Below are 288,358 nucleotides of genomic sequence, written 5' to 3'. Positions count from 1 at the left end.
CAATCTAGTTGTGTTCCCAGGCTTAGTTCGTAGAGAGAAATGGCTGCCATTATACATCACACTCCAATACAGAGGTGAACACCTGCAAAATGAAATGTCAATGCCCATTACAATCTTAATCACAATTCTGTCCTGAATTTCAGGAGAAAATAGCAAAGTCAGAAAACAAAACAATATGACCTAAACGGAAAAAAGTGCAACAATATGAATCAGTTGATATATCTGACATATTTACAGGGGAATAATATGGTTTTTTTCAAGCTGGCCTTGAATTACGAAACTGGAGTTAATCAATTACATGTAATAAATGTTTTAATGAGGGTTCAGGTTGTGTTATGTAAAGCAATGTACCATCTAAACAGATATGTATTCTTCAGATCTGTACTTAAACATTCTACAGTACATACTTTTATTTGGCTGTGTAGATAAATAACAATCAGCTTAAAAGCAAAAGAACTCAGTCCAGAGGTAGCCTTACTGAGTCCCAGGGTAAATGGCTCTGATTGCATACAGTTTGTACAAACTTCTTGATTTAGGTTGAAACACAATAACTTTATCTACATGGTCACTTCAGGTCTGAATTTTAATCTTTTTAACGATTACAGAAGCTGATTTAAATAATGGTGTCATGGCTGAGAAACAAATGGCACATCTGAGTGTTTTAAAGCACAACTGAAGTCTTAAACGTTTGTTACTTTATAATTGTGTCTACTGGGAAATTAAAGAGTAAATCAGAAATAAATTTACTATCACCCAAGTTGGGTGCATATAGAGAGTACATACAGCCAGGAACAGTTTGTTTTCATGAAATTATTCAAATATTGAGGCAAAGTCCACTAAGGTCAGAAAATGACTTTGAAGGCATAGAAATGATAGAAATAATAATACCAATAATAGGGTTAGTGATAATATGTTCCATATTAATAATAAACAGCAAACAATGAGATGTTATACCAGGGGTGTCCAAAACTAGTCCTGGTGGACTGCAGTGGCTGCAGGTTTTTATTCTAACAATCTTCTTAATTAGTTAGTCGTTTTGGCTGCTGATTAACTTGTTTTGCCTTAGTTTTACTTGACATGACTCAAACCCCTTAGCGGTTTCTTTTGCCTTAATGAGTAGCCAAACAATAATGAGACACAAAACAAGCCGCCACATGACCAGCTAACCTGAAAATAAAGAAAGGTGAAGGTCTCAGTCATGTTGGTCTGCTCAGGTCACCAAAACATCTTGACGGTGGTCTTAGAAAAAACAGAAAATCAACAATCTGCTGTGACAGAATGAGAGCAGCAACAAGTCATGATATTCAATAACGGCTTTAATTAACAGCAAGAATTGGCTTCTCATTAAGAAACTGGCTGGAGTGAAATTGGCTGGAGTTTGATGTTCCAGTTTAGCTGGTCATCTGTTGGCTTGTTTCACATCTCATTTCTTTTTGGCTGCCATTTAATGAAAAAACTAAACAATTCTGAGGACTAAATCCTTAAAAACAGGACTATTAAAATGAAGGGAAAAGGAGTTAATTAGCAGTGAAAACTGGTCATTGATTAGGAAAAGGGTTAGAATGAAAACCTGCAGCCAATGCGGCCCACCAAGACCGGAGTTGGACACCCCTGGTTTATACATTTATTGGATTCCCAGTTATGTATTAGTACATTTGTTAATTTTCAAATACATCCAAAAGGACATTGAGCATTTACCTTCAAATTGTGAAATAATATGTATGCTGTTTGAGGGTTTGTGCTTTTTGTCTCAGCCTTTAAACAACATTACCAGCTGCTATCTTGTCAAACTACTACTACTGTCTATGAAACAAGATGTCAACGTTTTTGTGAATCCTAGGATAATATAGTGACTCTAAAAAACACCAGCCACCATCTTATTTTATTGTGTAGATTATACAAATGTTGAATTTAGCATGTGCTTACTAAAGTATACGACAGGGGTGGGCTGATTCAGTCCTGGAGGGCCATAGTGGCTGCAGGTTTTTGGTCCAACCCAGTTGCTTAATAAGAAACTCTTATTGCTCAAGTAACACTTCACCGCCAGGGGGCGCCCTGATGCCTTGGCAGCCCTGGCCCTCAGCACTACTACCACACCCGGAAGTGCTGGGGGGAAGAAGACCAGGGACACCCGGAGTGCTTCCGGGTGCACAGCTGGCACTTCCGCCACACCAGGGAGTGCCGGCAGGAGCTCGTTGGGAGGCACCTGGAGCACATCCGGGTGGATATAAAAGGGGCCGCCTCCCTCCATTCGATGGCTGGAGTCAGGAGAAAGAAAGGCAAGAGCTCGGGAGGAGAGGAGTGGAGGCGGACATGAAGAGAGAAAGACATATTGAGAGGCCTGGACTTTGGTGGAGTACTGGGTTATGTGCTGTGTCACTGTAAATATGAATAAACGTGTGTTAGGTTTTGTACCTACGGTGTCCGCCTGTCTGTGTCGGGGCTCTATCCCACAACGGTATGTAAATTTTGCACGTTTTTTTCCCACTGTATTCATATTATAATTATAAATACCTTTAAATGTTCTGAGTCTGAATTCAGTGAAGAGTATATGCAAGAATAATTTGAAAGGTAAATTCAACTGTTTTCCAGGTAAACAAATTTTTCTGTCAATTGTTTGGTTTCACTGAAGCTACATTCAGGTATCCTACAAACAAAAAACCCATAAAGGCTTAAGTAAGTAAGTTGTTTTTCTAATGCAGTTTGGCAGGTCTGTAATTTTATCCTGCACAGGCAGGGTCTGATTGGAAGTGTTCAGTTGTGAAATTTCTCAAGTGCCACAATATGAATACCTTGGAGAACTAATAATAATAATAATACATTTATCACTTTATTTATATAGCAGCTTTCCCATGCTCAAAGCACCATGATCTGTTCCCAGCTACAAAATGAATCCAAAACAGACCAAAAAAATTTTCAATAAAACTTGATTATAACAAATATGTATGATTTTGTCTAGTGCTTCCGAGTATGCCTCCCCATTTAACTAAGACATTCTCTAACATTTGTACCCAGTACAGTTACCAAGGGAACAATGAGATAATGACAAATTAATAGTTTTTATGTGTCCTTTATAATAATTTAAATAATTTGCATATAAGAAGCGCTATTCAATGAACCAGATATTTGCCAAAGACTTTTAATCTATTTAAATATTTTGGGACTGTGACTCTTGTCTGGGATCCTCTTGAACCCTCGATAGCATAACTAGATGAGCTGGCAGGTGAGGACACAACACGAAACAAGGGGTAGGTGCAAAAGTGCTTTTATTAAAAACAACAAATCCAAACAGTGTCCAAAATAATCTATTTAAATGGTTAACAGTATGGAGGTTAAAATCCAATAAATAAACATTCCTTTAAAAACAGAGGTTAAACCCCATGTAGAGACCGTCTTTTACAAACAAACAAGTCCCAAAGCTTCCCTCTTAAAACTGGAGTTTCTTCCACTGTTCCAATCCAGACTTTACAGTGCAACCAGTCACCCACCAACAGGTGCAGTCAACCTTTAAGTCCGGGCTCGGGTCCCCATTGTCATTCCTCAGGCAACCCTTGGGCACCATACTGAGTCACACTGGTCTCCTGCAGCTCACGCTCCGCCCTTGTGGGAGATTTTGCCATCAGGCCAGTCCTAATCCTCGGTGATCGTGCATTAGGAGCACCCCTGACCAGCTGCCTCTGTTCTGCTACATGTGCTCTAGCTCTCCTGTCTCTCTTTTCATTACTCTTACTTCTTTTAACCTCCTTCACCTCTCTTGTTGGCCAGTCTTTTATCTCCTTTCCTCTGCTCTGCTTTCGTTCTCCCCCTCCAGCACTTACGCTTAATCATCACCACCCGATGCCAATTTGGGTTGCGGACAATCCTTCGTGCATGCACTAGTGCAGGGCCATCCATCACGCACGGGAACCACTCTCGCCATGCTACCACGCCCCACCCAGAGACGTGAGTGAGGCAATTAATTATTTCATTTATAATACACCAACCAGCCACAGACCTCATTGTACCACAGGGACCTTCAATATTAAGATATATCATATTTAGACCATTTATCTGTATAGTGATTGGTGTAAACTGAAATGCTTCTTTTTATTATTTAGTTGATTTTATTTGAAGAAAACAACATTCCATACAATCGTTTCAAAGTTAAAATAGCAGAATGTTTTATAAACATTTAGAATTTTTTCCCATTTCAAATACAGGGAGATTCACTCGAAAGAGGCCCCGAATATTGTAACTCTCGCTAGGACAAAGCAATCTGAACAAAACAACGTGCAATGTGCTCCTTAGTATATGGAGCTTTGAACAAGCTGGAATACCCCTGCATCGGAGCGATGAGGTAGGCGCTGGACAGCTGTCGTGACGTTTGACCTCCGTTTGCAACTTCTGGGTGCATATCGCCTGTACCCCTTCACTCAGTCACTCGACTTCTCATCAGGAGCGATGTCAGAATCAACAGGATGATCGTGAGTTAATGGAAGGTTATACCGACCAATGTGTCACACATCGGCAAGAAGCATGGCAGAAATTGAGTCCTTCTTCTGCAATAGGGTAATTTCAAAGGGGCTTTGGCCACCACGGTCACCAGATCTGACACCTCCCAACTTCTTCCTTTAGGGTATGCTCAAAGAAAAAGTCTATCGGAACAAGCCTCACACTGTGGAAGATTTGATGGAAAACATCCAATGTGAAATTGCTGTTACTCCCCCCAAGACACTTGCCGATACATTCAGGAGCGCTGTGTCGAAATGTGTCTGGCAGAAAACAGAAACCACTTCCAGCATTGCATGTAATGCAATCAATTACACATACGTCAAGGTATATAGCATATTATTTTTGGTTCAGATTGCTTCACCCTAATGGGAGTTACAACAGAATATCCGGGGCCTCTTTCGAGTGAATCTCCCTGTAGTATAGAACATCAGTTACCCACTGACTTAGAAGTAGCAGAGTAGGATTCTTCCAGTTGAGCAAGATAGGTCTATGTGTTAGTAGTGTAGTAAAGGCAATTACAGTTTGTTTGTCCTTCTCCATTTTAAGCTCATCCGAGAGTACACCAAACACAGCTGTTAATGGGTTCAGAGTGATTGTGACCCCAAGGATGTCTGATAGACATTCAAATATTTTTGTCCAGAATCCTGTTAATTTGGTGCATGCCCATCCGCAATGCTTCTTGACTGCCTCATGTAAATGAACCTAACTTATTTAAGCCCACTGACTTATTAAAGTAATCATTCTAGCAACAATGCACTGAGATGTGCACATGGCAGGCTTCATCAGGCTTGATGTAAAAGAGGCTGCTCATCTTGGAGATATTTGGTAACATACACTAATTTTTATTTACGGAATATTTTTCCTAACAGAAGTAAACAGGGAGTTAACCACAACATACAGCAAAGAAACCCAGTTCTCTACTGGAAGCAAACCCTGCTGGTCACATTACATGATTCCTTTACACCCAAAATCTTTCAGATTTGGTTACAAGTGTCTGTATAGTTGTTGTTTTATTTGTTTTTATTTCTCTCGTTATCTTAGCCCTTCCCATGCACCTAGTTATAGTTTCAGCTGTGCAAATGGTATTTCTAATGCCTCTTCACCTTCATTTTTGATTATTTGATTCTACTACGTTTTGAAAAATCACTTAAAGAATCTAGTAATTCAGAGTATGATGAAGAAGTGTCTCTCACTGCGGTGTTATCAGGTGATAATAACAAGGATGTTAGGTAACTGGGTCATTGCCTGTTTGAAGCTAGATATGAAGGTTGGTCGGTGGTGGCATCCACTATAGAGTCTCTGGACTCCTCAAAATAAGCATTACATTTTCTGAGTATTTTTTCTCAATCAGTGCCATTTTGTCTGAAGTGCTACATTATATAGTTACAGTCTATGGATACATCACACTTTTCTTGGACACACAGTTTTTTTACTAATGCCTGATTACGCAATATGAATTCTAAAGTGTTCACTTATTTAGAAAAATGTCCAAAAATAAATCCTTGCCTTTGACAGGTGCTGCTTTACATATCTTTATGTGACGTCAGGATGAGGTCGTCCAAATGACACTTTTCTGGTTAGAGTCCTAAACTGAGTATGGATTTGTGTTCATTTGGGCCAGTTTAGAATTTCCAGTTAACCTGACATGAATGTCTCTGGGGAGCTTTGAAGGAAAACTGGAGCACCTGGAGAACACCCTCTACAGACAGAGTGAGAACATTCAAACCTGATATACTGTAGACAATGATCTGAACCCTGAACACTGCATCAGTGAGACAGCAGTGCTGACACTTACATCACAGAGTGTCCCACAATAAAGAATGAACAAAAGTGTTCAATGATCTGAACTTTGGTAAGTCACTAGTACCTGCTTTATTTACTCCACATAGCCCTGGTTTTGTTTTCATGCAATTCTCTTATAAGCCGAATAAAAAAGAAACAAAGGAAATAAATTATTTTTTTTAGAGATTTTACAAAATCAATTATTTTACCCTATTATTCAACACTTACATAACTTTTGTTTCAGAATTCAAGTGGTCAAAATTGGAAACCTGCCTGGTTTTTAAAAGGGAGGATAGAGTTCACCTTGACGATGCTGGAAAGAATATGGGCCTGACTTTATGTGAGTGTGTTTAATGCTAATCCTTCCATCTCTGAGCATAGTTTGAAGAGTGATACGGATGACTGATTTTACCAAAGGGGCTGGGAAAGGCTTTCACATTTAAATACATATCATTCACCTAAATTGTATGTAATATTCGTCAATAAGAATAGGTTGGTAAATTGAACTGAAGTTAAATGATTTGCAATGAATGATTTTACTGGTTAGCTGTAGAGAAAAGCCAAGCAAAATGACACCTTTTATTGGCTAACTAGAAAGATTACAATATGCAAGCTTTCGAGGCAACTCAGGCCCCTTCTTCAGGCAAGATGTAATCTTACATCATTACATCTTGCCTGAAGAAGGGGCCTGAGTTGCCTCGAAAGCTTGCATATTGTAATCTTTCTAGTTAGCCAATAAAAGGTGTCATTTTGCTTGGCTTTTCTCTACATTCATAATGGCTAACACGGTACAACACCCTAGTACTACTGGTTAGCTGTAAAACATATCGTGATTTTAAATGAAGCTTTGATATTCCTTAAAACACAGAAATATTTCACAGTCAAGGGACTTGTCCTCTAGTCAGCGGAGAAGAATGAAGAAGTACTGTAGCTAATGATGGCTTTCGCCTGGCGATGTGGTGAACTGCCCTGCCCTGACAGAGTCAGATGCTCTCCAAGTGTGACAGCTGTTTACCTCTGTGTTCTCCTGTCACACTTCATTTTTGTATTTGTTGAGCCCTTTTTCCATGTTCATAAATTTGTTGCTTTTCTCTTGTGATTAGAATATCTGTAATGACACAATTTTTGTACAGTTTATGATTTAGTGAATTTGCATATTTGTTATCAATCGTAGAGATCATAGTAAATATTAGTTCTGATTTCCTTCTACTTTGCAATTTATTTTTTTCAGAGAATAATGTATACCCTTAGATATATTTTGGTGTTTCTCACAATGTTCCCAGAAATAATTCTGAGCATGCTTTAATCTGTATGAAAATAACAATTTGTGAAAAAAGTAATATAATGAAGTCTTTTGTCGCTAAAACATCTGTTTAATCGTCAATGTTTTGTTTTAGCAGTCAAATGTAGTGATATAAGTTAAAAGAAATAACCATGCCAGTCACATCGTATTTACATGATTTAAGAAAAGGCAAACATAGAGTCAAGTTGTGAATGACAATGGTGTGCTGTTGAAAAAGGGAATGTCACTTCAAAGAAGCATAAAGGTCTGCTTGCTTATGATCCTTGCAAAAATATAAGAGTAGTGCAGCACTTTTAAATGTTTCAGGTGCAGCTTTTGACTGTCTGTTTAGATTAGGTTTTGATACACAATTATAATCTCCTGCCATTATAAGAATATAATTAGAAATGAACACTAAGACTTTAGCTATATTTGATATTGACCAGTATTATTTTAGGCTACCTTAGTTTGTGTACCACTATAATATATCTGCTAGTACCTCAATAGCTACAAAGGGAATTTCCCTGAGGATCCAAATGTCAGCTCCTCTGGTCTTCTTGTTACAGCCAGAATGAAACACTCGACTAATCCAATCAACTTTCAGCTGCAATTGATCCCCTACTTTTTAAATGTGTCAGTATATCTGACCTCATTGTGTTTGCACCAGTGCCCCATTTTAAACTGAAAAAACAGGCACAGTAATTTTTAAATGTATTATGTATTACATTTATTATACATACTTCACTTAAGAACAGACATTCCTGCGGTATGATTGTGAAAAAATAGCTCTGTCTTGAAAAATATCAAAGTTATTCTTTCAAATATGCACTTCCATCAGTTCTGTTTAGCTGAATATCGCATGCATGTTGGATTCAGAAAGCATTCTGATCCCTTTTTGTACAATTCATTGTGTTGTAGAGTGAATTTTAAATGGATAAATTTGCCATTTGAAATTCTTCTTATCAATCAACACTCAATGACCCATAATGACAAAAGTGAAATAATGATTTCAGAAAGTTTGGCAAATTAAAAAAAAATCAAAAGTTGAAGTCTCTCATTTATGGAGATATTCAGACCTAATAAGATAAGTAATCTAACAAGTATACATTAGATTATATGAATACAGGAAAAAAAATAAAAGTTTAACTACATCCTACCCAAATTAAGAACATCGAGACAAGCTGCACAAAAGTCATAAAGGCAGCAAACAAAATGGAATTAGAAGGAGGACTGCAGGAAAGGCTCAGTGTTTTGTTTCCCTTGTTTGGTGGCAGAGAGCTGACTGAATCATGACTCTCAAATGAAAACGCCATGACATGAACCCAACATATGCAGGCTTAAAAAGAAGGACACATAATAATAAAAAGGTGTTATGACCAACACCCTCCAAACCCCACATTATTGATATAACCCCCCACCCCGCACCTCCGCCCCCTCATTTACTATCTACTGCCTTTGATTCCTGTATGTCTAAACATTTTCCTCTGATGATGACACCTGGTAGGTTGTCATAAGCTTAGGAAAACAAAACTATTTCAAGATAATGTGATTCATTTTCTCTCTTTGTGGATTAGCTGTAATGGACGCAATATATGAGGCAAAGATTAGAAGTATTGATTCATCCTTAATTTTTCTAAACCTTTTGAATATAGAACTGTAAATAAACATTATGTATGGAAGAACCTTACGTATGATCATGTAAACACAATGAAAATGCGTTCATTGGTTAAGGCCCACAGAGCAGTAAGGAAGCAGTAATAAGCACTGAACTACTGTGCTGTCTGATCTGAAACACAGCAAATGCCAAAATGACTGTAGTGCCACACAGATTGATAACTGTACTGCATTAAAAATGATGGGCAAAGATAACAAAGCTAATCCTGTGACACTGGTGAGCCAGCTTAAAGAAAAACATGCACAGATGTTCAAGGAGAAGTGACTGCATTTGTTCTGAATCCTCGTCATTATATCATGGAGAGTTTCCAAGCATAGTGGAACAATCCTAGTAGTGGCCAGTTTTCCAAACATCTTAAATCACATTAATAAACAGTCATCCTGCACTATACAGCTGTCATTCTATAAATGAAAACTGGCAGGACTGCTAAATTTGATAATTATATGAAAAATAAATAAATAAGAGGTGAAGTGTACTTTTAAATGGTGATTAATTAAATACAATAGATTCTATCATTGTTTTTCAAGCACAAAACTGATCTTCTAAAACTACTCTATAATGACTACAACTATTCCTTTTTATCCAAGCTTTTCTTTATCTGATTTTTCAATATAATGGCTCTTAGTTTTTTATAGCACAAATTTTTGTTTCCAGACAGCTTTTTCATTCTCTATGGCACTAAATAAATTGTAAAATTCATGCTGTGCTACTGCCACTTAGCCTTATGACGCACATGCGCAGCACCTCATTCTTTCTTTCATCCACTCCTGCGCTATTAGCTTTGAGCTGCGTCCTTCTAGGTTTATGCCTTAATTCATTCGGCAACAATGAACTTGTTCAGTGGCTGCATTTATCAATAAACAGCTCTGTATGCACAAATAAAAGCAGTTGGCAAGATAAAATGGTTTCTTTTTTTATTCTACATACATTTTATATGCACATTTTGCTGTGAGACAAGTCCACTGAGCTGGTCTTCTTAGTAAGTAAACCTTCCCTCACTGTCTTGATGAACCAGTGTTTCTGCCATATCCCACACATAAACCAATGTGCTGAAACATTCCCATTAACAGTTTCTTAATTAAATAACTTTATGTCATGGAGAAATCTCCTCTGATTTTTCATTTTCTAACCCATTTTCAGGAATGAATTAGGCTATTATATAAAGGGAAGAGAAATTTCCACATAATATAGGGGTTAAACCCCTTTGCCAGAGCTGAGGCAACTTTAAAAGCCAACAGTTGCAATAATGTGCTTTCATAGCCTGGCTAACAATAATTTAGGACACATAGGTGCTGCTGCTTGTGATCTCACAAAGAAATTAGTGTTTATTCAGAGAATTTGAATCTGCAGTACTCAGTGTGATCTGCAAAATCATAGTCTTCTTGCCAAGACAGTCAGCAAAGTGACATTATGTGGATGGATGTTGCTAGTGATATTTTTCTTGCTTCCATTAAAAATGTTCTTTGTAAATAGTTGGAAGGCATTCCATCATTTAAGTGAATAAAACAGGGACAGTTTAATAACATAGCTTGATTTTATTTGAAATCAAAGAATTTGGCAATTCATTAGAGAATTACAGTATATACTCACATATAAGTCGGGTCTTGAAACAAAAAAAATCGGTCATGAAATCAGACCCCGACTTGTACACCCGTTCAAAAATGCAACACTTAATTTTTTTTTTACATCTTCTTGCCTTCTCCAATCTCACATCAGTTTCTCAGACATATTGAATTTTGCTGCAGCAGTGCAGTTACCAATTTCTTTCACCACTTCAATGACTTTTAATTTAAAACGAACTTCATATTATCTTCTGATTGAGTGCTCCATCGTAGATAAGGGATGCTCTTACGATAAAGGTGTATGAGGGTGTGAGATACAAAAAACATAAAACAGTGCAAAAGTGCTTCGGAATAGTTCAGGTATTACCGTGTGGTCATGTAGGCACAATACATACTATCTATCTATCTATCTATCTATCTATCTATCTATCTATCTATCTATCTATCTATCTATCTATCTATCTATCTATCTATCTATCTATCTATCTATCTATCTATCTATCTATCTATCTATCTATCTATCTATCTACATATAAAAAAAAGGTATTGTGCTCCGTGGTTATTCTCTCAGGTGTATGTTAGCATATCATAATCTCTTGGATCAATAGCGTGAGTTTTCCACATTTGACTTACACAAGCGACATTATAAAATACCAGAAATTATACGGTAAAATCACTTATCCGTGAATATATACAGTAGGTCATTGATGAAAATAACAAATCTAAGCACAACGCAAGGTAACAAAGTGAGTCAGACATACTATACAAAAAACAACACATGATGGTGAAGATAAATTGCTCAAAACTCCTGATAAAAGACAGGTTGTAAATATTACCTAGATAGTCTTTAGGTCAGTATTTCATAAATTATGGGCTGTGACTCTTTTTGGGTCGCGTGATGTCTATATTTGGGTCATGGTGAGTGGTGAATTGCTATTGTACTGAATGAGAAAGGATTGTGAAAGGTTTGCAGAAAGCCTTGGGAAGGGTCTCACCTCTTGCAAGGCTGAAACAAACCCCCCAGACAACGATTGGTGGTAATTTTACAAGGGGAACCCTCCCCTGTGAACGATTATCAAAGCACTTCACAGAGGGGGAATGGGATGATGATCAGCTGATGTTCCCCGATGATTAAAGGTCACAAAGTCATGCAAGAAGCAAAAATGGGTCGTGAGAAAAAAAAGTTTAAGAATCACTGCTTTAGGTAGATTTATTATCCCAAAATAAAAATATATAGCCTGTGATAGATGACTGGGGTCCTTGCCCGGTCAGGACTCCCTTCTGAGGAGAGGACCAGGGGAGAGGACATATTAACAGCAGTACCTTCCCCGGGACACAAGAAAGCAGCCCTCCTGGGTTACATCAGAGCTGAGAAGGTCAACCCTGTTGGGGTCCGTGGCCATCACCAGGTCTGCAGCACTTCTGCCACACCTGGAAGTTGATCGGAAAGCACCTGGAGCACTTTCAGGTGCAGTATAAAAGAGGCCGCCCTAACCCTAACCCTATCCCAATTTTTATTCAAAACAAACCTCAGATGTTAAATATGACAAGGTTCAATGCTGTAATAATAAAAGGTCAATCAGGGTGAATACTTTCACTTCAACTTCACATTCTATTTTAATTCTAACTAATCATGGTGCCAGAGGGTGGCAATGTGTTAAATGTTGATTAGCATATGCAAGTAAGAATTTTGCTGTACACGGTAAAATATTGACAGTGGCAATATTGGCAGAGCAAACCCAGATGGGTAAAAAAATGCTTCAAAGCACATCCTCAAAGAAGAAGATGCTCAAGAAAGTCCCTGGAAGTGTGAAGGAGTAACCAGGGTGTCACCATTTTTGGTCACTTGTCCACAAGACAATATAAAACAGGGATAAAACCCCATTCATTAAAGTTGTGATGCATGAAGGAGTTCCACTCCATTACCCTAATTCAATTAGGTGAAAGATGGATGATAACTCCAACTCTTAGAAAAGCAGCAAAGCCTGCTAATTGATTTTTGCGACTTAGTCTTTTTCAGTCTTTATTTGTTTATTTTTTAAAGGTCCTTAAACTGGACACAGATCTCAGTGTTAAAAAGTTTTATTTTCAATGTGCCTATTGCAATAAATGCATACTATTTGTTAGATAGATAGATAGATAGATAAGAATGCAGACTGTACTATAAGGACAAATGGTATTAAAAACTAATGAAAAATCAATAAAAAGCACTGTGGTGTTGGAGTTGGATTATTGCAAGTACTCATACAGATAGACGTAGAAGTGTAGCAGTTGTGTCCTACACCCTGTTTGCTCTGTATGTAAATTGGCAAGGGTCTAGGTAGCTCTGAGTTTTATTTACCAGCTCCTTCTTAATAAACGTCTCAAAGGATTTCATGATTTGAGAAGTTTAGGGGTCTATCTAAAGTCACGCATAGCTTTTGAATATGTGGTTTAAGTCAATTGTGTTTATAATAGACTGCTTCCAGAGTTTGGGCACTGGTTGTAAATCCAGAGACTTGACATAATAGTGCATTATTGGACAGAGCTCCTCTGTGCAGGACTGAAGTAGTCATCCACTTACTCTCTCTGAGTCAGAGGTTTGTTGACTCCAAACTCCAGTTCTGAGGTTAGTGTTTTCTTTCATAATCTCTATATTATAATCATATCTCTTAAACCTTACATTTCACTGAATGTATATGCTAGCTAATAATTAGCTCAAACCCCAGTCAATTCCAGTTTATTACTGCTTTCACTATGAATACTATGTCATTTTTATACCATTCTTCAATGAACCCTGTAAACAACTAAAAGGAGGTCCTCAGAAGAAAAAATGTTGATACCTATGAATCTGGGAAGAATGAATGATATAATGATTGTACTGCATCCCTTAGCACAAATTGGCAATTATAATGATGTCTTATAAGATTCTGATACTAACACTAAGGCTTCACCACAACGATAATAATAGTAAAGATAATTATAATCAAATTAGCAGGATCAGAAGGAGGAGAAGAAGAAAAAAAAGAAGAAGAAGAAGAAGGAAAATATAATAAGGCGGAATAATGAGCTAAACTCAATTGTTGCTACTTCTTAATAACTTCAAGAATAATACTGTATCGAACGCCAAGATGGAAAGACCAAGAGACACATCGAATGACTGTTCAGTCCAATAATGGGCATATTTATTTTAAAAATTAATATTGTACAGTCATACTTTCAGATAAATCACCTTCCCTCTTCCAGAGTCACGGTGTTTCTTCTCTGTGATCTCCCCTTATCTTGCTTTAACCTTTATCCTATTTAACTTTTACCCGGGGAGTTTCCATCTGCCTTCTTGAACTTTCCTGAGCTTGTAAAGTGTAACATGTTTCAGGGGTTTGTGGAATGCAGAGCTCAGTGTACCTGAAAACATTTTGCTGTCAATTACCCATTCAGCGTCTCTTATCTTCAGGGCAATATGCTGGCTACTACAATACAGTTTGTATCCATGATCACCTACTGTATGTGTTTATAGTATGTTATTGCTTGTGATTCACATATGCATGATCATCCACATTTCAGGCAATAATCTTTATGTTTGTGGCGATTTGCATGAACACTTCTTGCTTTAACATTACTTCATTTGGAGTTGTGGGGAAATTTATAAGTTTGAGTATTATCGCATGCGTTCTAAAGACATTTTGAGAAATAGTTGGTTGTGACATACCCAAGTGATCACTGTTCCAAAGCTGCTTTTTCCCTGTGGCCTAAAGGCGAAACATTACTGACACTTTCATTTTGGCTGACAGCACATGGATTCTACTTGACATGGATTGATCCCATAGTATACAAGATTTGTTACAAATATTACTCCATCTCTGTCAAATAGATATATTGTTTATTGTTGTCCAGCATTTCCAAAACATTCAGCCTTTCCCAGGATGTGTGTGTCGATCTCTGCCTGAATGCCATCTTCTTGCAGCTCTTAGAAAGTTAGGACAGCTCGTGAGTTATTCTATATCTTGGTTCAGATAGGAGTAGTTTCCTAAATTAGGAAAACTAATAAACTACTCTTACTCCTCTTAAGAGTAGGACCTTATTTGAGCCAGTCTGAAATTTTTGAGCCAGTTGGACCATTTTCCTACTCTGAGATGCTTGATAAATATGGGCACTAGCTGTTCCAACAAATCCAGCCCAAAATCTGATTGAAAAATTCTGTGGAAAGCAGGGCCATCTTAACATAGGGGCACAATGGGCACTGGCCAGGGGTCTCAGGAGCATAAGGCCCCATAATGTTTCTGATTCCTATGTATAGTTCTGTTTTGCCTGGGGCCAATGATGCTGTTAAGATGGCCTTGGTGGGAAGTCTCCTAGAACTAAAGGACAACATCAAGGATTTACCAGCAAGGCTTGCCCCAAGTCAGCATCATCATACCTGAGCCAACTATCCAAAAGAGAGTGTATAAGTTTTCCCTGGATGCAGAACCAAGAAGGAAAATGACTCCAAAAATAATATAGGTACAAACATGGAATGGTTGGCATTTGAAGCAGGCACTGCACACAAAAAGCCCTCAAATATCAGTTGAAGGAGCTACATATGTAAGGAGGAATGGGCAAAGATTGGAGATTAATAGATAATTACAGGAAACATCTGCAAGACGTTATTTCTGCTAAAGAGGGCAACACCAGTTATTGAAAATGTATTTCTGTGTTTTCTGTTGAATTGTGATTGCAAATAATTTCAACTGCTTTTTATTAAATTAGATCATCTTTATTTATGTGTATTAAAGTGAAGGCTATACTGCTCTACAAAGCAGATAAGATAGAAAGAAGTGAAGAAAGAAATGAAAGAAATGGAGAAGAAAGAACAAAGAGTGGAAAATATTTAAGCCAAGAAACTAATCTAAAACGTTAATCAGGAATAAATTTGGAAAACAAAGGGTCTTTTCCAAATTCAAGAAGCCTAGTTTCAATTTATAGTTACTAACAAAAAATCAAAGTTGAGAGAACAGTGCATAGGATTTGTAACTCAAATATTCTTTGAGTAATAAATATCAAAGTTGTTTGTGCAAATATCCATAACTGTTTCTATTTTGTATTGCTTCTACAAACTTGATATACTGTAGATATATATTCAGAAATAAAGACCCTGGAAATTATTTATTTTATGATGTGTTGTGTCCTCTAAAGACCTTTGAAGATAAATATTTTACATTATTTTACATTCAAACAAATGACAGATCAAATATTATTAACTATGTTTTATAATGGACTCTCACCTTATCCAAGGTGACTTCTTACTTTAAATCTGATGCTGCTGGGATATACCTCAGGAACTGGATTAAATGTTTTTTAAAATTAATGATGGGACATTTTTTACACATAAAAAACAATGCAATACAGAGCGTACCTTTCTGTCTTTAACGTAAATTTTCAGTGCTTTATGTGATGTTATCCAGCTTTGGCAAATCTTAAAGTCCTTTTGGACTGGATCTACAGTATATACAATTTCTCATTAGGATCAGTTTAATTAATATGCTTAGCACAACACAGGAGTCTGCAAACAAATATGAAGAAAGAATTAATATTCATAACAAGTTCAGAAATTGGATGAATGGACGTAATAAGAATGTATTAGCAAGCATTGTCAATGTACTCATTTCAGGTTGATTTGGCATTTTAGAAAAACACAACCTTATCGGCAAATAATCAGATCAAGTGTAAACTTTTCAAGAGTTTGGTACAGTAAAATATGCCTGAATATCAAAAATTACAAAAATGTGGTTTGTCCAGATTTTGTCAATACATCTTCATTTGTTACCCAGAGTGTACTAATAATGTAAGAACAGTTTTGATAAGAATAGGTCATTCAGACTAACACAGCTCATCAAATCCTCTTCACCTAACATTTTCAGAATATCACTTGCTATTATCTTCATAATGATCATTGACCTTCACAGCACAGAGGTGACTGCTATTCTGTCTCTGCTTCCAGTTATGTCAGTGCATTGCAATCTTCTTCTAATTTGATCTGTTTTATTTTTGCTTTCCACAGTGAAAAGACCAGTTGTTTTTTTAGCTACACATTTTACAGAAAATGAGAAACAGGTATTCTGTAAATGTTTTTGAACTGAAATGGTTTTTGTTTCTTGGTGTTTTAAGTCACCACAACCTCTAAACAGAATGGTTAAATAGGAAAAATGTTGTGAATAAGAGTTTGATCAAAGAGAACCATTCTCTTTGTCTTCTTCTTCTTCTTCTTCTATTGATGTTGTTATTGGTGTTATTTTGGTCTTGGGCAATGTTTTGGTTTGTGTGGAGAACTTATCTAAATGCACAATCTTCCTCCATTTAATTGTGTCCTTTCACAAATAGAATCTTACTTAATTAAAGATAAACTTTTAATTCTCCTGTAACTGCCGTGAATTTTTTTCTCTTAAAAACATGGAGCCAATATGTGTAAGTTTTAAATTCTAATGTCTCAGACTACAAGCTGCAGTCATTGAAGTAAAAACTCTAACCATAAATTGTAGCAGAATATGCTTTTTTGTGTTTTCTGAATCTATATTGGATCAACACATGTATTTATGTGTGAGTATATTTTTATGTTTTTTTTTGGTATAATTAATGAAAAAATTTAAAGGCAAACTTTATATTTAAATACACGCATCCCACACTTGCTTCATCATTTTCATGTATATTTAATGTCATTATTTTGAGCTACACATGTGGATGTAGAAACGTATATTTGAGTGAGTGATTTGTGTAATGCATCACTAATGATGCACTTTGGGGTGAATGCTGAGTGGACTGATTTAGTGCAGAATGTAAGAGGTTAGCTATTAAATGCAAGTAAGGTATGGATTAGATTTTATCCAGCAAATATGAAAATATATTTGGTATAAGAGGTTCTGATAAAAAGTGATTTATATCTTCTGAGTACAGTAAAATCTTTTTATTTAATAACCCAATTTCTGAAAAGTGAGATTAAACTGAACTTAGTTTTTATATTCACCAGCACAGATTTGGCTACTTGTCATATGCCTACTTGTTTCCATACTTTGATATTCTGTTATTAGATGAAATCCACTATGATATTATAAAGATACCAAATTACACAAACAATTGTTTTCAGACAGTTAAGTTATAACTTATATTGATAATAAAATAATAATAAATGATATTCATAGCAGTGCTCTTGGCACCAAATGCTTCATACCTCCCACAGATTCATTTACTCTGTATCAAACTTTTTTGTTACCTTTACCACATTTACATATACAGATTATTAGATTTTTTAAACCATAATGCTCATGAAATGCAGAAGACAATATTCCTGTGGTGAAGCATGCCTGGGGTCTGTAGCAGATCTAAGCTGGTGGAAGATAATCTTTAAAAATATTGCGACTCAGACATTGTAGGTGTGGGTTTGTGCAAGAAGAATAAGCGGCCGAAGGGCACTTAATGGGGGAACAAATTAAGAGTAGGAGTAATCATGGGCTCTATGGAATTTTTAGTTAATATATAATAATTACAAGTATATACAGTATAAATATATAGTCATAACAGAATAAATTATTAAACATAAGGAAAATGATTATGATTGAGGGTCAGCTAAACGCATCTTAAAACTGAAAGTGCAAGAGGTCTCTGCCTCATTCTAGAGAAGCTACCAACATAATTTTCCAAGGTTAAAATGTGAGGTGGCAGCACTGCACACAGTGTCCCAGTGACACCCACAATTAGAGAAACGTGAAATCTATTCAGTTTTTGGGATATATGACCAAAGTCCCAATTCTGTGAAGCTGTTAAGAATTATTCTTTTACAGGCAATTGTGCATATTTTCCGCGCTGCTGGGCATTTGTTGCTTGAACATGTCCTCAGAGACTTTGACCTGACTAATGCAATGAAAAGGATATAAAAGCTCTTGTTTCCATATTCAAGATGCAAATAAAAAACAATTCTTTCACTTGGTAAGAAATCTTCATGCTTTGTTTTTTTTTTTTTGTGTATTAACCTTTTGCCTTTGTTCGTTTTTTGGCCTTTATGTACTTTTTCTTTAACTGTCCAGTTTTGACCCGTTTTTTGCTTTTACATCCTTCTGTTGGTTACTTTAAATCTTGTCTGCCCTGCAGATATGACAAAACCAAGTGCACTTATTGTTTTGGCAATGATTGTGGAAAATCCATTGGAATTTATGTGATAATAATATCTCCTGTTGCTTTCCTTATTTAGGAAACTACAGGACTGTTTTTAAGCAACTGAAGCACAACAGTCATTCAAGCAATTAAAAAGATTTTGTTTCCAAACTGCTCCTTACTATTTGACTTAGTAGTAGATATCTCAAGTATAAGTACAATGCTTTTCCTGTGATTCTGAGATGCTGCTGTCCATATTTTTTACTAAAACTGACTTCATCTGTCAAGACTACAAAATGGCTAATAGGGAAATTCATGGAATTAAGCTGGCCTTAGAAGAGAGGAGACATTGAGTACAAGGAGTTCATTTATAAACAGCCAAAAGTGTAAATTCCAGACAAGCTGGGTGGGCGCTCTTTTATCAGTAGCTTTATCTTCGATGTTTCTTACCATCCAGAGGTATAAAATAACCAGAGGCTGATGATCTTGATTTGAACACATTGATTTGAACCTTTTCTTCCTGTCGAAAACATCTTTCCTGTAATAAATGTAAATGCTACTGAGGATTTTGGGAGAATCAAAAATAGAGACTTAGAGACATGTTTCATATGAATCACAATTTTTTAACAGTGTATTGTTTGTTACAGACGATTTAAAGTCAAAGTTGCTGTTCTGGGGTTATGTTTCTTTACTTTCGAATCACATGGGAATTCAGAAAAACTCTAATCCTAAGATGCTTTTTGTGGCTGACTATAAACAGATGTCAAAGAGTTTGTATTAAATCCTGAAGATGAACATCAATAAAACTGTTGCCCTGCTAGTTGTTCCAGATAAGGCCTGGAAACATTTGAATTCAGATTTGATTGTATTCTATTTAAAGGTTTCACCGCCATGTTAGCTCTACATCTTATACTGTAAATCTAAAAAGGCACAGTACTTACTGCTCCTACTCCTGTGGGCAATTTAATTTAATTCAGAAACCAAAGGACACAATGAGAGGATACATCTGGAAATATATTTACAATGTAGAGTACAGCAGATATACTGTTACAATAAATCATCTGCAAAAACACATCTTCAGTTTTAAGTGCTTTCATAGTAACAAACCTGCTGTCAAGTAGCCTACCATAAATCAAAAAATTCTTACCTTGTGAAAAATTTGGACTAAAATTTGAAAAAACGTAAAAGTAAGTGGAACAACTATGTGCAAAGATTTCATAAACATAATTTACAATACTGAGTAGGATGAGAGTATGGTTGTCTACTAAAGATCTGTAGAGATTTTGGGTTAGTTAACATTTAGGTTCATTGGGCTTTAGAAAATTGTACAAGTAGGTTTGACTGTCTGATCATTTTTGTATACACCCCACTTATCAGGTTCAAAATAGTCTTTACTCTAGCAGGTTATCTCCTTCTAATATTCGTACTCCCCCACCAGAAGATGAAATAATTTTCATGTTTAAATCTTTTTAACTGGAAGAGCTACAGCCCAGGGATGAAACCTGGGTGTTCAACAAAAGTATACATGCAGATATTCTTTTATGCCAAATTTCACATGAAACATCTACAGAAGCTCAGTCATATTCATGGTACTGTGTTAGGATATTGATGATGTCATGTCATTTTCTAACCCACTTAATGTAGACCAGGGTTGCAGGGGTTGCTGGAGCCTATCCCAGCTAGCAAAGGGTGCAAGGCACGAAGAAACCCTGAACAGGGTGCCAGTCCTTCACAGGCCAAACACACACACACCATACAAACGTATTCATTGCTCACACTGAGACACAGAAACCTCTTATTACATTTCACCATGCTCAGTCTCCCTTTCATAATATCACATATAAACAACAGTAATTAAGTATAATACATGTATATAAAAACAGTTTAAATATGTACACCATGAATACATATAGCAAGACAGATATACAATATTTTATTCACACACAAGTCAACTACAATTACTATACACAAACACTTATCCATGTGAAATGAAATGTGCTAGCTTCTGCATGGATACACTATTTGAATTGTAGCAAAGCAACTAAGTAAAGCTAACCAGACAGAGGTCAGGCCTAGTTGGTTGTACTTGTAAGTAAGGATTTCAGGTGTATGCATGACAATTCTTTGACAACTACTACTATAAGGAGGACTGCTCTATGAAGTATTTCCCCCTAAAAATCTGGCTCATGAAGATACACCAAAATGTCCAAAGAAGATACATTGAAGAGAACAATATTCCTTATCAGGACCTCATTCACAATCTCCTCTACTCCTTCTCTCTTACCCTTATGACCATAGTTGTACTAATCCAGATTTCTGCATAACAGGTATCATCCATGGAGGGCCCATATAGTCAAAGTTCTAGAGCTATGTATGCTTTTCTTTCATGATATTGAGTATGTAGAAAACATAAGTACACTCATTATCATGGCTACATATATTCAAAATCTGCATAATGTTGTTACAGATGCTTAATATGTAGTTATTTTACAAGTGTCTACAATTTTGATCAAAAATTATGTTGGTTCTCTATTGACGATGAAACATCTATGTAGACGTCCCATTTCATAGATATTATTGACACAATTATTAAAAGTTAATTTGTAGCAATATGAACAACCTAAGGAGCAGCTCTAACAGGAATATTCTGTGAGGAGAAAGGGACTCTGTAATATTGGCAGGTACATCAAGAGTATGGAGGCCCTGTAAATAAAAGTTCTGTGTTCAACAGTAGTTTAATTTGGAAGTTTTAAGAAATTCTGCATCTTGTGAACAAAAATATACACTTTGAAGTATTGTATACTCATAAAAACATTACAGTATATAAGGAAAAGGCTACATGACTTTTGTCAATTCTAAACTTACAGTAACATGAAGAGAAAACTGAAGTTAAAGGATTGCTTGTGTAGATTCTTCTAATGATCTTTCTTGTTGTGTTTTGAATTAGATGTTTAATAATTTCAACTGCCTGACAGTAAAAAATTACATCAGTAATGTTTTTATACAAATGAATTAGGTTGCTTCTCTCTACTGTATCTTGCAGGTTAAAAATCAACTTTATTTTAAACTATTTCTGAGACTGAGAAAGGAGATTTTAGTGTGGAAATCTAACAACTAGATGAATATTGTAGATAACATGTAAAGTCTGTGTGGATTCAGCTGAACTAAAGTTCAATCATTTCCTTTTAGTCATCCGTATTGTCTTAAAATTTGCACTAAAGCTGTTGTCACGTAAGGGAGGAAGTGTCATTCAAATGTTTTAGTAAATATACAGTAGCTAAGTTATTCTAGTATACTGTAAATGAAAATTAATGTTGTAAATGTTCTACTGCTAAAAAAACTATGCTTCTAATTATTCATTTTATTTAATGTGTTAAATATGGAATATACATTTGTCCCCTTTCTGTATCTCCTTACATATGTTAAGATTAGATAAATACTTTATTAATCCCATGGGGAAATTAAAATGTATACAGCAGCAGACACATAAAAAACATGTATATAGACTAATAGGACACAGAGCCAATCAATTAATCAATCAATAAATAAATAAAAATAAATTTAAAAAGTACATCAGGTGGAAGTATTGAATTGCTTGATAACCGTGGGCAGAAAGGACCCCAGTGGCACATTTTAGCACACCATGGTAGAATGAGCTTGTGGCTAAAAGAGCTCCAAGACAGCATCTCCTGGAGGGGATGGAGGGGACTTTTCATGATGGTATCCAATTTTCCTATCATTCTCTTTTCCGCAACAGTCTCCAGTGTGCCCAGGGTTCACCCTGTGATGGAGAAGCCTTTCTTGATAAGTTTGTCAGGCATTCTGCTTCTTTTGTGCTCAGGTTGCTTACCCAGGAGACTACAGCATGGAACAATACACTGGCTACTATGGACTGGTAGAACATTTCCAGCAGCTTGTTGCATATATCAAAGGACCTGAGTCTCCATAGGAAGTACAGTCTGCTCTGGCCCTTCTTGTACAGTGTCACTGTGTTGTCAGACATGTTCTGTTTTCTGTTTATGTGAAGTCCACCTCCAGTTCTTTTGTCTTGCTGATCTTGAGTTGCAGGTTGTTGTTCCAGCACCACAAGAAAAAGTCCTCCATGAATTTCCTGTACTCTGACTCATTTCCATTATTAATACAGTCAATGAAGGACGAGTCATCTGAGAATTTCTGTAGATGGCAGGTAATAGTATTATGCTGGAAGTCTGTTCTGTACAGGGTAAACAGGAAGGGAGACAGTAGAGTTCCCTGCGGTGCTCCAGCATTACACAGCAACATTTCTGAAACACAGTCCCTGAGCCTCACAAATTGCTGTCAGTTGGTCAGGTAGTCAATGATCCAAGATTCAAAGTCTTGATTTTTCCCCAGTCAATGAGGCAGAATAGTATTAAAAGCATTGAAAAGTCAGAGACCATTATCCTGACAATGGTGCCAGGTTTGTCCAAGTGGGAGGCTTTGTTTAGCATGTAGTTCAGAGTATCCACCATACCTATATGTGTCTGACTGGCAAACTGCAGAGGTTCCACATGTTCTGAAACCAGGGATCAGCGCTGTTGTAGGTCCAGCCTCACAAATGGTCTTCATAATGTATTTATGTAATAATGATGTGTTAATTAGAACTTGTATAATAGCTTAATCAGGTGAAGGTACTATAAAAGATATATGTCAAATACACAAAATTGAAAGTCCACTGTGTGTAAATAATGTGTGCATCAGTGGTACACAGTGGTAAAATGAGCCCCTGATCAGCCACCCAGATTATATGATTTACATGAGTTGTTCACTGTAGACAGAGGAAGAAAGAAAGAATCAGACCACCTCATTAAACCCTAACCATAAACTTTAAAGCTTCACATCAAAGACAATCAATAAACTTTTTTCCAGTGTTATACATTCTACAGTATAAATTTGAATGAGACAGAACCGTCAACATGGATGCACATGTATTGTAAAACATTTATGTAGCAAACACAATGCATGGCATATTATTTACTACATGATTTCCACCAGACTTGGTTCATAATGAAACGTTTCTATACTGTGCTATCTGCTCTTCTGCTGATATAGTCACTCATCACAGGCACTGAGCTTACACTTCCAGATAATCTAAATGTAATGTAATATGAGCACTATATAGCGCCCGACCCGGCACAGACTGACACAGAGGCACGTACTTAATAAACAGTCTTTTATTTCTTCTTCAGCCGTGGGGCACGCCTTCCCCGTGTCCCACAGGCCCAACACAGTCCCAAACACTCACTGCAAACACAACAACCCTTCTTCTGGCTTCACCACTCCTCCTCAGGCTTAGTCCTCCTCCTCCCAACTCTGGCTCTCGAGTGATGGTGGCTGGCCCTTTTTATACCCCACCCAGAAGCGTTCCAGGTGCTTGGCCACCTGGTCCTAATTGCCCTTCCGGGTGGGGCTGAAGATATGACCAGCCAGGCTGCTGACTCCATGCATCTCCCCCTGGTGGCCATCCAAGCCCCCAATCAGGCTGTGGAGGACTCCATGTCCCATGGAGCCATGCGCCAGGCTGGGGAATCATCATCCGTCAGGGAGGCTGCCACCAAGCGTCCCGGGGGAAGTATTGAGCTGCCCGTGGTGGCTCCCCCGGAACAGATGCAGCAGAGGCGTCCCTACCGGGCATGGAACCCGGCTGTCCTTTACAGTAAATAATAACAGATATGTCAATATCAAAAATCTGAAACACATCTTTCACTGGGGAGGCTTGTATTTTATGGTCTTGTGCACCTGCTGAATATTCCTGTATTAAAGAAAGTAAATCACATTTGGAATTTGATGATTTTAATTCTCTCTTTCAAAAGGACAACAGTGTATACATTTTTCATATTTTTTGTTTTATATTTAATAATAATTGAGCTAGAATTGCAGAGCATACACCTTTCATGAATACAAACTCAATTTTTATTTTCACACAGATAATTATCCAAAACATGCCAAGATTGAAATCTGAAATGCTTGTCATTAAGTCTATTAAAAAATAAAAAGCTAAACAATAGTCCTCATACAGTGTTTTGTTTCCATGGTACCACTAAAATAACCTGAAAAAGATTTTTTTTATCAAAATCAATAATTTCAAAAAAATAATTAGATGTTGCCAGCAACTTTTGCATTTCCAAAACAGCATTGATGTTGAACAGCTAAAACTGTATAGCAGACTTCAATGTTGGATTACAAATAGAAATGGTTTCATGCATTATTTGGTAATGCTTGGCACAATGTAATTTCAAATGTATTTATGCTCATTTTTGAAGTAATCTTTAAAATTTACATTTCACATGGTGTGTTCTCACAGAAGTTTCCATTCATCCACTGTTCAGTTTTCAGTCCAAGTAGCAGGTGCTTATCTCACCAAGAAAGGCCCAGAATAAGAAAGAGCCCAGTCAATTGTATAGGAAATTTATGTGTATGTCACTCCTTAATGCTGATCAACCTTATAGATGGCATCTTTTTGAGTTTAATATTCCCCAAATGAGATTTCGATCAGTCATTCAATTAATCACCATATTATATACTAAAATTAACAGAGCAAAATTCATTATCAAGAGTATTGTAACCTGGGTTCGCTTCCCGGGTCCTCCCTGCGTGGAGTTTGCATGTTCTCCCCGTGTCTGCGTGGGCTTCCTCCGGGCGCTCCGGTTTCCTCCCATAGTCCAAAGACATGCAGGTTAGGTGGATTGGCGATTCTGAAACTGGCCCTAGTGTGTGCTTGGTGTGTGGGTGTGTTTGTGTGTGTCCTGCGGTGGGTTGGCACCCCGCCCAGGATTGGTTCCTGCCTTGTGCCCTGTGTTGGCTGGGATTGGGTCCAGCAGACCCCCATGCCCCTATGTTCGGATTCAGCAGGTTGGAAAATGGATGGATGGATGGAGTATTGTATCATTCAAGGCGATTCACATACAGTACATAATAAATAAATGAAAAATAAATAAAAGCTTGCAAATCTGAAGGAAGTGGGATAATGACCTACTCTTTAGTACCATTGCTTCATGGCTCAAGGATTCTGGCCCAGTACTGGATTTTCCCTGTTCTCCCAGTGTCCTTTTGCTCTGGTGTGCTCTGGGTATCCTGGCTTTACTGACATATGCTAAACATGACTGACTGTAGTTGTAGACAAGCAGATACACAATGGAGAGCTGTGAAATAAACAAACACAATCTAAATACTCTAAAATTTATGGAACAGTACTGACTTGAGTGTTAACGCTAATGGAGTGTAAATGACAAACACAGGAACAAGGGTCCTAAGATAAGAAGCAACACAGAAATGAGAAGTCAAGTCAGGTCAAGTTAGGTTGGGCAGCATGCACTGGTACAGCATATTGCCGCACCCACCACATGACGAAACAGCTCGGGATCCTGGTTAGTAACTCCCCAGGCAGACACGCAGTCCAGTCCCACCCTCCATAAATGAACATCTATCTACCACAGCCAGGTGTTATGTGGGTGTCCCCTTGGCCTGGTCCAGCTGATCAGGTCCTCAGCAATGAGGATCCTGCAAGTCAGATTACCCTTTTAGAATAACACATGGCCGTAGTGTAACAGACACTCCCTCACAATGCAGGTAATGTGCCTCATTTGGGACTCAATGAGCAACTGTTCATTTGACACAACATTAAAAACGTGGTACCTAGGGATTCTTCGAAGAAACACAGTACCAAAGAAATCCAGTTTTCGTCTCTGGTCACTGGATAGTATCCATGTCTCACAACCATATAGAAAAACAGGAAGCAGCAGGGGCCTTGTGCATAACGCCGTGCGTAGAGTTCACACTAAAACATGGCGTATGGACAAAAGCAGAAATGTTCGTATGCAGAAAAAAATCCAGATGCATAAATCTGTGCGTGCGACAACTTCCACATTCTTCAGCTCCATAAATCCTGGTCAGCATGAAAAGTAATGCACGTGCACGTGCCTGCTGCCAGTCCCCAAACTCCTCCCAGAATTATGCCTTTTTGAATATGCAAATCAATATAAATAGCCGTTAAGCTCAGTGTTCTGTGAAAAGGCAATGGCAAAAGCATGGGGGAAATAGAAGAATTTCAGTGAATACCAAGTGGAGACAAGGAAAAACATACCATTTGTTGGTTTAAACAGTGTTATAAACAACAAAAGGAAGTTGACCGAGTGACATAGAGTGTCGGAGAAACTCAAAAGCTCAAGTTCACAAAGTCGTACAGTGCCTGAAATAAAAAAGAAATCACATATCAAAGTCGCAGTGAAAAGGCAAGTTGTAGCCCACAGTCTGAGTGTCATATGGAAGCTTATTAGGGTACAGAGAAAAGAAAAAAAGAAATAGGGATACAGTGGGATAAAAGCTCAAATGTCAACTTTAATCTCAAAATTTCCACTTTAATTACGTAGTTTATTTTGTCATTAAAGTAGAACATCATAAACTTCATCTTAAAATCGTTTAATTTACTAGTTTCTCAAATCCCATCGTAACTAAAGTAGCACGTTAAATGCTTTGTTTTGTATGTGTTCTTTTGTGTGCTCTATGTGTGTGAATCACTACCTGCTTCTTACACTGGCTTTCTCTTCCTCCAACAGGACACATAATCCATTACATTCGTGATATTACAACTCTCTGAATAATTAAAATACTGAGATGTATACTTGATATCATTTTCATGATGATAGGAATTAAAGCATGTTATTAAACATGGGAACATGGTGGCGCAGTGATAGTGACGAGCTGGCACCCTGTCTAGAATTTGTTCCTGCCCCCAACCCCCTCACCTCCGCCCCATGATTGCTGCGCCGTGCGCGACCTTCGATGAAATAATTTATTGCAGCAGTACTGTCTCTTTCAAATGTACTAACCCCCAATTCCCATCCTTCCTTTTCTTTCTCCTTTTCTTTCTCCAACCGCCACACAATCAGCTCTGTAATAGACATTAAGTCATCTGTAAGCTGAGAGCTCCGATTCTTCAGAACTTTTAAGGAACATTGAAATATCTTTGTAGTACATGTTTAATTATTCTATCCATCTATCCTTCCAGTGTCGTGCCAGCCCCAGCAACAATACAGCGTGAGGCAGGAACAATCCCTGAACGTGGCACCAGATCGTCGCTAGTGCTATGACACCGTGTCCTCACATGTTTAATTATTAAAAATACAGATTATTTAAATGATGTTAACATTTTATCTGTATAATGTAATAAACATATTTTGCTGCATTTCATCTTAAAAATGATATTGTCATCATATGTAAATACGCGCTTTATAAAGTGGCTCAGGTTGTGTAATATTATAACTGCATTGTAAGTTTACAGTGAGGTAATTGTACTTATAAGTACAAACAGTTCTACAAGGAGTACATTTACATTTACATCATTTAGCAGACGCTCTTATCCAGAGCGACTTACAACAGTATTTGTTAGTTTTTGTTTTTTTTCGCATACCCCTTGGGGTCAGAGCGCAGGGTCAGCCATTGTACAGCGCCCCTGGAGCAATTACAGGTTAAGGGCCTTGCTCAAGGGCCCAGCAGAGTAGGATCTCTCTTTTGGCAGTGACGGGGATTTGAACCGGCAACCTTCGGGATACCAGCGCAGATCCTTAGCCCCAGAGCCACCACTCCGCCTGTTAATTAAGGAGTACTTGATGGACTGATTGATTGTGTTTATAGTTCTTGGGATAAAACTGTTTCTAAACTGCGAGGTCCGTACAGGAAAGGCTCTGAAGCGTTTGTCGCATGAGAGCAGTTCAAATAGGCAGCATGGCTGAGGCAACGTGTGCTTGATTCTGTATACAGTAATCCTTCCTCCATCGCGGGGGTTGCGTTCCAGAGCCACCCGCGAAATAAGAAAATCCGTGAAGTAGAAACCATATGTTTATATGGTTATTTTTATATTGTCATGCTTGGGTCACAGATTTGCGCAGAAACACAGGAGGTTGTAGAGAGACAGGAACGTTATTCAAACACTGCAAACAAACATTTGTCTCTTTTTCAAAAGTTTAAACTGTGCTCCATGACAAGACAGAGATGACAGTTCCGTCTCACAATTAAAAGAATGCAAACATATCTTCCTCTTCAAAAGAGTGAGTGTCAGGAGCACAGGCTGTCAGAGAGATAGACAGAAAAACAAACAAATCAATAGGGCTGCTTTTAAGTATGCGAAGCACCGCGGCACAAAGCTGTTGAAGGCGGCAGCTCACACCCCCTCCGTCAGGAGCAGACAGAGAGAGAGAGAGACATAGAGAGAGACCGAGTTTGTTTTTCAAGCACAAATCAATACGTGCCCTTCGAGCTTTTAAGTATGCGAAGCACTGTGTAGCATGTCGTTTCAGGAAGCAGCTGCACAAAAGATAGCAACTGAAGATAATCTTTCAGCATTTTTAGACGAGCGTCCGTATCGTCTAGGTGTGCGAACAGCCCCCCTGCTCAATCCCCCTACGTCAGGATCTGAGAAACTCAGCGCAAGAGAGACAGAGAAAAGTAAGCTGGGTAGCTTCTCAGCCATCTGCCAATAGCGTCCCTTGTATGAAATCAACTGGGCAAACCAACTGAGGAAGCATGTACCAGAAATTAAAAGTCCCATTGTCCGCAGAAACCCACGAAGCAGCGAAAAATCCGCGATATATATTTAAATATGCTTACATATAAAATCCGCGATGGAGTGAAGCCGCGAAAGGCGAAGCGCGATATAGCGAGGGATTACTGTACTGATAATTCTCTTTCCGATCAGCTGCTGTAGAGCTGTGATTCCACACTCAGATACAGTGGGATAAATACTCCGAGTAGTGCAGTGAGAGTAATATGGAAAAAGATGATCCGCTGTGGCAACCCCTAACGGGAGCAGCTGAAAGAAGAAGAAGAAGAAGGTGCAGTGAGAGTAACAACGCTAAAGCAGCTATTGTATTTGGAATAGTTTGGCTATTCCGTGGACCATTATATTGTTACAGGTTAATTACAATCAGAGGCCTTAAACTAATAAACAATATGCGGTTAATTCCAGTGTATATGAAAAAGCCATGTCAGGGATGTGCATCTAAAAAAGAAAGGAAAACCACACTGGAACAAAATCACTGCTTTGACGCTTGGTGCCGCCAATTTGCAAAAGCGAGCAGAGAACTTGCATACCCCAGGGTTTGAGCTACCATGAAAATGTGAGTGGCTTTACGCCAAGATTAGGTTTTATACATCATGATTTGAGCGTGGAAGCAGGAGTACGCAACATTTTTGTGTGTACGCACTGTTTATACATGAGGCCCCAAGACTCTAAAGTCTTGGACCCTTGTCTTTTTGCAAAGATATCTGGAACTCCTTTCTAGTGACCTCATGAGCCCCCATACTCTCCCAATTCACTGACTTCATAGGAAGAGTCACCAGGGACGTGAATGTCGCTGCTGAGGTAAGTAAACCTCTTGATGAGCTGTGCCCAAGAGGTCATTAAAGGCCTGGGTCTTGGTTTTTGTCCGGGACACTTGCAAATCCAGACACTCAGACTCCTCACTCAGTCTCTCGAGAGCCCTGATCAGAGCCTCCATTGACTCCAAGAAGATCACAACATTGTTGGCAAAGTCAAGATCATTGAATCTTTCTTTGCCAACAGATGCCCCACAGCTGCTGGACCCAAAGACCTTGCCCAACACCCAGTCCATGTAAGCATTGAACAGAGTAGGAGCAAGAACAGACCCCTGATGAACCCCAGAATCAACTGGGAAAAACGTAGAGGTTCTGCACCCACTCTGCACAGCACTCACAGTACCAGGGTACAGTCAGGTATTGAAAAATTTCACGTGCTTGACTGTGAGGTGCTTACCAACCCACTTCTCTAACAAGCATGGCCCTCATATTGTTGGCTTTTCATCAGAAGAAAGAATGTGTGGTGATGCAGCACAGCTGTTCATGTGCGCCAAAACAGGAATGTAAATCTGGATGAGCCCAAAATTGATAATGGTTAAAATTACTTATTTAAAACAAATCTGTAATAAAAAAAAACTAAGTTAATAATATAAGCAGAAGGTCATAGAAAAAAAATAGTTTTAAGGTCAAGAAACAGTTGAACACTAAACTAAACTAAACTAAAATCAAAGGCAACACTATGAATATGGCTATTCTACAGTATATGATCCAGCAACTCCATTATCATAGACTCCCACTTGTATGTTCCACTGTCTTTAGGTAACAAAAATTGATATCCCACAGTCCCAGAAAAGAAGGACTGGGAGCAAAAGGCAGTAAAAAGGCAGCTTTCCTGACTTATCACAAGTTGACAAAGGCCAAGCAATGATGACATGTAATTGGGGGCAGGTTTTACCTCGAGTTCATAAACAGAAAAAAAGCTACAAGGGTCAATTTTTGCAGGACTATGTCAATGTCTTATGAAATACTACAAGAATCAGAAATAATGAGGAGTGTTAATTGGTAAATAACTTTTTCTGCAGTGAATATGCTGAATTCACTTGTAACCTTGTTTGAAAAATATTTACCTGGAGATTCGACATGACACTGACTAATACAAGCATTTTTTCCCAGTGCTCCATGATGCTTTGTGAGACCTGCATAACATCATTCAGCTTTGGCAACCATGCGCACAACTTTCATTAATGTGTACTGTAAGATCATGGCCGAACTTCTTCAGGTATGCCTAATGTCACCACTCGATCAGTGTTCCAGACCGCCAACCTGCACAATGCTGCATGGCTAATTTTCGTGTATTAATTGCCATGTGCTGGATCTACAACCCAAAACAAGCCTTAAAGGAGCTCTCCCCTTCCCTGTGGAAGGAGGTACATATGGTCCTTTTAAATAATAATTACAAAAGATTTATTATCGTTTACAAGTGTACTCTTTCTATGTTATTCAAGAAAGAAAAAAGTGCAAAGTATCTGCACAGATACATGGGAGACAAAAAAGACATCTTAGCTGCTCCCAGAGTCATGACTTTAAAAAATGGAGTTAGTCCCACGCTGCTGCTTCATCACACTGCTAATGTGTGCCCCAAGACTGGAACTCTGTCACTGCAATGATACGAGGATAAATCAAAAAGTAAATGTAATTGGAAAATTATATGCAATATAACATGTTTGCAGTGGCTTATGGGTAGTTCAAACACATACAGTGCAGTGCTCTGTCATTGTTCCAGATGAATCCAAGGTCAAACTTGGATGCTCCTCTTTTGGATTGCAGCATTGTTGAACAACATGCCGTAGTGAAATTTCTTTTGGCAGAGGGAGTAAAACATTTTGCAATTCACCGAAGGATGTTATACATTTCCTTGTCTCAGATTCCAAACTTACAATAAAGTAAAACTTTTTCCAGCTGATCTACAAAACAGTGTATATCATGCCAAATCAAAAGAAATAAACTTTCAACAGTTTGCTAAAAAGGAAAAATCAAAATTGTTAGATCTAAAATGTATTTACACCCTTTGTAAACATGAGGCTAACTTTGCTCAGGCGCAGAGTATTACCTACCCAACACAACCAATTTGTTGATTTTCTTCACCTGTGTAGGGAATGGGTGGCTCACCAGTCCTCTGTTAATTTGTAAAGTTAAACTCTCTTGTTGAGTTCCACAGAGTGGTGGAGTAAGTCAAAAGAGCATTCAGAAAAAGTCAGGGATATAATTATAGAGAAGCACAGATCTGAGGAAGGCTACAAGACCATCTCAGTGGCACTGTGCAGTCCATCATACAGAAGTGGAACAAAATAAAAAAACTCTACCTAGGTCAGGTTACCCCTCTAAACTCAGACATTGAACAAGAATGGCAGTTATCAGACCATGATAGAAATTGTAGCAGATGTACTGTGAAAGATGTACTGTGACAGACATTGTCACTTTGACTGAGTCTCAGAAATTAGTAAATGTGATGATAAAGGATATGCATGGCTCATCTGCAAAGTTTTGTACAAAAGAAGCCCTAATGGAAGACTGGCAAAGAAGAAATCCATAAATAATATCCAAAACGACAAAAACTTAAATGATTTAGCAAAAGATCTTGATACCTCACAAAGCTAAAGTGGAAATGTTTGGCTTAAACGCTAAGTAGCATTTGCAGCATAAATCACTGCAAATCAACCCGGTAAATCCATCACAGCATCACATTGTAAGGATGCTTTTCAGCAGCAGGAGATGGCAGTCTGGTCAGGATTGAGAGAAAGATGAATGCTGCACAATACAAACCCTACTCTGCCAGAAAGCTTAAACTGGGGAGGAAGTTTGTCTTTTGACAGGACAATGACTCAAAACACACCACCAGAGAAACAGTGGACTGGCTTAAAATGAAGACGGCCCAGTCAGTCTTGATGATAAGCCCCTCAAACAGATGAGGTGAGACCTATAGGTTACTGTCCATCGCCGCTCCCCCGCTACCTTGGCCCAGGTTGACCAGTTTTAAGGGAAGAATATTCTCCTGCTTTGCAAAATTAACAGACTTATCCAAAAAGACTGCTTGCTGTAGGAGGTATGAGAGAAGGTTCAACTAAGTACTCAACAGGGGAGTGAATACTTACAAATTGTTGGCAGTGCAGAATTTAATATTTGTATTGATTTATAACTTGCTTTTTTTTATTAGCACTTTGGAAAATAATATTTGATTTACAAATATAAAATCCCAGACATCCATCCATCCATTATCCAACCTGCTATATCCTAACTACAGGGCCACAGGGGTCTGCTGGAGCCAATCCCAGCCAACACAGGGTGCAAGGCAGGAAACAAACCCCGGGCAGGGCGCACACACACCCACACACCAAGCACACACTAGGGACAATTTAGGATCGCCAATGCACCTAACCTGCATGTCTTTGGACTGTGTGAGGAAACCGGAGTACCCAGAGGAAACCCACGCAGACAAAATCCCAGACAAATTTATTAAAATTTCAGTTTGTGAAAATCATATATGTAAAAAAAGGGTTGGATATTTTTTCAAGACACTATAAACATGGCAACTATATTACAAGTGTTAATCACTGCAAGCAAATCTCTATATATATAAAATTCAGCGTCTGTCTGTCTGTATGTCTGTCTGCTTTTCTTCGAGAGAACTACTAACGGATTTAGATTGGGTTTTTTTTTTATAATTTGCCTGAACATTCCAGCTGATTTTGTGACTTCTGTCATTGTATTAGGTATCATAGCTCGCTTGTGGAACCTATTTACTTGCACGAATCCAAGAGAGACGCAGTGGGCCGAGTGGAAGGGGGTGGGGCCCTCCTCACTCACATGCCAGCCTCAAGGCACGTATCTTACCTCCGCTTAGCGAGCGAACGAGAGAACTACTTAATGGATTTAGATTGGGTTTTTTTCTATAATTTGCTTGAACATTCTGGTTGATTTTGCAATTTCTGTCATTGCACTAAGAATCATAGTTCGCTTGCAGGAGCGATATATTCACGCTAATCCAAGACAGAGGCTGCGGGGCTGTGTGGAGGGGGAAACGTGATGTCAGGAGTGGGGAGCGGGCACAGCCCTCCTCACTGTCCTGTTTCACTACTGCATAGGCGGATCCACGGAGTCAGAAAGAGTAAAGAGTCAGAATTGTGTCTCTGACTGAAAAGCAACTTAATAAGATTGTTGCTGCAGTATGTTATTAAATTATTATGATTAATCAGTATGCCAATGCAATGGGACCATCAGAACTGCTTATTAAAACAGCTTGAACCAACAAATAAGGTCTTTTCAAATTTAATGCATTTTGTATGAAACCATTCTCTCAATATATATTGTATATAATGTATTTCAGAGAGCACACCATCAAAAGGTGCTTTGCAAGCCAAGAACATTTGGAATAAATTCAGCTCTGATTGATTATGCATTGTCTCTTTTCAGCTATTAACATAAACAACACAGAAATTCTCCAAGATGTACAACTAGAAATCACTGAAAGTGTCATTTTATTATTAAGTAATATTTCTTTAGGGAAACCATTTGATCGAGAATAATACAATTTCCTATCCATCAATACAACCGTATTGCTATTTTTATTGTTTCTTTACTAAATAAAAACAACACTGGCTATCCTTGCTGACCCTGTTTATACTGTAGAATGCATGTTTTCATTTGCAATGAAAGTAAATAGCTTTAGACTTGCAAGGAAAATCAAATTATTGTATTGATCTTGTAGTCTGCAAAAAGGCAGAAGTGGAACGTGCAGGGAAATTTTCATTAACTGAATTGCTTTTACTTTCATAACCACCGTAAAAGCGGTAAAGGAAGAAATATGTGAAACTTTTAGGAGAAATTTTGCTATGGAACATGGCATAACTGCCGGCAATCAACACATGCCAATACAGTTTATATTTAAAATTAATTTACAATAAATATCCATCCATCCATTTTCCAACCTGCTGAATCTGAACACAGGGCCACAGGGGTCCGCTGGAGCCAATCTCAGCCAAAACAGGGTGCAAGGCAGGAACCAATCCTGGGCAAGGCCTCAACCCACCGCAGGACACACACACACACACACACACACACACACCAAGCACACACTAGGGCCAATTTAGAATCACTAATTCACCTAACCTGCATGTCTTTGGACTGTAGGAACAAACCCACGCAGACACGGGGAGAACATGCAAACTCCATGCAGGGAGGACCCGGGAAGTGAACCCGGGTGTCCTAACTGCGAGGCAGCAGCGCTACCACTGCTCCACCGTGCCGCCCGTATAATAAATATGCATAATATATTTAAAGTATAAGTTTAAATAATTCTTTTCACCATAATCCACAAAGGGTAAATGCAAAGAAAATGTCTGTAAAAACAACAGATTATATTACCCACGTTCAATATTCAAGACACCTCAAATTATATAATAGTTTATAAAAGATGTTCTATAACTTAATCCATTAAGCAAAAAGTGTTAAAATCAACAACGAAATTTTCAAATACACAAATAGGGCAGGAGTTGTAAAAATATTTTGACAAAAACTTTCCTCCACAGTGACATGTATGGTCAAGTAAGTCCAGTCTGTTTCAACACCGTGTTTGACATACTAGGACAACAATAACAGTCATCTAGTACTCGCATGCAGATGCTTTGTGGGAAAATGTTAGTAAACCTTATGATTTGGTAGCTTGCAAATTCAGCTTTAGCAGCAATAACTGGAAGAAATCATTTGGCGGATGAGTGTAACTTCCATCGAATAGAAAGACTTCTGCTCCATCATGGGCACTCAGACAACCAGAAAAGGAAGTCACACACAAATCATTTCATGAACTCTCAAATGACTTTGTCTTCTCCCACTTGGTTTTGGTTTCTTATTCTAAATGGCAGAATGTATAAATTACACACACTTTATGACTCAAATTGCATGCTGCTCCTCTGGTAGCAGCACAAACTATCATGTGGACAGGCGTTTGCTGGTCAGTGCCATGCCAGCAAAAATTGGAATGAACCATTTTCTACATACATACCTATACTTTCCACCCCAGGATTCTGCACATCTTTGAAATAGAAGCATCATACTGCTGGCTTCTCTTTCTCCAAGAAGGATGAGCACTCATAGACTTCCTTGGTTGTTTTTTTGTAAAGAAAAGCCAAGCAAAATGACACCTTTTATTGGCTAAATAAAAAGATTACAATAAGCAAGCTTTCGAGGCAACTCAGGCCCCTTCTTCAGGCAAGATGGGTATTACATCTTACCTGAAGAAGGGGCTTGAGTTGCCTCAAAAGCTTGCATATTGTAATCTTTTTAGTTAGCCAATAAAAGGTGTCATTTTGCTTGGTTGTTTTTTTTTCAAATTTAGTGCAGTCCTTCTCAGCAGTGGGTGAAAATCAAGGTGCAACATAATGTCTTGTGAACGATGCATTCCTGATATTAACCTCCTTTCATTTTTTTCACATTACTGTGACTACCTTTAAGGGAACAAATGGCACTGACCTCAATTGAAGTGCAAACATGCAGTTAAAGAAGCAAAAGGCTGTGCTTATTTTAATATGGGTGAAGACGCTCATGCCCTGTCACTATCCTGGAACATTTTGATTGCACACACAATCAAGCACATCAAGACTACTGTAGGGCCAAGTTGTCCAGACCCTCAACCGGAAACAGATTTGCAGCACCCAGCATGAAGACAATGTCACATGCTATAAGAAGCAAGATTTTTCTAGATAAGTAATTACATTGAGTATATGATATAAAATTGCAAAAACGTTGCCTAAGAAGACAAAACTGAGGGTTGTTATAAACATTTTTGGAGTAAGTTCAATTACTAAGAAGAATCTTATAACTCATTTTACACAATATTTGGTGGGGCTTTGCCCCCTGGCCCTTAACACAGAAACACCACTTGTTTTAACTACAATTCCACTAAGGATTCACCTTTAAAAGTCCCAGAAGTAAACAGCTGATGAAGTATACCATTGGCGCACTAAAGTTGGCATTATAAGGCTGAGGGCTACAGGCAAAATGTGCCCCAGAAACACCCTTTAGCACATTGTGGTGGAATGAGCTGGTGGTGTAAAATAAGGACAAAGCACAAGGACAAAGAAAAGGTTTGGGGATCCACCTCGTATAATGGAAAAATGGTTGGTTAGTAGAGAAGGTCTTTACAGACATGAGCTGCAAACTGAACAGAGTTGTTGTTACAAAATGGCTGCTATAAATATATGACAGATAGGAATGATGACAGAGATGGGTGTAGTCTTGGAACCAGAAGTGACATCATGAGGAGGTGGGATCTGGTGCCACGGAAGAGGAAGTGGTAGGTGAAGACTTCTGGAGATAGGAAGAGGGCTTAGGTTGCTCGGTCTTCGGTAGATCTGCAGGGTAAAAGGAGAAAGAGTTTGAGTATAGCGCCAACCCCTGGTCTGGCATGGAAATACAAGTATTCAAGCACGTAAGCTGCCTCTTATGTGCACATGTGTGACAGTGGCTAAAGCTACTCCGGAAAAATTCATTATAGAGAGGATAGGAAGCATTAGACCTGCAAAACAGCTGGATGACCTGGTCAGTTTATTTTGGGGTCTGGCATCTCTTAACGGACCAACATAGAAAAGTACCCTACAGACTAGTAAAAAAATCAAGCCTCCTCAAGGCGAACATCCTGTTCTAGGTTTAACGGGAGTGGGATAAAAGCTAAATTTGTTCAGATTTCACAATATCTGTCAAATCCATTTTCTGAACCTGTTGAAAGCACAGTCCCAAATGTCTATTTTCCTTATGTCGCACTATTTACCAAATAAAGTATTATATATTTTTACTAATTGAGCCATTTAAAGTGTCATGAGCTATTTGGTTTTAAAGAATCTCATTAAGGCCACAAATTCACGTTTTCAGCCTAAATGCTCAAATGAGTTCTTCCATGTTACAATTCAAAATGAGTTGAGAAAACAATCCTTTAATTAAACCTTTACTATGACTAAGCATCTCCTCATAACTAAATAAATATATTAAATGTATTAAGAGATAATTTTAAATCTGCATCTGAATACAGCCTAAATTAAACATGGTACTAGAACTCTGAGGTCACCATTTTCTATATAGTAGCTTTAATTAGCCGATTAGAGTATGAAAAAATAAAACATCATTGACTGTAATTATTCTAATTGCTTAGTATATCTAAAAAAAATAGCAAATTAAAGTATGATTTAAGCCATTCTATAATAAGTGTTGATTACTCTGGGCTTGTATATACAATGATTTAATTCCTTTTTTTTTTACTTTTGCTAAATATTATAGTTTGTTGTCAACAATGCAAGAAGATGCAAGAGAAACTTTGAATTTACATAAAACTGTGCAAACAATATGACAATTTGTTTTTGTATAGCCCAGATTCACACAAAGAATGCCTCAATGGGCTTTAACAGGCCCTGTGCATTTGACAGCCCCCCAACCCAGACAAGAAATAAACTCCTAAAAACCCTTGCAGGAAAAAAAATGAAATAAATCTAGGGAAGGACGATTCAGTGAGAAACCCCCTTCCAGGTAGGAATACAGAAGCAAAGCACTCCAAAATATTTTAATTGTTCTTACATTTGTGTGTTTAAAATTGTACTTTCAGTGATTAGCTGATGTACACTATTATTATACCTCAAAATAAAAAGATCATTATAAAAATGTATTTGTTAATAGTCCTTTTACTAATGTAACTATAAAGACATTTTTTTTCAAAAAACTATGGATCATGTGTCATGCATGTGTGGATGGTGATCATCTTTGAGGCTTGACTGTGCTATTCGATAACACTCTGGGATGAAAGCAGGCACTGTTGCTAACGATGTCAACTTCTTTTCACACAGCTCAGAGAAGATGCCTGTTGAAGGCCCACAGCCCTGACCATAATACTCAGAGCAAGCTCCTCCCCTTCTGGTCAGGGCACCTTAAAAAGAGACGGCCACAGAATGCAGCATCTCATTTGCAATCTGGAGTCAGTGGAAGATGAACACCTGTGCAAGATCCAATTGATATCTGTAATGACAAAGGACTCTATTGTGGTTGATTTTTAATTCAGCATTTTATTCTTTTTGCCTCTGCACACCATTTTGCTTTTTGATTCAGATAATTAAACAGGGTTACCGGGATGGTACCCCAAAAATTCTTGCTGTCTCACAATGGTTCCCTACTGCAAGTCGTACATGTTTTCCTTTGTAATAAAATCTTTATAGTTCCAATTATGTATATTTTTGTAATTGGCTAATATATTTCATAAAATTTATTTCTGCTTCCTAATACAAAAGGTTAACAGATAAAATCTTGGCAAACACTTACGTATTTCAGAATATGTCGTTAACAGTACCTCTAGATGGAAACAAAGTGAGAAACACATCTTTCTTTATTAGTGCATATAAAATATGCTTAGTTCCAGGAAATTTTTCTGTACAAATGACTGCACCCTTATTGTTGGTTTGTGTCATTTGAATTAGAATGTATGCTGTCTTGTTTATCAAGGTGTACCATCACTACATTTGTGCAGTTTAAGGTCAGTTCCTGCCTGTGTTACATCTGAGACATTGCGACTTGTTGATCAAGTTTATGAAGCTTGCCCTGGACACCAAGCATGGACTCGCATCCCGAACAGGATGGTTCAAGGGTCCTTCAAGGGAGGGTAGAAGACTGAGCCATTTGCTCCCCTGGTCTGACACTTGGCAGCAGCTCTGTGGTGGGTCTCCCACATACACTCCCGTAGGGCTTCATGGGAATTGGAGTTCCAATGGGCAGCCCTGCTGTCACCTTGTGTGAGCCACCAGAGGGAGTTATGGGGAGGAGGTTTCCTTTTTTTAGAGCGGTTCCACCTGACCTGGATGTGCTTCCTGCATTCAGTGTGGCAGCACCAGAAGTACTCCGGGTTCAGTATAAAGGAGGCCACTCCTTCTCACTCAGGGAGTCACAGTTGGGTGGAAGAGGACGAAGCTTACCTGGAGGATAGGAAGGAAAGGAACGACAAAGAGGGAAAAGAAGATCATTGTTTGGATTTTGTACATTGTACAATGTTTGAGAGAAGCCTATGAGAGATATTTATGGAAAAAAAATCTTTATTTGGACCTAGGACACATATTTGTGTTGGTATGTTTGGGGCTTGGGGCTCAGTGGTGGCCACTACTGGTCACAAGCTACAAAAGGCAATAGGAAAGGAAGTTTCTCCATTTTATTGTGGTAATGATGGACACATCACACACTGTAGATCAAAGAGTAATTGAGCAGTGACTTACAAAACAAGGTTCTCCTGGGCAAATCAGGATTGACTGTGTTGGTACTTCCTCCATTTGAAGATAAAATTGTAACTAGTGGCTGCAAGAAAAGGAGAGGTGTTAATGACCAGGTTTTGTTTTTACTTCTTTGTAAATGGAACTTTGTGTTAAATTCAGCATACTGATTCAATGATGTTAAAAATGGTGAGAAAATTTGATTTTAGCATGGTGTCTGTGCATATGTGTGTGTGTGTGTGTGTGTCTGGGTCTGGAAAATCAAAATTGATTCTCATGTCTGAAAGTTACAGTTTTGTCATAAAATTATGCATTTTTTGCATTGTGATGACCATATCCTAGCAATGATATATATAACCTATTTTGCAGCAATAACTTCTGAAAAAATTGACCTGTCTTCTTCAAACAAATTGTATCATATTTGCCTTGTTGCAGGCTCCACACCTAATGTTTTAGGTCCAGTTTGGTCAAGTACTTATGTCCATATCCTTCAAAAACTGTTTACTATATGTCTAACAATAACTGACCAAGAAATTGTTTAATTTAATTGCCATTTTCAGTCTACTCTATTTTGGACCAGGCCTATTTACTTGCAAATCTTTTTGCATGAATAAGTTTTGAGATATAATTTATTTAATATACATGTACACAAACTGAGGCAAATGCAAGTGCATGTACACACACATTCACACTTGCACACTCAAAAAATGTATAAGTGATTATAGCTGATAGCTTGTTTTCCCTACCAGAGCATATGCTGGATGATGAAGAGAAAGAGATGAACAAATGAACACATTGTCATACACATGCACTTGGGAAACAACCTGAGGGATTATCCAGTGGTAATTCCCCCCACTGTTGAGGGTTGGCGCTGTTGCCTGCTTCTTCTCTTCCTCTCTCCCTTGCAGAATAGCAGCATCAGTGATGTCACTTCCAGGCCACAGTACCTTGGACCCGCCCCTTCTGGTCTTGCTGCTTCTTAAGGTGTTCAATCTCCATTTGGAGCCAGTCAAATGGATGACTCACATTTGAATAGACATATTGCTTATTTTTGCAATTTTCTTTTTGTTTTGCCAAAAATATATGGGGTTCACTTTCAAGGTTCCCCAATTCTTTATCTTTATCTTGTGCTTTATCTTAGAACACACACATACACAGACATCAAGTTCATGGGTGTCCTGAAGCTTGAGCAACACCTACATTTAAAAATATAAAAATGCCACACAGTATTCATATATTCATTTTCTAATGTTACGTGACTTTTAAAAATGCTTTGCTGCTTTACAATTGAAAAGTCTTTCAGCTCAAATTTCTGGAAGGACAATACCTCTCTGTTAATATTACAAAATGTTAAACTGTCTCTTTTGTGTTCTGTGCAATGACTGGCCCATCTCATTTACTTGTATTCTGTTCTGTATTGTGTGTTGTATTTACCTAATTTTTTGACACCAATTGCACGCCCAAACTGTCTGGAAGGGGTTCTCTGTCTGAAATGGCCTTCCCAAGATTTGTTCCATTTTTTTTCCTGTAAGAACATTTTGGTAGTTTTTTCTTGTCTTCTTACAAAGTTAAAGCTAGGGGCTCTCAAAAAACAGGGCCTGCTAAAGCCCACTGAAAGCATTCTTTGTGTTATTTTGGGCTATACAAGAAATAAATTGTTGTTGATTCATTCTTTTTCCCTTCTCCACAAACAAGGTAGTTAAGTCTGCAGCGCTGGAATGCAGAAGCCCCCTGACCAAGTCTAGTGTACATCATTCTCCTATAAGAGCGTTTATGGACAACCTCACTATCACCACATCTGTTCTGGGTAGGTGTTGGATCTTCCACAGACTAGAGCCACTGTCATTCAGAAAACTAGCAAGGGGCTTGAAGCCTGGCTCACTAAGGTAGACAAGACAGGACTTCATCTTGTCTTGCATGGACCCACCAGCATACAATTTTGCCAAGAATCTATATGGCTATTATTGATTTATGAGATGCCAATGACCACAGTTGTGTCCCAGGAAAGGAAGATTAGTATCTTCCAATGTAATGAAATTTAGTCCACTACAGTATAAAGGACAATAGCCAATAGGTGGAGAAGCAATGTTAGGTCTGGCATGGTAAGTGAAGATGCAAATTTCCTGAGTAACGCTGTTACAGGTTATTGTTAAGAGCCATCTACAGGACAAAGATATTTAACTGTCTGATCAAAAAAGTCATCTGCTTCCTTTGGAAATGTTTCTATTTAATTGGTTTGAAAATTAACGCGTTCTAGGGATTTTGGTCTATAATCAACATACAGTAGTATATGCACTTCTTGATAGTTAGCAACAGTACCATTGTTTACCAATGAATATGTGTATACGCTATTATTAAGCTAAGGAAATTGGTATGTACCATTGAGTAACCAATCGGCATGCCGATCTAAGCAAAGACAAGTCAAATCAAACCAGTGTTTACACAACAAAATTACATCAGTAACTACTCAAGCTAATGGCAAATACATTAGAACATTATAACAATCTAGATGAGGCCATTCAGTCCAGCAAAAGTTCAGCATTTATATAATAAACACTTAAAAAAAGAAAAATACAATAATAGAATATAACATTAATTACAAGAAATACTTCCACACTGCATAATTTCTGGTTAAATGCTGCACACATATTCCATATTTATTGTTATTGCACTTAAAATATTTAAACTTTGTTATTCAAAAAAAGGGAATTCATTATTGAACCATTATTTAAATTACATCATTACTTAGAATTAGAATTCAATTGAAGGATGTCCCTTGGATTAAATTGTTTCTGAACCTGCTTGGGCGGGCATGAATTTTTCTATAATGCCTTTTAGACAGCAGAAGATCAAACAAATGGTTACTATGGTAAAATGGATCGTTAATAATGTTAAATGCCCTCTTCAAGCAGTGTGATCTATAAATGTCTTCAATTGCTGGAAGCTGTGTTCCAATGATCTTCTGTGCTGTTTTAATAACCTCCTAAGAGCTCCCTGTTCAGCTGTGGTACAACTGCTGTGCCAAGCTGTGGTACAGTAGGTTCATAGGCCTTCTATAGCACACCTGTAGAAGTTGACCAGCACCTTCTGGGGCATGTTTACTCACCTCAGGTACAGTGAAATCTTTTCTGTGCTTTCCTTACTATACTGGAGGTGTTAGTAGACCAAGAGAGATATTCTGCAATGCTAACCCCCAAAAGTGTAAAGCTGGACACTCTTTCTATGGATTAATTCCTGATCATAGTCGATCCATGTTCTACCCTTCGAGTTGTCAAAAAATCGATAATGATTTCTTTTGTCTTTTTTACATTTAGATACAAATTATTTTCCTCACACCACCCCACCACCTTCTGCACCTCCGTTCTAGAGCTCTTTCATTGTTATTAGTGATCAGACCCACTCCTGTTGTTGCTTCCATAAACTTGATTATGGTATTTGATGTGTAACAGGAACACAGTCATGGGTACAAGGAGAGCATCAAGGTGGGGACTGAGCACACATCATTGCGGTACTCCTGTTCTCAGAGTTAAGGTCAAGTAAAAATGTGTACTTATTTAATTGGTCAAGAAATCTGCCATCCAGTTACAGTTACATGTGTTTAAGCCTAAACTATAAAATTTAGAAGTCAGCTTTCTGGGAATGACTTTGTCAAATATGGAGCTATAATCAATATACAGCATTCTAACAAAGGCATGCTTATTCTCAAGATGATTTATAACAGTGTATATAGAGATGGCATCCTAACCCAGCCACAGGGGATGCACAATCCAGTGTGTTTCTTTGTGCTGTTCCCAAGCTCGGATAAATGTGGAGGGTTACGTCAGGAAGGGCATCCAGTGTAAAATTTTGCCAGATCAATATGCGGACAACAATACAAATTTATGGATTGGTCAAGGCCTGGGTTAACAACGGCCATCACCAGTACTGTAAGTCAACAGGGTGCTGGTGGAAATTGGGCTACTGTTGGCCGAAGGAGAAGAAGAGGTGGGAGATGTGTCCAGAGGCAGGAGGAGAGGAGGAAGGTAAAGAGAGTGGAACTGAGGGTAGGAACTTTGAATATTGGCAGTATAACTGGTACGGGGAGAAAATTAGCTGATATGATGGAGAGAAGGAAGGCTGATATATTGTGCATGCAAGAGACTAAATGGAAGTGGAATAAAGCCAGGTGGATCGGAGGTGGATTCAAATTGTTCTATCATGATGTGGATGGGAGGAGAAGTGGGGTAGGGGTTATTCTGAAGAAACAGTATGTCAAGAGTGTTTTGGAGGTGAAATGAGTGTCAGACAGAGTGATGATTATGAAGCTGGAAATTGGAAGTGTGATGATGAATGCTGTTAGTGCATATGCCCCGGAAGTTGAGTATGCGATGGATGAAAAAGAAGATTTCTGGAGTGAGTTGGATGAAGTGATGGGCAGTCTACCCAAGGGACAGAAAATGGTTATTGGAGCGGATTTCAATAGCCATGTTGGTGAAGGGAACGGAGAAGATGAGGTGGTGACAGGTAGGTATGGTGTCAAAAAGAGGGATGAAGAAGGTCAGCTGATAGTGGATTTTGCGAAAAGGATGGACATGGCTGTGGTGAATGCGTATTTTAAGAAGAGAAAGAAACATAGGGTGATGTACAATAGTGGAGGAAGATGCACACTGGTAGGTTATATCCTATCCAGGAGGGTCAATCTGAAGGAGGAAAAGTGTAGTTAAGCAGCATAGAATGGTGGTCTGTAGGATAACATTGGAGATCAAGAAGAGGAGGAGAGTGAGGGTAGAGCCAAGGATCAAATCGTGGAAGTCGAAAAAAGACTGCAAGGTTGAGATTAGGGAGGAGGTAAAACAGGCACTAGGTGGCAGTGAAGAGTTACCAGACAGCTGGGCAACTACAGCAGAAGTAGTAAGGGTGACAGCAAGAAGGGTGCTTGGCATGACATCTGGACAGAGGAAAGAGGTAAAGAAAACCTGGTGATGGAATGGGGAAGTATAGGAAAGTATACAAAGGAAGAGGATGAAGAAGAAGAAATGGATAGTCAGAGAGATGCAGAAAGTAGACAAGAGTCCAAGGAGATAAGGTGTAAGGTGAAGAGAGAGGTGGCGAAGGCTAAAGAAAACGCATATGATGAGTTGTATGAGAGGCTGGACACTAAGGAGGAAGAAAAGGACCTGTACCGATTGGCTAGACAGAGGGACTGAACTGGGAAAGATGTAAAGTGGGTTAGGGTCATAAAGATGGAAACATACAAGCAAGGAGAGTGTATTGAGAAGATGGAAACAGTACTTTGAGAGGCCAATGAATGAAGAGAATGAGAGAGAGAGAGCAACAGATTAGCAAGGAGGAAGCAAGGACAGCTATGAAGAGGATGAAGAATGGAAAGGCTGTTGGTCCAGATGACATACCTGTGGAAGAATGGAGGTGTTTAGAAGAGATGGCAGTGGAGTTTTTAACCAGATTGTTTAATGGAATCTTGGAAAGTGAGAGGATGCCTGAAGAGTGGAGAAGTGTACTGGTACCGATTTTTAAGAATAAGGGGTATATGCAGAACTGTAGTAACTACAGGGGGATAAAATTGATGAGCCACAGCATGAAGTTATGGGAAGGAGTAGTGGAAACTAGGTTAAGAAGGGAGGTGATGATTAGTGAGTGGCAGTATGGTTTCATGCCAAGAAAGAGCACCATAAATGCAATGGTTGCTATGAGGGTTTTGATGTAGAAGCATAGAGAAGGCCAGAAGTAGTTGCATTGCATTTTTGTGGACTTTGAGAAAGTATAAGACAGGGTGCCTTGAGAGGAGTTGAGGTATTGTATGAGGAAATCGGGACTCACAGATAAGTATGTAAAAGTTGTACAGTATATGTATGCAAGAACTGTGACAGTGGTGAGGTCTGTGGTAGGAATGATGGATGCATTCAATGTGGAGGTGGGATTACATCAGGGATCGGCTCTGAGCACTTTCTTATTTGCAGTGGTGATGGACAGGTTGACAGATGAGATTAGACAGGATTCCCCATGGACTACGATGTTTGCTGATGACTTTGTGATCTATAGCGAGAATAGAGACCAGGCTGAGGAGACCCTGGAGAGATAGAGATATGCTCTAGAGAGGACAGGAATGAAGGTCAGTAGGAACAAGAAAGAATACATGTGTGTAAATGAGAGTGAGGTCAGTGGAATGGTGATGATGCAGGGAGTAGAGTTGGTGAATGTGGTTGAGTTTAAATACTTGGGATCAACAATACAAAGTAATGGGGATTGTGGAAGAGAGATGAAAAAGAGAGTGCAGGCAGGTTGGAATGGGTGGAGAAGAGTGTCAGGAGTAATTTGTGTCAGACGGATATCAGCAAGAGTGAAAGGGAAGGTCTACATAACAGTAGTGAGACCAGCTATGTTATATGGGCTGAAGACGGTGCCACTGACCAGAAAGCAAGAGACAGAGCTGGAGGTGGCAGAGTTTAAGATGCTAAGATTTGCATTGGGTGTGACGAGGATGGACACGATTAGAAATTAGTACATTAGAGGGTCAACTCAGGTTGGACGGTTGGGAGACAAAGTCAGAGAGGCAAGAGTGCATTGGTCTGGACATGTGCAGAGGAGAGATGCTGGGTATATTGGGAGACAGATGCTAAGGATAGAGCTGCCAGGCAAGAGGAAAAGAGGAAGGCCTAAGAGAAGGTTTATGGATGCGGTGAGAAAGGACATGCAGGTGATGGGTGTAACAGAGAAAGATGTGGAGGACAGGAAGCTATGGAAAAAGATGATCCACTGTGGCAACCCCTAATGGGAGCAGCCGAAAGAAGAAGAAGAAGATACATAGATGGCATCATCAGTTAACCTGTTACTTCTTGGCAAATCAAAAAAAAAAAACATAAATGTTCTGAGATTCCAACTGTTACACCCTCTAGCTACAATGCTGTGTGCCCGGGCCAGGCTCCCCTTAGCCTGAGGACAGTAGCCCCTGAATAGATTGCTTGGTCTTCCCTACAGTCTCAGCAGTGCTGAGTATGGGAGCAGTAAAATCTTACAGCTTCCATTTCATTGGCTGGCTGAAAAATTCATCATGTCACAAACAAGAGAGATTCTTCAGTATAGAAATTCCAGGGACCACAATAAGATGTGAACGGGCAAGAAATGGAAGGCAAATAAAGTGTTGGAGGTGGCTGAGTCAAGGCTGAAGCAGAAGGCATTGATTCGAACAGTGGCACCAAGACGAGTGGGCCTAGGCTACCCCGGTAACCAAAGCAAACAGGATCCAGTGGAGAAAGTGACACCAGCTGATTTATGAGAAAGTATACTGCCAGCAAGACACATGGACAAAATGGAAGGGCACACTGCAGAGAAAAATCACCTGATCCAATATCTGGCAAGCCAAGTTTCATTGCGTCCAATTCTTAATCCAAGTAGTTCATAATGCTCTTCCAACTTAACCTACATGTCTGAGGCAAAAGTGAAACACCATCTTACCCTTACTGTTCTGGAAGAAGTTCACTTTAGCACCTGCTCAGTAGCTGCTTAAAAGCTAGAAGACCAGGGGCATCATGTATAAATGATGCATAAGCACAAAAATGTTGTGTACACCTTTTTCCAAGCTCACATCACGATGTATAAGAACTAAACTTGGCGTAAAGCCACACACATTTTCACACCAGCTTAATCCCTTATGTACACAAGTTCTCCTCTCGGTTTTGCAAACTGGCGGCACGCAGCGTCAAAGCAATGCTTTTGTTCCAGTATGATTTCCCTTTCTTTTTTAGATACACATCCCTGACGTGGCTTTATCAGTTACACTGAAATGAACCATTTATTAGTTTAAGGCATCTGATTATATTTAACCTGTAACAATGTAATGGTCCACGGAATGGCCAAACTATTCCAAATACCATAGCTGCTTTACCGTTGTTGCTCTCAATGCACCACTTACAGTATTTATCCCACTGTATCTGAGTGTGGAATCACAGCTCTACAGCAGCTAATTGGAAAGAGAATTATCAGGATACAGCATCAAGCACATGCTGCCTCAGCCATGCACACAATCTATTTGAACTTCTCTCACACAGCAAACGCTTCAGAGCCTTTTCTGTAGGGACCTTGCGGTTCACAAACAGTTTCATCCCAAGAACTATAAACGCACTCAATCAGTCCATCAAGTGCTCCTTGTAGAACTGTTTGTACTTATAAGTATAATCACCTCACTGTAAACTTGCAATAATATTGCACAACCTGAGCCACTTTATAAAGCGAATATTTACATATGATGACGATATCATTTTTAAGATGAAATGCAGCAAAATATGTTTATTACATTATACAGATAAAATTTTAACATCATTTAAATAATCTATATTGTTAATAATTTAATATGTGATGACACAGTGTCGCAGCGCTAGTGACGAGCTGCCACCCCGTTCAGGGATTGTTCCTGCCTTGCGCTGTATGCTTGCTGGAACTGGCACGACACTGGATAGATGGATAGAATAATTAAACATGTACTATGAAGATATTTCAATGTTCCTTAAAAGTTTTGAAGAATCGGCGTTCTAAGCTTACAGATTACTTGACATTGTAATTATTAGAGCTATTACAGAGCTGATTGTGTGGCGATTGTGTACTTGGAGAAAAGGAAGGACAGGAATTGGGGGATAGTACATTTGAAAGAGACAGTACTGATGCAATAAATTATTTCATCGAAGGTCGTTCACGGTGCACCAAACATCTTGAGGGAGGCGGGAACAATCTCTAGACAGGGCGCCAGCTTGTCACTATCACTGCGCCACTGTGTTCCCAATGTTTAATACATGCTTTAATTCCTATCATCATGAAAATGGTATCAAGTATACATCTCAGTATTTAAATTATTCAGAGAACTGTAATATCACGAATATAATGGATTCTGTGTCCTGTCGGAGAAAGAGAAAGCCGTTTAAGAAGCAAGCAGTGATTCACACACATAGAGCACATAGAGAACACATACAAAACAAAGCCTTTAACGTGCTACTTTGGTATTTGAGAAACTAGTAAATGAAACTATTTTAAGATGAAGTTTATGACATTCTACTTTAATGACAAAATAAACTATGTGATTAAAGTGGAAATTTTGAGATTAAAGCTGACATTTCAAGCTTTTTTTCTCACGGTGTGCCTATTTTTTTTCTTTTCTCTGTACTCTAATAAACTTCCATATGACACTCAGACAGTGGGGTACGACTCGCCTTTTCAATTTCTTTTTTATTTTGGGAACTGTGCGGCTTAGTGAACTTGAACTTTCAAGTTCCTCTGACATGCTATGTCACTCGATCACCTTCCTTTTGTTGTTTTCAGTAATCCCTCGCTATATCGCGCTTCGACTTTCGCGGTTTCACTCTATCGTGGATTTTATATGTAAGCATATTTAAATATATATCGCAGATTTTTTGCTGGTTCGTAGATTTCTACGGACAATGGGTCTTTTAATTTCTGGTACATGCTTCCTCAGTTGGTTTGCCCAGTTGATTTCTTACAAGGGACACTATTGGCAGATGGCTGAGAAGCTACCTAACTTACTTTTCTCTCTCTCTCTCTTGCTCTGACATTCTCTGCTCCTGACGGAGGGGGTGTGAGCAGGGGGGCTGTTCGCACACCTAGACGATACGGATGCTCGTCTAAAAATGCTGAAAGATTACCTTCACGTTGCTCCCTTCTGTGCAGCTGCTTCGTGAAGCGACATGCTGCACGGCGCTTCGCATACTTAAAAGCTCGAAGGGCACGTATTGATTTTTGATTGTTTGTTTTTATCTCTCTCTCTCTCTCTGACATTCTCTGCTCCTGACAGAGGGGGTGTGAGCTGCTGCCTTCCTTGCAACTGCTTTGTCCGGCAGTGCTTCGCGTACTTAAAAGCCAAACAGCCCTATTGATTTGTTTGCTTTTTTCTCTCTCTCTCTGACATTCTCTGCTCCTGATGCGCACTCCTTTGAAGAGGAAGATATGTTTGCATTCTTTTAATTGTGAGATGGAATTGTCATCTCTGTCTTGTCATGGAGCACAATTTAAACTTTTGAAAAAGAGACAAATGTTTGTTTGCAGTGTTTGAATAAAGTTCCTGTCTCTCTACAACTTCCTGTGTTTCTGTGCAAATCTGTGACCCGAGCATGACAATATAAAAATAACCATATGAACATATGGTTTCTACTTCTCGGATTTTCACCTTTCGCGGGGGGTTCTGGAACGCAACCCCCCGCGATAGAGGAGGGATTACTGTATACCACTGTTTAAACCAACAAATAGTACATTTTTCCTTGCCTCCACTTGGTATTCATTGAAATTCTTCTATTTTCCCCGTGCTTTTGTCATTGTCTTTTCACAGAACGCTGAGCTTAAGGGCTATTTATATTGATTTGCATTTTCAAAGAGTCATAATTCTGGGAGGAGATCGGACGGGACAGCAGGCGCATGCACGTGCATTACTTTTCACGCTGACCGGGATTTATGTAGTGAAAAAATGTGGAAGTTGACGTATGCACAGACTTATGATTCTGGATTTTTTTGTGCATATGCACATTTCCGCTTTTGTCCGTATGCCATGTTTTAGTGTGAATACTACGCACGGCCTAATGCATGAGGCCCCAGGTGCTTAAAGTAGTCACTGACAGTGTAAACACAGTTCTCAACACCAACAGGCACGAGTGCAGCTCAAGAAAGGCTATCAGATTTGTTGAAACTAGAGGAGAACCCACATGCAGCCAAAAGAAGTCAGGTCTAATTCACACCACTTCAGACAAGAACCTGAGAGTTGAAACGACTTGATTTCCTAACACATATACAGTTAGGTCCATAAGAATTTTTCACAGTGACACAATATTCATAATTTTGGCTCTGTACAAAGCCACAATGGATTTGAAATAAACCAGTCATTCAGTGATTGAAGTGTAGACTAAGGGGTTTACCAAAAATATTGTATGAGTCATTTAGGAATGACAGCAATTTTTCTGCATAGCACCTCATTTCCAGGGGTTCAAAAGTATTTCAACTAGCTAACATAATCATAAATATAATGGTCATTTTTAATATTTGGTTGAAAATATTTGTTTTTTAATATTTGGTCGGAATCTTGGTCTTGACTGACGCTAAGAGTTGGTCTCACGTGGTTTATGTTGTGGAGGAAGAAGAAAGGACATGGTTTTAACCAAGTGAGGAAGTGATGTCAGTAGTCCTCTCAATAGTTCTACTCTATTCTAAATCAAACAGAAATTGGACTAATGGTGGTGTCACATCAAAATCTGTCCTTGTGTTTAAAGACACACCCACACCTGTGAGACATGCCCAAGTCATGACAATACATACATACAGTATTGTTATTATGACTACTACTCTTATCACCTGTGGAGAGAAACTGTCTTTGAATCTACTGGTGTGACTGCCAATCACTCTGCACCATATACCAGATGGGAGGAATGAGAAGAGTGGCTATGCACGATGGCTGAGGTCTTTAATAGTACTGTTTGCCTTTCTAAGGCTGGTAATATTCTGAGCTGCCTTCACCATCCTCTACAGTATTTTACATTCATGAGCTGAGCAGGTGTCATACCAGGATGAGATATAGCCGGTGAGAATGAATAGGACTGTTTATCTGTAGAAACTATTGAAAATAGGTCAAGATGTTTGAGGAAGTGAAGGTGTTGGTAAGATATATTTCCTATATTGTAAGTCGCGTGGACTGCTCCCTGAAGTATATGACCTGCTCCTTTGTTTTGTTGACATGAAGGGTGACATTATTATCCTGGCACCACTGGGTCAACACATAGACCTCTCCCTCTGTGATCCCTCTCATCATTGTTGGTGATCAGTCCTGTGATAGTGGTATAGTCAGCAGATTAATAATGGAGTTAGAGCTGTGTGTGGGCAGTTTTCTGTGTACTTTTTCCTTCCACATTCTAGAGACATGTTCGATTACACAAGGAATTCTAAATTGGCCACATGTGATTGGGTAAAGGACTGTCCCATCCAATATTGGTTTCTGTGTTGCACCCAATGCTGTGCCTGCCCCTGCATCTCTGAATTAGATTAAGATGGTTTCAGATTGGTCTGTTAAATCAGTTTATGTTTGCCATCATGATAGTACATAATATGAACTGCCCCCAAAGAAACAAACTGGTGTCACAGAGCTTGACTGTGTTATAAAATTGTGGATTAGGAGAAAAGAGAAAACTGTGAGCCTCAAAGATCTTGCAATTGGGTGATTTTTTAATTTCAGTTGTCATTAAGGCACAGAAGTGCACAGGATAGCGTAGCAAAGAATCTCCTTCAAACAAAAAAGAAATGACAAGCATCCAGTACTTGTTAATGTAACGATAACAACAGCTCCCAAATGACAAACAATAAGGAAATATTTGATTTCTTTACCAAAACAGAGTAATTACTCAAAATGCCATTCACTAGAAATACCAAATACTAACAATAACAGCTAATTCCAAAGGGGAAAAGTACAACCACAGAAACAAAATGTCTGCATCACAAAAGAAGAAAACAAAATCAGAAAAAAATATCCTTTACTCACAGAAGTGAATAACTCACAGTAGGATGGGTAGCCATGAAGAAAGGGAAGAACGCATAGCCGCACAGTCTGACTGGAGCTGTGAAAATCTTCAAACACAGCAGCATCAGATAATCATGATGTTCCGTCCTTTGGGTTCAATTACACAAAATGAAAATGGATTAAAATACAAGCAGGCAACATCAGAAAATCAACTAAATTAAACCAATTTATCAAATACTAATTGAAAATAATTATTGACATTAGACACTGTGTCCACAAAGAGGTTCCACTGAACTCCAAACCCCAGACACAATTACATCCAACAGAGTCACAGGTTCAAATTAAGGTTGTGCATTTATAAGGTGCCTTCACTTATCAGACAATTACATGGCACATTATAGCTGTAGCAAAGTGTAATTTGCCTTCAGTAATTGTTTGTAGTTTTTATTTACAAACTTCCTCAAAATCAGTTATTCCAGTATATAGTTTATAGGCTACCGATTGCATGTTATAGTACAAGTGCTAATTAATGTTACACCGCACAGAATGCAGGCACTGGGCTTTTCTGAAAGTTAAGCCACCAGACACATAACGCAGGAGTAAGTCATATTTTCAGATATCCCCAAGCCTGTTCAAATTTTATTTCAGTTTATTTGACATATATTTTATTTGGAAATGCTCAAGTTTGTAATAAGGGCAAGCGAAGGGCAAGTGACAAAAAATGTAAAGGTGTGATGCGCGCAATTAAGGTGACGCAGACATTCAAAAGAGGTGACACGCAGAATTAAATGTAGTGCCGCAAAATTAAAAAAGGTGACTTGCACAATTAAATGTGGCACCCACAATTAAACAAGTGACGCACACATACAAAAGAGGTGGCACACAGAATTAAATGTGGTACCACACTATCAAGCACCACACTGTAGGCAAAAGAAAAAAGATTGTGAAGCTCCTCCAGTTTACTTTGGGATCATTTTTATTTTTTATAACTTTTGCATTGGAAAAAAAAAATGGATGTCCGCTTGTTAATGTACACCATCATGTACATACATTGGGAACTGTGAAGGCCAACAAAGTAATTGAAAAAAGAATGCTATATTAACTTTCCCTCACTCAACCGGAAACTTCCCCTTAGGACTGACGGGCAAACCTTTCCACCAATCAGTGTTTTCTTTATGTTTTGCCAAGGTACCTACCCTTTCTGTACACTTTTACTTGTCATCACCCCTCTGATTGTGAGTGCGTCATTTCTAATTTTGCGTGGTACCACATTTAATTTTGCGCATCACCTCGTTTGGATGTGTGTGTTACCTTCTTTAATTGTGTGGCACCATATTTAATTTTGCCTGTCACCTCATTTCAATGTACGCATCACCTTAACTGTGCGTGTCTCCTTGTTTAATTGTGCGAATGACCTTTTTTAATTGTGCAGCACCACATTTAATTCTGCGTATCACCTCGTTTGAATGTGCACGTTACCTTAAGTGTTTGTGTTTCCTTGTTTAATTGTGCGCAGCATACCTTTAAATTTTTTGTCACTTGCCCTTCTGGGCCACCATAAATAAGTCATATAGTTTTTTCCAAGTTCTCACACATAGTTTTTGTATGTTTAATTTTAAAAAATAAAATGTTAGCGTTTATTCTTTTAGAGTGGTGACATGGTGTTGTAACATAATTCAGAGTTGGTGTACAACATGGCCATGTGTATATTTTGGATTTTAATTTATATATTAGATTTTATTTATTTTGTATTAATAGTTCGTTTATAATAATTAGCAATAAATTTGATTTATTATTTAATAGGCATTGGTGAGAAGCTGTTTGTTATAATGCCCTGTTCTTTTATTTGTTTCTGGAAAAGGAATAGGAAATAAGCTTCTGTTTTGCCTGTAGTTGACTTCTTTCCGACACAACGTGGAGGAGGATGGATTCCAGTTGTTACATAGTAACTTCAATTGATGAAAGTTTATTTCCTTTCTTTCCACTCCTCTGGTGAGTTTTGCCCTCGCCTTCCAACCCTGAATCCTTGGTCAAGGTGAAACGGCTCCTTTTATCTTTGACCCGGAGGTACTTCTGGTGCTAGGACATTTTCCGTCAGAAGCACTTCTGGGTCAGACGGAAATCCCACAAAGTATATTTACATTTACTTATTTGGCTGATGCCTTTATCGAAGGTGACTTATAGCATTCATGATACAAGTGGTTACATTTCTTTTGGTTTTCCAATTGGAGTGCAGGCAGATCAAGTGACTTGTTCATGGTCACACAGTGTCAGCAGTGGGATTTGAACTCACAAACTCAGAATCTGAAGATAACTCTGATTAAAGGGAAAAATACGTCAGCGCTAACATGTTGAGGCTCTTTATGGATCAACAGGTTCTCAATTTTCCTCAGGCCATATCTCCCTGCAGTAGCACTCATGTAACCCAAAAGGGCTGTACTCCGGGACTCCAAATCCCATGATGCCCTGTGGGTATCTGAAGGGTACCCGAATCCCTGAGATGCTGCCCCCTAGCGTATCAGGGAAAACAGAACACACGTGCTGTTGTCTCCCTTACAACGTACCACGTAATCCCTGCTGGGTACATATTCCCATTCCCACCTGGTCAGAAAGCCTGTTCTTCAATTCTCTTTTATAGTGGTGTCCCATCAGGGCAAAGAACAACACACATACAGATAGAAATAATTAACAAAGAAAAAGACAACAAATAAAAAACAAGGTTTGAGCTCCTGTATGATCCTAACAGACTATGGCTGAAAGAAAGCCTGACCATTTGGTCCCATAAAGCAAAGGTTTTTTCCAGCAGTGAAAGTTTAAAATTAATAATGTTAAATTTTAAAATTTTACATTTTAAATCTTTTCTGATTTCTTTACGTTTCTTTCTGCTCTCTCTATCATGTTGTCTTATTTGGATCTAATTTCTGTTTCTAATTTATTCCTAGGGGTCCAAGCAGTATCTTCCTAGGGGACAGCACTGCACCTATAATTATGATGAACTGTTCTCTTCTCTTTATAATTTCTTATCAAAATGCAAACATTACTTGCAATCTGGCACAGAGTTAAAATTAATTAGTAACCTTAAGTAAGTAATCATGATAAAAACCTACTGAAATGCTAGATCTGTTGTTTAAACTGCTGGCTTCATTATTGGTAAAATCAGTAACAGAAAATCAAAACAATTGTGCTGATTGTGCTCATTTTCTTTTGGTGCCAGTTGATTGAATTCCTTACTAACCTTTCTAACATAATTGTTATTTAATAATGGCCTGCTCCTAATCTGTTACTGCACTTCCTTCAAAGTGTGGTCAGCCATTGATTGCCTTTATATTATGTTCAAAAATAAGGTGTTAGAGCTCCAGGCATGTTAACAGTAGATCAGACTACTGAAGATTCACACCAACATGGCAGTCCTGAGGCAGGGGTAAACCAGTGATATACAGCTAGGTTCATAAATATTTGGACAGAGACAACTTTTTTCTAATTTTGGTTCTGTACATTACCACAATGAATCTTAAATGAAACAACTCAGATGCAGTTGAAGTGCAGACTTTCAGCTTTAATTCAATGGGGTGAACAAAGCGATTGCATAAAAATGTGAGGCAACTAAAGCATTTTTTAACACAATCCCTTCATTTCAGGGGCTCAAAAGTAATTGGACAATTGACTCAAAGGCTATTTCATGGGCAGGTGTGGGCAAGTCTGTCGTTATGTCATTATCAATTAAGCAGATAAAAGGCCTGGAGTTGATTTGAGGTGTGGTGCTTGCATGTGGAAGATTTTGCTGTGAACAGACAACATGTGGTCAAAGGAGCTCAACCATGCAGGTGAAAGAAGCCATCCTTAAGCTGCAAAAACAGAAAAAACCCATCTGAGAAATTGCTACAATATTATGAGTGTCAAAATCTACAGTTTGGTACATCCTGATAAAGTAAGCAAGCACTGGTGAACTCAGCAACGCAAAAAGACCTGGACGTCCACAGAAGACAACAGTGGTGGATGATTGCAGAATCATTTCCATGGTGAAGAGAATCCCCTTCACAACAGCCAACCAAGTGAACAACACTCTCCAGGGGGTAGGCGTATCGATATCCAAGTCTACCATAAAGAGAAGACTGCATGAAAGTAAATACAAAGGGTGCACTGCAAGGTGCAAGCCATTCATAAGCCTCAAGAATAGAAAGGCTAGATTGGACTTTGTTAAAGAACATCTAAAAAAGCCAGCATAGTTCTGAGAAAACATTCTTTGGACAAATGAAACCAAGATCAACCTCTACCAGAATGATGGCAAGAAAAAAGTATGGAGAAGGCGTGGAACAGCTCATTATCCAAAGCATACCATATCATCTGTAAAACACGGTGGAGGCAGTGTGATGGCTTAGGTGTGCATGGCTGCCAGTGGCACTGGGACACTAGTGTTTATTGATGATGTGACACAGGACAGAAGCAGCCGAATGAATTCTGAGGTGTTCAGAGACATACTGTCTGCTCAAATCCAGCTAAACGCAGTCAAATTGATTGGGCGGCGTTTCATGATACAGGTGGACAATGACCCAAAACATACAGCTAAAGCAACCCAGGAGTTTATTAAAGCAAAGAAGTGGAAAATTCTTGAATGGCCAAGTCTGTCACCTGATCTTAACCCAATTGAGCATGCATTTCACTTGTTGAAGACTAAATTTCAGATAGAAAGGCCCACAAACAAACAGCAACTGAAAGCCGCTGCAGTAAAGGCCTGGCAGAGCATTAAAAAGGAGGAAACCCAGCATCTGGTGATGTCCATGAGTTCAAGACTTCAGGCTGTCATTGCCAGCAAAGGGTTTTCAACCAAGTATTAGAAATGAACATTTTATTTCCAGTTATTTAATTTGTCCAATTACTTTTGAGCCCCTGAAATGCTTTAGTTGCCTCACATTTTTATGCAATTGTTTTGTTCACCCCACTGAATTAAAGCTGAAAGTCTGCACTTCAACTGCATCTGAGTTGTTTCATTTAAAATTCATTGTGGTAATGTACAGAACCAAAATTAGAAAAAAGTTGTCTCTGTCCAAATATTTATGGACCTAACTGTATACAGTAATCCCTCCTCCATCGCGGGGGTTGCGTTCCAGAGCCACCCGCGAAATAGGAAAATCCGCGAAGTAGAAACCATATGTTTATATGGTTATTTTTATATTGTCATGCTTGGGTCACAGATTTGCGCAGAAACACAGGAGGTTGTAGAGAGACAGGAACGTTATTCAAACACTGCAAACAAACATTTGTCTCTTTTTCAAAAGTTTAAACTGTGCTCCATGACAAGACAGAGATGACAGTTCTGTCTCACAATTAAAAGAATGCAAACATATCTTCCTTTTCAAAGGAGTGCAAAGCAAGCAGTCAAAAAAAAAATCAATAGGGTTTTTTTGGCTTTTAAGTATGCGAAGCACCGCCGGTACAAAGCTGTTGAAGGCGGCAGCTCACACCCCCTCTGTCAGGAGCAGGAAGAGAGAGACAGATAAAAAAAATCAATACGTGCCCTTTGAGCTTTTAAGTATGCGAAGCTCCGTGCAGCATGTCCTTCAGGAAGCAGCTGCACACAGCCCCCCTCCTCACACCCCCCTACGTCAGCGCAAGAGAGAGAGAGAGAGAGAGAGAAAGTAAGCTGGATAGCTTCTCAGCCATCTGCCAATAGCGTCCCTTGTATGAAATCAACTGGGCAAACCAACTGAGGAAGCATGTACCAGAAATTAAAAGACCTATTGTCCGCAGAAACCCGCGAAGCAGCGAAAAATCCGCGATATATATTTAAATATGCTTACATATAAAATCCGCGATGGAGTGAAGCCGCGAAAGGCGAAGCGCGATATAGCGAGGGATCACTGTACTGCTTAAAACGCTGTTAACAAGTTCTTTACAATCTAATATCACTTTAAAGTTTATGAGTCGGTTTCCTATACAGGACAGAAATATTATTTACCTCCTGATAATTTAAGCTCACTAAGTTATGACAAAAACAGTATACAGTTGTACAGTATTTTAATGTCATGCCAAGGCCATGGACATAGTCACTGATATGCCACCCTCTTGAGTTGGTATCATCCAGTTTTAGTTACATATCGAAACTGCATCAAACAAGTATTTCAGTTATTTTGGTTTTGTTTGTTTGTTTGTTTAAATTACAGTATTATTTCTGTTTTGTTTTTTTTACTGTGGCTGTTGTTTGAAATTTTCATTGTGTTTTTCACTGGTTTGTTATCATTTAAACATTCCTGTTTGCCCAAACACAGAATGTAAAGTACACACCTCTTGCCACCAGATTATGGCTGGTGTTTTTAATTTGCTTATCCTGTTAAAATTGATTTTTTTTACATTTGGGAGTTCCTTCTTAAGTCAGTTTCAATTGTCAGCACATTTGTCACCATTTTGTTTTTCTTTTGTGTAAATTCTGTCAATTTGTATTATAGAAACAAAATAAATTGGACAAAGCTAATACCCTGAAATGATTTTTGATAGATTTTCCCTCCCACTGGCACCTTCTTCCAAAGACCAGTCTTCCCACACCATCCCTACTACAACTCCTACCACATCATACTGCAATGGCCAGTGACAAGTCCATCTCTGACCATCAGTGTGGACTGTCCATAACTGAAGACTAAGTAAGAAGACAACCGAGGAAGCTACATACAGAAAAAGCTGTGGGACCAGATGGAGTCAGTCATATAGTTCTTAAAGCCTGTGCTGACCATCTTTGTGATGTCCTCTGTCACCTATTCAGTCTGTCACTAAGGCTTCAGAAAGTGCCACTGCTGTAGAAAACATTCTGCATTGTCCCTGTTCAAGAGAAAGCAGGTACCTCTTCACCTAATGACTACAGATGAGTGGTACTTACATCTCACATCATGAAGACATTTCAGGGACTGGTCTTGGACTATGTGAGTCCTCTTGTTTTAGACCACTTGGACCCACTTCAGTTTGCCTACTGAACAAAGACTGGAGTGGAGGAAGCAATTATCTATCTGCTTGACAAGGTTTATTCTCATCTGGACAAAGCTGGCAGCACTGTGAGGATAATGTTTTTTGATTTCTCCAGCACCTTCAGTAGCATCCAGCCATCACTGATAAGGTGTAGTCTCAGAGATATGCAGGTGAATGAGCCTATGGTATCCTGGATAATGGACAATCTGTCAGGCACGCCACAGTTTGTGAGACTCAAGGACAGAGTTTCTGATATGGACGTGAGCAACATTGGAGCACCACAAGGAACAATCCTGTCTCCTTTTCTCTTCACTCAGTACACAACTACAAATATAACACCAGTTCATGTCAGTTGAAGAAATTTCCAGATGATTCTGCACTTATGGGGTGTATTGATAAAGGGGATGGAACAGAGTATAGGAGTCAGGTGGAGAAGTTTGTTTCTTGGTGCAAAGAGAATTGTCTGCATCTTAAAATAAGCAAAACCAAGGAAGTGGTCTGTAAATTTCACCATACCAAAAACTCTCTATGTCTGGTCACTATTCAAAGAGTGGATATAGAGGTGGTCAACTCCTATAAGTACTTGGAGGTCCACATTAATGACAGGTTGGATTGGTCTCATAATACAGAGAGTGTGATTTTCTATGTTGTTTTCTATTCTTGTTACTGGGCTGGTAACAAGAGAAGCCCACCAAATCAACAAGCTAATTAAAAAGGCAAGTTATATATTTTATATATTTATTTATATTTAAATATCTATATATTTGTGGAGTGACAAATTTCCCCCTGGGGACAAATAAAGTTCTGTCTTTCGTTCTAAAGATATTTATTAGTCCTTACCTTCCCTGCTAATCCCTTTGGTTCATTTCTGATGACTGTCTCATAGTTGACACATGACCTCCATTATTTTTCAATCGTTAAAAACAGAACAGTGCAGATAATATTGTGTATCAAAACCAAAATACAAAACCCACCAGTATTTTTGATTAGGAATACATTTGGTTCTTAATCTAATTACGTTAGTATACAATAAATGTAGAATAAAATAATAATAATTGGCAGAAAAAATGATTTTGCTTTTATCAGCTGACTGGCAGCATAAGAAAGAAAATGGCGATCACCAAAAGTAGGTTTTTTTTTTGTCACCACAGCTTCTTTTTAGCTGCCTTGCAGTAATTTATTTTGAATCAGATTTTCACTTGAGATTCCATTTAACCTGAAAATCAAAGGATTAGAGTTTAAAAAGTAGCAGGTGTTTGTTCAGAATCTACTAATGTATTCTATTCACAAATGGAAGTCCTTATCTGAATCAGACATGTTTCTTGTAAATAAAGGCTGACATGGATAAATAAACATGTGCTTTAAGGCAGTACACCAAAAAAAAGTTAAAGGCTAATTTTGAACAAAAAAGGTATTTTAAGTCCAACTGCTTTTTAAATGGAGTGCATAATGTATGTCTTTACATACAAAAAAAATGATGAAACCCAGAGGTCTAAAACTTTCAATGTGCAGAGGGAGGTTTGAATTTTGGTGTAATGCTGTTTTTTTTTCTTTATTTCTCCCTAATCCAACAATTTTCCTAGGAATAATATAGGTGTTGTGAACTAGTGGTGAAAGAGCTGGGGCCTCATGTATAACGCCGTGCGTAGAACTCACACTATAACATGGCATAAGCACAAAAGCGGGATTGTGCGTACGCACAGAAAAATCCAGATGCAGGAATCTGTGCGCACGCATACTTTCACGTTCTTCCACTACATAAATCCCGATTTGCGTGAAAAGTAACGCACGTGCACGCGCCTTCTGTTCCGCCCCAACTCCTCCCAGAATTACGCCTCTTTGAATATGCAAAGCGATATAAATAGCCTTCTGTGAAAAGACAATGGGAAAAGCACAGGAGAAAATATAAGAATTTCAGCGAATACCAAGTGGAGGCAAAGGAAAAACGTACTATTTGTTGGTTTAAACAGTGGTATAATCAACAAAAGGAAGCTGATCGAGTGACAGAGTGTCGGAGAAACTCGAAGGCTCAACTTCACAAAGTCGCACAGTGCCCGAAATAAAAAAGAAATCACATACCAAAGTCGCCGTGAAAAAGTGAGTCGTAGCCCACCGTCTGAGTGTCATATGAAAGCTTATTAGGGTACAGACAAAAAAAAGGCACACAGTGGGGAAAAAAGCACGAAATGTCAACTTTAATCTCGAAATTTCCACTTTAATCACGATAGTTTATTTTGCCATTAAAGTAGAACATCATAAACTTCATCTTAAAATCGTTTAATTTACTAGTTTCTCAAATCCCATTTTAACTAAAGTGGCATGTTAAATGCTTTGTTCTGTATTTGATCTTCTATGTGCTCTATGTGTATGAATCACTACCTGCTTTTTAAACGGGCTTTCTCTTTCTCCGACAGGACACATAATCCATTACATTCGTGATATTACAGCTCTCTGAATAATTAAAATACTGAGATGTATACGTGATATCTTTTTCATGATGATAGGAATGAAAGCATGTTATTAAACATGGGAACACGGTGGCGCAGTGCTTGTTCATGTCTCACGCAAGAGGCTTGCTGCGCCATGCGTGACCTTCGATGAAATAATTTATCACAGCAGTACTGTCTCTTTCAAACGTACTAACCTCCAATTCCTGTCCTTACTTTTCTTTCTCCAAATACCCAATCGCCACACAATCAGCTCTGTAATAGACGTGAAGCCATCTGTAAGCTTAAAACGGCGATTCTTCAAAACTTTTAAGGAACATTGAAATATCTTCGTAGTACGTGTTTAATTATTATATCTGTCTATCTTTCCAGTGTCGCGTCAGCACCAGCAATAATACAGCGCAAGGCAGGAACAATTACTGAACTAGCTAGCGCTGCGGCACCGTGTCCTCACACGTTTAATTATTAACAATACAGATTATTTAAATGAAGTTAAAGTTTTATCTGTATAATATAATCAACATGTTTTGCTGCATTTCGTCTTAGAAATGAATACCGTCATCACATGTAAATACGCGCTTTATAAATTGGCGCAGTTTGTACAATATTATAACTGTAGTGCAAGTTTACAGTGAGGTAATTGTACTTATAAGTAAACAGTTCTGCAAGGAGCACTTGATGGACTGATTTAGTGCGTTTAGAGTTCTTGGGATGAAACTGTTTCTAAACCGCAAAGTCCGTACAGGGACTAAAGCATTTTGCCGTGGCTCAGGCAGCGTCTGCTTCATGCTGTATACCGATAATTCTCTTTCCAATCAGCTGCTGCTGTGATTTCCCACTCAGATACAGTGATATAAATACTCCGAGTGGTGCAGTGAGAGTAATGTGGAAAAAGATGATCTGCTGTGGCAACCCTTAACGGGATCAGCTGAAAGAAGATGCAGTGAGAGTTACAACGCTAAAGCAGTTATGGTATTTGGAATACTATGGCTATTCCCTGGACCATTATATTGCTGCAGGTTAATTACAATCAGATGCATTACACTAATAAACAATATGCAGTTAGTTTCATTGTATTTATAAAGCCGCGCCAGGAATGTGGATTTAAGAAAGAAAGGGTGATCACACAGGAACAGTAGCACTGCTTTGACACTGGGTGCCGCCAGTCTGCAAAACCGGGCGGATAAATTGCGTACGCCAAGGAATGAGTTACCGTGGAAATGTGCGTGGCTTTACGCCAAGTTTAGGTTTTATACATCGCGATTTGAGGTTAATGGTTCACAGTCGTTCCATGTGACCTGAGACAGGGTGCCAACCAATTACTGGAAAACTGGGTGACTGTCCCAAATTTCACTTCTAGACAACTCATGAGTTTTAGTTCTCACGACAAATGAAATCCAGCCAGAAAATATCCAAAGTGCAATAAGTGGAATCTATTGAGTTTGGATTTCGGGCAAACATTTTTCTGCCTTATGTCACTAATTCATTTATTTATTTTAAAGGAGGTTTTGCCCAGTCTGGATTGTAAGAAACTTTTTTTTGGGGGGTGGGGATCAGATATTAAAATCTGCAGTTGACTGCACTCAGAACCTCAGCTCCGACAAAAATGTTTTATTTACTCAGCAGTGGACCACATTCTTTGTCACACTTTTGCAGCTTTTGTGCATCTTACCTTTACTTCATCATACTTTCTCTTTATTTGTGTATGCCTGCTTGTGAGGAAGTCTATGCTGTTTATATCAGTTTGCATTCTCAGGGAATTTTTGCATTTACACTTTGTATTTTTTAATCTGAGGATCTACCCGGGATGCATTAGCTGTGCCAAATGCACAGGATGTGAACCTTACATAGAAATTAGACATTCATTTGTCCCTTCAACAGTGTCATTGTGCAGTCACCTACCACCATATCACCTGAAGAAAGTGTGTAGAGCTGTGAAACAAAAAGGTGGTCTTTCTGCTTGACATGTAAGTTTTCTCACTTGTTGTGTAAGTGGACATTTCCTGCAACCCTTAGTGGTTAATTGTTTTCCTGCTGGTTTCATCATCATGGTATGTTGACAACAGGCTAAACGTAAAGCTTCCACAGCAGTCCTGGAGTAGCTTGATGACTCAAGTAGTAAGATACAGTCATATGAAAAAGTTTGGGAACCCCTCTTAATTCTTTGGATTTTTGTTTGTCATTGGCTGACCTTTCAAAGTAGCAACTTCCTTTTAATATATGACATGCCTTATGGAAACAGTAGTATTTCAGAAGTGACATTAAGTTTATTGGATTAACAGAAAATATGCAATATGCATCATAACAAAATTAGACAGGTGCATAAATTTGGGCACCCCAACAGAGATATTACATCAATACTTAGTTGAGCCTCCTTTTGCAAATATAACAGCCTCTAGACGCCTCCTATAGCCTTGAAATGGACAGCCTGCTTCAAATCATCCCATAGATTTTCGATGATATTCAAGTCAGGGGACTGTTACGGCCATTCCAGAACATTGTATTTTTCCCTCTGCATGAATGCCTTTGTAGATTTTGAACTGTGTTTTAGGTCATTGTCTTGTTGGAATATCCAACCGATGCATAACTTCAACTTTGTGATTGATGCCTGGACATTATCCTGAAGAATTTGTTGATACTGGGTTGAATTCATCTGACCCTCAACTTTAACAAGGGCCTCAGTACCTGAACTAGCCACACAGCACCACAGCATGATGGAACCTCCACCACATTTGACAGTAGGTAGCAGGTGTTTTTCTTGGAATGCGGTGTTCTTCTTCCACCATGCAAAGCGCTTTTTGTTAGCACCATATAACTCATAAGTCCAAAGCACTTTGTTCCAAAATGAATCTGGCTTGTCTAAATGAGCATTTGCATACAACAAACAACTCTGTCTGTGGCGTGAGTGCAGAAAGGGCTTCTTTCTCATCACCCTGCCATACAGTTGATCTTTGTGAAAATTGCACTGAATTGTAGAACGATGTACAGATACACCATTTGCAGCAAGATGTTCTTGCAGGTCTTTGGAGGTGATCTGTGGGTTGTCTGTAACCATTCTCACAATCCTGCGCATATGCCGCTCCTGTATTTTTCTTGGCCTGCCAGACCTGGGTTTAATAGCAACTGTGCCTGTGGCCTTCCATTTCCTGATTACATTCCTTACAGTTGAAACTGACAGTTTAAACCTCTGTGATAGCTTTTTGTAGCCTTCCCCTAAACCATGGTACTGAACAATCTTTGCTTTCAGATCTTTTGAGTTGAGTTAAGGGTCACTCTTCAGAGGAGAGTCAAAGGGAAGTACAACCTGCAATTGACCACCTTAAATAGCTTTCCTCATGATTGGACACACCTGTCTATGAAGTTCAAGGTTTAATGAGCTAATCCAACCAGTTTGGTGTTGCAAGTAATCAGCATGGAACAGTTTCATGCATTCAAATCAGCAGAATTACAAGGGGACCCAAATTTTTGCACAGCCAGTTTTACACATTTGATTTAATTTCATACAACTAAATACTGCTTCACTAAAAATCTTTGAAAGACATACCACTGTTATCTTTTTTGTTGAAAGTAAATTATGCAGGCTGAGAGGGGTTCCCAAACTTTTTCATATGACTATATCTTTGAATCTTTCTGATTAATGTACACGTTTTTGTGAGTCACCCTGCTGTAGTTATGTGAGGTATTTATTATATTTGTAGAATTTTAGTAGTCAGAGCCTCAATCAATAACACAAAATTAAACACTAGGGATGAGCAAACCCCACTGAATTAGCTTTGCCTCGAGTTCTGTGAAACCGCAGAAATGAATTATAATGGTGCAATGGACATTTAAATTTCATTGAGAGCTAGAAATGTGTCTCCTAACTATGTTGGGCTGATTATTGTGACCAAAATGAGATCTGTGCTGTGAAGCAGCAGTGCCAACCACTGCGCCACCGTGACTTCCTGGGATAAAATTAATAAAATTAAACATCAGAACAATAACATTTCTTGCACACAGTGGCAACAAGAGCAGGAAGCATGAGTTTGCTAAGCTAAGGCTTGTCCCTCTCAAATTCTATAGGAGGTACTCACCTCTCTTAAACCAAAATGTACTTTGGTTTTTTTGCTCCTCATATGTTTTTACTCACACACTGTCATTGCTCAAATCAAATCAACTGCACAGCACTCAGGGAATTACAATTACAGTAAAGGGGTTGGCTCACGTATTACACACAGGTCAATTACAAACCCAAACAAAAAGATGCTACCATTAAGACACCAATACACCAAACACACTTCCAGTTCCTCTCTGCGTGCATGTTTTGTGTTTAAATGTAATTGTAAGTGTTACACTAGTTTTTAGCCCAGTCCTAGGATCACCTTTACATATTCATTTTAACAGAAGAAATTTACAAACAAGTGGAGACATTTCAGTCCATCAGGCCTGTTTGTTTAGCTAATCACTAAACTGTCTCAATATCTCATCCACATTCTTCTTAAAAGTTTCTGCTTCAACTGCATGGCTTGGTAGTTTGTTCCACATTCTTATAACTCTTTTAATAAAGAAGTCTTTTCTATCTTCAGTCTAAAAATACATGATTCAACTTTAAGTTGAAGGAATTCTGCTGGATCTACTTTTGGTCCCCACTCGATTTCATCTGCCTGAGAGTAAACAGGTTTAATTCTCTGAGTCTGTCAGATTATGACATGTCCTTGGGATGCAATTGGTTACTCTCCTCTGTACAGCTTCAAGTGCTGCTATTTCTTTTTTGTAGCAGGGAGCTCTGGGTGCTGTTCCACCCAACATCCAACAAAAATTTTTTTGTATAAGATGGCCACACAATGAATTATCAAGAAAATATGACAGAAAATCAAAAGGTAAAGGCAATTTAAAAATTAAATGTTAACTGCAACAAATAGAAGGTGGCACAATAAAACACATTTGCAATTGCTTATGGGTAGTTCAGACACACAGATAGCACAGCGCTCAGCTGCTAGTCTAGTTGAAGCCAAGATTAAATGAACATAGATGCTCTGCTGCAGGATTACACTATTATTGAATAACGCATCATAGTGAGAAATTTTTTGGGCAGAGGGTGTGAAACCTGTCGAAATACACCACATTGCCCAAAGAAATCTGACTACGCCATGTTGTTCAACAATGGTGCAATCCCGCAGTGGAGCATCTATGCTCATTAGACCTTGGCCATCACAAATGTGCTATATTATATGTTAGCTTCTGTCTGTTGCGGTTAATAGGTATTTTTAAAATTTCCTTTGCATTTTGATTTACCCTTGAATCTGTAAAACAAAGCCACCAATTGACATTGAAAATTTGCACAGAAAAACACTTTAGCGAATTTTGCCAATCAGCACTATTAAACATACAGAACTGAAGAACATTGCAAAGTTCCAAACAAAAACACTATTTAAAAACCTTAAATTTTAAGTAGAATTGGCGCATAAGTTAAATACATAATGTATTACATTCACAACTTTTTTACACCCAGAGACTGAGAACAGTCTTTAAATAGCAAAAAGCCCTCTTTTAATAAGCAACGCTTGAAAAAATTACATTGTAATACAATGCAGTCATTCTCATATAAATCAGCAGAAAAAAGTGGATTGGTGACCTCAGTGGTCTGGTTATGAGCTGGTTTAAGAACTTGCAGTTCCAAGAATCAATGTGTCAGGGTGGACTGAGTTCTGCCCGCAGCAAAATGCTTGACCAGTAATATTGTTGACTTGCTCTTTTCTGACAATTTATATGAAAACAACGAAATTGTTTCATGATGTGATCCCAGTGACTGATAGGCAAAGCCCTTGTATTGTGTATAATTTCATAAGGAATAACATAACTGGCCATTCTGAATTGTATAGTTTGACAGAATCTGAAATTGTTAGTACAAATCTTTGTAAGGTAAATGAAAGATATAAAGTCTGTATTAAATTGCTTTTTTTTAACATTTGGCAGCCATGATGTATTACTGTCAGATTTTATTATATAGCACACGGGCTTGAAAATATCAATTAAAAAAAAACCCTTTCCAATGGAATCTGCATTTATTTCAGGATTTTGACATATAAACTCGAATGATAGTTAATAAACTAAAATGAAAACAAATTAAATTTTTCTTCTTTCTTTAATTAGTTTTCATCAAAATACATAAGAAACGGGTACAGTAAAATAATTCAAATGTTACCTATGAATTATTACAAAAGTTATCACAAACTGTACACTTAATAACATTTTAAGCATTTTTCATCATTACAGAATATATCAGATGTAACAAAAGTTTACAATTTACAGAAAGAAACTCTTAAAAATGCTATGAAATGGAATGTGTCTTATGAAAACTATGGCACACACACAAATATATATACAGTATATAATTATTGATCTGTATATCTCACAAAGGCTGCATATTTTGTACAAAAATACAAATAAATAAAAAGATATGCTACACAATTTTGAAATTCTCATTATGGTTTCTTTTAACACAAAAATAATGTAATGGAAATAAATTGTACACAGTCTACACATTACATAGAAGTCATGTTTTATAGTTGTTACACCCACACACATTATTTACATTTAAATAACATTCATGTATACATCTTTTAATTAAATGATATTGTTAATTGAAATAAAAAAACAAAACTTCAAAAACACTAAGTTAATAAGAAACTGGATCTGAATCAATCCTCCTGCAGCTGCTCCTTCAACTTTTGACTGAGTGGGGCACTTTCTCATGTCTAGAGTTTAAGTTACATGAAAGGTTAAGTTTTGTTAGTTGGAAATGTTTTTTCTCCTTCACTTACATAATGTTAACTCTTGAAAAAGAATAATAATTCTGATATTAATATAACGTTATTGATCTAGATTTGCAACAATCCATCTTAATGAAAAAAAATCAAAGCTATGAAACACATTCTGAAATAATAAATTGTTATTTATTTTTTGAATATGCAGAACATTTCTGGATATGCATATGGACCCAGGTTTAGGTCACGTATTGAAGCCCTTTTGGACATTTACTAAATAAATGTCCATGTTTGACCCTGCTGTAGAGGTTATCAGGAAAAAAAAGAAATCTTTTAATTTTCTTTAAGGAGAAAAGCTTTAACCACAGAGATAAAGTATGTGATAAAACAATGAGCAATATTTAGAATTTAGCAGATATTCATTATTATGTACTACATGATATTATGACATAAATATTTGTTGTCTTTTAGTAAAGTTAGCAAAGGCTTCTTTGTCTCCATAAACATTAAAGCACCTCTGTCTTTGGATAAGCTTGTCATAGCATTCTACATTTATTATGGTATAATTACTTCAGAAAAGCAAAATGTTATATTTATTTTGTCTAAGAATAGGGAAAAACTTAAAAAACAAATAATTTGATTACTTTATATATATAATACTTATATATAATATTTTTTTTTACTTTTATACTTTAAGTTTTGGAGAGAATTTAATGAAAAATAAATTAAAGACAAAAAAGTTTTTCTACAGTTATACAAAAAATAAAAACATTTAGTATGTTGTGTACTTGCATTTTATTGCACACATACTTTTGCTCCACATTGGCATCTCAAAACATGTAATAATGTTAATTTTGCAGCTGTTCCCACAGATAATAAAATTTTGTAGGATCTGGAATGGCAGCAGTTGATTTACTTAATTATAAATTGTGAATCTTTCTTACAAATTTGCCAAATAAAACAATTACACATGCCAGAAAAATAGTAACCCTATCATTTCAAATTCTAGACAGTATTAATGAATATTTTGAAAATGTTTCAATTTTAACACGTATGACTGTTAGTACACTGTAATGCTCCACCACTATAATAAAATGTCAGTAAATGCACTTTTTTCTGCAGAAAGAGGTATTCTGTAAACAATTATTTTAGGAAATCATAAAAGGTTATTCTTGTATTATAGCAATAAAATTAACTTCATTCACAGTTAAAATTGCAATACTAAACCACAGTAAAGTGATTTTAAGGTTTCAAATGTTTCACTAAATCACTAAATCAGGGCACAGATAATGAAAAAGGGTATACAGCCTTTTAAATAAAATAAACACAACATTTTTGAAACAAAATTAAAACAAATGAAACAGAAAAAATATTACTATATTACGCCAGATATGTAAGATGATTTTTTCCGATCCTCAAAACAGAAAATGTAATAACTGAATCCTACCATTTTCGTGAATTTGTGTGTAAAGGATTTAAAACCAGATAACTACTATACTTTGACTTTCATATTACTTAGGAATAATAAATAATTATTTAACATATACAATTTCTTGCTATGGTGTCATTGGTGGTTTTGGTGATGGACAGGATCCTTGACTATCAAAACTTGTCGCTCGGCCTGGCCACTGTAAGAAAGGAAACAGATAAAAATAAATCAATAAACTTATCTACAGGACATGCCTACTTGTGGCACAAAGACATAATACAAGCTATTTTAATAAAATATCAAACTAGCCAGTACATTTTATTGAGACAGTTACTGTTTCACCATGTGTTTCTTATCGATGCACCAACCAGTACTTTAAAAACCGTCTAAAGAAAATTTGACATATTAATTCAACTTCTACTTTGACATACTCTGAATTCAACCAAACTTCACACAGACAAAGACCCAGTCTGGATTCAAGCCAGAGATGGGCCAAAATGTTTTTTTTAATACTTTCATCAATAATGAAAACAAGGCAACAATATGAAGAAATTAATGTCAAAAAATCGAAAACTAGAAAGCAAAAATGATCCCTATTCACAATTTAGTCTGGGAATTAAGGATTTAAAGTTACTTATTTGTACTGTGTACTGTGCAACAGATGAATACAGTATGTTTAACTCAGCTTTGCATGTTAAGTCTCATAACCACTCTAATTTGCCTGTTTAACTTCAAAGGTCATCTTATAACTATTTAAAATGTAAATACATAAATAAAACATAATTATGGTAGCATAAAGCACATCAGCTATGAAAGAAAATATGCAGTGAAAAAGAATCTTTAAAGACAACAACACTCTGTTCAAAAATAATAAGTGCACGATATTAGTTTTATGGACTGTGATTGATTCCTGTAGTATGAAGTAAATTTCCCAGTAACCTGGGATATACAGCAATACTTAAAGGCAGCTGACGATAACACTTAAAGTCAACTAGTTTTAAGCTTATCTCTAACAATATTTCTAGTTTTAAACAGATCAAAAGTCCAGTTTCTGTAGAAAAATGAACATATTCGCTCATTTATTTTGCTGAAATAGAAACAAAGGAAAGAAATGTCATTATTTTCCACTCTAAATGGAATCACACATGAAGTTTTGATTGGTTTCAAATTTAAACTAAGTTCCCAGGCCCTTAAACCCAGTACTGATCATCAATTTCCCACTATGTAATTTCTTATATTTTAAATTAAAAACTTAGTAGAATTAATTAATTAAAAAATTAGACAGAAAGTCTACAGAAAGGTTCTAAAGACCTATTAAATTCAAATTGCAAAAAGGGAGTTCATATAATAAAAATAACATGTAGCCAATGCAAGCCACACACAGTAGGACTGTAGAATTTGTGAATTAGTTTCTTAGGAAATGAAAAGCGACATGCCCAATGAACTCTTTACAGACTGCCAGAGTGCATTTGTTGGGACTTTCTTTTAAAAATCTCATTGTGAAAGTTATTGTAATTCCTCTGCATGTATGTTCAACATGCATTCATATCTTTCCATCCATTTTGCAATATGTTTAATCTAACACAAGGATTACAGAGGCAAAAGATTGTCCCAGTAATATCTGCCACAAGGCAAGAACAAATTTATCCTTTATTTCTTAATCCTTTATTTCTTAAACCAAACCTTGCATTTTGTGTTATGTGCATTTATTGCTTCTTTATTGGGAGTTACACATTCCTTTGGTACATACCAAGGTCACTTGTGCCTGTTTTAATTTAAAGAAAATACATTATGGCAATATTAACAGAGGCAGAGTGCACAAAAATCGAAGCCAGTAAAATTCAATCTTGAAAGATTAGTTTGCATTTTCTTGAATGTTTATTGCAAAAAATGTGCTAAAATTCCCCCATTGGTTTCATGTTGTTATGTCCATCATCACTAAAGATGTTCATAGACCATTTGTTAGTGTTTAATTTTGTGCTAGCCAATAACTTCTACTGCAGTTCATGATGATATGGCAAAGTAAAATTCAACTGGCAAGTATTTTAACAACAAAATAAATTTGAACAAAAAAGTCATAATGTATCCAATGAGCAGAGAGCAGAACATGGCAGATAAAAGATTTGGTCTAACTACCTTCTGAAACATCAAACACTCAGAAACAATCTTTCAAAATGGCAGCCAGGAAAGAGAAAGAATTTTCCATGATGGAAGGGTAAACTGCTCAAGATTATTCTAAACAATTATACTTATCAGAAAATCACACTATTTTCATCACACTAGTTAGTATAAGAAATCTAGCTAGTTTGACTAGAACACAGCAAGAGAACAAGCAGTACTCAGTGGTATGAGACTTTCTTAATCATGACTTACAGACCATAATAGTCTTCAACAGTAAACCCCTTCATTTCACACTTACAAGGTCAGATTTCATTGATTGGGAAGTATGGATATTTTCTTATTCTCAGCTATTCTAACCAATGTCTACTAAAATGTCCCAGACTTGGCCATATTTAAGACAAATGTTGTGCTGTAGAATGGTTTTCATTGCTTTAGATCATGTTTATTTGTCTGAAACTATCTACAGTAATTAATTTTTCAATTATATTTTAACATTTTCCCTTTTTACTTGAGGAATTTTCCTTTTTACATTAGAAATTATCTAATTCAGAAGTCAACAAACATTTTTAGTGCAAAGGCCATTAAAAGGTTTTTATTACTCTTGCTCATCTGAGTGAAATTCTCTAGAAACCATTAGGTGGACTTCTGTGCTTGCTTTTTAGCAACTTAAGAGCCAATATCTATGCTTAATTTGATATGAGTAAAGTATAAACAAGCATGAAGATGATCATCACAGATCTAATTCTGGATCTGGTATTCTTTATCCATCAGAATATTCACGCATGTTATATTTACACGGTGATGAAAACATATGCAAATGTTTTCAAGGCTAAAATACTGTCACTTGGAAGTTTCTTATAAAATGTAACAAGAAAACACTGTGTATTTGTGCCCAAGGGAAGGTGGGGCATGAATGGAGTAATTTTCATGTTCAAGAAAATACTTAAAATCGCTGAAAAAATATTCCATCTTTTGCACAGTTGCATTTGCTGGAAAACCTAGGTCAAGGTACACTAGGATTCTCTGTGGAAGTTGACCACAGACTGGAAAAATGATCAAACTGTTGCTATATTTCAAACCCCTTCACACTACTGTACAAATCATAAATGAGGTTCCCCTTGCCCTGTAAACTGGCATTCAATAATTTATATGTTAAGTGAGATCAGCTAACTTCTCATTCCATATAAAATCAGACATTTCCTTAACAGATGTTTCCCTTTTCTGTTATGAACATGTTGATTTCAGAGTACAGGTCAAAACATCTCTTCTACTCTCTGGCTTGACTGAGTCACCTTACTTTGCTATAGTAGATTACATCAATATAAAGTGTATCAACTTCATCCAAAACAATGTTTAAACTGCCAGTGATTACGTATTTGTGAGCACATAAAATTTACGGTGGACTGCCCATTAATTGTCATCACCTCAAGATTGAGTGCTTTACCACATACTGACTGCTGATTGATAATGCAGTGTAAACAAATTGATTTCAGAATGTTCAATGATTCAGTGTTACAATTTATTCTACCCATTAGTTTATATTTTAATTCTTTTCATGTTCTTTGCACCTTCAGTTGACAGATTTCAGATTTTTCCACTTCAAATAAAACAGCTCAAGTGTTTTGAAAAAAAAAAAAAATCAAAGACTCTTTTTCTTCTCCAGTTATAGTGCCCTTCATACCATGCAGCTAGCCCCTTATATAATATAATATAACATAATGTATAATATAATGGTGAGCCTTATTTTTGATCAGAGGTTTCTCTGAAATTTTTATAATTATTTACTGCTTTTTTTACTGCTATTTTGGGATAGTTGCATGATTACTTCTGTGGCAATCCTTGCCCTGATGCACTAGGAATGCATGACTGGTGACATCATCAGTGTGACCATATAAATGTCACTGTGTGCTTTCCCGTATTATCAGAGATTTATATAGAGATTTTGCTTTTCCTATTTTGTGACTCCTTGCAGTGGAAATTAGCTCTGCACTTTTAACCTTGATTTTTGGATTGGTTTGGAAGATTTGGCTTTGTAGACTTTCTTTCTGACTCGCAGTGTTCACCCTGGCCTGTTTTTTGACCATGTCCTTTTTCCTTATCATCACTTTTGAAAATGTTGACTACCTTTTCAGTCAGTACATAATCTCAGATAATCATGACTGACCCTGAGAAAGACAGGGTTTTTTGGCTATAAAGGAATAAAAGGGGGAAGTAAAGATTTATGGGAAATAGTGTTTGAAATTACTTCATACTTTCTTTGGCAATATTTAAGATGTCATAGTCTCTCTAGCTAAAGAAGTCAATTTACTTAAGGGCAAAGTGGGGCATTGAGAAAAAAAGATAAGACTAAGACTAGACACAAGAGCAACTTACCTGGCAAAGGGTCTGACTTTGGGAAAATCTGAAATATTCAGGTGGTACAAGGAAAGTAAGTTTAGGGAAAAAAACATTTTGAAAAAGTCTGCTTATGGTGCTAACAATCCATAATGACATTTAAGTGTCCACACTTATTGATGGTGATGGAGCAGAGAATTTCATTTGTGCAGCTTTATTGCAAGAGCTTGAAATACATCCAATATTTTTAAATGTTAAACCCTGGGTGATGACAATCAATGAAAAGCCTATTGGTAATGTATTGTTAGAATTAATTTTCCTCAATTTAGCTTATTTCAACTCACATGGCTACTGTCTTAACTCTTATAAATATTTATAATTGTCAGAATGTTTGATTAACAGTTACGACATGTGTCAAAGATAGTGTGCATCTTACTTAAAAAGCAATTACATTGGGAGGATGCACACCTGTGTGTTATCGCTTTCATAGTGTAAGATTTGGGGGTGTGATCATCAGTCAGACAGAGCACTGATATTTGTTTCTCGCCACCTGTGTATGCATTTTGATAGACCTGTGTGCAAGGGAGGCTCTGAGACTGAACCAGGTGCTAGGCTTGCTCAAACTGACTGGTAATTGTGCAATTTGTTTATGCAAATTGTGTTATATTTGTACCTAGGCGCACATGTTTTTCATCTTTTTATTGTTTTTAATGCTCCATGTTAACCCTCGATCCATTAGGCTGGGAATTAAGATTTGTAATTACTGACAGCAGATGCTTAGCATGTCTACAACAGCACCCACAATTTCACTTGTACAGTATTTGTTAAGACTGTTGTTAGATTCCATGTTAGATCATATTCATACCTCATGTGAATTGCTCCAGGGTTTGCTTGGTACTGTACCGAGACCATACTTTGCAAAGGGTCTTGGTATAGATGTTTTGGTCCTCATCATAGTGCGATTGACATATTCACATCTACCTAAATGAAAAAGATTTCTCTGGGGAATCATACCAGAGATTCAAAAAACCATATTTTGTACAGAAGTGATATTGAATTAAATATGGAGGCCTGAAATGGAAAAAAACAAGAGTGTGGGAACATTTATTTTTTTCCAAAAATAAGGTAAATACTCTACTATTTGTCTATAGTGAATCTTATTACACATCATTAATACTGTTGCCTGCTGTACACACATTTCTTAAACCTCATTTTACACTGTCCCTTCTACTTGACCTGTTCCATAAACAAATTCCTAAACCCAATTTTGATTCTCCTTAGCCCCATAGTACTATTAATCCAAAAATACTGATGGGAAAATACAATTGTTTATATTGCCTCCAAACAAAAATCCTCTTACATGTAAGGGTTGGTGGCTAATAATGTACCCATAGTGGTTGCTGTCATGGCAACTAATTATATCTTTAGATTAACAAACAACAAACTGTCACACAAACTAACATTTTTGCAGCTTTTTAATGTCAATATAATTATCATAACATCAAAATGAAAACCTGTAGCATTATTAGGCTTTTAATGAACTTGTTGTTATGAAAATATGTAATCAACAAAGGTTTGTATGCATGCTTTCTTCACTGTCTCCAGCTGGTCTGCAAATCACTAGATGTCATTATTTTAGAAGCTCCGAACCTTCAAACGTTTTCTGGTACAATCAGAAAGAAGCTTCAAAAACTTCATGGGGCTTCATCCACCCATCACTAGACACAGTAATATTTGATAAAGCTCTTTATCTAGACTATCATTTCTAGTTTCACATTCAAAGGAATAACCTTCTGTTTTTCTTGGGCTTTTAGAACTAGTTCACAATCTATTTTGGACCTGGGATGTCCAGAAAAATAAGAAGACATATAAGGAACACACATGTCAAGGTGAATGAACTACAGAATATGAATGCACAAGTGCACCTCGATGAGACCTGTAGTTATAGCTTGACCTCATTTGGCAGACTGACACAAGTACAGTGTCTGAACACAGCAGCATGACCTGTGAAAATAACAGAATTTACACTGCATGTCACTAACATCCATCCCCGCCCCATTGCACAGACTGCAGCGAGGTGTACTTGGAATGACTGCATAGTGGATACGGCACATATGATTTTGTATTTGTGAAGTTTCATATTTTTTTCTGGTTTAATATGTCTATATATATCAAACTAAATGTGTCTATTAGCATTTGACAATTCAGTGAAGTTAGACAGAAAAATTATTACTCAAGTAAAGCAGAAATATTCTCAAAATATACTCAAGTACATTAACAAAGTAGATCTACATCATTAATATGTAACACTGGTATGCATGTTATAAAGTAAAACATTTGATAATAGTGGTATACTGCACACACTTTGAAAAGGTATCTTATTAAGATATCACCATATTAGACAAAACTGGAATTCAAGGCACAGTGTGCAGGTAGGTGGAGAACTGACTTAAACATATAAAGCAATTAGTAGTAGTAGTAGTAGTAACAGCAGTAGCATGTCATGTATACAGTGTACAATATAATTCTTCTTTGCATGTACAACTGGAGGGAAATAGGTGAAGTCAAAAGTAAAAAAGCAGGTTGTTTTTGTAGATGACTCTAAGGTTGGTGGACAGAAACTAAAGTCAGGAAGCTTTTTGGTAAATATAGATTAATAAACAAAGGAATTTAAGATACCAGTTGTAATTATCTAATGTGACAGGCCAGAAATTTTAAAGTGCACTTTATAAGAAAGACTTGGGAGTTCTAGTGAACTTCTTACTGTTCATAACCAGACAGTAATTAAGATGGCTAATGGGATGTTGGGTTAAATAGCATATTGTACTAAGCACAAGTCAAGGTAGGAAAGGTAAAGCTTTATAATACCCTTCTGTGGTGTCATCTGAAATACTGTGTGCAGTTTTGGCCTCCATGTTATAAACAAGACATAACAAGTTAAAAAAAGTCCTGAGATAGACATGCTAGACTTATTCCAGGACTGTGGATTTTGACCCATAAAGAACGATTAAAGGAATTGAACCTTTTCACTTTAATCACATAAAATAAAGAGCAGACATGACAGAATTGCTCAGTATTATAAAATGGGTTAGTATGGTAGATGGGAGTTGTTACTTTACAATGAGTTCTTCAACAAGAACACAGGATTACAGATGAAGGTTAGTACGGTTAACATTTGGCACAATTGTTAGGAAGTATTTCTTTACACAGAGAACCAGAGATACATGGAATCAGTTACCAAGTAGTGTAGTACTGCAGATAGTAGTACTTTGGGGACCATCAAATCTCGACTTGACAATATTTTGCAAAAGTTAGGTGAATATAGATTGAGGAGCTATGTTGGGCTGAACGGCAAGTTCTCATCAAAAATTTTCTCAAGTCAAACTCTGCAAAAAAGGTATGGAAAGATCAACATGAAAGGGAAAAGACTTTGTGAAGAAGAAGACTTTACAGGATTTTTAAATACAGATGGAACAATTTGTAAATAAATATTCCACAGATGAAAATCCATTTGAGAACATAAGGCATGGAATGCAGCTCTACAACATTCAAGTCAACACTCAAGGCAATGAGACAAATATCCCCAGAACAGTTGCAGTGTTATTTTGTCATTTTTACTGTTGATTTAAATGGTAAATGGTGTAAACATACACTGTATGTGTGGTTTGGGGTACTCTTTCCTTATTAGCTGTAGTTGGCAGAAAAGTCTAGAGGCATCTCAGGACTATATGTGTGTATCTGAGGTTCTATAAACTGTTTTGTGTAGAGAATTTGCACTAGCTGGTAAAAATGTATCCTTCTCATTGTACTGCATTAATTGATATCAGGTCACATCAGCTGTAAGAAGCTTATAACATTCTCAAACATGCTAAAACCAATACAGGGTTGAACAGAAAGGACGAGAACCGTCTTGTCAGGGCTGAGCACAAGACAGGAAACAACACTGAACATGACCCACTCAGACAGGGCCAATTTAGAATAGCCAATTACCATACCAAACTTTGTAGAAGTGGGAGGAAAACTGAAGAACCCTGGCAAACTCCCATGTAGACATGAAGGGAAGTTGTAATCTCTTAATACACAACAACTGTGTACAGGTGTTCAGCAAAGGACACTGGGTTCCACGAGGCAACAGTACTAAACTCTGCACTACAGTGTTGCCCAAATATTGTGATCTGTCAGTATTCACATTTTCCCTGTTGTGATAAAAGATTAAACTGTCAATTAAGATTTTTAACATTATTAATAATTTAATTTAGTCTTGCTTGTGTTCTCTTTTAATTGTATTAGTTTTGTGTAAAAATGGTATATTAGTTATATTTCTATTTTTGTTTCTTTCTCAGCTGATGTAATTTGTTCAAAAGTTTTATACTTTACTATTCTTTGGCAGCTTTTTGAGGTCATAAATGATAGTGACTTTTTAATATACAATTTAAAATCAATCCTCCAAGTTGCTGCTAACTCTTTAACTGGTCCATTTCTTTTCCAAACTCTTTGACTTTTGGTTAAATTTTAAGGCAACGATTCTTAGATAAAATTCTTAGCTCTACTATGGCCTAAGAATTTTCTCCAGATCTACAATATGTTTAGAATCTCTGTTTTTGTTTTTAGAAAAATACATTTTTTAACCTATACTATACCCATAGCAGGCAGACATAGAGTACTTTTTACAGTTTATTTACTGTTGTTGCATAATTTTCTACAAATTGTAAATGTAAATTATATTATAGTCTCTGTGACAAAAAATAGTACCCAATAGCATTGGCTTAAGTTGCAAGAAAAAGGGCAACGGACATTAGCTTGCAAAAGATTTAGCACCATCATTAAAAAGGAAATGCCCAAACAAAAAATGACCATGACCTTGGAACACTTGTACTACAACTAAAGTTCTTCATCAATATTTCTGACATTCATTTAAAAAATTATTTAACAAGAGACAAATGTTTGATCTTAGTAAAGCTGGTTGGTCTTCTTAAACATATGATGGCCATGTGACAATACCTGACCCGACATAACAGTCATCTGCCATGATAGTGGATCTATAGGACAATAATCCTTACACATAGCCAGTTTTTTAAGCAAGAAATGTTTCTTCTTTAATGGTCATTGGAAGCCTTTCTACCTTCTATATCAATTGTTTTATATGTTAATTGAATGGAATTATTAAGGATAAGATTGAGCAGCACATGGCAAGTACAGGGGTTTTTTTTCTGAACAGTCAGCATGGGTTCAGAAGAGGGAGGTCATGTTTTACTAATGTGCTGGAAGTCAGGGCCACTGCTATTTTTAACATATATAAATGATTTGGTTAGGAATATAAGTAACAAGCTGATTAAGTCGGCCGGTGATACCAAGATAGGTGGACTGGCAGATAATTTGGAATCTGTTAAATGCAGTAATTACAGGAGGACTTGGACAGCATACAGGCTTGGGAAGATCTGTGGCAGATTAAATTTAATGACAGTAAATGTAAGGTATTACACATTGAAAGTAAAAATGTTAGGTTTGAATACACAAAGAGAGGTCTGAAAATCTACACAAAAAATGAGTACACAAATGAGAAGGATTTAGGAGTTGTATTGGATTCTATGCTATCAACTTCCAGGCAGTGTTCAGAAGCCATTAAGAAGGCAAACATAATGTTAGGTTATATAGCATGATGTGTGGAGTACAAATCCAAGGAGGTTATGCCCAGGCTTTATAATGCACTGGCGAAGCCTCATCTGGAGTACTGAGTGCAGTTCCGGTCTCCAGGGTACAAAAAGAACATAGTAGCACTAAAAAAGGTCCAGAGATGCGTGACTAGGCTCATTATTGGGCTACAGAGTTTGAGTTATGAGGAAAGATTAAAAGAGCTGAGCCTTTTCAGTTTAAGCAAAAGAAGGTTAAGAGGTGACATGATTGAAGTGTTTAAAATTAGGAAAGGAATTAGCATAGTGGACTGTTATTTTAAAATGAGATCATCAAGATCATCAAGAACATGGGGGTGCAGTTGGAATTTCACACAAACATTAGTGATTTTTTCTTTACACAGAAAAACATAGACACTTGGAATAAGCTACCAAGTAGCATGGTAGACTGTAAGACTTTAAGGATTTTCAAAACTAGATTAAGTGGATAGGACTGGCGAGCTGTGTTGGGCTGAATTGCCAGTTTCCATCTAGATTGTACTAATGTTAATTTTCACACAATTTTCTTCAGACTAGAACTATTTTCTTGTCACAGAGTCTATATCAAAGTGTCTGTTTTTTAGGAAAGAACGAAGAAGGAAAATCCTGTAAATGTGTACACGTATGCACATTCTAAAGGGATTGTGGTATAAGAATATTTTACCTTACTTGGTAACTGACTTAGATATGAAGTTACTAAACATTTAGTATTATAGTGTCTGAAGGTTTTTTAATAAATTAAGTACAAAAGATCCTCAAAATTAATATATAAATTGTATGTACTGTAGCACAAACACTTTATATTTGTTTTTTTTCTATTAGTGCACATTGGCTTCATAAAAACAAGAGATGGCTATCAAAACATTTCATACATAGCACATTAATACAGGAAATTATAGGCCTGGCTTCTCAAATGCCATACCATTTTAACAATGAATACTAGTGACAGTGCTTGATTATGTTATGATACATATAGTAACTTGCTACACATAGTTTGGAAATGTGGCCAGAAAAAAAAAATATGTTAACAGAATTACCTCTACCAGTGGATGCCAGTGAGTAATTGGTTTGCGTGGATATGCAAGCATTTCATTCCAGTGATCTCTACCAAGGCCTTCTGCTTCTGGCCCTGTCCTACAGACTCCAATTACTTCATTATGACCAACACTTGGAAACAAAAATAAGGAAATTTCTCAAAAAGTAATTATACACCAAGAATAGTTTTTCATGTAGTGACTAGATTATTAATCATCTAACTGCAAAGTACACAATATTAGTTGATAAATATAAAAGGTTAAACCTTTCAAGTTGTTACATACTGTATGTATAAAGATAATATGAGCTGGCTTTACAGTATGGATTATTTATACCGTACCCCTTTGTCTTTAAAGCATGCAAAAAAAGACTGAACAGACTTGCATGGTAATTTTGAGTCCAACTAAATTCTTAGCTCTGAGATTTGATGAGTGTTTTTCAATACCTTTACCTTGGCTGACATTCATTGAGTTAAATTGGTACTGTAGAGTACACAGCTATAAAGTAAATATCTGTTAGGTAAGATTTCTAATCTTACAACCACAATTCCAAATGAGTTGGAAGAGTATGGAAAATGCTAATAAAACAAACAGGAGTGACTTGTAAATTTCCTTTAAATTTTATTCAAACAAAAATAGTATAAGGACAAGCTATGACATGTTTTACAAAATCAACTACAATAAAGGTATATGTTTATTCTGAAATGGATGGCTGCAAAATATTCTATAAAGTTGGGATGGGGTAGTTTAGGACTAATAATGATGTGACAAATTGAAATAACAAGGTGATGTGAAACAGGTGATGTTAAACAGGTGAGGCAATGGTGTTATACTAAATAAAGAGCCTCCAAAAAAGGCCTAGTCCTACAAGAGTAAGGATGGGTTAAGGCTCACCAATTTGCAAAAAGATAGTGTCCAGCACTTTAAGAACAATGTTTCCCAAAGGCAATCGTATTCTTCAGGTCAAAGAGGAAAAGGACTATCCACGCCACCAGGTCTAAAAGCTGTCAGGTCCAAAAGCAAGCATCTGTCATGCTATAAGGGTGTTTCAGTGCTTATGGCATTGTTAACATGCCCTTCTTTGAGGGCACTACTAATACAAAAGGATATATACAAATTTTGGAGCAATATATGCTACCATCCATATGCCATATTTTTAAAGGGATGTCCACAACACCAAACCACATTTTGCCTGGATTATAAGTGCGTGATGGTGTAAGCAGACTGTTCAAGTACTAGGTTGGTCTTCTTGCAGTCTTGACCGTGACACATTATGAAGCGTAATATATGTCAAAGAAAGGCCCCATACAATTCTGCAAGTTAAGATCTACATAATGGTTGCAGAATTTCCACTTACTTAACTTAACCAACTTGTGTCTACAGTGCCCAAACACTTAAAAAGTCTTATAAAAAGAAATAGTATGGCAAGCATTCAACGTTCTCAACTTTACTGAAACATTTTGAAGTCTTCAGATTTGACGTGTGTAAATAAAAAAAAAAAAAAAAAAGCACAAATTCACAAGTTAAAACATCAAGTAACATGTTGTAGTGTTTTCAATATAGTACAGGGTGAAAAGAATTTATAAATCACTCCTTTTTGTTTTTTTAGCATTCTTTATATGACCTTACTTTTTTGGAATATGTTGTACATAGCACTAAAACCAAACAAGTACAAAAAGGAATAGAATACCATGAAATAAACTCATTAACATATGGGCAGAACATGCAAACCAGATTCAGACTGGGCTGAAATTTAAGCCTTTTCTTCAGCTTTTCTTACAGAAACTGTGAGACCAGTTCTAACATTATTGATTATTATTGTACATGGATTTTCAAAATTTATGATGGTAAATATAAGAGAGAGATTGGGAAACAGTCATGATATTTAGAAATAAATAATCCTCATTTAACTTTTTTGAAAAAGGTTTTTAAAAGTATTCAAAAGTAAAAGTTAATAAACTGATTCATATTTTATATTAATCCCAAATACAAATTCAAAATTTCATCCAACCCTGTACAAACTGGACAGTAAATTATAAAAAGGGGTTACATTGAATTTTAAATAAAATTTTTCTGTTAGAAGAGATATTATTTTATCTTAGAATGGTCAAAAATTGCCACAAGAGTAGATATATGATTTAAAAGCTTCAGAAGAAATTAACTGGTTAAGACACTATGACTATATAGTTAAAGTGACTTTTCATTGCTAATGAAAAAAGTATAAATGATGCTTTGTCACGAGCCATGTTCATTAAGATATTTACTCAAAAAATACAAAGCCAATTATTTATATTTTGTGAGTAAGGCATGAACATTATTTTTGCCTAGTTAGGCACTGTAATTTAGTGAATAAGGAATATGTAGCATATACAGCTGTAGTATAGGTATTAATAAAGTACTTGGGATAAAAAAGGTGCTATATAAAATAAAAGTTGTTTGTTATGTAACAGCGTTTCTTTCAACAAACTGTCAGTTAATTAAAATTTACAACAAAAAATCATTTTATTTATGTTTAGAAAGTTTTATGTTGAATTTTAGTAGCAGCTAGATTTTAGGGTGATTCTGAGAATTTGAGTGTTGAGTTTTTGTAAACACGAATGCTTTGTGCTGTTGTATGTAAAGGAAATTATTTTTTTTAATTTTAGCATTTTTACATTATTACAAGCCAAACTAAAACAACACTGTGTGTTTTGCTGTATAAAGAGTACACTCTTGCAAAAGTTACTTTATTTGAGGAGGTAATAGATTTCTAAAAATATTTTGTTCAAAGTACTCCACACACTAAAAAAAATACATAACCTCAAAACAGAGAAATAGCCTGGAGGCATCCTCTACTTTACCTACTATGCATATTTCTTTTCAAAAACCAAGTGGATCCTTCATTGAAGGCTCAAAAAGCATGATTTCCATTAATCCTAGACCATCCATAAATAATGCTGCTTTCCTTGTAATGTAGTATAAAGTGTTACTATTTCTTAATAATACAATGTTGTTTCATTAGTTAGATCTGCTTCCTATATTCTATCATGAACTTTTATGTATGGTATCTGGCAAAAAATAATTTTAATGACAAGGAAAACCTGCTTTTCTTTTATTACTGTTATGCATGACAGAAAGGAAAATAAGCATTGTGCATCATGGTAATTGTTAAATTTTCATTAAATGAATCGTTACTAATGAAGAAAGGTAAGGTATTAAATCCAACAGGCATTAAATCTGATCATTTTTCTAGATATTACTTACCGGTCATAGTCCATTACCATGATGGATAAGCTAACCTGTTCCACATTTTCTGGAGGAATATCAAAGATGATTGCCTCATTGTAAACTGGATTTAGTGTATTTTTCTTGGTTGTTGTTTTACGCTTTTTTAATCTTCTGCCATCACACATAAGGGACACTTTAACATAAGGATCTGAAATTTAAAGTGAAAATAAATAAAAATTGGTTCCTACTTTTCTCTTTAGTGATTACTATTTTTAATTACAAATAATAATGCAATTACAAAAATAAACAAAAAACTGTAGGTTAGATCAATTAGCAACTTTCAAATTTCTTGTCTTTGTAATATTGTGTGTATATGTGTGAGGCATGTAGCTCACCCAGCTATTAAAGACATATGCAGTATAGCAAGCACTGTTTTAGAAAGGTAGAATGGTACAGCACTCTTCACATTCACATCAGTAGTTTTAGGGACAGTTTCTAGTCACAGGTTACACAATAACTCAACACACAAGATATACAAGAGTGGGTAAAAGTAGATTTACAGTTGTGAGTACAAGAAACACAGAGTTGATTCTAGTATAATTGTTTATTACCATTCTATGATTTGCTCTTCACAAACTGAGGGCACCGTGGAGGATGTTAGCAGATTGCTGGCCAACCACAAGCGTTACCTGGTAGGTAACCACCCATACAATCAGATTGTGACACAGACTTCGAATGCCGTGAATGTAATTACCCCGATCTACATGCTGTCAAATAAACGAACCACACGCCGTGGCGCAACGTTAGGTGCATCGCCTCTGGTGCTGACGTCCGAGGTTCGATTCCCAAGAGGGAGTGCAGTGGAGTGTGTACGCCTGATGAGCCCAGAATGAGGGCGAAACACGTGTCGCGTACTCTTTGCATTTATTTGACAGTAAACTATTTCAACCATTCTATGATCTGCTCTTCACAAACTGAGGGCACTGTGGCGGATGTTAGCAGATTGGTGGCCAACCACAAGCGTTACCTGGTAGGTAACCACCCATACAATCAGATTGTGACACAGACTTCGAATGCCGTGAATGTAATTACACCGATCTACATGCTGTCAAATAAACGAACCACACGCCGTGGCGCAACGTTAGGGGCATCGCCTCTGGCGCTGACGTCCGAGGTTCGATTCTCGAGAGGGAGTGCAGTGGAGTGTGTACGCCTGATGAGCCCAGAATGAGGGTGAAACACGTGTCGCGTACTCTTTGCATTTATTTGACAGTAGAATATTCCAACCATATATATATATACACACTGTATTTTGTCACACACGTGCGACTAGGAAGACTTGTATGGACCAAGTAAAGGTAATTCCACGCCAGGCCAGGAGGTGGCGGGGTGCACTAAACTTTCTCCTGTTATCTCTGCAGACCAGCCGCGGGAAAACCTGTCTGATTTAGAACAGAAGACATCACTTCCGGTTCCGGCACCCAGAAAAATATCACTTTTGGTTCCGGCGCCTAGAAAATTATCACTTCCGGTACCTACTTTGAATAATGAAGAACATCACTTCCGGTTCTCTTACATCACTTCCTGTCCTATCCCTTAAAACCACCATTTTGACAAACCATCATCAGTTCTGTTTTGGACTCGGTATAGAGAATATCTCTATATTTAAAAGACTCTTTTGCAGCTAGGGATAATATACGGGTGGCTGCCCCAAACCTTTTTAAGTGTGTTGAGTCAATTCATTTTTACAGTGGCGTAGTCGGCAGGATGGTGACCTCCTGGAGAGAACGGAAGTCAGAATGAAATAAAGACTCAACACACTACTCCCAACGCAAGAAAAGTCAGATGGGTAAGTACCGTTCCTGAATTGTTGAGTGGGGGTCGGTCGGGGCGTGTCAGGGAAAACTTGAGTATGCTTCGACCCATCATCCTGTTAAAGGTCCGGGGAAAAGTAGAAACGGGAACCACAGGATAGAGCCTGGTGCGTTTGGGAACACATCGAGGACTTATTATGGTCTCTCGAGTATGGGGACTGCCCCTAAATACCTCACAAAAGGCAAGCCTTTTGATAAAGGTGGGAGAAACCCAGGCTGGCAGGTGGAAAACCTAATGGCCTGGACCTCTACACCTGCTCAAGCAGTAAAAAAGCAGGCCATGGCTTTATGGGCTAAGGTGGTAAGGTGGTTACAACCACACAATCAATCGAGCCATCAAATAGCGGAGCAGGTCGCTTGTGCCTTGTTGCTCCGTGTCATACCTGGAAAAATAGCCCAGCCGGCCTGGGGCTTTACTGATATTGTTTCGCTAGCAGAGGCCATAGAACTCCTCAGGGCAGAAACCGGCTTGGGCGTATCAGAACGGGACTTGTGTGAACTCGGGCGTACTTGCGTTCCTAACATAGAGTCTCAGAGCTACAATGTGAGGCATACTCGGGTGGAACCTTGGACGTGTCGGCAGGGTCCGCGAAGCAACGACGGGGTCTGCGGAGTGATATGGGGGGAGGCTCGGTGTTCACTCGCTAACCCTCTGGCCTTTACACATACGGGAGAAGTGTTAGTTAATGGGATTAAAGCTACAACTTTATTTGATTCTGGCAGTAACATTTCTATTGTTGCCCGCCATCTGATACTACCGCGACAATGGTTAAAGATTAAAACCTGCATTACCTGCATTCACGGGGATATCCGCCATTACAAATCCGCCAGGTGTTATATATGTCAAGACGGTGTATTAAAAAAGTTGACAGTGGCGGTGATGGATAGCCCTCCCTTCCCCGTGATATTAGGCAAAGATTGGGTAGACATTAAAAGCGGTAGCACAGACGCTTCTTTCCCAAAATCACCAGGTCTAGTCACGGATACGGAATCAGCGCCCTCAACTTCTTCCACGCCGTGTTTACAGCCGGCGGGGGAGCGGAATTCGGCCTCTGTGGATGACGGGGAAACACCCGGGACGTCTCAGCCACATACATCATCATCAAGCAAGGAGTCGACTCGGGATGAAAACCCACCCCTTGAGGTCGAATCCGATCCCCTCACACACCTGCAGTTTCAATTTAGGCAGACCCCGGCTTCATTTAAAAGGGAGCAGTGGAACAACGACTCCCTTAAGTTTGCAAAGAATGCAGTCGTTCTGATAGATGGCCAACGCACATTATATCCAATGCCACAAGGTCCTCACTTTGTGTTAAATAATGATCTGTTATATCGGGTAGCTGACCATGAGGGGGAAATGAGGTCACTGTTATTAATACCACGGACTTACTGGCGACAAGTCTGTGAATTAGCACATACCCATTTCCTGGGAGCCCATTTGGGACCCGAAAAAACACTTGAGCGGAATAAGCTCAGATTCTTTTGGCCCGGAATTAATGAGGAGGTCCGCCGCTTTTGTACATCCTGTCCGGAGTGTCAATTGAGGCAGATTCCTAGGAAGGACCATGCTCCTCTAGTTCCATTACCCTTAATAGATGTCCCTTTTGAACGTATTGGGGTCGATATAGTAGGACCCCTAGAACCCTCAGCCAGAGGTTATAAATATATAATGGTTCTGGTAGATTATGCTACCCGGTTTCCAGAAGCTGTTCCACTGCGCTCAGCTACTACAAAAGCTATCGCACGGGAATTAGTGAGTGTATTTGCGCGTGTCGGCATCCCTAAAGAAATCCTAACGGATCAAGGGATGCCTTTTACTTCGCAGACGTTCAGGGAAACTGCCAAGCTACTTCAAATAAAACATTTAAAAACCTCGGTATATCATCCTCGAACCGATGGTCTTGTAGGGAGGTTCAATCAAACTCTCAAGCAAATGTTACGTAAGGTAGTCAACGAGGACGGAAGGAACTGGGATCAGCTCCTCCCCCTCGTCCTTTTTGCATATCGGGAAGTCCCTCAAGCCTCCACGGGGTTCTCACCTTTTGAACTGCTATATGGACGACAACCCCGGGACATATTGGACATTTTAAAAGAAGGCTGGGAGGAAGAGGCCCTCCCGTCAATAAATGTATTGGAATATATCGCACAGTTATGCGATAGATTTGAAAAGATTAGACCAATAGTGAAAACGCATATGGAAAAGGCACAAGCAGCCCAGGTCCGATGCTATAACCGTGGTATGTCTCTTTGGGAGTTCCGCCCGGGAGATCGAGTCATGGTTTTAGTTCCTACCTCACATTCTAAATTACTGGCTCATTGGCAAGGCCCCTATGAAATTAAGGAGAGAAAGGGATTGGTCGATAATTTGGTGAAACAACCGAATCGTCGTCCAAGCGAGCAGATTTATCATGTCAATCTGCTGAAACCGTGGAAGGACAGGGATCTCGAGCCCTCCTCCGGACAGCCCCGCTCTCTCTTTGCTCATAAATTAAACCTTAATTTCGGAGATAATTTGACTCGCCAACAACGACAGGAGCTCGAAGTAGTTATCCTGTCTGTCCCTGAGGTAGTAAGTGAAAATCCAGGACGGACCTCCCTGATTGCGCATGACATTGTGACGAAATCTGGGGTTATAGTCTGAGAACGCCCATACAGAATTCCTGAAGCAAAACAGGTTGAAATGGAGCTGGAGATCAGATGCATGCTGGACCTAGGTGTAAATGAAGAAAGTTATAGTCCCTGGTCCAGTCCTATTGTCATGGTCAGTAAGCCTGACCAAAATTGAAGGTTTTGCAATGACTTCTGTCGGCTTAACCAAGTCTCCCAATTCAATGCCTATCTGATGCCACGAGTGGACGACCTCCTCGAGCGACTAGGTAACTCCAAATTCTTGACTACTTTAGATATGACTAAGGGGTACTGGCAGGTTCCCTTAACAGACTCCGCTAAGGAAAAGACAGCGTTTAGCACTCCTATTGGGCACTAGCAGTATTGTGTCCTCCCATTTGGATTACATGGGGCACCTGTGACATTCCAACATCTGGTGGACAAAGTGCTCCGTCCTCATAATTCATATAGTGCTGCCTACTTGGATGACATTGTTATCTATTCCAACACGTGGGAGGAACACTTACAGCAGGTTTGAGCTGTATTGCGGTCACTAGCAAAAGCTGGTCTTCATATTAATCCGAAGAAATGTTACTTTGGGTTGGTCGAAGCCAAATATTTAGGCTATCTGGTGGGCCGGGGTATGGTGAGACCACAGTGTTCTAAAATAGATGCCATTTTGAATTGGCCCTGTCCTATGAACAAGAGGCAGATTCAGGCCTTTCTCGGCTTAGCGGGTTACTATCGCCGGTTTGTACCCCATTTTTCTGAGAGAGCAACGCCCTTGACAAACCTCACACGGAAGGGGAAACCTAATCATGTGGTATGGGATGAGACATCAGAGGCTGCATTCAGTGACCTGAAAATGGCCCTTACGTCAGCTCCTATATTGAAAGCACCAGACTTTTCTATACCGTTCATCCTCCAGACGGACGCTTCGGACACAGGTCTTGGAGCCGTGTTGAGCCAAAGTGTCGATGGAGTTGAACACCCCATTATGTACCTGAGCCGGAAACTGCTGGATCATGAAACCAGGTATGCGGCAGTGGAGTGGGAAGCTTTGGCTATTAAATGGGCGATTACTCAGCTGAGATATTACCTCTTGGGGCGTGAATTCACTCTTGTGATAGACCATGCACCTTTACAGTGGATGGCCTTGCATAGGGAGTCCAATCCACGCGTCACGAGGTGGTTTTTAGATCTGCAGCCTTATAAGTATTTGGTCGTTTATCACCGTGGTGTACTGCACACCAATGCCGATGCCCTTTCTCGATGCCACGACTTCTCGGACCGGTATACCCGACCCAATGGGTCTGGGCTGAGGGGGGGGGGGGGTCATGTCACACACGTGCGACTAGGAAGACATTGTATGGACCAAGTAAAGGTAATTCCACGCCAGGCCATGGGGTGGCGGGGTGCACTAAACTTTCTCCTGTTATCTCTGCAGACCAGCCATGGGAAAACCTGTCTGATTTAGAACAGAAGACATCACTTCCGGTTCCGGCACCCAGAAAAATATCACTTTTGGTTCCGGCGCCTAGAAAATTATCACTTCCGGCATCTACTTTGAATAATGAAGAACATCACTTCCGGTTCCATTACATCACTTCCTGTCCTATCCCTTAAAACCACCATTTTGACAAACCATCATCAGTTCTGTTTTGGACTCGGTATAGAGAACATCTCTATATTTAAAAGACTCTTTTGCAGCTAGGAATAATATACGGGTGGCTGCCCCAAACCTTTTTAAGTGTGTTGACTAAATTCATTTTTACAATATATATATACAGTACTGTGCAAACGTTCTAGGCAGGTGTGAAAAAATGCTGTAAACAAAGAATGCTTTCAAAAGTATTAATCATTTATTTTCATCAATCAACAAAATGCAGTGAATGACCAAAAGAGAAATCTAAATCAAATCAATATTTGGTGTGACCACCCTTTGCATTCAAAACAGCATCAATTCTTCTAGGTACACTTGCACACAGTTTTTGAAGGAACTCGGCTGGTAGGTTGTTTCAAACATCTTGGAGAACTAATCACAGATCTTCTGTGGATGCAGGTTTCCTCACATCCTTCTGTCTCTTCATGTAATCCCAGACACACTCGATGATGTTGAGGTCAGGGCTCTGTGGGGGCTATACCATCACTTCCAGGACTTCTTGTTCTTCTTTATGCTGAAGATAGTTCTTAATGACTTTGGCTGTATGTTTGGGGTCGTTATCCTGCTGCAGATTAAATTTGGGGCCAATCATACGCCTCCCTGATGGTATTGCATGATGGATAAGTATCTGCCTGTATTTCTCAGCATTGAGAACACCATTAATTCTGACCAAATCTCCAACTCCATTTGCAGAAATGCAGCCCTAAACGTTCAAGGAACCTCCGCCATGCTTCACTGTTGCCTGCAGACACTCATTATTGTACCGCTCTCCAGCCCTTCGACGAACAAACTGCCTTCTGCTACAGCCAAATATTTCAAATTTTGACTCATTCGTCCAGAGCACTTGCTGTCATTTTTCTGCACCCCAGTTCCTATGTTTTCGTGCATACTTTAGTCGCTTGGCCTTGTTTCCATGTCGGAGGTATGGCTTTTTGGCTGCAACTCTTCCATGAAGACCACTTCTGGCCAGACTTCTCCGAACAGTAGATGGGTGTACCTGGGTCCCACAGGTTTCTGTCAATTCTGAGCTGATGGCACTGCTGGACATCTTCCAATTTCGAAGGGTAATAAGCTTGATGTGTCTTTCATCTGCTGCACTAAGTTTCCTTGGCCAACCACTGCATCTACGATCCTCAACATTGCCCATTTCTTTGTGCTGCTTCAAAAGAGCTTGAAAAGCACATCTTGAAACCCCAGTCTGCTTTGAAATATTTGTCTGGGATAGACCTTGCTGATGCAGTATAACTACCTTGTGTCTTGTTGCTGTGCTCAATCTTGCCATGACATGAAACTGTCTTCCACAACCTCACCTTGGTAGCAGAGTTTGGCTGTTCCTCACCCAGTTTTAAGCCTCCTACACAGCTGTTTCTGTTTCAGTTAATGACTGTGTTTCAACCTACGTGTAACATTGATGATCATTAGCACCTGTTTGGTATAATTGGTTGATCATACACCTGACTATAATCCTACAAAATCCCTGACTTTGTGCAAGTGTACCTATAAGAATTTATGCTGGTTTGAAGGCAAAAGGTAGTAACACCAAATATTGATTTGATTTAGATTTTTCTTTTGTTCGCTCACTTTGCATTTTGTAAATTGATAACAATAAACAATCATTATTTATATTTCTGAAAGCATTCTTTGTTTACAGCATTTTTTCACACCTGCCTAAAACTTTTGCACAGTACTGTATATATACACACACATACAGTAAAACCTTGATTATCTGTCAGATGTAAGGACAGAGGCCGTGATGGATAAGAAAAGACAGATAACAGAACAGCTACTTAAAAATGATACAGAGTAGATTAGTTTATTGAGTAGTTGTATTTATTTACAAAAATAAATTATATTAACAAAATATAATATAGTTTTAACAAAATTAATTAATATAATATTGTAACAACCAATGTATTAAGCAAATACAACTCTGAGGTACTGGAGTTTTACTTAAGAGTCTTTGTTCTGTAACAAACGGTGCCCTGTCTTATACATTGTTATCTGGGTTATGGGGCACACCTACAAAACAATAAAAGAAAGCTTTTCTTACCAATCAGTTTATCTCCTGCCACTTACATTTTTTTTTCACTAGATCGGAAACACTCCTGCTTATTGCCTCCTGACTCCCAACTCAAAACTTCCTTAAAGCACACCTTCCTTTTCTCCTAACTTCTCCTGTCACTCATCTCCTACGAGGCGTGTCCACACCTTACATGACAAAAGCTTTTCAGCCACTCCCATCACTTATAGCATTCATTCCACCCTTTCTGCTCCCGTACAGTGCATCACAAGATGCCTTCACCTCACAATATATTAATAAAACATAATATAACAGAATTTAAAAAGAAAATTACAATACTGAAGAACATAAACATTAGTACAGAATAACATTGCCGTCGGTGGTTTCCATTTTCAACACAATTTTGTCGGCATCGTTTACTGTTCTTTCTAGTCCATAAATTGAAGCAATACTTGAACCACTTTCACCATTTCATAAATGTTTAATAATTTCAATTTTTGTGATAATTCCAACACCACATATGTTTATTGGCCATAACAATGTATAGCAGATTAATAATTTCAAAAGAGAAAAGCTACGAAACACTATTAAAACTGAAGGTACGTACTTGTAATTGACACTGTGGTGCTGGGGAAGAACACTACACGCTAGCACAAGGGAAAGTTATTCCAATGTGCAAAGTTCGCAGTGTATTACATGGCAGTAGTAGTACAGTAATACGTATGCCCTGGCATGCGCAATATGTTTATAAAAACTGCTCAAAAAATTAAAGGAACACTTTGAAAACATATCAGATCTCAATGGGAAAAAAAAATCATGCTGGATATCTTACTGATATGGACTGGGTAATGTGTTAGGAACAAAAGGATGCCACATTGTTTGAAGGAAATAAAAATGATCAACCTATAGGGGGCTGAATTCAAAGACACCCCGAAAATCAATGTGAAAAAATGATGCAGCAGGCTAGTCCATTTTGCCAAAATTTCATTGCAGCAACTCAAAATTGTATTCAGTAGTTTGTATGGCCCTCACATGCTTGTATGCATGCCTGACAACGCCGGGGCAAGCTCCTAACAAGAAGACGAATGGTGTCTTGGGGGAAGTCCTCCCATATCTGGACCAGGGCATCACTGAGCTCCTGGACAGTTTAAGGTGCAACCTGGCGGTGTCAGCTGAACCAAAACATAATGTCCCAGAGGTGTTCTATTGGATTTAGGTCAGGCGAGCGTGAGGGCTAATCAGTGGTATCAATTCCTTCATCCTCCAGGAACTGTCTGCATACTCTTGCCACATGAGCCACATTGTCGTACACCAGGAGGAACCCAGGACCCACTGCACCACCATAGGGTCTGACAATGGGTCCAAGGATTTTGTCCTGATACCTAATGGCAGCCAAGGTGCCATTGTCTAGCCTATACAGGTCTGTGCGTCCCTCCATGGATATGCCTCCCCAGACCATCATTGACCCACCACCAAACCAGTCATGCTGAATGATGTTTAGCATAATGTTCTCCACAGCTTCTCCAGACCCTTTCATGTCTGTCACATGTGCTCAGAGTGAACCTGTTCTGATTTGTGAAAAACACAGGGCACCAGTGGTGAACCTGCCAATTCTGGTATTCTACGGCAAATGCCAATCGAGCTTCATGTTTCTCGGCAGTGAGCACAGGACCCACTTGAGGAAGTCGGGCCCAAAGGCCACCCTTATGAAGTCTGTTTCTGATTGTTTGGTTAGAGACATTCACACCAGTGGCCTAGTGGAGGTCATTTTGTACAGCTCTGGCAGTGCTCATCCTGTTCCTCCTTCTACTAAGGAGCAGATACCGGTCCTGTTGATGGGCTAAGGACGTTCTATGGCCATGTCCAGCTCTCCTAGAGGAATTTCCTGTCTCCTGGAATCTCCTCCATGCCCTTGAGACTATGTGGGAGACACAGCAAACCTTCTGGCAATGGCATGTATTGATGTGTCATCCTGGAGAAACTGGACTACCTGTACAACCTCTGTAGGGTCCAGGAATCGCCTCGTGCTACTAGTAGTGACACTGACCATAGCCAAATGCAAAACTAGTGAAAAAATATTCAGAAAAGATGAGAAGGGAAATATGTCAGTGGCTTCCACCTGTTAAACCATTCCTGTTTTGGGGGTCATCTCATTGTTGCCCCTCTAGTGTACCTGTTGTAAATTTCATTAACACCAGAACAGCTGAAACTGATTAACAACCCCCTCTTCTACTTAAACGACCAGATCAATATCCCAGAAATTTCACTGACTTGATGCTATACTCTGATTAAATAGTGTTCCCTTAATTATTTTGAGCAGTATGTATATGTACTGTGGGGTCCATCGGCTGTGGGGCATCTGCTGGTGAAGAAAGATTCACTAATGTTGACTTTGCCAACTTTGCTGTGATCTTTGTGGAGTCAGTGGAGGCTCTGAAAGGGTCTCTCAAGAGAATGAGCGAGGACTCTGAGTGTCTGGACTTGTGTATGTCCTGGATAAAAGCCAAGATCCAGGCCTTTAATGACCTCTTAGGCATTAATGTCGCAATGTACTGTATTATTGTCACAATTATGAGTAAGAATTTCTTTGTACTATGTGCACATGAAAATAAACTTGAACTTGTGATTTACTGGCCCATCATTTAGGGCTGGTTTATACATTGTGTGATACTTGATGCAGGGAAAGGGTCTGTATTAGATTAAGTAGATTTGAGAATAAGAGTACATACATTTATATATAAATATAGCAGACTGCTTCAGAACAGGGGATTCCTCTCGTTGTAGTGTTTAAACAGTGTTTCTGATTTTCCCCAGTATCCCAAAGATGTGCATGTAAGGTTAGTGATGATATGTGCAATGTGTGTTTTTTGTCTTCTTGTACATCCACTTTTGGCTTTGTCTCCTTTTTGTACAATTCTCTTAAGAGAAGACAGAAAGGTTTGTAAATGGTAATCACAGTAATACACTGTTGCTAAGCAACAACTTTTATTAAAAATTACATTCATAAATATGTGCAATGAGACAATTTAACTCTCTCTTTGATGAAAATTTATTTTAAACAAGGTTTATCCTTGTTTATATCATTAAAAATCTTAAATTCAGAAGCATAACATGAAATCTTCCTGGGTAAAGCAGCTTTATGGGAGAACCTGGCTGTAAATGGTCTACTTTCCAGTGTTTTCTTTTAAAATCATGTATTTTGAAATTCATGCAAAGTCTAGATATGTTTAACTATATTATGTGCAATCTTGTTTTATTAATTAATTTTAATTAATACCATCATTGGCTATAAAAGAAGCTATACCAATATGAACATTCATAGTACTTTAAGAAACCTTCCACTATCTCACAATATCACAGTTCTAAATGTGTTACTGAAATTCTAGTAGAAATGTAAATATCAATTGAAAATTAAAATCAACATAATGGCAGCATGATATGAACTCATATCTATGTCATATCTTCCACTACGATGGCTAATATTTTAAAAACTAAAACCTATAAACATTACTTTTATATCAAAGAGAATATGAAGCATCTACTAAATATCCACTCACTCGGAATTAAGCTGTCCTACCTACTGAAATCTTTAACACAAAGTCTGACATCAGTTTTTTTTACTGAAACCCAGTTGAACAGTGTTTTAACATCACGCTATGTCTAATAGTTTAATGCATTTCCTTGAATAACATGTAAGAAGAAACTGATGATAAACTTTAAACAGCTCCAAAAATTGTAAGTCATATTTTATCATTTGAGCCTCTGGTATCATACTTTAAAAATGAAGTCAAACAATAACATGTTTAATTTATTTTACATATGATGTAATTTTTATGCCTGGTTCTTATTCCACATTCCTAGCTGAGATTAGCAACATTTTACTTGCTTAACCATTCATTATGAAAAATGATTAGTTGACTCATTACAACATAGATGTTTTAATGTAACCTAAGCTTCCTGGAAACTTTATTCAAGATTGTCTCCATGTTGCCTCATTATGGTCCTTTATTTTAAACCATCTTTCTAGGGGTCCTGTCTAGGAATATTCCCCTTCTCTTCATATTTTTGTGCTACTGGATCTATCTGCATTATCTCTTTTATCAGTACAATACAGACTATAATTATTCACCATTGCAGCAAAACAGGCCTTAACATCTACATGAAAGTCACCTTATTCTAATCTTTATAACTTCTGGAGATTCATTATTTACAATCTAGGTCTCTTGGAACTCCATCATCAATGACTTAGCTGCCATAGGTTGGTAGGTCACTACGTGGTCAAGTGGCAACTTTTTTCTTCTTCTAATTTCTTATTCACAGGGCTATATGTACATGTTGCATGGAGGATGATTGTTTTCATGACTTTTGATATGTGTTCCGTTAGAAATGTTTATTTTATTGTTTTTTATTTAACAAAATATTTGATCACAATAATTTAATTACTTCCAATTGTTGTCTTGCTGGACAGCACTGTGGCACAGTGTGTAGCGCTGCTGCCTCGCAGTAAGGAGACCCGGGTTTGCTTCCCGGGTCCTCTCTGCGTGGAGTTTGCATGTTCTCCCCGTGTTTACAATATTCTGGGATATATAAAAGTATGCTATGACTGTGAAAAAGTAACTTTGAATTTAAGAATAATAACCATATTCTTTACTCCAATAAGTTTCCAATTTTAATTTTTTTGAATCCACATAAGTTGAAGGAAAATTTCATTATTTTTTTTCAAGTAGAATTGACTATTGGAACACTTTACCAGAAGACAGTTCTTACTTCTACTTTATATTTGAAAAATATGACAGCAAGCATCATAACTAGAAATAAGCTCAATCTCAAAATTCAGGACTACCTAAAATTTCAAGGATAAATAAAACCATGATATAAGGCGCAGCCTTTTTATGAACAGTGCTCTAAAGCTACTTGCCAGTTTTACATTCAATATTTTTGAAAGCCTGTACTATTTAGAGCTGATGCTATTTCATATTGAATTTTAATAACTGTAGCAGCTGATTTTATTTGGAAATCAATTAAAGAGTAAAATCGCTGTCAAAAATAACTTGTAATAATTTAACTCAAATTTACATTTTACACATGTCAATTTTGCTTGCATTTCTGAAAGTTACACTTGCTTCTGAAAATTATGAGTACAATTCTCAAGCGTGAATAAACTGTCAAAAATACGTCACTGTATACACAAGGCATTGTGACAAAACAGATGCCTCTGTTACATATGAGTTGGGTACATGGGTCAATTTAACAGGCAAAGTTGGCACATCCCCATATCTAGTGAATGGAATTAAATGTTTAACGGGCACTGCAGAGGATCAGATGGCATTGGGCTACACTAGTTTTGAGAAAATAAAGATGACTTTGTTAACTTGCAGTTGAACTTTGGGTACATTTGTCATATTCCCATATATCTAATGAACTGATTTTGATGTGATGTTTAACTGGCATTATACAAGGTTTTATGCCAATGACCCACTCTAATTTTCAGAGGAAAGTAAATACCTTTGTTAAAAGTGCAGTTGAGTTTTGCTGTCCCAACATTGTGACAAGATGGATGCCTTTTTAAAATTTCATTTCAGTTGAGTTTTTCTCGGCACTGTGGTTACATGAGTCAGACTGAGTGGCAAACTTGGCAAGGAAATTAACTGTGATGTTTAACAGGCACTGTAAAAGGTTAAATGGTGTTCAGTGTGCTCCCCAGAATTTTTTTCCAGCCGGGTGGCATGAAAAAGTAGCTGGGTGGGGCAGGACGGGGAAATTTGGTGGTGGGGAAAATTAAATGTGCACTATTTTTATTAGTTAATTATTATTAATTATTTTCCAATGCTCAATATGACTTCCTTTTTTAAGGTTTGACACTTGTGCCAGAATATTTTTTATTAAATTTAAGAAGTATCCAATTCAGGATCCTGCAACCCTAACAGAGGCTGCGGGCTGAGTGGAGAGGGAAGAGTGACGTCAGGAGTAGAGACCTGGGCGGGGCCCTCCTCACTGTCCTGTTTCACTAATATGCGGGTGAAACCGCGGGGGATGGCTAGTAAACAATATTAAATGCAAGGATAAATATGTAAATGGATCATGAAATATGTCTTTTGTTTCTTATTCCTTGATGTCACTCAGTCATTTTCAATTGGCTCCTATACATGTATAACATACATCTGGGGCCTCATGTATAACGCCGTGCATAGAACTCACACTATAACATGGCGTAAGCACAAAAGCGGGAATGTGCGTACGCACAGAAAAATCCAGATGCAGGAATCTGTGCGTACGCAAACTTCCACGTTTTTCCGCTACATAAATCCTGATCAGCGTGAAAAGTAACGCACGTGCACGCGCCTTCTGTCCCGCCCCAACTCCTCCCAGAATTACGCCTCTTTGAATATGCAAATCAATATAAATAGCCTTCTGTGAAAAGACAATGGGAAAAGCACGGGGGGAAATATAAGAATTTCAGTGAATACCAAGCGGAGGCAAAGGAAAAACATACTATTTGTTGGTTTAAACAGTTATATAAACAACAAAAGGAAGTTGATCGAGTGACAGAGTGTAGGAGAAACTCAAAAGCTCAAGTTCACAAAGTCGCACAGTGCCCGAAATAAAAAGGAAATCACATATCAAAGTCGCCGTGAAAAGGAGAGTCGTAGCCCACCGTCTGAGTGTCATATGAAAGCTTATTAGGGTACAGACAAAAAAAATAGGCACACAGTGGGAAAAAAGCACGAAATGTCAACTTTAATCTCAAAATTTCCACTTTAATCACGTAGTTTATTTTGCCATTAAAGTAGAACATCATAAATTTCATCTTAAAATCGTTTAATTTACTAGTTTCTCAAATCCCATTGTAACTAAAGTAGCACATTAAATGCTTTGTTCTGTATTTGATCTTCTATGTGCTCTATGTGTGTGAATCACTACCTGCTTCTTAAACGGGCTTTCTCTTTCTCCAACAGGACACATAATCCATTACATTCGTGATATTACAGCTCTCTGAATAATTAAAATACTGAGATGTATACGTGATATCTTTTTCATGATGATAGGAATGAAAGCATGTTATTAAACATGGGAACACGGTGGCGCAGTGCTTGTTCATGTCTCAAGCAAGAGGCTTGCTGCGCCATGCGCAACCTTCGATGAAATAATTAATTACAGAAGTACTGTCTCTTTCAAATGTACTAACCTCCAATTCCTGTCCTTACTTTTCTTTCTCCAAATACCCAATCGCCACACAATCAGCTCTGTAATAGACGTGAAGCCATTTGAAAGCTTAGAACGCCGATTCTTCAAAACTTTTAAGGAACATTGAAATATCTTCGTAGTACATGTTTAATTATTCTATCCATCTATCCTTCCAGTGTCGCATCAGCACCAGCAAGAATACAACGCAATGCAGGAACAATCCCTGAACTAGCTAGCGCTGCAGCACCGTGTCCTCACATGTTTAATTATTAACAATACAGATTACTTAAATGAAGTTAAAGTTTTATCTGTATAATATAATCAACATATTTTGCTGCATTTCATCTTAAAAGTGATATTGTCATCATATGTAAATACGCGCTTTCTAAAGTAGCGCAGGTTGTGCAATATTATAACTGTAGTGCAAGTTTACAGTGGGGCAATTGTACTTATAAGTACAAACAGTTCTACAAGGAGCACCTGATGGACTGATTAAGTGCGTTTATAGTTCTTGGGAAGAAACATTTTCTAAACGCGAAGTCCGTACAGGGAAGTCTCTGAAGCATTTTGCCGTGGCTCAGGCAGCGTCTGCTTCATGCTGTATACCGATAATTCACTTTCCAATCAGCTGCTGCTGTGATTCCCCACTCAGATACAGAGATATAAATACTCCGAGTGGTGCAGTGAGAGTAATATGGAAAAAGAAGATCTGCTGTGGCAACCCTTAATGGGAGCAGCTGAAAGAAGAAGATGCAGTGAGAGTTACAACGCTAAAGCAGTTATGGTATTTGGAATACTATGGCTATTCCCTGGACCATTATATTGCTGCAGGTTAATTACAATCAGAAGCATTACACTAATAAACAATATGCAGTTAGTTTCAGTGTATTTATAAAGCCGCGTCAGAAATGTGGATCTAAGAAAGGAAGGGTGATCACTCAGGAACAGCAGCATTGCTTTGACGCTGGGTGCCGCCAGTCTGCAAAACCGAGCGGAGAAATTGTGTACGCCATGGTATGAGGTACCATGGAAATGTGCGTGGCTTTACGCCAAGTTTAGGTTTTATACATCGCGATTTGAGTGTGGAAACGTTTGTACGCAACATTTCTGTGCGTACGCACCGTTTATACATGAGGCCCCTGGACACTCAGCTAAGACATTATGTAAAGTTTAAAACACACCACCGTAAATTTGTTAATTTCATACTCTCACTTTTTATTTTTAATTGCATGTTGTCACTGTTTAATTAATTTCATTGTGTCTGTTTTATTTTGTTTTTTGCATTTTGCCCTTTGGAGCCACAGGAAGGGGGCTAAGTATGAAGTAACAATTGTGTTGTGCATCCAAGGACATATTTTGACAGTTTGTTCACGCATGAATTGTACTCGACATTTTCAGATTCAAGCGTATCTTTCAGAAGCACAAGTATATTTTTCAGGAGAAGGGTAATTTTCAGAGCCACAAGCGTAATTGACACGTGTGAAATCTCACTATCTTGTGCTGTTATTTGGTGTACCTTGGAGTGAATGTAGCATCACTAATGACCCAATGTCAGATGTTCATGATTTTCTAGGGTGATTACCACTATTCTCTGTGCTGTAATCCACTGATCTAAGACAGTGCAATCCATGGGAAGAAAGACTTTTCATTATTAAAAAAATTAAAGCTAAACATATACTGCATGTTTTTATGTTTCAAAACTGAATTTATTTGTTTTCTACTGACATTTCAGTATTATGTTTTATGTTGTAGTGCTGTCCATATCAACTATATTGGTAATCGAGTAATAGACTCAACAATTAGTCAAGTAATTTGGTAAAGAAATGATATATTAAAAGTCAATGCAAGTAAATTGCATACTTGATGCACAATATTCTCTTATTAAAACAGTGTTCATCCCTTTATTATGGCCCTCGTTTGCCTTCACAGCTTGCCAAATTGGCCGCTACACAAAAGAGAAGATGGAGTATCTACTGCTTAACTAATAGCCTTTTATCCAATAAAAAGAATAAAGTTGCTTGTTTGTAATACATTTAAATGGATGCAGCTTAGCTCTAGCTTTTACTAATTCAATCGCATGCTTTCATAAAGAAGTTCATATCAAAGCAACAACCATTATTCTATAGTCAAATATCTCAAATCCGACCTCAATATCAATTTTCAAAACACCCTAACCTAGTGAGCTATGCAGATAAGCAGCCTTCATTATAACCAGCAGTTCAGGCTGTCGGTAAATGGGTACATGTTTTATTTGCATTCTCTAAAAGATTATGCAGAATTACTAAAGTGAAGCCCTGCAGTTATTTTACATACGGGAATAACATAAAATCCTTTATCTAGGCACATTGTCTGCCTTACAAATGCCCCCCATGCGTAGTTCTGTGAGACGTACATTCAGACTAGTCTTGAGCCATCAGCTGGGATGTCCTGAGATTACAGAAGTCAAACAATACTTTAAGTTAGGAAATATTTTTGAAAGCCTGTACTATTTAGAGCTGATGCTGATTATTGAATTAGTTAGGTGATTTTATCTTGCCTGAAGAAGGGGCCTGAGTTGCCTCAAATGCTTGCATATTGTAATCTTTTTAGTCAGCCAATAAAAGGTGTCATTTTTTCTTGATTCCTCACTTAAGTTAGTAAAGTAATTAAGATGTGTTCATGTGTTATGGGAAATTTCAGAGATCTATTATGCATAGTTATAAGGTTGGTTGGTAGAATAATACTACCTGGGAAAAAAAACAAAACAAAAAAAAAAAACAGTTGAGAGCCTTTATTAGGAAATAATGACGATTTGGGGTCAGACAACCAGCGAGAAGCTATATTTTTTCCTCATCCATGAGGCTAGAATCCATTCATTAGCACATGAAAATAGTTCTAAATGTGTATGGGTTTGCTGTATTGTTAAAGCTAAGAGCATGAAGAACAGCAGGAAATATCTATAGTTGGCATATATTCATGACAAAAATAACTTGACAAAACTGTAAAGTAAGTAGAACACTACAACTATACACACAATATGAAGTTAGCCATAGCTCCACTTGCAGCATTAGGGAAGTTTTAGGTGAAACCTAGGTTGGACTTTTTAGATACTGCTGCATAGTCATTCTATGTTGGGAAGTTAATTTAGTTTTACAGTGCTGGCAGACTATATAATTCTGTTTAAAATGAAATGCTACAAATACTCTGACACTTTATAACACCTTTAGATGGAAGCCTCATCCATGCTTTATTTGCCTTCTGCCATTTTTCGACTACTCAAGGAGATAAATTTTAATTGAGGACTTTTTTTAATCAAGTTACCTGATTACTTGTGACACCCCTATTTTATAGTATGTCTTTTTGTGTTATTTTTGAATTATGTGGTATTTTAATTAGTGTATAGTTTGGGATTTTCAGGGGAGGTGTGCTCAGAATAAATTAAACTTAATGACTTACATCGAAAATTTTTGTTTTGCCACATTTTCACCCAGATTTATTATTCTCTTTCTTATATCAAATTGGAGTGCTTGATACTTTAATCAAGAGTGTTACTTTTTTTATCTTGTCATATCTGACAGACAGCTTCCATGACATTACTCTTTTACACGTTAAGAGTATGTGACTCCTGTTATCTTAAAAGTCTTCCCTCTTGGCTGTTTCTATTTCATCTTGCAGGTCTTTTGAGCATGCTGCTTTTAAGGTTCTTGTTTTTTTTTTATTCTTTCTCCTTGTTGTGATCTACAGTTCTACTCACTACACCCCTGCCCTCACCTTTGAATTCATGGAATTTCATTATGTACTACTTTAATTGTTAATGACTTTAAAATTAACGTTAGCTCCCCTTCTGTTCTAGCTGAACATTCTTTTATGCTCCTCACATTTTTCATCTCAGTTAGACACAACATTTTCTCATTCAATCTGCCTGTCACACTTGGAGTCTCCTTATGTTTCAAGGAAATCCTCCTACCAACATTAAATCAGAAAAACCTCACAGTCTTTTACCATTTTTTTTCCAATTGAGTTGTGTTTATCCTTTCTTCTCTACTATGACAATAAGTATGAACAGTAATTTTCATATTATTTAGTTACATGTTATTCTGTAAAATACCAACATTATCAGTGCTTTACCTGTACTATGCATACTCTACTAGATACAATGCTCAATGATTTTATGTATTTTAAATATTTATTTCTATTTATTTTTCTTCATTTATTAACAGCAGTCCAAATGAGTCTACCAGGGTATTGGATATGTAGATATTTTTCTTTTTTTATCCATGCCATTTCTTTTTTACCTTTAATTTCAGTTACTTTGACAATCATTACTGATTTTTCCCCACCAACTGAAGTGCTTAACACTGTACTTATAAAATGTCAAAGTAAAACCCACCCATCCAACCCTAAACTACTTCTTGTGCCTACTTGATCCAGCTTAGGGGTGCAAGAAGTTTGAACCTATGCTGGCAAAATCAAATGTAAGACAGGAATCAACCCTAGACAGGGTTCAAGTCTACTCTATGAAATGATAGACTACGAGAGACACCAATTTTTTCACTAATATTGAACCAATTCATATTTGGAGAAATTAACCGAACCTGCATGTCTTTGGAAGGTGAGAACAAGTTCCATGCGGCCACAATCAGAATCTGCAGACTTACAGTACTGTTTTCAGACTGACTATCAAAGTGAAATGTAATTATGAACTCATGTAATTCATTCAAGGAGATTCTGCTCCTCCGTCTGGCGTCTCAGGAGGGGGAAGCAGTGCAGTGTCAACACTGTATATGGTGGGGATGGTGCGCTGCTGACCTCGACTCGGGACATTGTGGGTCGGTGGGGGGAGTACTTCGAAGACCTCCTCAATCCCACTAACATGCCTTCCAATGAGGAAGCAGAGCCTGGGGACTCGGAGGTGGGCTCCCCCATCTCTGGGACTGAGGTCACCGAGGTGGTCAAAAAACTCCTTGGTGGCAGGGCCCCGGGGGTGGATAAGATACGCCTCTGGATTGGCAGACCGGGGTGGTGGTCCCCCTCTACAAGAAGGGGGACCGGAGGGTGTGTTCCAACTACAGAGGGATCACACTCCTCAGCCTCCTTGGAAAAGTCTATTCGGGGGTGCTGCAGAGAAGGGTCCGTTGGATAGTCGAACCTCGTATTCAGGAGGAACAGGCGTTCGACCGTGTCCCTTGGGGAATCCTGTGGGGGGTGCTCCAGGAGTATGGGGTACCAGACCCCTTGATAAGGGCGTTCGGTCCCTGTACAACCGGTGTCAGAGCTTGATCCACATTGCCGGCAGTAAGTCGAACCTGTTTCCAGTGAGAGTTGCACTCCGCCAGGGCTGCCCTTTGTCACCGATTCTGTTCATAACTTTTATGAACAGAATTTCTAGGCGCAGCTGGGGTGTTGAGGGGGTCCGGTTTGGTGGACTCAGGATTGGGTCACTGCTTTTTGCAGATGATGTTGTCCTGTTTGCTTCATCAGGCCGTAATCTTCAGCTCTCTCTGGATCGGTTCGCAGCTGAGTGTGAAGCGGCTGGGATGGGAATCAGAACCTCCAAATCCGAGACCATGGTCCTCAGCCGGAAAAGGGTGGAGTGCCCTCTCAGGGTTGGGAGAGAGATCCTGCCTCAAGTGGAGGAGTTCAAGTATCTCAGGGTCTTGTTCACGAGTGAGGGAAGAATGGAGCGTGAGATCGACAGGCGGATCGGTGCGGCATCCGAAGTAATGCGGGCTCTGCATCAGTCTGTCGTGGTGAAAAAGGAGCTGAGCCGTAAGGCAAAGCTCTCAATTTACCAGTCGATCTATGTTCCTACCATCACCTATGGTCATGAGCTATGGGTAGTGACCGAAAGAACGAGATCGCGAATACAAGCGGCTGATATGAGTTTCCTCCGCAGGGTGTCTGGGCTCTCCCTTAAAGATAGGGTGAGAAGCTCAGTCATCCGGGAGGGGCTCAGAGTAGAGCCGCTGCTCCTCCGCATCGAGAGGAGTCAGATGAGGTGGCTCGGGCATCTGATCAGGATGCCTCCTGGACGCCTCCCTGGTGAGGTGTTCCGGGCACGTCCAGCTGGGAGGAGGCCCCGGGGAAGACCCAGGACACTCTGGAGGGACTATGTCTCCCGGCTGGCCTGGGAACGCCTCGGGATTCTCCCGGAAGAGCTAGAAGAAGTGGAAGGGGAGAGGGAAGTCTGGGTATCTCTGCTCAAGCTGCTGCCCCCACGACCCGACTTTGGATAAGCGGAAGAGGATGGATGGTAAATAATTTCATAACATGATATTGATTTTCTGCCAAAAATGTACTTTTATATAGGCGATAAAATTATAGAATTGAGAAAAGGAAAATATGGTAAGGATGGGATAGATAAATGTTCCATTATAATTTCCACTCTAAAATTTTGGGGGTATGTCTATTCATCTTCCTGTGTATCATTCCTTGATTGCTTATTGCTGGCTATATAAAGTAAAAAAAAGTTTGAAAACTACATGAAGCATAGCTAATTCTATATTTCCAAATGGGATAACAGTAACTTTAGAATGTGTCTACTCAATTACTATCCAGTAATTACTAATTTTGGGACAAGTACAATAAATCTATCTAATTTGCGTTCTTAACCTAACCTCAAAATTACTGGTCCTCGATGTCATCCTTACATTTTACGCCTGTTTAACCAGAGATTACTTAAAGGTTCATAAAGCAACCCACACATGGTTATTTTTTAATTAACACTCCAAGGCAGAACTGTGTTTTCTTTAATAAATCAAATTTACTCCCAAATCAATAATTTCTTTTGTGTTCCTCTGCCATTTTAATTTCAGACCATGTTCCATTATTCTGAAAATGACCATCTTCCTTGCACATGATCTTCTTTTAAGTATGTTTTGTTTTTATTGAGAATAACTTCACAACAGGTATTTCATGCACAGGAGTCTCTGAAGGAATACCTAAGAGGACAGGTATACTGCTCCACATAAAAGAAGAAGCAACAAAGAGAATATTAGGATTGATAGAGCTCATCTCAAGACTTGAAGAGGAATATTCACAACTACCCTACTTGGATCATTATGAGAAACGTCTGGCACTTCAGACTGAGTTTACTTTTCTTCTAAAAAATAGCTGAATGGAATAATGAATTTCATATTATTTACATTAAAAATATGGTGGAATATAAATGAGATTTTAGAATTACAAACACATATGAGGGAGGGAAGTTGGTAATCTTATTCCTGAAATTAGTTCCATAAATGGATAAAAAACTACTAAAGTAACTTAAATAATCACAGCATATTATGGAATATTGGTTTTATTAAAAGCCAACAGTAACCAAGTTCAGATATATAGTTTCCTTAACAAAAACCTGAAGGCTATCAATCTTATAAACACATTTGTTTAGAGTTTAGAGAAATCAAACTTTCATGGATATGGCTCTTTTTTCATCCAGGCAATATTAAATTAAAGATTTGGCAGACTGTGCTTATGCTGGATATGTTCCTTTCTCTCTAGTTGCATGCAGAATATTCTGTTTCGTAAGAAAAGAAGCTCTCAGCTTCCTGTCTCCTATAGTGAATCACAAACATTAGTACTTGATCTACTTTTTTGTGTTGCCCCTGGGATGGACAACTTGGCACAACTACCACTTATTCCATTTGTATGTAAATGTTATATGTGTGATGCTTCCTCAAAGTTATAGGAACTGATTTAATTGGGGCAAACTGGAAGGAATTTTCACTTTTCTCTTGAACTAGGACACCAATTACCCAGATCCAGAGTCAAAACCTGGCACCTACTCAGCCCTCTTTACACTTCCTGACTTAAACCCTGAAAATACCTCAAAAACCTCAAGCTAGAATCAGAAATTTGACACACAAAGAAGACTGCTCAAGTCCACACAGGTGCTGCTGGAAGCATTATTTATCATACTTTCTACCATAAAATTGGTATTACCTGCTTGAATCCCAACGGTTTTGACACAGCTGCTCAAGTTTCTTTTATGCAACATACAGTGTGTTTAGCTGTTTGTTACACTCACCCCTTCATGTATATCAGATATAAACAAGCCCACTGCCTGCTACAGTCATTTCATATCATAGTCTGTTAACTATTTACATCTGAACACAAACAGAACAAAACCCATTCATGTGGAATATCCAGTTAATTAAACTCTCTTACGAACATTTCCTATTCTTAACCAGCTTTTCTCAGGATGGACAACAATCTGAGTTTGAAAATCACATCTTTACTGCTGTCAGAATTAATCAAGATTCAGTAAAATAGGTCCTAAATTTTATTGTGAATTTTGTTACCCAATGTCTCATCTCTTAGGTAGCTTGTAATTCTGGTTTCAGCTGGATTGTTATTGGTGTTGAAATGGATGGTACAGCAAAAAAGTAACATTTCAACATAGGATCACAAATTCAGAGCAGGCAGCAAACTTGTCAAAGAATTGCAAGGTATGTGCAAAATTCAAGATATTTTAGGCTTAAAGAAATTTACAAGTTAGGTTTTGTTGTGAAATCACTTATTTTTTTCTGAAGTGATACATTTTTTCCATAATTCTTTTATGGTTTTTAATGGTTTTTGACCTCTAGCAATATAGTGAAATTCATATTTTGCAGATTTTTTATGTCCAGAATAAAGATTATTTTGTTTAATGTTACATTTAATGTTTATTACAACTCCATTTTGCATTTTTTGAGCCTGACATTTTATGGCTCTGTTGCTGCAAAGTAGTGGTAGGCTGCTAGGTGGTGGTTCCCTGGAGGTTATTGTCATTATGTCGCAAAACCAATGTTGTATAAGCTGATATCTCAGGCAGTCAGTGTTTGCTGTTGGCATTTGCTTAACTGTTTTAGTAGCAAGAGATCCTACCACAATTTTGGTTTATGCATTGGGCTTTAGATGCTAGGTATAAAGTCAACATTCGTTTATTTTTTTTACCCCACCATATTTTTTGTCTTCTATCTTGTCCATCTCCTGATCCTTTTCCTTTGGTCTGTCTTGCTTTATTTGATTCAAGTGTAACAAGTTTTCTACCCACTGCCCATTTGTATTCTTTTCATATACTACTGAGCTTAAAAATATAATATATCACAAATATCCCACTTAGATAATATTCTTTTTAGTTTTAGCCATTTGTCTGGGTTAGAAATGATCTTACTTTACTTTTTCGCCAAATATCAAAGAAGTTAAGTCAAAGACTTTGACTGCTCTGGGTGTTAAAACAGAAGCAATGCATTTAAAGAAGGTTGCCATGGTTTGTAGAATAGCTGGGTGTTTGAGAGTGTTGTATTTGAGATAATATAACTCTGTTATAACACTGTTTCTGTGGAAGCCTAATGCATCTTGAATAACTGGAAAATAACAATCCTTTAAGATTTAATGGGTGTGTAAAATCAAATTAAACATGCTTCTTAATGGAGGTAAGATGCTTTTACTAAATACTACCACAACACCTAAACCTGCATAATGTTAATTTCCCAACTGCCTCCCCTTCTCTGTGAATCTGTTCTTCTTAATAACCTTCTTCTTCTTATCACGCTTTCTAAACTTGATTTGCTTTCTCTTGTAAAAACATTTTTTCTATGCTTGTCATTTTCTTCACATTGTCACATCAATGGCTACAATTTCCTTGCTTAAATCGTCATAGAAGTGGCACAGATGTTATTTTCAATTCCCTAAGATCAGTGCTCCATTATCTTCTTTCTTTACCAATGATACAATATTCTGTCCTCCTTCTTTCTGTACTATGAACCAGCACAGATAATAATTTTAAATTTGGACATCTACCCATCCATATCAGCTTTCTTACTTCTTCATTCTCCAGATCTCTTCAGAGCATTATTTCATGAAATGTTTCAGGCTCTTGGCTGAATTAGGTACCCCATTTTTTTTTTTTTTTTTTTTTTTTTTTTTTTTTTAATATTTTTATTTTATTAATTTTCATTGTAATCATTCCATACAAACAGATCAATTTATAACCCAACAAATTTGAAAACAAATCAAACCCCTCCCCTGAGAAGGAGAGCTTAGCTAAAGGAAAATTTCTTTAAGCTTTTTAATAAGGCAACATTAGACAAAAGAAGGGGAGAAGTAAATATCTATATAAATAAGAGATGGAGAAGGGAGTTAAATGCAATAATAGTTATTTCTCTTATTCTAAAATAATATTAATTAAATCCTGCCATGTTTTGAAAAAATTTTGTACAGATCCTCTAACTGAAAATTTGATTTTTTCCAATTTCAAATAGTATAAAACATCGGTTTCCCACTGACTTATAAGAGGAGAATTAGGATTCTTCCTAATTTAACAAAATAAGTCTGCGTGCCAAGAGTGTAGTGAATGCAATCACCATTTGCTTGTCCTTCTCCAATTCCAGTCCATCTGGAAGGACACCAAACACAGCTGTTAGTGGGTTAGGAGGGATTGTGATACTAAGGCTGTCTGACAGGCACTTAAAAATTTTTGTCCAAAATGATGTTAGTTTGGTGCAGGCCCAGAACATGTGACCCAGTGAGGCAGGAGCTTGGTTGCAGCGCTCGCAGGTTGGATCCTGGCCTGGAAACATTTTGGACAGTTTTAAGCGAGACAGATGAGCTCGATATATAATTTTTAGTTGAATAATTCTATGCTTTGCGCATATAGAACTCGAGTGAATTCTCTGCTTTGCTACCTTCCACTCCTTTTCTGATATATTGATTAAGAGATCTTCTTCCCAATGTCCTCTTGGGTCTTTGAAAGGTAGGGACTCTAATAAGATTTTATATATTGCGGAAACAGTGTTTGTTTCCTCGGAATTGAGCAGTATTTTTTCCAGCATTGTGGAGGGTGCAAGGTGGGGGAAATCGGGCAATTTCTGTTTTACAAAATTTCTAATTTGAAGATAGTAAAAGAAATGTGTAGCTGGGAGGTTAAATTTTGAACGTAATTGTTCAAAAGATGTAAATATGTTGTCTATATAAAGATCTCTGAGCATTTTAATCCCAAAACTTTTCCAGGTATTAAAAACTGGATATACTTGCGAAGGTTGAAAGAGGTGGTTCCCTTGCAGAGGTGCCACTGATAAAAGATTTTCCATCTTAAAATGCTTCCTAATTTGGTTCCATATTCTGAGTGAGTAAAGCACAATTGGGTTATTAGTATATTTGCGATAACTTTCATTTATTGGAGAGCAGAGCAGGGAATATAAAGAAGTACTACAGGATTTTACTTCTATTGCAGACCAAGCCTGGGTATGTGCATTTATTTGTGTCCAGGTTTTTATGGCTTGTATGTTTGCTGCCCAGTAATAAAACTGAAAATTAGGTAAAGCCATGCCACCTTCTGCCTGAGGTCTTTGTAGGGTCGCTCTTCGGATACGTGGGTGTTTTGAGTTCCAAATGAATGAGGTTATTATTGAATCTAACTGTTTAAAAAACGATTTATTGATATATATTGAAATGTTTTGAAATAAAAAGAGAAGTTTAGGAAGGATATTCATCTTAACAATGTTAATTCTTCCGGCTAGAGTGAGATGAAGGGTTGACCATCTATGCAAGTCTTGCTTAATTTTTTCCATACAGACGCCAAAATTTTGTTGATAAAGAGCTTTATGTTTACTTGTGATATTTACCCCTAGGTATTTAAACTGATCTGCTATGGTAAAAGGTAGGGTGTCTAATCTAATATATGCTTGTGAGTTCACTGGAAAGAGTATACTTTTATTCAGATTAATTCTAAGACCAGATATCTTTTGAAATTCTGTTAGTGCTGTTAAAACAGCAGGGACAGTGTTTTCTGGGTCCGATATATATAAGACCATATCATCTGCATATAGAGAAATTTTCTGTTCCAGTCCTTCTCTGACAATCCCCTTTATCTGATAAGAATTTCGGCAGCGAACCGCCAGTGGTTCAATAGCGATTGCAAACAACAGTGGCGACAAGGGACATCCTTGTCTGGTACCACGTTCTAGTTTAAAGTAGTCTGAGCAAATTTTATTAATACAAACTGAAGCTTCTGGACTGGTATACAGTAGTTTGATCCAAGCACAAATATTCGGGCCAAACCCAAATTTCTCCAGTGCAGTGAAAAGGTAATTCCATTCGATCATGTCAAATGCCTTTTCTGCATCTAATGATAGTAATATCTCTGGGGTGTTTGATTTTGCTGGTGAATATATAACATTAAACAAGCGTCGGAGATTTGAAGATAGATGTCGGCCTTTAATAAATCCAGTTTGATCTTGTGATATTACCGAGGGCAGCACTTTCTCCATCCTTCTAGCTAGGATTTTTGAGAGTATCTTAACATCATTATTCAGGAGTGAAATTGGTCTATATGATGCGCATTGTAACAAGTCCTTATTTTGTTTAGGAAAGACGGTGATTAATGCTTGTCGAAATGTTTGAGGTAGTATTTGGTGGTCTTTAGCTTCTGTAAATGTTACCAATAAGAGTGGAGCTAGCTGAGTGGAGAATTTCTTATAAAACTCTACGGGGTAACCATCAGGGCCTGATGATTTCCCGCTTTGTAGTGACTTTATAGCGTCTAGTAATTCTGTTAGCGTTAGAGGTTTATCCAGTTCCTCAGCACTTAAAGCATCTATTTGTGGTATTTGTAAATTATCCAGAAATGCATTAGATTGCGTGTTGTCTTCTTTGGGCTCAGTGGAATATAAAGACTTATAGTAATCTCTAAATGTGTGCATTATTTTATTATGGTCGATGATTTCTTCTCCATTCTTGTTGGTGATTACTGGTATTGCATTGTGAACTTCTTGTTTATGAATTTGTTGAGCTAAAAGCTTATTAGCTTTTTCTCCGTGTTCATAGTAATGCTGTCTAGACTTATAAATAAGTTGTTCAGTTTCTTTAGTTGTTAAGATGTTAAGTTCTGTATGCAGGGCCTGCCTTTTCCTGTGGAGAGCTTCACTTGGACGCCTGGCTTGTTCTTCATCTATTCTAGTAATTTCATTTCTTAGCTCTGACACTTTCTTGGTTTCTAATTTATTTCTATGGGAAAGATATGAAATAATCTGGCCTCTTAAGAAGGCCTTTAGAGTTTCCCAGAGTGTTCCTGCAGAAACCTCTGTGGACGTGTTTGTCTCTAGGAAGAAACTGATTTGTTTGGATATAAATTCTGTGCAGTTCTCGTCTGCCAATAAAAGAGGGTTAAGACGCCATCTGCGAGGTGAGTATGAGGGGCTTATTGATTTTAGCTCCAAGACTAGAGGGGCATGGTCAGAGATAACAATTGTGTCATATTTGCATGATTTAATTGTAGGCAGGAAATTATTATCTATAAAAAAATAATCAATTCTTGAGTAGCTATAATGCACTGGTGAGTAGAACGAATATGTTCTTGAGTTTGGGTTAAGAAACCTCCAGGGGTCTGATAAGTTGTGATCATTTAAAAACTGTGTAATTATCTTTGCAGTATTAGACGTCGTCCCCCCTGTCACAGGAGTCCTATCTAAGAGTGGATTTAAAACACAATTAAAGTCCCCAGCCATTATAATTTTATGAGTGTTCACATTGGGAATGGATGCAAATAGATTTTGCATGAATTCCTTATCATCAACATTGGGTGCATAAACATTTATCAAAATCATTTTACTGTTATATAAGTTGCCCATGACCATCACATATCTCCCTTCAGGGTCCGACACTACCTCTGATGCTACAAATGGAATGAGAATGGTATGAGAATTCCCACCCCTCTAGTTTTCTTTATAAAGCTAGAATGGAACATTTGGCCAGTCCAGTCTTTTTGTAATCTGAACTGATCCTTGGTTAGTAAGTGGGTCTCCTGTAGAAATACTATTTTAGCGTTTAAGCCTGTTAGGTGAGAGCATACTTTCTTTCTCTTTAATTCGTGATTCAGGCCTTTAACATTCCAGCTCACAAAGTTAACTGTCCCATCATGGAGACATTGATTCTGAGTTTTTAATGTCATTTATAGTTTTAATTGGTAATATGGCAGTTTTAATCTTAGTTTCAAGATTCCCCATGAGTTGTTGCATTTTAGCGTGTTGTTGCATTGATATTTATAATTATAAGGATTACAAGAATAGATTAGATATAACCTGCTCTCCTTCTCTCCCCCCTTTATCCCCCACCCCCCCATTTTGCCTCCCCACATGAGGCTAGACCCCACTTCGCGATGTTCCAGTCCTCTGACATATGAAGAGACAGAGCACGTCCAAAACAAAACAAACCCCACCCTGCAGCGGCGTTACAGAATTAAAACAGAGATATCTTTTACAGTTAAATCCTTAATACTATCTGCCGAAAATGTTCTCATTAACAATATTTAAGCTTGAAATAATCTGCAGCGCTTTTAAGTTAAGATATTAAGATTTAAAAAAAAAAAAAACCAACCCTGGGAATGATTTTAAAAACTAGTCTAGGATAAACCTGGTAATTCCTACTGTAATAGCATTTTTCTAATTTAAAATGTTTTAGATGGCTTAATGTCCTGTTGCCCTTAACACATCGAGTGCGCTCTATTATCACATGGTTCTTAGGACAAATACTGCGAACATTTAGATACAAATACTGAGGGGCCCCTAAACTCTGGAATGATCTACCAGTCAATATGAGAAGCCTTTTTAAATCATGTTTGGAATTTTATTTTTTAGATTAGTGAAATACTGTTAGAGCTGCTGGTGGCTTTCTGAAAATTGCTCATAAATAACTCTGGTAATTGTTGTCTTTCACAACTTCTTTCTCTTCTTGATATACTTTAGTGGTGCTTGGTGTCACTGAAACATTAAACCAAAGAATTCTTCTATTGCTGGAAAAAACTAGAATGACATACTGTTGGAGACTCACTTGACAGACACATCTTAAGAGCATTTCTATTTTCAAAATCAGGCATTCCATCATTCCATGAAAAACAATTCAAATACTTTTAAGTATTTGAAATCTTATTTAAAAAGAATCTATACATGCATGTATAATGCTGTTTGTAATTTACAAACTATATTTTTGTATAATTGCATTTTGTTTTTGTGTTTACGCTTTGAATAGTATAATTGAATATTATATAGTATAGTAGAATAGTATTATATGTTATATTTTAACTGTGTTACTTGTAAAAGGCAAGAGAACTATATAAAAAATCAAAATAAAATGAACACTGGTCAATAATGTTGTAAATGATTTGATATAAAATATGTTAACTAGGGTTTGGGAGACAGGGACAGTATCTGAAATAACCCCAATCATATCCATTCCAGGTGCTAAAGACCTCAACAACCAGTCAATCAATTCAGCCATCTGATACCTCTTATTATTACTTAAGTCCATGTCCATGCACCACTTCATGTAACATTTTCATGTTTTTGTTAAAATGTTTCTTTTGTTACCCTTTACATTATCATGAGTTTAATTTCATAAATGCATATTTATTGCTTAGTGCGACACTTTAAAAGCTAGTCCGACACTATTATTATCATTGTCATTATTACTATTATTTCAAATTTCACATTTTGTTGTTTAAAGACACAACTACCACAATTATCTTAGAAAACTGGAGGCCATCCACAATCAGAATCATCATGACTAAACAGAAATACCAAGTTAATTTGACTTTGGCTAAATTCACAACCACATTTCACTTTTCAGTACCTATTCACTTACATAAATTACAGATTAATAAAATGTTTATTCATCTATTCACTTATATTCTTGTATTAATATGATCATTATCTCTATTGCTTTGTAATCACTTTGACAAGTTATATAACTAACTAAAAAATACATGAATAAATAAATAAAAGTAATACCTGAAGAGCCAGTGATATCCATTGCCTTAAGATTTCTGCATTTAATCATAGTCAATGTCATTCTACCAGCAGTTGGTAGGTAACACAAAGAATACATGATTTCTCCCAAATCAACACTTTCCTGCAACCAAAAAAGAATGTATTATTATTAAGTGTATTGACTATTCCATCTGTGATTATTCTGAAGTAGTCTAATTACATATAAATAGCACTTAAGTATATTAATTGCAGATTGTCTGGTTTTATAAATACAATGTAATGTAAGGATGGCACAGTGGCACAGCAGATAAGTGCTAAAAAGATTAGAACAATATATTTCAGAATATGACTTTTTTTTTTAAATTTTACTTAAATTCTTTTTTCACTATTCTGAATTAAAAGGTCATACTGATAATATATATTGTCTAAGCCATTTGGTGTGTTTGACCTTCACAACAGTTAAGTGCTTCTCATTTTCTGTAATATAAATGTTATGTGCTGTAGTTTCTTGCCTTTTTTATTCATTACTCTGTTGTAGGAAGGCTAAACATTTCATTTTATGTTGTTATAGGCATACTGCATTTAACAGTCTAGCCTAATGGCTTTTTACTTTTTCACTTTGAATTATCTCAGTCATTGATAGTTCTAATCCTGCCTTGATAGAGTACACCAACTTAAAGCAGGAAAGAGAAAAATCACAAAAAAGAATTTGTATAGTATAACGAACACAACATCAACGCCTCTTCATTGGTTACTTCAAAACATGTGACATTATAATTTTAATCAAGCAAATATCAAATATTAAATTCTTGGTGTGGGAAAATTACATTAAAATTATTCGGATTATTAAAGAAACTGGAGATTTCAGAGTTTATTAAAGCTGCATTGATCTAACATGGTGATAGACCGTTCTCCTCCAATTTTTTTCAATAATAAAAAAACTTTTCTCATAAACTGCAGTAATTATTCCAAAGCTTTATTATGCTTTTTATATTGGGAAACAAATTTTTTTTCTGCAATAAAACTGAAACCAAGAATCTTATACTTTCATGTTTAACTTTCTCTTACTCCTGTTTTCCAATGCCATGTTACATTCTGTATCACATTCCATTACACTTTTCTAGAGTACGAATACTACTACCTTTGAGTTACACTTGCTACTGTTGAAACATCCCAGTGCTTTAAGCCCAAAATAGCTCTGATTTCAAATGCATTATGTCATGGCTTCTTTTAGGTGCATTCGCATATAATAAGAAAAGCACATATTGTAATATATTGTATTGTATCTGCCTGCATGAAATAACTCATCTTGCAGTGTACTGATTTTGTTCAAACCTGGCACACTTAATCTTCAAGGAAACTTGTCAGGACTAGCAATGTCACAAAAACTGATACTTCAATACAAATTTGGTGCAAATGTTTAGAAAACGTAATGGTACCAGCTTTTTTACAGTATCGGTAGCATCAAGAAAGTTGGTACTACATTCATGTGTTCCTCCAAGTCGACAAATTACTTCAGAAGGCATAATAATACATTAGAAAAAAATGAGTAAAAGCTATATATGAAAATGGTTCACAATGGTGATACTACAGAACCACATCAACACAAGTAGGAAAGACAAACAGTAGAAATCATATCTAGGAATGCTGTGAACATGTAGAAATGTTTAGTGTTCACAAAGAAGAATTTCAGTGCAAAAGTACAAGAAATGTACTTGTTATTTAGAAACACATACACACACACACAGAGGCTTAGGTTATTGCTACTTTTAATTTATTAAGGAATTCATTCAGACATAGATTTGTGTGTGCTTTGAAACTGAAATTATGTTACTAGTCAAATGAGGTATAATCGTTTAACTTGTCACACATTTGTAAGAGGAGATGAAAAGATAATGAAATAATTCTTGATAAATGAATGGAGGCTTTTGCATTTATTCTCTGATTTGTAATGAACACTTCTACAAATGTTCATCAGTCCAAGCATCTGTCCAGTTGGCTTAGAGTTCAATGTCGCAGATTAGCGAGAGGGAACCTCACACGCATCCACAGTTATGAATATAGGACTGTGGGAAGAATTGCAGTGCTAACAACAGCTGTAGCATGTAAACATCAATGCAAAACTCAAAACTAAGTGCCTATTTGGCTTGTCTACACAGGCAATGCCCCAGTTTAATGAGGAATTAAATGCTTTGAAGGACAAGGGACATCTCCCTTGTAATACATCTACTGTATTAATAGATACGTGTAACTGCTGAAACATGTAGTTAGTGGGACAAAGAAAACAGCAAAGTTCATAGCTAAATAAGAATCTGCAAACACTGAATCTGTGTCATTCATTAGGTACTGTATTTGAAGGCAAACTACTGTTCATTGGTATAACCCATAAGTGAAAGCACATCATGTATTTGAAAGGTATGTTGAAGAATGTAATGCTGCCTCACAGTTATCTATATATACTGTATAAAAGCCAAATACCACTGACTCACTCATCACAAAATCTCCCAAACCATGAGGACTTGGGACTTGAAATTTGGAATATAGGTTACCCTTGGCCCATAGGTGCTTGCTAAGAAACGGTTTTAAAAATTTAATGGTCCAAGTGCGAAATTCCTTATAGTTTTTTAGACCCGTTTGTATGTCTGTCCGCTTTCACGAGAGAACTACTTAACGAATTTAGATTGGGTTTTTTTCTATAATTTGCTTGAACATCCCGTTGATTTTGCGACTTTCTCATTGCGCTAAGTATCATAGTTTGCTTGCAGTACCGATTTATTATTGCGAATCCGAGAGAGACTCATCAGGCTGCGGGGCCCTCCTCACTCACGCATCTGCCTCGGGGCGTAACCTTAACTCCGCTTAGTTAGCGAACGAGAGAACTACTTAACGGATTTAGATCTTTTTTTCCTATAATTTGAGCTAAGAATCATAGTTTGCTTGCAGAAGCGATACACATTCGCGCTAATCTGAGACAGAGGCTGCGGGGCTGAGTGGAGGGGGAAGAGTGACGTCAGGAGTAGAGACCTGGGTGGGGCCCTCCTCACTGTCATGTTTCACTAATACACGGGCGAAGCCGCAGGGGATATCTAGTATTTATAATATAAGTTAAAGGTACAGGTAACAACAGCCCAATTAATTTTCTAATTCTGGATTTGTACACAAGCATGAGCAATAACATATCATGATCACTTACATATATGTTCACTTACATAAGAAACCTTGAAAACAACAAAACAAAGGCTCTTTAACTCAAGTTATGAAATAAAGGTATCATGTACAACTGACAAGTTTGATATTACACAAGAAGCTTAAATGTTGGAACAAATGCAAAAAAAAAGGAGGGACAGATTTGGAAAATTAAAGTAAGCTTCTGGCATTTGAAATCTGAATAAATTTCAGTCTTCTGTTAAATATTACTCCTGAGTAATACTTTTAACAGCTAATGATGCAAATATAAAATCTTCCAAAAGCAAATGTTACAAACTTAACTGTGTGGTTAACTGACAAACCAGACTTTAAAAGCATGTTGTTACAAAAACTGCTTTGAAGAGTTTGTTTAAATGGAAATATCCTTAATGATCTTCGATTTAACTAATTCAACAGTATTCAGTGTGGATTTTAAGCAGTATTCTTCAGTTACTGGACAGAAAATGTGAGAATAAATTTGGAAATGTGCACATACTATGATAAATCAGGATGTTTATGATGATACCGTTATTTATAAAACGTATGCTGAAATCTCTATTTATAAACCCTCCATTTGTTGCTACACTGGGGGATCACCTCCTCTACCACACATTAAAGTTCAATCTCTGCATTGAATTTTGATATTTTTTCTTTTACTCTTTTGATACTCACACCTGAGGACAAAAGAGTAAAACACTTGCAATCATAATTGTTAAATCAAGTAACACCTCACTGCAGGATATGGGATGTGGCAGTATCAGACGTAGGAGGGACTGAGTGTTACAATATAAGAAGGATATGAAATTAGATGTGTATTTATTTACTCAGTTCACTCATAATGATATTCTTTATTCAACATGGTAGTAATGTTGTTGTTTATTTACTCAATAGCTGTGCTACCCGGCTTTGTCAGGGACATCTTTTAAGTCATCGGGCCTCAGTTATATCGCTGTTGGTTAACCGGATGTATCAGAATTAAAATGCGACTAAGTAAGTACTTTTCTGTATACAATATTTGTGTTTTTTTCTTTACCAGGGGATAATATTATTAGTTCACTGTTGAACATGCTACATACAGTCCTTGGTGATTTTGCATCAGAACTCTGTATTAAAGAAATTTTCGGTAATGATACAAAGGTGATTTATTCAAAGCTAAAAACTGCTAAAAATCTGGATTCTCCATTAGCATCAAAGCCTAAAACTAGTACTGCCTCTGTATACAGTGGGTTTGAATAAATGTCTGCCAAATAAATAAACAAACAAATAAATAAATAAATAAAAGTTACTAATTACTTTTTCTCACTTAAAAGCACCATCCTGTTCTCATCTTATCGTATTCTGAAAACAGCATCTCCATCTGCTATATATAAAAAACACTGCACTTCATTATATTCACTTATGGCTTGGCTCCATCAGTTAATTTGCAGGGTTTTTTTTTCATTTGTTTTTTTTAACTTCAAAAACTACTGATCATTGCTTGTTATTGTGAGGATATTCAGGTGAACACCACTACTGGCTGTATAAAAAAAAAACACTGTTTTCAAAAACTCAAGGCTGTGCATTGAAAAAAAATAGTGTAATCAGTTTACCTCTAAATTTTTTTTCACATATAGTAGACACAGCAAAATGAAGTGCATACGTGACAAAGGGCTTTACACTATCACTGTCTGGTTGTCTGAATCTCGTTTTCTAGATTATGTCCAATATACCATCACAATAGGTAATGATAAGAAAAACATTTTTGTTTAAACAACCATTTTCTCTATATAAATGCTGTCCGCATGTGTGGCAAAAAGGGTATGCGGAGCATTAGAATTTCCTACTATTTATCAATGACAAATATCAACAAATAAAAAATGTGTTGGCTAATATTCTTTTTTATACAATATCAATTGTCAATCAAATCTGATTTTTTTTTTTTGGCAGATTTTTTATTTTACTCCTAAATTCTGATATATCGAAATGTCCTTTCTTAGTGGATACCTACTGCCCTAGATGTTCCAATCCAATGAAATTTCGGATTTTTAGCTAAACAGGAAACAATATTTTTCATAATGAATGAGTGAGTCTGCTTTGCATATTATATAAATGTGTGTGTGTGTGTGTGTACAGATCACTGTACAAAGTAAGTACAGGCCCATACTGTACCAGAATGCAAAAGCAGGACTTGTTATATGCTTATAGCTTTGTTTTTGGCTCCCACACTTATCTCTGCAGCTATGAAGTGATTAACACAAGCGTCAGTCCCAGAAGCTTACATATCCTGCTTCTTGAAATCAAAGTGGGCAAATGATGTGAAATGAAAGTAATTATAAAAAGTAAAAGCAACTTTACTTATGTAGAAACATATGAAAGATGGCTACAGTGACTAAACATGTACTCAGGATTTCCATCACACAAAAAACTCCCTTATGGATACATTATGTAAAGTTTTTAATGATTCATCATTTTACTGACAATATAATTTATTGGCAAAGTGCCACAATGATCTGCTATAATTCTGGAATGTGGTCAACAACTGCTGCCCAAGGCTTCGATGCAGATTTTAAATCTCCATTGGTTACTTCTTTGAAAAATTTTAAGAAATTTGAGCTACAATTAGTCACACATCTTCCACATCCAACAGCTAACAATAGCACATGAATCTTTACATCACTTGACTTGGAATCTGCTGTCTATAAATGTAATTTCAGCCACATGATATTATAAGTTGGTATTAAAAATATTTTATGTATACCATTAAAACATGAAAATGTATTTTAACATCACTAACATCTAACATCACTGTTATTTCTGAATAGGACTCACTGTTAAAAAAAATATGCAAAGAGCAAAATTATGATAACTAACTCTTTGATAAGTGACCAAAAAAATGTTAACAATATTAAACAAGACTATGAATGCACTTATGTCATATATACATTTTCTAGCTTGTTTTTTTACAGCACCATTCCCAGGAAAACAATTTAGGTTTATTAATTTTTTATTACTTTTTATTTTATCTTATTGTCATACCATTATAAGCTGCATGAAGTTTGATTTTTTTAAGCTAATACAAATGAAACTTCAAAGCAAATATATAACATAAGGAAAACAGTTTTCAACATTTCCCATCTGCCCACAAACAACCAACTTAGCAAAACACACTTAGACATATTCATCAAATCTTTTGGTCAAGATGTTAAGTGCATTTCACAGCTTGTGGGTAAATACTGTTATGAAATATGGTATTGCAAGTCCAGACCTAAGTTTTTTGCCATATGAAAATAAAGGGTACACGGTGTCAAAAAGTGCAATAGGCTGGTAAGAACTTAATGGCTATACATTTCAGTCCGAAGGAGCTATGGTAATTGATGGTGTGAATGTGGCAGCCAATGATTTTAGAAGCAATATGAATAAAGAAGCAATCTATAGAAACTTCTTTTCCTCGGCAGAATTGCAATTCTGAAACATGATGGAGATTCACCATTTGCTTCATATTTGAAAGAGTATCCAGCAACCAATAAAACAAAAAGTGACGGATACCGATTTCTATTAGCTTGACAGATTAATCATTTTGGTCTATGAAGTAAAAACAAAAAGTCTCTAATTACGTCAAAATAAACTGACATAGCATCTGTGCAATTTTGTAAAGAAGTGATGCTAACACAAGGATTGTGAAAAGTACTAGTTTTTCATTTAGAATTTAATTACAACCTCAAGAAAACCACAAAATTAAGTGACTGATTATGTTAGTGAATTCTTTAACTAATCCAAAACTCTATAGTATCTGAAGCACTTTATTGATTAGCACTAGATTACGAATCCATTCAATTGAACTCAAGATCAGCATTTGACTGATACTGCACTATTTCTGAATGTGTGGCACTCCAGTTAGCATGTTTGTACAATTGATCCTGTCAACAATAATATACATACAGTGCGATTCATATTCTGTGAAGCAGATCATACACAAATTCTTAAAAAAAAAAAATGAAAGATTGATTCAAAAAATGCTTTAGTCAAACAAATCAATATTTTAGGACATAAAAAGAGTACCATAGATGTTTAACACATTCACAAAGTAGTTACAAGTACATAGAACATATAAAATGCAAATGACCGAACAACAAAAACAGAGGAGATAAAATGGAATAGCACTAGATGCAATTAAAATTGACATATCAAGCCAAATGGTCAAATTGGTTTGTTATGACTTCATTGAATAAATTCTATCAAAATTTATCACTCTCATGTGACTAATATGCTAGTGAGTACTTACTAAGCATACTAAACATCTAGTCAGTTATTTAGCTGTCATTCAATGACTAGTAACAATGCTCAAACACATCAAGGCTTATTAAGCATTTATGGAAGTGTTGAGTTGAGTCTGAAAATGTTATTTTATTGTAACTTTGTTTCTAGTAATGTAATATTTAAAACTCATATTTAAACAAATATATTTTGTGAATCAAAAAAGATGTGTATTTATGTATTGGACAGTTAGTGTATCTTATGTATTGACCTTTAAATTAGAAGGTTTCCTGCTTCTGACTCATTATACAAACATAAGCAAGTCACTAAGCCTGTCTGTGCTCAAACTGTGCAAAATGCACATGAACAATTAATATGCATTGATCCTTCTAATGTGTTTGGGATGGTGTTCATTGTAGAAAAACATTATGCAAATTATATAACTGATTATGAATTAATATGACTTAACATAACTGAGTCCTAGCCTTAACACTTTAGAAACTAGAACATATTAAGAAATCAAATTTATGGATTAAATTTCTTGAGTTTTTTTAAAATCATTTACAAAATTACATTCATTTATCCAAGCGTGTTAAATGAATAAAGTTTTAGAGTGTGAATATCACAGCAATAGGTGCTCATTATATTATCCCTTAAGAATAGTTTTATCTTTCATTAAATCATTGATAGTAAGTTTTCTATACATTCAAGTAGGCTCATTAGGTACCTATTAGTCCATTTCTATGTAACTATTAGATGAAAAACAAAACATATGGGTGGCCAAGCAGATATACAAATCATTATTTTACTGATATAATTTAATATTCATCTAGGTTTGCAGATACAGTATCAGGGTAATGGGATGATTTCCAAGGTATTTGAAATTAAAATGTATCCCATCTAACTGAGCACAAAGTAATGTTAAATACATTTGTTTTACAATCCTAGTGCAGACTGAAACATTTATTATATTGTATCAGTACTTTTTTTGTCCTCCGGGCTTTCAACACTAAATAGAGCACACATAGTGGAAGATTATATGCCCACAAATTACACTTCACATTAACAGATTTACATTCCTGCTTTGGAGAGTTCTGACTCTACAAACCTGGAATCTCATAAAATTTCTCACAAGAAATAATTTGACTTCCAAACAAAAAGGACAGATGACAGTGAAGTTCAACTTGTCGTGACATTTAGTGCATTATTCCAAAACAGCTTTCCAGGGATAATTATTAATGTATTAATTATCACACTGACTTCCTATGTACAGTGGCGACAAGTTTTCATTTCAATTTTATTTACTACTGCTAATGGAAAAAAATGTTTTGGCTTAAGTTTAGGTCACATTCTTTTAAAATAAAAAAAATAATACTTCTTTTACCCCTGAAGAGCCATATTCAGGGCTGACTATGCCATAAAGGTGAAGTAGGTGGTCACCTAGGGAAGCAATCGGTTTAGGTGTTAGTAATCTGTCAATCCATAAGAAATTCCGCAACACTAAAGCTCTGACAAGATCCCCCATGGTCTTAGATTCAACAGACATTTTTACAACTCATATGAAACTCTAAGGGGGATCCCACTACCTCCTTTCTTTGATTTAATGTACATTTACACAATGCACACAAAAACTCCAAGGGGAACCATCCCTCTAAGGTTCTTAGTTTTTAATTCACATCTACCACACTCACTGGAACAATAACCTGTGACACATTTTGTAACAGAGAAAAGCTGGTCAGCCTACACAACCCTGTGATGGTGTGGGTTCTGCTCCATGCTCCCATCTTACTTCTGGTAATCGGTAATGTCACCAATGAGATAGGCAGTGAAGACATCAACCATGAAGCAAGGGGATGGTGCAAAAAGTGCAAAGTGCTTTTATTAAAAAAATCAACAAAATCAAAGTGTTCAAATAAATAAGTGCAGTGTCTCTCAAAGTTAATAAATAAATAATCCAATAAAACAGGTGAATCCATTGAGGTTAAAAACACACTAGAAAAAAAAAATCCTTTAAAAACCGAGGTTAAAATAACGGCTGGAAGCAGTCTTTCTTTAAAACTAAAGCCAGGTGTGTTGTTCTACTAGCGGCTCCCCTGCTTCTCCCCTAATGGGCCCACAACAGGTTTGTCGCACTACCAGCAAATGCAGCTCCTTCTTTTCTGGTCCAGTAGCCCTCCGATCCCTGGCTACATCGGGCTCCAGCCGGAATGAGTCTTGGGTTCCTTCCCCAGCGGCCAGGGTGCTCACGCTGGGGCTCAACACGCCCAAAGCTTCCACGACTGCCACTACCTTCTGCGCTGAGTTGTTTCCTCTGCCGGTCACTCTAGCTCCTCTAAACTGCTCAGCTGGAGTGACCACTTTCAACAGCCCCCCTCCGAGAATTGGCCAAACACTCCTCTGGGGCTCTCCTACCTGCTGCATTTCAACTTAACAGAGCCTGTTCTTGCTCGCGCACTCACTCGCTCATGCACCAGCTTTCTCCTTCCCGCTTCCTTCTCCTTTAATCTCCCGTTCTCTTTTTCTTCTCTCCTCTCTTTTCTCCTCCTCTTTTTTTTCCTCCCATAAGCCCCAGTTGCACGGGAAGGCTCCACGTCACTGCCAACCCTGTGCAACTGGCAGCCCAGGTCCACAGCTCAGCCACACTACCACTGCACTAAAATCTAAAAGCACTTAATCTATACCACAATAAAATCAACCCAAGCACCCCTTGTAACAACAGGACATAAAAGAATAAGAACTTTTAAACTGACAATAAAAGCAAACAAATAAATGTCCATTAAAAAGCTCTGTCCTTTAAAATGTCCTCCTCCAGCTTGGGTCCGTGGGTTCTTTTAAAAAAAGTCCGGCACCAATCCTGCTTGCTGCTCTGTCTCCTGCTCTTTGGTCCCCACTTCTAGCTCATCCCACCACTGCCACCAAATGTGACGATGCGAGTCCTGCTCCATGCTCCCATCTTACTACTGGGAGCCCTCGAACCTGACACTGTCTGTAATGTCATCGATGAGCTAGGCAGTGAAGACATCAACCATGAAGCAAGGGGATGGTGCAAAAAGTACAAAGTGCTTTTATTAAATAATCAACAAAAGTGTTCAAATAAATAGTGCAGTGCTTCAAATAAGTCATTAAATAAATAATCCATAAAAACAAGTGAACTGTGGACCCACTATACCACAAACCCCCAAGCTCTTCCATGTGATATTTGTAGAGCAATTTACTTGAAGACTGTGTGGTTTGGGTGCAACATTTTAACCTTCACCTAGGGCAGCTAGAGCTAGAGCCAGCACTGACTATATTCTGATAACTTTTTTTAGCTAGCTGCCAATTAACAATGAGAAGAATGTAACAAGGTAATCAGTAATTAACCAGCAAACCTGGACGTGTTTGCATTTATATGTTCACTGTCAGGGTCATTGTTTCATTAAAACATTTGTTCTGAATAAATATTTCCATGATTGCAGATGATATGCTACATTATACTTTTGATTCAAACTTCTCATTTTAGTATGTTTCCTGTGAACACACTTGTTCACTGGTCTAAATGTTATATATCTATATCAAAACTATAAAAACTATCTATATCAAAACTCTCTATATAAAAACGCTTTACTTATTTAGGAACCAACATTAGACAAACTTTTAAACATCTGTTTAAGTACATTTACCCCTGGATAGTTACAAGCAAGATCTTGTCAACTAAAATAGTTGTAGACTTAAAATGGCTATCTTTCTAAGGGGTAATAAAAAGAAATTAAAAATTTATCACTAAATATTTCACTACATCTCAGTAAACATTTGTTTTGAGGTATTTGGATTTATATGTAGATGCCAAAATGTAAGTTATGCTGCTTAATAATATGTCTTCCCCCAGAATCCCATTCCTCGTGTCTTTTTTTTTAATTTAAAGTTTGTATTAGTATTTCAGAACAAATATGTTTAATATATTATTGGTGGATCAAAGGTTTAATGGATAAAATATTGTGAAAACAGCATGTTAATGAACTAGTCCATGTTCCCCCTATACAGCCCCAAGAATGTACAAAAAAATTAAACATTATGATCTCAGTTGTTGGATGCCTATGAACATTAAGGCACATCTCACGAGAATTCACCCAGACCTGAGGTAATACGATGTACACATGTAGTACTGAATCACAATACTTACTTTATAGCAAAACATAAATATTGCAAATATTATTGTATTGTGATCATACTGTGGTGTCCTTGTCAATTGCGATTTGTAGTAGGCTGCTCATTAAAAGGATTTTACAAATCATTTTAAAAAGCACTGGAAATGATAGTTAAAATACTTTACTTAAATCTGTAGCATTGAGACACAGAGCGGAGGAAACATTTGTTGTAACTGACTGTGCTACACTCCTCCCTTATTTCATGAAAATAATGAGAAAAAGGAAACTGTTGATCACTGACAAAATAAATCAATTGAATTCAGCTTTAGATAGATAGATAGATAGATAGATAGATAGATAGATAGATAGATAGATAGATAGATAGATAGATAGATAGATAGATAGATAGATAGATAGATAGATAGATACTTTATTAATCCCAAGGGGAAATTCACAAGAATTTCACAATTTAATTTTCACAATTTAAGACTGAATACACCTTCCAAAAGATTATAATGTGACACTAAACTATATGTTGCTATAATTTTTCTACCAAAATTTGAATGCTGTATTATGTTTCTATATTTAGAAGTAATGAGCTTGAATCTACTAAACATTGGAAAACAGATAACACTAAAATACATTTGTTTTTGCTGAAACATTAATATATATACTTTTGTAAGCACTTTGAGGTTAGGGCTGTGTTTTTGCTCCCCATTTTCAAGCATTTTGCTCCCCATTTTTAATCATTAAGACAATGATTATTTCTAAAATTAATTTTAAAAAATGTTCTTTTTTTGATAATATTGTACACTCAAGATGTGCAGGTTCTAACTTCATACAGTAAAGGTGAGACAGCTGACAATAGTGACACTCATTTAGTTCAGCTTCTGAATGTCTTTAATGTAAAGTTATTCTCAATTAGACTTTAAGAAATAAATTAGAAATTTATTTTATATTTCTATATATGCCATTTTCACCTTCCATTTCATTTTTAGTCCAGTTTTGAACATTAAGTAGATAAACAAACTAAAAAGAAGCAATGTTTTCTGTCATTTAATATCATTAATGGTACTTGTGTCCTTTTTACTAATTTCAAAGTTTTAAATGTGTCAATGTGTCATTTACATTTATATTGTAACTTTACTTTAGACATAATCTTTATAACATTTGATTTAGGACATGATGTGAATATGTAGAAGTATGGTTATGAAATACATTTATTTTTTATGGTTTTGTGTGTTTCTACCCAACCCCTAGGGCCAAAATGTAAAACTCCACCCATGCCATTAAATAAAAAAGGAGGGAAAGTCATTACAGAACACACTTGAAAATGTATTTTTTAAAACTGCATAACCTTCTTCTTTCAGCTACTCCTGTTAGGGGTTGCCACAGCGGATCATCTTTTTCCATATCTTCCTGTCCTTTGCATCCAGCTCTGTTACATCCATTACCTGCATGTCCTTTCTCACCACATCAATAAACCTTCTCGTAAGACTTCCTCTTTTCCTCCATTCTTAACATCTTTTTCCAAATATATCCAGCATCTCTTCTCTGCACCTGTCAAAACCAACACAATCTCACCTCTCTGACTTTGTTTCCAAACCCTCCAACCAGAGCTGACTCTCTAATGTACTCGTTCCTAATTCTATCCATCCTTGTCACACCCAATGCAAATCTTAGCATCTTTAACTTTGCCACCTCCAGCTCTGTCTCCTGTTTTGGTCAGTGCCACAGTCTTTAACCCATATAACAAGTCTGGTCTTACTACCATCCTGTAGATCTTCCCTTTCACTCTTGCTGATACCTGTCTGTCACAAATTACTCCTGATACTCTTCTCCACCCACTCCACCCTGCCTGCACTCTTTTTTTCATCTCAATTCCACAGTCCCTGTTACTCTGTATTGTTGATCCCAAGTATTTAAACTCATCCACGTTCACCAACTCTATACCCTGCATCCTCACCTTTCCACTGACCTCCCTCTCATTTACACACATGTATTCTGTCTTGCTCCTACTGACCTTCATTTCTCTCCTGTCTATAGCATATCTGCCACTCTCCAGGGTTTCCTTGACCTGCTCCCTACTATTGCTCAAGATCACAATGTCATCAACAAACATCATAGTCCATGGGGAATCCTGTCTAATCTCGTCTGTCAATCTGTCCATCACCATTACAAATAAGAAAGGGCTCAGAACCGAACCATGATTTAATCCCACCTCCACCATCCGTCATTCCTACCACAGACCTCACTACTGTAACAGGTCACTCGTACATATACTGTACAACTCTTACATACAGTTAGGTCCATAAATATTTGGACAGAGACAAGTTTTTTCTAATTTTGGTTCTGTACATTACCACAATGAATTTTAAATGAAACAACTCAGATGCAGTTGAAGTGCAGAGTTTCAGCTTTAATTCAGTGGGGTGAACAAAACGATTGCATAAAAATGTGAGGCAACTAAAGCATTTTTTAACACAATCCCTTCATTTCAGGGGCTCAAAAGTAATTGGACAAATTAAATAACTGGAAATAAAATGTTCATTTCTAATACTTGGTTGAAAACCCTCTGCTGGCAATGACAGCATGAAGCCTTGAACTCATGGGCATCACCAGATGCTGGGTTTCCTCCTTTTTAATGCTCTGCCAGGCCTTTACTGCAGCGGCTTTTAGTTGCTATTTGTTTGTGGGCCTTTCTGTCCGAAGTTTAGTCTTCAATAAGTGAAATGCATGCTCAATTGGGTTAAGATCAGGTGACAGACTTGGCCATTCAATAATTTTCCACTTCTTTGCTTTAATAAACTCCTGGGTTGCTTTGGCTGTAAGTTTTGGGTCATTGTCCATCTGTATCATCAAACGCCGCCCCTATCAATTTGACTGCATTTAGCTGGATTTGAACAGACAGTCTCTGAATGTCTCTGAACACCTCAGAATTCATTCGGCTGCTTCTGTCCTGTGTCACATCATCAATAAACACTAGTGTCCCAGTGCCACTGGCAGCCATGCACACCCAAGCCATCACACTGCCTCCACCGTGTTTTACAGATGATATGGTATGCTTTGGATAATGAGCTGTCCCATGCCTTCTCCATACTTTTTTCTTGTCATCATTCTGGTAGAGGTTGATCTTGGTTTCAAGAGGTTTCATCTGTCCAAAGAATGTTTTTCCAGAACTGTGCTGGCTTTTTTAGATGTTCTTTAGCAAAGTCCAATCTAGCCTTTCTATTCTTCAGGCTTATGAGTGGCTTGCACCTTGCAGTGCACCCTCTGTATTTACTTTCATGCAGTCTTCTCTTTATGGTAGACTTGGATATCGATACGCCTACCCCCTGGAGAGTGTTATTCACTTGTTTGGCTGTTGTGAAGGGGTTTCTCTTCACCATGGAAATGATTCTGCGATCATCCACCACTGTTGTCTTCCGTGGACGTCCAGGTCTTTTTGCGTTGCTGAGTTCACCAGTGCTTGCTTTCTTTCTCAGGATGTACCAAACTGTAGATTTTGCCATTCGTAATATTGTAGCAATTTCTCGGATGGGTTTTTTCTGTTTTCGCAGCTTAAGGATGGCTTCTTTCACCTGCATGGTTGACCTCCTTTGACCGCATGTTGTCTGTTCACAGCAAAATCTTCCACATGCGAGCGCCACACCTCAAATCAACTCCAGGCCTTTTATCTGCTTAATTGATAATGACATAATGACGGACTTGTCCACACCTGCTCATGAAATAGCCTTTGAGTCAATTGTCCAATTACTTTTGAGCCCCTGAAATGAAGGGATTGTGTTAAAAAAATGCTTTAGTTGCCTCACATTTTTATACAATTGTTTTGTTCACCCCACTGAATTAAAGCTGAAAGTCTGCACTTCAACTGCATCGGAGTTGTTTCATTTAAAATTCATTGTGATAATGTGCAGAACCAAAATTAGAAAAAAGTTGTCTCTGTCCAAATATTTATGGACCTAACTGTACGTATCTGCGACTCCCGACTTCCTCATACTATACCACAACTCCTCTCGAGGCACCCTGTCATATGCTTCCTCAAAGTCCACAAAGACGCAATGCAACTCCTTCTGGCCTTCTCTATGCTTCTCCATCAACACCCTCATAGCAAACATTGCATCTATGGTGCTCTTTCTTGGCATAAAACCATACTGCCGCTCACTAATCATCACCTCCCTTCTTAACCTAGTTTCCACTACTCTTTCCCATAACTTCATGCTGTGGCTCATCAAGTTTATCCCCCTGTAGTTACTACAGCTCTGCACATCCCCCTAATTCTTAAAAATTGGTACCAATATACTTCTTCTCCACTCCTCAGACATCCTCTCACTTTCCAAGACTCCATTAAACAACCTGGTTAAAAACTCCACTACTCTCTCTCCTAAGCATCTCAATGCTTCCTCAGGTATGTCATCAGGACCAACCGTCTTTCCATTCTTCATCCTCTTCATAGCTGTCCTTACTTCCTCCTTGCTAATCGACTGCACTTCCTGATTCACTATCTCCACATCATCCAACCTTCTTTCTCTCTCTCTCTCTCTCATTCATCAGCCTCTCAAAGTACTCTTTCCATCTGCTCAACACATTCTCTTCGCTTGTGAGTACATTTCCATCTTTATCCTTTATCACCCTAACCTGCTGCACATCTTTCCCAGCTCAGTCCCTCTGTCTAGCCAAACGGTACAGGTCCTTTTCTCCCTCCTTAGTGTCCAATCTCTCATACAATTCATCACACACCTTTTGTTTAACCTTTGCCACCTCTTTCTTCACTTTACACTTTATTTCCTTGTACTCCTATCTACTTTCTGCATCTGACTGTCTCACTTTTTCTTCACCAACCTCTTCCTCTGTATATACTCCTGTACCATTCCACCACCAGATTTCCTTATCCTCCTTCCTCTGTCCAGATGTCACACCAAGCATCATTCTTGCTGTCACCCTTACTACTTCTGCTGTAGTTACCCAGCTGTCTGGTAACTTTTCACTGCCACCCAATGCCTGTCTTACTTCCTCCCTAAACTCAACCTTGCAGTCTTCCTTTTTCAACTTCCACCATTTGATCCCTCACTCTCTTCCTCTTCTTGATCTCCAACGTCATCATACAAACCACCATCCTATGCCGTCTAACTACACTTTCCCCTGCCACCACTTTGCAGTCGTCAAGCTCCTTCAGATTGACCCTCCCGAATAGGATATAATCTACCTGTGTGCATCTTCCTCCACTCTTCTATGTCACCCTGTGATCCTCTCTCTTCTGAAAATATGTATTCACCAAAGCCATGTACATCCTTTTTGCAAAATCCACTATCATCTGATCTGATTCCTCTCCTTGACACCATACTTACCCATCACCTCCTCATCCCCTCTGTTCCCTTCACCAACATGTCCATTGAAATCCACTCCAATCACCACTTTCTGTCCCTTGGGCACACTGTCCATCAATTCATCCAACTCACTCCAGAAATCTTCTTTCTCATTCATCGCACACCCAAATTGCAGGGCATATGCACCAACAACATTCATCATCACAATATCACTTTCCAGCTTCATAATCATTACTCTGTCTGACACTCTTTTCACCCCCAAAACACTCTTGACATACTGTTCCTTCAGAATAAGCCCTACCCCATTTCTCCTCCCATCCATACCATCATAGAACAACTTGAATCCACCTCAGATTCACCTAGCCTTACTCCCCTTCCATTTAGTCCCTTGCATGTACGATATATCAACCTTCCTTCTCTCCATCATATCAACTAACTCTCTCCCCTTAACAGTCAAACTGACAACATTCAAAGTTCCTACCCTCAGGTCCGGTCTCTTTACTTTGCTCCTCTCTTCCTGCCTCCAGACATGTATCCCCCATCTTCTTCTCATTCTTTTGGCAAACAGTAGCCCAATTTCCGCCAGCACCCAGTTGGCTAACAGTACTGGTGGTGGCTGTTGTTAACCCAGGCCTCAACTGTTCCGGTATAGAAATCTGTATTGTTGTTCGCATATTGATCTGGCAAAATATTACACCGGATGCCCTTCCTGACATAACCCTCCCCATTTATCCGGGATTGGGACAGGTCTTGGGAAACACAATGGTTTGTGCATCCCCTGTGGCTGGGTTTTTAAAACTGCATAATATTTCAACCAAATAATGTACAAACTATTCATTTATTAAATTCATTCATCAAACTGGGTGCATATACTAAATGCTGCTCATACCCAGAAGTTAAAAAGTTATGTGCGCAACGTAACTACATGCCTTTTAATTAGCATGTTAAACCTTTCTTCATATAACTAGATTATTAAAAAGCATTCAGACTTTATTTAAAATAGCTGCAAAATACAACTCTGAGTAAAAAGCAGAGTTACATTCTGGACTTGCAAAGATAACTACTGACCAAAAAACAATTTTTTTAAATAATGTTTTTCATCCATCCATCCGTTCATCCATGATTAAATCCACCTAAACCATTACGGCCTAACCAGACAAGCATCAGGCTGAAGGCACAAATTTAAACAAGACACAAAAAAAGTTAGTTCAGAAACAAAAGTATTATAAGAAATTTAGAAAAATAAAGAAAATGATTTTACACCGGCCAAAAGCATTTTGCCATCTTCAAATGAGCTAACAACAGAGAACAATGATAAGAATAAGTTAGGGCTTACTTTAAATGAAATCTAATGAGTCGGATCTCAGCAATAAAGGCTGTATTGGTTCCCGAGCCCATGTGGGCTGTTCTTCTGCCACACCCGGAAGTGCAGCCAGAAATGGATCATCAAACACGTGGAGCACTTCCGGGTGGGCTATAAAAGGAGCCAGAAGCCACCACTCCGGGAGCCAGAGTTGGGAGGAAGGAGACAAAGCTTGCCAGAAAGGAGTGGAGGAGACAAAGAAGAGAAAAGTATTGCTGTGTTTTTGGGACTGTGTTGTGCCTGTGGGAATGAGGAAGGCGTTGCCTACAGGCGAAGAAAAAGTAATAAAAACATTTGTTTTATAAGTGTGCCTCCTGCGTCAGTCTGTGTCGGGTTGAGTACTCGTATAGCGTCACACTGACGTAGTTGGCAGGATTCCCGGTCGTAGTGAAAGGCAAGGACCTGCATTTATTTTTGTGTGACAGCAGTACGAGGCGTGCGCACTTAAACAAGTGCAAGAAACGTGCTCCCGCTACAACACAGGCAAGCCCACACCCACGGCAGGGAACCCATGAACAAAGAAGGCTCTGAACCACCGTGCCAGCCTGATGAGGAGAAGAAAAGCCAAGCAGACTCCGAAGTCGGTGGGCGGATGCACGCATGTCGTCAAGTGAGAAGCCCAGGTCGACGTGCTCCGAGGAGGGGCCACCCAGAGGATGGAAGTTCTGGCGGACGGGATCTGCAAGGAGGTAGGTGCCGAACCCAGGGATTATTTGCCCTCGGGGTGTTCTTCGGCTATTTTGTGTGATTATGTCCTAGATGCTGAAGTGCCGGATCTGCGTTGGTGGCCTGTAGACGCAACTGCTCCCAATTGACAACGATGGGAGGAGGAATGCCCAGATGATCTCCCCGACAAGGTTTCTCCTATGGAGGAGGGGGCGGTGGAGGAGCAGGAAAACCTCCCCGTGGCAGGTAAGGGGGTGAAGGGTGTGTGTCGGCATCCTGCCGATAAAAGAATACAGGCAGGGACAGCGATCCTCCACCCCGATCCCAAGAATCACCCAAAGGGGCCTGCGAGGAAAATGCAGGGCCTCGATGGCTCGCAGTCGGTGGGGTTGGAAGAGATTAGCCCAAGTCCACCACCAATCGAGGAAATTAACCTGCTTTTAGCTGTATGGGAGCTGGAGGATGTGTTCCAACCCATATAGACTTTATTAAAGATTTTGGGCAGTTTGCAGATTGCAATGGAAAGGCTGGAGAAGAAGGTCGGCGCACCTTTAAGGGCTATATAGGAATGGCTGAGGCGGTGCGACACTGGATTCTCAGGCCTGAGCAATGTGGCAGTATAGGTAAGTGATGCCTGTACCATAAATCAAGAAACGGGAGTACAGTGCGAAATAGCACCGGTATTGGTTAGTTCCGATTGCCAAGTAGCCGCAACTCCTACATGGGATGTGGCTGTGTTGACCAATTGCATGGTGGGGGCGGGACCAGCACAGCTGATAAGTGTCTCACAGACGTCCACAGGGGTGCAGACCGCACAGGGTCTCTTTTCCTCCCATAAGGGGACCCAGACCGTTGTTGCGCCCCAGAGCAAAAGGATGACCCGGAAAAGGGAGAGCGGGTCTTCCAACAGTGTGCAATGTGAGCCTGTCGGCTCAGAGGCAGTGGAGGGCTTCGCTGCGAAGGGACAGAGTTACCAGCCAACCTCAGCTGGGCAGACATCAGGGCAGGACTTTCCATCCTGCTTCCGGTCACACAGGGTACAAACTGGAGGGGAGCAGCATTGCTATGTATGCAATCGCTGTGGTCACGGCTGGAGGTGTTGTCCATGGAGGACGTTGAGAGTATGTAGACTTCGTGACAACACTTCCCGATCTGTTGATTGTGTTTTTACAGGGCAGAGCTGTGGACCAGATGACACTGTTTCCCCATCATGGAGAGAACCAGCCCTCGCGGGACGGACCGCTGTGCCCCATGAGGCTCAGCTGAGGGAGGGGCAGTGTCAGAGATGGCTGGGGTTCCTGTCTGGTCAGGATATTCATTCATTCTATGGACAGGTGGAGCAAGCCTGGTCAGGACAGTACCTTCCCTGGAACACTAGATGGCAACCCCCCTGGGCTGCATAGGGGACACGGGCATGGGATTTTGGAACTCAAGCCTGTTGGGGTCCGTGGCCACCGCCAGGGGGTGCTGCAGTGGTTCCTGAGCCCATGTGGGTGGTTCTTCCACCACACCTAGAAGTGCAGCTGGAAATGGATCATCAAACACCTGGAGCATTTTCTGGTGGGCTATAAAAGTAGCCAGCAGCCAGTACTCTGGGAGCAAGAGTCGGGAGGAGCGGAGACAAAGATTGCCAGAGAGGAGTGGAGGAGACAAAGAAGAGAAAAGTATTGTGTTTGTGCAGTGTTTCCCAAAATGGAATCATCCGGGGTCGAAGTCCTGACCTTTTGATTACCAGTCAGCGGCTCTTACCGTTACGCCACCAAAGCAGTTATATTAAAGATGTGTCAATGTCGCACCCTAATGCGGGTTCTTTTTCTGTAGTTATATTCTTGAATAAAAGTGCATAAAAGTTTTGTTATACTTGTACCTTTTGTGAAATTGTTTATTTGATATTTGGACTTCAGGCTTCACACATTATACGCTTCCTGTCTACATTTTGTCAATTATTACTAAAACATGAAAAACGTTTCTGTTTAAACGATGAGTTTACATAGATTTTTGTAGACACGGAACACACATTTACTCTATACAACTCTAAGCAACTGACATGCAGGTAAACAGACTTGAGCTGAGAAACCTTTGTGCGGCGGTGGGGGGATGTGATAACATGCTGCTTGCTGCTTATCAACACATTTATAAGACAAAAGACACTGACGGAGAGGTGCGAAGGGATTTAAGGTGTTTTTTCGTAGGCTTTGGTAATTCTAGTGTTAAACACTAAGTTAAGTTGAGTTATTGTGTTTCAACAACTATTGGCCTATAGCCCCAATGCCCTAGTTCTGTGAAAAAATCTATGTTCTGCTAATGGGAAGCGTATTAGGCCAGTTCATTTGTGCCTATATTTATTAAAATTAACTTAAAATGTGAGTCCTTCTTCAAACAACAGGCTCAAATGCAAGTAAAATGGAAGTAACAGAATGCCCAAAATCTTTTTCTGACTTCTTGTCCCTTATTTTTACAGCTCTGTTGGTGGCACTCATGGAGCAGGTCTAATTCCTACAAATTCAAGTAGCCAATCAAGACAATAACCTTGTATAAACTGAGCCTGAAGAAAGTGCTCTGGGGCCTTCACAGATACTTATGCCTTTATGTCTGAGAGAATACAGTAATCCCTCGCTATATCGCACTTCGACTTTCGTGGCTTCACTCTATCGCGGATTTTATATGCAAGCATATTTAAATATATATCGCAGATTTTTTGCTGGTTCGCGGATTTCTGCGGACAATGGGTCTTTTAATCTGGTACATGCTTCCTCAGTTGGTTTGCCCAGTTGATTTCATACAAGGGACGCTATTGGCAGATGGCTGAGAAGCTACCCAATCAGAGCATGTATTACGTATTAAATAAAACTCCTCAAATATATTGTGAGCACAGGGGCTGTTCGCACCCCTAGAAGATTCGGCCACTCCTCAAAAAACACTGAAAGATTACCTTCATATTGCTCTCTTCCTTGCTGGGCTTAAATGTGGCTGTTTTGTCAAGCGATATGCTTCCTGCATGTTTAAAAGCTCGAACGGCACGTATTGATTTTTAATTGTTTGTTTTTCTCTGTCTCTCTCTCACTCTCTCTGACATTATGTGCTCCTGACGGAGGGGGTGTGAGCAGGGGGGACTGTTCGCACCACTAGACGATACAGACGCTCCTCTAAAAAAATGCTGAAAGGCTACCTTTACATTGCTCCCTTCCTAGCAGCTACGTTGTCCGGCGGTGCTTCGCATACTTAAAAGCCAAACAGCCCTATTGATTTCTGATTGTTTGCTTTTTTCTCTCTCTCTGACATTATCTGCTCCTGATGCGCACTCCTTTGAAGAGGAAGATATGTTTGTATTCTTTTAATTGTGAGACGGAACTGTCATCTCTGTCTTGTTATGGAGCACAGTTTAAACTTTTGAAAAAGAGACAAATGTTTGTTTGCAGTGTGTGAATAAAGCTCCTGCCTCTCTACAACCTCCTGTGTTTCTGTGCAAATCTGTGACCCAAGCATGACAATATAAAAATAACCATATAAACATATGGTTTCTACTTCGCGGATTTTCACCTTTCGCGGGGGGGTCTGGAACGCAACCTCCACGATAGAGGAGGGATTACTGTATGTTGAAGTGTTTCTTTTAAATTTCAACAGAAAAGCAACAAGACACTGATGGCCGAAAGCAGACTAGAGTCACATCATTGCCTCATTTCTAACAGGCTAGGCTCAAAAGGATTATTACAGCCTGGATGAACAAAAGGACTCCGACTATAATCAATTAAAAGCATGGTCCTGCCAAGAGAGGCAGTTCAACCTTTAACATTCTACCAGTGTCCAGGCCTTTGATATTTGGGTGAAGTTAACCCAATAGTTAAAACTGGGGGAAAATTCTGCACAGAAAATTGTTGAGAATGTTGCTTGTGATTTCTTTGTAACTGCCTACCAGGTTAGGCACCAAACATGAACTAGTATGAAAAGTCTTATTGAAAACCTGGAGAAACATGAAGTGGCCAAAATTTGTGAGTACCAAGGGACAAAAAAGAGGAAAAGAAAAGGCTGATGCCACAACAAGACCATAAGCAAAGAGCCCAATTTGGGGGCTATGTCGAAAGGTAAGTCACTGCCTCCAGTCCTCTGCTATGTGTAGTGAGATGGGACACATAATGTCACTCTAGCCTTGACAGAATGAACCGATGGAATGTTGATGGACCAGGTATTGTGCTTTGATGGCTACTAACTCTTTTACTCTCCTGTGCATGGGTTGTAGTTAATGGTTTCAAGGTCAATGCTTTGATAGAGTCTGGGACCAACCACTGCTGCTCACTCATATGTTCTTCCGCAACAATGGACACATGGAAAGACCAGTCTTACCTATATCTACATGGAAATCCACTGTGTCTGGTCTGCTTCATATGTTACTTCATAGGTTGTGACTACCCTCAAACCTACGGCAGTCATTATTGGCCAGCCTCCATACCGCAGAATTGGTCTAACATCAAGTTTGCAAGAACTGATACCCAATGAAAACATAGACCAAGTGATTGACAGGGATACCCTATCTCACAATGCCTCTACGCCATGCTTAAACATGGAAAGTGCGACACTGAAGATCTTGGGGCATATCTGTCAGAAGGATCTGACAAAGCATTACAGGCGGCAGTAATGCCTACACAGGTCAGTGCTTAAATTTGCCAGAAATGCAGAAATTTCAGTGAAGGTCAACCAAACACTAATTCCATGCCACAAGCGCTGTACTTCATATTAGAAAACAATCTGTTATATTGAATGGCTGAGAATGCAGGTGAGGAAGCTACTGCTAGTCTCACAAACTTATCTGCAAGAGGTCTGTGTATTAGCATATGCTTACCACTTAGGCCGGGTTTATACTTCACGCGATGTATGATCTCTGCAACGCTGCTGCCACACAAGCGGTATACTGTTTATACTTGTATGCGTGCTTTAAGTAAATCTGGTGGATTCTACCGGATGGCAGTGCGAGATATCATCACAGTGAGAAAACAACGTTTGGCTTTGCTATGTTGTGAATTGCTCAAAACATCCATTAAATTCAGGACAGCATGCAACAAAATCTCTGAAAAAGATGAATGTTTAATGATTACATCCATCAATCCAGCAAGCATCGGGCACAAGGCAGAAACAATCCCTGGATGGGGTATCAGTTCATCACAAGGTGAATACAAGCACAGACATAAACTAGCATCACCAAATCCCCAAACCTGCATGTCCTTGGAAGGAAACCAGAGCATACTGTGGAAACCCACCAGGAAAACATGCAAACTCCAGGAAGGGAACACCTGGGATGTGACTCCCTGTGAGGCAGCAGTTCCACTGCTCTGCCACCATGTCACCCCACATGTGTATTTATTATCAGTATTCATTATTTAAATGAAGTTAATGATTATCAGTAAAATGTAATATACATACTTTAATGGATTTCATCATGAAAGTGATATCAATTATAAATCAAAGGATTCTAAATGTGCAGAGCTGGAATATCATAAATTTAATGTGTTCTGTGTGGCAATTGCTGCCTGCCACTGCTGTCAATGCAGGAAGAATCCCCAGTAGCATGTAGAGATTAACAAGTGGTTCAATTTTAAGATGACGTTTATGATGGTCCACTTTAATGACAAAATAAACTAAGGGATTAAAGTGGAAATTTTGAGATTAAAGCAGAAATTTCCACTTTAATCACAAAATAGATAGTTTCACTGTGTCCCTATTTTTTTTCTCTGTGTCTCAATCAAATATGCTTATGTACATTCTAATGCTGTTTTGAAGATGCAAAAAAAAAGACACAGGAGATGGTGTGTGAGACCTTTACAATGTATTAGGTCATTATTATGGGGCATATGCGATGCCTGAAAAGAAAAGCACCACAAATACATTTGTATGTCAGCATTTTGCTTCACCACATCGAACCATTCAAAAAACATCGAAGCATGCACATAACCGCCGTCGCACCTCCACCGCCCAGAGCAAGGGGCGGGGCTGGACAGCACTCGGGCGCGGAGGGCGGAACGGGGGGAGAGGGGAAGGACGCCCATTCCGCCCTGGCCCCACCGCCATTCTAGTCTGCTGATTTCTTAGTCATCTCTTAGTCATCGTTCAGTACGCACTGCCTGCTCATGTGCCCGCCCCAACTCCTCACCTGAATCGCTTTTGTCTGTGCTACAGTCCACATGCACCATTACGCAGCTGAGGTACTACCTGTTGGGTCGAGAATTCACCTTGGTGTTAGACCATGTCCCTTTACAGTGGATGGAACTGCTGGTTCTTGCACTTCCAGATGGGTACGTTCAAGGTCCAGGACTATCGCGGGGTCACTTCACAACAACGATGACAAATTCTCAAAACATCTTTGTTTGGGTGGCCCTACCTTTTGGTTCTGGGCTGAAGTGAGGTCTTGCCATGCATGTGTAAGTAGGAGGAATTCAAAGAGCTTGTGTAATGTTGATAGTTCCCACCCTGAGTCGGGAGGGGGCACTATTATTAATAACCTGCCCTTTTTAATCAATAGACCAGAAACTCATAATTTCAAAGACTCGCAATGTAACCTTTCAGTCCAGCCTCCTAGTCACACCTCCTTCACTCCTGAGGATATAAAACACTCTGCCTGCCACCATGGAGTGAGTCAATATATAGACTCATGTCTGGAGATCAAATAATTTACTTAAAAGAGCTTTGTTCCTTACAATATACAGGGAAGACCAGGTGGTGCTCCAAATATTTTTCTGACTTATTTTTACTTTAATTCCTGTCATTTCTATGCATCACTAGCAGCAATCCCATTATTAAAACATTACATGGAGTGCAAAATTCACAGATATAACTATTATAACTACTGCAAAAGATGCTTTGAAAGGATGAACATAAGGAAACACTGAAAATTTCATACAAATAAAATTAAAAATCTCTTGACCATTCAAATACTCCCTATAATAGTGTTAAACCCCTCTTCGCCAGTTGGAAAGGCTTGTCCACAAGTCCACCAGTTCACCTAAAACATATCTTCAAGCACTCATTTCTTCATCTTCCATCTCTCTATCTTATTTTTCTACTGCAAATGACACTAGTCACTTCCCCATCACTCAGTGTGCTCTTGCCCCAATTCACCTCCTCTCTCTAAGCTCAATAGATCTTCTTGATTGAGGCAGCTTTAAAATTAAAATTACGAGACTCTTGCATGATGATTCCTTATACAGGTACATTATTTAAAAGTGTGAATGTCATCATCTATTATAATTCTTGTAAAATGTGTGTTTCAAGTAGAGTACAGTATGGAGTATCTGTTTATATTTCCGCTTATGAAGTCCAGGAAACATCTCATAAAATGTGTTTAATCATAATCAATGGCCAACACCAACAATCTCTCCCCATCCAACTGCAAAACCACCCACAACAACTCACCAAAATCTTTTAACTCTATTCTCTGTAAAATTGTTTTTATGGAATATAGATTGATGTTATAATGACAATAAAAAGTAACTTATCTTTAAAGGAAGATGATAGTAATGTTATCAATGAATATGAGGGTAAAGTGCAAACTGACAACTCAGTCAAAAATTCTGCTGATGAAAATGACTGCAATAGACCAATTTGCCTACCCAAACAGTTTACAACAACAACAAAATAAACAAAAAAGCAGGTCAACAGTTTCATCTTTTTGTTATGGTAGAACTTTAGGTACATAGCATATCAACAGCAAGACTAGTTTAAAAATTGTAGTGAAAGGTCACATACTTTGTTATTCTGTCTAAGATGCTAAATTACTTTTTTCATTCCTCCACTAAATAGATTTAAACTTTACTAAAAGTAGAGAAATACTATTTCTTAGAATGAGTTTATTGGGTGTGGCAATTTCATGAAAAATGGCCAGAAAAATAACATGCCTTTTGGCACAAAGTTTGTTTATTTGTAGAACAATAAAATATTACAGTTAGGCATATTGACTCCTTAAATATCTTACAAATCATTTCAGTTGTTTCAGAACAGGTTTCTAACATGTTGGTTAGAAATTAAAAAACAATTTAATTGTAACTAAGTTCAACTTTAGATTCTTCTATAAAGTTACTTAATGCTTGGCTCTCCGACTCAGAAACCCTGGCAACATGAATAAATACACCCAGTTGTATAGGTATGCAGCAAACTTAATTCAATACAGTTCATGTTAATCCAACAATGTGTCTGATAAGGTAAAATCAGTTAATAAAAAGCTGTGCTGTGCATACGCATGAAAGTATTGTTTAATTAGATGTTAATAATTTAATCTTTGATCTTAGACAAAAAAAAAAAACACAGGGACCCAAACTGCAAAATTTGACTTGATGCAGCCCTGAAGAAGTTGACAAGTTACATAAACTATCACAGTAGTGATAGTTTGATAGACCTTAGCATCTAGACAAACTCCAAGGAAGCAAACGACATATTTATAACCAAAAATAATCAAAAGAGCTGATGAGCAGAACACAAAGTACACACCTACAGGGAAACAAACATCTCTCTTTCTCTCAAAACACAGGACCTAATAATTTTTGAAAATCCAACATATTTAAGAAAAGCATGTTTATATGAAAATGTAAAACTGTGGATTTTATTTGATTGGTAAAAATTTAATATTCATTGATACTTGTGAAAGGGTGCATAAGCACTTTGCACATTGATATGAAATAAAGCTCTTAATTTTAGTGAGCATGAGCATTACTCCCCTCCTCGAACCGCCACCTTATCGTGGTGGAGGGGTTTGCGTGTCCCAATGATCCTAGGAGCTCTGTTGTCCGGGGCTTTATGCCCCTGGTAGGGCCACCCAAGGCAAACTGGTCCTAGGTGAGGGATGAGACAAAGTGCAGTTCAACACAACCTCCTATGATGAAAAAAACATTTGGACGGCATTTTCCCTTGCCCGGACGCGGGTCACCGGGGCCCCCCTCTGGAGCCAGGCCTGGAGGTGGGGCTCGATGGCGAGCCCCTGGTGGCCGGGCCTGCACCCATGGGGCTCGGCCAGCCACAGCCCGAAGAGGCAACGTGGGTCCCCCTTCCCATGGGCTCACCACCTATGGGAGGGGCCAAGGAGGTCGGGTGCAGTGTGAGTTGGGTAGTGGCCGAAGGCAGGGACCTTGGCGGTCCGATCCTCGGCTACAGAAGCTGGCTCTTGGGACATGGAATGTCACCTCTCTGAAGGGGAAGGAGCCTGAGCTTGTGTGTGAGGTCGAGAGGATCCGGCTAGATATAGTCGGGTTCACCTCGACGCACAGCTTGGACTCTGGAACCAATCTCCTTGAGAGGGGCTGGACACTGTACCACTCTGGAGTTGCCCCCGGGGAGAGGCGCCGAGCGGGTGTGGGCATACTTATTGCCCCTCCGACTTGGAGCCTGTATATTGGGGTTTACCCCGGTGGACGAGAGGGTAGCCTCCACAAGCCATTGGGTGGGGGGACAGGTCCTAACTGTTGTTTGTGCGTATGCACCGAATAGCAGTTCGGAGTACCCACCCTTTTTGGACTCCCTGGAGGGGGTGCTAGAGGGCATACCTTCTGGGGACTCCCTCGTACTGCTGGGAGACTTCAATGCTCACGTGGGCAATGACAGTGAGACCTGGAAGGGTGTGATTGGGAGGAATGGCCCCCCCCGATCTGAACCTGAGTGGTGCTTTGTTATTGGACTTCTGTGCTCATCACGGATTGTCCATAACAAACACCATGTTCAAGCATAGCGGTGTTCATATGTGCACTTGGCACCAGGACACCCTAGGCCTCAGTTCAATGATCGACTTTGTGGTCGTGTCGTTGGACTTGCGGCCACATGTCTTGGACACTCGGGTGAAGAGAGGGGCGGAGCTGTCAACTGATCACCACCTGGTGGTGAGTTGGCTTCGATGGTGGGGGAGGATGCCGGTCAGGCCTGGTAGGCCCAAACGTGTTGTGAGGGTCTGCTGGGAACGTCTGGCAGAGCCCCCTGTCAGAAGTAGCTTCAACTCCCACCTCCGGCAGAACTTCGACCACATCCCGAGGGAGGTGGGGGACATTGAGTCCGAATGGGCCAAGTTCCGTGCCTCTATTGTTGAGGCAGCTGACCGGAGCTATGGCCGTAAGGTGGTCGGTGCCTGTCGTGGCGGCAATCCCCGAACCCGTTGGTGGACACCGGCGGTGAAGGATGCCGTCAAGCTGAAGAAAGAGTCCTACAGGACCCTTTTGTCCTGTGGGACCCTGGAGGCAGCTGATAGGTACCGGCAGGCCAAGCAGAATGCAGCTTCGGTGGTTGCTGAGGCAAAAACTCGGGCATGGGAGGAGTTTGGTGAGGCCATGGAAAACGACTTTCGGACGGCTTCGAGGAGATTCTGGTCCACCATCCGGCGTCTCAGGAGGGGGAAGCAGTGCAGTGTCAACACTGTATATGGTGGGGATGGTGCGCTGCTGACCTCGACTCGGGACGTTGTGGGTCGGTGGGAGGAGTACTTCAAAGACCTCCTCAATCCCACTAACATGCCTTCCAATGAGGAAGCAGAGCCTGGGGACTCAGAGGTGGGCTCCCCCATCTCTGGGACTGAGGTCACCGAGGTGGTCAGAAAACTCCTTGGTGGCAGGGCCCCGGAGGTGGATGAGATACGCCCGGAGTTCCTCAAGGCTCTGGATGTTGTAGGGCTGTCTTGGTTGACACGTCTCTGCAACATCGTATGGACATCAGGGACAGTGCCTCTGGATTGGCAGACCGGGGTGGTGGTCCCCCTCTTTAAGAAGGGGGACCGGAGGGTGTGTTCCAACTACAAAGGGATCACACTCCTCAGCCTCCCTGGAAAAGTCTATTCGGGGGTTCTGGAGAGGAGGGTCCGTCGGATAGTCGAACCTCAGATTCAGGAGGAACAGTGTGGTTTTCGTCCTGGTCGCATAACAGTGGACCAGCTCTACACCCTTAGCAGAGTCCTGGAGGGTGTGTGGGAGTTCGCCAACCAGTCTACATGTGTTTTGTGGACTTGGAAAAGGCGTTCGACCGTGTCCCTTGGGGAATCCTGCGGGGGGTGCTCCGGGAGTATGGGGTACAGGGCCCCCTGATAAGGGCTGTTCGGTCCCTGTACAACCGGTGTTAGAGCTTGGTCCGCATTGCCGGCAGTAAGTCGAACCCGTTTCCAGTGAGAGTTGGACTCCGCCAGGGCTGCCCTTTGTCACCGATTCTGTTCATAACTTTTATGGACAGAATTTCTAGGCGCAGCCAGGGTGTTGAGGGGGTCCAGTTTGGTGGATTCAGGATTGGGTCACTGCTTTTTGCAGATGATGTTGTCCTGTTTGCTTCATCAGGCCGTGATCTTCAGCTCTCTCTGGATCGGTTCGCAGCTGAGTGTGAAGCGGCTGGGATGGGAATCAGCACCTCCAAATCCAAGACCATGGTCCTCAGCTGGAAAAGGGTGGAGTGCCCTCTCTGGGTTGGGAGCAAGATCCTGCCCCAAGTGGAGGAGTTCAAGTATCTCGGGGTCTTGTTCACGAGTGAGGGAAGAATGGAGCGTGAGATCGACAGGCGGATTGGTGCGGCATCCGCAGTGATGCGGGCTCTGCATCGGTCTGTCATGGTGAAAAAGGAGCTGAGCCGTAAGGCAAAGCTCTCAATTTACCAGTAACTTTTTCGTCAGGAGTCTGTGTTGATGGGCCACATTAACAATCATCATTCATGAATTTTAAGTCCCCCTAACACTTACAAGACTAATTTATTTTTCTGTCAATCACTTTAAAAATGTGAACTGAAGATCGCCTTTGGTTAAAGATGTCCTTACATTCTGATAGTAACTAATACATCGAAAGTCTTCCTTTGCAACATACCCCTGGAGAAGGTAAGAAATTAAGATTGTGACAGATAGGAGCGCTCTCACTCCCTTGATCCCTCGGACACCACGCCAGACACCAAATAAAAGTCCAAAATATTGGTTTTATTATAATAAATACGTGCAGAAAGCACCTACACTCCACAATACTCAATAAACACTACAATAATAACTAATCAAACAATCCTCCACTCTCCTAGACGCGTTGCCACCCTTCCACCCAGCTCAGCGTCTGGGATCTCCCACAGTCCTTTTATAGTCCTTGACCTGGAAGTGCTTCTGAACCCTCAGTCCATGTGACTTCCTAGCACTTCCGGGTCAGATCAAAACTCTTCTTTTTCATCCCGGAAGTACGTCATTCCCTCTGTCACTGTGACTAAGACGCACTTCCGGGTTTTAGGGCACATAATAGTCCCTGGGCCTCCCTGCAGCGACTCCTGGCGGCCCCCAAGGTATCCAGCAGGGCTGTGCATTAAAAGTCCAATGTCCATAATTCCCTGCTGGCATTCGGGGCATCTCCATGCTGCAAGGAGGGCTCCATCTGGTGGCCTGGGGGTGCTGGCCAGGATGAATGTCCAGCCATATCTCACAAGATATACAACAGAACTCTCACCATCCATCCATCCATCCATCCATCCATCCATCCATCCGCTTGCTTTCTTAGCCCACTTAGTGTAACTGAGCAAATTAAAACTACAGAAGAATGTGTGAATATGTGTTTTAATAACAAGTAGTAATAAATGCATTAAAGCTGGCTATCACGTAAATTACATCACCACCAAAATAATGGAGTGTGAATTTGTTTTTCAATAACATTTTTGTCACCACCACTCCAAAAATATATATATATATATATATATACCCGCTGGTGAAAAATGTCAGGACCTACAGAGAATGCAGTTTGTTGTGCTTTTGTGAAATGTGGCTAACAACTACCATCCCAGATGCTAACATGGAGCTACCCGGGTTTAGCACAGTTAGAGCAGACAGAGATGCAAACACCTGCGGAAAGTGGAAAGGAGGACTCGCTCTATATGTGAATACCAGGTTGTGCAACTCTGGACATGTAAACGTAAAAATCTGCACTTGCTGCAGGGACATCGAACTGTTGGCCGTAAGTTTGCGTCCCTATTACTTGCCCAGAGAGTTTGGACACGTCATTGTTATTATTGTTTACATCCCTTCTCGGGCGGACGTAGAGATAGCGGGTGACATCATCCAAACTGCAAACGCAACACCCCGAGGCGCTTGTGCTAATCGCTGGAGACTTTAACCATGTGACACTGGACAAAACATTACCTGCCTTCTCCCAGTATGTGGATTGTAACACCCGGGGAAATAGGACTATTGACCTACTGTATGCAAACGTTAAAGACGCATACAGCACCACCCTGCTGCCTGCGCTTGGGAAAGCAGATCATAACCTGGTTCTGCTTCAGCCTCACTACACACCAAGAGTGAGGGAACTACCTATAACCACACGCTCATTCAGGAAGTGGTTCCCTGAGGCAGAGCAGGCTCTGAGAGACTGCTTTGTAACTACAGACTGGGATATCCTGCAGGGATCATATAGTGAGAACATTGAGGAGGTTGTTGACTGCACTACTGACTACATCAACTTCTGTATAGACATTTTAGTTCCAATAAGAACAGTACGCTGCTATGCTAACAACAAGCCATGGATTACAAGTGACATCAAGGGCCTTTTGAACCAGAAGAAAAGGGCTTTTAAAGGCGGTGATCAGCATGATCTCAAGCGCGTGCAGAAGGAACTCTGAGTCCAGTTCAGGGCAGCGAAGGAGCAGTACAGCAGAAAGCTGGAGCAGAAGTTGCAGAATAACAGCATGAAGGAAGTATGGGATGAACAACTTCTTTAACAGGTTTGACCACCCTAACCCACTCTCACCTCAGAGTACTGCACCCTCCACCCATCCTTCTGCTGATACCAGCACAGGAGAGAGTTTCCCCCCACCCACAATTACAGCAGTCCAGATAAGCAGAGAGCTGAGGAGACTTCGTGCCAGGAAAGCAGTGGGTCCAGATGGAGTATCGCTACAACTGCTGAAGGCTTGTACGTTGGAGCTGGGGAGTCCTCTACAGCGCATCTTCAACCTGAGCCTGGAACTGGGGAGAGTCCCGAGGCTTTGGAAAACATCTTGCATCACCCCAGTCCCAAAGGTATCACGTCCTGGTGAGCTGAATGACTTCCGGCCTGTCGCTCTGACGTCACATGTAATGAAGACCATGGGGCGGCTGCTGCTTCACCACCTGAGACCACAGGTCTGCCACACCCTCGACCCTCTGCAGTTCGCATACCAGGAGAAGGTGGGAGCGGAGGATGCCATCATCTACATGCTACACCGATCCCTCTCCCACTTGGACAGAGGCAGTGGTGCTGTAAGAATTATGTTTCTGGACTTCTCTAGTGCCTTCACACCATCCAACCTATGCTCCTTAGGGACAAGCTGACAGAGATGGGAGTAGATTCATACCTGGTGGCATGGATCGTGGACTGTCTTACAGACAGACCTCAGTATGTATGTCTCGGGAACTGCAGGTCTGACAGTGTGGTCAGCAACACAGGAGTGCCACAGGGGACTGTACTTTCTCCGGTCCTGTTCAGCCTATATACATTCCAATACAACTCAGAGTCCTGCCATGTGCAAAAGTTCGCTGAAGACACTGCTATCGTGGGCTGCATCAGAAGTAGGGAGGAGGAGGAGTATAGGAACCTAATCAAGGACTTTGTTAAATGGTGCGACTCAAATCACCTACAACTGAACACCAGCAAAACCAAGGAGCTGGTGGTGGATTTTAGGAGGACCAGGTCCATCATGAACTCCGTGATCATCAGAGGTGACTGTGTGCAGAGGGTGCAGACCTATAAATACCTGGGAGTGCAGCTGGATGATAAATTGGACTGGATTGCCAATACTGATGCTCTGTGCAAGAGAGGACAGAGCCGACTATCCTTCCTTAGAAGGCTGGCGTCCTTCAACATCTGCAATAAGATGCGGCAGATGTTCTATCAGATGGTTGTGGCGAGTGCCCTCTTCTACACAGTGGTGTGCTGGGGAGGCAGAATAAAGAAGAAGGACGCCTCACGCCTGGACAAACTGGTGAGAAAGGCAGGCTCTATTGTAGGCGTGGAACTGGACAGTTTGACATCACATCTGTGGCAGAGCAACGGGCGCTCAGCAGGCTCCTGTCAATCATGGAGAATCCACTGCACCCACTAAACAGTGTCATCTCCAGACAGAGGAGCAGCTTCAGCGACAGACTAATGATCTGAAGAGATCGTTCCTCCCCCACACTACGCGACTCTTCAATTCCAACCGGGGGTAGTAAACGTTAACATTATACAAAGTTACTGTCTGTTATACCTGCATTTTTATCACTCTTTCATTTAATATTGTTTCATTATCAGTATGCTGCTGCTGGAGTATGTGAATTTCCCCTTGGGATTAATAAAGTATCTATCTATCTATCTATCTATCTATATCCTAACACAGGGTCACGGGGGTCTGCTGGAGCCAATCCCAGCCAATACAGGGCGCAAGGCAGGAACAAACTCTGGGCAGGGCGCCAGCCCACTGCAGGGCACACACACACACACATACCCACACACCAAGCACACACTAGGGACAATTTAGGATCGCCAATGCACCTAACCTGCATGTCTTTGGACTGTGGGAGGAAAACGGAGTACCCGGAGGAAACCCACGCAGACACAGGGAGAACATGCAAACTCCACGCAGGGAGGACCCGGGAAGTGAACCCAGGTCTCCTTATTGTGAGGCAGCAGCGCTACCACTGATAAAAAAAAGTTTAATAACTAAATGTAAAATATGTGTGGAAGACAAGGACTTTACTGGAGTTTCTGAATATACATCTGAAAGGATGACAAGAAAATATCACGTACTTTAAGAGGGAATAAAATCTGGAAGAATACATTTTTAGTAGCATTTTTATCACAGGATACCAAATGCACTACAGTGCAAAATCAACAAAATGCAGAACATCAGTATGCAAGATACTAATTGATTAGATGACAAAATGGAAAGCAGGTGTTTTTGCCAATACACCTGCTACAATTTTTTTGCCACAATAACAGGAACCAACCCTGAAAATCACCTCTTGTACATCACACTGCACACTCAACCATACACACACACTGCAGAAGTTTTGACCTAGTAAATTACTTAATATGTACGCCTTTGGGCAGGGAGAAAAGAACCAGTTTGTCTGGACTCTGGAGAACCTACCACAGACACAGAGAGAATGTGTCAACTCAATACATGTAGTACCTTGGCTGGAATTTAAACCCAGGGTTTTAAAGATGCGAGGCAGTACACCTAACTGCTGTGCCAACTTGCCACCTGTTAATGGATCAATGATGTAGAAAATGACAGTGATTAATCATCAAGTTGTTACAGTTTTACGAGGCATGTCAATACAAATGTAGAGTTTTGAGAGAATAATTCAGTATTCTATTTTGTCATATACAGCATATACAATATTTGTATGTAACAAAGAGAAGATTAAAACCAAAACAAATGATACATGGCTTGATTGGATGTTTGCAGTTATGATGGAAAGTAAGTGGGACAGTCTATATCATAGAAGGGCAAAGATAATGAGAAAACAGGAGTACAGTGAAGAAAGTGTGTAGAAAAATGCAATCATACATTAAAGAAAAAACCCAAGCATCTTAAAAGTGCTTATTTATGATAGTTCTACAAAACAATGTCCCTTTTCTGTCCCTGAGCTATGGTCCAAAAATAACTGTTTTCAAACAAATGGTACAGTTGAATTGGGAAGTTAATGCAGGTGCCTCACAGGCTTCTGCATAAGACTCCCCTATGACATTCTGACAGCTTCCCATCACATCACACATGGACTGATATGCCACACCAAAAGAGGCTCAGCAGTGGACTGATATAACACAACAGTCATATGTTCTCATCAGTTCACAATGCGTACATTAAGCACATTTTGCAACACTTTCATCTGTCTCAGATATTGAAGAGATATGAATCCCAACAGACAGGATGATCTCTGCAGACACAAGACTAGATTAACTCTGAGAGAAAGAGCCTCTATACTGTGGATGTACTTCCAAAAAGTACACCCAGAATGCTTTCAATGAGTTTCAAACCCACAACTCAGGCTGTCTTTTGTTTTGTGACTAACTGCAGTTTTCTTATAGGTATACATTTAGTTTTAAGGTTTAGTACATTTGTTTTAACATATAGGCAGAGTGGTAGCGCAAAGCTGGCAGGCATTCCATCCTTACAGTGCCAAATGTATTGGGTTTGCATGTTCTACCCGTGCATTTCTGGATTGATCGGTATTAGTGAGTGTGAGTATTATTACCTGTTTTAACACTGAATACTGAAAGTGTGTCAGTAATATTTTTCAATTAATAAAACATGTTTATTCCTTTGTGATATACTGTAAATAACATCCATCCTTTTTTTCCAACCCCAATCTGAGTCACTTGGGGGAACATTGGCCACTGTGTCACCAGATCATAGTGTTTCAAAATACAGTAAAACCCCACAGCACAAACTTAATTTGTCCTGGAAAACTGGTTGTGGACTGAGTTGGTCGTGAACTGGGGCAATTTAGTCCATAAGAAATAATGGACATAGAATTCATCTGTTCCAAGACCCCAAAGAATCCCATACATAACCTATTTAATATCCATATTTAATTTTTTCTGAATAAAATACAGTATTGTTTAACCATACCTAACCTATTTAATACCCATAACTGAGTTTTCTGCAAATTAAATTGTCGTTTTATGGAAAAACACATGAATAAAGAATAAATTGTACACTGTAAGAGATTGACATAAGCCCAGACAATTGAAATTAAAAAAGAAAATTTACTGTAACAAGACATTACCTTGACCAATGGCATCTTGGGTGACTGGTAATGGAGGGGAGGAAGAGGGGGAAAGGAGTGAGGTTATTATTTGGAAGAGGAGCCCCCCCTTCCGTAATAACTGTAGGTAGCTGATCCTCAGGAGTTTTTTCTCTAGGCCTACTGGGTACAGTCTGTAAAACACTGCCACCTGCTTCAGGCTCATTGGGCTTCAGTCTCTTTATAAACATATCCATAGTTGTTTGCCTCTGCCTGCATTTTAATAATTGCCTGAAGAAGTTCATTGTGCCATCATTGAACAAGTCTATATTACGGTTGGTCCTTTCTTTGTCAGAATGATGTTTTTCAGCAAATGTTTGCAATTCTACCCATTTTGCAAGCATTTCCTTGATTACTGAAGAAGGAATCTCCGTCAACTCTTCATTCCCCTCCTCTTCAGAGATCTCCTGTTCTGCCATCCTCTGTTGCTTGGCTAAAAGTTGCTTAAGTTCATCAGTGGACAGCTCCTCATTGGGTTCTTCCACTAACTCCGCCACATCATCACTGTCAACCTCCAAACCCATGGATTCAGCTATAGACACAACCACAGGGTCATTCTCAGGTGCAGCCTCAGAGTCAAATTCCTCAAGGTCTCTTTCTGAACAACTTTAAGCCACAGTTTCTTTCAAGCTGACATTAGTGTTCTTAAAGTTACTTTTCTATGAGGTGCAAGCAAGGTAGGATATTGAAATTTTAATTGAGTTTCACTGGTGATTTGGAAGCACTTCTGGAACAGTGCTTTTGTGTAAAGTTTCTTGAAGGAAGCAATGACCTGCTTGCTGGTCCATGGGCTAGAGGAGAGAAGTTGTACTGGGTGGCAAAAACTCAATGGTGAGCCAGGGGAACACTTCTGCCAAGTCTTCCTTCAAGTCTTTGCGGTGGGCAGGGGCATTGTCAGTAACAAGGAGTGCCTTCAGTGGCAATTGTTTTTCCTCAAGGTAACTTTTCACTGTTGGGCAAAACACTTCACGAACCCATTCAAAAAAAAGCTGTCTGGTTACTTTGGTAACTTTGGAAGCTTTGGTATTAGACCTCCAAATGACAGCTAATTGCTTTTTATAACGTTATGTTTTCCAAAAACTCGAGGGTTCTCTGAATGATAAACCATGAGAGGCTTCACTTTACAGTGACCACTTGGATTTGCATATAGCAATAAAGTCAGCATGTCCTTCACTGGCTTGTGCCCTGGCTTTTTTTATTCTTTTGTTATTTAGGTTCTCCAGGGCATTTTTTTCCAAAAAAGTCCAGTTTTGTTGCAGTTAAAAACTTGATGGGAACAAAATCCATTGCAAGATAAGAGTCTTTCAAACTTTGACAGGCTTCAGCAGCCTTTTTATCAGCATTAGCTGCTTCTCCATGCCTAGATACACCATGAATTTTAGTTCTTTCTATCAAATCAACCCCCACTAGCCCTAAATTCCCTATCAGCACTCCCTGATGGATAATCATTAGCAATATCAGCATGTATTGTCCTTGCCTTTTCACAAATAATAGCCTCCAATAAGCTATCATCAGCACACTGTCTTTCAGTTATCCAAAATAACAATAATCTTTCAACTGCATCAACTGCTGGTAGTCTGTTTTTAGAGAGTACACGTGTCACACCCTTAGAAACTTCAGCTTTTTTAATTTCCTCTTTGTTTTTCTGTAGTATTAGGGTGTTGTGCCTTGTTAGCCATTATGAATGTAGAGAAAAGCCAAGCAAGAAGCCAAGCCTTGAAGAAGGGGCCTGAGTTGCCTCAAAAGCTTGCATATTGTAATCTTTTTAGTTAGCCAATAAAAGGTGTCATTTTGCTTGGCTTTTCTCTTTGTTTTTCAAAATAGTAGATACAGTAGATTTACTCATGCCATACAAAGCTGAAAGATCAGTCACCCATATACCTCTGTTCTGTTTTTTGATAATTTCTTTCTTTGTTTCTATTGTTATTCATTATTGTACCTTCTTTGGTTTCGTGCTTACCTCTCTAGCTTTCTTTGGAATCATTATTATTTAGTAAAATGCACAAAATAATCACTAAATAACAGTAATATCATGGGCACAGTATGGAACATTGTATACAAAGCACTGGGTAATGCTGCACTTAATGTTTTAAGTCTTACGTCTATGATAAGGAAGGTGCTCATGTGATCAAAATGTGTTTACTTCTTTGGTCGTGCTTCGGGATTTTGGTCATGTTCTAATGCATTTTTTGGCATGAAAAACTGATCAGCTGCGGGCTGTACATGCATAGGTACATTCGTGCTGTGGGGTTTTACTGCATCTTTAGCAAATAACCAAATTAAAACTAAACAGATATTTTATTTATTAATTTCTGTTTCTGGATTGCATGCAGCACACTCTTTTCTGATTGGTTGTGCATTTGAGCCTTGAAAACCTGCTCACCCATTCCCTGAAGAGGAGATGCTACTCTTTTCTAGAAGACTAAGACTTCAGAGTTGGAGGTGCTGATTCTCCTTCCAACTGCTGTGGTGATATGGGTCCACAGCTCTTCCAGCAAAGGCCAGTTCAATTTTAAATAAATAATCTTAGCGAGGGGGCGTGGTGGCTGTAGGGTCTCAGGGTGATCTGCGGTGTGGGCGTTTCTCACCTAAGTGCACAGGTGAGAGACTGCCCACATCCGTGATTGTTCCTGGGGCTAATGTGCTGCAGCTGCTATGTCCTCTCTGCATATATAGAGAAGCCCGAGACGGTTGGAAAAAGGAAAAAAGAAAAAGAGAACGAGGAAGAAAGAAAGATGGAGGTTGCAGAAGGAAGCAGGAAGTGAGTGAGCAAGTGAGAGACAGCGGGTGCAGGAAGCAAGCGAGCTTGAACAGGCTCGCAGCAGCTGAGCAGGCAGCCTGGGTGATAGGCCGACACCCAGGGCGTAGTAGTTGTTGTCGCTCCCGCAGAGTTAGTTTCAGGAAGGACCGGGAGATGGGATGTGGTGTCCTCCACGTGAGAGCCTTGGCCGTTGGAGGAATTCTCAGGTCACTGTCAGGGGGAGCCAACCGGAGCCAAGGATCGGAAAGGCGACTGACAGTAGGAGAAGTAGGCAGAAGGTCAGCTGCATTGAGAGCGTCTCGCTTGTTGCAGGGCCCGCATGGGAGAAGCAGGTGAGACGCTAACACTAACAGAAAAGAAGCATCGGGCTTGTCATTTGTTTTTTTTAAAGACTGCTTCCTGAAGTGCGTTTTAACCTCGTTTTAAAGGAATAGTTTTGCTTTTGTATTTTAACCTCCGCACATTTCTTTTATTGGATTATTTATTGAACTGTTGAATGCACTGCTGCACTTTGATTTGAACACTTTTGTTTTGGATTACTTTTAATAAAAGTAACTTTGCACATTTGTTACATCATCCCCTTGCTCATTGTTATTGCCTCACTGTCTAGCTCATTGGTGACATTACCGACAGTGTTGGGTTCAAGGGCTCCCTAACAGTGGATGGGAGCATGGAGCTGAACCCGCATCGTCACAACCTCACCCTACTCAAATTATTCTAGTGCATTCCTGAGTTCACAGTCCACAGTCCAAAATGACTCAAGCTATTTGTAAAGTTCTATCATGACATTGATGTAGAGCACACTAATATTAAGAATCATAATTATGAAGAAATTATGAAGAAAAACCCTCTGGAACATTTGGAAAAACATACATAAATATTTACTGAAGATTTTTAAATGCATTATTGCAGTTTATTGTAAGCTACTAACATTTGTTCATGTAGTCTATGTTTCAACAATATTTCCCAAAATTATTTATCAATACATATAGCACATTTAATTAATTTATAAATGCAAAAAACAGAAACATTAAAATGTTTCTTTTATGATAAAAGTATAAATAGAGCTTATAAACACAAAATACAACTACTACTAAAATTCAGTTTTTAACAGATTGGATTTTTCAAAATGTTTTAACATTTTGATAGAAAATATGCAAAACTAGAACAAACTTTTGTGGCTTTTATAACCAGTCACAGCATGGTAGCAAGTACAAATGAAGTAGAAATTGCATTGAAAAAATTCTAATGCAAAACTTACATGTAACCAGCTTCCAGATTTGTTACCATGTACATGCTAATTCATCACTTATTTATATTATAGCCAGATGCCTATCCTGACACTAACCTATCCAGCCATTTTCTATACCAACTTATCCAAGCAGTGTCAAACGGCAGCTGGATCAAATCCCAGCATGTATCAGGCAAAAGGCAGGAACTATACCATGTGTGGAACGAGCCCTGGACACAGACAGGCAGACATGTTTTAATCACCACCACACGTTTATTTACAACTACTATATACAATGTTCAGTGCACCACAAACTCCAATCTTCCCCAAAGTCCAGGCCAACCACATTATGCCTTCTTCGGACCGCCTCCTTCTCTCTCTCTTCACTGACCTCGTCTGTCTTCCACCCGACTCCAGCCCCTCTGTGAAAGGAGGCGGCCCCTTTATAAGCACCCGGATGTGCTCCAGGTGTGTTCCGGCAATCTCCCACCCGACAGTGTGGCGGAAGTGCCGGCTGCGTACCCGGAAGCACTCCAGGTGTCCCCACATGTCTTCCCCCCAGCACTTCCGGGTGTGGCGGAAGCGCTGGGGTCCAGGGTTCTCCAGGCATGGGGGCACCCCCTGGTGGTGACCACGGGCGGTCACCCCCTCGTGGTCTGGAGGAGGCATGAGCCCTCCTCCTGTCTTCCTGGGCATCCCGGCTGGGTGCCACCCCCAGCCGTGTGCCACACAGGACAGGGCACAAGTTCATTGCAGCTGACACTAACACTCAGCACCAAAGGCTGGTTTACCCCCTTGTTGCCTATATTCTACAGTGTACATGACAAAGAACCCATATTTAGGTTAGATATTTACTTTTTTCTTTTATAATTTTATTATCTTCTATCAAGTTTTTCCTACACTTTCCTTGCTGTCTATGCAAAGTTTACTTTTTCTCTTTGTGTCTACTACTTTCGTCTCAGAGTATTATTTTTCCTTCCACAACCCAAAAACATACAAATGTTAGGTACTTTAAACTGACCCTGTATAAGGATGGGTGCCTGAATATGCCTGACAAATTGTCTAGCAGCCTATCCAGTGTTAGTTCCTTCTTTGTACCTAATACTAGGCCCTCAAGAATCTGAATCAGATTAAAGAGGTTCAAGAATGGATTGAAGGATGAATTAACACATTCTTTTTTCAAAAGGGGTGATGTATTTCTTGTAATAACTGCAAGTGGTCTAGATGTGGTACCATAAATGTATTATACAGTACTATAACAGCACCAACTCTTGTATCAGTCTGATGATGACATCAGTGCTAAATCAGCACAAGTGTGACCTGGTCATATTCAAATGAGCAGCTTCGATGCCAACCGCAGGGGAGACTATGAAAAAGGGTAAGCCTGACACAAGTACACAATCTCCATTCTAGACTGGGCAAAGCAATTTGCCCCTCTAAGAAAAGCAAAGGAGTGCTACCTAAAAGATCCATGAAAGAAGCAAGAATCCTTTGTGTGTGCCTCAGCAAGTACCGCAAAGGGCTATAATACATTCTAAATATACAGTAAGTCTTCACTTGCACCATACACACAATTTGTTGAAGTATACGTATTTGTAGAACTCATTGACCGTCTATTTAAGGATACATAGTAATAGGTTGAAATACTCTTTCATTCCAATTTCTATTAATCTTCTAATCTTCAATTTTAATTAACATCCATAGATTTAAATGATAGGATGAACAGTTCGTATTTGCATCAATCATCAGTCTACTTGAAATACTGATTTCATCTTTATGTCTAATATGTTTCATATAATGTTTCAGTATGCTCACTCCCATAGTTTATCCGTTTGTGATAAGTTTATGTTTTATGGTTGTGTTCTTTGTTGATGTGTTTTTAGTGTTATGGCATAGTATTTCTGTAAAACATGCTGACAAACCAAAGTTCCCACTTGGAACAATTTGAATTCATGTATAGATATTATTTTAATAATGTTTCCATCAAAGCTGCTTTTTTATTTCATTATGTAATTAGGCTAACTAAAATGAAAACATTTTTCTTTGAAAGCTCAGTATTAAATAAGCTAAAATAAGCCATTTTATATGAATTATATTTAAGAATCGTTGTCTTAAATATTGATTGTTACTCTCCAAAGTATCTAGTGTAGGGAGAGCCTTAAACAAGACTCCTTTTTTGAATACATTTAGCTAATATGTAGATTCCTCAAAAACTAGAAATGACTGAATCAAAGTAATGGATCCATCTTGATATTAGCTTTTGTGTCTTAACTACATGTTTAAAAAAAAAAGCAAAGAAAAAAAAACACCACAGTGGTGAACTTTACAGGTCATTGGAGAAGTCTTTCTACTGTGGATTGAGAGTTTTACTTTGTGGAAACCAAAGCATGGGCACATTTTCCTCATCCTGATTCCCTCTGTCATTGAACATTTTTGACATTTAATGTTCCCAATTCTTTATTTTAGTTATGTCATTTACTGAATGAACAAAATTATCCAACCCCAGTTGGCACTATGTGAAAAAGTAATTGCCCCATACATTTAATATTGTGGCATCTTTACCTTCAATGATGGCAACTAAATACTTATTTATAATTCAATATCAGTTTTTTACATTGCTTTGCAGGAATGTTAGCCCAGATTTCTTTTTCAAACTGTTTTGAGTATATATTGATAGGCTATTGAGCATGAACTTCATGTCTCAGGACCTGCCCCATCATGTTAATTGGGTTCTAGGACTGAGATAGATCAGTTCAAAACTTCACTTTTCCTCTTTTGAGCCATTCTGATGTTAGCTTTTATTTGTGTTATATATTTTTATCTTGCAGCATTACTCAACTTCAGTTTCAGCTTATGATACAGAATAGGCTGCCCTCATAAAATTTCTGACTATGTGGATTACATGTTTCATGTCTTTCTTGGAGGTGCTCTCTCAGAGCATCCCCAAATATTTAATCTAATTGATTTGAAAGCATGTAGTGATATAAAATACATAGCTTGAACATTGCCCTCTCCCAATAAACTATAGTAACTGTGATTGTCATAAATTAAATAATATGTGAACTAATAAGACATTATTACTTTTGGCTATTCATGAATATTCAAGAACATCAAGGAATCTTTTACTTCTTGGTCTTCTCTACCTTTATCATTGACCTCTAGACAAACTATCAAAATTAGCATACTTAATAATCATAATTAGTTACAGTGATCCCTCGCTATATCGCGCTTCGCCTTTCGCGGCCTCACTCCATCGCGGATTTTATATGTAAGCATATTTAAATATATATCGCGGATTTTTCGCTGCTTCGCGGGTTTCTGCGGACAATAGGTCTTTTAATTTCTGGTGCATGCTTCCTCAGTTGGTTTGCCCAGTTGATTTCATACAAGGGACGCTATTGGCAGATGGCTGAGAAGCTATCCAGCTTACTTTCTCTCTCTCTCTCTCTCTCTTGCGCTGACGTAGGGGGGTGTGAGCAGGGGGGCTGTGTGCAGCTGCTTCCTGAAAGGACATGCTGCACGGAGCTTCGCATACTTAAAAGCTCAAAGGGCACGTATTGATTTTTTTTATCTGTCTCTCTATCTCTCTCTATCTCTCTCTCTCTCTCTCTCTCTCTTCCTCTTTCTTCCTGCTCCTGACAGAGGGGGTGCGAGCTGCCGCCTTCAACAGCTTTGTACCGGCGGTGCTTCGCATACTTAAAAGCCAAAAAGCCCTATTGATTTTTTTTTTGACTGCTTGCTTTGCACTCCTTTGAAAAGGAAGATATGTTTGCATTCTTTTAATTGTGAGACAGAACTGTCATCTCTGTCTTGTCATGGAGCACAGTTTAAACTTTTGAAAAAGAGACAAATGTTTGTTTGCAGTGTTTGAATAACGTTCCTGTCTCTCTACAACCTCCTGTGTTTCTGCGCAAATCTGTGACCCAAGCATGACATTCTAAAAATAACCATATAAACATATGGTTTCTACTTCGCGGATTTTCCTATTTCGCGGGTGGCTCTGGAACGCAACCCCCGCAATGGAGGAGGGATTACTGTATTTCAATTTCTTTAATGCTATGCCATCTCCTTCTACTCTTACTAAACACTGGTGGAATGGGAGGTTGTTGGTTTCTGAGTTTTCAAGACAAGGCCAAAACAAGTCCATTAAAAACATTGTTTTGAGTCAGGACAGATGGGAGGACAAAATACATTTGCTGGATTTGGAAATTTATTTCTGGGTATTCTCTTTACATCCAATATGGAGCTAGCTATACTTTCCAGTTAATTTTACATGTCTGATTTAGTACTGAATCCCATGCTTCTCTCAGTACATCCATTTACAGATTCTTAAATCCACTCCTGCTAGATTGCATTCCTTAGCTTCATATGCATTGGAAACATGTCATAACGTGCAAAAAGTGCATCCAACCTCTTGCCCAAAATGGTATTTGCAGACCCGATCTTCAATAATCCAACACTTTGTACTGGTTGTAATCCTATATCCTATCCTTTTTTGGTCACTGCAGGGAGTTATGACTCTCTGTGATGGTTTTTACTAACCCTGGGTTATAGTGTTCCAACTTCTGTGATCCAACTGTACAATTCCAACTGCCGCTTTTTCATATTTTTGCAAAATAGGTATTTTCTTAAGGCTTGTTGAGCACCACAGACTTTTCCACTTCCTTTTTTACTCTCTTTTAAATATCTATAGTTCTCTGTCCTCTGCCTCAAAACCTACGGAAACTATGTACACAGTTTTAAACAAAGCCTCCTAAAAACATACATACTGTATTTACTCATAGTGACAGCATGGTCGCTCTTTTGCACTCCCAGTCTTTTAAGAAGCTATTCTAAAAATGTCCTATTTCCCAATTTAAGTTTGTATCTTTTTCTCTTACACCGTTATTTCTCCTCTGTAGCTAGAAATGACTACCCATACTTTATTTAGTTGTTTACTGCTTGTTGTTTGTTTCAATAAACATTTGATCATAAAAAAGAAATTATGATAAAAAAAAAAATCTAGGTTTTGAAGCAGAAAAGCATTCCCATGTCACTGCATATTACCGCCATGTTTGACTGATGGTCTTCCTGTGGAATGCTGTGTTTGATCGTACCTGACTTACTGGGAACTTTCTTTTCTGAAAAGTTCAATTATATCTTATCTGTTCATAAAACATTCTTCCAAAAGGCTTGGGTATGATCAAGCGGCTCACTCACATATAAAAAGTGATAATTTACATTCTCGTCAGTTAGCAGCAGGGTCTGCTTTTCTTATTCCAATGATGCCTATTTTTCCCTCAAAATGTTTTTTATTGTGGGTGTAATGCACACTAACCTTTGCTGATGCAAGAGAGACTGACAGTTCTCTGGATATTTTTGTATCCTTTGTAACTTCATGAATAACTATAGCTGCATCCTTGGAATATTTTTTTCCTTTTGTTTTCCACTTGGCTATGATGGCTTCCATCAACGCTCAGTAGAGTCCCAGTGCATTACGAATGGTTTTATGGCCCTTTCTGGAATGAATTCCTGATATCTTGAGGATTTTTTTTTTTTATCATGACATTATGCGTTTTATGAATGTTTGTCTTGACATCTTGGCTGTGATGGTAAGCGTCAAAATGTGAGACATTTATATTGTGCAAGGCTGACTGTAATAAACCCTGGCTGTGTTCAGTCAGCTGAACATTAGTGATAACCCCATAAGATATAAATAAGTTAAAAAGATATGTCATTTGTTTAGTCAGATGTATTTAGCCTAATATCACATTAAGCTATATTTTGGTAGAAAATCAAAAAACATTCAATATTAAAGGTTTACAATAATATAGGAAATAAGGAAAAGGCAAATACTTTTGCACTGAAATGTGCATGAAACTAACAAGGTCACCATTAATGTGTTTCCTTAATAAAAATATTTATTACATGATCATATATTCTTCATTCTTCATTCTCTCTGAAGGGGAAGGAGCCTGAGCTAGTGTGCGAAGTTGAGAGGTTCCGGCTAGATATAGTTGGACTCACCTCGACGCACAGCTTGGACTCTGGAACCAATCTCCTTGAGAGGGGCTGGACTCTCTACCACTCTGGAGTTGCCCCCGGTGAGAGGCGCCGAGCAGGTGTGGGTATACTTATTGCCCCCCAACTTGGAGCCTGTACATTGGGGTTTACCCCGGTGGACGAGAGGGTAGCCTCCCTTTGCCTTCGGGTGGGGGGACGGGTCCTAACTGTTGTTTGTGCGTATGCACCGAACAGCAGTTCGGAGTACCCACCCTTTTTGGAGTCCCTGGAGGGGGGTGCTAGAGGGCATACCTTCTGGGGACTCCCTCGTTCTGCTGGGAGACTTCAATGCTCACGTGGGCAATGACAGTGAGACCTGGAAGGGCGTGATTGGGGAGGAATGGCCCCCCTGATCTGAACCCGAGCGGTGTTTTGTTATTGGACTTCTGTGCTCGTCACAGATTGTCCATAACGAACACCATGTTCAAGCATAGGGGTGTTCATATGTGCACTTGGCACCAGGACACCCTAGGCCTCAGTTCGATGATCGATTTTGTGGTCGTGTCGTCGGACTTGCGGCCACATGTCTTGGACACTCGGGTGAAGAGAGGGGGCGGAGCTGTCAACTGATCACCACCTGGTGGTGAGTTGGCTTCGATGGTGGGGGAGGATGCCGGTCAGGCGTGGTAGGCCCAAACGTGTTGTGAGGGTCTGCTGGGAACGTCTGGCAGAGCCCCCTGTCAGAAGTAGCTTCAACTCCCACCCTCCGGCAGAACTTCAACCACATCCCGAGGGAGGTGGGGGACATTGAGTCCGAATGGGCCATGTTCCGTGCCTCTATTGTTGAGGCAGCTGACCGGAGCTGTGGCCGTAAGGTGGTCGGTGCCTGTCGTGGCGGCAATCCCCGAACCCGCTGGTGGACACCGGCGGTGAAGGATGCCGTCAAGCTGAAGAAGGAGTCCTACGGGACCCTTTTGTCCTGTGGGACCCCGGAGGCAGCTGATAGGTACCGGCAGGCCAAGCGGAATGCGGCTTTGGTGGTTGCTGAGGCAAAAACTCGGGCGTGGGAGGAGTTTGGGGAGGCCATGGAGAATGACTTTCGGACGGCTTCGAGGAGATTCTGGTCCACCATTCGGCGTCTCAGGAAGGGGAAGCAGTGCAGTGTCAACACTGTATATGGTGGGGATGGTGCGCTGCTGACCTCGACTCGGGATGTTGTGGGTCGGTGGGGGGAATACTTCGAAGACCTCCTCAATCCCATTAACATGCCTTCCAATGAGGAAGCAGAGCCTGGGGACTCAGAGGTGGGCTCCCCCATCTCTGGGACTGAGGTCACCGAGGTGGTCAAAAAACTCCTTGGTGGTAGGGCCCCCGGGGGTGGATGAGATACGCCCGGAGTTCCTCAAGGCTCTGGATGTTGTAGGACTGTCTTGGCTGACACGCCTCTGCAACATCGCATGGACATCAGGGACAGTGCCTCTGGATTGGCAGACCGGGGTGGTGGTCCCCCTCTTTAAGAAGGGGGATCGGAGGGTGTGTTCCAACTACAGAGGGATCACACTCCTCAGCCTCCCTGGAAAAGTCTATTCAGGTGTCCTGGAGAGGAGGGTCCGTCGGATAGTCGAGCCTCGGATTCAGGAGGAACAGTGTGGTTTTCGTCCTGGTCGCGGAACAGTGGACCAGCTCTGTACCCTTAGCAGGGTCCTGGAGGGTGCATGGGAGTTTGCCCAACCAGTCTACATGTGTTTTGTGGACTTAGAAAAGGCATTCGACCGTGTCCCTTGGGGAATCCTGTGGGGGGTACTCCGAGAGTATGGGGTACCGGCCCCCCTGATAAGGGCTGTTCAGTCCCTGTACGATCGGTGCCAGAGCTTGGTCCGCATTGCCGGCAGTAAGTCGAACCCGTTTCCAGTGAGAGTTGGACTCCGCCAGGGCTGCCCTTTGTCACCGATTCTGTTCATATCTTTTATGGACAGAATTTCTAGGCGCAGCCAGGGTGTTGAGAGGGTCCAGTTTGGTGGGCTCAGGATTGGGTCACTGCTTTTTGCAGATGATGTTGTCCTGTTTGCTTCATCAGGCCGTGATCTTCAGCTCTCTCTGGATCGGTTCGCAGCCGAGTGTGAAGCGGCTGGGATGAGAATCAGCACCTCCAAATCTGAGACCATGGTCCTCAGCCGGAAAAGGGGTGGGGTGCCCTCTGAGGGTTGGTAGCGAGATCCTGCCCCAAGTGGAGGAGTTCAAGTATCTCGGGGTCTTGTTCACGAGTGAGGGAAGAATGGAGCGTGAGATCGACAGGCGGATCGGTGCGGCATCCGCAGTAATGCGGGCATTGCATTGGTCTGTCGTGGTGAAAAAGGAGCTGAGCCGCAAGGCGAAGCTCTCAATTTACCAGTCGATCTATGTTCCTACCCTCACCTATGGTCATGAGCTATGGGTAGTGACCGAAAAGAACGAGATCGCGAATACAAGCGGCTGAAATGAGTTTCCTCCGCAGGGTGTCTGGGCTTTCCCTTAAAGATAGGGTGAGAAGCTCAGTCATCCGGGAGGGGCTCAGAGTAGAGCCGCTGCTCCTCCGCATCGAGAGGAGTCAGATGAGGTGGCTCGGGCATCTGATCAGGATGCCTCCTGGACGCCTCCCTGGTGAGGTGTTCCGGGCACGTCCAACCGGGAGGAGGCCCCGGGGAAGACCCAGGACACGCTGGAGGGACTATGTCTCTCGACTGGCCTGGGAACGCCTTGGGATTCTCCCGGAAGAGCTAGAAGAAGTGGCCGGGGAGAGGGAAGTCTGGGCATCTCTGCTCAAGCTGCTGCCCCCGCGACCCGACCTCGGATAAGCGGGAGACAATGGATGGATGGATGGATATTCTTCATTTTACAGCATTCCTGTTATCAAAAGTACACATTTAATTTTCACAATCATTAACAGCTATACATTAATTAATCATCAGTGGAAAATGCTTGTCAATCTCTTCTTTTTTTAAAGATTAAATTCAGGGATTTTGCCTTTTTTGTTCTGTCTATAGAGTTTTATTACAATTGAAGTTGAATTTTCACTTTATGGGGTTAATGTTAAAATGGTTATAAGGAAGAAATGCATAGAACCTACAAAATATGAAATCTTAATTTTCAATGTTGTCTTTTGAAAAATGTGTAAACTATTAAATGAATATTTTGAGAAAAAAAACAAACAAAAAAACACAGCTTTTCAAATTCCCTACAATTCAGACAATTCTTAGGCTTTCTAACTTTGGTCTCCTTATAATTGTACTGATTTTATCAACCATCAACTAAATGAGATTTTGTTAGTTTTCATATAACCTTACAATTAATTGTATGCTTCTTGTGGTCCACATTAAAATTTTGTTCTGTCATTTAACTTACATTCTAAATCACGAAAATGTCTTATTTATTTGAGTACCTCAGATAAACTAACCTTTTAAATAAATAATGATAAAAATAATGAAGCACTAGGAGAAAATTATTTTTTACTACTTAATATTTTCAATTGTAACATAAACTCAACATTCTTAATCATGTATAATCTAATTTGGAGGTGTCACAGCCTATCCTGGTAATATTATGTCAAAGCACATAGAAACTCTCCCTGGTTTAATGAAAACACTCAAACTCTTAAATTAGAGTGTCGAAAACTGGAGCGCAGATGGAGAACAACAAAGCTACATTTCTTTCAAATTGTATGGACAGAGAGCGTTAATACATATATAAAAAACCCTCTTTAAAGCTCGCTCAGAATACTATTCTACATTAATAGATAATAATAAAAATCCTCGGGTACTGTTTAGAACAGTGGCTAAATTAACAAATAGAAATTCAGATCAACAACAGCAGTACAGACTTAATGAACTTCTAAAAAAAATAAAAATATAAGATCCCAGATCTCTGCATCACAGTACAAACCAAATACTAGCTTAGCAGACCCTGTCTCTCATTGCATTCAGCACTTTAGTAATTTTAATCCTGTAACTGAGCAGGAAGTCTTAACTTTAATTTCTAAAATGAAGCCCACTACTTGTTCCCTAGATCCAGTGCCAACAAAACTAGTAAAAAGTGCAATGGATGTTCTTGCAGCACCTATTCTAAACATTATCAGTAGTTCATTATTGCATGGCACAGTACCTGATACACTAAAAGTGTCAGTCATTAAACCATTACTTAAAAAGTCAGACCTAGACCCACACATACTAAATAATTATAGGCCTATTTCAAATCTACCATTTCTCTCTAAAATACTAGAAAAAGTAGTCGGCAGTCAGCTTCAGACACACCTTACGCATTACAATTTATTTGAGAAATTCCAGTCTGGTTTTTGCACTGGTCATAGTACAGAGACGGCACTAACGTGGGTTGTAACCGACATTCTGATATCCTCTGATGAAGGAAACTCCACTGTAATTACGTTGTTGGACTTAAGTGCAGCATTTGACACCATCAACCATTCTATTTTACTGCACAGGCTAGAAAATGATGTTGGGCTTACAGGCACCGTGCTCGCTTGGTTTAGTTCTTACTTATCAAATCGATTCCAATATGTACAGAAATGTGCTGACAGTACTCCATCATTATATACAGAAGTTCAATATGGTGTCCCGCAGGGCTCAGTACCTGGACCTTTACTGTTTTAACTTTATATGCTTCCACTGGGATCTATCATTAGAAAACATAATGTTAATTTTCACTCGTATGCAGATGACACACAGTTATACCTTTCATTTAAATCAAATGAAGTTTCTCCGATGTTGTCTTTAATTAGTTGTGTTAGCGAATTAAAGGAGTGGATGAATGAGAAATAAAAACAGAGATGTTAATTGTTGTGAGGGAATGACGCTGATCATAATAATATTTTGTCATCATTCAACTCAGTTGGAATCCCAATTAATTTTACTGAATCAGCCCGCAATCTAGGAGTTATCTTTGACTCTAGCATGTCATTTAAAGCGCATATTACAAAGTTGTCCAAAACATGTTTCTTCCATCTTAAAAATGTTAGGAAATTAAGGCGCTTTCTAAATAAACAATTTTCTGAGAAATTAATTCATGCATTTATCTCTAGTAGGATTGACTACTGCAATGCGGTTTTCACTGGATGTTCAAACTGTTCTCTATACAGCCTCCAGTTAATCCAAAATGCGGCTGCAAGAATTATTACAAGAACAAGAAAATACGAACGCATAACTCCAGTTCTTAAATCCTTACACTGGCTCCCGGTTAAGTTTAGGGCAGATTTCAAAATCCTCCTTTTAACATATAAAACATTAAATGGCCAAGGTCCGGCTTACTTCTCTGAATTTATCATGACTTACAAACCTGAGCGCACATTAAGATCTCAAGATGCCGGTCTGCTTATGGTTCCAAGGATTAATAAAATAGCAATGGGAGGTCGAGCTTTTAGTTACAGGGCCCCTAAACTGTGGAATGGTCTGTCTGCTACTGTAAGGAATGCCCCTTTGGTCTCAGCTTTTAAATCCCGGCTGAAGACTCACTACTTCAGTTTAGCATATCCTGACTAGAGCTGCTGATTAACTGTACATACTGCATCTCTGTTGTTAGCACTAAAACATAAGTAACATGATAGTTATAATTAGATACTAACCCTCACCTATTCTGTTTCTTTTCTTGGTACTCAAATGTGACACTTGGTGCCACGGCCCACCTGCCAAGTTATTTTGCCTGCCTAAGGTAAAGTCATCCCTGATGGAGGATCGCAGGAATCATGGGAAAGAGGGGTCCTTTCATCGGATTGGCTGGCCCAGCACTGTTTCAGCCGTGGAATGGCCAAATGGGGGAGGCAGCTTGATGGATGAGGTCTCCAGGACTCTAAAAATCATCTACTGTTAAATTCTGCTCCGTACTTCTAAAATTTTTATTTTTTTTTACTTCTAAAAAATGTTTGATTTTATACTGTATTGAGGATTTGTTCTGTTCTGTGTATTGTATTGTATTGACCCCCTTCTTTTGACACCCACTGCATGCTCAACCTACCTGGAAAGGGGTCTCTCTTTGAACTGCCTTTACCAAGGTTTCTTCCATTTTTCCCTACAAGGTTTTTTTTGGGAGTTTTTCCTTGTCTTCTTAGAGAGTCAAGGCCGGGGGGCTGTCAAGAGGCAGGGCCTGTTAAAGCCCATTGCGGCACTTCCTGTGTTATTTTGGGCTATACAAAAATAAACTGTATTGTATTGTATTGTAAAGGGAGGAAAAAACCCAAGACCAACATCATTTGTGAAAGTTTCACAGCTTTTCAGCTGATATAGTAGGGATTGGCAATGACATAACAGACAACGTTAGCCAAAAGACACAAAAACTGTGCCTAATTATCTGGTTTCAAATTATAAATTTTGTGTGTACGCAGAATTTGATTCTATACAGAAATACAAGATGAACATTGTAAAAATCCTGAAAAAAACAATTGAATTTTAAAAATTTTCAAACTATAATAAACATTTGAATATAATCAAAATTCAGATATGACTGTGGCAGTTTCACTCATTAGTGTATTTGTCATCAGAGCAGCCTGAAACTCAGGTCAGATTTTTACTTTGTTGTAGTATTAGAAGAAGAAGTTATTGTTATTGTCATTTGTACAGAGTACACTGAAATTCTTTCTTGCACTTCTTACTTCAATCAAAATATAAGGCATAGCCACTGTCCAAGAATATATTAAAATTAATAATCCAGTTTTATTTCATGCAAAATAATGAGTGATATTGCTGCACAATTAGTTTTTTGTTATTTTGTAAGACATTAGCTTTTTAATGTAAATACTTTTGTAATTTTATATGAGGCTTTAGTTTATAGACTCTTGGATAATGAGACATGCTGAGATGTTTCTGAAAATCATTAGGTGATAAGCTTGTTTACAAGGATTGAGCAGATATGGAAGATACAAATGGGTAGTGAGGAACTGCTGGAATGGGTAGATCATGTCACTGGTCTTAAAAATGTCAGCTCTTAAAGGAAGAGCTCCTCCTGTATTATGGAAGAGGGCATGGATAAATAGTCTGAACACACCATATTTAAAGACCTCAGAGGTGCAGACAGCTGCAATCAGCTGTGGCTCAGGATTACCAATGCCTTTCATGGCAGTATTCTGTCACTGTAAGTGACAAGAAAGGTGGTAAATTAGCAAGAATCAGGAGCTGTGAGACAGAACATGGTCTGATCCAAAAGCAAGAGCCAGAAGCAAGTAAGACAAAAGAATGCCGATTACCAAAGCTCATTATGTACACCAGCAAAAATTGTCAAAAATAAACAACCCAAAAGTCCTAACTACCTAAAATGATTCTAGAACAACAAAATGCACAAGAAGTTGTTTTAAAAAATTCAGAAACTCAGACAGAAACTAGCCTGTCACCATCTTATATAGACAAATAGCAAAGACATAATACAATACATGATCAGTGTGTCACAAGACTGGCAGTGGGACTAGTGACTGAAATATTGCATATGGCCTTGCAAAAAACACACTGCATGGCAGCCAATGTTGTTCATATTATGATACAAAGATGACATTAAAAAATTATAATAATCACAAAACATAATTATCAAAATATTCATGAAAAGAATTATGTAGGGGGGAAAACTGAAATATGACATGAAGTAACTCTGGGATCCAGTGGATGACACCAATAGCATAAGAAGTTATCATGTTAAAGAAACAGGACTTTCAGGAAACGTTAGCAAGAGCATCTCCAAATTTGACTGAGAGGACTCAGAAAATGTGGGCATGACATTGCTGTGTTGCAAGTAATTTTCTGAAAGAGAGGGGAAAAATGTGACCTTGCAGTGCCTCAAGAATGGCAGACTGGAGTAGTGGTCAGCACTTTTAAAAAGGGAAAGGACAGTAGTTTTTATCTTTTCTTCTTTTATTTAAACAAGGAATCACACTTTCCTTACAAAAGCTTAGTTACAAGAGACTTTATACCTACTGTAGAAGGAACAGTGCAGAAGTTGTTATGGTGATTGAACAGCAGATAATCCTTGATGTACAAATGTTGGAGGGATCATGCAGGTTTATAAATCCTAAATGCATATTCTTAACAGATCTTAGAAATGTGCAACAAGAGTATTGGGTTCCAGGATCTCTGCTGTCATTTGTTCCCTGCATTTTCCTGACCTAAATGAGATTCTAGCCCAGGATCGAGTAAGCCTAGGCCTTAGAGTAGAATCTGTGTTTTTCTGAATCAAGACTAACCAGTTTAGATGTTTTGAGGGGGGCGTAGGAGGATTCCAACTGAAGACTCCCAAAGGAAATATAGAAAATCCAGAAAATATTGCGGAGATTATATAGCTAGGATGGACTGAATGTTAGCTATTACATAGAATAAGACCAACACTGGAAACTCATGAAACATGTAATTTTAGTAAAACCAATTATACTTCTATTTAGGTGGCAAAGGCACCTTGCTCAGTTAAGCAATAAACTTTAAAAATGTGGTTGTATTTTTGGAAAAGACTAAAATGTATGGTCTTATTGATTGCTCCTTCCTAAAGGCTTCATTTCTAAGAGCTGTTCTGCATTTATCATTTGAAGGACATTTATTATAACAATGTTATGAAAAGGTTTCCATTACATTATTAAAGAAAATGGCATGTATACTCTCACTCAAACTATAAAATACTTCTTTTAAACATCATGATAAATAAGAATCAAAACAGGAAGTATAAAGTGTTATAAATTAGCATGCATACTGTATGTGCAATATCATACTTACTGTAGTGGCACAATGAATGTCCTTCCAAACTGTTGTCTCCCTGGAAAGATCAGAAATTTCAAACAAATTGTCCACAATAACTTCTCCAATCATATCATGACTGGTGAACCTGTCAAAGTCATAGACACTGAAGTGCAGTTTTCTGCTTGTCAGTTGATCATATGCTACAGGAAACTGAAAAGTTTCATCGAAAATAGGATCAAGAGTCTTCCGGTGCACTCGAGTTTGAAATTTCTTTTTTCTATCTGGAAGCAGATAAATTTTAACATAAGGATCAGATGTGCCTGTAATGTCCTTAGCAGGTAACTCCAATGCTTTGACAATTCTTACAACCAGCATTTCATTTTCATAGTCATATTGAAGGGTAAAATTTAGCTTCCCACAGGTCTGGACGTCTTCTTTCTTGCTGTCATCAGAATCAATGGACTTTTGTTTGTAAAGTTCTGGCTTAATGCGTCCAATGCTGGTAGTTGTCTCTCTCCTCTGCAAGCCCTCAATGTTTAAGTCTACGCTAGACACATGCATCTGCCGTGGCAAATGTCTTCTAAATGAATTGTGTCTGTCAGGAGAAAAAAAATATGAAAAAAATCTTTAACAGGTCTTACAAGCATTTTTATAGCTTTTATTTGGGCAAAGTTGCCCTGATAGAGCATCATCAACATAATTTAAAATGATCAATTTGAATATGTTATACATGTAATGCAAATGTTGTTGAATGTGATTACATTATGCTTAACAGTATAATAAAACTTGGATTTAAAAAATTTTAATGTTTTATTTTATAGTGAATGACTCATGGAACATTTAAAATGTTAATGATTATCCGTTTTAACAGAATGACAGATTTGATAAAAGTGAAATGAGTAACCATTAACATTAGATTGCTTTAAGCATAGTTTAATAAAAACTGCTTTCAAAATAATGTAATAGCTGAATTTTCAGAAGAAATCTGATACTAACATATCAAAATTATTACTTCCTTTCTTCATTGTTGGTGCATTATGTGGATGTAATTTCCATCAATGATTTTTGTTTTTTGGATTTTTTCAATTCATTTTGTCACACTAGGTAGACTTAATAGTAGTCACTGGTTTAAAGCTGCCAATATAACCCTGGAGTTGTTTCACATTTGTAAATAAATCAAATGCACTTCTAAACTGTTTTTACTTTTTTCACAAATAAAACAAAACATACAATCCTGACTCCAGAAATCTATACTGTTTTCTCCTATGTGTAACACAGAGTAACATACAGTTTAATTTTGTATAGTCAGATTTGACTAATCTGCATAAAAAAATTCTGATGTGATTACTGATAAATATGTACTCTGCAGAAGCAGTAAAACAATTAGTCACGGCACTAGTAAAGTATCTTAATCATTGAAATATTTCACAGAAGTGGACTACTTTTATTTTTGAAGTAGTTTAAAATTTATCTGACAATGATTTTTAAAATAAGTTCAGTATTATAACTGGTAATCTACTGTTGATTTGATTTTACTTAGAAACCAATGAATGTATCAGGTAGTGTTAGTACGCAGTATCTTGTACGCAGTATCTTGCACTCATTATATATATTGTAAACTGAGAAAATCTGATTTGCAACTGAAATTTTTATTCTATCACACAAAAATGTCAAAAATAATAACTGTCTATGTTAAAACATTGTGCCATAAATTGCTACTGGGAAAAAATGTTAATCATCTTTGCAATCCCAGCAAATTCTGAGAAGCCCAAAAGACACTAATCTCTTTCTTTCTGCAAAATATATTTAATTTCTACTATTTTAAATTTGCAAATTTGAGAGATTCAGCCTGCCAGCTGCCTATTAATGAAACTATGATGAGAAAGAGAGTTGAACATAATGAGCAAAACTACCAAACAAAAGGGAAACTTTATAGTATTACCCTGCAGTTGTACAGGTTTATGTAGCAGCATTCACATTACAGCAATTACTCTTGGATTAATTAATGTCTTCACAGATTTTTATGGCCAACTTGACAAAGGTGCTATGAGGCACCCTGTAAATTCTGTTCCCGTTAAACATTCTATGTTCTTGCTTCATTTCTTATTTGAGCATAAGATATTTTGTCAGGACAAGTCTTAGTTACAATCATACGAATCAAACTCATTTTGGTTTTGATATTATAGTTAAACAAAAACCTATCTGAAAGGGTCTTGAAACCCACTAATAGTCCAACTTATTCTATGAATTCCAAACATACTCTACATTTCTAATCGGGCATACCAATCAATAAGTCAATTTTTATTCATTAAAATTATTCTGCAATAAGTCAGTTTACTCACAACTTAATATTTATTTGTTGCCTATATCTAAATCATGGGCTTTAGATATGCTCAGTTTCTGAATCAAAATGAGTCTCTAGTGATATGTTGCAATTAAATATAAGTTAACTACAGGTCTGGTTCCTTGAACCTAAATGTATGTATTAGTTTCTGACAACTTTTAGGTTAGATAAAGCTCCCAAAAATATCTGAAATTATATTTTATATATATATATATATATATATATATATATATATATATATATATATATATATATAATATATATATATATATATATATATATATATATATATATATATATATAAACAAACACACACGTTATTATATATGGACTTCTTCAGATTCTTGACCAGATTAAGAATTTTGTTGCATTGAATACATTTTAGGTAGGCTAATAGGCTAAAGAGAATCTCTGCTTGTATTATTCATGTAAATCTATATGAAGTAATCAAATTTGTGGTGGCAAGTGTCTACAAAACCATGAAATGACAGAGATTAGAAAAATTATGAAGAGAACAAGCCATTTAGTTCAACAAAGCCCAACAATCCTATTCACCTAATTTCACCAAAATAACATCAAGATGAGTTTTGAAGGTCCATAAAGTTCTACTCTCTACTCTCACACTACTTGATAATTTATTCCATGGTTCTCTGTGTGAAGAAAAACTGTGTCAAGAAATATTTGTGTGAAATTTACCCATGACAGGTTTCCAACAGGGTAACAAGCTGGATCCACTGTACTAATTACTTTCATAATTTAAAAAAACTTCAATGATGTCACTTCTTAATCTCCCTTCACTTAATATGAAACAGTTCAACTCGTTTAATCCATCCTCATAGCTCATACATCTCTATCCTGGAATCAGCCTAGTTACAAGTATTTTATAAAGCTTAAACATAACCTCCTTTGACTTATACTCTACACTTCATGCTATATAACCTAACATTCTGTTTGATTTCTTAATGGCTTCTATATACTGACTAGGGGGCTTCGCCCCCTGATTGCTTCGCTCGCCAACCCCCGTGTTTGGTTAATCTGATATATCCATCCTCATAGATCATACATCTCTATCCTGGAATCAGCCTAGTTACAAGTATTTTATAAAGCTTAAACATAACTTCCTTTGACTTATACGCTACACTTCATACTATATAACCTAACATTCTGTTTGATTTCTTAATGGCTTCTATATACTGATTAGATGTAGATAGTGATGAGTCTACTATGACTCTTTGGTCGTTCGCATACCGTATACTATCAAGTTTAGATCTCCCCTTCTGTATTACAATCTATCATTTTTATTTCCTACAAGTAATATCTCATAATTTCTTGTATTAAATCTCATCAGCCACAAATTCACCCAAGCCTGTATTGTGTCCAAGTCCCTCTATTATGATTTGACTGATTCTAGATTATCTGCTTTTACACCTAATTAGGTATAATCTGCAAACCTAACTAGCTTGTTGTTTATATTCTTATCCAGATCATTTATATGAGTATTAAAAATGGCAGCAGGCCCCAGCACTGACTTATGAAGGACATCACATTTAGTATTACCAAACTCTGATAAGGTTGGTCACATCATGCCTGCGTAAAAAATGGTATAGTTAATTTTGCACCCACAATACATATTTTGTGCGCACAGAACTTCTAACATTTTCAATAATTACATATTTCAAAAACCACTTAATTTCAGATGTTACCAGATTACAGAAACATGTATAACAGATTTGATAAATGTGTGTGTAATAAAGAATGAGTGTATGTCATAGAAATGGCACCTTTGTGAAAAATACTTATCTCAGTGTAATATGCACCATGCTGGTGTTGGGATGGTGGAACCAGTTCTAGAACATTTACCATATCAAATTTGCTATATAACACACAATGCTCATGCCATGTATAATGATGTTATTGTAGACTGTATTAAAAAATTTATGGATAACATATTCAACTTAAATAATATTATTATTATAATTATTACTATTATTATTATTATTATTATTATACATTCTTAGATAAGGTTTTCAGTGAGCTGGAGTGAGTCCATCCCTAGCCAGCAAACAACCTTGGCCATGGTGCCAGTTCATCTCAGAGCATACACGATCTGTATCTGTGAAGCAGTAATACTAATCACTGTAACACTCTACTGTCTTCAATAATTGCTACAAAACTTACAAACTGCTGAATCATAAAATTGTATTTTATTTTTATTTATGCATTCTAGTAATAAATAATTTGTTTTTGCATTAATTAAAGTTACCTATTAAATGAGCATACTGTAAGTAATCTTTTTATTAAAAAAAGCACACTTTTCTCTGTCATTGCACACTTAACACTTTTCAATGTATTATCAACTTACTGGAATATTCCTCATGACTTCCTTGAATTAAGCATCGTGTCCCCAAACATTGTTACATACACATTGATTACTGACTTCCAAGAAACAGTTTAATGCACTCAGAGGATTCAATGCCGTCTGATGCTGCTAAACTTTAATCAAACTGTGATTCGCATGTATCACAAAAAAAGAAGATGGATTTCTTACTTTTCATTTGCATTCTCAAGCTTTAACTCTTCCCATAACTTGCATGAAGATCCTTATAATGAGGTTTAATTATGAAAAGATTATGAATGGACATGAAATTTCTTGTAATATTATTTTTATAATACCTGGATGATGAAGTAGGTTCTGTAATCTGCCTCTGTATTTTGGAATGCTTCAGAAGGTGTTCCTTGAGAGCAGTCTGAACCTCTGCAGGGATGTCTGGGGATGTCTGACTAATCTTCATGGCAGCCTCCCGAAGCTTCACTGAGCTTTTACCATTTTCAAGTATTTCCTTTTTTTCATCTTTTTCCACCACCTCTGGAGGGGCAGTAGGAGTATTCTGAGGGATGTTATTGGCATGAGATGTAAGAGCCTTGCTCCTCCAGCATGGCCAACACAGCTTCCAAAAGACAAAGAGAGAGACTACCAACAGAGCAAGGCCACAGAAACTGACAACTACAGCAAGAAGACTGACTGAGATGTCTACACATAACCAGAAAGCAAAGTTAAGTAAATAGCATGGAAGACAAACATGACAGAAACAGAAAGAGAAAAAGGAAATACAGAGAGAAAGAGAGAGAGAAAGGGGAGAAAGGAAAAAGGAAAAGTAAGCCATGAGACAGCAGAAGGTTCAGATATCATAAGAAAATATTAATCATTTAGACTCTATAGTTCATCGTAGAGAGATATAGTATAGATTATTTAAGGATATTCCTGTACTTAACCCACCATCCAGTTCCAAGAAATATTAAATTACCTTCAACACATTTTTTAACATTTTCTGTACTTGCTAAAAAATTTTAACTTAACAGTATCAAACCCATTAAAATCCAGTTCAGGGTGGTGGGTGTCCAGAGTCTCTGAGAGGAAGGCAGGAACCAACCCAGAAAAGAGCATTAGTCCATTGCATGGACCAATAAGATCATGTTTCGTTAAACATTTTCCATAAATAATTTTACACCGTAGGCAGTAAATGAAATATTACATATTGAAATACCAATTAAACTACTGATTATATCTTTTCGTTACTAATATTTTCAGAAGTATTCAATTGGTACTGTGCATCCAATGCTCAACTCAAAAAAATACTACAAAATTGAGATCTTATATTTCTTTTAATATTTTACTCCAAATGTAGGATGCAGCAAACACAAGTAAAATCAAATTAGTTACAGGAAATTAAATCAAATAAGTTACCAATCATGAATTTTGATGTGCTTGACCATAATTTTTACCAGATATGAATTAAAAGAACACTACAGTATATTTAAATTACTACTGTAAAAAATAAACCATAATGCGCTGGGTTTATCAAAAATGCTACCAGTACAATACAAAAAAATGAATAATATAATGAATTAGCTCAATTAGCTTAACTGGGTTTGTTTATTCCAAAAGTTCAAATTCCATGTTATGCGTTAATAAAAAATACATCTTAAAAGTAGATGTTGTTAAACCTGTGTTAAACCACAGAACCAGTCTTAACTCTCATTTTAAATTGTTTTCTTATATGCATTGATGCATGTCATTTTCAAGTACTATTGTATTGTATTATTACTGTATTCTGTTCTGTGAATTTTATTGACCCGATTTTTTTGACACCCACTTCACGTCCAACCTATCTGGAAAGGGGTCTCTGTCTGAACTCCCTTTCATAAGGTGTCTTCTATGGTTTTTTCGTGAGTTTTTTCTTGTTTTCTTCGAGAGTCAACACTGGGGGACTGTCAAACGAGTGGGCCTGTTAAAGCCCATTGCAGCACTCCCTGTGTGATTTTGAGCTATGCAAAAATAAATTGTATTGTATTGTACATTGTATTTCAAGTTGTTATACTTGTGGATTTAAGCTCAGCTATTAATACTTTTGATCATAGTATTTTGCTACACAGACATGAGGAACTGGCTGAAGTATAAAGCTTTCTTCTTAGATAGTTTACTTCATACTCTCCACGTTTTTAAAATGGACTGAACAGTGAATGCATCCATTCATTCATTTTAGGAATGTAGTTCATTAATCTGTATATTGCTTACATTTTTGGACAGATTTATTACACAAAAACTACTTAACTGGTCATGGCTGAATAATGTAGGTTATTTTTCCCTAGTGTACAAATAAAGCATTTAAGTTAGGAAAAGATTTTTCTGCATATTTGTAAATAGAAAATAAAATGTCTAAAATTATCATACATGATAAATTCTAAGTATTGTGTCACACATGAAAGTATGGGAAGTCTCTTATGTGGACTCTTGCAGGAGTAATAGTAGAGAACTGCTAAATTAGTTTCGATTTGTCTCCTCTCCAGAATGAAGGAACACCAACCAAATGTGTATGAAATTGCTTCCACTACACCCATTCTCTTCAGTAAAGATTAAAACTGTCCTCCTCCTCCACAGCCTGTAAGTTGACCAGCACAAATTGAGACAAATGGATCACACTCCTGCAGCAAAGTACTTCTCATATTCGCATTAAACTTTCTCGGTATTACCAATAGTGTAAAAAAGCTGGTACATTAATTTTTTGGAAATTTAGTATCACCTTGGTACCAAAATATGAATTGTTTTATTGTTCATCCTAATCCAAGCAGTACAGTTGGGTGGGGGAGGCAGGTTAAGTGAATTACTCAGCCATTTTGTGAAGAGTATTTTGAATCAGCAAGTGTGTGTTTATAGATCAGAGTGTGCAAACATTTAAAGCTTTGTAAATATCCCGTTACTTTACAATCAGAATTTGAAACAACAAAATATGAAAACTATAGGTGTCTGAAAACGCTTTCAATTCATTATGACATTCTACAGCTGATAAAATAGAACATTTTTCTTCCATTTGAAAATGCCTGACCATGTACCTTTTGCTAAAAGACAATAATGAACACTCTAGCCAGAAGACCTTATTTAATTAAAAAAAAAATTGTGAGAAAAACACAAATTGGAAGAAAACAATGCTGTTGAACACCATTTGTAAATGGAAGAATTATCAGCTGCAGAATGTCACAATGCCCTAAAAGCATGGTTTCTGGTTTCTCTTGCTAAGGAGATGTGTCCAGAGAAGGCAGACTTATTTAATGCAGTGAGTCTTTCCGCACCAACAATTAGACGTAGGGTGAAAGAAATGGGTGACGATTTGCTTATGCATTTGCAAAGGAAATCTTAAGACATGTGCTGTTTCTTGCTGGCACCTGATGAAAGCAATGATGCCCGCAATACGGCATGGCTTTTCATTTCAATCGGGGAACCAATGAACAATTCATAATTACAGAAGAACGTGCTGCACTGAAGAGCATCTACAGCATGATAACAGGAGAGGACAGCTACAAAAAAGTCAAACTATTCATAATTTGAGGCTCAACTGGTCTAATTTAACCAGTGTGACAACTGATGGTGCCCTTAGCATGGTGGGTTCTGTGAGAGGAGTAGCTGTACGCCATCAACAGAGAGATGGACGAATGCAGTCACACGTGTCCGACTGCAATCCACTGCTTGATCCACCAGCAAGCACTGTGCTCCAAATCAGTTAAGTGGGACTCATGAAAGTTGTGCTGTCTTGTGTTAAATTCATTCGAGCAAATAAGCTATAGACAATTTCAGGATTTTGTTAGAGATGAATACTACATATGGACATGTGCCGTATCACACGGAGGTGTGTTGGCTATGCCGGGGGTTTTTACAACTTGATCCTGGAAATCAACACATTTCTGTAGTTGAAAAACTTAGTAGTTCCAGAGCTTACTGATAAAGAATAGAAATGGCACCTTGTGTTTTAACAGATATAACATTGCTACTAAATGCATCAACATACAGCATCAATGGAAGGGGAATCTCATTAGTGACATGCATTCACATGTAAAAGCATTTGAAGTAAAATTGAGCCTCTTTTTTTCATTTATTGATTTTATTAAAATCAAATAACTCCATACAAATAACTCAAGTTTTACAAAAATAGGTTCGAAAAAAATCAATCCCCATCCCTGAGAAAGAGAGGTAGGCCAGCAGAGTAAGACTTTAAGCTAGTAAAAATAAGTAAATAGATAAATTAATAAATGAATAAAGATAAATGGAGTAAAACAGGGAAGAGAACTTGGTTTCTCAATTTAAATGCTTATTCTAAAATGTTATTGATTAGATCCTGCCAGGTTTTGAAAAAGTTTTGTACAGATCCTCTAAGTGTGAAATTAGATTTTTTACAGTTTCAAATAGTATATAACATCGGTTACCCACTGACTTAGAATAGGAGAGTTAGGATTCTTCCAGTTGAGCAAGATACGTCTACATGCCAATAGTGCAGTAAAGGCAATTACAGTTTGTTTGTCCTTCTCCACTTTAAGCCCATCCGGGAGTATACCAAACACAGCTGTTAGTGGATTAGGAGGGATCATGTCACCAAAGCTGTCTGAAAGGCATTTAAAGATTTTGGTCCAGAATGATGTTAATTTGGCGCACGCCCAAGATATGTGGTCCAGTGAGGCTAGAAACTGATTGCAGCCTTTGCAGGTTGGATCTTGCCCTGAAAACATTTTGGACAGATGCGCTCGATATATAATTTTGAGTTGAATAATTGTATGCTTTGAACATATGGAGCTCGAGTGAATTTTCTGCATTGCTACTTTCCACTCCTTTTCTGAAATATTGAGTAAGAGATCCTTTTCCCACTGTAGTCTTGGATCTTTGAAAGGAAGGGACTGTAAAATGGTTTTATATATTACGGAAATGCTGTCTGGGTCCTCAAGACTGATCAATATTTTTTCCGGCATAGAGGTAGGTGGGAGGTGAGGAAAATTGGGCAGGTTCTGTTTAACAAAGTTTCTAATTTGAAGGTAGTGAAAGAAATGTGTTGCTGGAAGTTAAATTTGGAGTGTAATTATTCGTAGGATGCAAAGACATTGTCTATGTACAGATCTCTAAGTGATTCAATCCCGAATGTTTTCCACACATTAAAAACTGCATATGTTTCAGAAGGTGGAAAAAGGTGGTTCTCGGGCAGAGGTGCAACATATAAAAGCTTCTCTATCTTAAAATACTTCCTACATTAGTTCCATATTCTGAGTGAGTGAAGCACAATTGAGTTGTTAGTATATTGGCTATAACTTGTATTTATTGGGGTGCAAAGCAAGGAATATAAAGAAGTCCTGTAGGATTTTATTTCTATTGCGGACCAAGCATGTGTGTTTTCAACTATTTGTGTCAATGTCCAGGTTTTTTATAACTTGTATATTTGCTACCCAGTAATAAAATTGAAAGTTAGGTAGAGCCATGCCACCCTCCGCCTTAGGTCTTTGTAGGGTCGCCCTTTGAATATGTGGAAGTTTTGAATTCCAAATTAATGAGGTTATGGTTGAACATTAACAAGAAAGAGAGGAAATCTTCTGCCATCTTCCCAATCAGACACGATCAGCTAAAAAACCACCAGTTGCATTCCCAGGTGACAAATGTGTAGAAGCCTTGAAAATGTTGCAAAATGAGTTCCAGAAATGATTTTGAGAGGTTCATGTACATGCAAAACAGATTTGATTGTTTCAGAACAATGTCACACTTTTGCCGTGCTGTACTTTGTATATAAAAGCCAGATCAAATATTATTTACCTATTTACCTTGATTTATTTACTTATCTTCAAACAGCGTAAAGTCACAAGTAGACTGCAGAGTTTTCTGTGTTTGATTGACATGGGCATGCTCACAAAGTACAGCGATGGTAAAACTGCGAAGGTAGTGAGAACGCAGAAAAACATTATTAACTATAATGTTTATATGTATCCATCTGTCCATTCATTTTCCAACCTGCTGTGTCCTGGCTGCAGGGTTGCGGGGGTCTGCTGGAGCCAATCTCATCAGCACAGGGCACAAGGCAGGAGGCAGACACCGGGCGGAGAGCCAGCCCGCCACAGATGATTATAAGTATTTAACTCACAAAATACCAATAACTGAATTTGTATTAATCATGCTGCAGAGAACTATATGATTTTATCTGCATTTAGATAGGAAATGAATTATGTTTATGCACAGAATATGAGACTGATTTAATTTTTCTATGTGTAAGTGCTAACCTTCTGATATTAACAGAACACCCTGTGATATTATAATTCAATGTGATCTTTCTTTATTATTGTTTAATATTATAAGAAAACAAGTTACTTGTGAATTAATAAATAAGAATTATTAATCTAATCAAACAAATATAATCTAATGAAGATATAAAAATTAAAAGAATGTAATCTCTTTATAATTAATGCAATGAACTTTGAGAAAACTGCTTAAAATGGGTTGTAACTGAGACGGGCACATTCTTTAGATAATGTAGGTGCCTGGTACTGCTGTTGTTTTTCTGTACTCCTATGTCATAAATTTAAGATGTCCCCTAATCTATGGAGACCTCAAAATGAACTCATGTTTTTTTTTCTGTTCTCTCTTTAGCTAAATGAACAAGCTAGGTGATAAAAGGGGGAACTGTTGTTTTTTCTTTGGAGTCTGCCCACATTCTCCAACAGGGCAGTCTCACAGTTTTTTATTCACCAAGAATACAGAACAAAGAATAAAGAAATTGTTTTTTATTAAAAATTGGTTTTAGACTCCCGTTGTTGATTTCGACTTCAGCGCTCACAGTTTTGGTGCCCCGTGTGAGGACAGAGACGGCCAAGCGACTCCTTGAGCGAGATCGTCCAGAGGACCAGTAAAAGGACCGACACCGGCCGGGTTGGTAGGACCAGATCCGGAAAAAGTTAGGACTGGCCTGCCTCGGGCGAATCCTGCTTAGGGAGCTCTTGACCTCCTCTGATTCTTCCTGAAAGTGGAGTGAACTGGGAACTTCCAGACGAGAGGAAAATTCTTGGTGAGTACCTGGGGTTTTCTTGACTGGGAAAGATAGTCTTAGCCGATTAAGGCGCCTCCGGACGGAAATAAAGGTGCCAGAATAGTTAGTGAGTACGCCCCTAGGAATTGAAAGAAATAATAAAGAAAGAAGGGGTTGGAAGAACAGAAAGTAGAAAAGGAGCACTTTTGATCTGGGCGCCGAATAAGTGAGGTGTTGTGAATGCTTAGTTAGTACGCTCCCTGGAATGGGACGGAGTCTTTTACCGGCTCGGAAAAATAAATAAAATAAGGCGGGGAGTGGTATGAATAGATAAGTGGGAAAACACCTCACGGGCGGGACATCAAAGCACTGTTGCGGGAGGGCGAGACTCTTGCCTCCACGGTCTGGTCATATTCCTGCTCCAACGGGTTAATCTGCTGTGGACACCATAAGCGGTAACCAGCTGTTAGACGACTGAAGAAGGGGTCGGCTCTGACAAGTCAAAGCCCCAGACTCAGTAGTCAGCAAGACTGTTAGTCCGCTACAGCCACGAAGCAGCAGATATTGATCCGGGTAACGGAAGGGACCGGAGGCAGAAAACCGCAGGGGGTGTAACAGTATCCAGTAATGGGAAAAACAAATCGTAAACCGGTCAAGATCCCTTTAGGAAATCAAAGGTCTCTGTTGGAAGGATTATTTTCGGAGGGCTTACCAACCCCCAGTAAGGGTCCAAAAGGAGGTTCACCCAGAAAATTAGTGGAAAAGAAAACAGGGTTAGATTTTAAGAAAGCGTGTAAAAAGTGGAATAAGCAAAGCGGTGGTAGATGGCCAATTCAGGGAACTGTAGATATTTTAGAAATCCAAGAAATTAGAAAAATTCTATGCAGGAATACCCAAAGCTGTTGGCAAAGGGGTCCCTATAGGATGGATATGTTTGATAGATGGGAACTCGTAATTAAAGATCGGGCAATTGAGGCAATGCAGAAGCGCAATGAGACGCTTTCTGCTGAAGTTAAGACCCGAAAAGAAAAAGAAGAGATGTTGCTAGCATTACAAAAGACCAAGATAGAGCCAGATTCAGACAATAGGCGAAAGAAATCGGATAAAAAGAATCCCCTTTATCCAATGATTCACTCCCCACCTCCTTATCAACTCCCACCTCCTCCTCCTGTTCCAAATGCCCCACCGGCTCCTCTAGTAGCCGATGATCCACCCGGAGCGGATTCAGTGTTTCTCTATGACTCGTCTTCTCATTCAGACCCGGATGACGAAGACCGAGGGGCCCGGTCTGTAGGCAATACTAAATCCCAGCCACATACTTCACTTCAATCTCCGATATCTAGTCATACAAGAAGCCAAACATCACAAGCCCGCAGAGGCTCCCAATCGGGATTCAGCTTTATGTCCCCTATGCATCAGAATCCCGGAGCTGAGCTTTCTTGTCCTTTAATACAAGTCCCCAATCCCAGGCACAACCCCAATCAGCCCGCAGGAGCTAATAATCCCACCACTGTTATGATACATCGAAATTGGGACATCCAAGAATTAAAAGATGTGGTGTCTGAACTGCCAGATCCCAAGGGAGTCGGCGGCTTAAAGTTTGTGGAATCACTTCAGCAGTTGGACGACATGTATAAGCCAAATGCTGCAGAGTGGACGCAAGTGCTGCGCCAAAAGTTAGGCACCACCTGGGCAACAGTAAATCATGGGACCAGAGGGGATGGTAATGCATGGAGATGGGATGAATCCTTGAATCGCGACGATCAGGAGCCCCAATTTTTAGAACAATGGGATTTATTAAAAACCGCGATTGCAGGAAAATACAAAAAGGGAACAGACTGGTCACTGATATCGGCTGCCAAGCAGCGGAAAGATGAGACGGTCGAGGAATGGGCTCACAGAATTCAAGACCTGATGGCTAATCATTCTGGTCTGCAAGACAGCGAAGATCGAAACCGCGCTGCCGTTCCCCCTTTCGTTTCGGGATTAAGAAGCGACATACAGAACAAGGTCCGAACGTCTTGTATAGGCTGGGAAAGTGCTACTTTTGAGGAAGTGAAACGTCATGCAGAGCATGCTGAGAGACAATGTAAACAAAAAGAATTGGATACGCAAACTAAACTGATAGCGGCACAGCTTCAGTATTACACCGGGGGAACGAGCAGGGGCAGAGGATTCCAAGGCTGTAACCGTGGCAACTCCTTCAGAGGGAGAGGGCGTGGAAGGGGAAATGGGCTCCAGCCGTCCACGTCCACCAACCCGTTCACCCAGATGCCTAACTCATCAGAACAGTCTTACACGCCTTACACCTGCTACAACTGCGGTCAGCATGGCCATTTCAGACGCAACTGCCCAAACAAGCGTCCACCCCCCACCACCTCCACTCCCGGAACCCAGTGATATTCCCTGGTCCTAGCAATTACCAGAGACCCCCAGCTATTTTTTCCAGTTTCCCTTGCTCACCCGTCATGCTGATGCAGACCCTTTACTGACTTTGATAGTGAATGGTAAGGAAACTGTCTTCCTTGTGGACACTGGCGCTACTCGCTCAACTTTATCTTTGTTGGAGGTCCCTACCTCAAAAGACACTGTGAAGGTCCTCACTGCCTCAGGACAACCTCATACTCTATCAGTATCCAAGCCTCTTCAAGTTCAACTTTCCACTGATAGTTCACCTTTGACACATCGATTCCTGTTAAATCATCTGTGTCCAGTTAACTTATTAGGAAGAGATCTCATGACTAAATTGTCTGTTTCAATCTCTGTATCTGAACAAGGATTCTATTGCTCCATTCCTAAGCTCCTGTGCCAAACTCTCCAACCCTCTTGCCCTTATTTTGCTGCCTGGACCCTAAACATTTCCCCACACACCCTCCTCCTTAAAGCCCTCCATACATTCCCTTCCTGCATTTTTCTCCACCTCCAAGTCCCCGACACTCTCCACTGTAATGCCCAGTATTTTCCCACTGAAGTTGACATTCCTTGGTTAGAATCTTTTCTCTCCTCAGTTACTTGCCCAGAGAGTCTTTACATCCCTTGCATTTTCCTCTCACCCACTAAGGCTGCTGCTTCAGTACACCTCACACACTTACACAACAATTTTTATCTAGGAGGTGCAGTCCCCCATGTTTCCCTGGCTAAGTCTAACACCGCTCACTGGGTTGAAATTGGGGACTGGGTTGAACAATGTCAAAATAGGACTGATTGGAACTTCGTCGCTCCAGGAATTTTTGACACCCCTGATCACCTGGTTACTAAGGTGTCAATCCAAATCGACCTGCCAGTCGTTCGTTCCCTCTGTCACTCATCTCCTTCTCTGTATTCCTTACAAACAGACTCTTTTTCTTGGCTGTCTACAATTCCTGACATTCTGTGGTCTCAGGGAAAAAATGATTTTGGCAGGATCGCAAATTGTGAACCCTTAGTGGTTTTCCCAAAGTCATCCTTCCGTCCTCATCATGCACAATATCCTCTTTCTTCCGAGGCTGAACTCAGAATTGCTGCTGTACACAAGGACTTAGTTGAACGGGGAGCTATTATTCCAATTAAGTATTCCCCTGTTAACTCTCCTATTCTGCCAGTCAAGAAGGCGGATGGATCTTGGCGCTTCGTTCAAGATCTCAGACAAGTCAATTCTGCTATCTTTCCTAGAGCTCCGATTGTACCTAATCCTTCCACTATTTTGTCTACAATCCCTCCATCTGCATGTTATTTCTCAGTTATTGATCTTGCAAATGCTTTCTTTTCTATTCCTGTACACCCTGATTCACAATTCTGGTTTGCTTTTACTTTTCAAAATCGCCGCTGGACCTGGACCGTTATGCCACAAGGTTATACAGAGGCTACTTATGTATACGGACAGTCGCTTGCTCAAAACCTGGAAGGCTTCTGGCCTAACAGGGGAAGTGCATTAATACAGTATGTCGACGACTTATTGCTCTGTAGCGATACAGAGGAAGCATGCACGCAAGATACGGAATTATTATTAAGATATCTTGCGGAAAATGGCCACAAAGTCTCTAAGACAAAGCTGCAGCTAATTCAAACCACTGTCAAGTACTTGGGGCATGACATCACCTGTGGTACCAGAGCTCTGTCAAAAGACCGCATAACCACCATCCAAAATCTTCCAAGACCGGTCACAAAACAACAAGTTATGTCTATACTAGGCATTCTTGGTTATTGTCGACAATGGATCCTAAATTTATCTGAAAGAGCACAGCCCTTACAAAATCTAGCTAACACTGCCGACCTTCCTCTTTCTGGCCGCATACAGTGGAATGAGCAGGCTGACAAGGCTCTATGTGATTTAAAAAGTGCACTTCTTTCTGCGCCTGATTTAGGACTACCCGACTATTCTCGTCCATTCACTCTCTTCGTGGATGAAAAGGGGGGATATATGAATGCAGTACTAACACAGCTCCATGGAGAAAAACAGAGGCCAGTAGCGTATTTTTCAAAAAAACTGGATCCAGTGGCTACGGGACTTCCGACTTGTCTTAGAGCAGTAGCAGCCACAACGGAGGCTGTGCTGGCAAGCACGGATATTGTACTTATGAGTCCCATGACAGTAAAAGTGCCTCACGCTGTTCACTCCATTTTAGTTCAGGCCAAAACCTCACACCTCACTACTGCAAGGGCAATACACTATCAAAATGTACTCTGTACTTTGTCAAATGTCACTATTGAAAGATGTTCAACCCTGAATCCGGCTACCCTACTTCCCACTGAGGAAGAGGGTGAACCACATACCTGCCATGATGAGATAACAAAGGTCCTGAAACCCAGACCAGACCTCCAGGAAACTCCACTAGAAACAGGAGAAGTACTTTATGTGGACGGTTGTTCCCTGCGGTTGGACGACGGGACACTCTCCACTAGTTATGCAGTGGTCAAAGGAGACCACTTACTTGAAGCAAATCGAATCTCTTCTAGTTTAAGCGCACAAGCAGCTGAGCTAATAGCTCTCACCCGAGCTTGCCAGTTGTCCGAAGGGAAGGTCATAACCATTTACACAGATTCCAGATATGCCTTTGGAGTCTGCCATGACCATGGGGCTTTATGGAAATTAAGGGGATTTAAAACCAGTACTGGTAAGCCCATACAACATCAGAAATTAGTGGAATCCCTTCTCGAAGCTATAACAAAACCATTACACCTGGCAATAGTTAAATGCCAAGCCCATACTGGGAAACAAGACCCAGTCAGTCTAGGAAACAAACTGGCTGATCACTTTGCTAAACAGGCTGCCTATAATAACACACCAGTCTTTTTATTCCAACAGAAGGATGACAAAGACCCTGATAATCAAATTATTTCTTTACAGAGCGCTGCCACTGACTGAGAAAAGATAAAGTGGTCCAGAGAAGGATCCCTCTCTGCTGGGGTTTGGACCCATAAGCAAACTAACAAACCTTTCCTTCCAAAAGCTTCTTTTCCAGGAATGGCAAAAATTGCACATGGCCTGGATCATGCAGGAAAAGACGCTATGACTCAGGATGTCGAGCGACATTGGGAAACCACAGGGTTCTCTGCATATGCTGAACAATTCTGTCGACAGTGTGCCCTGTCAAAGGTACAATATAGGCAAAGGAACTCAGGTAAGTCCAGCCGTTACCCCGAAACCAGTGGGTCCGTTTGAGCATCTCCAAATGGACTTCATTGAACTAACGCCGTCCAAAGGATATCGATATTGCCTTGTGATTGTTGATGTGTTCTCCCGGTGGGTAGAGGCTTTCCCCTCTAAACATGCTGATGCAAAAACTGTGGCTAAAGCTTTAATAAAAGAAATTATTCCAAGATGGGGAATACCACAGAAACTGCAGACTGATAACGGTACCCATTTTGTGAATTCCGTAATAAATGAGCTGACTACTTGGCTCCAGATAGATGTACATCATTACTGCAAATACCACCCCCAGAGTGGAGGTATTGTAGAAAGGTGCAATGGCACTCTAAAGTCAAAATTGGCAAAAATTTGTGAGCAGACAAACTTAACCTGGCCAGACGCTCTACCCCTGGCCTTGATGGGGTTGAGAGGAAGGACACATCGGCAGTTGGGACTGTCGCCATTTGAAATTTTAACTGGACGTCCCATGCCCGTTGGCATGGTTATCGGAAATGTCACTTTGCATACTGTGGATAATGATCTTCTCTCCATTCTTACAGGTCTCCGAGCATCCCTGAAGGAAGTCCACGAACAGGTTAACAAGGCTTGGCGGACCAGTCCCCCACCGACGGAGTTCCAGATCCCCCTTGGAACCTGGATATTGGTCAGAGACACCCGAAGGAAACATTGGCATCAACCTCGCTGGAGGGGACCATTCCAGGTGCTGTTATCTACACCTCACGCCGTTAAAGTCGAAGGACTTCCTGCTTGGATCCACATCTCACATTGCAAAAAATGGCAGTCTTAGTCCTGTTATTAATAACTTTTTCTGTCCCCTCAAATATGGGACAACAAACTCATGGGGACCTTCCCACACTAACTTTCCAAGTAGGGAAGACCGCCTCATTCCAGATTGACTTTTGTGCCATCGCTCCTTGTGGAACCGGCAGACATGACCAATGGACTAAGCCCGAAAAATATGTGTGTGTGACTGCTGTCTCCACTCATTATGGCAGTAATTGCGAAAAATGGCAGTGGGTATTTGCAAATACAGGTACCTATGACTGGGGTTATCGGCCCTGGAAGGCTCAGCAACATGATCTCAGAACAAGGTTCTCTATTATTAAGAGACATACTAGTGGAACGTGCTCACATGATAATTGTAACCCGTTAATTATTACTTTAAAAAATCCATCACTCTATGATGGGGGTGTTTACATATTAGGGGCAGAAGTCTCTGGAAGAGATCCTCTTGGGAAATTCATTATTCGAGTCACAGCACCAAAGTCCGATTCTGTTACTCCTACCTCCTTGACCTCCCCTACTACTGTCCTTCCAGATGACTCCCCATCACACCCTGTGCAGTACTTAAATATTACTTCCTTGTCATCCACCTTTGCAGTTGAAACAGGTTATAGGGACCAGAACCGATGGCTCCAATGGGTATTTTACTCTGCTAAACAAGTGAACCAGTCAAATTGCTATGCCTGTGCCACGGCCAGACCACACCTGGCCACAACCCCTTTCCCCTTAACTGACCCATTACACCCTGCAGGTCTCTCTTGTGTGTTGCAGCTGTTCTCCTCTCCGACTCCCCCTAAGGACCCCTTATGCACATCCCTACACCACCTCTTCCCTCCCTTTCCCCCCATGACCCCGCCGATGTACCGCTCATATAGGGCCAACTATACTTGTTTTTTGCGAGAAGGCCCAGACTCATCGAACTTCATTGGTAGACTACCACCTGAATGGTGTCAACAAACCTATGATGTCACCCCCTGGCACAAGCACCCAAAACAATCTTTCTCATTCCTGGTTTTCCTCCCATAGTTCCCCACATGCCGATATATGGTGGATGTGTAAAAAGAACATGTTACTCTCAATCCTTCCCTCTGACTGGAGTGGCTGTTGCGCCCTAATCCAATTACTTATGCCTTTCCACATCCTACCTCTTCACTCGTCTGATTCAGTTCGTCCAGATAAAACTCGGAACCGTCGGGCTACCCTTGAAATGTTCGATTCTACTGTATATATAGATGGTATCGGAGTCCCCAGAGGTGTTCCAAACCGATATAAAGCACGTGATCAAGTGGCCGCTGGATTCGAATCAATTATATTCTGGTGGTCAACAATAAACAAAAATGTAGATTGGATTAATTATCTTTATTACAATCAACAGCGGTTTCTAAACTTTACTCGCGAAGCCATTGAGGGCATCCATGAACAACTTGATAAAACTTCTCTCATGACCTGGCAAAACCGGATAGCACTTGATATGCTTTTAGCTGAGAAAGGTGGTGTATGTGCCATGTTCGGGAATAATTGCTGTACCTTCATCCCTAATAACACCGCTCCTGATGGCTCAGTAACTCGTGCACTTGCTGGTCTTACTGCCCTTTCTGTAGAACTTGCAGAAAATTCTGGTATTTCCAATCCCCTTGATGAACTATTTGAAAGGTGGTTCGGAGTTTGGGCCGGATGGTGCAAGACTATTTTCACCACTGTCCTAATTTCCCTTGCAATTATGGTTATTTGTGGGTGCTGCCTCATCCCCTGTATTCGCGGCCTCCTTCAGAGGCTAATTGACACCTCTCTCACAAAAGCCTATTTTCTCCATGCCCACAATTTCCAGGACCCTGATTACAACCATTTACTTCCAGAATCCTCACCTCCTTTAGAATATGAGGATACTGTACCCGATGATTGGGTCTGATCATTTTTATGTGCACACTTTATGTGCAAAGGGGGGAACTGAGAACGCAGAAAAACATTATTAACTATAATGTTTATAAGTATCCATCTGTCCATTCATTTTCCAACCTGCTGTGTCCTGGCTGCAGGGTTGCGGGGGTCTGCTGGAGCCAATCTCATCAGCACAGGGCACAAGGCAGAAGGCAGACACCGGGCGGAGAGCCAGCCCGCCACAGATGATTATAAGTATTTAACTCACAAAATACCAATAACTGAATTTGTATTAATCATGCTGCAGAGAACTATATGATTTTATCTGCATTTAGATAGGAAATGAATTATGTTTATGCACAGAATATGAGACTGATTTAATTTTTCTATGTGTAAGTGCTAACCTTCTGATATTAACAGAACACCCTGTGATATTATAATTCAATGTGATCTTTCTTTATTATTGTTTAATATTATAAGAAAACAAGTTACTTATGAATTAATAAATAAGAATTATTAATCTAATCAAACAAATATAATCTAATGAAGATATAAAAATTAAAAGAATGTAATCTCTTTATAATTAATGCAATGAACTTTGAGAAAACTGCTTAAAATGGGTTGTAACTGAGACGGGCACATTCTTTAGATAATGTAGGTGCCTGGTACTGCTGTTGTTTTTCTGTACTCCTATGTCATAAATTTAAGATGTCCCCTAATCTATGGAGACCTCAAAATGAACTCATGTTTTTTTTTTCTGTTCTCTCTTTAGCTAAATGAACAAGCTAGGTGATAAAAGGGGGAACTGTTGTTTTTTCTTTGGAGTCTGCCCACATTCTCCAACAGGGCAGTCTCACAGTTTTTTATTCACCAAGAATACAGAACAAAGAATAAAGAAATTGTTTTTTATTAAAAATTGGTTTTAGACTCCCGTTGTTGATTTCGACTTCAGCGCTCACAGTAGCTTCCACCTGCAGCTACAGACTCTTCAGTACACAACAGACTTTCCATGCTAGTGTTTAGATCTGGACAGTGTATGTGCCCAAAAAAGAAGTCTGACTGCATTCTTGTACCATTGTTCGAGTGCTGAAGTGTCAGCATGCACTTTTGTGGCATTACATATGTATTTTTTGAGCATGCCCGTGTCGATCAAACACAGGAAACTCTGCAGTCTACTTATGACTTTACACTGTAGGAAGATAAGAAAATAAATCAAGGTAAATATGTAAATAACATTAGATCTGGCTTTTGTATACAAAGTACAGCGAAGGCAAAAGTGCGATGTGCTTTCTTTTTCCGGTGTAGAACCCTCATCATCATCTGAGTTCATCATTGTTATAGCATGTCTTTATGTGAAAACAGCAGTGTCATATCAGGACAAGCGTGAACGTGACTGGGAGAATAAAACTGAATTAAAAAAAAAAACAAAAAAAAGGCTAACCTTTACAAGTACCATAAATTTACACCATCTGTTACAGATCCAAATCAAATATATGTTTTTATTCTATAATAGTAAGAATAAGAGCAGCTCACTTCTCAAAACTGAGGCGTCCAAGGTTGAACCCATGACCTTTTGATTACTAGTCAGCAGTTCTTACTCTGTGCCACCAAAGCGGTCATATTAAGGGCATGTCAATGTCACATCCTAACGCGGGATCTTTTTCTGCAGTATTATTCTTGAATAAAAGCGCATCTGTTTTGTTATACTTGAACCTTTTGTGAAAGTGTTTATTTGATATTTGGACTTCAGGTATCACACATTATACACTTCATGTCTACATTTTGTCAAGTATTACTAAAACATGAAAAAGGTTTCTGGTTTAACGATGTGTTTACATAAATTGTTGTAGACACGGAACACACACGAAGTACATGTATTCCAAATAATGATATATTATTTATCCTATACAACTCTAAGCAACTCACAGGCAGATAAACAGGCTTGAGCTGAGAGAACTTTGTGCCCTTTCTACGTTGGTGGGGGTGGGGGGGGGGGGATAGCAGGCTGTTTGCTGCTTGTGCTTATCCACACATTTACAACACAAAAGACGCTGAAGGAGAGGTGTGAAGGGATTTAAGGTGGGCTGGGATTACATGTTTTCTCGTGGGCTTTGGTAATTCTACTGTTAATGGTCAAGCACCAAGTTGCTTGAGTTGACCGTGTCTGTGAATCTTTGTGAGTGAGCTTGATCACATCCACTACTTTGTGCCACTTTGCATGTTCTCCCTTCACCACGTCAAATTAACGCTGGCTGGGTACTTCCTATTTCATGGTGTGTGAAAAAAAGTATGATCCCATTTCAAGTGAGTTTATAATTATTTTTTACCTAACTGAAATTACTGAAGCACTGGCAGTTCTCAGGTTTGTCTTTTCTTTATTATGCATAGTAAAACAATGTGAGCGATTATAAATGTAACATTTTTTTCATTGATTATTTCATAGTTTTCTTCTGAAAACAGACAACAATTCAAATTTGGGAATCAATGTTCAATAACATTGATAACAATGCCAAACGAGTATTTGTCAAGGTAAAAAGGATCTGCAAATGCAGTCAAGTAGAAGCCGGAGGACAGAGACAGTGATTTACAACTGAGGACCAACGATCAGTGGTGCTCCTTGTTGTGGTACTAGGGGGGATTTGTGTAAATAAAGAAAGAAAAACATCACCAATCACATTTTCTTAATAGAACTTCAGAGTTGCAACAACATGGGCATTTGAAGTGCAGCAATTTAGGACAAGTCATGGAAGGACAGGAATGTGAACTGCATACTATGTGTAAATTATTTTATCTCTCTACTACTCAAAAGAGTAGCTTAGTCTGAAAACTGCTGCAGTGGACAGCAGTCTTCCTGCAAAGGAGTGGGACTGTATGCTATAGGCATCTCAGATGAGATGCTAGAGTATGTTAAATTACATTTTTTTGCATTTCAACTTTCTAAATACATGGAGTGTAGTGGAGTTGTCAATAAATACTGTATGAAATACAAAGGAGTAAAATGAATGGTATAAGCCACAAAGGAATTTATACCAGAGAAGGATATTCTGAAAAGGGTATAGAATTTCTTGTGGTTTCTGGTGGTTTTAATACGGTTAAATTAAAATTGATGATGAGCGAATTAAAAAATAAAGTACATCACTTTATTAAACTGCACTCACTCAATTGTTCTTGAACCCCCCTTGTTCTTCTAATCAAACATGTTTCGCCATAAGTAACCCCCCACTCTTCTAATCACTCTCATTTCACCTCTACTATTGTTTGTGTAATCCCTTTATTTCATTAGGGGGGAATCTCTCTTAAATTGATATCTGTGGGTCACCAGTGAAATTGAACATAAATGTGGAGAAGCACTGATCTACACTACAGAATAGTGCCAATTTTTAATTGCATTATTTCACAATTATGATTTTGTTTTCACAAATGTATTATTTTCTTGCATCCAGCAACATTGTTTACATTTGTGCTTTCTTCCATTGACATGTATGATGTCCAAAATCCAAAACAAAGGTGAGTTCTGAAGGACAAAAAAGGTAGAGGGGCCAAGAAATAAACAGTCAAAGGATTATGAAAAAAAATACTCAAAAGGGCAAGCAGGGGTCTGAGCCAAAAACTGACACTAGCCAGCAAATCAAATCAGAAACATATACAAAATAGTGGATCAAAAGAATTGACCGGAGAGGTCCTAAACTAACTGAAATCCCTTCCCTAACTAATACTGAAGTGCTTACAGTTGTTGAACATTTTTATTACTAAAAAGCTTGTGTACCAGGAGCTATGTTCTGTCATCTTAAATAACCTAAGTATGATGAGATCATGTATCACATGCGTGGCAACTGATTACTGATGTCAAAAAAAAAAAAAATAGGGCTGCAACTGCACAAAAATAATTCAAAATGACAAACACAAAATGGTACTGAAATGACATCAGAAATAGAAAAGTAAAAATAAACAATACATAATATTATCATTTTTTTTATACTATATTGTTCCCCGTAATAATTAGAAACTCAAAAGTCACTAAAATCACATGTCAGGTAGAAAGAGATTTAACAAGGATTGTGTTGCAATTAAGAAAAAACAACTCTATAACAAATTATCCATTTAGTTTGCCACAGTGTTTATGCTTGAGAAGGAGTGAGATTTATACACTAGTTTACTTTCCAAGTTTCATTTCTATTCTAGGTCTATGTTGTAGACATACAGTATGTGGTGTGTCTTTTCCGGTAACATCGCATACATGTTTACTTTCACCCCACAGGAAATGTTAATATGAAGTTAAGTAAATGATGCAAAAAGTTTTTTGTCCAAATATACAATAGCGTGCTAAATTATATGGCAACAATTGCTTTCCTATTTCATTAACACAGTTCAAGTTAACACATTAACGTTTTTTAATAATTCCCTTTCGAAAACACATTTTCTAGGTTAGAAATAGACAGATGGGTGCAATGGTTGATGGATAAACAGGTGATTGCTGTAATGGCACTGTCAGCCCCAGAAAATAACAAAAGCCAATACAACAATACCTGTGACAAGAGAAAATACATATTTATTACATAAGTTTGTCAATATAGCTACCAGAATGAAACCATTGAAATGTGATGCAAAGAATTGCTGGTGTGGCTGCCTCAGAGATCTAGAAATCTAGGCTCAAATTCCACCCCAATCACTGGACAAACAATCTATGAGGCAACAGTGATAACCAGTGTGCATTTCAATTTCGATAATGTTCTGTGTAAAACTAATTGCATATATAGATAGATTTTTACTTGCCCCCAGGGGGAAAGTTGGCTTTTTACAGTAGCTCTTTAAAAACTAAATACATAAAAGGAAAAATAAATATATGCACACACACACACTAAGATCGGAACACACACCAGAATAACTAAAAAGGAAGGAAATTTTTAAAAGAAAGAAAACTTCTGAGTTGGAAGTTACAGTCACATTATTGCAGGCATATTGCTGTTGGTATAAAGTAGTCCCAGTAGCATTTCTTGACACATTTTGATGGATAATATTTCATTGGCTGAAAGTACTCAGTGTTAGTGTGTCAAAGAGAGGACGTGCAGCATTGTTCATAATGGTACTCAGTTTGTTTTAATTGTTTCCTTTGCTACTACCTCCAGGTATCCAGAGTATGTCCCATAACTGAGCCTACCCTTTTAATTAGTGAGCCTCTTTTGAAGTGATGTTATCAGCAAAGTCCACCACAGTGTAGAAAATTGCACCGGCCATCACAGAGTTGTAGAAGAGTGTCACTCTTAAGGATGTCACTATTCACATCAAAGGAACACAGTCTTTTAAGGAAGAAGAGCCTTTATTGCTAAGAGAACACAGTATGTACACCAAACTGATTGAAGATGAAACTGAACACTTTCTGAAAAGTGGCATTTCTGAACACTTAAAAAAGTTTACTGTAAGCATTCAAAGAAAGAGCACCCCTCTAAAGTGAAAATAGTACATAATACACTAGTTAACTCAGAATGTATACGTCAGGAGCAAAAGCAGAAAAAGCTACATGTCCACATTAACTTTGGGAATGACAATGTTTGGCATGTGTTAAAGCATGTGTTAAATCAGAAGGAGAAATGACAAGTAAATGCATGCATGCACAAAAAGTCCTTAACATGCTTGTGCTAAATCAAAATGGGCACTGAATTCCAAAAGGCACCAATATCTTCATAATACTCCCAATTACTTTTCTCTGTTTATATTGTGGCAGATGACCAGGGATTCTGTCCCGCCCGGGACGCCTGGAAGAAGGACGGACCGCGAGAGCAGCACTACTCTTCCCTGGGCGCCTGGATGGTCCTAGAGCCCTAGAGGACAGCGCTTCCGCCACACCAGGAAATGCTGCCAGACCAGGGATGGTGTACGCCCAGAATGCTTCCGGGTGCAAGGGCAGCACTTCCGCCACACTTGACAGTGCTGCCAGAAGTTCATCATCATGCACCTGGGGCACATCCGGGGCAAGATAAAAGGGGCCACCTCACTCCATTCAGGGAGCCAGAGACAGGTGGAAGAGGATGGAGCTTGCAAGAGAGGAGTGGAGGCGGCTGAAGAACCAAGGACTGAGCAAAATCTGTAAATAGTGAGTAAATAGTGTGAATAAAGTGTGTGTGTGTGTTTGGACATTCTGGTGTTGTGTCCATCTGTGGCCAGGCTATCTTTTACAATATCTGTTTATCTGAGAAGAGAATTATATTTCTTTGAAAGGTTGTATTTTTAGTGTCAATTCCATTTAAAGGCTTCATTTTTCATCTTCCTCTTTTAAATAAATGTTAACAAGTCATAAGCATTCCAATTTTTCTGGATTACAGTAAGAAAACAAATAAAAACATAAGAAAAAGAAGGAATACAGAAAGGCATATATCGTACAATATAGCACCCAGAACATTTAACCTACATTCAAATATATTAGAATATATACAGGTAAAATTCCATTACAACGAACTGTCAGGGACCTAAAAAATATTTCGTTGTAATGAAAATTTTGTTGTAATGAGATTCTGTATTTGTCACTATAGTGCTTTCTTTAACTTGCATCCAGGCATTTGCAATCATTTCAATAGCTTCTTTTATGTTAATGTTAATCTTCTCCTGTCTACAAGTTATGCTGATGAGAATTTTTCTCAGCATTTCCTTGTGATAATACACTTTCAGGGTGCGAATGATGCCCAAATCCAATGGCTGAAGCACTACCGTGCAATTGGCTGGGAGGAATTCAACGTGAACATTATCTAAATGTGAAAGCATGTTGTGGGCAGCACAGTTATCAATCAGAAGCCGAATCATCCTTTTCTTCTTCATATTGTGAGGTTTCTGAACTCTTTTGGGACCACACCCGACCCCCGACCCAACGGGATGACACGCCGAAGTGCGAAACTGGAAAACTGGGGAAACTGTCAGGACCATAAAAATACTTCGTTGTAATGGAAATTTCGTTGTAAAGATATTTGTTGTAACAGAATTTTACCTGTATAATATTCTCTGTACTGTTCTCTTTTTTGAAAAAGTTTAGCACTTAGAAGAATAGTCCAAAACTAGAGGGAGCATCCAAATAGATAAAGCATCCAAATGATCAAAAACATCTCCAGAGGTGATTTTGCCTGGTAAAAGGAAAAGCGGGCAAAATGTGCTGTTGATGTGTTTTGAGACCAAATCTCTCTCTCCTTCAGGTTCTTAATATAATTTTCACAATATGTAAAGCTTCCAGTATCATGTAATTACAGCTTTCTCAGGGGTTCTCTATTTAGCTAAATCTTTTTCAAAAACATTCAACTTTCTTATCTTAAAGTTGATCCTCTATTTGAGTTGCCAGCTTTAGTTTATCAAGATGGGCCAGCCAAGCAAGGCCTTCACATCTAAACAGTAAGCACATTCCAAATTGAGATGTGGGGTTGGAAGAATATATTCCATTTACTGCAGAAGACTCGTACGGTTACCCATTTTAGTCCTGTTTGACTGTCCTTGTAAGCATGCACTATAAACACAGCAATATTTATTTTTAAGGTCAAGAATAATGGAGACTCCAAACAACTAATTTACTATTGGTTTTAATTTTGACACATTTTCAAAAGAGTTACATCAAGTTAGTACTTTTGATGCTTGCCATGGAAGAGATGCATTGACTTCATAATCTTGTAAAAATAAAGAATTTGCACTCCTTCTACCCTGGTGGTAGCTGCAAATGCATATAAAAGAGGGGATATGTTATTGCACATAGTATTTATTTAATACCAGTATGATGCCAGTCAAATGACAGATGCTATAGGATTCAGGTAAATCTTATTTCATAATGTTACTCTCTTGTTATCTGATTTATAGTGAAATTAACGTGTCCAGCAAAATTGAAAAAAAGTTTTAATTTGTATGGCCAAACAGTAAAGCATACATACAAATGAGTACATCTAGTTAAAAGCTCACACTTGGTATAGCTTACATAGTTGGAGTCATTAGGCAGAAAGGGGGAAGGAAGCCAAATGCTTGTCTGCATTTCATTTAGACTATACAAAAAATTCAATCAATCACACTGTCAAGGTCATGTGCTTATTCATCAGGTGGCTGAATTGCTATATGAACAGACCACCACAGTTCTTATTTGAAGAAGGTGGAGGGCTCTTCATGTCACATCTCAACATTTATTCCAAAAAGTGAGCACAAGTACTTGGATTTCTCATTGACAGAAATTAAACGTCAGGCTCCAGTGAATGTCAAGTGATAATTCAACAACAGGATAGCTTTGATTTTAGTGAAGGTTCCTTCTCTGTTTATGTTTTCTTGGGGCTTTGCATATGTATATTAATACACTCTTTATTCTTCTCTGTTTTCTTAATTGTTAAACGTGCTAAACAGCTAAAAAATACTACACAAAAATGTACTCCATTTATTCTCCTTGAAATAAAATGGACTACTGTGTTCCTATTGCTTTCCTTTTTTATAGTTTTGTATAAATACCTTTGTTTCTGCCTTTCTTCCCTCTGTGCACTGTGAGCCCTCCAGTTTAAAGTTACTTATTTCCACAGTCCGACATATGCTCTGCCTATACTTTTTAGAAATTAGTAGTTTAAATGCCTTGCTTCTTGTGATTGCTTGTGTTTAAACCCACATCCCAAGATGGTTTTGTGCACGAATGGTACTGGCCATTTGAGGTGACTGAGCAAAAAGGTCCCCTGCCCATTTTGAAGTTTGTCCACCAGACCAAGTTAAGTAAACAAAATAAACTTTTCATGTTAATGTTTTGAAGCTGTGGCAACAAAGTACATGCAAGTCTTTTAAATCTTTACCCCATAGTCCAGAAAAGGGATGGAATCCTTCTGGACGCATCATCTGCAACCATGTACCACATATCAAATGTCTTTGTTTGTATCTAATTATTTTATTTTGCAGGTCTTGCAAAAAAACTGGAAAAAATGGATGGGACATTGCCAAAGCATGGTTTTAGTGTAGGCAATTCTCCAGAAAGGGATTTGCAGGTCTGAGAAAGACTGCAATGGAACAACAAAGGGGTGTGGTAATTATGACTCCTTGACTGGTGGTTCCAGGTCGACGTGTCATGGTAGGAATATCTGTGGAATTATTATTTTTAGCCCGTCGGTGCACAGCCATTTTAAGATCTCTCCAGAGATGTTCAATCGGATTCAAGTCTGGGCTCTGGCTGGGCCACTCAAGGACATTCACAGAGTTGTCCTGAAGCCACTCCTTTGATATCTTGGCTGTGTGCTTAGGGTCGTTGTCCTGCTAAAAGATGAACCGTCGCCCCAGTCTGAGGTCAAGAGTGTCTGGAGCAGGTTTTCATCCAGGATGTCTCTGTACATTGCTGCAGTCATCTTTCCCTTTATCCTGACTAGTCTCCCAGTTCCTGCCACTGAAAAACATCCCCACAGCATGATGCTGCCACCACCACGCTTCACTGTAGGGATGGTGCCAGGTTTCCTCCAAACTTGACCTGCATTCACACCAAAGAGTTCAATCTTTATCTCATCAGACCAGAGAATTTTCTTTCTCATGGTCTGAGAGTCCTTCAGGTGCCTTTTGGCAAACTCCAGGTGGGCTGCCATGTGCCTTTTACTAAGGAGTGGCTTCCGTCTGGCCACTTTACCATACAGGCCTGATTGGTGGATTGCTGCAGAGATGGTTGTCCTTCTGGAAAGTTCTTCTCTCTTCACAGAAGACCTCTGGAGCTCTGACAGAGTGACCATCGGGTTCTTGGTCACCTGCCTGACTAAGGTCCTTCTCCCCTGATCGCTCAGTTTAGATGGCCGGCCAGCTCTAGGAAGAGTCCTGGTGGTTTCGAACTTCTTCCACTTACGGATGATGGAGGCCACTGTGCTCATTGGGATCTTCAAAGCAGCAGAATTTTGTCTGTAACCTTCCCCAGATATGTGCCTCGAGACAATCCTGTCTTGGAGGTCTGTCTTGGAGGTGTGTGCCTTTCCAAATCATGTCCAATCAACTGAATTTACCACAGGTGGACTCCAATTAAGCTGCAGAAACATCTCAAGGATGATCAGGGGAAATAGGATGCACCTGAGCTCAATTTCGAGCTTCACGGCAAAGGCTGTGAATACTTATGTACATGTGCTTTCTCAATTTTTTTATTTTTAATAAATTTGCAAAAACCTCAAGTTAACTTTTTTCACATTGTCATTATGGGGTGTTGTGTGTAGAATTCTGAGGAAAAAAATGAATTTAATCCATTTTGGAATAAGGCTGTAACATAACAAAATGTGGAAAAAGTGATGCGCTGTGAATACTTTCTGGATGCACTGTACGAGGTCTTTCAGATATACCAAAAGCTCCAAAGTTACAACAGCATTTGGGCAGGATATTAACAAAAAACAAGAAAACCTCAAATAACTTCACAGCAGCATCACTCAAATCCACATTTAATTAAAACTCACAATGGCTTTGTGTAAAAAGCATACTGAGGAAAATATTAATTGAAACTCATTTTAACTTCAATTAAGCCACTAGAGACTGCCTATAGTGGAGAATTGTGTACTTATTATCATTACTGATTTAACTAATATTGTCCGAGTTTATCGATTTTAGCCAGTTACCCCGATCCCCCCCCATCTTAGTACAATGGTCATTTTCCAGTTTTCCTCAGTACACTTACTACTTCCACACCAACTCTTTCTCTTAACTAGGTATCTGTATTCCTTTCACTCCTTGCATCCATCTGATCATTCTCGTCTCTATTTTTTCCATGTTTCCATCCTGTTACACATTCATCAGCCATGTCTCACAACTATAGAGAAGAGCATACCACCTCTCAAACAGCTTTCATAAAATTTACCCTTCAGTGTCAGGGAGAAGTCAGACCAGGGGACATCTCCAGGAGATTCTTCCACATACCTTTCAACATTGCTGTCACTCCTGTGTTCACACCATCATCTTCATTCAACATCACCTAAGTAGCAGATCTTCAATACTTTCTCAAAAAAAACTCCATTGCCTATATTTAAAATTTACAGTTGCTACAACAGTATTCTGTAATTCCTCATACCACTTTCTGCAAGCAAAGCTCATGCTGGTCACTTTGAAGACTACCTTTCAGACTACTACATCAAATATGCACCAACTTATACAAATCATGTACTGAATTGTGGTTCTACTAATACTCCTACTACATATGCTGCATGGTTATGCACCCACCACTTCCTGACATTTTCCCTTCAACCATTATTTTGCTCTTTCCTGCATTATCTTAAGGGATTTTTGCACCAAACTAACTTTCCATTTTAGCATCTTTTCCTTCAATTCTACTTTACCATTTGCAAACAAAACAGATCAGCACTCTCTCCCTCTCAGACCTCTCTAGCACTCTCCCAACTACTTTTATTGCCTGCTCCAAAAACTTGCTTGTTCGATATTACCCACACTTTAATGGATCACCCTTTCTTTAGCATACTGGAATGAGCACACTTCTTTTCCAATCTTCAGCAATCAATCCTAAACACAATCATGTTGCACAGGTCTGTCAACTATTCAATTCCAGGTCATTCATCTGTGTTTATAACAACACTCCATTTGAGTGTGCTGCTTTACCTTCCTCATTTCAGTACTTTTGCAATCTCCCCTTTAGAAAACGTATAGCTTGGTCATTCTATTTTGTCACAACAAATATCACAATCTCATTCATTCTCCTTATTCAGTAAGCTCTTCATGTAGGTCTTCCAGTAATCCAAAACTCACTACTATTAATCAAGATGTTCCCTTCAGCATTTTTCCAGCAATTCACATACACTACATCCTGTCTTTCGTTTACTTCACAATTCTGGATACAAAAATCATTTGATGCAGGATAATTATGCTTGCAGGGAAAAAAAGAACTGAAAGTTATCAGGAAGAGATTTTAAAAAGAGGCATTTCAAAACCAGGAAGAAGTACATTTTGTATATGTCCTACTCCAATAATTAAATCCAAATAAAATTAGGTTAAGTAGTTACCATAATTCATAATTAAAACAGCCAAGAAACTGGACCAGAAATTGAGTTACTTTGAGAAACTGGAATTACAGTGGCTTTGATCCTTCCTGAAACAGAAGCATGCAATTGCAAAGATGACACAATTTGTAATAATTGTTAATTCACTGTGTTTGTATCAGGTATATGTTATTATATGTACTGTATATGTCCCTCTAATAATTATAGACCCATTTCAAATTTACCCTTACTCTCTAAAATACTTGAAAAGGTAGTTGCCAATCACCTTCACTCCTACCTTATATATCACAATTTATTTGAGAAATTCCAGTCTGTGTTGGAAATGAGATTCTGATATCCTCCTACAAAGGAAATTCCACTGTAATTATGTTGTTACATTAAGTGCAGTGTTTGGTACCACTGACTTACTACACAGGCTGAAAACTGATATTGGTCTTACAGGCAATATCCTTGCCTGGTTTAGTTTTTATTTATCAAACCAATTCAACTACATACAGAAATGTGCGGACAGTACTCCATTATTATAAACAGAAGTGAGATATGGCATCCCGTAGCACTTAATACTGGGTCCTTTACTGTTTTACGTTTACATGCTTCCACTGGGAATTATAATTAGGAAACATATTGTTAATTTTTACTCATATGCAGATGACACCCAGTTAAACCTTTATTTTAGACAAAATGACGTTTCTCCGATGTTGTCCTTAATTAGATGAGTTAGTGATTTAAAGGAGTGGATTGATGAAAACTACTTATTTTTGAACACAGATAAAACAGAAATGTCAATTATTGGAGGGTGCTGATCACAAACAATATTTTATGACTCTTTAACTCAGTTGGAATTTCCATTGGTTTTACTGAATCAGCCCCCCAATCTAGGCATTGTTTTGACACTAGCATTTAAAGCATAAATTACAAAACTATCCAAAACATTTTTTTCCATCTTAAACATGTTGGCAAATTAAGCCTTTTTCTAAATATGCAGGATACTGAGAAATTCATGCATTTATTTCAATACGGTGTTCGCTGGCTGCTCAAATCATTCTTTATACAACTTTCAGTTAATTCAAAACACTGCTGCAAGAAGTATTGCAAAAACAGGAAAATACAAGCACATAATTCCAGCTTTTAAGTCCTTACACTGGCTCCCACTTACGTTTAGCCTTAAACAGCCAAGGCCCTGCTTATTTATCTGAAATTACCATTACCAGATCTCAAGATGCCAGTTTACTTATGATTCCAAGGATTAATGAAATAAAAGTGGGAGGTCAAACTTTTAATTACTGGGCCTTGAAGTTGTGGAATGGTCTGCCTGCTTCTATAAGAGGTATCTCTTCAGTCCCAGCTTTTAAATCCAGGTCGAACACTCACTAATTCAGTTTAGCATTCCCTGAGTAGAGCTGGTGAGTAGCTGTGCATACTGCATCTCTGTTGTTAGTTATTAGTACTAAAACATAAAAAATACTGTATATATTTATAAACTGTTACTAACCCAACAATATTCTGTTTCTCTTCTTGGTATCCTCATGCGGTATTTGGTGCTACTGCTCTACTGCCAAATTGTTTGTCTATCTGTGGAAAAGTCATCTTGGATGACAGAGCACTGGAATCATGGGACAGAAGGGTCTTTTCATCAGACTGGCTGGCCCAGCACTGACTCAGTTGAAGAATGGCCAATAGAGGGGAGGTAGCTAGTTGGCCAAGGTCTCCATGACTCTTACTGTGTCTGGCTTGTCTGACTCCTTTTCTACAATAAGGCAGTGGTTCTACAATTAGCTGATGGACAGATTTTCATTTATGTAAACTAGTTCCTACTTGTTTTTGATGTATTTGAACATATCTGGGGGGCACGGTGGCGCAGTGGGTAGCGCTGCTGCCTCGCAGTTGGGGGACCTGGGTTCGCTTCCCAGGTCCTCCCTGCGTGGAGTTTGCATGTTCTCCCTGTGTCTGCGTGGGTTTCCTCCGGGCGCTCCGGTTTCCTCCCATAGTCCAAAGACATGCAGGTTAGGTGGATTGGCGATTCTAAATTGGCCCTAGTGTGTGCTTGGTGTGTGGGTGTGTTTGTGTGTGTCCTGCATTGGGTTGGCACCCTGCCCGGGATTGGTTCCTGCCTTGTGCCCTGTGTTGGCTGGGATTGGCTCCAGCAGACCCCCGTGACCCTGTGTTCGGATTCAGCAGGTTGGAAAATGGATGGATGGATGAACATACCTGTATCCTCATATGTGACAGTTCTGTATTTAGTGTGTGGAATAATCTATTTTTGCAATTTTGTAATTTGTATTATTGTTTTGCATTTCTGAGGTGGCAATGGCAGATTGGCCACCTAGCTCTGTAATGAGAACTGCTTGGTTCTATTTTGCCTATTGTATTTACCCCAGCTTTTGACACCCACTGTACTGTACGTTCAACCTCTCTCTCTCTCTAAACTGCTTTTCCCAAGATTTCTTCCGTTTTTTTCCCCTACAAGGGTTTTTTTTTAGTTTTTTTCTTGTCTTCTTTAGGAGTCAAGGCTGGGGGACTGTCAAAAACACCATGTTAAAGCTTATTGTGGCATTTCCTTGTGTGATTTTACGCTATGCATGAAATTAATTGTTGCTGTTGTTATTATAATGTCAAAGTTCACTCTAATAAAAATGTATAAGGAAAGGCTCTATTTTCTTGTTGGTAAGAAAGAAAGTCTCTCAATGGAACCATTATCCAGGAAATCAAGGAAATGCAAAGAACCAAGAACCAAATCCAATAAGATCATTAAGAGACATGACTGTCACATCTTGTCATGAAATGGGCTACAAAGGGGTTTGGTCTTCTTTTAAGTATAAGCCAAATAAGGAACTCTGCCATAATTGCTGCTGGTGAAAGAAAATGGATAAAAACCTGATCCCTGGAATAGACCCCAATAGACTCTTAAGAACAGTCTGTGTCCATTTTAGAAAGAGCAAGAGGAGTTCTTAAATGTTTTATGGACTGATATTTTTTCATTTGCTTTTAAATAAATACAGGATGACAAATATATGGGATGAAGTGTGGTCTTGGTCATGTCACGCACGCACGCATAGGGAGCCGCAGAACGACCCAGGAAGCAGCGCGACGTCTACAGCCAAAAGGGAATGGCGGGCAACTAACCTCTCTCTCTCTCTTTTCCCAGAAAGAAGGAAACGACGACACCATGACTCTAAGGGCTTGCCACTTCCTTATTCTCCTACACCCTGATGACGTCAGGACTCCCAGCGTCCTTTACGATTCCCTACCCAGCTTTCCTCTGATTAGTTCCGGTCCCTCACTATAAATCTTCCCCCCTTTCCACCATATCTCATTTGGATGGTAAACTGTCAATGGTTGTCTGGACTGTAATTTTTGAATTTTGTGCTAACTGTGCAGTATACGGGGCCGGAAATCCCAAACCTTTACGAGACTATTGTGTCTTTATTTTACAGTATATTAACCCCAAACCATCTTCACAGTATAGGTACAGACTTTAAACGGGTGCGGAGTATATGCATTTTGGTTACTGCAATCAGTGTAGTGGAAAAATTAATAATGCTCACCCACAAAAAGAGAATATCACTGCATGGTCAAGTAGATTTTATACACTCTACTTAAACAACCAATAATTTTCATATGTCTTAATTGTATCAATTACCTGTATAATGCATTAAAATCTGTGAGTTATTTTTGATAATCCTAAAGCTTACCTCAAGCACTATTTAATCAGTTTATTGCTTGCTGTTTTCTAAAAGTCACTGAGGCCAATAAAAAGCTCCTGAAATTGCTCCACTTTGGACAAATATTCCTGGCACATTTTGTGATATGAAGTGTGACATACCCTCTGGTGGTGACCAATAAATTTGCAAGCTTAACAGCAGACAACATTGGGCTTTTTATAGATGACTCCCAACAAATATCATCAGGGCAATATACAGTCATATGAAAAAGTTTGGGAACCCCTCTGCATAATAATTTACTCTACTTTCAACAAAAAAGATAACAGTGGTATGTCTTTCATTTCTTAGGAACATCTGAGTACTGGGGTGTTTTACCGAACAAAGATTTTTAGTGAAGCAGTATGTAGTTGTATGAAATGAAATCAAAAGTGAAAAACTGGCTGTGCAAAAATTTGGGTCCCCTTGTAATTTTGCTGATTTGAATGCATGTAACTGCTCAATACTGATTATTTGCAACACCAAATTGGTTGGATTAGCTAGTTAAGCCTTGAACTTCATAGACAGGTGTGTCCAATCATGAGAAAATGTATTTAAGGTGGTCGATTGCAAGTTGTGTTTCCCTTTGACTCTCCTCTGAAGAGTGACAGCATGGGATCCTCAAAGTAACTCTCAAAAGATCTGAAAACAAACATTGTTCAGTATCATGGTTTAGGGGAAAGCTACAAAAAGCTATCTCAGAGTTTTAAACTGTCAGTTTCAACTGTAAGGAATGTAATCAGGAAATGGAAGGCCACAGGCACAGTTGCTGTTAAACCCAGGTCTGGCAGGCCAAGAAAAATACAGGAGCGGCATATGCGCAGGATTGTGAGAATGGTTACAGACAACCCACAGATCACCTCCAAAGACCTGTAAGAACACCTTGCTGCAGATGGTGTATCTGTACATCGTTCTACAATTCAGCACAATTTGCACAAAGAACATCTTTATGACATGGTGATGAGAAAGAAGCCCTTTCTGCACTCACGCCACAAACAGAGTCACTTGTTGTATGCAAAATGCTCATTTAGACAAGCCAGATTCATTTTGGAACAAAGTGCTTTGGACTGATGAGTTATGTGGTCATAACAAAAAGCGCTTTGCATGGCAGAAGAAGAACACCGCATTCAAAGAAAAACACCTGCTACACCTGCTACCTACTGTCAAATTTGGTGGAGGTTCCATCATGCTGTGTGGTTGTGTGGCTAGTTGCTGTGGGGCCCTTGTTAAAGTCGAGGGTCGGATGAATTCAACCTAATATCAACAAATTCTTCAGGATAATGTTCAAGCATCAGTCACAAAGTTGAAATTACGCAGGGGTTGGATATTCCAACAAGACAATGACCCAAAACACAGTTCAAAATCTACAAAGGCATTCATGCAGAGGGAGAAGTACAATGTTCTTGAATGGCCGTCACAGTCCCCTAACTTGAATATCATCGAAAATCTATGGGATGATTTGAAGCAGGCTGTCCATGCTAGGCAGCCATCACATTTAACTGAACTGGAGACATTTTGTATGGAAGAATGGTCAAAAATACCTCCATCCAGAATCCAGACACTCAAAGGCTGTAGGAGGTGTCTAGATGCTGTTATACTTGCAAAAGGAGGCTCAACTAAGTATTGATGTAATATCTCTGTTGGGGTGCCTAAATTTATGCACCTGCCTAATTGTTATGATACATATTGCATATTTTCTGTTAATCCAATAAACTTAATGTCACTGCTGAAATACTACAGTTTCCATAAGGCATGTCATATATTAAAAGGAAGTTGCTACTTTGAAAGCTCAGCCAATGATAAACAAAAATCTAAAGAATTAAGAGGGGTTCCCAAACTTTTTCATATGACTGTAAGATACTTACAGTATATAGCTTAACCAAAATAAATGCAGTATTTTAAATTCCTTTACCCCAGTCATTAATTACAAAATAATGTTTCTTAAAATGTATGAATTAGTCTGCCACCAGTTATAAAGGGAACTTTTTGATGCAGTAACATTTTATCTTTTAAGTTTTAGTCTTGTATCCCAATAATTTAATCATGGTAATTCATACAAATAACTAAAGTTTTTGTTTAAATACAAAGCCCCCCTTCTGCTCCGAGTCTCCAAAATAAATAAAATACTCTGTTCTTTTGAATAAAACACTTACACGTCTGCAAATGTTTCTGAAAATCAGACTAATACAACTAGGTACTTCTAACTGCAGACATGTGAACCTAAACCGGATTACCTAGTTAAAACAAGGTGTTCAGATGCTAAGAATGTATGCCAGATTAATTAAATTATTGCCATGAAAACCAATGAAAACTGTTATTTTACAATATGAAAAAGAACAGTATCTGATAGCCCTTTGTGTCATATTCATGCTTCTGCTGTCAGATAACAAAGAACAGGCAATTAAGCTGAAAAACTTTACTTTAAATTAGAAAAAAGTATATGTTTAACATTTTAAAACATTAAAAGAAATATAACTTGACAGGTGTACTTATTGAACAAGTATAGATACAGCTGTTACTAAAGTCATATTTAAGGCAATGGAAAAATAAATATATTAAAGGCTATGGAAAACTAAAGGTATACATTCATTAAGACAATGAATAATCAATAGTATTCAAACTGTTCATTTGTTTTGTACTTTGCATAAACAAATAATTCTGCAGTAAACATGTCTGAAAAAAATCAAAAACAGGATATTACTTCACACAGGTCAATGAGCAGCATTTTTTTTTGTAGTTTAACACGTTCGTCAATTCAACAGATATATACATGCTGAGTTAAAGCAAATGTAAAAAGGTAGCAGTCACTGGTAAATACAGCATAATAGGTGAAAATGCTACATAATTATGTTTTTTGCATAATTATAAAATACTTCATTTTCAAAATTATGTTACATCAGTACATTCAATGGCAGAGTATTATTTTATTCCATTGTATCGAAATTAACTAATAAAAGCATTACTGATTGTATCTTTTCAATACATATGCATAAAACAAAACATGTGTGATCACTGTGACTGTCATGTTTTAACTAATTTTAAATATTGCAAATTGTTGGAAGGGATTTGAAAAAGACGGCACTAAAGTATCCATAGTAACAAGTGTCCACAGGAAAAGCAAATGGTGCATCAAATGAACATGTCAGGTCTGCCAGATGTTTACAGATAAGCTAATTATTTCCTCCTCCCTAACAGTGACAATTACTGGTATGTTCCTCTATAAAAAAACCAGCTCTAAGCACATCTCACACATGAAAATTCAAGGTACAGCTGATTGCGGACTCTTTTCTCCAACATACTCCTGTACAGAACAAATATTATATCTTTCATTCTTTTAAATTATTATGTTAAAACGGTATCATTTTCTTTCTTCTGGGTTATTTATGTAAGGCTACGTTTGCAAAACTTCAGGTGGGTTTTTAAAAATTAATAAGCAATCCCTCCCATGCTCACTTAAGTAATACGAAAAAGGAGAATACATAATGTAAATGTGTTATATTTAATTAAATGATTTGTAGTGTATTTGTTAATTAAATTTGTTATTTATACACACACCACATGATATGATATAATATATATATATATATATATATACACACACACACACACACACATATATATATTGTGTGTGTTTGTATGGAGAGATCGCATATATACCTATATTAACATGTAAAATAACCATGACGAAGCTGTCTTGACATATGCAAATTATATTAAGCAGCCTATACATAACAGAATTTCTAAATGCACGTGATGCATGTTGAAATATATTTAAATGTCTTTTGCTTGATTGAAAATTAAAAGTTTATGCAGATATGACAATAGAGTTTATAATCTCACAATATCTTAAAGCAACAAGTACACAATATACGGAATGGTTTTAATGAGCGTGTGGATCATAAATAACCAGATTTACCAAGTACACAATATGTGTATTGAAATATCTATATAAGAAACTTATCACATTGTCAAAAATATGAATACGCGACGACTTAACTGAATAGTAGTGCATCCCCTTTTCTTATGGCAAATGACGCTTCTTTTGAAAGGTCTATCACATCCAATATATTACAATGCATAAATTTATATGACACAAAATGAACGGAATAAACTGTTGTAAACATGTCATAAATAAGTGTAAAAATCAAACTGCCATCGGAATGAAAGTTCCTCGTAATTCCCCATTTCAAAATATAAATAAATGAACGAAAAAATCGATGAACATCGAATTAAAATTTCCTGCAAAAATAACAGCATAGGCACGCCTGCGTGATGCATGAATGGCTACATACCACCATTCAGGTTTTACTATGGAAACGATGCCTCGGAGTAAATTTACAATCCACCTACGACAAAATTCAGATATAATTGTAAGCTGTCATGCTATCTTGTTCAAGATTCTGCTTATTATGTAATTGCAAAAAGCGAGCATTGGTCACATATCAGAAAGCAACAGCAATCGAGAGAGATGCGCAGCTTCGTGAAGCTACAGGTGGAATTCATCCTATTGCAAGATTGTGTTGCCTATTTAGGAGTTTTCAGAAATCAAAGTCGAAAAAGTACTCTTTCGTGCTACAAAGTTACGCAGAGACAGTCTCGCTGAACATTATTTACTTGTATATTTGCCCTTTTGTACACGTCTGCGTGCTTGTCCATTGGTCCGCTTTTCATTTGTTTTGATCAGTAAGAAAGAGAGTTAGTAGATACCATAAACACAAAATACAAACAAAAGAATAAACCTTCACCTTAAACAGCCTGTTTCTGGTTGCTGAAGCACTCGTATACCTTCGAAAAAGATCGGCTGTCCGAATAAACACAAGGGATGCGCTCTGTCTTGCAAAGGATTTTTTTTTTTTAAAGTTCAGCTTTTGGACGCCCACGCGTTCAGTTGATGCGCTATTAGTAGTCTTTTACACACAGCTCCCACACACAGATCAGCACAGTTTACGACACCGAATGAGAAGCACAATAAAATTAGAAGTGGGGGAAGATAAGTAAAGCGGGGGTGGGATAGAGCAGAAGATTAGAATCCAGTTTACCTGTGCTGTCTTTACCTGGACTGGTTCTTTCTAGGAGGATACTTGAACATTTTTCCCACTCCACTTGCCCTCCTAGGCAAAGGTCCGACACGATCTGCAGAGCCTTCTGACACAGGCTGATGCTTTTCTCTGTTCGGGTACCCATGGCTTCCACCTAAGCCATGGCGTGCAAGAAGATTCTTTAAACAAACTACTGAGTAAATTTGAAAGTCCCCGAAGAAAGACGTTCAAGGCAGAGACAGCGCAAAAGCAAGAGCTGGTAGTGGTAGTAGTAGCAGCAGCAGCAGCGCGGGCAGTGAGCACAGAGGATGCTCCCCAGTCTCACTGTCACAGTGTCCATGGAACAACGCGCACTCCCGGCGCGCGCTGCCTCTGCAGCTGCTTTTGAACAACGAGCGTTCAGAACCTCGAGGGCTTCCGTAGCGGATGTGTCCAATCAAAAGTCATTCAGCTGGACTGGGCGGGAGACAGGTGCTGATGGGGTGCAACTTGAAAAAAAAAAACATGAATCATGTTTGGCTTACCGTAGGTTTCGCAATTGTGCTAGAATTAATTTCCTATAATAGCGGACAGAAAAGCCTTTTGGTGAAAGGCATGTCAGTCCCGTTGTCTTTAAAAAGTGCATCATTTTCTCATTAACCCTGTTAATTTCTGAGAATTTTACAACATGAAATGACTAAAGTTGTACATGTTTTTAAACAATGCAGTTTAGCTATTTCAGGTTTACAGTTTTACACTTTTATAATTATGTTGTGCAAAATGATTTATACCTAAAAGTTAGTCTACAATCTTAACATTACATTGAGATAACCATTCCACTTTATACCTAAGACTATACTAAAAATAAAAATTTGAAAACATTTTTATTCATTGTCTAGTGGATTTAAATTCCCTCCTTTAGCTTCTTATAGACTTCATGCTTTTAGGCATTTGTGTATAAGGATTAGTTTTGCTTATTAAATCTGATGAATGCAAAACAGAATTTTTCAAATGAAATGATTTTATTTTAAAGTTTTTGCAGTGATTTTTGTTCCACATCCTGCTGCCACCTACACTGGTACCACAGTGGCATAATGGTTGGTACAGCTGGATCAGAGCCGAAGATTGCAAAGTATAAATCTCAGCCTAGACACTGTCTGTCAAGTTTAAGCACAGAAATTTCCTTAGATGCTGTTGGTTTCTGTCCATACTTCAAAGATGCTTGTTTGTTAGGCAAATTGGTACTTCTTAATTTTTAAATTAGCTAGTCTGTATGACTACTTTGGTGCTACTGAATACAGTGATGCAATGACATCAAATCCAGCTTTGGTCCTGAACCAGCTTAAGCGGATTCAATAATTAATTGCTGCCTGCCATCCAGAACAAAGCCATAATATCTCATTTTAGGAACATAATGTATCTTCATGTTGTATTCACAGTGTTCAATCCTTTTTATGACAATATTACATCAGATAACAAAAATATATTCTCACACAATTGATACAACACTGCTTAAATGTAAAAATACATTCATACTCAATCATTTTTAGTCATCAATTACACTACTGCTTTTGTACTGTTAGAATATGCATTTACAGCAAGAAAAAGCACATGCGCTAGCTCAACTACCTTAATGCCTCACATAAAGTAGCATGACAACTAAACTTGCACAAAGAGTAGAAAAGCAGATGCTGAAAAAATAATTTTTGTGATCGGCCATTTTACTAAGTCTTTTGTAGTAAAAATGGGATGATTTAGATTGGCAGGCGATTAATTGGAATATCACTACAGAACACATAATTGCATGTAAAGAAATATTACCACTGGAAAGTACATTATGGAGCTTTTGTTATCTATTGGCTCTTGCAAGGGGCGTAATGAAATGATCCTTGTTATTTTTTTTTTTGTGTGTTATTTTAATAGAAGGTTAGCTGGGTTTCTAGCCAATAATTACAGTGTTATGTTTCCTGCTTAATCACTTTTTAAATCTTAACATGTTATGTTCTTGACTACTTTCCTTGACCTTGACAACAAATTTTCCTTAGCACCTATTAATTATTTTCATATTTTTGGTAGCTAAGCCTGACTCTTGACAACATTTGAATTTCCCCATGGGATTAATAAAGTTAATCTAATATAATCTCATCTAATCTAATATAATATAATCTAATATTGCCACATTGGATACATACCTGGTATGTGTTTTAGCTTCTGTCAAATCTCAGTAATATGTCAACACTATTAGTTTGTTTGCATGCAGCCATTACTTTTATCACTGCTCTTATTTTTTGTTTAACTCCATGTCAGACTAAAGTCATAATGATCACTTATTGATACATTGAAGAATTGATCAGGTTCAGAAAATAAATTGACTTGTAAAGTATCTAAGAACTTACTAAGAACATATATGGCTAGATGGACAAAAGAGACTTCAACAAAATAAGCTTGAACTTAACTTACTGTTCACTAAGGACAATCAGTTATATATATCTTGAAATCAGACTTCTCAGGCCCCTATGCATTTTTCTGTGTTCAGCTGGATGCTAATTGTTGTTAGAGAATATACTGACATAAAAAGAAGCAGCATTCTTATTCTTAATAAAACTTAACCTGAGATGCTTTATCCATATAAATATTAGTACACTTCCCAAGGAAGCGTGATGATAAGGCACACAGCTAAAGACATAAGGTTTATTATTTTAGCCATTCTACATGATAGCAAAGTGCATAGGCAAGGTCAAACAACAGTAAGAAGGCAAGTAAAGGTGTAGAATTGTTTAACTTGATGTATGCATTATTCTTCACTTTTTGAAATTACAACACACATTTAAACAATATCCATTCATCCAACTTTGTCTAGTTCATGCGTGTGTGGGCTTGAGCATATTTCAGCAGCAACTGGTGCAAGGAAGGAATCATCACAGAGCACAATCATAAACACACCTAATCTAGAACAGTTTTAAAATGTGGAAGGAAGAATAGAGTACATGGACAAAAATCTCACACAAACACATAAAGAATTTGAATCTCAATAGGATTCAAACCTTGGAGGTGTGAGACACCTAACAACTACAGTTGCACCCTATTCAAACATTAGTCAATATAAATTCACAAAGCGCTTGTTTTGTTTTTACAGTTTTTATTTTACAGTATATTGTCTCTGCTATATTTACAAAGTTACTAATGTCTGTTCAGTCTCCTTTATATCACCAGGTAATCTCCCACTGCTTTCTTCCACTCATCTCCATGATTTTAACCTGCCAGGAATTCTTACTGCTGGTTTCCTGATGTTTGACATGCTGTATTTGTGTGCCACTTTGTGTTTTATAATACATTTGTTTCTTAAAGTTTAATTGTGCCTTATATTTAATTTTCAGTTCAATTCAATTTGTGTTTATTAAGGTCACTTCCACTTATAAGATCAGACTGATAAATAATTACAAATATAGTCAAAGAAATATATATGTATTAACAAAAAATACAATCATCTAAGAAAAGAAATAGGACACATAAAAACGATAATGTTGAAATATAAACAGAGAAACATCATGCAATACATAAGTCATATTCTCATTTCTCTGTGCATCTTTTCTTTATATATTGTAAAAGAATGAGTCTCAACACAATGGAAAAGTTTGGGGCAACCATCTGTATTTTGTTCCTGGCTGCAAAAAGGGTTGTAAGAAAGGCACTGATGTGCATGGGTTGAGTTCCAGATTGAACTGATTTGGTTTAGAAAAGATGATGGCTTTATAAGCCGAAAACAGAAGTGATGTTGTCTGGGGCCGGAACCGGAAGTGCCATCAACCTGGTCGCCAGAACTGGAAATGACGTCGTTGATGTTGAATCAGGCAGGTTTTCCCATATTTTGCCTGCAGAGATAACAGAGGTAGGTTTAGTGCACCCCGCCACCCCCTGGCCTGGCTGATAATTACCTCCACTTCGTCCACTTAGCTCCCTCCTAATCGCACATGTGTGACAATATATACATTTATCATTACAACTTCCTCTTTTTTCACCCCTGGAGTAGGATAAATAAAGTTTTCATTTTCTGCACTCCTCAAATATGTTTAGCATTGCATTGTATTAAAGTGCATATAAGACAAAATAAAAAAATGGACACCACAATCATCGGTGCTTGGCAAAATTAAATATTTTCTAAGCTGAGTTGAACACTCTGTTTTTGTCAATTATTTCAGAAGCAATTTATGCTGCATTTTCATAGTACTTTATACTCTAAAGTTATTAGAGGCAGATCTGTTCTTAAAACACTTACAGTGGATTCAGAAAGTATTCAGATCCTTACAGTTTCTGCATATTTTATAGTGTTGCATCAATACACACTGAATAAAATACATTCAATATTAGTAAATATTTCAGGGAAAAGGCCAGAGAAACGTAAGCAGTGGTGATGTGCAGTTAGCCAAAAACATTATTCGTTCATTATTAACACTAGGGGGCTCTGCCCCCTGCTCGCTTCGCTCGCCAACCCCCATGTGGGCCCTACGCGCTAGTCATTTCCCGGATCTCCCGCTTGCAACAAATCGTGCTGTGCTTTTGGATAAACACAAATATCAACTCTGTCTTTGATATCTCCGTCTTTTGAAACTATTATCGCTGACAATTCGTCACATGTTGGTTTATTATATATGCAAGCGTGATCTTTCGGATTCATATAGAAATCCAAGAAAACTTCTTTGTCTGTGTTTTTCAGATAGATTTCGTGTAAATGCGATAGTTTTGGACGTATGGATTTGTATCCATTATTGGCAGTAGTATTTCTAATACGTCCGATCGTTTAACTCTTTCAATTCTATGCTTCATCACTTCTCCGTGATCATAAATATAAACCTGACCGAATTGTGGTTTCTTTGAAATTAAACTTGTAGAAGCTTTAATTGTTGCGGGACCACAGATTCTCATAGCATATGGTCCTGAATCTTGTAAATCTACGTTTTGAGAATTGATTGATACAAACGCGAACAGGTTATTGTAGATTCGGATATTCTGCCTGTAGTGTTTGTGGATTTCACTTTCACCAAATAACAAATCTTTTATTTCTGGCAAATACACCTCTTCATTTGGAAGAAACACTACTTTTCTCTTATGGCAACACGAATTAGACAATCTACAAGTCTCCGACTTAAAGTTTAAAGCCGAAAAATATCTACATACTTCTGTCATATCACCTATGTCCATATATTCAATCTTATTTTGCTGTTCCGTTATTTCACTGAGTAATAATTTCAGTTTGTTTCTGCTAATGTGATCTTTACTATCAGTTTTTTGAGACTTTCGAATTTTAGTCCTTTCATCATCTCTAACCTGCTCTGCATGTGTATCACGCCAATGTTTTTGAACCTCTTTACGACGTTCTACTTTGTCTTCTACTCTTTATCTTTAATTTCTGGCCCCAGGCATGGTTAAATCTCTTGGCACAAAGTCTTGTCTCGCGGTACTTGAAATTATCTCTCTGAAAAAGTCTCATCTTGTCCCAGGATAAAAAGTCTTGTCTCGTCCCAGGATTTTTTATATAGTAGAGAGATATTATTATTATTGTTAACACTGATTGGGAAAGCTCAGGAGAAAGAAAATAATAACTGGCAACGACACCTGTTAAAATGGTTACCTCCTGTCTAGATGAGAAATGCTTCTGAGACAGTTCTGGAAGTGGTTACCACAAAAATGCATAAAATATTCACTGATAATAGTACATATTAGCAATATTATATTATTAACTAACAGTGGGAGGAAGAGAGAACATTGTGAGTGATACAGCAACATTCACCCAGCTGTTATTCAATTGGTATTCATCTAGATATTTCTTACCAGTGTCATACTCTGAAAAAGTCTTTTAATGCAAGCTAAGTATAAAATTAGTATTTGTGTTATGATGGTTCTTCCTACTGTTTTGTTGGTTATTTTGTCACCACTGGGATTTTGAGACAGCACAGTATGCAAAATAAACCTTTTTCAGTTCAATCCCTAGCCCCTGAACTTGGTCCTCCTGAGGACTTAGCACTCTCTTCCTTACAAGACACATTTTAGTGCTTGTCAGAAAGGCTCATTAGCATCTGTACTTCCTCATATATCTGAGGACAGCTCATATTTCTGCACCTGATGTCACAAACTTCTGCAGGCACAGAGTAGAGTCCATCCTCACTGGGTGCATCACATCCTGGTACTGCACCTGCTCGGTTAAAGTTTATAAAGCACTCCAGAGGGTGACAGAGGCAGTACACAATGTTACAAGCACCCAGCTGCCTTCTGTTCAGGAGATATACATTCTTAACTGCCTTAAAAATTCAAAACATATTATTAGAGACCTTTGCAATTCTGCTCTTCTCACTGCTCACTTCTGGTAAATGGTACACAGTCATTGTGTTTGGCACTCAAACCAGTAAATTCCACCCATAAGGTTACTGAATAGTTAATCATAAGAATTCAAGTGATGTAACATAGCAATCAGTTAAATATATAATACTTGCAAATATATGTGTATATAGCATATACAATTGCATATATGTTGCATGCTAAGAATTTGTTGCATGGTATGAATTTTATAGTACTATGTACACATGACACTTGACTTGACTTGAATGCAAATGTAGAATTAATCCATTGTAACACAGGGAGTACTATGAGCAAAGGCTTTCACAGGCTTTCAAAAGCTTTTTAGAGTTAGTTTCTATTGTACTTTCCATTCCACATTGAAGAGATGTGTTAGGTAAAACACCATACAGTACCCAATGCTTTCAAGCCTTTCTAGTTTGATCTCATCCAAACCTACATATATTCAAACAACAGTCAAATGTTTCCTCTCTGCAACTTTAATTTGCATTGGGGTGACCCTCTTATGCACTGAAACAAACTGGAACTGTAGGGGCCTCTCATGTAAGGCAACATCAGACTAGGGGTTTGAGAGAGAAAGAGGGAGTAAGTACTTTTGGTGAAGTCTGGTTTCAGAGCAAATTTTGTATGTATAGGTGAGCCCAACTAAATCAAATGTTATTTTTTCACCCTCATCCACAAGCTCCTTCCTCCACAGAATTTACATTAAACAACCCAAAAGCCAGCTTTGGGTTGCATGAATCTATCCATCTCTTGCATGTTGTGCACATTGAGGCTCCACGTGCCTCTGTCTGACTAAGCATGTTTGGGATATTTGAGCTACCTGTCCACCAGACACTCACAGTTCAACTCTAGTCTGTGCCTTTGCTCCAGGAGTATGTTCTGTTATCCCTTAGAGCACTTAATTTTTTTTTTTTTTAATTTGAGACTATCATGAGGGCTGTTAATGGATTGTTGTAGATTTGGCCCCCCCCCTTTACACCAGTTTGGCATGGGTTATAGTACTAGGAGCACAAATCTCTAGACAACATTGTTCTAAGGATCATTTAGGCACACAAGCCACCTCACCATGTCCATATGCAATTCAGAATATTTTTCAAATATGTACAGCATGTTTAATCAGTTTAATGCTACTCAGAGTATATGTAATTTAGTTGTCTACATCATACAAAAGTTTATAAGTTATTTAGGATAAAGTCTTTTATCGTGATACTTAGATTTTTCTTGAAAGGTATCTGTTTTCACATAGTTCATTCACAGAATAATACTGTGCTTAGGGTCATGGAGATGTTTACTTCTTATCATTCAGATGTGTGGGCATTGAAATCCTTTGAAACAAGATTAGATGCAATAAAAATATGCATTGCATTACAGCTGATTTCCTCAACAGATAAACTAATCAAGGTGGAAACATATGTATTCTTTAAATAATACATGATCAGCAGAATAGGTTTAACAATATAATAATCAACTACTACACAGGTTATTTACTGTACCAAAAAGCTCCAAACTGGAACATGTTCTCGCTTTTAAAAATTGATTGTCATGAATATAATAAATAATACACAAGAAAATCCAATTTAGACAAAGAAAAAAATATAGTTTTGAAAGTTCTACAAGCTCTACATTTACAGTATAATGAAGAATTGTAGCTCAATAAATATTAAAAAAAGGGGATTAATGCAGATTATTTTGAATATCTGATAATCCCATAGGTGTAAAGAACTACGATTTTTTTACATAAAAGTGATAGCAAGCAACCCACTTGAAGGTCCAGCAGGGAAAGCATTCTGGAGAAAAAGATGCCCTAAATATTTTAACCACTGTCAGTTTGCAAAAATAACAATTTCCTGCAAGTATTATATGTATGATATACATAATGTATTACATTTCATTATTTTAAAAGAAGGAAGAAATTATGAACTTACTGATAAATAAAGTTCCATTCTATTGTTAAGTTTGGTACTCCATTCCAATCCTTTACCTGAAAAGCAAATGAAGTGTAGGTAGGGATAAGCCTTAGGGATAACCTTTTGTACTGTAAAGCACAAGTAGAAAATTTCAGTCCTTATCACTAAATTACTGAGACTGAGCAATCGTGGGCAAGCTGCTTAACCTGCAATTGTTTCAACTATAGAAATAGAAATACTGTGTGAATATACCTACAATATCAAAAAAAAAGTTGAAAATAAATCTAAATGAAAATTAATTAAAGATATTGTATTGTTGGCTGAAATGGTTCCAGGAAAAAGGCTGAGGAATTAGCAGGACATTTTCACCTCTAAGTGAAATATTTGTTATAATACTGTATAAAATGGTCATCGCAGGATTGTAGAGCAGAATTTAAAAAACAGTGATGAAAGATTTGATACATTAATGGCTATTTGAGAACATAGAAAAATTAGAGATGATGTAACAAGTAGAATATAGAGTGTAAAGATAGCAATGATTAGAAAAAATAATCAAAGCATCTACTGGTGTTTAATTTACATGGTATATACAATGCATTTAGAAAATATTCAGATCACTTCACTTTTTAGATTTAATTTTAAATGGATAAATTTGCCATTTTTGCCCATCAATCTTCACTCAATAATCCATAATTGTAGTGAAAATATGTTTTCAGGAAGGTTTGAAAACTTATTAAAAATCAAAAACAGGTAAATCTAATTCTTATTGTTATTCATAGCCTTAATTCAGTACTTTGGCAGCCATTACAGCTTTGAGTTTTCTTGGATAAGTCTCTATGAACTTTGCACACATGGGATAATTTTAATGTACAAAATAGCAGAAGCCAGAACCTGTCCTGGTGTACATGTGCACAATGCACAAGAACTTCTCATTTTTCAAGGAGATCTTTTTACATATAATTGCATTATAGAGCAACCTAATCATTAAGTATTGCTCATTTGTGTCAGCAGCATGCTGTTATAAAATTCAAAATGATTTGTCACTAAAGCCCCACAAAACAAGCATATTCTCATTGTTTTGCTGCAAGAATTTAAATACTTACTGTCACATTCTCTATTCTCAAAATAGCAGTTTTTGTTGACTGATGGTTCTAAACTAGACTTGTGTGAGAGACTGCAAATGTATATGTGAGTGTGCCCTGTGATATCTTGTTAATTATTGTCTTATTGCTAGGATAGGCTCTGTCTTTCCATGACCCTGAATTGGATTAAATGTGTTTAACAATGTTATATTTAATTTAACATTGGAATAAGAAGAAAAAAATCAAGTGGCCAGGACACCCTTCTGTCTGTCTAGCTAATCATGATGATTTAACATTCAACTATTATTCTGTTGCTGTTTCTACCTTTGGACATTGTATTATTGTATTAGACTGGTGCTCCATCTGGGTTAGTTCCCATCTTGCCTAGGCTTACATTTAATTTATATTATGCATATTCTGTTTCTGTGTTCAACACACTAGCTCTCCATTTAGAACACAGCATAAAGAAAATCATTGTTTTCTCCACAGTTCAAGATTCTTCCTAAATATGCCCATGTCTATATATTTCTAGAGTATGGAATATAATACTGTTTCACAAAGTAGAAGAAACTAATATTTACTTATTATAAAAACCTTGCAAAACAGTCCTTCCATTTAAATTTGATGAAAAAGTACTGAGGTTACTGATTTTCACTGTAGTGACATAAATTCTTAACAGCTGTCACACATGCGAACTTGGGAGGCAGTCTAAAGGCTTAACTGGGAGTAAGACACAGTGACAAGAGTTATTAAATGGTGTTAATACCTTTTCTCCTTCCTCCACAGACCAGCAGAAGAAAGCCTGCCTAAGACTCTGCCTGTTTCTTTCCAGAATTCGCCTTCTAACAAGACCTCACTTCTGGCCATAATCCCACCCCTTCCTGTCTCCTCTGTATGTAACCAGACCCATTAATCCTCTTGTTGAGTCTTGATTTAGACTTGGTCTTGAATGACTACTTGTTTTGTTGATTTTGCCTACAGTATACAGGGTGGAATCCAAACCTTCATACTATTTGTCGTGCTTTCTTTACACAGTAATCCAACATAGAGGTCAATTTGATTTTGACAGGAACACTGCATTTTTCTCCTGTTTTTATCCTTACAGCTATGGGCAAATTCCCAACAAAATGACTTGACTATCTAATAAAATGTGGTGCAAACGCTACCCAACTCAAGCTAGTTTAACTCTTTCAATCAGTAAGTCCATCCATCCATCCATCCATTGTCCAACCCGCTGAATCCGAACACAGGGTCACGGGGGTCTGCTGGAGCCAATCCCAGCCAACACAGGGCACAAGGCAGGAACCAATCCCAGGCAGGGTGCCAACCCACCGCAGTCAATCAGTAAGTATGTATTTAAATTTGCAGTAGCAAGTCTGGGTGTGATCAGTTTGTAGTAGGCAATTCAAGACTGATAAGCTGTTATAAAATTCATTTCTGTCATACAATGAGCTAATTCACAATAGTTACTTCTCTCTGTTGTTTTAGGATGGTAAAGTGGCACTGCAGCTTGCTATGCAAGTCCTGTTTAACTCATTTTAGGAAATAAAGCCTGTAGGAAGATGCCGTTAGAAACAAGACAGAAGTCTAGAATTTCCTCTGTAATAACCTGTGTGTTATTAATTATAAGATTAGAAATATCTTGTTGTCTAGGGATTTGAAAAATTAGGCACTGAAAGGGAAAGTAAGGGATAGAGTCATTAAGAGGTTTCAGAAATTTAAATCAAGACAATCATGTTTAACATTGTGGTGTCCTCATATTGAGCAGACAGCATAATTTTCCAGGTTAGCTATGGAGAAAAATCACCTGGGATTGTGTTAAGGTATGGTTAAGTGGAAAGGATTGAGTAGGTAAGATTTGGACATTAACATGCCCAATAATGCATTGTTGTTTACAGTGCACATGAAAAATACCCTGCATTGAGTTCAGGTCATAATTATTCCAGTAAATGTATTATCCAGGTCATTCATCTCTAGGTGTTGTTATATTTGGGTCAGATTTTACTTTCTTCCAAGATCTGGTTATACATTATAACCTATAGCCATTCCCAAAAAATGTACAATACTTTTAGGATAATACCACCTTGAGGAAGGTGCATGCTTTCTTAATTGATTTTAAATTTCTGTGGCTAACAGAAAACAAATGAAACAGAAGCATTATTGATCATTTTAAAGCTCTTTCTAATTAGAGCGCAAATTCCATACCAACAGATCAGTGTAGTGATAGTGAAAACTACTATACAAGGTGGCATCATTAGGTTGTGATGTTCATTTAAGAGCTTAAATTTCTATATTCTTTATGAAACTCATAATATTGTAAAGTGTAAGGGTTTGAAAAATGAGAAATTACTTTCAAACTACATAATAATTTATTTTATGTTCAACATAATCATTTATTTTATGTTCATTGTAGGTTTTCATTTGTAAGCTGAGATGTAAAATATGCTCCAACCCTCTTTCCTGCAGAAAATGAAAGGTCAGCAGGTTTTATGTTTTTAAATCTATTTTATTTAAGTGCTAACTATCACATGAGGTACATCATTAAAAGAACACTAGTTTTGGCCATAATGCTTTTTGAAAGTAGGTTGTTACTAAATATGAATTTGCCCACTTAGAGTCCCTTTCTGCCTGAGTCACGTTTGTGATTTGTGCTTGAGAGGAGAACTTATATTTATTTACTTAATTTTATCTTGGTGTTATTACACACTTTTTTATATGCAATATTAATATTACTGAGAACAAGTAAATTAAATGCCACTTATGTCTTTTAAATTAAAGCACAATTCTTTAGTTGAAATGGTCTTCTTCTGTCTCTTTAAAACAAATACTCCCATCTCTAAAACTAATTTATTAAACATGACAGTTTGCTTTATAATAATAACATTTTGGCTTGCGTTTACCACAAAGTTTTGATGTACATATTGTTTTGATACTTGAGAGGATATGTCTGGATATAAGGACAGAAGAAAGAAGCATAAGCAATGTCAATACTTAAAGAAAATCCAGGGGACAGTATGGAACAATATGTCAAAAAACAACAGTACAATTTCTGATTAAAAGACATTAGTACTTGAATGCTTTATTTCCAGAAACAACATATTCTGACTCTGATTTCTCTCCATCTAAAAAGACGAACAACCATTGCCACACTCATTACTGATGAAAAAAAACCCTTTCCTATTGCTTAACTTCCACACTTTCAAAATTATTTAACAACAGACAAATTATTCTTTCTTTACAAAGTGTTTGCACATCAGTTACATTTTACACAATAACATATCCTTATTTGGAGTTCCCACACATCTTATCAATATATCATTGCATTAGTTCAGGTTTTGGAATGTTACAGCAGGATTTTTTTTATTTTCTAACCCTCACCAAACAAATAGTGGGCATGTCCTCACTCAAAATACCAGGAGTCACACCTGTACAAAACTGTGCTTGAATTATTGTCACTGATTCTAGGATGCTGTGAGATTACACCATCTCCTTCTGTAAGCAGTCTCACAGCTGTACTTGACAGGAACCTGTACCTGTACTTTCTATTATTTATGAGACTTGGCAAGTGGCCAACACTATTGTTTAATATGAAATGATCAGGCTATTTTTAACACTTACATTACCTTTTGGTTGTACTACTGCAATTCTCTCTCTAGTGTTCCCACAGCACATACATGTAGCATATCAGCAAGTTTAAATGCTGCATGTCTGTGTCTTGACAAAATGTGCCACCATCTTTTTAGTACAAAGGGTCAGCCAAACAGGTCTCTTACCAACTACAACATTCTAATTTACAATTCTTTAAACTCCAAACTTAGATTATCCCTCTATAAACTGCTCGTGTATTAACTTTTGTGTGGTGTTCAGGTCTCTGAATGTCCCATTTTCAATGTTTAGTTAAAAAAAAAAGTACAAAAATTATTTCTTCAACCTGAGATTCAATGTCCTTGGCTCGTTTTCTTTGAAGAATATGTTAAAGGATGAATTTTCATTGAGTACATGCTGTGATTCCCCCTAACACATTTACATTACATTGGTAGTGCTTGGGTCTGCTGGACCCGGGTGCAATGCAGGTGTGGAAATTGACCAAAATAAAACAACAATAACACTACTTTAGAGGTATTGTTTCCAAATAACCAAAGCCTAATCCCATCAAACCAATCACTTACAACACCTCCATCAACTCCTCCATACCATAATTGACCAAAAAAATTTACATGTATACTTTGGGCTTCATATACTTGCTTGTGTTCTCAGATTCAATGGGGAATCAATTGAATCCATGTGGAATGCAGAGACTGACTGAGAACCTTTCCATGCAATAGTGACTCTGCAAAATGCTTTAATAATCAAGACAAGACCAGCCTGACAATAGAGAGACAAGCTAGCTGCAGTTAGGTCAGTGTAGAACAAGTGGATGGAAAGCCTTCAACTGTGCTACAATCCCAGGTCCAACATTATTGTTGACAAGCACCTTAAGCTATTTAGGGGCCATTGCCCCTTCAGGCAGTACATTTCATCTAAACCTGCAAGTATGGAATCAAGATTTGGGCTGTCAGTCATATTGGTTCATCATATGCATGGAACATGCAGATGTATACTGGAGGCCTGAAGGAGGAGCCCATGAGAAAAACCAAGGGATGCGGGTTGTCCTGAACATGATACAGGGTTTCCATGGTGACAACATCACATATGACAATTTTTCTACTTTGTATAAGCTGAGAATGGTAGGAACAAAAAGAAAAAAATAATTCAGAGATCCCACCCTAGCTGATGAGTACAAAGAGCAGGCTTGTTCAATTTAAGTAAGTTTATATTCACAGCTGACACATTCCTGGTGTCTTATATACCAAAAAAGAAAAAAAAAATGTGACGTTCATGAGCATGCTGCATAGGGACCAGAGATTCTATGGGGGGAGCATCATAACATGGAAATCATAATGGAGTACAATGATAAAAAGGAGAAGTTAATAACTTAGAATGGACGGTAAGTGGCTAAATAACACCTTGGAAAGGAACTGGTAAAAACTCAGATCCAGGGAAGCCAACACATCCCAAGACTGGTGCCTCTGCAGCCATTGTGAGGATGCTGAAGCTCACAGGACCACCGACTGTAGATCCTAAAGTAAGTGTTAGCGATGTTGCCTGATATATATTTTGTCACACACGTGCAAGTAGGAAGCAGCTAAAGGGCCTGAGTAATAATAATTCCACGCCAGACCAGGGGCGGCGGGGAGCACTGACTGCCTCACTCAGTTCCTTACAAACCTTTCTTGGCAAATCCTGCCTGCTTCCAGCGCCTCTGATTACATCACTTCTGGTTCCAGCACCAATGATGTCACTTCCTATACTGCCTAATAAAGATGCCATCTTTATTACCATACCCACAGTTCTGCTTTGGACTCAGATCTGTGAACATCTCGGTTCTAATTTAATTCTATTTTGCAGTCTTGCAACACTATACAGGTGGCTGCCCTAAACCTTCATTCTTTGACTTATTTGTGTGACAGTGGTGTAGTTGGTAGGATTTGTGGTACCCAGAAGAAACCGGGACAGGACCTGAAGTCTAACCAGGTGGGAGAGTATCAGGGCCGAGTTTCCAGGTAGGGGGTTTGTCCGGTGGTCTGGAATGACCCGGTGCAGGCTCCACTCCCAAAAAATAAACCCAGGCTGGTATTGAACCAAAGGGAAAGTGTGGAAGAGGCACACAGACGTGGGCTGGTTCCTGGGGGGAAAAAGTGAAAAGGGCTTATTATGTTCTCTTGGAGGATAGGGCTGAGCCGCCCATTGGGGTGAAGACCCCAGCTAAATATGGGCTATCCCCAGACCAGCAGGTTCCAAGTGGAAGCGCTCCTCGATTCTGGCAGCAACATTTCCATTGCTGATTGCCAATATGTATTACCGTTACAATGGATGAAAGTAAAGACCAGTATTACATGCATAAATGGAGAAATCTGTAAATATAAAACCGCTGTATGTTTCATCAGTCATGGAGCATCACTGAAAAAATTACCTGTAGTGGCCCTCACCAAACCACCTTTTCCGGTGATTCTGGGGCGGGACTGGTCTGACAATAAATGGTCTAGTTATAGATGGGATTAACCCGACTCAAGCTGTCTCCACGGCGTGTAATCAGCCGGCTGAGAGTTATACGGAAGTCCGAGAGGTGGATGGGAAGATTCCTGGACTGTCAACCCAGGCCTCGACAAGCCAGGAGGATTCCCCGCCCCTTGAGGTCAGACCAGACCCTCTCTTCGAGATACACTTTCAATTTAGAGAGACACTGGCTTCTTTCAAATGGGAGCAATGGAATGACAACTCCCTGAAATTTGCTAAAAATGCAGTCGTACTTGCCATTGCACCCATTAGTCCATGCCACAGAGTCATCACATTGTGATAGAAAATGACCTATTATATCGGGTAGCAGAGCATGAGGGGGAGGTGAGAAAGCTATTGTTAATCCCACAAACCTACTGGCAGCAGGTCTATGAGTTAGCGCACACCCACCTCAGAGGAGGCCATTTGGGCACCGAAAAGACACTAGAGAGTATTAAGCTCCGATTTTATTGGCCAGGAATTAATGAGGGGGGTTTGCTGTTTTTGCATTTCTTGTCCGGAGTGTCAATAATGGCAATTCCTAGGAAGGACCGAGCTCCTCTCTTTCCCATTCCCCTGATTGATGTCCCCTTCGAGCGAATTGGGGATGATATTGTAGGACACTTAGAGCCCTCTGCCTGAGGACATAAATATATATTAGTCCTCGTGGATTATGCTACTCAATATCCAGAGGCTGATTCCTTGAGCTCAGCTACATCTAAGGCAATCGCACGGGAACTTGTAGGGGTTTAGTTGAGAGGTTTAATCAGACTCTCAAACAAATGCTTCACAAGGTTTTCCGCGGAAATGGGAGAAACTGGGACCAGCTCCTCCCCCTCATACACTTTACCTATCGGGAAGTACCACAAGCCTCTACAGGGTTCTCGCCATTTGAATTATTATATGGACGGCAACCTCTGGGAATATTGGATATTTTGAAAGAAGGATGAGAAGGAGAGGCTCTTCCCTCCACCAATATATTACGAGTATATCGCGCAGTTACGCAATAAATTTGAGAAAATTCAACCTATTTTAAAGAGTCACATTGGAAGAGGAGCTAGCAGCACAGGCCCACTATTATGATCGTGGTACAACTCTCTTCTGGGGGATTGTGTCATGGTTTTGGTTCCTACCTCCCATTCTAAATTACTTGCCCATTGGCAAGGGCCTTATGAAGTTAAGGAGAGAAAAGGGCTCATCAATTATTATTAACAACCCAATCATCGACTGAGCGAGCGGGTTTATCATGTGAACTTGCTGAAGTCATGGAAGGAAAGGGATCTTGATCCCTCCTCCACTCAGCACCACTCATTCTTTGCTCAACAAAACATCCTAAATTTCGGCATGGAATTAAATTCCAGACAGAGACAGGAGTTCGAAGCAGCTATTCTCTCCGTCCAGGAGGTAATGAGTGAGAAGCCAGGAAGGACCTCTCTGATTGCACATGACATAGTGACAGAGCCTGGGATTATCGTTCAAAAGCGCACCTATCAATTTCCCGAGGCAAAGAAAACAGAAGTGGAGCTGGAAATCAAGTATATGCTGGAACTAGGAGTGACAGAGCCCAGGGCTATCGTTCAAGAGCGTGCCTATCAATTTCCCGAGGCAAAGAAAACAGAAGTGGAGCTGGAAATCAAGCATATGCTGGAACTAGGAGAGATAGAGGAGAGTTATAGTCCCTCATCCAGTCCGATCATCTTGGTTAGTAAGCCTGACGGTAGCTGGAGGTTTTGCAATGACTTCTGTCGGCTTAATCAAGTCTCCCAATTTGATGCTTATCCAATGCCTCGAGTGGACGACCTCCTCGAAAGGCTTGGCCAGGCAAAATTTTTGACCACACTTTACATGACAAAGTGGGTACTGGCAGATTCCTTTAACGGACTACATTAAGGCCAATACCGCGTTTAGCACACCTAGTGGACACTGGCAGTATTGTGTCCTTCCATTCGGGTTACACGGGGCTCCTGCGACTTTCCAACATCTGGTGGATACAGCGCTCAGATCCCATAACACGTATAGTGCTGCCTACCTAGATGACATTGTCATCTATTCCAGCAAATGGAAGTACAGCAGGTTGGAGCAATATTGCAAACCCTATGAGAGGCCGAGCTTCGAATCGATCCAAAGAAATGCTTCTTTGGATTGAAAGAAGTTAAATATTTGGGCTACCTGGTGGATCGGGGTACCGTAAAACCACAGTGTTCAAAGGTAGAAGCCATATTAAATTGGTCCCATCCTTGGACCAAGCGGCAAGCATTTCTCAGATTAGCTGGGTATTACCGGAGAGAGAGGCACTCTTGAGTGATTTGACAAAGAAGAGGGCTCCTAACAATGTGGTATGGACCGATAAGATGGACACTGCATTTTGTGACTTAAAACAGGCCCTTACATTAGCACAGGTATTGAAAGCACCTGATTTTTCTGTTCCTTTCATATTCCAAATGGACGCTTTGGACACAGGCCTGGGTGTCGTGCTGAGCCAAAGCGTTGATGGTGTTGAACATCCGGCAATATACCTGAGTGGGAAACTGTTGGATCAAGAGGCCTGGTATGCGGCGGTGGAAAAAGAAGCCTTGGAGATTAAAGGAGCGATAACACAGTTGAGGAACTACCTCTTGGGCCAGGAATTCACTCTTGTGACGGATCATGCTCCTCTACAGTGGATGGCCCTTCACAAAGAGTTGAATCCTCGGGATTCCTTGACCCAACCATACAAGTTTTCACTTATTCATTGTAAGGGCTCTCTCCATGCCAACGCTGATGCTCTCTCCTCTCGGTACAGGACGCCCGACCCGATGGGTCTGGGATGGTGGCAGGGGGGGACCTTGTCACACACGTGGGAGTAGGAGGCAGCTAAAGGGCCTGAGTAATAATAATTCCACGCCAGACCAGGGGGACTCGGGGTGCGCTGACTGTCTCTCTCAGTTCCTTGCAGAACTTTCTCGGGAAATCCTGCCTGCTTCCAGTGCCTCCGATGACATCACTTTTTGTTCCGGCGCTGATGACGTCACTTCCTGTACTGCCTAATAAAGACACCATCTTTACTACCATATCCTCAGTTCTGTTTTGGACTTGAATCTATGAATATCTCTAATTTAAGCCTATTTTGCAGCCTTGGAACAATATACAGGTGGCTGCCCCAAACCTTCATGATGCCTTTGACTCATTTGTGTGACAATATATATACTGTATATGCATACATTTATTTTTAAATGTATATGTAATTTGCTGTGCTAATACAACGAAACTCTGTCCTTTGTGTGGTGTGTAGATGCTATGAATTTGTGTTCAATCAATATATCATTTCAATATAACAATGTATGTAAACTTTCTCCTTTCAATTTGTTCAGTTCAAAACAATAAACATCAATACTGCTGGAAACCTTGTCTCATTTATATTTGTTCAAGAGTAATATGATTTATTCACTTTATGTCCTGATTATATTATTATTGATTTCTAAACAAAAATCTAATTTTATCACAAGAATTGAAATCACTTTCATTGATAAATGTGATCTTTTAGAGGTAATTAATAAAAATCAAACATATTGCTGTTTAAACTGTTTGTAAGGTCAACATATGTTGTTTTTGTTGTTTTAGAAGCTAATAATGTTATGGGTCTAGCAGACCCATGAACACAAGGAGCCTCATTTATATAATTTTTCGTGATTTTGAGTGTGAAAATACATGTATGCCAAAAAAAAAAAAAAGTAAAATGCATACACTAAAAAAAATCAGAATTTATTTATCCAGGCATATGCACATTCATACACAATTTACCATTTATAAATCACAATGATCTTTGTAAATGTGCATTCACGCATGCGTGGCAAACCCTTCCTGGTTCCATCCTGAAACAACCATATATGAACCAGGGGTGTAGCCAGAAATAGATTTTAGGGTGGGCCTGTATAAAAATGGGTGTTCTAGTTTTTAGTAGGATATATAAGGGTACTTCTCCAAAAAATACATCTATTCATACTGTGGTACATTCACATAACTGAATTATCAGAACCATTTAAAAGCTGAGCAAAAATATCAAGGCAATCAAACATTGTGCTATGGTGTACACAGACACACAAAATCAGTCCCTGCCTGTCCTGTAAAGTTTTAAGCCAGATGCAGGCATCGGGGCTTTGAATTGAACTGGCTCAAATGATAAGATAGTCAAGTTGCTGAGACGAACAGATCTCGAACCCATCTTGATTCAATTTATGGATGGAAAAACTCTCTCAACACTGCAGGTTGTAGTTGGAGGTGTGACCATTACTCGCAACAAAATGTTAAAATTAAGGAAAATGTCCATTTGTTTTGCCTTATCAGAAATAATTCCTCAAAATAAGAAACTACCTCTCGTTTGTTGAAAGTACTCAATTAAGCAATTTAAGGTTCTGTTACTGTCTAATGTTGACTGTCTACTACCAATCAAGTTACACATACACTGTAACACTGTCACAGTTATTTATTTATTGAAAATTCAGTAAACCAATGGGATTGACATAACATTTCAAAACCAAAGGAAAGATAAAATAACAAACATCCAATCGACTAAAAAATTTAACAGAAAATTTCATGTACAATGAAATATTTCGCAGGGCCTACAGTCTACACCACTGATATGAACCATGCTAATGAACCTCATACATATGCATTCACAATGCTGCACAACTTCATGTGCAGCCATATGACACATTATGTAATGCAAGATAAAAGTTGTCTCTAAATTAGAGGCACACAAGGAACTTTTGGTGTCAGCAGCAAGGCAAATATGTTGTATGGCAACATGTTACTGCTGCTGTAAATACCTTTAACACCAGCCACACCATGCCTGAAATTAAAAAAAGGTCCGATCGCTGGCAATGTACCTCATTGCTAGTAATTGCCAGAGTGTGCATGTAATGGAAGGAATAAAAAAAACATCTGTGCTCTCTGATTTTGATCTGTAAATGGCATCTGTAATAGGAGATGCCTTTTTATGTGGCATCATGCCAAAGAAGTCCTGACGATTGTCAATTTTATCTTAACTTGCATGTTAATAGAATGTAAATGATTACCGTTAACAAAAATAGCTTTATTCTCACTAACAGCCCTTATTGCAATATCAGGGCATTAAAGTGATCCGATTACTTTAGGAAAACGGACACTGGTGCAAATTGCCTTTTTATGTTGGTAACAGCATGCTATGTTATATACTGTATATTGTATATGCACTCACACCATGTGAAAACTTGATGTAAAACTTCATCAGTTGGTTAAAGACTTCCACCACAGCGGGCATGACAAAGTAGTCTAAACTGGTGGGAAATAATATACATTGTGTGCATTATATTCATCACATCTCAACTTTAATATGTCACATCAATGCACATTATAATAACAGCACAGTGATATGAAATATTATGTGTGTAAGTTGTCATTTATCTGATTTGCGTGAATTTCCCTTACTTGATCAAGGGTGTTATCAGTTCCCAGAGTCTCTAAAATGTTGCCTACACATGGGTAGGAGTTGCCATAAATATACACACGTTCCCCAACCAAGTTTTCTTTTATAAATCCTGATGTTTGCATGAGAAGTTGCATTTTGAACCTCTTTTTGTGTGCATGCAAGCTTTATAAATGAGGCCCCAGTTCAGTAACAAACATACGACCACAACACTAAAATTAAATAATACTTAGCACACCAGTATTTGCTTATCAAAGATGGTCTGTCTGTTAACAAATAAGTAAAAATGATAAGATTGGCTAAAACTGAACGGAGAAATCAGACTCCAATAATATGAAAACAAAATCTGCATTAATATCTTTTAGAGCTCAAAAAGTTAATGTGGTAGGTTCTTTTAGAAGAAAAATATACAAACAAGATACAGAGTTAAGAGGTTCCAACAAAGTATCCACTGAAATTTATACTGCCTGCATTGAAAACCAGCAGCCATTGCTGAAATCCCAGGGGAAGTATACTCACACTGCTTTAATAAAGTATATATTTTTATATCTTTGTCTTACCAAGTATGTAATTGTAGCTACAGAAAATATGAGATTTCAAGCACAAATGAGAGTAATAACTGGCGCAAGACCCTGCAATAAGTTAGTGTTTATTTAGGTTTAATAATTGATAAAGCTGTAGTCCCATATGTCACTTTTGGCCTGAAATTGTCTATTCACATAAAAAAGACAGATGGTCCAAGGAAAAACACACAAAGCTGCTAGATACTGGCGTAGTAATGAATAATTTAGAGGAAATATGAAATTTAAATTTAATCGAGAATATAATATATTGGTAAACATCTCATCTCATTCTCAAACCTATTTAATCTAAGTCAGTGTCAAGGAATTCCTAATTTATTCATGCTAAGTTTCTTTATTTATAGTTTGTTACAGTATTTTGCATTTTAGTAAAAAAAGTTAAACAAAAAGGAGCAACTATCAAACCCTCATTTTGGTGTCACTAAGCTGAAAAACAATAGTATTAATTTTAAAAGATAAATTTTGGAAAGTAAAATCTAATAAGGATTATACATAACAAATCAATGTGTTTAAAACATGCGTTGGATAATGAAAATAAAATGATTCCACGAAAGTGATACCTTTCCATTAGGAAATGTGATTTAGATAATAAATGACATCAACTTGCTGAATACTGTATCCACTTCAATGAATTTAATAATTGCATTATTCAAGAAAATAAATTAGTATAAAAAACACAGAGTGGGTGTACCTATAATGTAGATTTTTTTATTTTATAAGAAGGAAAATTCTTTTGATCAGTGCTGGAAAAGTTCAGTTTCCCAAATCTTCTATGAAATGTCTTTTGCACACTTATATTCCACTCAAATCAAAACCACACACAGTATTCTAGATATGGCTATATAAGTGTGTTATTGAGTTAAGCCTAACCACTCCTGATTTGTATTCCGCATGCTGTGTTAACCTTTATATTCATTTTTGTGCCTTTCTAATAATTCATTTTTCAACAATAATGAGTTTGCGTCAATGGCTAAATATATTTGTAAAGTTTAATTATATGTGATTTTTTTGCTTATTGTACATAAAACCTATGACTCTTTTACATTAAACACTATTTTGGCTTAGATCAGCACAAATCCAAATTCTGACCATATTTAGTGAAAATCAATACATTTGTCTATATAACCCTAGATCCATTTTGTGTAACGCAAAACTCAGACAAGCATAAAGGTTTCAGGTACCTGCAGGCAAACCCCATATGTTTGAGAATAAATGGGAGTTATAAATTTGTTGAAAAAGGCAAAAAAGATATCTTTATAGACACAAGTCTCAAAGTGACTGCTCCAAGGTGGTGACACTTCTGGTTAAGTACATGCCAGGCAGGAAGAGGTGGGTCCAGGAGGATAGATACTGGAAATGACATCAGAGTTGGTAGGGCTTGTCATGCAGTATGCAAAGTGAAGAATTACTACCACCAGAGCCCTTAAGCTGTCCCGAAGGTGCACGTATGTGATAAATGGTAATGTAAAAGCTTTAGTAATTGTTTTAAAGAATGAATTAAATAAATATTAAAGAAAGAATGAACTAGGAATACTGCTAAAACCTTTTTTGTATAAACTATTTGTTGTATCCAGACACAAAAACTCGTCACACACGGGTTTTGCCCAAACGTTTTCTTACTTTTTATTTCAACCTTCTTTTCCCCACACAACACCAGTTCACCACACCCCCTTTATGCCCATCCTGCCCCTTGTTTTTTAGTAAATCAACTATGTACAAACTCTTAAAGAAACACAGGGTTCAATTCTGGACATAGCACTATTCAAACAAACTTCGCTTACTCAGTTTGAAATATATGTTATTCCACATGGAATTACTATGTAGGATAACATTGTAACAAAAAATAACTTGGATAACCCAATTAACTGGTTGCAGATTAAAACTGAACTAAATGTTGCCTTCAGATGTGTTTTTTTCATGTGTCTGCTTGCATTTTTTTCAGTGAAACTTGTAAAAGAAAGTAAGGAAATAAGCCATGTGTCACACACGTGTGTTTAGGAGACAGCCAAAGGGCTTATATACAGGTAATTCCATGCCAGGCCAGGGGGTGGCGGAGTGTACTAATTTTCCCTCTCAATCTGTTGCAGACCATTCTAGGGAAATCCCGCCCGGCTCTGGGGCAGCCAATGACGTTCCTTCCGGTTCCGGGGCTGATAACGTCACTTCCTTAGCTGGCCTTTAAAAGCCGCCATACTGTCTGAAGAAGTCAGTTCTGTTTTGGACTCGGTTGAATGAACATGTATGCCAATTTTGATCTCTTTTGCAGCCGTAATGGATTAAATGGGTGGCTGCCCCAAACCTTCTTGATGTCTCATGGTCGTTCTTGTGACACATGTTAAAATGTTATTTGAATGGATTACTTTGCATGAATGACACATTTGTGTTATGCATTATTTGTAAAGCCCAATTAAAGATTTTAAAGAGTTCACTTGAAAAATAGTTGCATTAATTTAAAAAAATGTGATCGTTAAAGATGACAAACCTTAAATGCATATGCCAATAGTTTTTAATATGTTGCTTTTCAAAATTATATTTTGCCTGTATCCTTTGTCAAGCAAGGTGAATATAAACTTGTAACGGCCGACCCCTTTTACCCAGCCGGCAGCTACACCTCCAAGACCAGTGGCCTGGATAATTAACTGAGAAATAATCTAACTATCAAGCCGTACTTCTTACCAATTAAACTTTTCCCCCCACAATCGACGGTGAAAAATATGAGCACAAAAACAGGATGTAAAATTAAACAGATTATATGTATTAAGTAAAACAAGACATGCAAAAAATAGAAACATATATAAATACAAATATCCCTCCACCCCAGCAATAACAAAACACCACCAAATATATATAAATATATACAACAAAAACCCTCCCTTGTCCCTGTAACAAATAAACACACAACACGAAAACAACAATGAATGATAAACTGAAAATGAATGAGAACGTGAGTCCGGTAATAATGAAACTGTCCTGAAAGCAGATGACTGAATTAGTGATATTGAGTTGTTTGAATCTCCCCAGAAAAAATGGAACAGCCTCACCGTGAATCCTCGTGTGTATGGTGGATGATTAAGTCCTACCCCGGGGTCTTTCGTGGTGAGGTCCTTGAAATAAATCCGGCAGATGGAAAAACAAACTGGATTGGCAAGCGCGATGTGGACAATAACTGGTACCGTTGGTTCGTGGTTGTGAATGAAAAATCTCCTTCTCTCCTCTCCCTTCCTTCTCCTCTTGCTGGCTTATATAGTCCTGTGACGGCTGGGATTAATTGATTGTAAACAGGTGTTTTCCAGGTTGGCGGCTGTGGTCTCCTTCCGGGGCGGCATTAACTGATGCACATAAACAGTAAACGGGACAATGAAACGAGACGCACACAGAACTGACATTTAAACACTATGTGGCCCCGCTACAAACTACCTGAAATTCTGATTTTATCATTGTTAATTCCAAGTTAAATATACATATATGAACATAGACAAACAGTGAGTCATTTCATTTTCAAAAACAAATATGAATAGTTTTTAGAAGTGGTTCAGCTTAGCTCTTTTATAATATTGATTAAAGTAGCAACAACAGGCATAAAACTATTGAAGAAACATGTGCCTTCTCATGAAAAAAGTAATACAGCATCTTTGAGACTGCATGCCCCAATACTAATTGTTAGCTTCTATACAAAAGAGAAATTGGTAACACAACAATATAAACTACTTCCTAAAACATATATGTTTGTCTCCATATGCACTATGATTTTAAATGTCATGCATATACAGTATTTATATATATATATAGAGAGAGAGAGAGAGTGAGAAAGAGGGAACAGTTAGTTTTCTTTTTATTTATGCCATATGTATAATGGATACATATTTTATGTATGTTTTATTGGTTAAAATTATGTATATTTTTAGGAAGATTTTATTTATTTTATCATTTTTGGGTCATTGAATAATAAGCCTAAAGAATTTAATTCCATTAATACAGACGAACAGGTAACACCTGTGTTCTGTAGTTATACTGCAAAAATACCTTAATGTTGAACACAAGGCTACTACATGGCTATTGTTGCAGCAGTTTACTGTATAGTAAAAATGTTTAAAAGGATACAGAAAAAACTGGAATTGGTTAGTTCTAGTAACATGTAATCTGTAATCTTTATTAGCCCTTAAAAACTTACCTTGTCAAGTACAATATGCCTGCTGTAATAATAGACTGCAAGAATAACATTTTGGCTGTTCTATGTGAACAAATTGGTTGCTGCAGCCTCCAACAGTCTACCAGGAATGTGGAGTGCTATCATTGGTTCTCTAGCATTGGACATATAACATTCAAAGCAAATTAGGCACTGTACTATGTTCTTTACACTTGCAAGTGCCTTTTAGTAAAAGATGTCGACCACCATACCCCATGAGCTGGCTTGCAGTGGGCATTATGACATTTTTTGGCTTTCAAGCTGTAGTACTCGCTATCAGTGATTATGTTTACCTCAGCTCCTGTGTCTAAGTTGAATCTCAGTTTTTCATTATTGTATCCAATTTATGTATCTGTAAAAGCCTTGTCTATATATAAAGTTTGTTTATATTTGCAGTATTTCTCACTTTGTGTAATACTTTTTATGGATAGACCAGTAAACTGTGGCAAAGCCATCTATCATACTGGGGCTCTTGATAAACAACCTTCCACATTCCATTCGCTAATTTTTCCCTTTGAGTGGGATAGCGATTCAGCCCCATCTTGACCAGGTTATGCCTCCTTCCATTCTGTCCTTCCATCATGTCTTCCTGGTCAGGCAAGGGTCCAACACAGCAATTACACCAGAAAAGAAAGAAAAGAAAATCTGCAAGGGGTCAAAGGTCAAAAGACCACACAGCCCCTACTGGGCATTCTATAGTCCATGAATGTGTCACCATTACAGGATACTCTTGCCGAGCTCTTTCTCTTCATCTTCACAGCATATCATTTAATGAAAAAGAGCCAATTTCTTTCTTCCAGTAAATATGAAGAACTGGTATAAGTGATGCTAGTAATTTAAGGGACCAAAAAGGAAAGCTAGATTAAAGAGGTGAGTTTTTAGCAATTTTTCAAATTAACGGCACTGGCCTGACATAAATCTAATGGTAAAGTATTCCAGATTTTTGGTGCATAGAAACAGAATGTTGCCTCTCCAGTTCTTTAATGTGTCATTTTCAGAATACTAAGCAAACCAGTGTGAAGAGGATGCAGAATTACAATTATAAATGTATGGGGACAAGCAGTACAAAATATAAGAATGTTTTCTCTTTATAGTTAAATCAACACTTGCCGAACTGTGCGATTAGGTGCCCTGGCCTACTGGGGTACCGCAAAATATTCTAATATTAGACATCTTTTGAAACCATATCATCCAAAAATAATTCAAAATACATTGAAATAACACCGTTACAATAACAATATCCAACTCTTTTTCTAAGTTAAGTGTTTCTCCGGTGCTATACTTGGTCTATTCATAATAAATGATGCACCACTGACGAGACTGAATAGTATTGTTTTGAAAACAGACCCGAATGAACTCATCCTGATATCAGGCAATAAGCATAGATGTGTATGAATCACATGAATATAATAGGCTTGTTCCATTCGTTATACATGAACTAGTCAGGACCAATCAATATGTGTAAAAAAGTCACATGGTTGAAATTTGTGTTTTCTGATTGTTGTTTGTACTTGTATATTAATCACTGTGCCTGTATTCTTATTTTTTGAAGATCGAACCCCCTTCATATGGTGTTGTGATCAAAATAGTTTTTAAAAGTTGTTGTTCTTATCCTCCTAAAAATGCACAATTTACTATTGAACTTTAGTAAGCACACTATGACTAAAAATGAAGATGATACACCACAAACAAATGGCGGGTGTATGAAGAAGCGGAAGCGTATTTAAGTGTAAAAAGAATAAAAATTACTTTGAAATAAATAAATTACAATGTATGAAAACATCAACAAGTATTTAATTTGAAATGGTCAGTCATCATAATCAACTAGGTCTGAAAATTGGCCTTTTTTCAACCATATGGTGCACCTCAGAGTAGAACTGATTAAAAATTATTATAAGCATTTGTGATAATTTGCATTTAACTTTTTTTTAACTAATCACGCAAAGCCACCAACTGCGTATTGCAGCTGTCAGGTATGTATTATAGAACTATGAACTATATTATGGTTTAACTTGGGGCGCCGTGGAAAAATCTTGAAACATTAAGTGCGCCATGAGCAGAAAAGGTTTGGGAACCGCTGAGTTAAATGATACAGTATATTGTTCATTGTAGGAGTCTTAGTGAGTCTATGGGGCTTACATCAAGTTACATTTTTCTATCTTCTATATAGTCCTGCCAAGATAGACACTGTCTCCCTTAATACAAGTATGAAAATAGTGTCTTAGTGGATGTTTCACAGAAGAACATGGCTTTAGTACTCATTCACAAGGCAAATTACCTACTGTCTCCAAATTACAAGGAACTATTGATTTTTCACAGGGCTTTAAAAAGAAAAGATAAGAAAGTTTAAAAATGGCTGTCAGCTTGTTGGACTGACATTCCATTGAGAGTTGGTTGCTGTCTTGCTCTTAATGCCACCTAAACAGGATCCTGTCACTTCAGTCCTGATTCATGTTGGGTGCATGTGCAGTAAAGCCTTTGTATAAAACAGTAAATGTCCATTCATAGAGAGTGGATAGACAGGAATGATCCAATAACTGTGTAGGAAAGAATCATTTATGAAGGTTTTCTTTGGTGATTTTTGGGGTTAACAGAAAATGCATAGACACATCCTTGAAACTACAGTACTGCCATTTTTTGACCTTAACAGCATTTTAATGCTACAGATTTGTGATGGTGCTCATTGACAAATATGACGAAGCAGAACTGTAGTAGAACTTTAGTAGACACTTATTTTTAAAATGGTTTCCTGTAGTTTCCATCCCTCCAGTGGTTGCCCCACTCCATGTATGCTACGTGGGTGTCTGGGATGATTATAATCAAGACAAAAAAGGTGTGCATGTGTGAGTATAGATAGATGATTTAGGAGTCAGGTACCATGTACAAAACATAGACTCTGTACAGGATGGCAGTGCATTGCAAGGCAGGATCCTTAAATGTGTCTCACATGCACACTAAGGTATCTTCTGAGGGGTTCCATTTAAAACAGGCAATACCACGGCCAAACAGGAGGGGGGACTGCTGATAACTGTATCTCTGATTTCCTGTACAACATGGATCCATAGAAAACGCCTAGCCCCACCCCTGCTGACCATATTTAACCACTGTTCTTTCTGTGACTGGCATAATATAAACGGGGCACCTAGAAAGGGATGGTGTCTTATTACCTGCTCCAGAGCCAGCGATCACAACTAACTATGTTGTGTCGAGTGTGCAAGGAACACATTCTTTCTTTTGACTTCTATACATCTTGAGTGACTCTGTTTATTTTGATTAAAAGGGGAGTAGCTGTATTGGCACCCCAAAGATTTATAAAGCCTCCAATATTGTTAGTGTCACAAATGATATATTTGCATTGTTCATACATACTGAGAGGACAGTCACTAGAGCTGGAGGTCATTGCATTACAATTACAAAGCCATTTTTTCTCCTCTGAATCCTGTGAATGTAGTGTCTGAGCAAGCATACATGCTAGGAATACCACAATCTCACATCAAAAAAGAAAGCCCAGAAAATGGGTGTGTGTAAAACTTTATTTAATTTTTTTTTAATAGTGTATAGATACAATACTGCACTGTAGAAATATAAAACACAGATTGCTTGGTGATTTGCATTATAGACATTATGTTCTTGTCCCTGTAGAAAATAGGAAAAATTTTTACAACAACCTGGCATTCAACCCAACTTAGATTATCAATCCCTATTCAGCCTTGGAAAAATTCACTCGACTTCTGAAGGTTTCTAAAGATATCACTTTCTATAATCCTGCTTGAAAATGTATTCTACATATCTGGAGTTCTCTAAGTGAAGAAAAACTTTGTGACATTTGTGCAAAATCTACCCTTAACCAGCTTTCATGAACCTTTCTAACCATTTTCCACATATTGGCTTTTACTTTGAACTTTGCTTTGTTATCATGAAGGTACTTTAAAGCTATATTTATAAAGTTTTAATTTATCCTTTTTGTGTATTGTTTTGGATTGCTGTTTTTCCCATTTTGTGTGTTTATGCCCATTGTTGGTCATATATCGGTGTCACATGACACATTATGTCATTGCAAACTGATGGCAGTATGCTGATTTCAGTGTCCAAGTTTCAAGTGATGGGCACTTCAGTCCAGTTTACTGATTTGATTCTTTTGAAGTAATCATTTAAGTGAATCAATTAAATTGATTAGTTTGATTTATCAATAGGATCCGGGGCTGGCAGCAGTACAAAAAGCTTTCCAGAGGGGGGTGTCCCTCTTGAATAAATTGCAAATATATGATGAAATAAGTGATATTCTATACAATATATTAAAGTAAACATGCTGATAATTCATATCATAACATTATCCTCTTTGACAGCACAAAGCATGACAACATATTAAAAATGTATAATTTAAACAGACAGAGTTAAAAGAGAGTTAAAAGTGAACAAAAAGTGTTTGAGTTGTTTGCTGGTATTTATTCAAAATAAACAATACATTCTAGCATATATGTGTTCTTGCAGTATCGTCCTTGTATGATGAATAAGGGAATCATTAGAGTTCTCATTTGATGGTAGTGATTTAGTTTGAACTTGAAAGAATCATAAGTGAAGTGATAAAGAATTATGGATCACACACTTGGTACTGGCAGATGCACTTTAAATGTCTACCTGTGAAACAAAACATGGTAACAACATCTCGTATGCGCTGCATCATTCCTGTTAAGAGTTGTTGAATTGATACATTTGTGCTCATGAGTCGATTTGTATGATTCACTGCAAAGAATCGTTCCAAAAGATTAAAGCATTTGTGAATCGCCCATCCCTGCAAGTTTCTGGACATTCAAAAAAACTTGTCATGCATTAGTTATTTCAGAATCATTCCAGGGAGTATCAACTTTCTTATGTTTATTTTTGTCTTTGATTTCTTTTTTTAAACTTGCTCAGTCTCACATCTGCCGATCCTTCAACTCAGGTTGACAAGAGTGGAAATGAGCAGTCACAAAATGTATTATTTAAAAGGTCTTTCTAAGTACCCTTCACTGTTAATAAATGTTATGAGATGACTGCTTTAATAGACTCCTGGGGCCTCATGTATAAACGGTGCGTACGCACAGAAATGTTGCGTACGAACGTTTCCACGCTCAAATCGCGATGTATAAAACCTAAACTTGGCGTAAAGCCACGCACATTTCCACGGTAACTCATACCTTGGCATACGCAATTTCTCCGCTCGGTTTTGCAGACTGGCGGCACCCAGCGTCAAAGCAGTGCTACTGTTCCTGTGTGATCACCTTTCTTTCTTAGATTCACATTCCTGACGCGGCTTTATAAATACACTGAAACTAACTGCATATTGTTTATTAGTGTAATGCATCTGATTGTAATTAACCTGCAGCAATATAATGGTCCAGGGAATAGCCATAGTATTCCAAATACCGTAACTGCTTTAGCATTGTAACTCTCACTGCATCTTCTTCTTCTTTCAGCTGCTCCCGTTAGGTGTTGCCACAGCAGATCATCTTTTTCCATATTACTCTCACTGCACTACTCGGAGTATTTATATCACTGTATCTGAGTGGGGACTCACAGCAGCAGCTGATTGGAAAGAGAATTATCGGTACACAGCATGAAGCAGACGCTGCCTGAGCCACGGCAAAACGCTTCAGAGACTTCCCTGTATGGACTTCGCGGTTTAGAAAAAGTTTCATCCCAAGAACTATAAACGCAGTCAATCAGTCCATCAAGTGCTCCTTGTAGAACTGTTTGAACTTATAAGTACAATCACCTCACTGTAAACTTGCACTACAGTTATAATATTGCACAACCTGCGCCACTTTATGAAGCGTGTATTTACATATGATGATATCATTTTTAAGATGAAATGCAGCAAAATATGTTGATTATATTATACAGATAAAACTTTAACTTCATTTAAATAATCTGTATTGTTAATAATTAAACATGTGAGGACACGGTGCCGCAGCGCTAGCTAGTTCAGGGATTGTTCCTGCATTGCGTTGTATTCTTGCGCTGACGCAACACTGGAAAGATAGACGGATAGAATAATTAAACATGTACTACGAAGATATTTCAATGTTCCTTAAAAGTTTTGAAGAATCGGCGTTCTAAGCTTACAGATGGCTTAACGTCTATTACAGAGCTGATTGTGTGGCGATTGGGCATTTGGAGAAAGAAAAGTTAGGACAGGAATTGGAGGTTAGTACGTTTGAAAGAGACAGTACTTCTGTAATAAATTATTTAATCGAAGGTCATGGCGCAGCAAGACTCTTGCATGAGACATGAACAATCACTGCGCCACCGTGTTCCCATGTTTAATAACATGCTTTCATTCCTATCATTATGAAAATGATATCACTTATACATCTCAGTATTTTAATTATTCAGAGAGCTGTAATATCACGAATGTAATGGATTCTGTGTCCTGTCGGAGAAAGAGAAAGAACGGAAGCACGTAGTGATTCACACACATAGAGCACATAGAAGATCAAATACAGAACAAAGCATTTAACGTGCTACTTGAGAAACTAGTAAAATAAACGATTTTAAGATGAAGTTTATGATGTTCTACTTTAATGGCAAAATAAACTACGTGATTAAAGTGGAAATTTCGAGATTAAAGTTGACATTTTGTGCTTTTTTCCCACTGTGTGCCTATTTGTTTTGTCTGTACCCTAATAAGCTTTCACATGACACTCAGACGGTGGGCTACGACTCGCCTTTTCACGGCGACTTTGATATGTGATTTCTTTTTTATTTCGGGCACTGTGCGACTTTGTGAATGTGATCTTTCGAGTTTCTCCGACACTCTGTCACTTGATCAACTTTCTTTTGTTGATTATACCACTGTTTAAACCAACAAATAGTACGTTTTTCCTTTGCCTCCACTTGGTATTCGCTGAAATTCTTATATTTTCCCCTGTGCTTTTCCCATTGTCTTATCACAGAAGGCTATTTATATCGCTTTGCATATTCAAAGAGGTGTAATTCTGGGAGGAGTTGGGGCGGGACAGAAGGCGCGTGCACGTACGTTACTTTTCACGCTGATTGGGATTTATGTAGTGGGAGAACGTGAACGTTTGCGTGCATTCAGATTCCTGCATCTGGATTTTTCTGTGCGTACGCACATTCCCGCTTTTGTGCTTACGCCATGTTATAGTGTGAGGTCTACGCACGGCGTTATACATGAGGCCCCTGGTCAATGGAAAATTTTGTTAGGTCAGGCATTTTACAGCAAAATTCCCGTAAAACTACAGTTAAGGCCAAGTTCACTTGTTGGTGGACCCATTGGAGCGGTTTCATGAAGTCTATAACTATGAACTGGTTGCTCTCATGAGTAAGAAATCAAATTTGTTTTTTGTTAAATGTCCACTTTACAAGTAATTTTGGGATTTACACTGGCCCAGGAAACAGAATCTAACATTAACTGGTGAATGTTAAGCAGATTTATGCTTTAAGAATTGCTTAGCCAAAATAAACCCACTTAGAATTCATTGTTTTTTCAAGGCTTTTCCTTCCCAACGTAAGAATTTTAGTGATGTTTTTAGTAAGGTGCAACCAATGATATCTCCACATACATGAACTTTGAAAAGAAATGATTGATCGTATAGAAAACATTTAAGTGTTTATTTTAAAAATAACTCATCTAGTTTGTGGCTGTATATTAGAAATATAGAAGTATTATCCTGTTAGTTTTAATAATTTATCTACAAATAAGCTCATTTATCCACACATTAACACTTAGACATTGTAAAATGAGTTTCAAGCTCATGCTAGCCTGTCTTTCTTTTAACTTGATTAATTACTTAACATCACAATAAATAAACAAAGTTTACTTCATATACTGCCTCCACACAATCCTAACTCATTTTTCAATGTTAAACGAATAGTTTTGATTTTTTTTACAAGTCCAGTGAAATTTTTTGCTTAAGGAGCAACCTACATTAATTACTCCAATATTATACATTCTCTGCTTCATCTGCTTAATTATTATTTTCAGTTAAGGGAAGTTTGCTTAAGATGATCTATGTAAATAAAGTCTGCAGTTAGCTTTGTGTCTTCTTTCGCTACAAGTAAATCATGAAGGGAATTATAAGGAAAGATCAAAAGAGCTGAGCCATTTCAGTTGAAGCAAAAGACGTTTAAGAGGAAACCTGATTGAAATGTTTAAAATTGTGAAGGGAATTAGTACAGTGGATCGAAACTGTTACTTTAAAATTAGTTCATCAATAACACAGGGACACAATTGGAAACTTTTTAAGGGCAAATTTTGCACAAAAGTTAGGAAGTTTTAGACACATGGAATAAGTTACCAAATAGTGTGGTAGACAGTAGGACTTCAGAGACCTTCAAAAGCCTGAGTTGATGTTATTTTGGAAGAATAAAGTGGATAGGACTGGTGAGGTTTTTTTGGGTTGAATGTCCTATTCTCATTTAGATTGTTCTAATGTGATACCCTGCTGACCAACCCATGGAACTTGAATCCCGCTTTTGCCCTATGGTACAAGATAAGGCATGTTTCATATTTTAATACAATTTAAAATGAATATTACAATAAGATATGGACAAATAATTAAACTCTGGCATAAATCAAAGACATAAGAGAATTATGTCAAATATCATCAGTAAAAATAATTGTATAACTATGGGTTTCGTAGAATGTAATATATGTAATTGGTTTAAACTTTTGTATTTGCTCATGATGTCTTTCTTATATGTAATGAGTCAGAGACTTAGGCCATATGTCTCCAGTTCAGCATTTACATTGTAATTCATATCTACAGCTGTAAACTACATTATAACTACATTCTAAAGTAAATAGGTCTGAACAAAAGAAAGTAATGCTATATAATTGACCTTATACTTGTTAATATCCAAAAAAAAGTCATCATACCCTTTTAAATTAGTTCTTTTTAAAGGGTTTGTGGAGGGAATTCCAAAAAGAGCCACAAAGCAGGCCAAGGCCTACACAGGCCATTTAACTGGAGAGCTAGCTTTAAAAGTTCAAAATTTCAATAAAGTCTGTCAATCAGTCATTCTCCAACCTGCTATATCCTAACACAGGGTCACGGGGGTCTGCTGGAGCCAATCCCAGCCAGTACAGGGCGCAAGGCAGGAACAAAGCCCGGGCAAGATGCCAGCCCACCGCAGGGCACACACACACACCTACACACCAAGGACACACTAGGGACCATTTAGGATCGCCAATGCACCTAACCTGCATGTCTTTGGACTATGGGAGGAAACCGGAGCACCCGGAGGAAACCCACGCAGACACGGGGAGAACATGCAAACTCCACGCAGGGAGGACCCGGGAAGCTAACCCAAGTCGTCTCCTTACTGCGAGGCAGCAGCGCTACCACTGCGCCAAAGTCTAAAATAAATAAAATAAAATGCCTTACAAAGGAGAGAAACTATAAAATCTCTGACTTATAATGAAAAGGGCAATGAGAATCTTCTTAATAAAAGAAATATTTATTGACAGATGGAAAAAGGCAAGTACAACAAATAATGCTCAAAAGAGAAGAAAAGAACTGCCTAAAAGGCAATCTAGATCTAACAAGTTTCAATATACTTAACTGAAGATCCAGAGGCAGAAGCAGAATAATTCAGAAAAACAGCAATTCCAAATAAAAAACAATAGTTACAGTAAACTCTAAACAAAGTCAATAAACCAAAAAGGAAATCTTTTTGCTGGCCAACATATAAAACCAGAAGGAGGGTCCAGCATCAGTGACATTAGAGTGGTCCCGCCTCCTGTGGCTCCAGCCACAAACTACAGGGAATAGCAGCACAATAAAAGTAGCAGAGCATAAATAACCAATAATAAGCAAAACTAATAGAATCAACATAAAAAATAATAATTCAAAATAAACAAAAACAATAAAACAGAATAAACACAATCCTCATGACATAGAAATGTTTTGTTTTTAATTCAAAAAAGCACAGAATTTCTGTCTGAAAAGATAACTAAGTAATACGGAGTAAGCAGATGGAACACCTGACAGCTTTCACATGACACATTTATTTTATTAGCAAGAAACAAGCATGCAGCATTGGTTGATCAAGTCTTTTCGTGCAGAATTACAAGTAAATTATTCACTTTAAAATTCATAATTAGTAATATTTACTTGTGTATAGCTGAAAACTAGAAGTTATATAAATTTCATTCAGATTGCTGGGTGGTCCATAGATTAGTGCTGCTGCAGTACAAATCACAGTGTTCTGGTTGTGATTCCCAGGGTGGATGTTTTCTGTGTGGAATTTACCTGTTCTCCCTGTGTCTGTGAGTTTTCTTCCCACATACAAAAGTCTTAAATGCAAGGTAGATTGTGGATTCTAAATTGGTCCTGTGGTTGCGTGCAGAACTGGCCCAGCAATACATTGATGATCCATCCAGGCCCTGGATTCCTGAGACCATGAATTGGACGATGCATGTTGAGAGTATTATATCATAATATTTTCCAAAGAGCAGACCATCACAACTTACTTATTAAACTTTGTAAACAAAAATACAAACTAAAAGGCAGGGAAAAAAAGGTAGAGTTTCAGGTAATATGTTGTAGTAAACTTCAAAGTTATGTAACTATGAATACTTTATTAAGCTATAAAAACTATTCAGTCATTAGAAGTATCTGAAGGAAGCACAGCTGGAGCTTCTAGACTGAAGAGGGAGCAAGGCTTTTGGGGATGTAATTATTGTATTATTGTGAAGCATACAGCCAAATAAAAGTGCTTGTGCACTTAACATATTCTTTTGCTTAATATTTGCTGCTGGCAACTGGTTTCTATATCACAATAATGCTTAGCGAGTTATGAATATAATATTCTTTTAAAGAGAAGATCAGTCAATGAGGCACACACACAATATGTGCCAAAACCTATTGTAAACTGCCAAATGCATTTTAGATGCATCTGAATTACAAATAAATGCAGAATATAATGACAATTATGGTCACACTTGATGATGATTTTGCTTTCCACCCGCTGGGAAATATCTCTTTTGTTGTAATAATAGCATTTATTTTCTGTAAGAAAATGTCAGCAGTAAAGTCTGAATATGGAAATGAATGAAATTTAGACATAATTATTTAAATTACTAAACTTCTTGAAAACTGAAAAAGCTCCTATAGCATAGAAAATTATATTAACACCTTTAAGTGACCACTTTCTTTATCCTAAAAACTGTAAAATACACCTATAGTTTAGGAACTATAGATATAATAAAATCAGAAAATAGTTTAATACATTAAGGAGTATCTTCATGATTCTCCACTTTGTAGGCATACGCAACCTAAGCAGCCACTTAGGGCCCTGTGGCATGGGGGCAACCTCCTTTAGAAGAAGCGTGAAGTGAGATGGAGGCCCAAAATAGATACATAGTTTAGGGCCCCAAAAAAATTAGAAATAGCTCTACTCCTGGTGTAAATTCAGGTGTACTCATACATTCAAAATATTCTCAGAAAGAAGCTGAAGTTATTTAGTCAGAAAATGAGCATAAAAATCCATAGTGGCATAGTGGTTGGAACTGTCTACTCACATTTTCAAAGATCTGAATAAGAATCGCAGCCAAACCACTAACTGTGTGGAGTTTGAACATTTATCCAAATGTCTGGTTTTCCTCCTAGGTAGAAAATTTAAATTTGCCATGATATGCGTGACTGTACCCTGTGATAATAGCACACTGCTTACTGACCATATACTGTAACTGGGACAGACTCTGTCTCTAACCTTCAACACTGAAAGGGCAGCCTTTGTGTCTACTTTCTGTTCATCCAGATGTATCCAGCATTGGTATAAAAGCATACTAGGAAGGTATTTGGACAGAAATACTACGGAAACTGCAGACACTTGCCCAAAGAAATTCTTCCTGTAATTTAGTAATAAAAGAGGAGAATAAAGGAGGTGAATTTTATTAAAATCATTATGTGAGAAAGTTACAAAAGAATAGAAGAATGGAGCACCCTTGAGTTTAACTTGGGAAATTGGAGGTAGTGGGAAATGTTAACCACTCCAGTCCTCTAGGTGTAGCGAAACATTTGCAGCAACAACAAAAAGTTTCTTTGTTTTTATCTGTGTTAGACTATATCTTGTTATTTAGCTGTAAGACGTGCTGAGGAGACATACTGACGTGCTGACATCATCTTTACAATTGAGAAAGAAGCAGCTGGGAGTTGCTGAAAGTTTCTATTTTTTCTGTGGTGTAAGAGTTAAAAAATACATTTTGATACTATAAAATTGAGTTTTGGTTGCCACTAAGGACCTGTGCTGGAGTTTTTAAAGCTGCTTTTCTGTTTAGAAGGTTTTTTTTGCTTTTTTTCACCTGTACATGAGAAAAAGCAGCTGGATGTTTGGGGGTGTGCTTGGAAAAGTTACTTGCTACTTGTTACGTGTACTCATTCTTGTTATTTGTATTTGAACTAGTGTCGATGAGGCAGGGCAGAAAGCAGCTGTAGCTGTTACCAGCACGTAATCTGTAAGAACCTGTAAGTAAATAACCACCATTGTACCAATAAATAGTTTATAAGTAACAGAAGCAGCGATTCCTTAGTGTCAAAAAAAAGGGCCACAACTCTCTTCAAAATAATAAAGGGGAAGGTTCAGTGGTACGTAGATAGGTGACCAGTGTTAAGACGCCTGATCAGGCACAAGGAGCTGTAGGAGCAGATACTGTAAGACAGTAGAATATTAACTAGTAGCAGATATTCAGTAAGCTAGTTTTTTTTTCTCTTAGATTGAACAGTTCTTATCAGTCAGGAAGTATAGCAGTTAAAAACTGCAACAGGTGGACAGCTTTTAAGTAAGGAATAAAAGGAACGCTAAGTTAGGAGAACAGGCAGAGAACAGTAAAGTTAACCTCAGGGAGAAGATTACAGGAGCTTAGGGGTCCAGAAGATGTAAAATAGCTCTAGTAGTTCTATAATCTAATTTCTTTGGCTTAATTTTTTTAGTTTTATCATTTAAGTTATCATCATTTAATTTGAATTAAAAAAAAATGTAAAAGTTGAGGCAGTTTTAGTAATCCTAACTCGAATTTTAACAATGAGGCCAGTGCAATGCAAATCATTTTGGATGTTGGAATTTTTAGATAACGGCTTGGAGGAACCAGTCTTCTATGAGTGTTGCATCTGCAGGAGGTGCCAGCTGATCCAGCACCTCAAGCTCAGTGTTTCTGAACTGGAGTAGGAGTTGACTGGCTTGAATTGTAGAAGAGAATTGGTGGATTTAGCCCAGGTGTCCTTTAAAGATACTCTGTGTAGCCCCAATGGGCCACTTCAAAGGAGTCATAGTGGACTCTATGCTATCGACTTCCAGACAATGTTCAGAAGCCCTAAAGAAGGTTAATAGAATGTTAGGACATATAGCATGATGTGTTGAGTACAAGTCCAAGGAGGTTATGCTCAAGCTTTATAACGCATTGGTGAGGTCTCATCTGGAGTACTGTGTGCAGTTTTGATCTCCAGGCTACAAAAAGGACATAGCAGTGCTGGAGAAAGTTCAGAGAAGAGTGACTAGGCTGATTACCAGGCTACAGGGGATGAATTATGAAGAAAGATTGAAAGAGCTGACTGTGCTTTTTCAGATTAAGCAAAAGAATATTAAGAGGTGACATGATAGAAGTGTTTAAAATTATTAAGGGGATTAGTACTGTGGATTGAGACTGTTATTTTAAAGTGAGTTCATCAAGAACAAGGGGACACAGTTGGAAACTTGTTAAGGGTAAGTTTCGCACACACATAAGGAAGTTATTCGTTACATAGAGAACCATAGACACTTTGAATAAGCTACCAAATAGTGTGGTAGACAGTAAGAATTTAGCAGACTTTCAAAACTAGACATGATGCTTTTTTAGAAGAATTAAGTGGATAAAATTGGTGAGCTTTGTTGGGCTGAACAGCCTGTTCTCATCTAGATTATTCTAATGTTCTAAAAAAATTCACCAAGTTTTGATGCAGCAGCTTTGGGCTATCCTTGGGCTGAAATGCCTCAGAGCCTTTCTTTAGGTAGAACATTTTTGAAGCACTACTTAACTTCAGAACAAATTTATGAGTATCTCACCTGATGTCTTGATTCCTCAGCAGGAACTATAGCTTCCCTTAAAAATGAAAGACCCTTAAGCATGACTACCACTGTACAACTGTATCAACACTGATAGATGGAAGAAGAAGAAGAGGGGGAAAGTGCGTCTGGAAACAAGGGGAGAACAGGAAGGTAAAAAGAGTGAAAATGAGGGCAGGAACTTTGAATGTTGGCAGTATGACTGGTAAAGGGAGAGAGTTAGCTGATATTATGGAAAGAAGGAAGGTTAATATATTGTATGAGCAAGAGACCAGATGGAAAGGGAGTTAGGCCAGGTGTATCAGAAGCGGGTTTAAATTGTTCTACCATGGTGTGGATGAGAGAAGAAATGGGGTAGGGGTTATCCTGAAGGAATAATATGTCAAGAAGAGTGTTTTAGAGGTGAAAAGTGTTTTGGGCAGAGTGATGATTATGAAGCTGGGTGATGAGAGAAGGTTGGATGATGTGGAGATATGAATCAGGAAGTGCAGCGGATTAGCAAAGAGAAAGTAAAGACAGCTATGAAGAGGATAAAGAATGGGAGGGCTGTTGGTCCAGATGCCAGTTGGTCCAGATAAATGTGGAATCATGGAGGTGTTTAGGGGAGATGGCAGTGAAGTTTTTAACCAGATTGTTTAATGCAATCTTGGAAAGTGAGAGGATGCCCAAGGAGTGGAGAAGTGTACTGGTGCAATTTTTTAAGAATAAGGGGATGTGCATAGCTATGGTAACTACAGAGGGATAAAATTGATGAGACACAGCATGAAGTTATGGGAAAGAGTAGTGGAAGCTAGGTTAAGGTGATGATTAGTGAGCAGCAGTATGTTTTCATTCCTGGAAAGAGCACTACAGGTGAGATGTTTGCTCTGAGGGTGTTGAGGGAAAAGTATAGAGACGGAAAGAAGGAGTTGCAGTGTGTCTTTGTCAAATTAGAGAAAGCATATGGCAGAGTGCCTAGAGAGGAGCTGTGGTATTGTATGAGGAAGCTGGGAGTGGCAGAGAAGTATGTAAGAGTTGTACAGGATATGTATGAGGGAAGTGTGACAGTGGAGACGTCAGCGGTAGGAGTGATGGATGCATTCAAAGTAGAGGTGGGATTACATCAGAGATCATCTCTGAGCCCTTTCTTATTTGCAATGGTGACGGACAGATTGACAAATTTAGACAGGAGTCCCCATGAACTATGATGTTTACGGATAACATTAAGATCTGTAGTGAGATTAGGGAGCAGGTTGAGGAGACCCTGGAGAGATGGAGATATACTCTAGAGAGGAGAGGAAAGAAGGTCAGTAGGAACAAAACAGAATACATGTGTGTGAATGAGAGGGAGGTTATAGGAATAGTGAGGATGCAAGGAGTTGGCGAAGGTGGATGAGTTTAAATACCTTGTATCAACAGTTCAGAGTAATGGGGAGTGTGGAAGAGAGTATAGGCAGGGTGGAGTAGGTGGAGAAGAGTGTTAGGAGTGATTTGAAACAGACAGGTACAAGCAAGAGTGGAAAGGAAGGTCTACAAGATGATAGTGAGACCAGCTATGTTATATGGGTTGGAGAGGGTGGCACTGACCAAAAAAGAGGAAACAGAGGTGGAGTTGTCAGGGTTAAAGATGTTAAGATTTGCATTGGGTGTGACAAGGATGGACAGGATTAGAATTGAGTATTTTAGATGGTCAGCTCAGGTAAGAGAGGTGAAATTGAATTGGTTTGGACATGTGCAGAGGAGAGGTGCTGGGTATATTGGGAAAAGGATGTTAAGGATGGAGCTGTCAGGTAAGAGTCAAAGAGGAAGGCCTAAAAGAAGGTTTATGAATGAGGCGAGAGAGTACATGCTGGTAGTGGGTATAATGGAGCAAGATGCAGAGGACAGAAAGATATAGAAAACATGATCTGCAGTGGCATTCCCTAACAGGAACAGCTGAAAGAAAAAAGAATCATGACACGTAGATCATGGAAATACCACACAAATCTGAATTGAGAAATCCCTCCTGGTGTCATGTTCAGTGCAACTATAATGTAAGTTATTTATTAGACTGCATTTTGTTCGACCCTATCCCTTAGATAAACTTTTTAAAGGCAAATCTATCAGGTGCAATAGGCTTTAGGCACCGTATTTCCAAGCATTACTGGGGTATGCACATTAATCCATTGCGCCAAGACAACAATCTAAGGAGAGGGATGTTAGTATGTTGTATCTATATATTCCTGATCTTGCACAATTTAATGCACCATGAGAAATTAAAGTAATCGTCACATTCTTAAAGAAATTGCATTTGTGCACATGGTGGAAAAAGGAGTCCATCATATTTTTTGAAGTTAGTGTCTAATTGGCTAGTGTCTAAACCTGTTTCTCATGATTTGGTTATAATGAATCTAATAGATTTCAATCACTCAGCAAGCCAGGAATGCAACTCAAAACAATGCCAAAATAATGGCAACATTCACACTTGAAACAGCAGGCCATTGTGGAAAAAGTCAACAATGTTCGGATTTATGACACAAAATAAATGCATATTGAAGAAAAAGAGACAAGGTGACATATTAGATTACTGTTTATATGCACATTTAGTGTCAAATGTGATTCAAGTTAGTTATTTTTTTTCTTTTTACCTATCAAACTTTGCAAGCAAATATTGATGCTCCTGCCCAATTAAAAAAGTGACTTATCCATTAAATTATAGTATTTTTGTTACTTACTATATTTAGTGGGAAAAACAGGTTATACAGTTAGGAAAATAACTGCATATTTATTTTCAACTTACGGAATATACAGTGCCTATAAAAAGTATTCTCTCCACAACTGTTAAACAACCCTGAATCACAGTGATTTAATTTACCTTTTTTGACCAACAGAAAAAGACAATTTAATGTCAAGTTGAAAACAGATCACTGTAAAATTACACCAGTTAATTACAAATATAAAACAATATAATTAATCACATAAGTATTCGCCCCTTTAATATGACATATCTAAAGCATCACTTGGGCAGCCAGGTGGTTTTAGAGGTCACATGATTAGCTCAATGGAGATCACCTTTCTGTACTCAAGGGGTTTCAGTTGATGACCCTTATCTGGAAAGTTCAACTTAGGGTGAGTCAGTTATGTGGCCTAACCTGTACAATGAACAGAAAACAACACTCCAAACAGCTCCAAGAAAACCATGATGGAGACAAGAAAATACCCAGATCACGGAATATACAGTTGGCTCAATCATTAAGAAATGGAAAGAGCATAACACAGCTGAAAATTCTCCAAGAGACCTATGAGAATTCTGAAGGAGTTACATGCTACAGATGACCGGAAGTGCTATACAAACAACAAGTGCTGCCTAGGTGCTTCACATATCAGAGCTTTATAGGACATGACATCTTGGCTAGAGTTAGCTAAAAGGCACATGGGAGGCTCAGAAGTTAGCCAGAAGAAGGTATAATGCTGTGATTAAACCAAATTTGAGCTTTTTGGACACCATATTTGGTGTTAACTAAAATCTGGACATTATCAAATACACACCATCCCCACTATGAAGCAGCCTGAGTGGATGCTTTTCTTCAGCAGGCCTGAAAGGTTTGTGAAGGAGAAGGGTAAAACAAGTTGAGCAAAATAAAAAAAGGAAATCCTGGAATAAACCCTGATGCAGTCTGCAAGAAGCCTTGTGAGTCCAGTCCAATTGAGTATTTGTGGCTGGACTGAAATGAATGCTTATGTCCTTGCTCTTTTACTAGAGCTAAGTGTCACTAGTAAAGTTCTATGTACTTGTTTATTTAGTTATTCTTTTTACATATCACTTCCTTCTCACTGTTACATTTCAGCCAGGATTCCTCCCCTGAATGGGGTTTAAATCAATGTTTTATTTCTTTTTTGTTCATGGTTGAGCCATTTATTTATTTATGTTAATGTTACTTTGGTTAGTTATCTGCTGCACTATCTTTGCCTGTTATATGTTCCATGTGTTTTGTGTGTGGTACCCCAAGAAGCTGCCAATCACTGCCAGTAACTGCTGCTCCTCCCTATCCACATTACTAACCGAGAATGGTAAACCGGATGGACGCAGGGACATCCGGCCATGGGCCGTGGACGCAAAAGACGTACTGCGCAGGTGCCCCACAAATCCCACCCCCCCCCTCCAAGCAACCCCCCCCCCCCCCCAAGCAACGGGAACCGGATGGACTGCAACGTAAAATAAGAAGAAGCCGCACGAAGCCCATTGCACACGAAATGGGACACACACAAAGAAGAGGATTCAACAAGCCCCTAGCACACAAAAAAAAAGAAGCCGCGAGCGCCACACAAAGCCCATTGGACACGAAATGGGACAGACTACGGACATAGCACACGAAACGTACACAAAAACGACGATTCAGACCCACGACCACAGTAACATAAATAACAAATGACACACAAAGCCCCATTTCTAAATGAACCGTCCGTATTAAACATACGTCATCTCAACACATTCACACTATGCAGCATAGGTGGATCTCATTACAATGAGGCACTATTAACCGTTCAACCGCAGAAAAGGCTCCATATTAACAGTGAGTGCGATCCTCCTTATTACTTATCCATATTTCTAACGCTGAAGAACAAACAAGTCATGAATTGAACGTAGACACATGCAGCGCGCGTCTCTCAGTGCTGCATCAAAACAGGCACGGGTTCAAAACGAAACACCTGCCGTCTCAGACATACAGAAACGGCAGTGAAAAGGACAAAATAAATAAACGCAGACGTCTACACCGCGCATCTGGAATGCCGGAAAACAAGCAGGCAAGGCTCCAAAAAGAGAAAGCTCAACTGACCGACATACAAAAACGGTCAAGGCTCAATACAAACAATGCACGCCGTAAACTACAACGGGCTTCTCACACAGCACAGGCAAATCGATTACAGCTCCAAAACAACACGTCCCAAATACTGGACATACAACGACGCGCCTCTCAAACGGCACAAGCAAAACATACACGTCACGGACATCAACGACAGACACCTGCTAAACGCTTGCGCCAGTTAGCTGACAACGCGTTCAATAATGACTCCACTATTCAGAAAAATTCATTGGGATTACTAAATGTCATTTGCGATCATTATCATTCACTTAACTTCCCTGAAAAAACAACTTGCAATACAAGTAATGCATTTACACGTTGTTATCAAAAGGTTCAAATTAGACTGCCTCCTTTACATTCATATCCTGAATATCTACAGAAGCTTCTAACTAACGATGTACCTGAAAGTAAAAACTTTATGAACTGCATTAGATCCTACAAATCGGTATCCACTATGAACATGAACAGTAGCACTGCACGTGACATCCGTCTGGCAAAACTGTTAATTATTAATAAATGTACAATGACATCCAGTCACTTACTCAACACCATTCATAAACTTCTACAAACGTTGATGAATAATAATATTCCCTTTGGAGGAAAGGTACTTTTATTAGGAGGAGATTTTACACAGTGCTTAGCTATTGTTCCACATGCCATGCGCTCGGCTATTCTTCAGTCCACCTTAAAATACGCAGACAATTGGCATTGAAACCTTAACACTAAACAGAGTTTATGCAATGGTACACGTTTAGTCGTCAACACCATGCCACACAATGTTATTGAAGCAAAACTTCTTACAGGATCACATGCTACATACTGTTCTAATTCCTAGAATTGACCTTACAAGTTCTGACCTGGAATTACCTTTTACACTTAAACGGCGACAGTTCCCCATTAAACCTGCCTTTGCCATGACCATCAACAAATCACAAGGACAAACCATGGACAAAGTTGGCATCTACCTCTCTGAGCCCGTTTTTGGACATGGACAACTTTATTTGCTTCCTATATGCGTCATCTACACCTTCACACTATGCTATATCTCATTCATACATCACGGTCTTTGTAATTTCACAACACCAGGGGTTGGCGAGCGAAGCGAGCAGGGGGCGGAGCCCCCTAGTAAAACCAGAAGGTCTTAATAGTTCCTGGTGGTTCAACTGAAATCACTAGGGAGTGGAGACTTCTTGTGCTTTGTGTTTCTATTGTGCTTTTTTGATTTGCTGGATTTTATTTTACTTTAAGCTCTGTTTTTGACTTACTGTATTGTAACTTTGGATTGCTTTATTGTTTAGGCAAATTGTTTGCCTTTTCTGCTCCACAGTTATTATTGAAGAACATTTTGTGAAGAATAAATCTTTTATTTTACAAAGATTCTATGTGTTCCTTTTTATATCAAGCATAAGTTTTTGATTTCCCCCTTTAATGGGCATTTTTGGAAGTGCTTAAGGGTTTTACATGCTTTGGGACATCCAGTCATAATACTTACTAAGGAAACCCACTTTCTTTTTAATATTAGCTGCTTAAACACTAGTTACTTACTTGTTATCCTGCCAGCTTCTTCTCAACTGCCCTGCACTTTCCACACTCGGCACATGCAGCAAAACACAAGTTCCTCTTCAGATGCTGTAATATTGTAGCAACTAAGGAGGGTGAGACACAAAAAAAGGTGCTGAGTTTATTGAAAAACAAGAACTGAACAAAACAGCAAATAAATGTACCCAGCCCACTGTTATGTTTGCAAAGCACACCTGTAAAACAACAAAATGTCACTATTTTTGTCTTTACCCCTTTTCGTTATTTTAATCACTTTTTCTGTTCACTTTTGAGGCTTCCTTTCTCAATCTCCCCAAGGGAGCGGAACATTCTGGGCGATTTGAAAAATGTATTCGGCATCCAATTGTGCATCCAATTGTGCAACCACTCCTGGTACCACTTGTCACGCTTGGATCACAGAATTGCACAGAAAACAGAGGAGGTTGAAGAGACTGGAATTTTATTCAAACACTGCAAACAAACATTTGTCTCTTTAAAGGGTTTCAAACGTGCTCCTTGAAAGGAAAGAGTTGACACCTCCGTTTGTCAATTAAAAGTAAGCACGGGGTTCCTCTTCTTCGGAGGAATATGAGCCAGGAGCAGGAGAAGTCTGAGAGAGAGAAGGAGAAGCAAACAATCAATTTAACAAACTAAAAGAAGTCCATACAGGCTTTTTAAGTAGGCGGGGCACCGTGCGAGAGGCATATTACGCGACAGAGCTGCCAGAAAGGTAAGGAGGAATGTGTAACACTATACTGTATGAGTTATTTACACTTCTACTTTTGACACTGAACTAAAACACATTCTGTCAAGTATTTATAGTGCTGCATTGCTTTGAAAATATTTTGCTCTCCAACACCGTACCAGATAAAATGGGAAAAAAAGGCAGTTCAGGCCATTGCTTGGTAGTATTCATTTATTTCTTTTTTTCTTCCAAAATAAATATAAAATGATATACATTCTAACTTTCTGGAACAGTTCTGGAATAAAACATTTTGTTACTGCAACCATGATAAAATCCTCATGGTTCTAGAACTTAAACAGTGTGCTTTTTAAGATTTCTTTGCAAAGTTTTCTGATCAACATGTTCTGAATTAGTAATGTCACCCATGGTGCTGAACACACAGTCAGAGGGTACACCTGTTCCAGGTATGGAAAGGTGTGTTTTGACAAAGTTTGGTAAATTTTACCCCAGTCTAGTATGTTACCATCCCAAAGGTAAAACTTAATATTCTTTATATTGTACCTTACTACTTCAGTATGTGTTCTCTAGAAGACTTTACATTCCAGTATGTGTCACCATGGAGATCTGCCAGTGTTTTTGTCCTTTTTATAAAACAAAACATATTCTTGAATGACACAGTAAACAAAAGAAATATTTTTTTCAAAAGGCACCATATGATGTGTCTATACATTTTCAGGACTTAATGCCTAGTAGTTAGAATACATCAGTTGGGAATGGGATACAAGGACTCTGTCGGATGCTCTCTCAGGGGATTGGCATTCAAACATCTGTTATGGAGATTCTGGGAAATTTGTGGTGCTGCCTCATTCTTGATATGAATCAAAGAGAACAAGAAGGAAGGAATAATAAAAATGATTTTATCTTAATACAATATATTGTGTGTAAATCAATATACCGCAAAGAAAAACGTAGGTGCTTTATAAAGTATTTTAGGTTTTTTTTCATTTAAAATTATGACAGTAAGTCTATGGTGTGAGAGCAATAAAAAAACAAATTAAAATAATTTTTTTTATCCCAGTATTGCGGCCTCTCATAGATTGGGTCTCTCTCTCCCATACTCATATTCAGCAACTTCTTAAATATTAGATCTTATGTAGATGCATTATACAGGTGTTGCCGGATTATCCTCATACTCATTCTAAATATCTCCAGCCATCATCTTCTTCACTTCAGTTACATTTCAATTGCTGTAAAATTTTGCTCCAGCATCTTGGCTTTAAGTAGTGCAATTAACAAAGAACTGATGGGCTGCTTTTCCTAGCGCATGATGACTGTGGTCTAAGTAAATTAATTAAAGTCTTCCAGAGTGGTTAATGCCACTCTCTTTTAATGTGTGTCACTTTGTCACTTTGCTTCCTCCCTCAGTTTGCATACACTGCAGCCTGCTGATCTAAAAACCTCTCTAGCATGTCGACATGTTCTAAAAGTGTAATCATGTCTTGTTTCAGTTTATGTTCAAGTATATTAAGCAATGACTGTTTCTGTCATCGAAGAGTGGCTATGGTGCTTCATTGAAAACATGCAGCAAACCCTATAAATCTGACCAAACGTTGTGCAGTTCCAGCACAATTCAGTGCTTTCTGTGTTGTCAAGTTAATAGTATGCTGAAAGCACTTGATATGCAGTGAAGGTTTTGTTTTTATCTCAGCTACGCCCATGCTGCTGGCCTTGTCAGTCACCAATGTGGGTTTTTTGTCTTGTACTGTATCTCACACTTGATTCATGCTTCTGGCAGATGGTCCTCAAGGGTTCTGGGTATAGACTGAATTTCATATGTGAAGCTGACATGCTGTTGCTTATGGAGACTGTGAAGCTGACATGCTGCTGCTTATGTGAGACTGTGAAGCTGACATGCTGCTGTTGGTTGAGTGACTGTTTCTCATCTTTTTTTTCTGAGTGACTGTTTCTCATCTTTTTTTTCAATCAATGGTATATTCAAGACTGGAGGTGTACATGCTTTTGATCTTGATCAGTTTCTGAAGCCTGAACTGTTTCTGTTGCATCATTTCCTTTTGAATTGACGAATCTGCTCCAATCAATGGACTGTTAAACCTGTATGGCCAAGGTAGAACATTTTGAGAAATAAAGGATTTTTTTTGTAATTAGACCAGATTTCAAGGTTCGAAACATCAAAGCCAAATGTCTAAAACCTACCCTTCCACATCAGACTCAGTCATCAGACTAGTCATGTAATCAGACTAGTCATGTAACTGGCAATGGGCATCATCAGAAAAGTGTCGACAAATTGGCGACACGATGATGTCTCAGAATAATGCCAAGATAATGTGCAAACCATGAAATAATGTCATTACCATGCTTGTGGGATTCCACTAGGGAACTGAAAAAATATTGTAAATGCAAGAAGAAGCTGCAGTGAAAATAGTCTGCTAGTGAATTTCAAGGGGTATGCATACTGTATATTTTACATAGGGTTAACTCATGGTGTGTCATAGTTTGTTGACTGTTTTCTATACAGTATTTCAGTTTATCTCTAGGTGCCATGAGAAATGTTTATAGTTTATATTAAACATAAATTGCATTCGATTGAAATTGCTTGATGTAAATATATCTTTAAGAGTTTAGATCAACTATAGGTGCTCCTGTAGATTCAAGTGAAAGGGACATAAAAAATTACAGCATCTTGTAGATTGTTATTGCAACACAAATTCATTTCACGCTTTTTTTTTATTTTTTAATTTTTGAATTATTATTGGTTAGTACTGCCAGCTTATGGCTTCTGTGACCTGGGTTTAAATCCTGCCTGAGTCACTATGGAGAGTTTGCGCATTGTTTCTTTATCTGCTTGTGATTTTTCCAAGGTCAATGATTTTGAAATCCAGCCATCCAGCCATCCATTTTCCAACCCGCTGAATCCGAACACAGGGTCACGGGGGTCTGCTGGAGCCAATCCCAGCCAACACAGGGCACACGGCAGGAACCAATCCCGGGCAGAGTGCCAGCCCACCGCAGTGTCAGGAACATGTGGTTGATAAAGTTATTGTGTTTATTATTGTTTCAATGGGTAATAATTTGTTTATTTTTATTTGAATTTTTTTTTTCATTGTTATTACTATAACATCATGGTCAGGAACTAATTAGTCTTTATTTTTTGTTCTGATCTATTTTTAATTTTAATTTCTAATTGATTTTAATTTTTAATAGCTGAATTTTGATGTGTTTTTCAATGGGTGCTGCCATTTCCTTTTACAAACTTGAAATTTATTGCAATATACCAGAAAAATATGTAAACATATCTTGCAATACAATGTTAAATATGTGTTGTTCAAATATATGTGAAAACTAAATGTAATCAAATGACAAATCAGCATGAAGTGGTAGGTCAAGGGACATCAACTGTTAGGTTAAGAGGTGCTCCAATCACAGTGTTTTTCACCCAGCGCTAAAAAACTGAAAGGGGACTTGATAAGGCAGTAAGCATAACCCATTATATAGGGAACGTATTTTTCAGGAAACCTAAAACTATTGACGATGCTGATTGGTCATTTAAATATTTTCTGTTTTGGTATAATTAATGCATGGTCTTGAATCAAAATGCAATACCCACAGAGCTGCCAGTAAGTGAAATGAAATATGTTTCCTTTGCTCTCAGCAATGAAACATGATCTATGGACATGAATTAAAATTCAATATACTTTTTTATTGTGTTTTAAACTGACATAAAAACTGCATGTTAGTAAAAGGAAATCGATCATTTGGTTGATATGTTTTTAATTATGACACAATAAAACCATGGGAAAATTAAATGCAGTACATCCTTTTATTGCTGGAAAGTGTTTATACAAAAATGACAAATATACATTAAAATGCACTGATATATTTATATACTCTGAAACATATGATATACTATATCATATCTAGAATTTGCACTACATTTAAAAATCTGTTTTGCAGTACATTTTTTCTAGTAGTTAAAATATATTGAGAAATATATTTTTATATGTAATGACATATATTGCAATATAAAAAAAGAAATAATTTACATATTTGACAACATATTTCAGTTTACTAAAAGATACTGTAACATAGGTCTCCTTGAATTATTTCAACATGTTTTAAACTATATTTTTATTGGTACCAATATATTTTTTAAATATATTTTAGATATTTTTCATTTTTGTAAAGAATTATTACCACAACTCTTTGGTGAGCACCTATGCCAGCGCAATCTATATATATAAAAGCCAAATACCACTGACTCACTTATCACAAAATCTCCCAAACCATGAGGACTTGGGACTTGAAATTTGGAATGTAGGTTACCCTTGGCCCATAGGTGCTCAGTAAGAAACAGTTTTAAAACTATTGTGGTCCAAGCGCGAAATTTCTTATAGTTTTTTAGACCCTTTTGTATGTCTGTCCGCTTTTCATGAGAGAACTACTTAACAGATTTAGATCAGATTTTTTTCTATAATTTGCTTAAACATTCCGGTTGATTTTGTGACTTCTCTCATTTCACTAAGAATCATAGTTCATTTGCAGGAGCGATATATTTGCACTAATCCGTGACAGAGGCTGCGGGCCAAGGGGAGGGGGAAGAGTGACGTCAGGAGTAGAGGGTTGGGCAGGGCCCTCCTCACTGTCCTGTTTCACTAATACACGAGTGAAGCTGCGGGGGATGGCTAGTAAAATATATAAGAAAGTGTTTCACATGGTGAAGTGTCTGAACTCTAATTAATTTATGTGGAAGAACTTTGTTAGAGATGAGTGCTCAAGCAATAACTAAAGCAAAAGGCATTTTATGGACAAAAACAGTCTGATTTCCATAGTTTTTCAGTTTTAAACACAGAACTATTTAAAGAGGATACAGGACTACTAAATCAGATCAATAAGATGTGTTGAAGCCAGTATGTTGTTACAGCACTTTCCAGGAAACATTAACAGTTTTTTTTGAATCAGTATTAACTTACAGTACGTGAGGGGCATAAAAAAGGGTCCTTTATCTGCTTGTAAAAAAAGATTCACTAAGCAATCACAAACACTGTGTGACAGGACTATTACATTTCATGTCATTTCAGCACTAATAATTACCCCTTCTTTATTCTTTGTTGCTGTTCTGCATATATTACAGTAATGTTCTGTTGACAGACTCAAATAGTTATCTTGCTTAGGCTTTGATTACAGTCAGCTGATGACTGAATAGGAATAATAATGAACTCTCTAAGAATGAATGAAGAATAGTCATGCTATTTACATGTTTATACCTAAGCAAAGCAATTCTGAGAATATTCTTAGTGACTTCTCTTTTGTCCTAACCTAACCTTTATGAATGCATAAAATGTATGTGTATTGTGTTACAATTATCTGCCTGAGTCTAGACCTAAGACTTAAATGGCTACAGAGGAAGCTATAAGGTTTCATTTGTCTTAAATTAATCCACTGATTTCAAAATCAATTTGCAACAAACTGAAAGTAATAAGGAGGTAGGTTTCATCAGCAAATTGTGCAATTTGTCTCTGAAGATGTGTCTCTATTTTAACAAGCTAAAGATTAATGAAGAAAGTTACTCAGAGGATCTGCATCTTTATTATTATAGAACAAGCTGGCAAATAATTACCTAAAATATTAAAATATTACTCACTTGTCCCATTACTTTTCTATCTAGTTCAGGGTCACTCGTCTTTGCAGAAATTGCCACGAATTGGATATCACCCTTGGCAGACAAACATAAGTGTGCAATTTAGAGTAGCATATCTGCCTCACTTTACAATATAGATCTTCAGTGGGGGGAGTAAAGTGGAAACCCAAATAGGCATTAAAGTGGACACCCAGCTTTCAAACCGAAGGCATCACTGGAATAAAAATACTTCCAGATTACAGTGTTAAGAGATGAGTTACTACTATCTGGGAGTTTTTCCATAAAGAAGCTATGTATTGATATTATTTGAATTACTACTTGATTAATTATGTTACGTATTCTACATTAAAAAATGTCAGTGAAAGTGTTGAATCATATCCATATTGATTTTTTTTAATTTAAGCAGTTGTTTTGTTTAGCTGTTTGTCTGCACCATGTCCTATTTCAGACTTCTGTGACTCAACACCTTTCAATGCTTTTAAAAACATTTATTTTTTAAAAGCTATAAAACTTGTACACTGTATATGTATCCCCCCGACAAGGTCAACACTCTTTTCGCAGAAAGATATATCAGAAGCGATTTATGTCTCTGGTGACTCTTCCTATAAAGTCAGTAGACAGATTGGGAGAGTATGGGGGTTCATGAGGTCACTGGAAAGGGGTGTGTTGAGCTCCTGATATCTTTGCAATAGGACAAAGGTTTAAGTCTTTATAGAGTCCTGGTGCTCCCTGTTTTGCTATATGGTTGAGAGACAGGGGCGCTATCCTGTGACCTGAGACAAAGACTGGACTCCTTTAGTACTGTGTCTCTTCTCTCTGAGAATCCTTGGGTACTGCTGTTTTAACTTTGTGTGAAATGAGCGGTTGCTCATGGAGTCCCAAATGAGGCACATTACCTGCATTGTGAGGGAGCGTCATTTATGGCACTTCGGCCATGTGGCATGATTCCCCAAGGGTGATCCGGCTCACACAATCCTCATTGTTGAGGACCTATGTGGCTGAACTAGGCCAAGGGGACGCCCACGTAACACCTGGCTGCTGCAGATAGATGGTCATTTCTGGAGGGTGGGACTGGACCACATATCTGCCTGAAGAGCTGCCAACCAGGATTCCGAGCTGTTTCGTCATGTGGTGGGTGCAACAACACTCTGTACCAGTGCATGCTCCTCAACCTGTCCTGACCCATATGTGCCAATCAAATTCAAAAAGACCTGGAGAAATTCAAGATGACCTGGACATACTCAAAACTGGGTGAATATTTGGAAAATGCAGATTAATGCAGAAAAGTGCAAAGTGCTATGCGTAGGCAAAAGGAACATCAATTAAAAATACAAGATGGGAGACACTGTCATACAGGAAACAACCTCTGAAAAGAATTAGGGGTTTATGTTGATGCAGCATTTTAATTGACTAAGCAATGCACAGAAGCAATTAAAACCTAAAATTTTAGGTTTTATTATAAAAACTGTTGAAATTAAGTCTAGGGATTTTATGTTCAAACTATATAATGCACTAGTATGACCACAGTATAAAGTATTTTCTGCAGTTCTTGTCACAATGATACAAGAAAGATATACTGTATCAGCAGTTGAATCTGTGCAGAGGAGAGCAGCCAAATGCATCTTAGGACAAAAGGACATGTTCTACTCTGACAGACTCAGAATTAAAGCTGTTTATTCTCGAACAAATGGGGATCTAATCCAGGTATTTAAAATCCTAAAAGACATTGATAAAGTAGATCCAGCAACATTCTTTCAGCTTAAGGGTAAATTACATACTTGAGGACATCAGTGGAAATTAAGGGGAAGTGCATTTCAAACTGAAGCCAGGAAGCTCTTCTTTATGAAAAGAGTTGTGGGACTCTGGAACAAACTACTGAGCCATGTAGTTGAAGTAGAAAACTTGACAACCTTTAAGAAAAATCTGGATGGGACATCTTAGCTATTAGCTGAACAAATGGGCTTGATGGACTGAATTGTTTGTCAAATTTGTAAAGTTTCTACCATAAGGAAGTATGTAACACACAAAATACTACCAGAGTTAAGAGCACCACCATGATTGTACATTATAGGGCAAGATTCTACAGAAAGCCTCCAAGAAACTCAGAAATCTACATTAGCAATAGAAGTAGAAATACATTGACTGCTAGTGGGCATTATACCCTGCCTATTTGCTGTATGCACCAGCCAGACATCAGCATAAGAGTGAGAGAGAGGTAGTCTGGGGTGGAATATATCATGACTCTCTAGGATGTCATAGAACAGAATAATTTTTTTTAAATAATTTTTTGCATTTATATAGCACTTTTCTCACTAATCAAAGCGCTTAGCAATTGCAGGTTAAGGGCCTTGCTCAATGGCCCAACAGAGCAGAGTCCCTTTTGGCATTTTACAGGATTGCCAGTGCAGATCCCTAGCCACAGAAGACCCAGCAATGGAGTGAGATGAATGGTCTTGGTCTGGAAAGAAACTGAGAGAAGTAAATAGAGAGTAAGGCCACTGAGGGAAAGACACCACGCTGGCCATACCTTTTGGCCAATAGAGACCCCAATGTCACTTTAAGAAAGAAGTCACTGGGGAGCTGCCACGGAGTCCCAACTCTATATGAATGAGTTCCTGGTGATAATGAAACAAATGGAAGCCCCTCCCAGATATCAGAAAGTCTTGCAATTTTAATATTTTGCTTTTATTTTAGTCAGTTTTACACAAGAAAACCTGAAATTTGACTTGAGAGTTGCAATTAAAACATTTATGGTTATAGGTTACATAAAATTTCTAAAATATTTCTTTAAATATTTAAATACTTAAAAAAACAACACATTGTATACTACTTCTAATGGTTTGACAATTACCTAGATCAGGGGTCCTCAGTCATGGTCCTGGAGGTCCGCAGTGGCTGCAGGTTTTTATTCCAACTCATTTCCCAATTAGAAGACAGTCCATGCTGATAATGAAACTTGGTATTGAACTATTTAGCTTGTTAATGCATGCATTCATCCAAGAGCAATTTTAATTGCACTGTACAGTTTCCCTCTGTGAGAACATTATCCATGTGTTTGTGGACCAGAATAGATTTAAACTTAATGGTCCTTCCAATTCCCCTCTCATTCATTTCTAAACATTTTTTATCACAGATACTTCATGCTAAGCACATTATTTATTGGTTATCTGCATCTCATTATTAACTGATGTCTGATTAAGAAAACAGGCAACAATTAAAACTTAAATGCAGCTGCTAAAATCTAAAATAGGCAATTAAGGGTTCTGAATGTTAACAGGCAAGAGAGCTAAAATTAAGCCCAAAAAAAGTATTGCTTTAGTAGTAAATAAAAGGGTTCTAATTAAGAAATTGGTTAAAGTGAAAACCAGCAGCCATAGCAGACCTCCAGGACTGTTATTGAGGACCTCTGATCGACAAAGTAATTAAAATTTGTCTTTGATGAATAAAGGTACTAACAAGGCATAGAGTTAGACACCAACTTTCATTATCAGCAAGGACTAAGTTCTAATTAGGACATGGCTGAAATGAAAATCCGGAGCCACTGCGGCCCTCCACGACCGTGATTGAGGACCCCTGACCTAGACAGTTGCACAAAAACCTATGAAAAACTGTACACAACTGTAAAAGTCACATGGTATTGGGAAGAAAGGAATTTCTGGAATAGTTTTTGTGGATCTGTAAAGCGACTCTCCTCCTTGATTTACTGAAGGCCAGTTCTGCATGTAATGGGTGTCTGTCATCAGATGAGATGTTTTACACTTTCTTCAGCAAATCATTCTTTTTGGTTCCAATAATCTTGGCTGCATGTTTGATAACCTTGCTGAGTTTTTTTCAATTTTGATCTGTCAGACAATTAAACCAGGCAATGAAGCTGAAAGTAATGGCAGACTGGATTACACCATGATAAAATAACAACATGAGGTCCTTGTCCATTCAAATAGCCTGAGTTAACAGAGATGAAATAAGCACTGATTGTATTTAGAGTTGAAATTTTTTGTATTAATATTCCAATTTCAATTGTTATCCAGGTGAGTTCCTAAGCATTTATAAATTTAGTTATTGTTTTTACCCTTCTCCCCTAAAAAAATGAGGAGTGAATATATGAACTTTTGCCTCTTAAAATATAATATCATTTCTTTAGTTTTTTGATATTCAGAGCAAGATATCTATTAATTTGCCCCAACTTAATAAATAGTTCACTTGGTTGAAGTAACAACTTTTATCCTTCTTTGTGTCCTATCACCATAGTGTCATCAGCATCCTTGATAATGAAACTGCAGTGTTTAATATGGGGACAAAAAGAAGTAATTCTTTTTTTTTAAACTGAAACCTTTAAAACAACCTGTACACATGTGGATTATATTAAAGTAAAACTAAATGAATATAGAACATAATCAGGTTAATTTAAGATGTATGTTTTTCACATTTTCTTTCATGGACAACTGTTAAGGCTTTTTTGTCTACTTTTCAATCTTTATGAATATATATCTTTTTTCTTAGTGAAGATGGCTGACTTACTGTATCTGCACCCCTACAGGAGACAATACACTCACTCAGTTCACTGGGCAGCTTATGTCCTTGGCTTGTAAATGGGCCAAACAAATTCAGTTACTTACTTATGCTGCATTTCAGTTTACCATTATTAACTAGTAGCCAGACATAACTTTTTTCTAAATTATAAAACTACTCATTTGTCCACTACTTTGGATGATTACTTTTCTCAGATGTAGTGTAGTCTTTCTCAGAGTTTGCCAAACTATACCATAATTAATGGGGAGAGGGTGTGATAAGGGATTTCTGGGCTTTGTGGTAATAACAACAACAACAACATTTATTTATATAGCCCATTTTCATACAAAAAGTAGCTCAAAGTGCTTTACATAATGAAGAAAAGAAAAATAAAAGACAAAATACGAAATTAAAATAAGACAACATTAGTTAATATAGAAAGGAGTAAGGTCCGATGGCCAGGGTGGACAGAAAAAACAAAAAAAAACTCCAGACGGCTGGAGAAAAAAATAAAATCTATAGGGGTTCCAGTACCATGAGACCACCCAGTCCCCTCTGGGCATTCTACCTAACATAAATGAAATAGTCCTCTTTGTAGTTACGGTTCTCATGGAGTCACTTGATGGTGATGGTCATACAGACTTCTGGCTTTTAATCCATCCATCATTGTTGGAACATCATGGTGCTTTGGGTAGTTGCGCCACCACCAAAAGGACACTGGAAAAGGGGTTAGTACAGATTTTGAATGAATAGTTATTATAATGAATTGGATATACAGAGTATCAGGATTAAATTACAGTGAAGTTATGAGAAGGCCATGTTAAAATAATGTGTTTTCAGCAGTTTTTTAAAGTGCTCCACTGTATTAGCCTGGCGAATTCCTACTGGCAGGCTATTCCAGATTTTAGGTGCATAACAGCAGAAAGCCGCCTCACCACTTCTTTTAAGTTTTGCTCTTGGAATTCTAAGGAGACACTCAGTTGAGGATCTGAGGTTGCGATTTGGAATATAAGACGTCAGACATTCTGATATATAAGATGGAGCGAGATTATTTAAGGCTTTATAAACCATAAGCAGAATTTTAAAGTCAATTCTGAAAGACACAGGTAACCAGTGTAGTGACATCAAAACTGGAGAAATGTGTTCGGAATTTCTTTTCCTGGTAAGGATTCTAGCAGCTGCATTCTGCACTTTTTGCAAACGATTTATGTCTTTTTTGGGTAGTCCTGAGAAGAGTGCGTTACAGTAATCTAGCTGACTGAAAACAAACGCGTGAACTAATTCCTCAGCATCTTTCGATGATATAAGAGGTCTAACTTTTGCTATGTTTCTTAAGTGAAAAAATGCTGTCCTAGTGATCTGATTAATATGCGATTTAAAACTCAGATTACAGTCAACGGTTACCACTAAGCTTTTTACCTCCGTTTTGACTTTTAATCCTAATGCATCAAGTTTATTTCTAATAGCCTCATTGTATCCATTATTGCCAATCACTAAGATTTCGGTTTTCTCTTTATTTAATTTGAGAAAGTTACTATTCATCCATTCTGAGATACAGGTTAGACATTGTGTTAGTGAATCTAGAGAATGGGGATTATCAGGTGCTATTGATAAATACAGCTGTGTGTCCTCAGCATAGCTGTGGTAGCTCACGTTGTGCCCTGAGATAATCTGACCTAACAGAAGCATGTAGATTGAGAAGAGCAGCGGACCCAGGATAGAGCCTTGTGGAACACCATATAGGATATCATGTGTCTTTGAATTATAATTACCACAACTAACAAAGAATTTTCTCCCTGCCAGGTAGGATTCAAACCAATTTAAGACGCTGCCAGAGAGGCCCACCCACTGACTAAGGCGATTCTTAAGAATATTATGATCAATGGTGTCAAATGCGGCACTCAGATCTAAGAGGATGAGAACAGATAAATGGCCACTGTCTGCATTTACTCGCAAATCATTTACTACTTTAATGAGTGCAGTTTCTGTGCTGTGATTTGTTCTAAAACCTGACTGAAATTTATCAAGAATAGCATGTTTATTGAGGTACTCATTTAACTGCATAATGACTGCCTTCTCTAGAAGTTTACTTAAGAAAGGCAGGTTAGAGATGGGTCTATAATTTTCAAGAGCAGAGGAGTCGAGATTATTGTTCTTAAGTAGAGGTTTAACTACAGCAGTCTTAAGACAGTCTGGGAAGACCCCCGTATCTAATGACGAATTTACTATGTCAAGAACATTATCAATTAGCACACCCGATACTTCTTTGAAAAAATTTGTTGGTATTGGGTCAAGGGCACAGGTGGAGGGTTTCATTTGAGAAATTATTTTATGTAAATCAGGTAAATCTATCCTAGTGAAAGTATTTAATTTGTTTATTACTGAATACTGGGGTTTAGGAGGTTCCTTAGTGTTGGGGAGATATACTATGTTATTTCTAATATCATTAATTTTTTGATATTGCACCTTGGCTCTGCTTCTGCCATGCACTTTCTTTTTTTCAACCATGGCATTTTGTTTCCATATAGAGAAGCTCATTATACACTGGTACAAACATAGTGCATCGTTCTATGGAGCGAACAGTTAACCTTTTCCATATATTGAATTAGTCAATCTGAACTACTCTGGTTTTCACATTATCAAAATCTGTGATTAACATTGTACTTAGTCATAGATATGCTATACTGTCATTGTGCCAGTTCTGCATTTTCCATACAGCTGTTTTTTCTTATTTCAGATTCTGCTTGCATTTTGAAAGTAAGTCAACAAATAGGTGATGAGAAATGCCCAGAGCTACTCTGTGATGGGATATACGCTCCAGATATATTTCCATACCACATCTCCAGTATGGTGTTTCTTCTACTATTAATATTCATTTACTGTATTGATGGTGTTCCCTCTACTATTAATATTCATTTACTGTATTGGAATACTGAATCCATCTTCTTATACAATATGCTACCGTGGCTGTCCATTTGTCTGTCCAGGATTTTAAATCACCTGTAGCTTGCAAACCGTTTGACCTATTGACCTGAAATTTGGAACACATATACTACGTGATGTGTAGTATCCGCTTTCTGGTTGATGATTGACCTCCAAGGTTATTTCTCTTTTTATTTTATTTTATTGTAGAATCAACTCTCGGCAGCGGCAAGCAGGGCGGCTGTGCGGTGCATGCATACAGGCGCCGTTCTCATCCCTACCACCTTCACCATCACTTCCCCTACCTCTTCATATCTTAAATCATTCTTGAGGCAGATTGACGACTTAAGTGGCAGCTTAAGTGAAAAATTAAGGAAAAAGTACTAAGTTATTCCATCAGTTTTAAAGCAAAAAGATGCTGACGAAAGAAGAGAAGAAGCGGGCTGCTAGGGTGGAGAAAACAGCTGCTTTGCTAGCGGCAAGCGCATCAACCTCTGAGCAAACGAATGCTAAACATACAGAGAAAGAGTATGCAAACTATGAATGCTTAAGTCAAGTGTATTCACTGCACGATAGTCAAGTGTATTCACTGTACGTTATCATGTAGTGCGCCATTACTGGTTTTGAACAAATTGAAATTCCAGAATCTTTTTAAGTTAGTCATTGATTTTATTACAAAAGAACTGTCGTAATTTCATCAATGTAAGGGCTGCTTGGTGCCTTGATCAGGTGGTGGTGGTTGCCATCATAGAAAAATGGTAAAAAAAAAAAACAGCAAAGAATGTAGTGGTTAATACTGAGTGCGAAGCCATGATAAAAATGATAGTTAAATGCATATACAGAATATCAGGTTAACACTAAAACAAAGCTATGAGAAATCCATGTTAAAATAATGAGTTTTTAGCAGTTTTTTAAAGTGCTCCACCATATTAGCCTGGCGAATTTCTATTGGTAAGCAATTCCAGATTTTAGGTGCATAACAGCAGAAGGCTGTCTCACCACTTCTTTTAAGTTTAGCTCTTGGAATTATAAGCAGACACTCATTTGAAGATCTAAGGTTACGATCTGGAGTGTAAGGTGAGGGGCATTCCGAAATATAGGATGGAGCGAGATTATTTAAGGCTTTGTAAACCATAAATGGTATTTTAAACTCAATTCTAAATGGCACAGGTAAGCAGTGCAGTGACATCAAAACAGAATTTTTGAGATGCACTCAGATTTTCTTTTCCTAGTTAAGATTCTGGCAGCTGCATTCTGCGCTAGTTGTAATCGATTGATGTCTTTTTTGGGTAGTCCTGAGAGGAATGCGTTACAGTAATCTAGTTGAGTAAAAACAAAAGCGTGAACTAATTTTTCAGCATCTTGCAAACTTATAAGATATATTTTTCAGCATCTTGCAAACTTATAAGATATATTTCTTAAGTGGAAAAATGCTGTCCTAGTGATCTGATTAATATGTGATTTAAAATCACATTCAATAGTCAATAATTACCCCTAAATTCTTTACCTCAGTCTTGATTTTTAAGCCTAACGAATCAAATTTATTTCTAATATCATCATTATATCCATGTTTGCCAATTACTAAGATTTCTATTTTTTCCTTATTTAGTTCGACAAAATTACTACTCAACTATTCAGAAACACAAGTAAGACATTGTGTCAGTGAACAAACAGAGTTGGGGTCATCAGATGCTGTTGATAAATACAGTTGTGTGTCATCAGCATAGCCTGTGGTAGCTCACGTTATGCCTTGAGATAATCTGACCTAATGGAAGCATGTAGATCGAAAAGAGCAGTGGACCCAGGATAGATCCTTGTGGAACACCATATAGAATATCATGTATCTTTGAAGTATAATTACCACAACTAACAAAGAATTTTCTACCTGTTAAGTTAGACTGAAACCAATTTAAGACACTGACAGAGAGGCCCACCCACTGATTAAGGTGATTTATAAGAATATTGTGATCAATGGTATCAAATGCGGCACTCAGATCTAGGAGGATGAGAATAGATAAATGGTCTCTGTCTGCATTTACCCGCAAGTCATTTACTACTTTAACGAGTGCAGTTTCTGTACTGTGATTTGTTCTAAAACCTGACTGAAACTTGTCAAGAACAGAATGTTTATTCAAGTGATCATTTAACTACATAATGACTACCTTTTCTAGGATTATACTTAAGAAAGGCAGGTTAGAGATAGGTCTAAAATTTTCAAAAACAGGAGTTAACATATTTTTATTGAGCAGGAGTTTAACAACAGCAATCTTAAGACAGTCTTGGAAGATCTCCATATCTAATGATGAATTTACTATGTCAAGAACACTATCAATCAGCACACCGGACACGTCTTTGAAAAAACTTGTTGGTATTCGGTCAAGGACGCAGGTGGAGGGTCTCAGGGAAAATCTAACCTGGTGAATTAATATCATTAATTTTGTAATTAAAAACTATAGCAAAAGCCTCACAAGTTTTACTCAAAGTTTTTTGGATGCATTCCATTGAGTGACCTTGGTTTAGCAGACGATTAATAGTAGACAATAAAACTCTCAGAGTACTACCATTGTTATTTAGGTAATAAATAAATAAGTAGGAGGAGATACTAGGTCTGGTATAGATTTGAATGTCAAAAAGAAAAAACAAAAGCCAAGCTGACAGTCAGCTAAGAGAAGACTATTTTTCCCTATCTAATAAAGTTCTTCAAAGATTACATCTTGCCTGAAGAAGGGGCCTGAGTTGCCTCGAAAGCTTGCATATTGTAATCTTTTTAGTTAGCCAATAAAAGGTGTCATTTTGCTTGACTTTTCTCTACATTCATAATGGCTAACACAGTACAACACCCTAGTATTTCAATGATTATTGATATTAATCCAAAACCTTAGACACCATATGCTGCAAACGGCTATGTTATATAACATGTGCATGATGATGTCACTCATCATGTCACCCTCCAAACTTGTGACTAACAATAGTGTGTCATTGTTATCAACAATATGGGTGTACCCATAATAATTACAATGATTTAGCAGTGACGCAAACAAGATAAGGATAAATATTAATCAAAACAAAATATTAATAAAATATTGTATAGAAAGAAAATATTTCCAACATACAAGTGCATTTTCATAATAAGACCCTGTTTAATTTTATCCAGTTGGCTGTTAACTTGAGTAAGTCATTAAAATGATGTGCAGATATGACTCTTTAAATATGTAAATTGATGTGACATAGGAATATTATGCTTTTGCCAAAGTTTGCTCTGAACCTGGAAATTGTCCATTGCATTTAGCAGTGGATGAAATCAATTCTGGTTCAGTTTCATTAGCATTTTAGGAAAGGGGTTGGATGCTCACTCAGTTAATAGTCAGTTTTGCCTTTGGCAATGTTAGTAATTAAGTAAACCAACTGACAAGATGCCAGTGAGAGGTGCCAAATTAATGTAGGTTGAGTGGGGAATCTCTTTCCAGCCAGGACTGCCAAAATATGAAGGGATCTGTACAGTTTATTAATATATCAGTGAAAGTCTATATTAAACACTTTGACTTTCTCTGTTGTGGATTGGTGTGGCGAAAGACTATTTTCACAAATTACACAAACACAGTCATTGCAATGCACGTTTCTATATATACTGTTGTTATATATGTATAAAGATATATAGTCCAAAGACAATTACAAAATATAAAATTACATTACTTTAGTTGAACTTTTCCCCTCCTATAGAAAAAAGGCACCTATCTTATGAATTCTGATCATTCAATTCATGTGGTCAAGATGGATACGTTCTTTAGCTAGTTATGAAGCTTCAGTTGCCTATACTGTGGTGTTCATTTGGTCACAGCTGGTTTGTACTGGCTAACGTCTCCTCACATAAAGTTTCTGTGTATGAGATGCTGCTCTGCACTTTCTTAGTGGATTTAAGATGGAATGCATAACAGCTTAAACTTATCCTTCACAAGATTATTACCTATCAGTTACAGTAACACCAATATTATAATACATTAGCTGTCTTTGAACTAACCACTAAGTTACAATTAATAGTTCACAGAGTCAAAGTATAGGTGTTCTTATGATTTGGTGTAGGCAATACTTTGTCCGTTTCCTGATCAGCTTTCCCCAGACACATGAAAGAAGCTTCAGCAATTTTCTTTCTTTCTTTTAGGATTTCATCTCCTTTTTTGCACTGGTCAACCCTTCTGGTTGTAGATGGTACTGCAGTTTCTTTGTGAGGTTTTAACACACTGTATTGGTCCTCTTGTTACTAGCAATTTCGCATCTTCTGAGAAGCTGGTGATCATTCAGTTGCTATTTTCAGCAAGACAAACACATTGCTTTTACATATACAGCAAAGTTGTGCACTCTTCTCCAAACCCAATACAGAGAAGTTTTGCATTCTTTTGAAGCAATAAAAAGAAAAATGAATATTGTCTTTGTTATTATTGTAGTTATGTGTGTTACAGTTTATGTGAATTATTCTTGTTTTTCTTTCAATATCTTAAACAATGTAATTATGGAAGGTATGATCACATAAAAGTACTGGCGTCACTTTGAACAATGACTAAGCCCACAAAGAGTAACAGTTCTGGGGGGCAATTGGTTGCTTGTGTAAACCCAGAAAAGGGCAGATAAGCAAGTGATGATGATGCTGTTAGTTGCTGCCATGTTCTTTTCACACACCATGGACCCAACATGTTACATCATTAAACTGACACTGATTACATCCAAGAGTAACTCTCAACTGGACGAGATGGATTAGACCAGGTTGGATTCTGGTATTTTGTAATTGAAGGATATCCATTTTTCTTCAAGTCCAGTTTTCTAATTGGGTAAGACTGATGCCTTTCATAAAAAAGATTTCCTTTTTCCCTAACACAGCAAAGGAGAGAAATTAGCTCTTAGGATCTCAGATTTTTATAAATTTATTGAACGTTTTCTAGTTACAATTATGCCTAATTATATATCGAATGTGACATTTTGACACTCAGAGATTCTGAATTTGAAGTATTTTTTGATTTAAATTGCCTTATTACTATGTTCAAAATTTATTTATGTTTAGTTGCACTGCCATTTTAGGCTACTCTATTAGCCTTTGCCATAGGAACCACTGCCAGAATTCCCCAGAGTGTGCTCATTTGTGACATCATCATGGCGACATTTGAAGGTTGTCATCAACAGTTCCAAGGTATCCACATTTAACAGATACACCTGAATTGCTGTGCAAAGGACCTTATTTTAAATTTTCCCAGAATCTCTGTGTGTTTTTTGATAGCGTTTTGGTTTAGATGGAAGACCTTCTTTGACTCTCAGTATTTGACCTTAACCTATTTTGACTTAGGCCAGATTTATACTTCACACGACGTGACGCATGCTGCAGTGGACGCTCCTGCTACGCAAGTGTTGTAGTGTTTATACTTGCGTGTGTACTTTACTTAAATCTGGAGGAATCTGTCAGGTGGCAGTCCGAGATATTATCATGGCTAGAACATGTTCAGCTTCTCTGTGTTGTGAATTGCCTAGAACACCCATTAAATTCCAAAGACACCTTACCGCAATATCTCTGAAAAGGATGTTTATTGATTAAATCCAGGGATGTGTCCATTCAAGCAAGCATTGGGCACGAGTGAGAAACAATCCCTGGATGAGGCCTCAGCTCATCGCAAGTTGAATACAAGCACACACATACACTAGCGTCATTTTAGCAGCACCAAATCACCAAATCTGTATATCTTTGGAAGGAAACTGGACCACACTGAGGAAACCCAAATGGAAAACATGTAAACTCCAGGCAGGGAATACCAGCAATGTGACTCCCTGCAAGACAGCAGCGCCAACGCTCCACCACTGTGTCACCCCCATGTGTGTAATTATTAACAGTATTCATTATAAAACGAAATTACCGATTTATCTGTAAAATGTAATATACATACTTTAATGCTTTTCATCATGAAAGTGATATCAAGTATAAATCTAAGGATTCTAAATGTGCAGAGAGTTGGAATATCATACATTTAATGTGCTCAGTGTGGTGATCTATTGCTGGCGATCCGCTGCTGTCAGGACCAGAGGAAGCCCTAGAAAAGACAGCACAGAAGACGGTATGTGAGACTTTTAAAACGTATCGTGTCATTACGATCGGAAATATGCAACGCTTGAATATAAAACCACCACGAATACATCTGTATGTCGGCATTTTGCTTCACCACATCGAACCATTTATCAAACATCGAAGCGCGCACACCGATCTCGTAGGATCCATAGAGCAGGTTTCTGTCACATGTAGATAGTAAACAGAGACTCTGACGTCACATTCCAACTTTTAGCACACTGCGCCCCCCCAACTTTTTGCTGGTACTGCAACTCGCGCACACGTCGCATTAATTTCTAAGGACATGCTCAGAGGACGCATCAAAATAATGCTGAGAATGCTTGGCAGCCATGATGCGGGCGCGTACACGTTCTGAGCGTGAAGTATAAACGAGCCCTTAAGCAACTTCTAGTCATTTTCATTCAATCTCTTGATCCTAGTGATGAAGAAGTCCCACTAGTACTCAATAGGGTTTGAAAGCCTTATACACACCATTACCAACTAAAGAAGGATAGAGAGCATTACTTGTATATTGCCAATTGTTTTTATGTAATATTTTGCCCTAATTTCTTACAGTAAATTGTAGAAAAAACTTACTGTAAACTTAATGTGTAAATCTGCTTTGTTGAATTTTATATCTCAAAGAGCTAGAATTTATCCTGCCTTGAAGTAAAGAGATCATGGGTTCGCATCCCGGGTCCTCCCTGCATGGAGAGCATTTTGAGTAGTGAGAAAAGTGTTATATAAATTTAAAGAGTTATTAAAGAATCATTATTATTATTTTGTCTTAGCAGCAATTGGTATAGGGCACAAGACAATTGTATGACTTGTTACATTAAATTACTTTTTTAGGACATGGATCGGAAAACAGGGTAATCATGGGAAAAAAAAATTCCACTAACTGAACGATCATTGTATTTTGTATTAATTTTGTACGTCTGTCACATTAACAACACAAGCTATATACAGAACAATGCCCATATTGGAAATGTGAATCGTGTTAGTAACATTTGTACCCAATTGATCATTCAGTTGTAAATTCTATAATAACATGTTGTACTCATTTGGGCTGTGAGGAATCTGCCTTGAGTAAATATTGTGAAAACGACTGAACATGAGGTTCATTTTATTCACTTAAAATGACTGAGATAGTAAATTGACCAGAAAGGTGTGATAAACTGAAAGCAAACAGTAAACACCATTAGATAGGACGACTTAAGTTAGGTGAGTTAGGCAAAGCTGAAGGCCAAAAAAAATGAAAACAAAATAGCAACAAGGTGGGTATGACAACAAGACAGCAGTCTTTCTTAAGATGGCTTTATGGTTTCTCTTGTAATAGTTAAATTACTGTTTTCCTTTTTATGATCTTGTCAAGTATATTGTTGCTTGTGGTGCTTAAAAAAGGTTAAAAGTGCACAATTAAAGAAAGTAATTGCTTACAGCTGCAATGAAAAATGTGTGTCTGATTTTGCTACGAGAGTGTAAGTGGATGTTAGGCTATCTCTTTATAATGTGGATAAGAACCTGGCTGTTATCCCACTCATCTGCAATATAATTGCAATGTTCAGCACCTTACTAACCACTAATTAGTATGATTTAAATCTTCATGTGTGCTTGGCTCTTATAAAGTTCTCATAAGAACACATGTAAGGGTCAAAATGTACTTTCCTTTTACAGAACCTTTAAATGGTGTGATGTAAAATTTAGAAGATCCTAAACATTACTGTTTATGTTATGAGACCAAAGAATCTTTTTAGTGGGAGCAGCCACTAATACATTATTTAGCATAGTCTATATCCTGCAATAGATTGACACAATTTGGATAGATCTACCAGTTTTCTCAACACTTTGGAATCCATTCACCAGGAGGAAGAAGAGTGACCCTTAATTGACCTACACACCCCTAGTAGAAAGGTTTCCTTTTTCCATGACAATATCTAGCGACTGAGTAGAAGAGGGACATTGTGCTACTGGTACATTGCAACAGGCATCGCCCACTGTGTCTTTATCCACCTCCAACAATCTCACTATCATTTTAACACTAAATTGGAATTATTCCAACTGGGACCAGACCCCTTCATCTTAACTCTGTGTTTTGTTTCATAGTATGTATTGATGTATTGTATTAAATGTTTGAAGTGCAATAAAATGTGCTGCTTCTATATATTTACTATCAGCCATTACTTATACGAACAGAATTGAATGGTGGCACTGTTACCTTGAAGATTGGTCATTGGCTGTTTGGGCATTCTCCCTATGTTTCCTTCCTCCTCCACAAAAATAGGCATGTTAGAGTAATTGGTGACTCTACTTGGGCCCTGTTTGAGTATTGGTGTGTATGTTTTTGAAGGTCTGGCACCCTGTCATGGGGTTAGTTACTTCCTAGTTTGTCTCAGTTTGGGATTAGCTCAGTTCGCCCTTAACTTGGAATTGAATTGGGCAAATTTGATAATGTTATATTATGTACTTTTGCTACGAAAACATAATCTAAAGACATCTAAAGTTAAAAGAACAGTGTCATGCATAGATCATTCTTTTAATATTTTTTTTTTCTCTCATTAAGCATTGTGGTCAACATGGTTAAAAGGTTGCTGGTTCAAATCCCCGTCACTGCCGAAAGAGATCCTACTCTGCTGGGCCCTTGAGCAAGACCCTTAACCTGTAATTGCTCCAGGGGCGCTGTACAATGGCTGACCCTGCACTCAGACCCCAAGGGGTATGCGAAAACTAACAAATTCCTAATACAAGAAATTGTATAAGGCAAAATAAAGAACAAAAAAAAAACAAACAAAAGACTGTAATTTCACTTTCTACATTTGACTTGCTGGAGTCACTTAGCCTGCCTGTGCTTTTATTGTTAAAAAATTATAATAATTGTACTTTTAAGAAATACACTGTACTCTATGCACATAACAATACTACTACCACTAGTTTTTCTCTGTGTTTTGTACTGAGTAATTACATGTCTGTCGAGCATTTTAAAGGGCCAGTTGCTTAAAGCACTTTTATCATGTTATATTCTATCAGCCAAATGACTGAGATCAAGACACTGTACTAATTCATGGCAATAGGAAATTTAATTTAACATCAAGGTCATACTAGCCAGCACCTTTTGCATTCCTTGGTAACTTCTGAACCATCTGCTTTGCTCCCCACCCTCTGACTTGCTGTTTACATGTACTAAAAGATATCCTTATGAAATGGAACCAGTATGCTTTTAAACAAAATTTGCTTCATTATTGATTGTTTTCCCTCTTAAAGGATCTTCTTTCTTCTTTCATCTGCTCCCGTTAGGGCTTGCCACAGCGGATCATCTTTTTCCATATCTTCCTGCCCTCTGCATCTTGCTCTGTCACACCCATCACCTGCATGTCCTCTCTCACCACATCCATACACCTTTGCTTAGTTCTTCCTCTTTTTCTTTTCCCTGGCAGCTCTATCCTTAGCATCCTTCTCCCAATATACACAGCATCTCTCATCTGCACATGTCCAAACCAACGCAATCTCGCCTCTCTGACTTTGTCTCCCAACCGTCCAACTTGAGCTGACCCTCTAATGTACTCATTTCTAATCCTATCCATCCTTGTCACACCTAATGCAAATCTTAGCATCTTTAACTCTGCCATCTCCAGTTCTGTCTCCTGCTTTCTGGTCAGTGCCATCGTCTCCAACCCATATAACATAGCTGGTCTCACTACTGTTCTATAGACCTTCTCTTTCACTCTTGCTGATAACCGTCTGTCACAAATTACTCCTGACACTCTTCTCCACCCATTCCACCCTTCCTGCACTCTCTTTTTCACCTCTCTTCCACAATCCCCATTACTCTTTACTGTTGATCCCAAGTATTTAAACTTCTCCACCTTCACCAGCACTACTCCCTGCTTTCTCACCATTCCACTGACCTCCCTTTCATTCACACACGTGTTCTGTCTTGTTCCTATTGACCTTCATTCCTCTCCTCTCTAGAGCATATCTCCACCTCTCCAGGGTCTCCTCAACATGTCGTTACAGATCACAATGTCATCAGCAAACATCATGGTCCAAGGGGACTTCTGTCTAATCTCATCTGTCAACCTGTCCATCACCATTGCAAATAAGAAAGGGCTCGAAGCTGATCCCTGATGTAATCCCACCTCCACCTTCAATGCATCTGTCACTCCTAACCACAGACCTCACCACTGTCACACTTCCCTTGTATATATCCTGTACAATTGTTTTCCCTCGTAAAGGATAAATTCAGTGTTTTTCAAGTTTAAATTATTTCTTCATAATTAAGGATATATTAATTTGGACTTGCATTCTAAAGTGAAGTGTATATTATAAAGTTAAAAAATAAGTGGCTCACGCTTGTGTTTTAGAATGGTTTTATAATTGTGAAAAACAGCCTTTAAAACTTACTGAGTATGACCATTTCTCATGCCAAAAATGTCATTAGGTATTGATCCGTGTTTTACACGCATATTGCAAAACTGTTCATCCATGTTATTTTAAGAAGAAAAAATGAAAAGCAAAACCTTGTTATGAGATTCAACTTTTATAAAAGGAGATTGAATATGCACTCTACTTTGCTGGTCGACTTCCTCTGCATCAATCTTCATGGCTAGGGGTGTGGATTGATCTCGAAAAGTCATCGCCAAGCACTATTATCAGCACTTAATGTTGATGCCCATATGAGAATTACTATCTCTGTTCTGCAAACAATTAGTCAGTAATAACTGAAAAAATACTGAGAATATTGAGCATACACATAGCATGCTATCAAGTGTCAAGAACTGAACACACAGATGTTACTGTATATTCCTCCATCCATTCATATGTTAACTGCTTATCTAATACAGGATCATGGGGCAGGTCAAGTTTATCCCAGCAAGCTTTAGAAACAAGACAAGAACAGTCCATGGACAGGGTGCCAGTACATCTCGGTGTGAATGCACACACAAACACACACTCACACGCAACTAGAGCCACTGTAGCAATGCCAGTTCATCTAAGTTTGGTCAGGCTGAAGTTCTGTAAGTTAAGTACAGATGTTTTAACATAGGCAAAGGTGTGTAGCACAGAGCAGTCATTCCTGCCTCACAGGATCTTGCATGTTTGTACTTAAAATTACAATTACCTCACTAAAAACAACCCTACAACTGTAATATTGCACAACCTGAACCACTATATGAACTATTTGCACTACCTATACCAGGGGTCTCCAACACGTCGCTCGCGAGCTACCGGTAGCTCGCAACCCCTTTCCAAGTAGCTCCCCAAAGGGTTAATGAATCCTACATAAATTTGAACACTTGATTAGTCAAATTAGGGGTGGGCGATCTTTCCAAAAAATCATATCACGATCCTTTTAACACAAAATCACAATCCACAATCTGAATTGCAGTCTCTTTTCAATGTGGCATACACTTAAGAGAATATCCAGACTCAAACTCATCAAGACCTAAGTAACACTTTATTTTAAATATCAATTGTTCTCTCGTTCGCTAGCTAAGTGGAGTTAAGGAACACGCCCTGAAGCTGGAGCCCCCTTGGCCCGTTGACTTTTTCTTGTACTGTAAATCGGTACCACAAGTAAAATATGTTACATAGCGAAATGAGAGAAGTCACAAAATCAACCGGAATGTTCAAGCAAATTATAGAAAAAAACCCAATCTAAATCCATTAAGTAGTTCTCTCTTGAAAGCGGACAGATATACAGACTAATATTATATATTAGTAAACATTCAAAATAATGTGCAGTTAAAGTCTCAACAGCATTCTCAGCATTTCTGGAGCCTAGTAGAGCCAGATAACTATAAGAATCTTCACCAAGCAGTTCTGAAAATGTCTGCTTTGTTTGGGTCTATGAATGTCATGAAATCAAAGTTCAGAATAAGACTGACAGATGAATATTTAAATGACCCCTTAAGAGTGAACCTACAAGTGGCTACACTCCACCATACACATCTGTTGTTGACTCCATGCAGTGCCAGTCATCTGACTAACTAAAAAACCCAAAACACATGCAACTGGACATGTGAGTACTCTTGTGAAGTGAAACAATGACATGTAACAAAATGACAAATGAATAAGTAATATCTGTGTATTTGGAATTGCATTGTTTTGTTTTGGCAGCATTCATGTTTTCATTCAATAGTTTGAGATACACTAGAAAATGCATACAGACATACAAAATGCACTTGCAGGTGAACTAAATATTTTTTTGGTGTTTTAATGCAAAATGTGAGAACATTTTGTAAATGTTCAGGCAAAACAAGCTTATTCAGTTTGTTTGGGTTGAAATAAGCTATGAGAATAAACGTTAGAAAACAGGAGTAGCTCTTTGCCATTTTTATTTTGCTCTCAGGGGAAAAAAGGTTGGAGACCCCTGATCTATACTATATGTGCATTTATATTGTACTTATGCTTTCATATTGTATATTTTTCATTATTTGTTATCGTATTATTTTATAGGAAAATTAGTTTGTGGAGAGGTTGTATATTATATCTCATTGTACCATACAATGACAGTAAAGGAATTCAATTCAATTCAGTGTTCTCACTGAATATACAGATTGATTACTATCAGTGAGTGTCACGAAGTTTACTCACTCAAAAATGTTGTCCACAGTTCCTTTATTACTACATCCTCAGCAAGAGTGACTCATCGTGCATTGGTTTGTGGCACTTCAATCTGCTCTGTCATAGCTTTGCCTTTTAAATTTTCTGAATATAATTTTTTTATCATTCATACATATGACATGCCACAGGAAGTGCAGGAGGCTTGGCTCTTTCAAAACTCTAGGGCTTTCTAAGCATACAATGCAGTGTAATCAGTTCAGTTCAGATCAAATTTATTATTATTTGTGCAAAGTACAATGACACTCTTATGTCCTCTTTTCAAAAGAAAATAATACAAAGAATCTGTGATAAAATTATTGTTCCCTATTTAATTTTGTTGTCACAAGCATGGCTCAGAAACTTGGAAGGCATCTTTTCTTAAATCAAAACCTTTACTCCTTCAAAGTGGATGTACAAAACAAAAGCAATCCACTAATCTTGTATAAAATGCTGAAAAGAAATGTGTCAGCTCTTAACTTTGTGCCTTTTGGGGATCAGTTCATCTTCTGCCCACTTGACAGATTGCTGTCACTGTCCTGCTCCAGTGACAGATTGAGTAGATCGTTCCTCCCCCAAACTATGCGACTCTTCAGTTCCACCTGTGGGGAGTCGGGGTTTCAGGTAAACGTTAACATTTAACATTATACAAAGTTATTGTCTGTTTTTTACCTGCATTATTATCAATCTTTAATTTAATATTGTTTATTGTATCAGTATGCTGCTGCTGGAGAATGTGAATTTCCCATTGGGATTAATAAAGTATCTATCTATCTATCTATCTATCTATCTATCTATCTATCTATCTATCTATCTATCTATCTATCTATCTATCTATCTATCTATTCACAGTAACAGACATTTTAAGCAAGGGGGCCCAAACTTTTGCATGCCACTGTATGAAATAAACTAAATGTGACTTAATTCTGTGTGCTTAAAAATGTTTTTTTGAGATCAGGACTGCCTTTTTTATTTTCATTAGTACAATTACAGACTTAATATTTTAGATATTTTATTTAAATAAGGAGAGATCAAGAAATGCAGTTATTAAGAGCTGAAGCTTACATGGATATTGAATTAACACTCCAATTAATTGATGTTTCCCTTCATTTCCCAAAATTACTATATTATCTGTCCACAGTCATTAAACTTTCCACCTACAATCACATAAGAAATTGCAGCTATTTGTCATTTGAGATTGGAAGACATTGTCATTTAATTAACTGTAATTTGTTTATTTCATATTCTGCCTATTTTTAAAAATGTTCTTTTATGTAAGAATATTAAAATAAAGGAAAATGAAATGAGAATTTGATTATAGCAATCATATTGTATTAGGGGCAGGAAAATTTGATGAGCTGAGAAAAATGGCACCAGTGCTTCCCTTAGGCACAAATAATTCAATCTTGTGTCTGTTATGTTGTGTATATCGTGTCTGTTATGTTGTGTATATCTTTAACTGTGAAATAATCTGTGAGAAAAGTAGCCAGAGCAACCTGAGCATATCATCAGGGTCAAAGCCAGGGTCAAATGCTGAAAACAATCATAGAGCCTTCTATTCACAAAATATTCAGCTACACTATCACAGTGAGATACCCTGTTTAATCTGTGACTGTAAAATTTTAAGTTAATTTTCAGATATATACTGTGACTATGTCCTATCAGCTTCATACCACTTCCACCATGGCTCATTACTGCTAGCTCTTTAAGTTCAGATCCAGTGCAAGTAAGGCATGTACAAGTATTACAAAGCTTAAAATCCCCTGAACATGATCTTCACTTCTCATTCATTGGCTTATGCTGATACATTTTCTTACTTCATTTGTGTATTTAGTTTCACTTTGGGTGTTTGTGGAATTTTTTTCTTATAAACTTTAACTGTGATAATATCGTGACTTTTTTATTAGCTTTTCAAAAGTGTAGGGACCTTTTACATCAGGCATTTCTGCGCCATTGGAAAGGAAAATGTATGTGAAGGACATAGTAAAACAAAAAAGAACCTATCAATCAAAGATTTAAAAAATTACATTGTGTATTTGTTAAATGTAAAAATTGTTACATAAGAAATTTGACAAATGAAGAGCACTGTTCACTCCATCAGGCTCATTTGTTTAGCAAATAGCTAAGCTGTCCCAATATCTCATCCAGATTTTTCTTAAAGGTTTCTGCTTCTACTACATGTCTCTGTAGTTTGTTCCAGATTGCCACAACTCTTTACGTGGAGAAGTGCTTCCTGGCTTCAGTTTTAAATGCACTTCCCCTTAATTTCCACTGATGTCCTCGAGTATGTGGTTCAGCTTAAGCTGAAAGAATTCTGCTAGATCTACTTTATCAATGGATTCGAAGATTATCAATGCTTGAATTAGGTTCCCATGAAGTCTCCTCTACTCAAGACTAAACAGATTTAATTCTCTGAGTCTGTCTGAGTAGAACAACTTCTTCACGTAACTTTTGCTGGCTAATAGACTGTTGCACTGCAACACAACCCTGCTTGGCACCATAAATAAAGTGCAATGGTAGCTTCCACCTGCAGCTATAGACACTTCAGTACACAAGCAATGGTAGAATGCAGAGAGACTTCTTCTTTTTGGGCACATACACCGTCAGCATGGCACTGCCAGATCAAAACAATAGCATGGAGAGTGGCTTGCATACTGAAGTGACTTTAGCTGCAGGCGGAAACTGCCGTCACACTTTACTTAACTGATCTTCTCCTAAATAAGGAGTGGCATTGCACATGTACTTTGTCAGCATTCCTATGTTGATCAAACCCAGGAAGCTCTACAGTCTACTTTACACTGTAGGAAGATAAGTAAATAAATATAGGTAAACAACATTCGATGTGGCTTTTATATAAGTAACATCAAAAAACATGATCACAAACAGAACTTTGCACGATACCTTGGCGAGCTCTGTAGGCCCTGCTGTTTCGTTGAAGGACATGTGTGTGGCAGATTCACTGGCAGGATGACACCCAACCTCTTGATGCATCCAAACGGTGCCATCTTTCACCTTTACACCTGGTGCAGCTGCGTTGTTCTTATGTGTGAGTGGACGTTTCTTGTGGGGAGGGCTTCTGTTCTCTTTCTCAGATGTAAAAACCTCATCCTCATCTGAGTTCACCTCTGTTATACCATGACTTTATTTGAAAACTAACAGTGTCAGATCAGGGAGAACATGAACGTGACTGAGAGAATAAAACTAAATAACCTTTACAAGTACCATAAATTAACACTGGCTGATACAGACTCATATTAAATGTATGTTTTTATTCTATAATACTAACAATAGGAGCAGCTCACTACTCAAAACAGTAAATGAAGGAAAGACCAGGAATCGAACCCAAAACCACTTGATTATGAGACAGCAGTTCTTACCTCTGCGCTAAGGTTATCACATATTAGTTGAGGTATAGCTGTGATTCTTGAGAGACGATCTACTAGAAATTATTGCAGGGATCCAGGTTTGAATTCTGCTCATGGCACATTGCTGAATGGAAGAATATATCTCTAAAATAATTTTTTTTTTAAACTTTCTCTTCAATGAACGGTGCTTTGAATTCTACTTTGCACATTTAGTTGTTTATTTTTCTTTTTTGATTAAACAAAAACTGTTTAATGAATGATTGATTTGTTAAGGAACACATGGACAACAAGCATAGTTAAAATCACAATTAAACAAACTGCCTGCAAATTCTGTTAAATCATAATTATAACAAATAATAACGCATTTCACTTACTTATATAGCACCTTTACCATGGTCTCAGACAGCCGCACAGATAATCAAGAGGGGTACAATAAAAATGAAAGCACAATAAGAATGAATAAATAACAGTTCACAGCCTTGTGTTTGTATGCATTTATAAAATTTGGGAAGTAATATATTCTAGTTGATGCTGACAT

The 288,358-nt window shown here is 38.2% G+C and overlaps 1 protein-coding gene across 3 annotated transcripts; it reads right to left on the bottom strand.

Moving 5' to 3' along the window:
- Positions 1 to 68,531: 68,531 nt before the first annotated feature.
- On the bottom strand, positions 68,532 to 212,311 carry syt10 (synaptotagmin X). Of its 3 annotated transcripts, XR_007935178.1 has the most exons (8): positions 211,966 to 212,311; positions 176,335 to 176,692; positions 171,354 to 171,912; positions 116,042 to 116,162; positions 84,986 to 85,157; positions 81,746 to 81,875; positions 78,278 to 78,425; positions 68,532 to 70,783 (listed from the first exon to the last, which is right to left on the bottom strand). XR_007935178.1 is itself a non-coding variant. In XM_028816205.2 (7 exons), the coding sequence occupies exons 1-7, from the start codon at positions 212,108 to 212,110 to the stop codon at positions 70,712 to 70,714; spliced, it is 1,557 nt and encodes a 518-aa protein (XP_028672038.1). In that variant the 5' UTR covers positions 212,111 to 212,311; the 3' UTR covers positions 68,534 to 70,711. The 3 variants fall into 3 exon arrangements, 2 of the variants coding, with proteins under 2 accessions (XP_028672038.1, XP_051784516.1); XM_028816205.2 differs by lacking the exon at positions 78,278 to 78,425 and having other exon boundaries at positions 68,534 to 70,783; XM_051928556.1 differs by lacking the exon at positions 78,278 to 78,425 and having other exon boundaries at positions 68,534 to 70,783; positions 211,981 to 212,311.
- Between the last annotated feature and the right edge of the window lie 76,047 nt (positions 212,312 to 288,358).

Source organism: Erpetoichthys calabaricus, chromosome 1, assembly GCF_900747795.2.
Source record: "Erpetoichthys calabaricus chromosome 1, fErpCal1.3, whole genome shotgun sequence".
Classification (NCBI taxonomy): domain Eukaryota; kingdom Metazoa; phylum Chordata; class Cladistia; order Polypteriformes; family Polypteridae; genus Erpetoichthys; species Erpetoichthys calabaricus.
This window is presented reverse-complemented; position numbering and strand designations above follow the sequence as displayed.

What these genes read in the sequence shown, in the direction of transcription:
- syt10 (XM_028816205.2), bottom strand. Translation starts at nt 212,110, where the DNA reads ATGGGTACCCGAACAGAGAAAAGCATCAGCCTGTGTCAGAAGGCTCTG. An exon ending in GGATATCACTGGCTCTTCAG is followed by an intron (nt 85,158 to 116,041) that starts GTATTACTTTTA and finishes TTTAAATTTCAG; the next exon opens with ATCCTTATGTTAAAGTGTCC. An exon ending in ATGGTAATGGACTATGACCG is followed by an intron (nt 81,876 to 84,985) that starts GTAAGTAATATC and finishes TTTGTTTCCAAG; the next exon opens with TGTTGGTCATAATGAAGTAA.